The sequence below is a fragment of the Eschrichtius robustus genome, chromosome 14 (genome assembly GCF_028021215.1).
Source record: "Eschrichtius robustus isolate mEscRob2 chromosome 14, mEscRob2.pri, whole genome shotgun sequence".
Lineage (NCBI taxonomy): Eukaryota > Metazoa > Chordata > Mammalia > Artiodactyla > Eschrichtiidae > Eschrichtius > Eschrichtius robustus.
In genome coordinates, this window is record NC_090837.1 from 86820480 (window position 1) to 87093508 (window position 273029).

General features: G+C 39.8%; 1 protein-coding gene and 1 non-coding gene across 2 annotated transcripts; one reads left to right on the forward strand and one right to left on the reverse strand.

The window, feature by feature from the left end:
* The first annotated feature begins 27763 nt into the window (after positions 1-27763).
* On the forward strand, positions 27764-242480 carry PHLPP1 (PH domain and leucine rich repeat protein phosphatase 1). The gene is made up of 17 exons (XM_068563442.1): positions 27764-29526; positions 136887-137083; positions 143395-143520; positions 161714-161880; positions 183936-184082; positions 184698-184928; positions 190427-190629; positions 193093-193153; positions 195738-195833; positions 199815-199970; positions 210052-210252; positions 212774-212936; positions 222675-222805; positions 227199-227303; positions 234897-235091; positions 237534-237762; positions 240343-242480. The coding sequence occupies exons 1-17, from the start codon at positions 28011-28013 to the stop codon at positions 241501-241503; spliced, it is 5085 nt and encodes a 1694-aa protein (XP_068419543.1). The 5' UTR covers positions 27764-28010; the 3' UTR covers positions 241504-242480.
* Positions 242481-254043: 11563 nt separating this feature from the next.
* On the reverse strand, positions 254044-254116 carry TRNAE-UUC (transfer RNA glutamic acid (anticodon UUC)). The gene has a single exon. It is a non-coding gene; the product is annotated as a tRNA-Glu (tRNA).
* Positions 254117-273029: the final 18913 nt, after the last annotated feature.

Here is a 273029-nt window from a genome sequence, read left to right on the forward strand (position 1 = left end):
GGTAATTTGTTACGCAGCACTAGATAACTACTGCATACCCCTAAGACCCCAGAGGCAAGGGGAAGGAGCAGTCACCCAAACCCCAAGAGAGGGCAGCCTGACCAGAGCTGTGGCCTTTGTAGGCACAGCCAACCAGAGGTGGCCTGAGAAGGAGGGAGCTGGGGGATGGGGCCCTAACCTCACATTTGCCCCCTGTGAGCGCTCCCATTAGCAAACCCAGCCAGAAAGCAGCAGGGTAGGGCCGACAATACAGTCTGATGGGTCAGCTTCTTGGGACATAAAGCCCGGTGGAGAAGGGTGGACCAAAGAGTTAGAGGGGCAGATGGAATATATATCTAGCACCAGGGGATTCTCAGACCAGCTATAAGAAAAGAGTTTTCCGTCATCTTGTTACTTATATAAATGGACAGCGAAAAGCAAAACGAAACAGAAACAACAAAAAAGCAGTGAGAGTTAAGGTTTTTGGTTCCATGGTAGAATTAGTAAATAAAAGTATGCTAAAAACTAAAATCACTTAAATCTTGATTTTTAGGTGGGCGAATCAAAGCATTATCTTTACACAACTTGCTTACTATAATTACACTTTAGACCCTAGCATTGTTCAAGGTCTACAAAGAGACAATTCATGTAATAAGGCTAGTTACAAATCAGACAGCTCTGTAATTACTGGGTAAATGAGATGGTCTCTAGAGAACAGTTCCACTGTTACTTTTTTCCTAGTTATTCCTTAGAGGATACAATTTATTCACTGCTCTGATAAGAATGGATTTGTTTAAACACACTCTATCTTACTTTACAGCTGTAGAGTTGAGGACTTATATTCGTTTCCTAGGGCTGCCATGACAAAGTACCAACAACTGAATGTCTTAAACAACAAAAATGTATTGTCTCACACTTCTGGACACCACAAGTCCAAGATCAAGGCATCGGCAGGGTTGCTTCCTTTAGAGGGCTGTGATGGGGGTGTCTGTTCCATGCCTCTCTCCTAGTTTCTGGGAGCCTCAGGCATTCCTTGGCTTGTAGGTGATGTTCTCTCTGTTTTCACATTGCTTTCTTCTATGTGTGTCTGTCTCTGTGTCTAAATTGCTGTTTTGTATAAGGACAGTTATATAGGATTAGTGCCCCCTCTGATGATCTCATCTTAACCTAATCACCCACAAAGACCCTATTTCCAAATAAGATCACCTTCACAGGTACTGGAGATCAGGATTTGAGTATCTTTGGAGGGGGGGGGTACATAATTCAACCCAGAAGAGGATCTAATACCAACCCACAGCTTAAAGGTAAAGTCATGTTCAAGATCATAGATTGGTGTCTTTCTGGTCTGTCCTACTCACTTTATCCGGGGAAATTGGGAAATATCCTTTCATGCAAACTGTTCTGGGAAAAGCTACTACATAAATGTTAAATAAGATAGTAAATGTGATCGCAAGGTGAGTGAGGAGGCCCTATTTATATATTTGCATTCTTTTTTTTTTTTAGTACTTGCGGGGCCATAGTTAAAAGGGGAAATAACATATGACGCTGTGTGCTTTTCCTTTTAACAACGTTGGCTGCTGTGGAGGACACTTACGTTTCTATTCATTGATCTCTGTTCCCTCTTTGTTGTTGTTCTAACGATAAGAACAGGGTATATAGGTTTTTTTTCTAAGTGCAGTAAAATGGCACTTAGAAGAGATATCTATAATGAAGCAATTGGTTTAAAAAAAAAGGGGGAGACTAAACTGACCATTCTTAGAATGCCTTGAAGACCCCAAACACACCAGTCATTAATCCTTTCCCATCCTTTCTATTAGGCTGTGTGGTCCTGGTTGCCATAGGCTCTGAACAGAATGAGTTCTTTTTAGTCAGGCTCCTCTGCTGAAATAATATTCTGTAATTGCTCAGTCCTCTGTGGCCTGAGAAGACTCACCAGCGTCACATTTGGGAAGCTGTCTCACCTCGTCCAGATCTTCATCGTATCAGGCCAGTCAGCCGAGCAGGCAATCAATAGGCGTTCAGGTCTTTGCACGGAGCTGCTGTAGTGTGCTCATAGAGATTTTCCGGGGTGGCTTGGGAGTGGGGTAGGGGAAGGGGATTATTATTTTCTGAAAAATGTGTTTCTTTAGATCCAGTGCTTTTAAAAATGATATTTTTATTGAAATTAGCTGTAGCCAAAGGAAAGTACAGGGAAGCATTCATTAACGACAAGGCCTCCTGCTGGCCTCAAGCAAGTCTGTTTCTAAGGCAGGAGGCATAAAAATTGATCCAGCCTCGATGTGCCCAGTTACATTGACTAGGACATTATTAATTTGCTTAATGATGTACTGTCTACAATTCTTACACGCAGTCGCCAAAAAACAAAGATGCTGCAACTTGTAGTCTGCAACTGTGATTTCTGCTTCAGTTCAGGGAACATGGAAGAATAGCAGATCATAGGTGAGGATGTCTAATCAAGGTGCAGCCTCGCAATTCCTATTTAAGCAGCTTTCAACCTCTTTCAGTTTATGCTACAATTAAATGTTCTCTGAATAAATTGATGTATCTGAATACATATATGTATGTGTGTGAACTTAATCATCTACTTTTCTATAAAACAAAACATATTGGTAGCTCACATTACCTACTGAAATAGCCTGGTGACATTGGTTTCAAGTAAATTCCTCCCCAAGTTTTTTTCCTAATACTTTCTGCTCTACTTTCTTTTTCTACTTTGGTTACTGGTGTCTAGTCCTCATCCAACAACAGATAACTATTAGCAGCACCAACATAGAATGGGGGGAGGGGGTGCCAGCTCAGTCAGAGGTGTAATTAGATGCACATCTAGCCTTTCCTGCGCTCTGTTTCCAAACCCAAAGTCACGTGGTAAATAAACATGGGAGGTGAGATTCCAGCTGGCCGTCTTGCACTTGATCCATGCCCTTGACCCCTGCACTCTAGTGGTCGGCGTGACTCCTTCTCGCCAGCCTTACTCACTCTGGATATTATTATTTTGCCCAATTTTTGCCAAGCTGTGGTGTGAGATGGCAAGAGAGTGGTGGAAAATGAGCTGTAAAAGCATTTTCTCTGTACCGTAGCTCCAGAGGAAACACACTGCCTGGTAACTGATGACTAGGAAAGCTCCCAAATGTGACAGGGATGTTAAGGGCTCATGTTGCTTTCCACTGGAAATAGAGTTATAAGTAACCAACAAACAAAATACTGAGGGATAGAAGTCCTCATCAAAAGGTGAAACTGGGAAGTAATTTCCCAGTTCCAATGCCCTCATGGGAAATGGATCACTTAAAAAAAATTTTTTTTTGCTATATTTCGTGAACATATTTTGTGCTTTGTATATTCCAGATAAAACCTCAAGATCATTACACGTTGCAGTTTGGAGAAAGTCAATTTATACTCTTATCTTTGAATTTAAGAAGACAAAGAGAAATACAGTTATATGAATAATGTGTAGTAAAATACAAAATGAGTGTTTACTCAGGATTAACGGAGCTAATATTTATTCCACAGATCAGCTATACACAAATTAACAAAAGGTATTTAGGTGAAAGGACTTGTGAATTTGTGTGGTTGATACAATGTTGTTGGTTGTGGAAAAGTTAATCTAATAAAAGAGTGCTTTCAGTGAGAGAGAGAGAGAGAGGCATGGCCACTATAATCAATAAAGAAAGAACTGAGTTTGGTGTCTGCAAAGCTAGGCGATAATAACAAATTCCCAGAGAATAAACCTCCATACATATTCCAGTCGTTTTCTGGAACACAGACTCTATTATACTTGAAAGGATAGCTATTGCAATATATTACCTCATAGATTTTAAAAGAGAAAAGTTGGCAGTGTAATGAGCATCAGCATGGTGTGGTGAAAAGGTGATGGTTTTTAGAGGCAGACAGCCTAAAATCCCAAATCTGCTACTAATTAGCTAGGTGAACTTGGACCCAGTGGAATCTTTCTGAGCCTCAGTTTCCTCTTCTGTAAAATGGGAACATTCATTCCTCACTCAGTCATTTAACCAACAGTTATTATGTGCCGCCAACGTGCCAGCCGCTGTTCTCATCACAGCAATGAACAACAACAAAAGTCCAGTCTTAAGGACTATAGATCCCAGTGGGAGAAGAGAAAGACAACAAATCCACCAGTAAATAAATATATAGTATGTCAGGTGGTGACATATTAGTTTCCTTGAGCTATCAAGTTTGGGTAACAAAGTATCACAAACTGAGCAGCTTAAAACAACAGAAACTTAAACTCTCACAGTTCTGGAAGCTGCAAGTCTGAAATCAATGTGTTGGCAGGACCAGGAGGTTCTAAGGAAGAATCCTTTCTTGCCTCTTCCCAGTTCTGGTGGTTGCCTGCAATCCTCGGTATTCCTTGACGCACAGCTACGTCATTCCCATCTCCCATCACTCACAGTCACATGGCCTTCCTGTGTGTATGTCTGTGTGTCTTCTTTTCTTATAAGGACCCCAGTCGTACTGGATTCAGGGTTCCTTCTAATCCAGTATAACCTCATTTTAGCTATTGACATCTGCGAAGACCCTATTGCCAAATAAGGTCACGTTCTTGGTGGCCATGAATCTGGGGGACACTCTTCAACTCAGTACAAATGCTATGAAGGGAAATAAAGCAGGGTGAGGGGTCAAGCATGAGGGAGGTGCTATTTATTAGGGAGGGTCCTGCAGCAAGTGAGGGAGGGAACCTTGTCTCTCCTCTGGGGGAAGAGCACCCAGATTGGGGGGGGGGGGGGAGGTGGACAGCACAGCAGCGCAGAGTCCAGAGGCGGAGCCTGTTTGGTGGCTTTGGGCCACAGTCAAGTGTTGCGTGGCTGGGCAGAATGGGGCAGCAGGAGGTGAGAAAGTTAGAGGGAGCCAGAGAGGCCACCAGAGCAGCAGCACGTGTAGCCTGGGAGACTGACAGGATTTTGGAGTGAGCCTTCCTCCCAGGAATTTTGCCAGGGTGAAGTGAGAAACTATTTGTTAAGCACTTAAGAGTACTCGGCTAAAAGCGGCCGGGGGAAGTGTCACTTCTTTCCCACCCGGCTTTAAGAAATTTCTCTTTCTGGGTTTGGTTTGACTGACTCCTTCAACTGAGAAGTTCTTTCCTACTTATCTAGTCACCTGATAAGGTATCTGACATTTTTTCCATTGCTGAGGGGACTGCATTTCAGGGCTTGTATCAGTTAAACTCCATCAAGTAACCTTTCATAAGGAGAATACCTGCTAAACCCAGGATACCTGCAGAGCAAGTTTACACCTGCAAAACCTGCAGAGCAAGGATAGCTACTTGGGTTGGAAATAAACCTCTTGTCCTATGTTCTGTGCTAACCCCTAGTCATCTCTGAAGACTCTCTACACACACGGGAGAGGAGCATGGCTAGATTCTAGAAAACTTCCTTATGTCTTTTACTTCCAAAGTGGCCTTATGATTGATCTAAGTCAATGGACCTTGAATGTCTACATATCATCTAAAACTGATCTCATCATTGTAGTTTTTGTTTGAAAAACGTTTTAATGAGTGAAAGGAGTGTACTATGATGTTAGGTATGAATATATTGCCCATAAATGAGTCCTCATTCTATCCCTAGGATTGTTTATCAAGCATCATAAACATTTGCAAATTTCTAATTAGTCTGTGTCAATTTCATCACTCCCCCGTTTGTGTTCAAAGTATGTATTTTGGAGTGATGTTTTGCTGCTTTATGGGAGTTCCTGTGATTTGTTTTGGAAAACAGGCATGTACCGTGGTATTAGGAGGCATTCTAACGCTCACTCCAGAAACTCTGACCCTGGGGACTCAGGAAGAACTGCTCTCCTCACCCCTACCCGCCAAGACTATTCATTTGGTTGACACCGCAGGGAGGAAACTGCTACATATACTGGCACAAAAACGTTTGCTAACCAGGCTGTTTGGGGTGTAGTTAATGGACTTGGGTAAGCTTTTTTGAGTCCTAAATTGAAACCATTCTCCTAACCATTTGTCCCTCTGATATGTCTGAGATGGAAATGTCTGGAAGGCAGCAATAACTGACACAAGCAGTTGGGAAAACTCAGCAGTAAAGTGTCATGGTAGGCTTCTGTGGAACACGGAACTAGACCTTCCGTAGTGTTGCATCTGTTCGGAGGGTGTGGAAGTGTGTACAGCAATCTCTACTAGAAAGAGGAAATCATCTGTGGAGCGATTAGGGAACATTTGCTACCGGTTATGCTTTTCGCCCCCAAGCCAAGCCCTGACTTCGACTCAGCAAAATGAAATAGTGAACTCTTTCACCACGTTTGCTTTCGTCCTAAGACGAGATTTAACATAACATTTGGTTATTTTGAAGGTAGCCTTTGACGCACCAACAAGGAAAAGCACTTTCATTTGATTAGTTTTCTTGTGCTTCCATCTTGTCTGGGATGTCATAACACCATAGCCTAGGACAGGCAGCCGATCACCGGGGAAGTGCAGCCAGAAGGAAGAGCCCAGCCGAGCCATGAACTGCAGTTCAAATGCTCGTCTCTGACACAGACAATGCCATCCCTTGTGTGGGAAACAAAACAGGGACAGGGCTTTGTATGGGATTGCGAATGACAATATGCCCTAAGATTCACTTTCTTACTAATGCAGGGTTTATGTGACTGCCCCATGAAAGACAACTGTGTACTTACTGAAAACAGGGTCACAGTCATTGTGTGGTGTCCTGGAAAAACACAAGATCCTTCCAAAACCCAAAACCCTTTTTTAATTTAAGGCTCATTAAAGGGTGTGAACGTAATCCTTAGATTAGAGTACCCTCTTTAGAACTTTTTCATTGTTAATTCTAATGGTCTGGGCCTCTTTGACCCCCTGAGCACTTGACCTTGATTAAACTGCCCCCCCTTATTGAAACTCCTGTTTCCCTTGGTTTTCTTGGCTGCTCTTTCAATGGAGTCCCTTCCTCCACAGACACTCTAAACGGCATTTATAAAATGTTTGTTTTCAAGGCCTCTTCTCTTTTTTTCTCAGGACCTATTTCCTATAGAGCTAATTTTCTTCCAGTCTAAATAATTATAAAATCTCTGTTCCAAACCTTGTCTTGCCTCCTGAGCTCTGATTGCCTGAATATCTTGCTTCTCCTGCAACTGCAACTTGATTTTAAATCCAACTTATTTCCCCTCTTCCCTCCTTCCAGCAAAAAATATGGCCCTTCTGATTTTTAAAACTTAGTTTTTGTTTTCATCAATGTTATGCCTAATGAATCAAAGAGTTTTACCGTCATAACCTGGCAGTTCCCTGCTCCCCATTTCCTTTGCCCTAAAAGCAAATGCTTTCAATCCTTTTAGCTTTTTTTTTCTGTTTTTGGCGGGAGGGTATTTCCTCCTTGTCACAAACAACCTGTCGGTGTTGCTCCTTCTTGCATTTTTCCGTTTTAGGCATCATCTATCTCACCATCACCACACACGCTTGCACTCTCTGTCATGCGTCCTCCCCAAATACTTAAATCACAATTTTGGTTAGACCGCCTTTCAACAGTTCTTTTGACTGTGTACGTGCATACTGCTGAGTAAGGTAGTATTTTTAAGACTATTTTTCCTGTCTTGTCAAATGTCACTTGAATCCCACCTTCAACTGGGCTTAGTGTCCCCTGTCCCAGAACTCTCTATTTTACCTGCTTTTTCCAGAGAATAAACTCTGAAGTGCAATCAGTTTCACAGAGGGAAGGCGAGGGTTACAGGAGATCTACCGATATCACTGCTTCCTAAATGGATTGGCAACCTCCTCTTTTAAAGTCCCACCTCTACTCCCTTCAAGAAGAGCCTGGGATCATGTTCCTATGTCTTTAGGAAGTTCTGCACTGCAAAGGAGGCTTCCTCTCAGCTTTCCCCTCTGCTGCCTCAGAATTCTGCTTCTTCGTTCTGCTAATCAGTTACCACTCATGCTTCAGGTCTTCAGCTTCCAAAATTTTATTGCCATGCTTCTTCATTCTTTCTGTCTATCTATCTATCTCTCATTTTTTAAAGTCCGCTACCAGTTTTTGTGAGATTTCTTGAGAGATCAGAGTTAAATGAGTATTTCGGTCCGCTTTCTTTAGCCAGAACTTGGTCTCGTTATTAATAGAAGTTGTATAGAAGATGACTTTATGAATGCTTTTTCTCAAGAGTTTCTTCCTTATATTTGTCCTTTAACATATCTCTTTGGTCTTTTCCTGGTCTTTGCCCAGGTTCAGCACGGTGATAGCCAGTTTCTGCGGTGAAGGTACACATGGACAGTTGGACTGTTAGACAGTTGTCCTGCTAAATCATGCCGCACACATTCAGTGTAAATGACATGTTTTTCTTGCACATCTGGACTACCTGGCCAGTTTACTGACTTTTGTGCTGTCCTCGAATGACTGGGACCTCATCATTCTTTGAGATGGGCCTTGAACAAACATTGCACTTCTATGTGTTAGCAAATTGGAAAGAGAAGACGTAAAGACATATCTTCCTAGTAATGGGTAAATGTGCATTGAAGTGCCTTTTATGGTTTTTACTGGATGAGAAGCCACAAGGGGACTGAACTTTATTGTTGGCCACAAGCAGGATGATTTCTGATTTTTTATTGGTGCACTGGGTCACCCAGCATGAAAAACTGAGCCAAGGGGACTTCTCTGGTAGTGCACTGGATAGGAATCCGCTTGCCAATGCAGGGGACATGGGTTCAATCCCTAGTCCAGGAAGATCCCACATGCCGCGGAGCAACTAAGCCCGTGCGCCACAACTACTGAAGCCCGCATGCCCTAGAGCCCGTGCTTCGCGACAAAGACTAGCCCCTGCTCGCCACAACTAGAGAAAGCCCGAGCGCAGCAACGAAGACCCAATGCAGCCAAAAAAAAAAAAAAAAAAAAAAACTGAGTCAAGGGATCATAGACTTTTCTAGATGAGAAAGTGAAATCCAGAGAAAGAAACCACACAGCAAGTTAGCCGTATGCTCTCCTGGGACCCCTTTCCCTTGACATGACTAATTTCCCTTGTCCCCAAGGACCCAGATCAGCATCACCTCTTCTAGGAAGCCTTCCTCCACTGCCAGCCCTCCCTTCTAGGTTGATGTAAGGATCTTTACCGATGCTCCCAGAACAACGTGTGCTTACCTCCATTGTTGAGGAGAACGTCTTTTTCCTGGACAATATGGGTCAATTCTTATTCTTTGGCTCCCTTCAGATTATAACAGTCCTTTTCCTAAAAATCCGTCTTTCAGGCAGTTGTATTACTACACAGTTGGCAAGGCTGCAGTACACTGTAATCACTTTGATTGAACTTGGAGAGTTTTCAGGTCTCCGGAGCAATATATTTACATCTTAGTATGGGCTATTTCTACCAATGTCTACTTTCAATAATTCTTTCATTTCAGAGACACTGTCCTCAAATTCTGTGAGTGGGAGCACTTAATCAGAACTGCCTGTATCCTGATGATGTTTGTCATTTATCTACCTCCCAGACTTGCTGGGAGAATTGCGTGGTGATGTACATGAAAATGCTTTGTCAACAGGAATGTGCTATAAAGATACAAGGGATTGTTTTTGCGGCATATCTATTCTTTGTTTATAGTCCAACCTGAAAAAAAGTTTGGATTAGAAAATGACCTTTAATCTGGGAAAAAGTAATTTAATAGACCTTTAGATATATATTTAATACAAGCTGTCTTATTATGTGTATAAAAATACAATGGTGGGACTTCCCTGGTGGTCCAGTGGTAAAGAATCCGCCTTCCAATGCAGGGGACGCGGGTTCGATCCCTGGTCAGGGAACTAAGATCCCTCACGCTTCAGGGCAACTAAGCCCGTGCACCTCAACTACTAAGCTCCCGCGCCTCAACTAGAGAGCCTGCGTGCCGCAAACTACAGAGCCCACACGCCCTGGAGCCTGCACGCCACAACTAGAGAGAGAAAACCCGCACGCCACAACTAGAGAGAAGCCTGCACACTGCAATGAAAGATCCTGCATGCCTCAACGAAGATCCCACGTGCTGCAACTAAGACCCGAGGCAGCCAAAAATTTAAAAAAATAAAGTACAATGGCTAGAGTTTTATCAGTTTTTCTTTCCTTCCATTTTTGTGTGTGTGTGTGTGTGTGTGTGTGTGATGGGCTTGAGATTTTTTTCATTTGAAAGTGCCTCTCCCACCCCCCCGCAATATTAACAAATAAATCAAGCTTGTTTGTGTTCAGTTCTATACAAAAATTATGATCATTTTGCAAGTGTAATTAATTTAAAATAGAACTGAAATAGACTGCAGACACCATAAAATACTATAAATTAATTTCTATTCTAGAAATTCTATGTAGTTTCCTGAGTCTTTCAGTCATGGATTATGCGTCTTCAACCTTAAAAAAAATTTTAAATACATTAACCAAAGCTTGTTTTTTTTCCTCCCTGTTTTTTTTTTTTTTGGTATCACTAGTCACTATAAATCTTATCAATCAACTTTGGCTGTAATAGTATTTATGTACGTATATTTGAGTAGGGAAAATACAGATATGAACTTTCCCACTCTATTATCCTTCAGCGCCCTTTGCCTGATTTAAATCAACATGCATCAATTTCACAGTTAGGTTTCTATATTGAATACTTTTAAGTGCCAGAAGCAAAGTAGGTGATAATTCTAGAAAATCTGTGTTAATATTAGTATCAACCTTCAGAATACAAAAGAGGTATGAGATGTTCATTCTTCGAAATATTCTGGGGGCAAAAAAACCTCTATTGTCAGATTTTGTTTTTCCTATTTTTAATTTTAAAACTGTATATATTATTATATACTCCAATTCAGTGGAATATTCTGCTCCTTTCTCCCTTCTTTCTTCCTTCCCTCCTGCCTTCGCTGCCTCCATCCTTCTTTGCATTTCCAGATTACGTGATTCTAAAGGAGAGAACAAATTCCAGTTTGAGAAGTTGATTCCTGATGAAGAGTTGAGTGCATCTACTTTTTTTTTTTTTAATAAATTTATTTATTTTATTTTATTATTTATTTTTGGCCTCATTGGGTCTTCGTTGCTGCGTGCAGGCTTTCTCTAGTTGTAGCGAGCAGGGGCCACTCTTCGTTGCGGTGCACAGGCTTCTCATTGCAGTGGCTTCTCTTGTTGCAGAGCACGGGCTCTAGGCACATGGGCTTCAGTAGCTGTGGCACATGGGCTCAGTAGTTGTGGCTTGCAGGCTCTAGAGCACAGGCTCAGTAGTTGTGGCACACGGGCTTAGTTGCTCCATGGTATGTGGGATCTTCCTGGACCAGGACTCGAACCCGTGTCCCCTGCATTGGCAGGCGGATTCCTAACCACTGCACCACCAGGGAAGCCCTGAGTGCATCTACTTTTTAAAAAATTTTTTTGGCCGTGCAGCATGTGGGATCTTAGCTCCCCCACCAGGGATCAAACCCTCACCCCCTGCACTGGAAGCACAGAATCTTACCCACTGGACCGCCAGGGAAGTCCCGAGTGCATCTACTGTTATGGGAGCAATGCTGGTTGGCAGGTGGGCATTTCTTCTTCCAAAGCCATTAGGTCCAAGAGGGGAAGGTCTATGTATGATGTGGCCATCACTGTATTCCTCGTACTTAGCAAAGTGCCTGGCACATACTAGATGCTCAGTCAGACTTTCTTGAATGAGTTAATCTGCATAACTGGACCATCACAGTTTGGATCATAATACTGTATTGCCCAGAGTTAATAAGTACGACTCAGATTAAGTCCAGATCTGTACATTCACATGGAGCTCAAATGAGGAGACACAGGTTCTGGTCCATGTGCTTTTGCACAGAACATTTATCTTACAAGGAAAATGTAGAAATTAAGACTCATGGGCAGAGTTCCAAGTAAATGCCATTCTGCTCCTCTTCCAGATTTTGCTGCCAGTTTTCACGTTGTCTCCATGTATTCACCCAGCTTTCTCCTTCCCGGGGCCCGCCTATCCTGCTAGCACTCCCTTGTCTCCTATCGTGCATGACCAGAGCCCAGAGTTTTATGTAATGAATATGTTAAATAAATCCAGTGTTCCTGTGTCTTAAACAAAGACAAAACCTTTTATTACAAGATTATGCATAAAGTACTATGAACTTAAACACCTTCAAGCCACAATCAAGACTGAGAAATAGAATATTTATCAGTAGCCCAGAAGTCCCCTCCAGTCAGTGTGCCAGGCCAAGGTGAACTTCTGTTGTGACTTGTCAGATTAGTTTTGTTTATTCTTTTCTAAAAAATTGTGTTAAAATGTACATAACATAGGGACTTCCCTGGTGGCGCAGTGGTTAAGAATCCACCTGCCAATGCAGGGGACATGGGTTCCATCCCTGGTCAGGGAAGATCCCACATGCCATAGAGCAACTAAGCCCGTGCACCACAACTACTGAACCTGTGCTCTAGAGCCCGCGAGCCACAACTATGAGCCAGTGTGCTGCAACTACTGAGGCCTGCGTGCCTAGAGCCCGTGCACCACAACGAAGAGTAGCCGCCACTCGCCGCAACTAGAGAAAGCCCGCGTGCAGCAACGAAGACCCAACGCAGCCAAAAAAAAAGATAAATAAATAAAATTTTAAAAATTACATAACATAGAATTTACTATCTTACCATTTCTAAGTGTTAAGTACATTCACATTACCATGCAACCAATCTCTAAAACTCTCTTCATCTTGCAAAACTCAAAAAACTCTGTACCCATTAAATAACAACTCCCCATTCCCCCCTGCATGCCCCCAGCACTTGGCAACCACCGCTCTACTTTGTCTGTATACATTTGACTATTCCAGGTACCTCGTATGAGCAGATTCATACCGTTTCTGTCTTCTGTGACTGGCTTATTTCACACTTTTTGCCTATTCTTAAACTTGATTCGTATACAGGAGTCATATAATATGTGTTCTTTTGTGTCTTTTTCTGTTCAACGTAATGTCTTTAAGGTTGATCCCTGTTGTTGCCTGTTTCAGTAATCTGCTCTTTGTTACTTCCATGGTATAGTCATATGCCACAATTTATTACCCATTCTCCTGTTGACGGACATTTGAGTTGTTTTTCAGTTTTTGGCTATTTATGAATGAAGATGCTATAAAAAAGATGCTATATTTTTGTACTTATCTTTTGGTGGACATATTTACTCATTTCTCTTGGGGATCATACCTGGGAGAGGAATTTGGCATATGTTTGGCCATAATAGATATTGTCAAACAGTTTTCCAGAGTGGAATGTGGGAGAGTTCAAATTAATTTTGTGGTGTGGTACCTCATACCTCACCTGGTCCTGTCACAAGAGCAACCTCCATGGGGATCTCAGGAACACAGCGGGGGGCTGGGACTTGGTCATTTTTCCCTGTTTTGGCTCCACTCTGTCTCCTGTACCCACCTCCTCCAACACTGACCCCACTGGCACGTCCTCATTATGGGCCTGGGGAGTTCCACCTCCTATGCAAGAGAAGTGGTGTATCTGCGGGTTTCGCCAAATGGCTTGTCTGGAAAGAATCTGCGTGGGTCGGGAAGGGGAGCAGTAAGGCTAAAAGGGGTCAATGAGGAGAAGCAAGAGGAACAATTCTGGTTGTTCTGGGACGCTGGTTGGTACCCCGCTGCGGGGCTGGGGTTGGCCCTGGACGGGAGAGGATGAAGATAACTTACACTGTGGTCCTGTTTCCTCCCAGGCTCCAGAGGAACCAGTTCTGGAAGGTTTGCCCTTTGATTACAGTATTTATTTCATATTTAAACAAACATATGACAAAAAAGCCCATCAAGAAACAAATACGCAGGACTTCCCTGATGGTCCAGTGGTTAGGACTCCGCCCTTCCACTGCAGGGGGCATGGGTTTGATCCCTGATGGGCGAACTAAGATCCTGCATGCCACAAGGTGCGACCAAAAAAAAACAAAAACAAAAAACACCCAAACACCCAACACTCCAGGGGTTTCTAAGAGCGACTGAAACGAAACAGTCTCACTTGGCTTATTTGTCCTCAGAAAGTACAATGGTGGGGAAGGGCTGGAGGAGGGGGTGTGTCAGTGGGAAGCCTCTTTTTCCTGGGCTGCGTTTTTGAATCATGTTCAGTAACTTGACACTGTCACCTGGGTCCAGTTCTCATTTTTTAAAAAATTAGTACTCGTTTTTAACATAACAATACAAAGGAGTGATGAGCAATTTTAAAAAAGAAACAGTGGCAACAAATGAAAACCGAAAACACCCTCTCTCACCCATATTACCCTAGGTCTAGAGGATAGTCCACCAAATTTGTAACCCTAATCTTGGTGTCATAAAGCTGGGGTTTCTATCCTTACTTTGCCCCTTTCTAGCCCTGTGACCTTAGAAAAGATACTGAACCTGTTTGAGCTCTTCTTTACAATGAGAACCATATAGAACTCTAAAAGGGGTCGAAGAGATTAAATTAGAAAATATACATGCAAGGCCTGGCAGTGCCCTAACCTTAAACCTAAAAAAACAGAACACCAGGTTAAATTCAAATCTCAGATAAATAACGACTTTTTTCATAGAAGTATGTCCAAATATTGCAATTACTGGGTGTCCTGTATTTTATTTGCTAAATCTGGCCACCCCATCATGGCATGTTATAGGCACTTGGTAAGTGTTCCCTCATTTCCACTTCCTCACAAGCTCATCTAAAAAGGACTTCAGACGCTGCCCGATTTAAGTGTTGCTAAACTGTGGTTGAAGGATGGGGAGATAAGGAAAGATGACTGTGGCAAAATCGGCTATAACCATATTTTTATTTCCACAAGTAGAATAGTACAAAAAGCATAAATACTGAGGGCCAGCATGGCGTCCTACCTGATCATTAATTCACTCTTTATAGAGGGCTTAAATAATGGTTCTCCAAAACGATGCATTTTAGTCTAGATAGTTAAATTATGTGTATGGCGATTTTTTTCATGTTTACAGCATAGTTTTGAGTGAGAAAAGCAGGATAGAAAATTGTAATGACATTATGCTCTCTACTTCATTAAGATACACAGAAAAAAGCTATGAGGAAATATGTGGAAATAACTCTGGGTCATTGGATTTTTTCGCTCATCCTTGCATCTTTATGGTTTTCAATATTGACCAAACTTTCTATAATGAACTCATTACTCTTAGAACAAGTAAAGTTTAAAGTTCTCTCTTAAATTACATTAGATTTTTAATTTATTAGTTGTTTTAAATTATAAATAAAATTTTAATGAATTAAGTGGTGGGAAACTTAACATAACTTTAAACTTTTAATTATCGACAAAACGTAGAAATTCAGATTGTTAACAAAACCATACAGTTGATCTTAAAAAAACAAAACCAAAACTTTGTTCTGAAGTATAACAAAAACAGGAAAGTATATAAAACACAAATATAAGACAACCCATTTTTTAAAAACAGAGACCCAGGTACCCACCTAGGTCAATACACAGGACACTGTCAGCATCCCAGACGCCCCCTTCCCCTGCCATGTGCCCTATTCCCAGTCACAACCCACTCGCTTCCACCTAGTTGGTTTGTGTTAGTTATTTACTTTTCCTTTCATTTCAATTTTACCACCTAAATTGTATCCCTAAAACGTGTAGATTAGTTTGGCTTGTTTTTGAACTTGATATGAGTGGGATCATATGGTTAGTATTTTGCTTGTCTGGCTTCTTTCACTCAACATGCTTTTACGATTCATTCAGATCAGGAAACTTGCACAAGCCTCTTAGATAGCCTCATCCACCAAAGGGCAGACAGCAGAAGCAAGAAGAACTACAATCCTGCAGCCTGTGGAACAAAAACCACATTCACAGAAAGATAGACAAGATGAAAAGGCAGAGGGCTATGTACCAGATAAAGGAACATGATAAAACCCCAGAAAAACAACTAAGTGAAGTGGAGATAGGCAACCTTCCAGAAAAAGAATTCAGAATAACGATAGTGAAGATGATCCAGGACCTCGGAAAAAGAATGGAGGCAAAGATTGAGAAAATGCAAGAAATGTTTAACAAAGACCTAGAAGAATTAAAGAACAAACAAACAGAGATGAACAATGCAATAACTGAAATGAAAAATACACTAGAAGGAATCAATAGCAGAATAACTGAGGCAGAAGAACGGATAAGTGACCTGGAAGACAGAATGGTAGAATTCACTGCTGCGGAACAGAATAAAGAAAAAAGAATGAAAAGAAATGAATACAGCTTAAGAGACCTCTGGGACAAGATTAAACTCAACAACATTCGCATTATAAGGAGAAGAGAGAGAGAAAGGACCTGAGAAAATATTTGAAGAGATTATAGTCGAAAAATTCCCTAACATGGGAAAGGAAATACCCACCCAAGTCCAAGAAGTGCAGAGAGTCCCATACAGGAGAAACCCAAGGAGAAACACGCCGAGACACATAATAATCAAATTGGCAAAAATTAAAGACAAAGAAAAATTATTGAAAGCAGCAAGGGAAAACGACAAATAACATACAAGGGAACTCCCATAAGGTTAACAGCTGATTTCTCAGCAGAAACTCTACAAGCCAGAAGGGAGTGGCATGATATACTTAAAGTGATGAAAGGGAAGAACCTACAACCAAGATTACTCTACCCAGCAAGGATCTCATTCAGATTTGATGGAGAAATCAAAAGCTTTACAGACAAGCAAAAGCTAAGAGAATTCAGCACCACCAAACCAGCTCTACAACAAATGCTAAAGGAACTTCTCTAAGTAGGAAACACAAGAGAAGAAAAGGACCTACAAAAACAAACCCAAAACAATTAAGAAAATGGTCATAGGAACATACATATCAATAATTACCTTAAACGTGAATGGATTAAATGCCCCAACCAAAAGACACAGGCTTGCTGAATGGATACAACAACAAGACCCATCTATATGCTGTCTACAAGAGACCCACTTCAGACCTAGGGACACATACAGACTGAAAGTGAGGGGATGGAAAAAGATATTCCATGCAAATGGAAATCAAAAGAAAGCTGGAGGAGCAATACTCATATCAGATAAAATAGACTTTAAAATAAAGAATGTTACAAGAGACAAGGAAGGACACTACATAATGGTCAAGGGATCAATCCAAGAAGAAGATACAACAATTATAAATATATATGCCTCCAACATAGGAGCACCTCAATACATAAGGCAAATGCTAACAGCTATGAAAGAGGAAATCGACAGTAACACAGTAATAGTGGGGGACTTTAACACCTCACTTACACCAATGGACAGATCATCCAAAATGAAAATAAATAAGGAAACAGAAGCTTTAAATGACACAATAGACCAGATAGATTTAATTGATATTTATAGGACATTCCATCCAAAACCAGCAGATTACACTTTCTTCTCAAGTGCGCACGGATCATTCTCCAGGATAGATCACATCTTGGGTCACAAATCAAACCTCAGTAAATTTAAGAAAATTGAAATCATATCAAGCATCTTTTCTGACCACGATGCTATGAGACTGGAAATGAATTACAGGGAAAAAAACGTAAAAAACACAAACACATGGAGGCTAAACAATACGTTACTAAATAACCAAGAGATCACTGAAGAAATCAAAGAGGAAATCAAAAAATACCTAGAGACAAATGATAATGAAAACACGACGATCCAAAACCTATGGGTTGCAGCAAAAGCACTTCTAAGAGGGAAGTTTATAGCTATACAAGCCTACCTCAAGAAACAAGAAAAATCTCAAATAAACAATCTAACCTTACACCTAAAGGAACTAGAGAAAGAAGAACAAACAAAACCCAAAGTTAGCAGAAGGAAAGAAATAAAGATCAGAGCAGAAATAAATGAAATAGAAACAAAGAAAACAATAGCAAAGATCAATAAAACTAAAAGCTGGTTCTTTGAGAAGATAAACAAAATTGATAAACCATTAGCCAGACTCATCAAGAAAAAGAGGGAGAGGACTCAAATCATTAAAATTAAAAATGAAAAAGGAGAAGTTACAACAGACACCGCAGAAATACAAAGCATCCTAAGAGAGTACTACAAGCAACTCTATGCCAATAAAATGGACAACCTGGAAGAAATGGACAAATTCTTAGAAAGGTATATAACCTTCCACGACTGAACCAGGAAGAAATAGAAAATATGAACAGACCAATCACAGGTAATGAAATTGAAACTGTGATTAAAAATCTTCCAACAAACAAAAGTCCAGGACCAGATGGCTTCACAGGTGAATTCTATCAAACATTTAGAGAAGAGCTAACACCCATCCTTCTCAAACTCTTCCAAAAAATTGAAGAGGAAGGAACACTCCCAAACTCATTCTCTGAGGCCACCATCACCCTGATACCAAAACCAGACAAAGATACTACAAAAAAAGAAAATTACAGACCAGTATCACTGATGAATATAGATGCAAAAATCCTCAACAAAATACTAGCAAACAGAATCCAACAACACATTAAAAGGATCATACACCATGATCAAGTGGGATTTATCCCAGGGATGCAAGGGTTCTTCAATATATGCAAATCAATCAATGTGATACACCATAGTAACAAATTGAAGAAGAAAAACCATATGATCATCTCAATAGATGCAGAAAAAGCTTTTGGCAAAACTCAGCACCCATTTATGATAAAAAAAAGTCTCCAGAAAGTGGGCATAGAGGGAAACTACCTCAACATAATAAAGGACATGTACGACAGACCCACAGCAAACATCATTCTCAATGGTGAAAAACTGAAAGCATTTCCTCTAAGATCAGGAACAAGACAAGGATGTCAACTCTCACCACTGTTACTCAACATAGTTTTGGAAGTCCTAGCCATGGCAATTAGAGAAGAAAAAGAAATAAAAGGAATACAAATTGGAAAGGAAGAAGTAAAATTGTCACTGTTTGCAGATGACATGATACTATACATAGAGAATACTAAAGATGTCACCAGAAAACTACTAGAGCTAATCAATGAATATGGTAAAGTTGCAGGATACAAAATTAATGCACAGAAATCTCTTGGCATTCCTATATACTAATGATGAAAAATCTGAAAGAGAAATTAAGGAAACACTCCCATTTACCATTGCAACAAAAAGAATAAAATACCTAGGAATAAACTTACCTAGGGAGACAAAAGACCTGTATGCAGAAAACTATAAGACACTGATGAAAGAAATTAAAGATGATACCAACAGATGGAGAGATATACCATGTTCTTGGACTGGAAGAATCAATACTGTGAAAATGACTATACTGCCCAAAGCAATCTACAGATTCAATGCAATCCCTATCAAATTACCAATGGCACTTTTTACAGAACTAGAACAAAAAATCTTAAAATTTGTATGGAGACACAGAAGACCCCGAATAGCCAAAGCAGTCTTGAGGGAAAAGAGCGGAGCTGGAGGAATCAGACTCCCTGACTTCAGACTATACTACAAAGCTACAGTAATCAAGACAATATGGTACTGGCACAGAAACAGAAACATAGATCAATGGAACAAGTAGAAAGCCCAGAGATAAACCCACGCACCTATGGTCAACTAATCTATGACAAAGGAGGCAAGGATATACAATGGAGAAAAGACAGTCTCTTCAATTAGTGGTGCTGGGAAAACTGGACAGATACATGTAAAAGAATGAAATTAGAACACTCCTTGACACCATACACAAAAATAAACTCAAAACGGATTAGAGACCTAAATGTAAGACTGGACACTATAAAACTCTTAGAGGAAAACATAGGAAGAACACTCTTTGACATAAATCACAGCAAGATCTTTTTTGATCCACCTCCTAGAGTAATGGAAATAAAAACAAAAATAAACAAATGGGACCTAATGAAACTTCAAAGCTTTTACACAGCAAATGAAACCATAAACAAGATGAAAAGACAACCCTCAGAATGGGAGAAAATATTTGCAAACGAATCAACAGACAAAGGATTAATCTCCAAAATATATAAACAGCTCATGCAGCTCAATATTAAAAAAACAAACAACCTAATCCAAAAATGGGCAGAAAACCTAAATAGACATTTCTCCAAAGAAGGCATACAGATGGCCAAGAAGCACATGAAAAGCTGCTCAACATCACTAATCATTAGCGAAATGCAAGTCAAAACTACAATGAGGTATCACCTCACACCAGTTGGGATGGGCATCATCAGAAAATCTACGAACAACAAATGCTGGAGAGGGTGTGGAGAAAGGAGAACCCTCTTGCACTGTTGGTGGGAATGTAAATTGATTCAGCCACTGTGGAGAACAGTATGGAGGTTCCTTAAAAAACTAAAAATAGAATTACCATATGATCCAGCAATTCCACTACTGGGCATATACCCAGAGAAAACCATAATTCGAAAAGACACATGCAAAAAAAAAAAAAAGAAAAAAGAAAAAAGACACATGCACCCCAGTGTTCATTGCAGCACTATTTACAATAGCCAGGTCATGGAAGCAACCTAAATGCCCATCGACAGACGAATGGATAAAGAAGTTGTGGTACATATATACAATGGAATATTACTCAGCCATAAAAAGGAACAAAATTGGGTCATTTGTTGAGACGTGGATGGATCTAGAGACTGTCATACAGAGTAAGTCAGAAAGAGAAAAACAAATATCGTGTATTAATGCATATATGTGGAACCTGGAAAAATGGTACAGATGAACCGGTTTGCAGGGCAGAAATTGAGACACAGATGTAGAGAACAAACGTATGGACACCAAGGGGGGAAAGCCACGGGGGGGTGGGGGTGGGGGTGGTGGTGTGATGAATTGGGCGATTGGGATTGACATGTATACACTGATGTGTATAAAATTGATGACTAATAAGAACCTGCTGTATAAAAAAATAAAATAAAATTCAAAGAAAAAGATTCATTCGTATCGCCTAGCATTGTAATAATTTTATTCATTGCTGTTGTAGTGTTGGTATTTCAATGTATGGCTGCGCTACCACTTATTTACCTGTTTTGCTGTTGATGGACATTAGGGCTGATCCCAGGCTTTGGCACTGTGAACTGTCGCTGCTATCAGCGTCCTTGTCTGTGTCTCCTGGTGCACTGGGCGGATGTTCTAGCTTCTGTGAGCTGAACTTACTTTGTGCTAATGAGATTTCTACCCACCTGTGACCATAAAAGGGAAAACTGATAAAGACCCTGGAGTTTGGAAATCTGAAGCTGTGGATCTCGTTGTCGTGGATTGACTCCTATTCATGACAAATTTATATTTCAAAGGACTGAAAACCCAGCAGTTTTCTTAAATGTCAGAATAATCCTGCTGTTATTTTAAATGCATTAAAAATTCCTTTAAATGGCAAGAATCAGCCTTAAGAGCCTTTTTATTTCAAATTAATATCATCTAAATGTGAAGGCCTCTGCTTTGTGACTAACAAAAACATTTGCCAATATTCCAATTTAGACAATTTTGCTTTCAGCCAAAAATCAGAAGTTTTTTGAGCTGGGAGAGATTTTTTTAGAGACACTAGTTCAACTCCTTCATTTCATAAATCAGTAACTGAAGCCTCCTTGAAGGTCAAATGCCTTCCCAAGGTCATAGTTAACTAGTTCGTATAGCACCAGGACCATAATGAGGACTTTCTGACTTCCAACCTTATATATTATTAAATTCCCCCAAATATTACATGAAGCCACCTTTCAAACTATGGAATGTGTAGAAGACTGAGAATGTTATTCTGCCATTGTCACCATCATTATATTTGACTATTAATATACCTACCTAAGCATGATCCCCTCTGCCTGATTTTCCTGGCATCCCATTTTTACTAGAGGTATGGTAAGATTATACATATGCTATGGCACTGGTGCAGTGGTCATTTTTTTGGTAATATTTTGATCCATCTGGCAGCAGATGGTTGTAAATTATAAAATTCCTGAAAGTCACAGCTCTGTGTTTACCATAACCATCCATTACTGGATACAGAACAGAGGAGCACTAGAGATGGTACCTCTTTGCAAATTCTACCACTGTGATTCCCAAATGCCAAGTCTGAGATGTGGTACTGGCTTGAGATGGCATTTTTCTTGATCTGTGGTAAGGCGAGAAAAAAACAAAACAAAACAGTAAAAAGCTTTTCATAAAATTAACTTTGTTCAATTTAAAGGGAACCTTTTATGCTGAGATTTGTCTTTTCTACTTTTTCTGCATTAAATGTATTTTTATGGTATTTATAGTTTAAAATGTTTTTGAGGGCAGTGCTTACAACTGTTTTATTCACTATCATACACTCAATTCCTAGCATAGTGCTTGACATAAAACAGAGACTCAAAAAATATTTAAATGAGTGAGTAAAAAGTAAATAACCCTAGTTTGGACATCAATTCTTTCGGGGAGGCAGGACCGGGGGGAGGATTTTACTAATCCCTGAAATCTAGAAGTCTGATAAATTTCAGATTGTCACTCTTGAGTAGCGATACAAGACATCTAGTGTACTGGATGGAGTGTCCCCCCAAAATTGGCATCTACCTGGAACGTCAGAATATGACCTTATTTGGAAATAGGGTCTTTGCAGATGCAATCAAGTTAAGGTGAGATCATAATGGATTAGAGTGGGCCCTGACCCAAAGACTGGTATCCTTATAAGAAGAGGGATATTTGGACACAGGGACACAGGGAGAAGGCCTTGTGATCTCAGACACCAGAGGGAAGAGATTGCAGTAATGCAGCTCCAAGGTAAGGAATGCTGGCAACTACCAGAAACTGGACCAGGCAAGAGAGGATCTCTCCACCCAACCCTCAGCCTTCAGAGGGAGCATGGTCCTGCCAACACCTTGATTTTGGACTTCAGCCTCCAGACTTTGAGAAAATAAATTTCTGTTGTTTGAGCCATCCAGTTTATGGTACTTTGTTATGGAAGCCCTAAGAAACAAATATATCTATGAGTCCAGCCCAGTGGATTTGGTGGGAAATAGAGGGGAAAAGAGCAGGATTTCTAGGGGTTAAGTGTGTCTCCTACAATCTATTTTGGGGCAAAAAAGAGAATTCCCACGCTGATTCTTCAGGGTATAATTAATGACTATAAGTATAGGGGAGTCATCTGGAGGATACTTTTCTATTTTTAGTCATGGAAGATTCAGGGGGAAATGCTTTGGGATGATGTAGGAAGGATATTTGTTAGACATGAATCTTGATGGAAAGAGGTATTAGGCACTTGTTAGAACCCAAAATGGATTTCTAAAAGCTGGGCATAAATCAGTTTTTACAATTAATATATTTTAAATGTATTAATATTATGGGAGCCCAGTATTTAAAGCAATTTTATGATGAATTCATATAAGAGAAAGAATAAAGAAATATTTATAGCCTAATATATAATTTATATACCTAGATTTTGTTTTGTTTTAAAATTAATTAATTAATTTTTATTTTTGGCTGCGTTGGGTTTTCTTTGCTGAGTGCGGGCTTTCTCTAGTTGTGGAGAGCAGGGGCTACTCTTTGTTGCAGTGGTGGGCTTCTCTCATTGTGGTGGCTTCTCTTGTTGCGGAGCACGGGCTCTAGGTGCGCGGGCTTCAGTAGTTGTGGCTCATGGGCTCAATAGCTGTGGCTCGTGGGTTCTAGAGCACAGGCTCAGTAGTTGTGGCACACGGGCTTAGTTGCATGTGGGATCTTCCTGGACCAGGGATCGAACCTGTGTTCCCTGCATTGGCAGGTGGATTCTTAACCACTGCACCACCAGGGAAGTCCCTAGCTAGATTTTCATATATCCCATTTGCCTGAAACAAGAACCATCTATACAAAAGAAGAAAGTAGGCCAATTTTAACTAAAGCTTAAAAAAAAAAAAGACAATGCCTATATGTAAGCTTTCTTAGGGCAAGTATTTTTGTCTATACTATTTACTGAGCGTAAATGGTGCCTGCATATAAAAGCTTAATAAATACTTGTTGAATGAACGTTCCAGGTAATTTATATTGTTACTGGAAGTGGTGGGATTACATGGCCTCTATTTTTTGGTCTAATACTTCATTGTTGTGATGACAAACACATCTCGTTTATTTCTGTGAGGCAGTATATGAGGAATGAGAAAGAGACAAAGAATTACAGGATAAAAAAGTGTGCACTAAAATCTGAAAAGTTATTAAGCCATATCTATAAAATAGACTACCTAAAATGATAGTGGTAATCTAAGCTCTTGATAGAGTTCAGATGATAAGTTTGTGAGGGAGGGGTGAAGCCTTAGAGAGCTGAGAAGGTCTCCTCCTGTCAGTGAGCAGGGAACATATGAATTCTGTTTGGCCACCTGGGGCCCATTTAGTGCACTAGAGCACTAATTTGCTAAATGGGTCCCTCATAGTAAAAATTAATGAGTAAATAGTGAGCAATTTAGGGATGGTAAACCACTAGTAGCTCAAGGGATATAGAAATGTGAAACTGTAATTATATTCCTTGTTCATAATGTACTGACTAAATGTATTACATTGTATATTGCATCTTTCTGAGTTTATTTCTGGACACAGCTGAGCCCTTAACAATTCAGACTGAAACCAATCCTGCTATCAATTCATGCCTCCATTAAAATTCCAACTGCTTATATTAGAAAAAAAGTTCCAAAGATGGTTTCTTTTATCTTGGATCTAAGGATGCGAACAGGATTAACCTAGATGCAAAACACAGCAAGTCAGTTATAAATCACATGGCATAAAATAAACTGTGGCAGTAAATTGAAAATTATGTTCTCTTTTTCTATACTTAGCTGTGAAAATATTTTAACAAGTTGGCATCAGGATTTGCAACTTTTACATCTGTTGTTTCTTTTCGGGATTATCTTTTAGCATTTGAAGATGTGGTTCTTTTAAAAGTGTGGCTAGTGAGAAATGTGGTATCAGATTGTACATTTGGAACATTTTAAAGGATGGGGGGCATTTGTGAGTTATGTGGTTTCAAGATAGTGGCCTATTCCCCACTCTACTTTTAAGCAGGAGAAGCTGCGATTTCATGGGTGTCTAGAAAACATTTGTCCTTAACTGAAATCCTTTTCTTATTCAGAGAAATTGTACAGCGTGGGTTGGCTGGGATGGTCTGGATGATGTTCCATGATACCAGCAAACTCCAAGTACAAGTTTCATTGCCCTTATTATTGTCTATTATTAAAACTCTGAGGTTCCAGTTGATCTGGTGTTCAGGGGACTATTTTTATGAACTCTCATTTCTTTCTCTCTCTCCTCTCACCCCCAAGTTTAGTAACTTTACTGAAGGTGTTTGGAGGTGGAACCAGGGATGGATCACACTGTGGATCCTTGGTTTTCTGCTCTCCCCTAAACTCTGATTTCTATTATTTTGGATACAATGGAATATGACGTCTTTTAGATTATAGACACTATGCCTGAAATAGTTTCTCTGTGTAGAAATTATAATCTGCATTCTCCCCCCGCCCACAAAAAAAGGACCCACTGTTTTTTGAGGGTGGAATGTACTTCCTTTTTCTTCATGTTGAGATACTTGAACATAATTCATTATTCCCTTTCTCCTCCCAATTTAGTAATCCCTCATACCAAGTCTGGCAGGTGTGTATGAAGACTCTTCAACCCCTCCCCACTCCAATACTTTGGATACTGAATTCTCTGACCAATGCTTTTTCTTTAATTTTTCCCCCTTGGAGGAGGTTTTTTGGTTACAAATAACTTCAAGGGGTAAATACAGTTCCTAGAGGATGAAAAGGCAAGAGTCGTGGTGATTGTGTAAAACTAAACAACAAGACTCAGAGCTTATTGAGAACAGTGCTATGATTTCTTAGAGAGGATGCAAATGGACATGGGCCAATGGTGACAGAATTTCTGATTAGAACAAACTTCCCTTGAGTTTGTTACATTAGCTAAATAAAAATAACTCTAGAAAGCAGATATCTGAGAATTAATTTATATTTCTTAATATAGAAAAAATTAAAGAGGTTTACAGGAAATCAGCTAAGGAACTAAAAAATATAAAGAAATGTAAATAGTCCGTGTTTTAGTGCTGAAATTTAACATAGTCTTTGTTTTTTAACCTTATTAAAGTAAGGCTAAATTAAAATACTGTTCATTTCTAGGATAGTTTGTGTTAGGTGCTACTCAAGGTACATAAGGATTAGGCAGCTGAAATTCATCTTCAAGATCATTACCTCTTTCTCTGCCTCTTTACTTTCTTTCAGAGACTTATCCTTCAGCAAGTACTCAGCTTCATTTGTTCCAGAAAATTTCATCCAAAGTGAGGTCTCTATTGTTGGACTCTCTAGACTAGGTCAGTTCTCTTGTTTTATTTTTGTTTCTTCCCATGGCACCTAGTATTTTCCCCTCCTCCACATCCCTCTCACTTGTTGAACCTCTTTCTTGCTAATCTATAAGCTCTGTGAAGGCAAGGACAGTGTCTGATTTATTCAATTGCTGTAACAGAGTACCTGGCATATAATATGTTTATAATTATTTGTTAAATTAATTGACTTGACTATCTTATGTCTCTTGGGAGAACTTGCATTCTTCCTAATTTTAAAAATGTAACTCTGTGCTGTTGATTGAATTGAAATGGAATAAACATTTGTTTCATGAGACCAAGAGGTAATACTTCAAAAGAAAAATATAAAAAATCGTTTTCAGGAATTTCAAGAATCAAGATAAATATATATTTTTTGGTCCTGTAACTTCCTCCATTCCTCTTCAATGAAACTGTGTAGATAACCCAAGTACAACTTTCCCTGCCCTTACTAGTTTCTGTTACATCAGCTACAAGTTCCAGTTTCTCTGTTTCTCTCTCCTTCCTCTTTCCTCAAACCGCCCACCCCCAATTCACCCCCAAGTTTAGTAACTTTATTGAAGTTAAGGCAGGCCCTGGATAGTATGAAGTTGAAAAAGTCTCAAATGTGAAAATCCAGATTTATAAAACAATGTGGGGGAATAGTAATTCAATTAAAAATTTACTAAATTCTTTTAAATAGTACGCTATTCTAATCTAGCCTACAGTATTGTTTCAACTGACAAGAAAGTGCAACGTTTCAGACCACGAATAACATTGTAGCCGTAGAATATAACTTTTTCTGAATGTTGAAAGAAAAAACAAGGGAAGGCGTTAAGAGAGAACATACAGGACCAGCCCATCTCATATCCCACTGTGCCTCCATTCCAGCGTTTCCTCTACTTTCCATCGCTTTCTGTGTCATTAAGTTACTTCAAACCTTAAGATCAACAGGGAAAAATGAGATCTCAGCCCTTTGCCTTTTTCCTTCTCAGATGTAGGAACTGGAGGATCGGGTCGGGGCTGCACGATTTCCACTAAGCTCGTTCAGTGGGTGGTGGAGGTGAACACCAAAGGCTGGGGACCTTTGTGCCGTTTAGAGTCCCTCAAAGCCCTCTCTTTCAATTAGCCGGGAAAACGAAAGTCTTCTGGGGAGCGGGAGCGGGCGGGCTAAGTACAAGTTTATGAACAAGAACATTCCCGGGCACGGAGTTCAACAGCAGAGGGCAGAATACCCACTGTCCAGGGCACACGGCTGGCTGCAAGGAGGGGCATAGTTTAAGGATCTCTGGGGCTTGTAGTTCACCACGTTTCCTTCGGACATGCCCGTCCGCGCACTGGAACTACAACTGCCAAGGTGCACCGCGCGCATCTGTCGTCTCTGCCTCTCCATCTCTGAGGCTCGCGCCGGAACCTCCCGGGAAACTGCCCCCGTACGCCGTCCCGTTTGTTTACCCTGAAGCCCCGCCTCACCGCCGTCCTCCTGCTCTCCCCTCTTCTGCCTGGAATGCCGTCATGCAGGTGATGCATATTCATGAGGCCCGCCGAGGAGCTCCCGCCCTGCCCGCCTCCCGCCTTCCCGCTGCCGGCGCCTGATTAATATTCAATGAGCCCAGCTTCGCGGCGGGTTCGCCGGGGTGAGGTGGAGGAGTGGGCGGGGCCTGAGCTCGGCGCCCGCGACACGGGCGGGGAGGGCGTGTGTATGTGCGGGGGGGCGGTGGCGGCCAAGCGGGCGGGCGCGCGGGATGGAACACCGAGACACCGACGGAATGCTCCGAATTGCCACATAATCCCCTGGAACGGCCGTGCCGGACGCCATTGGCTTCTCCCTTCTCCCCGCGCCGCCGCCGTCTCCCACCTTCGCCTCCCCGCCTCCCTCTCTGCCCGCTGTCTCCGGAGCTGGGGGGGAAGCGCGAAGCCCCACTGCAATGGAGCCCGCCGCCGCGGCTACGGCGCAGCGACTCCCAGAGACCAGCAGGGAGGACCGAGCTCCGGCTCCGGCGGCGGCTGCAGCGGCGGCCGCGGCCGCGGCGGCTCTGGCGGCGGCAGTCGGGGGCGGCCGGAGCCCGGAGCCCGCGCTGACCCCGGCGGCCCCGAGCGGCGGGGCGCGGGAAGAGGCCCCCGGCGAGGCGCAGCTGGGGCCGCTGCCGGGCCGGCCGGGAGGCACGGGTCGTAGGAGGAGGCGCGGCGCCCCCCAGCCCACCGCTGGCGGGGCTGCCCCGGTGCCCGGGGCCGGCGGTGGCGCCAACTCCCTGCTGCTGAGGAGAGGGCGGCTGAAGAGGAATCTGTCCGCGGCCGCCGCCGCCGCCGCCTCGTCGTCCTCGTCCTCATCGTCGTCCGCGGCTGCCGCCTCGCACTCCCCCGGCGCCACCGGCCTCTCCGCCTCCTGCTCGGCCTCGGCGTCGCTGTGCACCCGGAGCTTGGACAGGAAGACGCTGCTCCTGAAGCACCGGCAGATGCTGCAGCTGCAGCCGTCGGACAGGGACTGGGTGCGGCACCAGCTCGAGCGGGGCTGCGTGCACATCTTCGACCGCCACATGGCCTCGACCTACCTGCGCCCGGTGCTCTGCACGCTGGACACCACGGCCGGCGAGGTGGCCGCCCGCCTGCTGCAGGTGGGCTACAAGGGCGGCGGCGTGGTAAAGGTGCTGGGCAAGGGGCACCCCGACGCCGGTCCCCGGCTCCCGCCCGCCGAGCCGCGGGACTCGGGGCCGCCACCCGGGAGGAGCGGACTGGCCGCCGTCGGGGGGCCGCAGCGCGCTCCTCCCGCCGACCTGCCGCTGCCCGGCGCCCCGGACGGGTGGGCGCTCTGCGCCTCCCGCGCCAGCCCCGCGCCCTCAGACTCCAGCCTGGGCGAGCCGGGCGCCCCGCGGCTCCTGGACGGCGCGGCCGCGGGCCCGGCCTCCGACACCGAGAGCTTCAGCCTGAGCCCCAGCGCCGAGAGCGTGTCGGACCGGCTGGACCCCTACAGCAGCGGCGGCGGCTGCTCGTCGTCGTCCGAGGAGCTGGAGGTTGACCCGGCCCCGGCCCGGACCCCGACGGGGGCTCCGGGACAGCCCCGCCTGTCCCGGCTTGGAGCGGGCGCCCGGCCGTCATCCCCGACGGCCTCCCCGCCTCCGCCGCAGCCGAAAGCCCAGAGGGGCGTCGAGGGCCCAGGCGGCGCCGCCCGCGATCGGTCTCGGGAGGAGAAGGCGGCGGCAGCAGCGGCCCTCGGCCGCCCCCCGTTGACCCAGGACGGGAACGGGGCGACCGCGGAGCAGGCGCCTCCACCGCCCACCCTGTACGTGCAGCTCCACGGAGAGACCACCCGGCGTCTGGAGGCGGACGAGAAGCCGTTGCAGATCCAAAATGACTACCTCTTCCACCTGGGCTTTGGGGAGTTGTGGAGGGTGCAGGAGGAAGGCATGGACTCGGAGATCGGCTGCCTCATCCGCTTCTATGCAGGTAAGGAGATCATCTGCACTTTGACGCGTGGGGAATAAGCACTTCCAGGTCCCGAGAAATGTTTGGCCACCCCGAGAGTCAGCGCGGGTCCTCGGGAGTCTCTGTTACTTCTCTACAGCTTTCAAGTACGATCTGTGTGATACTAAATTGAGCAGTTTTAAAATCCGCGAGCTTTTGTCGTTCTTGGGGGCTCCGAGGTTGGGAAGCAAGCTGGGAGAGGTGGCAGGGCCACCAGGAAGCACAGGGAGCAGGCACTCCTGAAAGAAGCAGTGGTGTCTTTCACAGTGAAGGTGCTGCCTTCGGACGTCTGTTCACCGGTTTGTTGGGTTTGAGGCAGTTTGGGATTTCAGGTAAACATCACGTGCACGTGATACCTACAGAGGAAAATGACCTTGGGAAACGCGCTGGAACACCCTCCCTCCGTCTGACTGTCCGCGGCTTGCCGTTCCAGCCCGGGAGCTCGCTCCGCATCAGCTGGTGCTGCTCGTTTGCCCACTTAGTCCTCGATGGAACCCAGCAGCTGCGGTCCTGTTTAGTGATACTTTCCCTCAGCGCTTTTTGGCTTTATTTCAGTTTCCTCTGTAAGTTTGATTCTTGCGTCAAAAGTGGTTTTGCCTATTTCTTTCTCTCAGTTTCTTACTTCTAGCCTTTATAGCCAGAACTGACCATTGCGATGTGACTTGCAATAGGGATATATAGGAATCACAATACGACTTGAGGGTGATCTAAAATCTTCCTTTTTTTTTTCATTTCTAGATTAAAGGTCTTAAAAGGAGAGTTAAATCTTCCCAAGATTTACTAAAGTACTAAATTATTTCCCCACCTAGGTTGTATGTGGTGGTGGAAAAATAATCACACTTGTAATTTCATTAATCTGTAGCCATTCTTTCTAACTTAATATGTTTTTGGTCCAACTTGTGTCCCAGTAGCAGTTTAGTCGGTTTGAATGAAGAAATTACACATTGAGATATGCAAGACTGGTAGCATTCCTGGTGAGATGTTCCTTTACGTTTAATTGAAGTTCTTCTGTAATTCAAGTGGATTTCTGATGGATTTTTGCCTCGTAAAGAAAACCATATCATAATACAATAGCATTTGTAGTATCTGAAGATAATATCCCAACCGGATGACAAGCCTTTAAAAGCTTATGGCCTAGAAAATAGGTGATTTTTTTTTTCTTCCATGTAGGAGCAACAACTATATCATTTTCTCCTGTGGCTCATGTAATTTGTAAAATACTGTTACTTTACAGAAGCAGTAAATGGTAATCACACTTGGAATGAGAATATTTTCTTAACATGAGAATGATAAATACCCTCATAACCAACCAATTACATTGAAGGAAATATATAGAAAGCAAGGGATATGTTAAATAAGCAGTATTGAACATATTTCATATGGAAAGAGCTCTGCATCCCTTCTTTTCCTTATGACTGAATTGTTGATCATGATAAATGTCCATGGGAAGGGTTTTAGGTGTCCTAGTCATGACATTTAAATCTTTGATTCCCCTTGATTGTCTCTTCAAGTGTGTCTAAAATGTTCTAAGTGGATGATATATAGGTTTTTTTTAAAAAAACTTACCTCAGTATAAAGGTGACAAATTATCTTTCTGGTAAATCGCAAATTTCTGGTGTGCTCATTTTAATCTTTTTGTTTCGTTCTTTATGAAAAGCAGGAATTGTTGCTTCATTCTGAACTTATTTGCTTTATTTCTATATGCACAATATAAATACATATATACCTCTGTGAATATGCTTGTAAAAATAACTAATTAAATGAGGAAGCCATACAGAGCATCCAGCCTGTTCTTGAATGTGAAGCTGGTATGCAGGTGTCCTAGAAGGAAGATGCCTGATTGTTATAAAGATATAACAGTCTTTATAAAGATGTTATAAAGATGTCTAATTGCTTATTTTATAGCAAGTTGAGCTTATTTTAAGCCTAAGAACATAGCAAACGTCTGTGTTGATATTCATTTGCCATAGAACAAAATTTACCATATAGTGAGTCCACTTGAACTTTTGCAAGGAAGTTTAGTTACTGATGAACAAAAGGGCCTTGGTATAAGGTGGTCTCACTCATCACGGGAACATTATCAGGACTTCACATGTAGCGCAGGTTTGCACCAAGCTGGAGGAGATTCCTAGAAGTTACCCCTGTGCTGAGGCGGAATGTAGGACACCCAACAGGAAAGTGGCATGTTTTGGTAGTAATTCTTTTCCATAAGAAGAAGAGAATTAACGTTTGTTTTATATGAGATCCTTTGAGGGGGTGTTTTCCACCACATTCGTTTTTATAGTGTTACATATAACTTACTCTTAAATTTATTGCTGCGTATCTTTTTGTTTATCTGTGTATGTGGAGTTAAGGATAGGCTAGGAAATTGCTTTTGAAGGCTTTTGAATATTTTCCTATATTTAAATTGAGCTCGTTATCTGTTGTTCATCTAGTTTATCTATTTATCAGTTGCTTTTTTTTTGGAGAAGTTCTTGTCCACTGGAGAACTTTCATTCTCTTGAGGTCACCTTTCAGTTAAATTTTAGTATTTATAACCTGGCCTAAGTTATTCTTAAAAGGCTTTGAAAGCCATTTGTGGTTGCTTTGAATATTTAAATATTTATTCAGGTAAAGTAAAATGGAAGTCTTTAATGAGCTAAAAGGCTTTGGACAAAAGGTACTATCTAATTACAGAGTTGTTGAGAAAAACTTAGTTTGAAAATTGTTGCTCCTCTGAAGCAACCATTCTCTTAGCTAACTTTAAATAAGAAAAAATTTAATTATGGCTCTATCTGAAGTAACTTGTGTAAAGTATTAAGTATATTAGGTACATTAACATTTAATTTTCCTTTAAGATCAGCCATCTTAAATTTTACCTGAGAGTAATTTTAGGTGAAAAAATATTCAAGAATTTAGGTTACTCGACATAGGTTACGGACTTAAAAACGTTAATGAGATTATGTTTTGTACTCCCTGGGGACGTCTGAGTCATTAATCAAGGGCAGTACTAAACTATATTTTTAATATTTTTGAGTCTCTTCTACTGCCTTTTAGCTTTAGTCATCTGGCTGTTTCAGTTTAAATTGTAATAGTGGGAAATGATGTTGACAGAATGGAGAGTACACCCACTGTGGCTCGTGAGTCTTGGACAAGATATTTTTATGTTTGACTTTTTGGGATTGCTCAGGAGAACGGACTCCTTACCCGCTCATATTTCTTCTCTTTTTCTCTTCTGGGATGATCAAACCTTACATGGTTTCCTACATGGAAACCAAGAAGGGGTGGTTCGGCATTAAGCTGTAATATTGACAAGAAGTCTCTTATTACTATAATTACAGCAGTATTGAGTAACGTGGTATGAACATGTGACACCAGTGTGTGCTTAAGCAGTCCTTTTAAGAACAAAGGGTTTAATTTTATTTTTGTTGCTTTTTGTATTTAAATTTTATACTTGTTTTTGATGTAAAGTGAGTGCTGTCTTGTCCTTCATAACTGTGGTTTGATAAAGTCTATTAATATGTTGGGTTTATTATCTTCAAAAATCTTAAAGAGCTTTCACATAAATTATCTCGTTTGTCCTTTCGGAAACATTATTAGGGAGGAGTCGGTGTCAATCCTCTTTTCAGATAAACTGATGCATAGTTTTGATTCTTGCTTGTGGTTTTCCAGTTCTTGGCAGAGCTGAGAAGAGGGAGCATGCATATTCTGTTTTACAATTCATATTACTTTCCATGAATCGAAGTTGAATTTCATTTACACTTGAATTTTTCACTTGGTTAAAAGCATTCCAAAAATATGCTATTTTTGTTGGTAATGAGGTGATATTATCCTCTCGTCCAAAGTGGTATTCCTTGTGAAATGTGGTTGGTTCTATTTTTATCATGCTGCCTTTAACATAAAGAAGCAAGACTGGCAAATAAGTGGACAATACAGAAAGAGTACGAAAGTGTTCTAAATATTCCGGTTGCAAATAGTCGTACATGCATTTAAGTTGGCATGAAATAAAGCTCACCTAATGATTCTTTATTCTGTTACGCACGCCTCATTTGTTGAACTGTAAATCTTCATTGGGTATAGAGCATTAACACTTTATTTGAAAAGTGGATAACTTTTGAGGGTAGCGGTGTGACATTTCAGTTCCTTTAAAACATAGCTTTACTTGTCAAGTATTGAAAATAGCTATCATGAAAGGTTTGCATAAACCTTTCATCTTAAAGTAAACTTATTTGTACTTTAGTGATCAGTAGTGCTCTATTGATGTCACCATGCTGTTCATTTTTTATAATTCATATGTTATATAGAGTTAGAGAGTAAGCTACTCTGACTGATTTTCATAGTTATTCCTTAAATGGTGTGTTTTTTTATGCTCATTGAAATAATTATAGGGAGAGGAGATGAGTGTAAATGAGTTTATGAAGTTTCTGGTTGAAAGTTTTATCTTTTTGTGGCTATAAGATTGTTAAAACAGCCACCTTAAATGACTGGTTATCCCAAGATTCTTATTATTTTTTAAAGAGTAAGGTGTTTTTGTTGTTTTTGATTCTCTTTCTTTATAGAATGCTGAATTTGATTTCTTGGTAACATAACATTCATTGATGTTGTATATGATCCAAGGCTAGTATAATACTTGGCATTTTAGTTTAAACGTTTGTTGAATTGAATTTGCGGAATTTTGTTAAGCAGCTGGTGGTGTGTGTCCTGAATCTTCAGCCTTCCTTCCTGTTAGGGTCCCCAGGGGTTGTGTTAAACACACATACACACAGAGGCATTTCTCCCATGGCAGGAGGTTTTAGATGTGCCACACACTGTTAATATCTTCTATTTCACGTGAGTGGAGCTCTATGCGGATTTTGAGAGAGTTCTCTCTCAAAGGTTTCTTAGAGTTAACAGGTGTTTCCCCCCCCCCCCCTTTTCAAAGGCATCTCTTACCTAAACTTTAAGATGAATTTAATGAGACATCTGTCAAATGAGGCGTTTTAGATTTAATGATTTTGTTATGTGCCAGGGTTGAACACGGTTCAATCTATCTGGACAGGAGAAGGGTTTAATTGTACTGTGAAAGTCGAGAAAAGCCACTCAATAGAAAGGCTTTTCGTTTAAAGACGCCTGGCATTTTGAAAAAGAGAAAAAGATGTTATCAAAATGTCCAAAATAGTCTGGGAAAGTGAAGGCTTTTTTTTAAAAGTCCCACTTTCTAAAACCCACTCCACCCCTTGATCGCAGGCATCTGGTACAAAACTGGTAATGAGGGGTTTTGAATCTACCTTCATGTCCCTCTGCTTCTTGGGCAAACTCTTTAATACTTACCTTTGGTTTTCTAAAGATAGTATAATTAAAACAAAACAAAATCGACCATTTGGATTCTTTAGACATATTAGGTATTTATAACCTAAGTCTCTGTGACGGGTTGTGTTTGGATTTGTTATGAAACTTTAACTCTAGGCTTTGGAAAATTTTGATAAACTGAAACTCAAGGGTCTGGAAAAAATAGACTTTAATGGTACTTTGATTAAAGAACATTAGGATATTTGGTTAACTATGAAATAGCAGCTCTTTCAAGTTGTGTGATAATTGTACTTTAGAATCAAGAATAATAACAGTTACCGGGTTGCTGAAGTGTAATTACATGTTGATTTCGAGATGGAATGGTTTTGTTATATATATATATATAATATATATGCCCAGTATTCCTTTTAGTATGTTAAGTGAAACAAAGCATAACCATCGCATAATGCCACATTCATGCTGAAATAATTGTTTCCCTGTTTATTTTTACATTTGAGATTGCTGTAATAGGTTGTAAAATGTATTTAATGATACAGTGTCTTATTAAGGTACTAGTCCAATGACCTTTGAGTTTGGAACCTAGAAGTTCTCTTGGAAATGGAGTGAAATACTCTATTTGTAGGTTGTACATGTTTTGTGAGTTTGTAAATGTCAATACTTTAGCAAAAAACAAAAAAAAATCCAGAATTTTTGACATGTATTTTCTCAAATGAAGCTTGCTAGAAGTAACTTAGTCTCATTTCCAGTTATGTGAAAGCATTCAGTTGAAGACTGAGTAAAATTTGAAATAATTTGGTTTTGGACCATTTCAATTAATGAATGAAAAAATCTAATTCGAAATTTGAGATACTTTGAATTGGTTGATTTTGTTTTATTTTTTTCCCCTGCATTCTTTTCAGGCAGGAAGAGTTTTGAATTTGTTGCTGTCTAGTTCTACTGACTCGTACATCTGATGATGAAGAGCAGGTGGAGAGTGAATCTTTTCAGATGTCTGCCTTCGTTAATAGTGTGTTAGAATGTTTGGCGCCTTCTTTTCAAATACGAGGCGTGTTTTTAAGTATAGCAAGAGAAAGTATGAACTGTATTTGTTTTCACTGTCTATTTAATAATTATCTGGATTTCACAATCAGTTCACTCCTGACACATGGTCCAAAGAGCAAAAGTTTATGCATAGAACCAGTTTTTGACCTTTTTGTCATGTATGAGAAATATATTCCTAAGGAATTCTTTCTTTGTTCCTATCCATGTATTTTGAGAGCTTTTGGCTATACTTTAGCACTTGAAGGGGTGCTCCACCTTATGGTTTTTGAGTTTGGCTGATGTATCCTGGGGTTAGGTGAAAGTAACTTTGTTATGGTTTGTAATTTAAAGAAATGAGTCTGAGAGTTGGGAAAGTTGGTATGACTTTGGGCATTCATTTTAACTTATCCTGGGCTTTGATTTCCTCATCAGTAAAATGATGAGCTTGGAGTAGAGTAAGTCTAAAATCTCTTCCAACTCTTAACATTCTGGGGCTTCATTAGAGAGCCTGTTCTTCAAATTAGAAGGACTAAATGTTGTACTTGTTTTAAGTTCTGTACAGACCTATCCGTGGGTTTAAAAACAGCCAAATCCCCAGCTTTTTGTCATGGAGAAAGGAACAGGCTTGGACCTAATACACACAAGTCAGCCTAAGGTTGTCAGCCAAAGAAGAATACCTTTTTGGAGTAGATTAGGACTAATGATGGAATAGATAGTGTTTGATTACCCTCTCCCTGCCAGTTCTACTCTTCAAAGTAGAATTCAGCACACTAGAGATGAATTTAAAGAAATACATCCTTTTAAAAGTTGAGGTAAGATTCTGTTCTTAAGTTGACTTGTAAAGTAAGATACTTTTATAATCCAGTTTATAAACTTTACGGTAGTGATAACTGTATTTGAGGGATCCAAATATGGGAAACTTAATGGTTCATTAACTTTAATTCATGGTGAGCTGTGTGTGCCTATCTACTTGTGCCTAGAGTCAGTAGGAGAAAAAGCACATAAAAATGTTTTTTTGTGTTATTTTTGATTAGATCATAGAGTTTAGGATTCTGTAGAGATCCTAATATCTGTATTTTTATAGGTGAGGAAAGCAAGCCCTGTAGAAGTTGAGTGTCTGGTCCAAGATCAGTGATAAACTCAGTCTCAGAATTAGGAATAGCACCCAGGATTTTGATTATCTGTCTAGTATTCTTTTTTTCCCCACACTGAATTTATATACTTACTATCTTTGGATTCTCCTTTATTTAGTATTCAAAATGAAAGTTTAAAAAATTGAGTGTGCTTCACACATTTGGTGCTTTCTCAATTACTTCAAGGTGTTTCTAGTCTCTTTTCATTCTAATCAGTGCTTATGAGAGGTTACATATCACTTTGACAGATTATGGGCGGGCTTCTAATGGAACAGTTGGATATTTTAATTGCAGAGAGGGAAATTAGATTTCATCAGTGATGTTACCCTTTGGGGGTTTTATGATAGAACTTTAAAGTTGACAGATGGTTGACTGAAAAGAGTTACAGTGCTAGAAAATCAGAAAATCAATGGTTATTTGTCCAGTCCTTTAAAGTTGAAATTGTTAGAAGAATGGAAATGTGGCAAACCACTGAATTTTAAAAAAATATTTGGAAGAAAAATTTAAGAATAGATCTTGAAAAAAAAATCCCATTCAGACATGTGTTCATTAAAAAGATTCAGTATTCATAATATTTTTTATTTCATTTTTTTCCAAGAAAAACGTATCTTCTCACAATTAAATGCACTTAGCTTATTTATGTACACATACACAGCCCTACTTTTATGTGATATAAATTGAAACAACTTAGTTCAGTAATCTTTGGGCTTTTGCCGTTTGCTGGTTTTGGAAGTCTTTATTTGTTTGTTTGTTTATTTATTTATTTATGGCTGTGTTGGATCTTCGTTTCTGCGCGTGGGCTTTTTCTAGTTGCAGTGAGCGGGGCTACTCTTCCTTGCGGTGCATGGGCTTCTCATCGCAGTGGCTTCTCTTGTTGCGGAGCACGGGCTCTAGGCGCGTGGGCTTCAGTAGTTGTGGCACACGGGCTCAGTAGTTGTGGCTCAAGGGCTCTAGAGCACAGCCTTAGTAGTTGTGGCGCACAGGCTTAGTTGCTCCGCGGCATGTGGGATCTTCCCAGACCAGGGCTCGAACCCGTGTTCCCTGCATTGGCAGACAGATTCTTAACCACTGTGCCACCAGGGAAGTCTGGTTTTGGAAGTCTTTATCATGAAATCTGGTACTGCTTTGGATATCTTTGAGAGAGGGAGAGAAATGTCCTGCTCCTGTTAGCAAAAAGACAGTTTGTGAATATTTGTAGGGGTGAGAGAGAGATTCCCTTTTATATTAGGTTCCATTTTAATTTAATCATTTACCTTAAGTAAAAGTTTTGTATGGAAATTAATCTCTGGAGTCAATTAATTCCTCAAAGATGACTGTTCAGTTTTTACTATGAGGAAGGGAACTTGTAAAGTGCAGAAGTACAAATGGGTAAAAATACATTGCATCTGGCATATGGAATATGTACTCTAGCTGCTGAAGCAGAAAAGAAATTTCTCTTGATGGTCTCTGAGAGAGGTAGTATGGCTGGGGGTAGCTGATGTGCAGGTTTATGTAATGAATTGAATCTCTCCTTCTGGAAAGAAGTAAACATCACTGTAGTTGGAGGAGATGCACTCTCTTCCTTACACACATCCCACACATGCGTACATGATACACTCACACATGCACGCACACATGTTCTCCACTGAGTGCTGAGGTAGGATGTAATGGGAGGTGGTAGCAGGTGGGTGGGGTAAGCAGTCTTGGGGGGAAAAGTCTCAATTTCAAAAAAATTATAGTTCTTAATTACTAGATCATTTTTTTCACATTTTAATTGGTAACTTATTTCTCCCATGAATGGCCTGTTCATATCCCTTGCCCATTTTTTTGTTTGATATTTGCCTTTTTCCTACTGGCTTATAGATTTGTTTTGGGGGGGTATATCTAGGGAAACTAGCTTTGTTTTGTGAGTCACTATTTTCTTCATCCATTTGCACTTTTTTTTTTTTTTTTTTTTAAACTTTGGATTTATGTATGTATGTATGTATGTATGGCTGGCTGTGTTGGGTCTTCGTCTCTGTGCGAGGGCTTTCTCTAGTTGCGGCGAGCAGGGGCCACTCTTCATCGCGGTGCGCGGGCCTCTCACTAGCGCGGCCTCTCTTGTTGCGGAGCACAGGCTCCAGACGCGCAGGCTCAGTAATTGTGGCTCACGGACCCAGTTGCTCCGTGGCATGTGGGATCTTCCCAGACCGGGGCTCGAACCCGTGTCCCCTGCATTGGCAGGCATACTCTCAACCACTGCGCCACCAGGGAAACCCCCATTTGCACTTTTATGTCAGTCTTTTCCTCTAGGTATTCAGGGTTCTGTGTCATGCTTAGGAAGGCCTCCCCCTCAAGATTTAAAAGAAATTTCCCATATTTTGGGGCCAGGGGACACGGGTTCCAGCCCTGGCCCAGGAAGATCCCACATGCCGCAGAGCAGCTAAGCCCTTGCCACAACTACTGAGCCTGAGCTCTAGAGTCCGCGAGCCACAACTACTGAGCCTGAGCTCTAGAACCCGCGAGCCACAACTACTGAGCCCACTTGCCACAACTACTGAAGCCTGTGCGCCTAGAGCCCGTTCTCCACAACAAGAGAAGCCACCACAATGAGAAGCCCGAGCACCACAACGAAGAGTAGACCCTGCTCACTGCAACTGGAGAAAGCCCACGTGCAGCAACGAAGACCCAACGCAGAAATAAATAAATAAATAAATTTATTTATTTTAAAAAAAAGAAAGACAGGAAGTAGGAAAGAACAAATTGTCCCCACACTTTTTATTCGATAATTGAGTATTTCTTTAGTGACTTAAACTGTCACTTTTCCTCAGTTTATGCCTTTTTAAAAAAACTGATAGGCATTTATATCATCCTTACTATGTGCGAGGCACTGTTTTAAGTGCTTTATAAATATTAACTCATTTAATCCTCATAACAACCCTATGAGGCAGGTAATGTTACCACCCCAGGGTTACAGATAGGGAAACTGAGTTACAGAGCAGTTTAGTACCTTGTGTGGATTTGTCAAGCGAGCAAGGCACAGGCAGAGTGCAAGCCCCAGCATTTGCTGTCAGAGTTAACTAGTGTGTAATAGCTTGCTTTGCCGAATGTGGAAAACTTGTCCTTGATAACCTTCTGGGGCCAGTTTGGGCAGATCAGCATTTGGGAAGCGTGGACTTCGAAGTACTTGAGGCTGGGACTTGCATTCTGGCTGTGCCCCTGAGCCCAGAGCTCTACCTCCCTGTTTCCTTCTCTGTGGAAATAGGCAGTACCTGTGAGCCACACAGGGTTGTTGAGAAGATCAAATGAGACGAGGGGAAAGTGCCTAGGACAGCAGGACTTGGTGTAAACCAGGCCCTGGTCTTAGGATGCAGAGAGCACTGATGGAGGAACTAGGACCTAGATTTGACTGTGGGCTTCTTCTCTACTTGATGGGAAACCTATAATGAACCCTGTAATCTCTTTAAGCCTCATTTATTAGAGAGATTTAAAAAAATCCATCTCAGAGAACTTTGTGAGGTTCAGATTTGATGATATATGTGGAAGTGCTTTGTAAACTGTGAGATGTTATACAAATGTAGTGTGGTGGTGGTATCTTCAGCAATAGTAAATTGCCACAAATGTGAATTAGAGGTAATTAGGGCTCATTAAGGAAGATGGGACATGCTGCTGCCCAGTGACACTGGCAAACTATACACTTTCACTCATTCATTCAATCCAGGAATTACTATGAGTACCTACTATGTCAAAAGTACTTTTGATTCAAAGATGACTAATTTTAATTTTCTAGGATCCCTTGAAATACTTACAGCTCTGAGGGCATGTTTGTGGAAACAAGCGAGCCAACATTTAGAATACAGAAGTGGAAAATTTTCTAATAGAGGCAGTGGGGTCCACAGATGACTGTAGTAGCAGCAAAGGAGAGGCTCCTGACTCCACTGTGTGAATCCCTGGAAGGCCCTCGAGCCATCTTGAAGGACCAGAGGGAGTAGACTCTTGCCATAATTCTGGAATACTGAATTGTTTGAGGAGCAACCATAAATTACCAGTAGTTCTAAGTCCAGTCAGACTGAGTTTAGGATTAGTAATTCCACCTTAATCCTTTAAGATTTACCAACCCTTTCTATCTAGGCCTTTTTATCCATTTGAATCATTGGGGCTTCATGTGGTATCGTACTTTGTGAGGATCTAAGTTCTGGGTTAAGCAAATATTAGTTTTGCTTTCTTGAAAAGAAAATGCAAATGTGCACATGCTCAAGGTTGCCCTGAAGCCTGGCAGGGGGCCTACAGTACACTTGAAAGACGTTCTCTTATTTCTTTTTGTGAAGCCTGTGAGGGTTTTGCTTTCCTCGGATTTATAAAGTTTATGGGAAATGCCATGTTCATCTTCTGGAGGCAGATACTTTCTTTTAGTTTAATGTCGTGTAGACCAACCACATTAATGTAAAATTTGGAAGATGAGGAATTGGTCATAACCTGAGGGTATTCTTAATTTTTTAAAAATAAATTCCATTTTTTGGTATAAATTTATTTATTTTATTTATTTTTGGCTGCACTGGGTCTTCGTTGTCGCACGTGGGCTTTCTCTAGTTGCAAGGAGCGGGGGCTACTCTTCATTGCGGTGCGCGGGCTTCTCATTGCGGTGGCTTCTCTTGTTGCGGAGCACGGGCTCTAGGCTCGCAGGCTTCAGTGGTTGTGGCTTGCAGGCTCAGTGGTTGTGGCTCGCAGGCTCAGTAGTTGTGGCTCGTGGGCTCTAGAGCGCAGGCTCAGTAGTTGTGGCGCACAGGCTTAGTTGCTCCACGGCATGTGGGATCTTCCTGGACCAGGGCTCGAACACGTGTCCCCTGCATTGGCAGGCGAATTCTTAACCACTACGCCACCAGGGAAGCCCCGAGGGTATTATTTTTAACTTTGCCCATCTACTGTCTGGATCTTCATTGGTGAAGGAATTTTTTTTAAAAACCTCTTGTGTGGACTAGGAGGAAACACAACTCTTAAGTGCTCATATAAGCAAAAATAACTATTTTATCCATGGCTGTAAAATCTGTACTACACTACTAATGGTAAGTTAAGTCTTTACTAATGGCCTGTTACAAATTTCTTTTGTTTTAAGTGGAAGGTAAATGTCTCTGTGAAATATTGTCTCATGTAGTAATGTGAATGACAACACTGGAAAAGATCTTTATTTTGCGTTTTATGTTAGTTTTAAAAGTATGATAAACACCCCGTTTTTAAAAGAAGTTATGCAGATCCTGTCTGACTAAAATAAGTCATGCTTCTAATTCCAATGAAAATACTTCTAATTCAGAGTAATCAACATTCAGGTTAATTACCTGCCGTTGTGTATTTTCCACTGTGATTTGCACCTTTCTGCCCTCTGTGACAAATTTTTACAGAGACCTCAGTTAACTTATTAGAGCACTGTCAACACCCGACAAGCTGATTTTCATGGGGGATATTAACAGAAATGTTAGCATCAATGTAACCATAAGGAGAATAGTTATTAGCCCTTGTGATTATAAAGTAGACGCTAAAAATCCCTTGTAACTAAGTCGTAATAGAGACTTGGTGTTTTTAACCAAAATCTGAGTTAGTATTGTCTCATTGATAAATACACAATGACAAAAGTTCTATAAACAAGTATCTTGGAACTGCTAAAGATAATGTCCTTGTGGAGATACCACACAAAAGTCCATTTCTGAGAATAGGGATCATCTTGTAGTCAGTACATTTGGAATGCTTGTTTTATATCTTGAATTGGCTTGCAGCTGCTAGTAGAGAATTGGGAGCCATCATTGCTTCCTGCTTCTATAGATGTTCATAAGATCTCCCACCCCACCCCCAACCAAACAAAACGGTTGATAGCCTCTTGGTTCTAAGAACCTGATAGATTAACGCAAGTGGTATTAACCTCTAGGTAATACTGATGGATAAAGGGAAGTGGTGGTGTTCACTTATCTTGAAGTTACTATCATAAGCACAACTATATATACCCCCTTGCCCGGTATCTCCTTTATCTTTTAGAAACATTTGTAATACTGGAATAGACTAAACCAGAGTTGTCGGTAGATAGTTACCACTTCAGAACCTGGTGAACGTGATAATTGAAGTATTACCTGCTAGGGAATAGCTTTGCCGAGCTGCACAGGTGAAAAATGGGTGACAATGTCATGGATATCTCAGGGAGAGCGTAGAATCAAAGCACTGGAAAGGACCAGGGGCATCTAAGCCAGCTTCTTACCTGGCGTAGAAATCTGTGCTCATCCAGTCCTGATTGATGGTCATCTGGCTTCTGCTTGTTGACTGCTTGCTAGATACATTATTCCAGGACAACACTGAGTGGAGATCTTGCTCATTGAAATGTGATCTGTGGACCAGCATCGTCAGCGTCTCTTGGGAGTGTGTGAGAAATGCAGACTCTCAGGCCTCACTTCAGACTTACTGAATAATTGGCGTTTTCACAAGATCCCTAGGTGATCGTTTGCACAGTACAGTCTAAGGAGTGCCAGTGTTGGATGAATCGGGAGTGGGAGAGATTAGGATTGGAGGAGGGGAACCATTAGGAGCTTGCTTGGTTCAGTGAGATACTGAGGGCTAGAACTAGAGGAGTGGAGAGAGAAAAGGAGACAGATGTAGATGTCATCCTGGGCCTCAGTAGCTAATATTATAGAAGCTCAAAGATGACAAGTTTGCACTTTGAGTGATGGGAGAATTGTGGGTCAGTTCATGAAAGCAGGAAGCAAGAGGTTGTGTGTGGGTATCGCTAATTAATTCAGTCAAGCTGGAGGACCAGGCACTCTAGTTAGGAGTTGGTGATGTGAGAATGAATGATGTGTCCCCTGCTCTTGATTTTTACGAATATTTTGCAGTTGAGCATGGATTTTGCTGAGGATGAGTTTGAAATGGTAATACACTTTAAGCTGACAGTAATCATTTGTCTAGCTGGTAAATGGACCTGACTCACCACCCAGCTTCCAGATCTCAGTGGACCCTTTTGCCTTCTACTGTTTATCAAATAAGCAATTACAATAAAACTTGAAATGCCTTAGTGAAGGCATTTACAGAGTGCCAAGGGAACCCAGAAGTCTGACAAACCAGTTCTCCCTGGAATGCTCAGGAAAGGCTTCCTGAGAAGGACTCCCTGTGTGAATGGGGGACTAGCACTGCATGGAAAGGGCATGTCAGGAGCTAAAGCATGAATGAAAGGGCAGGATGTGCGTAGGAAATGGGGAGGAACTGGAGTGGTGAGGTGTTAGGTGATGAGATTAAAAGTGGTAGGAGATGAGGCTAAAAAGGAGGTTGGGGCCAGATGATGAAAGGCCTCACATGCTAAGGACTTGATGTGATAAGCAGTGGGAGCTACTGAGCATTTGAAAGTGGGGAGTGACATGATTAGATTTGTATTATGGGGCATTCACTGGCAGCCAGCTGGAGGATGGATTGGAGAGAGACTAGAAACTTGGAGACCGCCTTAGTGGGGCATTTAGTAAACCATTTAAAGCGCTCTGTTAGGAGCTGCAGATCCAAAGAAAGAATGGCCTTGCCTCAAGGAGTTCAGCCTAGTAGGAGAGAAAGAAATCATTGCAATATAGAGTCCCCTCCTTTGAGGTTTGTACAGTGTGGTTGTTTACCAAGTAGGAGTTAATCAACTCTGCTGCAGGTGGGGTAGGTGGGAGATGGTTTAGAATATTAGAAAGAGCAGACCCAGCAGTAGGAGTGGATGGGATGGGCATTTCTGGCAGGGGGACCAAGGGGCTACCTGGGGGCTAGATGGGGGAGATCTAGACTAGGTCAGCGCAGATGAAGAACTGCAGATGTGGGAATTGTTCAGAATGTAGATTCTTGGATCTTATCGAATGATTACATGCTGGGGGAGAAAGAGTACTTCAGGATTTATTATTCATTCCTGAAGTAATCTGAGTATGTCTTCCACATCAGGAAGTGTGTCACTATAATCCTTGCCAGGGATATAGTGTGAACAAGAGCAACAGGGTTTTGTGTGTTAGGATGACTTGGAGGTTTCTAGTTTGGTTGACTCTAATCCCATCAACCAACATGCAGAATGTAGAAGCAGGAATTGGCTTTAGGGTGAGGGGGAGAGATGGTGAATTAGATTTTGGATGTGTTAAATTTAAGGTGCCTGAAAGACATCCAGGTATGTCTGAAGAACTCAGGGATTATCTATGTTTAGATAGTTGTTAAAGTCTTCGGATCGAATGAAATTGCTAGATTAAATGGGTTGAGTGAGGAGACGGCTGAGGAAGCAATTCTGAGGACTGCCTGTATTTAAAAAGTGGTGGTAGTAGATTATGTTGAGTGAAAGAATTCAAGTATAAAAGAGAGACACTATATGACATTTATATGAAGGTCAGTTAACAGGCAAAACTAATTTTTGGTGACAGATCATAATAGTTGTTAACCTTTCAGGGGGGTTATCGATGGGAAAGGCTTGAGCCATCTGCTGTTGATAATGTTCTTTGCATTTTTCTGGGTTTTATTTTCCTGGGTATATGCATACACAAAAATTTATTGACTGTACCCTTATGGTTTATGTGCTTTACTAGATGTAAGTTATACCTCAGTAGAAAGAAGGGATGTGGTCCTGAAGGAAGAAACTTGAACATTGTTTTTTGTATCCTGAAGGGAAAGAGAGAGGGGAGAGGCTAAGGGTGATGGACGAATGGATGGGGGAAAGTAAACAAGGGAAAGTCCTGGAAGAAATAAGATGGGAGGAATCAGGAACACCCAGTGGAGTTAACCGTGGGCAGGAAGAGGGCCACCTGTTTCTTTGAGACTGTTAGGAAGGACAAGTAAAGGTAAAGATTCATTTAACTGACATTCAGGAAGTTGGGCCTCGGTTTTGTTAGTGAGAAGGTAAGGAGAAGCCAGGTCTCAATATTTACTGTAATATGCTTTTTCTTGAGTGAATCAATCAGCTAATCATAGTTTATACCCTCTTTGGGGAATTTATGGCTGTGATTTCAGTCTGCACTGAATTTTCTGTAGGGTGATCCTCTCTTAACTATGGTAACGCATCTGCATCTTACTGCATGGGAAGGGGAGGCGGGGGATAGTAAACAAGAGCTGGAGGAAATGATTGCCAAACTCAGGTTTACAGGTTTGGCTGTGCTTGGCAATGGGCAGGTTTGTTTTGATGGCACAGTTTGGGTTCCCTCCTCCCAATCTCTAAGTGTGTCTTTGGGGCAGGGGTTGGGGAGTGGGGTTGGGATGTGTAGGTGTGGAGACATGATGGTTAAAAACCTTCAGAAAAGTTGCAACTTTGACAAAGCTGGGATTGTACTTTCTATTATGTCCTGTTTCCTTTCTGTTTAAAAATCACTTATGGAGTGATAAAACTCCTGAGATAGTTTTATTTTTTTTCTCATGGCCTACTACTGATATTTGCAGACATAAAACCTGGTTCTAAAGAACGTGCTTTCCATTCCTAGACTGTCAAATTGACTTGTGGCTTGAATCTGTTTATAAAGTGAGCATGAAGACATAAATTATAAGTTTAGGTAGATATAAATCAGATTGTATAGGGGACAATTATTCTTAAATAAGAATTACTGTTAAGAAACCATGTTAAACCTATCATTTTTCCTCTTGTTAGTTGTAATAAGTGTTGAATTTCTGTTTTGTGCTCAGTACGGGGCTAGATGCTGAGATTTCAAATTGTGGTTATTGAAACAAATGAAAAACACAGGTTGTTCTGAAGAATATAATTGCCCCAATATTTACTGAAGTATCTAGATCATCTGGTTATGTTATATTCCAGTTGCAAAGTTGGTTTCTGTAAATTTTTAATAAAGATGTTTTGGGGAATAAGATAGAAAGTCTTGAGAAAGAAACATAATTTTTAACTCTTCATGTCAAACATGGTGAATTGCCAAACATGGTGAATTGCCAAACAGCAAACTCCCTGAGGTAGGGAGCCCAGCATGTTTAAAGACCTAGAGGAGGGGCTCCTGTGAGTATAGTGTAGGGAGTGAGAGTATCACGAGGGAGGGCTGGAGAAATAATCAGGGTCAGATCGTGGGTGTGTGTGTGCTCTGGAGCCAAGTTCTGCCAAGTTCAGAGTGCTTTGGTCATCATAGTTCCTCCCCAACCCCCCTCCCCCTTAAATACAAGACAGGTAGATACGCACTCTTGGTTGTGTCTGGCTGTAAGGGCCTTATAGGCTACAGTTAGTGTTTTGGAATGGATTTTGAGAATAATAGGAAACCATTCCATTGAGTTATCAAACATCATTTAGATTTCTCTCTTTCAAGGACAGGTGCCATGACTATCATTTTATATCTTCCTTTCATCTTATCAGTAAGAAGGATAAAGGCAGGGTAAAAGTAACCCTGTCTTTTTTTTTTTTTGTTGTTAATTAATAAATTTTATTTATTTATTTATTTGGCTGTGTTGGGTCTTCGTTTCTGTGTGAGGGCTTTCTCTAGTTGTGGTGAGCGGGGACCACTCTTCATCGCGGTGCGCGGGCCTCTCACTGTCGCGGCCTCTCTTGTTGCGGAGCACAGGCTCCAGACGCGCAGGCTCAGTAGTTGTGGCTCACGGGCCTAGTTGCTCCGCGGCATGTGGGATCTTCCCAGACCGGGGCCCGAACCCGTGTCCCCTGCATTGGCAGGTAGATTCTCAACCACTGCGCCACCAAGGAAGCCCGCCCTGTCTTTTCTATATTTGCTAAGCCTTCTATTCTGGACACCTAAACAGCCACTTCTCTGTTCTTCCTGTGTACACTCCCCACATGTGCTTTCTTCATCTTTCTAATTTTCCCTGGCCACCCAGGGCTACACAGTCTCTGCACTGGGAACCCAAGATGCTCCCAAATTACATGGGGCCTACTGATAACGAAGGCATAGCCTTTTTTTTTTTTTTTTTAACTCGTCTCGCATTAATTTTTACAGAAAGCTTTATTTCACCCTCTTTTTGTTCCACCCGACCCACTCGTTTTCCCTTTCTTAGAAAAGAAAAATTAGTATCTCTCAGTGAGTGAGTATATAAACATTCCCTGTTGTACACTCTAACTTCCCCCAACTCACCCCAGCAGTTAAGCTGTGCTAGACACCAGGTGTGTTTGATTGGGGAAATTAAAAAAACACCGATTCAGTGTGTTCTCTTGGCACTTTAGCAACCGACTTTCATTTTAATGAAAATGGGATACAGTGTTACAATTTTTATATCCTGTTAGGGATACATTCAGTGAGATTATACCTGCTTAGGATTTCTTTTTCGTACACTTTTTATCCATAATCGAGAGAGGTCCCGGGGTCATTTGTGCACAAAGTCAATTATTTTTCAATTAAGGGCAGGTTAATTAGTTTCTCTATAGTTACTATTGAAACTATTATTCTGTGTTCTCTGTTTTCCCTCTCTTGGTCTTCATCTTTTGAATCATTTTCCTACTTTTTTATGAGATCAAGTGATAGTACATACACAGGAAAGAGGTAAAAACAGTTCTTTATTTTGGGATTTTGTTATCATTATAGAAAGTGTAAAAAAAATTGGAAAAGTAGGCAAAATAGTGTCATGACCTCCTGCCTACTCATTGCTCAGCATCAACAATCAGTCACCTACTCATGGCCATTCTTGTTTTACCTCGAGCCCCTTCTTCTGCCTAGATTACTTTGAAGCAAATACTGGACATCATACCTTTTCATCTGTTCATTTCACTGAACTTAAGTGTCTCTAAAACATAAGCACTCTTTAAAAACAACCATGATACCGTGATTTTGTTTAAAAAAAAATTAACACTAATTCCCATTTTTCAACGGTGTTCAAATTTCCAGTTGTCTTAAATTTTTGTTTAAATTATGATCCAAATGTGGTCGATACCTTTGTGATTTTTTTTTTTTTTTTTTTGTCTTTTCAATGTCTTTTCATTTTAGGTTTCCCTTCTCTCCCACCCTCCTCACCCCCCTTTTCTTTGCAATTTACTTGTTGAAAAAACCAGGTTATTTGTTCTGTAGTGTTTCACGTTGTGTGGATTTTTGTGAGTACATTCCTGGGGTGTTAACAGGAGTATGTTGAGGATTTGGATATATACTTTTGGGTTTTTTTTTCCTTTTGAGTTTTGCTTAACATTTATGATCTTGATCAGGTGAGTTAAGTTGGATCATCTTTTGGAGTACTTAGAACAGAGGTCCACAACTAATGCCATGTGTCACGTGTGGCTCACATGTGACCTGTTATGTTTGGTGACATGGTTTGAAATTTTTTCAAATTAATTGCCATCAGTTCAATATTTTAAAGTTTCCCATAAAAATCTAGATTTTTGTTTTTTTCTTTTTCTTCTTCTTTTTTTAAATCAGAAGATCTAGATCTTTTAAATCAGAAGATACAGATCTTTTAAATCAGAAGTCCTGGGCTTCTGCAGCGATGCCCACAGGTGTAGTGATGAGTGGTGGCAGCTCCCTCCCCGTCCTCTCCAAGGTACCCTGAGCGCTTCACTCATGTAGGTTTCCTGAAAGGGCTGGTAGGGTTTGTGAACCCTGACTTAGAGCAACAGGAATTACTTTTATCTGCTTGGTCTCGCTTAAATTTTATTCATGATATTGATAGTTTACTTTTAATCTCTTGCTACATGTTTTACTCTAAGCTGGTGTTTGGGCTATTTTACTAACAATCCATGTTTATTCAGATAAAGGTCAGAGCACCAGCTGATGTTCCCATTGTACTTTGTATATCCATCAGAAGACTCGTTCAGTGCATTGTATTCTCATGCCCTGTGGAAATTGGTGTTTATAGTTTTAGAACCTAACAGAATGCTTGGCACATAGTAGGTACTCAATAAATTCTTGTCGAATGAGTGAAGGAAGAAAGAACCAGTAAACAAACTACCAGATAAAACAGAAAAAAAAAAAAAAAGGAAATCATGTAATACATATCTGAATTTGAGTTTCAGTGGTATTTGTACCTCTGCTTCTTTCATTAGCATGTATTATCAGAAAGTGGCTGAAATTATGATGTGTTATATACTATGTAATACAATTTAGAAATAACTTCTATATAGATAATAAGAGGTAAGTTGGGGATAGATTTCCTAACAAGAGATTTCAATTTATTTGTGCTTTGGAGAACAGACTAGCTGGGCTTTCCTATTTTGCCATAAGAATTTGGAATTTAATTTCTCCTTCGGTTTGTATCCTGTGTTAACAAGGACTTGTAGCAAGTGTGCAAAAGGAAAGGAGTTCAGCATGGACAGCGCACACAGACTTGAGGATCCTTTAGGCGTGTATCTGGCATAATTTGGTAAAGTTTTTAAACCTGGCATTTGAATAATAATTTAAAAAATACTGTTGTGTTTTATGGTTTAATAGTCTTATTTAAGTTATACATCCTTTAAAAATTATATTTGAGGTTTTTGTCTTTTTCTTGGTCTGTGGTAAGCCTGCCTGAACTTTTCCTTGCTTACTGACGGACACCTTTTATAAAAAGTGTGGGTGAGGTCAAGTTCTGTACACTTCGACTCCAGGAGGATACTTAATTTATCAAGAGTAAAAGAACAGGAAAAATTAATACATGTTACCCAGTAGCATGCTCTATCTAGCACAGTCTAAATTCTTAGTACCTGGTGGTAATGTGTGAAAATGTAGTTTGGATGACCCCAAGCCATCAATAAACTGACCTTTCATTAAGAAATCTAGCTCATTTTGCTCATCTTTAATTGTGAACTGAAAGGAACAACTAACACTATTAAAAGTAAGGAGTTTCAGTTTTAAAGAGTCCTTCAGTGGTATTTGTGGGTGGTGAAAAGTGATAAGCTCTTATTGAAAGTGTGCGGTATCTTCACATAGTGAGGTTGAGTATTACAGGGAAGTGCTGTAATACTGAAAGAAATTAGGTTTTTTCCTGTTAGATGATTTTAGTAAGAACAAACAACAACAATAATATCGCCATCCTGTACGTACAGAGGCTTTACGTTTTTCAAAACACTTTCAATATTGAAATGGTAATCACTGGATCAAATCTCTGAGACTTTCCTGATTAAAAGAAAAATTCTTAATGTTACTGTTGTCCCTTTAACTCCTGTTGTTTTTTTTTTTTTTTTTAATTAGTTGCTGTTAGTAAATGTTAACCAATGTTTCTTTTTTACATAAAGAAGAATCTTTACAATTTGGAGGAAAACTATGGTTGAAACTGAGGATTTGAAACTGAAATCATATACTAATTTCAAATGAATTGAGTCAGAGACAGACTGTGTCAGAGGTGTTAAATCTAGACAGCTGACCACCGGATTTATTCCAAGGCCCCAGGGGAGACTATGTGCATGCCTAATGGACTGCTTTATGTATCGGTAATTGGAGGAACGTAGTTGGAAGAGAAACTAAATTTTTTGTAGTGAGGCCTCAGATGTTAGCACTTTCCTGCTGTTGTTAAATAGTTTTTTTTTTTTTTAAATGCAACTTGATTTTCTTCTTCCTTTTCTACATACTGCCTATAACGGCCTTTGAAAATTGTAAGGTAAACATTATTTGAATGATGTGCTTAAATAACAATTAATTTAGTTTAATTTTGCCCAAATAATTTTAGCTTTGCAGTACTTTTTCTTTAAAAAAAAAATTTCTTGTAGCTACTTCAAGCCTGAAGTTGAGAGTAGTATAAAGAACACCTGTGTAACTGTCTCCAGCCTTGTTGAATCTGTTTTGCTTTATTTGCTTCACATGTGATGTTTTAAAGGTGTAAACCTGTGTACACCTCATGATGTCAGCAACCTGGCACATGCTTTGTGAGATTCATTCCTATATGTCGTACCTTTTGAAAAATTACTTATTATTTAAAAAATTGTTATTTATTATAAGTGGTGGGTTCAGATTTTAAAATATTGTTTGGTGGTACATAGCGATGCAATTTATTTTTGCACTTTGATCTTAATCTAGCAACCTTGCTGAGATTTTGTTAGTTTTAGTATTTGTATGAATTATTTTGTGTAGTCACCCATATGTCTTGCAAATAGTGGTGGTATTATTTTGGGTCTTGTATGTGTAATTTCTTTTTCTTGTCACACTGGCTAGAACTTCTAATATTCAGTGCTGAAAGAAAGTGGTGATAGAAAACTTTGAATTTTATTCTTTAAAGGGAATATGTTTTGCCATTTAATTTGATTTGTTTCTAGTTGATAAACTTTATAAGGGTTAAGAATGGTATGAGAAGTTTGTTTTTAAAATCATGAAAGGAGTATTGATTTTACTGATTACTTTTCTGTAACCTAGGGATCTTATGGTGTTTTTTTTCCCCTCCCCTTTAATCTGTGGAATGTGATAAATTATATATTTAGATTTTTCTTATGTTAAGTGATCCATGCATTCTTGAGATTTAAAAAATTACTTTGCTGAATTCAATTAGCTAATATTTTATTTAGTAGTGTTTTATTTATGTTATACAAGTAGAATTGGCTTAAACTTTCTTTCTTGAACTGTTCTTCCCTGTTTTGGTTTTACTCAGAAGGTGACTGTTCCCACTTTTTATTTTTTTCTGGGACAGTTTGTATAAGACCCGAGTTATCTGCTAGTTCCTTGAAGGTTTGGTAGAATTTGCTCAAACTTTCTGGACCTGGTAGCTTTTATAGTGGTGTTTCACTTTATCTAATGGTTATAGCTGTTTTGAGGTTTTCTAATTCTTCTGGAGTCAGTTTTGGGAAGATGCATTTTTCTAGAAAACATTTGACATCTGTTTTTCAACATTATTGAAATCTCTATCACATTTTGCAATGTGCCTTCTCTTTATTGTTGGTCTAACCATGGGTTTGTAAATACAATATTATTAGTGTTTTGAAAGAACCAGCATTTGGTTTTATTGAAACTTTTGTTGTTCCCCTCCCCCATGCTTAATTAATGTATGCTCCTATTTTTAATTTCATTGATCACTTTTTTAGAAGTTCTCTTTCATTTTATTCCTAACTAAAGTCAGATGCTTAGCTTATTAATTTTCAGCCCTTCTTTTCTAAGACCATATTTTAGTCAGTTCGGGCTGCTATAACAAAGTACCATGTACTGTGTGGGTTACAAATAACAAAAATTTATTTCTCATGGTTCTGGAGACTAGAAGTCTCTGACCAGGGTGCCAGCATGGTTGGGTTCTGGTGAGAACCGTGTTCCAAGATATGGACTAGTGACTTCTTCTTGTATCCTCATACATCTGAAGGGGAGAGGGAACTGTCTGGGTCACTTTCTATAAGGGCTAATCCCATCCAGGAGAGCTCTACCCTCATGACCTAATCGTCTCTCAAAGGCCCCACCTCCTAATACCATCACATTGGGGATTAGGTTTCAACATAGGAATTTTGGGAGGGCCCATAACTGTCTATAGCAGATCATAAATATCTTTTAATACCGTTTCAGTGGCATCCCACAAATTTTGGTATGAAGTGCATTAGTTTTCATTTGATATGTAGTTAAGTTCTAAATATTTTGTAATTTTATTGTGCTTTTTTCTTTATTTTGTATGAAGTGCATTAGTTTTCATTTGATATGTAGTTAAGTTCTAAATATTTTGTAATTTTATTGTGCTTTTTTCTTTATTTTATGAATTATTTTGAAGGGCATTTCAGTGTTTTCAAATACATTAGAATTTTAAAAATCTAAATTGTATCATTTATTTCTAATTTTTTGGCATAATTGTCAGAGAAAGTGCCTGTATGATACTGATTCTTTGGTATTTGTTGAGGTTGAATTTGTGCCCTGGTATGTTTTTATAATTGTTCCATGTCTGCTTGAAAAGATATATTCTACTTGTTGGGTGTTGGGCTATAATATATGTTGTTAGATCACGCTTGTTAGTTATATCATTCAAATTTTCTGTAGCCTTACTAGTTTTTGACTGCTCAATCTATCGAGAGTATGTAAAAATCTTTCTCAATGATTGTAAATTCATTAAATTCCCCCTTTAATTCTGTTGATATTTGCTTTATGTATTTTGAGGCAATGTTGATAAATTACGGGTAAATTCAGAATTTTAATCTCATTGACTGCATCTTTTTCTCATAGTTGTATAATGACTATTTTTGTTTCTGAAAGTGGCTTTTGTCCTAATGGATATTTTGTTTGATATTAATGTGATTATATTAGCTTTCTTTGGTTAATATTTACTTGGTAGTTTTTTCTCTTTCCTTTATGTTCTTTCTGTGTTGCTATTGTTGCCCTGCTAAACAGCATATAGCGGGCTTAAAATTTAATCTGAGAGTCTGAAAATTCAGTCTGTTTACATTTCGATCTATTTATTTAGTTTTAATTTTGTGCTCCCCCCCATCTTTTTAGGTTTTGATTTTCTCTTGACAGGGTTTTCTTTAGTTCTCATTTTACTTTTTGTTCATCTGGAAGTTTTATAATTTGCTTTATTATTTTAGTGATTATCTTCAAATATTTAACTTGAATATGTGACCTAAAAAGTTTGTAGTCACCATTTCTTCAGCATCCTCTCCTTAAAAACAAACAACAACAACAAAAGGCTTTAGACTAACTTTTATAATTAACCCTTCTCCTGTCATAGGTGTTATTTTTCCTAGTGTTTTTGTTCTTTCTTAACTTTTTATCCCTGAAATTAGATGCTACTACTTCTATTTAGTCAGCACATGTTTAGATTTACCCATAGTCTTATTGGTATTCTAAATATATACATACATAAGGGGAATTTGTTTTTAAGAATTCAAGTTTTACAGCCTCATATTATCAAACTCCAGACTTCTTGGGGTTACTTCTTATCAAAAAACATTGGTTACAGTATGAAAAAGTATATAGGAGAACGTATAAGTTCTGGAAACTTAGAGATAACATTTTGGTTAACTATTTAACTTCTTCCTTTCAACTTCTTTCTTCCCTTTCGAGTTTCTCTCTTCCCTTCCCAGTTTCTCTCTTTCCCATTGTATTAGTTTCCTAGTGCTGCCATAATGATACCACAGACTGGGTGGCTTAAACTACAGAAATGTTTTTTCTCACAGTTGTACAGGTCAGAGGTCCAAGATCAAGCGTAAATTTGTTTTCTTTTGAGGTCTCTCATTGGCTTACAGATGGCTCTCTTCTCACTGTGTCCTCACATAAGTCTTTCCTCTGTGCACTTGCAACCCTGGTATCCCTTTGTATATCCAAATTTCCTCTTATAAGGACACTAGTCAGATTGGATTAGGGCCCATCCTAATGGCCTCATTTTAATTTAATCACCTCTTTAAAGGCCCTGTCTCCAAATAATAGTCACATTCAGAGGTACAGCGGTTAAGCCTTCAACATATGAATTATGGGGGAACACAGCTCATAATACCTGTAATACTCATCTTCCAACTTCTTTCTTTTGGCAATTGGTTTTTTGATTGCCTCTATGTGCAGATGTGTGTTCATTGGGGATGTAGATGTGAATGAGGCAGAAGCAGTTCACATCCTCACAAGACTTCATCTTAGAGAAGTCTAGTGATAATTTTTCTCCTTCACTCCCTCCGCCCTCCCCCTCCCTACACACACACACACACACACACACGTACACTATACTTGTTTTGTGTTCACTAATATAACCACTCTGTTTTATATACATTGAGGCATTGAGGAAAAATCCTTTACAGTCTTGAAAACCTGGTCCTTACATTTTTATAGCTTTTCTTAGAGCTCTGCTTAGATTCAACTTGTCTCTAGATTTCTGACTACTGAATTTTTGTCTTTTGAATTTATTGCTCTTTTCTTTTTCCCGAACTTTCAGCTACTTGTGTGACTTACTGCTGTCATGTAAAGAATATTCTACAGTTCTAATTGTAAGAGGGTGAATTTCATAGGGTTTTACAAACTACTGGGGTCTCTACTTTCTTCTGCAGTTCATTAACACATTTTTTTCTGCATCTCAAAAAAAGCTGTTTCTTCCTCCCTTTTTAAAGTTTTAGATCTCAAGTCACCCCATTTTGGTGGAGGGCCTTGGCAGAAGAATGAAAAGAAAGAGAAAATGAAAGGGTTCAAGAGTTGATTGTTCAGTTTAAATACTGTTTCTCAGGTATCCCTGGTTCCGCAGGTACCCAAAGTGAGCTCTACATTTTTTTGTTTTTGGGTTTTTTCGGTTTGTTTGTTTTGTTTTAATGCAGTGTTAACTTCCATTTGATTTTTGAGTACTGCAACTCAGGTGAAGGTGATCCAGAGTGAATCTTGGATTGATTCTTAGAACAACTGCACATCTGACTGAGGTGTGTGGTTAAGTTTTCCCCACTCCTTATCATAAGTCTAATAGGCAGAGTTGGTATTATTATTATGGTTTTAGAAGTAAGTGTGAAGCATAAATGTGTTTGTGGGAGGAAGGAGGTAGTCTTTCTCTGTTTGAACACTGTCTCTGAAATAATTTATTTGTATAGGAATCTGTGAAGGAGTAAAGCTTGAAGGTACCTCAGAACTTGACCTCTTGGTAAGGGAGAATTTGTACTTCTTAAGAGTGGATTAAATTATTATATCTAGCCAACTTCCTCATGAAATGTTTGTCTAAGAGTAAGAGCAACATCAGCTCTAGGGACGAACTGGGGAGCATGTAAGGGAGAGTCAGCTAGCCTTGTTACTGCAGTCCTTGGGAAAGGCTTTCATTTGTATGCTGCCTAATTATACTGTAAAATAAAAGACTGAATCCATTAAATAGCCAGGCCCTTTGTGTAGCTCCTGAATTCCTTTAATTTAGTGGCTGCATAGAAGCTTTATTCAGCGTATTCATAGTCCTGTACTATCTTTCCTGTCTAGATGCCAGGTCCTATTCATGGTGTTCTCACTGCAGGAAGTTCTCACATTCATCTGGGGGTGGCTGAAGGGGGGGAGGGAAAAGATGGGGAGGAGGCAAAGGACTGTGGATCTTTTTCCCTCCATTTCCTGCTTTGCTCCTTAAAAGCAAAACAAAACAAAACCCCAAACAAAAAGCAAACTCAAGAAGATAACTATAAAGGAAATTCTCAAGTGACTCAATGGATTGATAACTCCTGGTATATCACAGAAAAGTTGTGTCTGCCTCTGGTATCTATTTACAAATAGTACCAGAACACCCAGAAAAAGCATTTCAGGTCAGATGAGGGTAGGAGGCATTGGAAGAATAGATGGCAGTGTGTTCCAAAGGATTTATTTCCTTCAACTGAATGTATTTTAAAGGACCTTTTTTTTTTTTTTTCCCCCGGTAAAGAATAGCTCTAAGGTTTGTATTAGCAGTCAAGTTGGGCGCTGACACAGAGAAACAAGAGAGGAGTTCAAGTGAACGTCTGAAAATCTAAATGGGGGAATATAAAGAGGCTAAGGAATGCTTTTTATTTCCTCCTTCCACAGATTTTTTAAAAATAAGTATTATTTTAGATTTGGTTTTGAATATGTGACCTTTGATTAATAGATGCTGAATTGCTGCTTATGTTTCCAATTTTTAAAATAGGTATGTATTTAAGGAAGAGAACTGGACCAATCTGGATCTTGTTTTGTTTTGAGAGGCTGGTGGTGGTGGAAAATAAAGGAATAATGAGTGTAGATGGACTCTTGAGAGTAAATAAACAGTGCACCAGTTTTGAATTGCCGGGATGTTATCTTGGTTAATGGGTAGTTCTGTAAACCAAGGGAAGTTCGATTTTGTTGAGTTTTTTTGCCTAGAAATCTTGATAAACGGAGACGTTATCAGAGGGTGATCCGTGTTAGAGTCTATTCTTGTTACATGTTTACTGTCTTCTTCAGGACTTTTAGGTATGTGGTGTCATTTCCAGTTTCTGATCGCCTGTTGTCTCAGTAGATCCTTATTGTAGCTGACTATGCAATTAAAAAACAAACCAAAATCAAACCACCGCTCATCTCTGTTAAACCTTCAGAGAAAAACAAGGGGTGAACAATTAGATGAAAACTAAAGGAAAGTGAAGAATGTAGTTGCACGTTGTGCCGTGTTTTGTACTGTGTAATAAATTTCTAAAAATTATAAGCACAGAAAAAACAACTATTTAAGGGGTATGGTAGGAAGAATTCCTGACAAATGGAGGCCTTGACTGGATGCATAGGAAACCGAGTAATAGAACCAAGACAAAGAATTGAATATTCAGTAGTTTTCATTGAGAGAAATAATGCAGAATTTTTGTTTTCGTTTTTTTGTGAGGTGGGAATGATAATGTGCTGCAACATTGTATTTCATTTAAGTATATAGTTAGATAATGTTGTCTTTTTTACTATGGGAAGCTGATAAAAATGTTTCTAGTTGAATTTGAAGTAAATGTTGCACCAGAGATTGTCTGCATATACTAATGAGTAGGTCTTAAAATAATTTACAAAAGAGAAACAGGTCATATTTTCATACGATATGCCCAAGCATTTTTATTTCCATGCCTCGGGAAAGTAATTTCTGAGATAAAACTGTAATGTTTAAATTAGTTTCTTTCTTTTTTTCATTTCCTTTTTCTTTATCATATTTGCTAACAAATGTTATAATTATTGAGAAACTAGATCTCAGCTAATGTGCATATGCTTTATAGCTATTCATGATGTAATGTTTTTCTTTTAGGTTATGTGCTTGTATGAATGACATGTTAAGTTTTAGTTGAGTAGAGGCCAGGAATGCTGCTAAACATCCTATAAAGCACAGGACAGCCCCCTACAACAAAGAATTATCTGGCTCTAAATGTTAATAATGCTGACGTTCAAAAGCCTTGATCTAGAAAATGCCTAAGTAGAGAAAATAGAGATCTCTGATTTAATCCCATAGAATATACCTGCCTACCAAGAACTTTAAAGGAAGAGGCAGGCTTTTATGGGAAGAACACTGCGATTCCCAAGACTAAAAAACAAACAAACCAATAACTAGAAAAATAATGCCATGTGAGGCACTTAATTAAACTGAAACAACCTGCAGAGTTGGAGCCTGTTTTTATTTGTTTCTCATGCATGTATGTACCTTCTACTGTGTTTCAGGCATTGTTGGGCACTGGAGAGAGGGTGCAAACATGTGAAAGACTGGGCCCTTGCTGCACAAAAACCTTGATTGGCAATACCTCGTACAGGTGCTCTAATAGTGGTGTGTACCAGTTGCTGTGGCAGCACAGAGAAGGAAGGAATCACTCAGCATGGGGAGGCAGAGGGGCCATCTTCCTAGAAGACATGAAATTAAATAAGTGAAAGATGTGAAATTAAACTCATAGAGGATGTCTAGAAGATAGTAGGATTTTGCCAGGTGAAGAAAGTTGAGATACCAGCATCATTTTAGGTGGAGGAGGAAACTTGTACATCATTTTAGGTAGAGGGGGAGACTTGTACATTTTAGGAGGAGGGGGAAACTTGGGGAAAGTGGTTAGTGTCGAGTGGCTGGAATGAAGGCTGCGTTGGAGGAGACGGAAGGAGATGGCGATGGAGTCAGCTTGGTAGAAGCACTATGTGAAGGACCCTGTCTGCCGTGTTATGTTGAGCGTGGACTTTATTTTGTAGGCGTGGGGAAACATAGGTGAGTGACAGAGGGTATTCATTTCAGAAAGATGACTTTAGGGCAGAATAAGAGGGACAGAAGCAAGGAGACCAATTTGAATGTTGGTTGTTTAAGTTAATTTGAGAGAGAATGAGGCAATGAGAATGGAAAAGGGGATAAAGTAGATCAAGTTCAGAGTTGCTTAGAAAAAGAACCTACAGGTTTTGGTGAAACTAGGATGAGGACTTAAGAGAAAAAAAAATGAGATTGAATTCTAGCTCCAGTGGAAACGAAGAAATAAAAGACGCAGGTCTGAGGGGGCAAGAGGGAAGTGACTGGTATTAGGGAACTCTGTTTTCACTTACTGCTGAGGCCAGAAAGGTCAAGGATCTTATTTAAGTTCATGCAGGTAGGTTTGTGGCAGTGTGGGAATGGTATTCTGGTCTTTTCCCAGAATATGCTGTTGAACATGGCTTTGCGGGCTGTGCACCGCATGACCGCGGGGTCGCCGATCGTGTGGATGCGGATGTAAATCCTGAGGTTGGGCTGCCCCGCAGTACTTCCTCCTTATGCCTAAAACGGAAGAGGCGTGGGTGCTTTCAATAAAATTTCAATAAAATGCACTTTTATTTAATCCTCATAATAACATGTTTAGATGGGTATAATTATTTTGAAGAACCTGAGATGTTAGGAGGTCCATGCTTTCCATTTTGGGTATGTTGAGCTTGTTGACCACAATAGTGTATTTGGAGTTGATCTTTTACTGAAAAGGAGAAAGTACTTTACTAGGGACTAGACCACATATTTTATCATTTTAACTGGTCCAGATAGATATTGTTTGAGGATTAAAGAGGAACCATTTAGCAAATTTATCCTTAGATGAGGCAAGGTTTGTTTTATGTAGAAGCTCTCTTAGTTGACCTCTGTCCACGCTCTGTAACATTGTCTCAGCAAGGCTGGGAGGCTGTTTTCTAGTATGTTTGTATAGTTCTCTCCTGCCAACTGAGTTGAATACTTTATTGGCTCCTTCTTCAAAATATATCCAGGATTTGACTTATCTCATCAGTTCAAGTTCCGTCGTCTCGATCCTGGATTTATTATAATAGCCTCTTAATGTCCTATCTCCCTGCTTCCCAACCAAATGAACCTGGTAGAATTAAAGTCAGATCATGACACTGTTCTCAAAACTCTAATGGTTTCTGTCTCAGAGCAAAGGCCAAAGTCCTAACCAATTCCTACAACAGTGCTTCACTTGAGTTGGGCAAATGTTGAGTTCAACATTTGAACAAATGAATGGCTCCCACTTTAAAGAAACAGAAACTGAATGTTTTAGATAACGCATTATGAGTTTATACTTGGCTCTGCATCAAAAGATTGATAAATGAATACACATTTATGTTTTACGTTAAAATGTAGTTGTTGAAGGTATTTATGTTCACGTTATGCTAAATGTTTTATCGTTTTAAAACATTTTATCACTTAAAACAAAAGACTGATTGTTAACTGGGTCTGTATAAGTCATATAAGAAGACTTATGATATGTATGGAGAGTTTGATTACAGTAAAATCATTGAGGCCTTGTTTTAATAATAATTAGTATGATAATTCTCATGTATTGAGCCTATACAATGTCCCATAGGCTGTATAGACACTTTGCGAGTATTGTACATCTGCTTCTGTTCCCTGACAGAAGTCGGAATCCTCTATTCACTGCCACTAACAATTTGATCAGTTTCGTGTCAGGAAATGTGTGTAGATGCATTCAGGTGCCCAGCTAAGTAGCGGGATTTTCGAAGTTCATTAGTTACTGACTGCAGCATAAACATGGAAACGGGACACGCCATACCCATGCTACTGACTCTCTGGAAGAACTTCACCTTACTCAGGATATGACATGCATGGTGTGACTGTTGTTTACATACCTTCGAAACAGGTTAATAAGAGTAGTTTCCTCAAGATAATGACTTTAAAAGTTTGGCATTTTTTTTCTCTGCAACTTTGCTTAGAGAAATTGACTGTTCTATAAAATTTCTTATCATGGGCCAAAGAAAAAGATACCAGAATGATTTTTTGATGCTCTGGGATTGAGGCTTTTGCTTTTTCTCAAAGTCAGCTCTTTTGGAGTTGCGTTGATTTCCTTGAGCTGTCCCCTATTTCTTTCTATTTTTTTTTTTTTTTAAATAAATTTATTTATTTATTTTTGGCTGTGTTTGGTCTTCGTTGCTGTGCGCGGGCTTTCTCTAGTTGTGGCGAGCAGGGGCTGCTCTTCGTTGGGGTGTGTGGGCTTCGCACTGCGGTGGCTTCTCTTGTTGCAGAGCACGGGCTCTAGGCGCGTGGCCTTCAGTAGTTGTGGCACACGGGCTTAGTTGCTCCACGGCATGTGGGATCTTCCCAGACCAGGGCTGGAACCCATGTCCCCTGCATTGGCAGGTGGATTCTTAACCACTGCGACACCTGGGAAGTCCCGTCCCCTATTGCTGATTCCCCATGAGGGCTGTGGTGAAAGCTTGTTACCGTCGTGTAACTAGCCCTTCAGCCTGCTGGTCCGGCCCCTTCTGTCCTAACCGCTGCAGTTGTTCTTCGGAACGGCTTTCCCATCTCACTTCCTCCAGGGAGAGCGTGCCCGTTGTGCTCTGCCTCCGATAGGGCCTCTCCCTGTGCCTGAGCGGCTTGCTCAGCTGTTCCTCTTCTGCCGTGGAATTCCTCTCATCCTTGTGCAACAGGCGTTCCCCGTCACCTGTCTTGTCACTCTGGCACACTGTGCTTGGGCCAGGGCCAGGCGGTGGTTGTGTGTAAGTGCTGGGGTAACAATAGGGTGTGTCCGTGCACACAGGAATGCGTGCGGGGTCCTGTCTGTGGGTTTGGCCACTCCTAGAGGTGCAGAGGCTGCTGCCTCCATGCTTTTCTTCTCTGAACTGTTTTTCTACCAGGTATCTGTGTAATAAAATGTGTTTGGCTGTCAAAGGGATGGTCAGAGGGATGTGTTTTGCAGTTACGCTCAGAGAGGGGAGGGTGCTTTGGAGAGTGTGACGGAAGGGACTAAAAGGTATCTGAGAAACTTAGCCTACTTTGTGTTGACAGTATCAGAAGTAGGGCCCTCCTGACAGAAACATCAGAAGGCAGGGCTGCTCAGCTGTTGCATCAAAGGGTGATGGATGTTGTCGTTTCTCCTCTAATATGCTGTAAGGGTAACTTAATGACACACTCAATGTACCAAATTCCATAGGTAAATTAAGAGAGGAAAAATGCAAGTAGAGGTTTTCGTTTTTGTATTGTGTGATAGAACGCATCAAATTGCTATAGTCTTTCTAGGATCCCTAATGTGTGTCTCTAGGGCTAAAATAGACTTCTTGAAGTTAACAACTCACAGATTCTTGTGTTTGAGTTAGCCAGCTAGCATTTTGAAATAACTGATGTAGTCAAATGAGCTAATAATTATTTTTTTGTAGGCTATAAAGGCTTAGACATTTTATATTCCTTTCTTTGTTGTCCTTTGGATAGCTGGTCATTATAATCCTTTCATTCTGTGTAGATATGGAAAAGTTGAAAAGCACTCTACTTTTGTAACTGGCCGGAATGTCCAAAATCTGATCCCGTCATGCTCTGTCAGCCCATTGGCCCATTCTTTTCTTTTCTTCAGGTTCTTAGCAATACCAGTCTTCTCCATAAATAACTCCTTTCCCTGGAATGAAGAGGGATACGTTTAGATAGAAGGTTGCTTTCATATTGTACTGGTAAGATAGTTTGTAACTCTTTTTGTTTTATTGAACTGGGCGTTTACTGCTAGGGGTTTCTTAGAAGGTATTATTCTCTCTTCAGGTGCAGTTCTCTCTTAGTTTCCCTTAGCCAACTCAACTCTTTTTGCCATTTCTTCACGTCTGGGTAAACAGAAACATGATTTGTGAGATTATTTTATTTTTTCCTTTTTATTTGTGCTAACTGGGAACTCAGGTTAATGTTTCTTTCATTTGTTTTTATTTTTATTTTAAAATAAAATGTATTAGACCAGCTTCTGTTACACTACAAATTCCCAAATGATTTTAGTGGCTTAAAATAACAAAGGTTTAATTCCTGCTTATGTTATTCATTGTGGATTGCCAGTGGGTGGGGGTGAGAGGGGATCTGCGCTTTATTACTCAGGGATCCAGGCTGATGGAACAGACGCTGTCTGGAATGTTGCGAGTTGCCATGCAGAGGGAGAAGAGAGAGTTCCAGAGAACTTCAGCTCACATGGCTTAAGTGACACAGCCTCACCCAACCATACGGAGCCGAAAGAGCAGTCCTGCCAAGTGCCCCGAAGAGGAGACCCACACCATGGTGTGGGTCACTTAGGATGCCTCTGGCTGCAAGTGATGGACAGCCTGAATCAGGCACGCGTAAATCGTGAGGGAACTTAGTATTTCACAGCACTGAGAATCTAGAAGTTGGTGGGGTCCAGACAGCAGGTGGTGTGATCAGGAGCTCAATGACATCATCAAGGGCTTGAGTCCTTTCTGTCTCTCAGCTCCACCAGGTAGGCTACCCTCTGAGTCAGAAGCTACTTCAGCAGTTCCAGTTAGCACTTCCAGAAATATTAATGTCTATAGAAGAAGAGAGTGCAGGAAGAAACATAATTTTTCTTAGGAGATCTTTCCCAGAAGCTCCCAGTTAGATTTCTCATGTTTCATTGGGAGTATTGTCACATGTCCATTCTAAAGCAGTTACCATGATTGGTTTAGAAATTCCAGTCTACTTGTTGGAGCTAAAACTAGAATGAACTTTCCCCTGAAGCACATGACTGTTGGCAGGAGAGGTGGGTACTTAAACAGAAGTGGGGTTCAGTCAAGAGGGGTGATGTGGAATGAGCCACCAACAGTGTCTGCTACACTCTGTGCAGCATGGGTACTTATGGTTGAGGCTTTCATTTCTAGAGGTGATGAGAGTCATTTTTTAATGGGTCTAAAATGGTACATAGAAGGGAGATTTGAGTGAACAAGGGGTAACCTTAACTTTAAAACCTCTTTTTCAAATAGTTCAGCAGACACAGAATAAGACTGTTTTTACAAAAGTCAACATTGTATGCATAGCACTGCAGAAGGTGCCAGGTAATGCATTATATTAGAAAGGACAAGGCTTCACCTGCATCATCAGTTTATATAATGTCATCAGTTTATAGAACTCCTACCTGATAGCCACCTACAGGAAACAAACCAGAAATGGGCCATTGCTTCTAGTAGCTCTGAAACAGTTCAGTTTTTGCTTAGATAAGATAAAACTCCAGTGTGAATTTAATTAGTTTTTATTTCATTTCTTGCTCTTTATAGAGTTACATCAGTAATGTTGTAGTGATTTTTTCCTGCTGTGTTTCAAATAAGGCTTGATGTCTCTTTGAGGTTTTGAAAAAGGTGTGTTCCAGTTTCTTCTTATCTCTCTAGTGCAGGCTAGACTGGCGATACTTTCCACCCATTTGTATGGGGTGGCCACATTTTAACTTCTGAAACCCTTGTTTCTATTTTCTCATAGAGTTGAGCTTCACTCTCTATCTAGCCTCTGAGATACCCAGAAAGGGTGCTGATCCCTAAAACAGGCAATGTGCTGGTGGAGGTGTGCTTTATCTCTCTATAGCTTTATATTTGTTGTTTCTCTTTCTGATTCTTTAGCAGGACTCCAGGGGCCAGCCCAGCAGTTCCTCTGCTGGAAGAGGATACCTGATTGTCTTGGTGCTTGCTCTGGGCCACCCCATGCTTTTTTCCATCTTTGCCTTTTAGCTTTCAGCCCTCCTCCCTGGCTTACTCTTTCACCTGCTTACAGACCTGTATGAACAGATCAACCTCTGAGTAGTACTTCCTGCAAATACCTTTTCATCTTGCCTGTTTGGCTCTAAACCCTTAAGGTATCTGTTTTTATGAGCGAGGCCTTTTTCATTCATGTGTTTAGGATTTGAAAGAAATATGTTCAATTAGTTTTCATCTGTGGAAAGTTCCAGATTATGGATACTTCCAAATAAATCCTCATAGATTATAGAATGGTGAAGACAGCTTGCAGTTTGACCCCCATGAACTGGTTTCCATGGGTGTAAAATGCCTTTCTTCTCCAAGTACTTGGAAAAGTATTCTACGATTGTAAGGTCCATTATTATCAGAAAGCTGTTGTCTTTTTCCCTATTCTAAGAAAATGTATTACTTGGATGGTAAAATTACTTGATTGTAGTGGTGAACTCTTTGTTTTTTTTTTTTAACCTTTTAGGGTATGTTTACCAGAGTAAATCATACCCTTGCGATCCAGTAATTAATACATAGCTTTTTTTTTTTTGAAAGACAAAATGGAACACCTCATTCAGAGCCAGTAAACTGACATTTCCAAGATGAGAAAATGGGTACCAGGAAGCTGAGTAACTTGATTAAGAATACACAGCTAGTAAAGGGGCACCTTTCTGTACTCAACCATGCTGTTACGCCGCTAGTCTCTCCTGCATCTTTTCCTTCAGCTTTTTTTCTTTTTCTTTTCTTTTTTTTCTTTTGATATAGTTCATATCTTGCTTAGAAAAAGTGAGAGGAAGGTCAGAACTATTCATTTCTTCCACATTTTTATTCTTTCAGGCTGATGACCATTAGCACTTATTTTTTTAAGAAAAGAAAAACAGATGAAGCAAAAGCAAAACCTTTATTCTTCTGCATTTTTGGGTAGTTATAGAAACCCATAATTACCCAACAAAGAAAAAAGTCTAACTTCTTTTTGCTGAAGTGAAGAGCCTCTGATATCTTAACTTTCTAAGTGTTGTTTAGTGAACTGGTCTGAGGCAGAGCTGAAACATTTTGTTAAGTCTGTTACTTTCCTCAGTAAATCCATTGCAGAAAAGACAATTTCAGTTAATGTCCATACTTGAATTTTGCATGTAGAAAACCTTTACCACTGGAATGAACTATTTCCTTAAGAGTTGAAAAAAAAAAACAAAACTAAGATCTCTTTTTTCCAACTCTGAAAATTCTTTCCTTCTAAGGATAATGAATGCAAATTAACTTCTTTTCATATGGTGACTTCCGTGATGGGAGGGTTGTAAGGTTAAATCTCTGTGCAGAATGGAGGCTCTTGTTGAATCCACTTCTTTATAAACCAAGAAAAAAGGAAAATTTTGTGTCAGATACCTTTGCAATGTTTATTAGAACCGACTGTGATGTTTGTGAGTCAAAACAGGATTTATATGGAAATGTTTATTGGTTGAATTTTTTTTTTTTTTTTTTTTTTTAAGCAAGGCAATGCTTTTTTTTTTTTTAATTTATTTTTAACTTATTTATTTTTGGCTGTGTTGGGTCTTCGTTTCTGTGCGAGGGCTTTCTCTAGTTGCGGCAAGCGGGGGCCACTCTTCATCGCGGCGCGCGGGCCTCCCACCGCCGCGGCCTCTCTTGTTGCGGAGCACAGGCTCCAGACGCGCAGGCTCAGCAGCTGTGGCACATGGGCCCAGTTGCCCCCCGGCATGTGGGATCTTCCCAGACCTGGGCTCGAACCCGTGTCCCCTGCATTAGCAGGCAGATTCTCAACCACTGCGCCACCAGGGAAGCCCTGGTTGAATTTTTGAATTGCTCTGTGGGAAATGTTGATGATGGGGAGAACAGTCCTTAAGGTAACTTACAGCTGCTTTTTAAACATCACCTAAATATAATAAGTGTTTTAGTTGATGTGGTGTAGGATCCAGTGCTTGTAGGTTTAAGTGCTTGTAATGATGTGGAGTATATCAAATGGCCATGCCATTTAGTGAGAACATTGCTGTAGAAGAAGCATAGGTAAAAAAAAATTGTCTTGAGGCCTCAAATAAAGCTTGGAAAAATGTGTTCTTTGCAAGCTTAAAAAATCGCCATTTACCTGCCAAATGAAAACACTTTTTAACTCTTAGGCCACTTTATACTTTCTGAGATTCTGTTGTGTTTGCAGCTAAAATGTTTTGAATTTATTCACAAACATGTTTCTTTGAAGATGCAACAGGTTAGGAATGCACTGAGAGATGGAAAGAATTAGCTATACTGGATATGTTCTCATTTGTATCTTTCGCTTAAATAATCCTTGTTAAAATCCTTTGAACATATGAAATATTTCTGTTTTAATTTCAAGATCTTGCTTGAAATGTAACACACTGATATGCTTACTTTTCCTTGGCTATGCTTTGTTGGCTGAGATCAAGAGCTAATAGAAAATGACTAATTGTATACTTGGTTGGTAAACCCACAATGTAGTATACTGGTTTTGGAGATCAGTTTCTTTCACCCTGATGTGTGGACCCCACTGATATTTGTTGGTTACTGGGTCTTTTATGTCTTACCCCATTTATTTGTTTTCTAAACCCCAGACTACTTTCCTTTTCAGGTCTACAGGAAGGATGAGTTGCACTAGTGATCTTTCCATTTTGGTTTTAAAAAATAAACCACTTCCAGTATGTGTGTTCACAGTGAACAGCCATCAAAATACTGAAATAATTGGGAAAAACATAAATTTAATCGTTCAAAATTTTCCCTTACGTATCTACCCTGCTTGGTAATTAGATTTTTCTGTTGTCAACATCCAAGCCTCCCCAGTATCTAAATGTAAATTACAAAATAAAATTATTTTTCACATATTGGAAATTTCAGCTTTCTCTTCCTGTTTACATTTTTGATGTTGCTTCAGAACTATTATGTATATACATATGTATCTTTTCAGGAACATCAGTGTATTTCTGAAACATGTTAGAAATTTATTGAGAAGGTGGTATGAGCCTGGGATTGCGCACCACTACCCAAATAAATATTAACTGGGTCAGAATTGGTGATATTACAGAGTTTCTGTAACTGGTGGCTTAACTGACTCACTTGAGAGTAGGTTGTGCCTGGCATTAAAATTGTTACTATAAAGTTGGTTTGTTCTCCCTCCCTCTCTCTGTGCTCTCTTTCTTTCTTTAGCTTTGGGAAATTCAAAACCAAAAAAATTGAGAATGAAACATATTGCTAATAACTAATTTCATTTTAGATTAAATAGACACGTGATTCATCCCACTTCATAGACTCCAGCTTCTCTCAGACCTGTGCCTCATTGCCCTTTGGGTTCCCCACTCGTCTATTTCTAGTTCTGCCAGAAACAGATAGTAGTGCCTCCAGGTAGTAGTTGCAATCTACCAGTTTCAGGGGCTGGATGCTAGTGGTCCACGGATTTATATTGTTTGAGCAGGACATGTTTAATTTTTAAAAGTTGGTTGTCGATATTTTTAAAAAATGAGTTTATTTCCAGTATCTCTCTCGAAAAGAAGCAGAAAGTCTGGCAACATCAGGCCCACGTTTCTGTGTGAAGTGAAGCATAGCTGCCTTCTTAGGATGATACACACCGTCTCCTTTTACCCAGTTCCACTGAGTTCCCTTCATTTTCTGTTACTTGCCTGGCCCCCCATAGGCATTTGCAACTTGCAGTCCTGCTCTAGAAGAATTCTTGCTACAGGTATTTCCCCATCTTTATGGCATTAGATTTTCTGCCTTTACTGCTGCTGATTCTGTGCTTACTATGGCATGTGAACTGGTGGAGAAATGTATGATTGGGGAGGCAGGTATACTTGGTTTTGAAACCTAGCTTAACCTTTTTCTGAGCTGGGCGTCTTTGGACAAGTCTTCTGTCACACACCAGACTCCTCGTAGGTGCACGGCTGCAGTTACTGCCTCGTGGAGTGGCTGTGGTGCTGTGTGCCGCTCCTCCTGTTGCCCTCCTCCGCTTTTCTTCCTCCACTTCCACTCTCCTGAAAGCTATGTTTTGTATTATTTTTGTTTGTTATTATTAGTGGCCTGCTTCACAAAACTTAGTGGAATTTGCACAGTGATACCCTTGAAATGGGTGTCCCTCTGGTGTTTTTAACGAGGACATATGTGCAGATTCTTTGGAGATGAATAAATCCTTTTTTTTTTTGGCCTTGCCACATGGCTTGAGGGATCTTAGTTCCCTGACCAGGGTTGGAACCTGGGCCCTGGCAGTGAAAGTGCCGAGTCCTAACCCCTGGACCGCCAGGGAATTCCCAGAGATGAATAAATCTTAAGTTAGGATTTAAAAGCAGTACACCAGTGGAATTCCGTGGCAGTCCAGTGGTTAAAATTCCACGCTCCCACTGCAGGGGGCCCGGGTTTCATCCTTGGTCAGGGAACTAAGATCCCACAAGCTGCGTGGTGCGGCCCAAAAATAAATAAATAAATAAATAAATAAATAAATAAAATAAAAGCAATACATCATCTCTTTTAATATTCTAAGAAGTATGGTGATTATTAAATTGTACAATTTCCTAAGCAAGGTGCTAAAAGAATATGGTTTTTTGAAAATATGAGAGTATCAAAAATGTAATGAAAAAAATACAGGCATTCTGCAAATCTAAAATAGAGATACTGAGTTTATGATTCTATAAGCATTTTTTAAAGATTTAGAAAATACTAGGTTCTATTTTCATTTGTAATCAGATGATCTAAGGCCTAATAAAGATTGAATAAGCATTTTTTAAAGATTTAGAAAATACTAGGTTCTATTTTCATTTATCATCAGATGATCTAAGACCTAATAAAGATCGAATAGTTTTTGCGTAGTATGCGATGACTTAAGTGATAGCATTTATTATCTTTAATAACAATTAATATTGCTTAATAAATTATAGGTGCTGTGAGAGTGTTCCTGACTGTCCAGCTAAATAGAAGCCTGTATTTGTTCTAGAAAATTAATTATCTGTGTTTGTAAAGCTGTGGTTCTGATGTACTTTGAATCTGGTCCAGCTTATTCATTGACAGTTGAAGAGATGGGAACTTAAAGAGAGGGGCTTGATTGTTTAGGGTACCGCAAGTACATAATGATCGGCTGAGCCTGACCTGTGACTCACGTCTTCTCCGTTCAGTTTATATTCTTCCTGTAACTCCTCCCTAACTGGAAAAAAACCAAGTGTTTTTCTAGAAATCATTTCCGTTCTCTTGATGTTACATGATTTTCATGTAGATTTATGCTTTGAAATTAAATTTTAGACATTAGAACAGTTCTTTAATTTTATGACTGGGTTTTATGAATGATCCAAGTAGGATGTAAGTTGTTCAAAGGAAATGTCTATATTGCATATCTGTAATTTGTTTTAAGATATTGACTCTTATTCTAACTTTGCCGTAATGGTTTTGGTAGAGGTGTCTGTGGGAAAGGGTTCTTAGTTTTTTTATTCTGGAAATATTAATTGTAAAATTAGGTAATCTAAAACACGGTTGTTACTTTTTAACACCCTTTAATACCACCTTGCAGCTAAATCCACAAAACTTACCCACCCAACTAGAATTTCCATCCAGATATTTTCCCTGTGTGACTAAGTTACCTCTTTTTTGTTCTCTAACAATTGGTTCTGGCTTTGGAGTACGCATGAGCTCCCAGCTACTTAGGGACACGCTGGCCCCTGTAGCCAAACTGCTGCACTGAAGGAGCTGAAGTAGCTTGTCTGCCACCCTCTTCCACTGCTCTTTGGGCATCTTTTCTCTCTGTGACTCTGACTGCTTCTGAAATAATTATAGTGTAATGGCCTGTAGCCACGTTATCTGACCTCTTTTGGAATTCAGGAGGAAGCAGGGTGCCAGCAAGGAGAGGAGGAAGATGATGAGTGATTTCCATGTAGGTTACAAGTGGGGCTCTGAACAGCTACTGTCCTCAGCCTCTGCCCCTGTTCTCTGGTTGGGTACACGCATCTCGCCTGCAGGAAACCATGGGCACGCCTCATTCAGCCTCATGCAGACTATACTGAACCAGTGCTACCCACCCCACCCAGGGGCTGGGGCAGAAGGAAGATGGAGACTGCTACACAACTGCCGCTTCTGTCCCATCCCCTCTCAGATCTTACTCCTTCTTAGTCCCTTCTCTTTGGTGTCTCTGTTTGCAGAGTCAGCCGTCCATGGCACTGTGACACTGTTTTTGGTAGCCCTGTGCCTGTCTCTCCTGTGTGTCCTTCCCTACCTGCTCCCTGGACTCTTGATAGCATGCTCCTGCCCTCTAAATGTGACTTTTCCCAGTGGCCTAGGATATTTTTCCTACTGGGCAGACCTAGATTCTGTCACTTCAGCCGATAAACACTTAAAGTTTCAAATAGCCTTCATCTTAAAACAAAACAAAAACAAACAAAACCCAAAACAAAACCCCTTTCACCTCCAGCTACCGTTCTATCTTCTCTCCCTCTGTTCTTTTACTAGCAAACCTTTTTTAAACTCTTCTTTCTCAACTCTCATTTGTTCTCAACCCCATCCAATCTGGGCTCTGCCTTTACCTTATTATGGAAGTAATCTTCTCAATGGGGATGGTAATACTACTTACCTTATTGGGTTCTTAGGAGGATTAAATGAGTTAATACTTGTGAAACTCTTAGGACAATGTGGCTGGCATACACTCAGTAGATGCCAGCCTTCCTTATTATTAGTTATTTGCCACACCCACTGTGTCTGTCCCTTGTCTACTTTAATTATTGACAGTATTTGACACAGAAGATCATCTCATCCTTTGAAAATGCTTTTCCCTTCCCTTGACTGCTAAGACACTTTACTGCCCTTGTTCTTTTCCAGTGTCATATTGACCGTTTTCAGCTCCTTCATTAGTTTCTGTTCCATTTGTCCTTTTTTTTTTAATTTTTATTTTTTTTTGAGAGTTTTCATTTGGGAGTTTCTTTTAATAGTTCTTGTTTTCTGAAGAATAACCATTGTAAAATTTCCCCTTTTAAAGAATAGATCACAGTTCTAGAAAATGAATAAATGAACACCTATCTGATTTGGTTGCAATTCGAAACCAGTAATCATTTTAAGAATAATTTAAATGGTGACACGATTCACGTTAGAGCAGCATCTGGTCTGTAAAGGAAAGTACTCTTCTTTACTCATTCTCATGGCCATGGCATCCTCTCACTTCATTATTATTGGTCATTCTCCTCAACATCAGAAGTGAGGATATTTTCTTCTAAATGTACTGTACTAAAGTTGGTTGCAGGATAGTAAGGATTTCCAAACTGTGCGAGTCTCCTGAAGATACCACTATTGTGCTTGTATATGCAGAAGGAAAGTGTGGAAATTGCCGGAATTACTATCAGTGTCACTGCTACTGCAAGAGGTATAATGCTGTGACTTGGTCCTTTTCCTGGATGCTCCTTCATTGTGTGAATATCTAAAATCAAATACAAAAAGTACTGAGATGAAATTTTCCTTTTAATCAGCCAAGGTATGTCATTACTTATAGCAGGGCTCAGCAAATAATGGCCCATGGATCAAATCTGGGCACCTGTTTTTACAAATAATGTTTTATTAGAACTCAGCCACACTAATATGTTTCTATTGTCTATGGCTGCTTTTGTGCTACGATGGCAGTGTGACAGCAACCATATGGCTCCTACAACCTGAAATATTTACTATTTGGTCTTTTAAAGAAAAGTTTGCTGACCCCTGATTTATAATAATCATTATTAGTGCTCACAAACACATACATTGCTTTTTTTTTTTTTTTAAGCTGAAGAATCCCCATCCAGTTTCAGCACTGTGCTGCAATAAAAATATGAGTAAAATACAGTCCCTGCCTGCAAGGAACTCAGTTTTGTTGGGATCTGATGTGGAGTTAGTCGAGCAATGATAACCTCCCTGGCTTTTTGCAAAGATTTAAAAAGTCAGCACCCTCTCACCTTTTAATTAATTAATTAATTAATTAATTAACCAATATACATTTTAAAAAATTTATTTATTTATTTTTGGCTGCATTGGGTCTTCGTTGCTGTGCATGGGCTTTCTCTAGTTGCGGAGAGCGGGGGCTTCTCTTCATTGCAGTGCGTGGGCTTCTCATTGTGATGGCTTCTCTTGTTGCAGAGCACGGGCTCTAGAGCACAGGCTCAGTAGTTGTGGCACATGGGCTCAGTAGTTGTGGTGCACGGGCTTAGTTGCTCTGTGGCATGTGGGATCTTCCCGGACCAGGGCTCGAACCCGTGTCCCCTGCATTGGCAGGCGGATTCTTAACCACTGCGCCACCAGGGAAGCCCCCCTCTCACCTTTTAGATCTCAAGAATCTTGGGAAATAAATAATAGCTTCTCCATTCAAAAAGTTAGAGGGTTCCTGTTTGAGGATTTTCTACTGTAAGAATGTGTCTTTTCCAAGTAGACTCTATATGAAAATTTGAACTCTGCTATTTTTGATTTAAACAAAGATCCAGAGAAATATGTAGGGACTGACCCAGCACTTGTCTTTTAAATATAAATATTTCTCAAGGATCTCTCCATCTAAGTGTCCTGTGCTGTTTGTGCATTTTTCTTTTTGGTTAATGCTATTACATTCTCTGAGTCATTCAGGATTGTTACCTTGAAATCATCCAAAGTTCCATCTTCTCCTTCACTTACTTTCTCCAGACCACCCCAAAATCTAACCTTTTTCCAAATCCTGTTGATTGCACCTCTGTCATTACATGCGTAACCTTGTCATGTTCATTGCCACCATCCTGTTTTGGGTCTCAGGTCTTTCAACTTTTCCCTCTCCACATTGCTACCAGAGTTATCTTTCTTAAAGCTCAGTTGTGATGTCACTCCCTATTGCTGGAAGTGGTGGTCTCTGAAGAGGGGTGCTTGCATTATAGGGAGAATGCAAATAGTTACATTTGGATATGGGAAGTAAATGTTAAAACTTGTGTTTATGCTTATATTCAGCTTTACTAATATTTGATGTGTGCCTTGACGTTGGTACTGTCATTGGATCTATAAGTCATTGGGGCATGTGTCTTGAAATATCCCAAGGGAAGAATGCAGGTGAGTTAACAGCCCTCCATTGTTTGCTGCTTTTCAGCATATTGCAATCTATTACAGATTATGTGCCTGTGTAAGTGGATTTATAGAGTGTATCACTTAGTTTTCAATAAGCAAATGCTCTCAAAATGGTTAAGTGACTTACAAAGATTTCTGCAAAATAAGAGGATTGAAGATAGTATTAATAATGCACAACGAACAGGTTTTGGATGGGGGGGAGAGGAAAAGTGTTTCACTCAGAGAGAACAGTGTGGAGGAACTTGGGACCATCATGCTGGATTTAAGGGTGTGGTCCCTTTGGTCCTGCTTGTTGTATTAGAACCTCTTTTCTTCTGGTTCTGTGATTGCTGGTGTGGGATGGGCGTTCATTAGGGTAATACTCCTGGCCTCGCTAGGAGCCTTCACTTACTCTTCCCTAAGGCAGGAGAAGTGACTTATCTTTCTGGTGTTTGGAAAAAGGAACGGGGCCTTTCTAGTTCAGCTTAGTTCCTGCAGAGAAGCCTGCATTCTGCCCTGCCCAGTCATGCTCTCCGTTTTCCAGGGCAGGCCTCTGCAGGACGGCCTGTGGCTGTTGAGCTGTACTGTACAGTTTGCTGGAGGGGCGGTGTAGGACAGGAGTGGTAAGTACTGAATCTGTTTCACCTCAACACCAAAGCCTCCGTTCTAAGTCATCACTAATCGCTAACTCTGAAGGTTGTTTTATGAGGGTAAAAGACAGCTGTTTTTGAAAACTAAACTGTCTACAAATGTATAGATTTATGAATATTCTTGGGACTGGAAAGTAGAAACAAGCTAGGACCTGTTACTTTCATAATTAACTGCCATCCGCAGATAAAATCCTAGCTCCTGCAGCCACCCCTGCCACATCCCTGAATTACTGGAAGTGATGGTGGTGGTGCTGGCGGGGGAGGTGAGTGGAAATAGCAAATAAAAAAGATCTCACTTCGAGTATAACTTAGATATCAGGCTCTTAAATTGTAGTATTACGATATCACAGAATATTGAAATGAGGCAATATCAGATTAAAAAAAATAATTTTCAAACAGGAATGGAGAAAGTTAAAATTAAAATAAATAATTTCAAAGGGAGGCACTAAAGCAGAGTTTGCCTCAGCTTTTCAAAAGTACCACAGTGTTATTTGGCCCTCTGTCTCACAGGGGGGAATGTGCTTGCGTTGGATTATGGGAGCAAAACCACACGGCTCCCACTTGAGAAAGTCCTAGAATTTGAGCGAATATTTGTTGCTATATAAGACTAGAAAGAAAATCATTTGCAGTTTTCTGTTGGATTTGATCCTTTCCTCTATACGTGAAAGAGACAGCCCATACATGGCAGAACCCAATTCAGTTTTTGAGAGTTTTAAATGAAGTGATTTAATGGTTTGGAGCACGGCTCATCTGTGGCATAGGCATGACATCCTCAGTAATGACTCATGAGAGTTGCTGCTGCCGCGGAGTTTTAGAACATAGGGGTGACTGAGTTCTTTGAAAATATTTGTATTTAATTTCATTTCTGACTAGGTAAGTAGGTAACAGCTGTTTGAATCTGGTGGTAGCATGTGTTTGGTGGTAGCATGTGAGAAGGTAGAGTGTATGCTTTTATGTCAGAGAAATTATACCCCCCACCCCAAATCTGGTCTGATAGAGCACAATAGCAAAAAAACTAATCAGCTCAAGAAGTGGCCCTTTAAATCTGGCCCCTTTATCCAAGAAGTGGTTTGGAATAAAAGATACTGAGATGCAATATTTGTCTGTCACTAATTAACTGCATAGCATGTAGAAAAGAGGGTTGGATGTGAGTGAGGTTCCAGGTGTCTTAGGGCTCCTAGGAGAGGGATGAGCACCGCTAGTACTTCTGTATCTGGGAAAAGGGGTGTTGCCAAGAAGCCCTGTTTTGTAAATTTATTTAATGTCTATTTTAGAAAGAAACTACCCAGAGAAGCCTAAGGTTAAACGTTTGAGAAGCCACAGCTTATATGCAAAATTTCAGCTGGTATGATTAAAGAAAAACAAAAACGAAAAAATATTACGAAGACAATATTCTCTCCCATTCCTCAAGCCCCAAGTCAGTGAGTAGGCGCCTTGAGAACCGGAGATTGAATACAATGGAGAAGATCCAAAAACGGAACCAGACCTGACCTGTAAGGCAGGAAGTACAGCCTTTTTGAGCCTCTATTGAAAACAACTCAACAATGATATCATTGCTGGGGCTGGAGGGGGCTATATTTTATAACACTCTGGAATATGAGTTTAAAAATTATATTACTCTGTAAACAGGAAAAACAACAACAACAAAATACTCTGTCACAACCTCACTCATGCAGCTGGAATATAGGCAAAAACAGGAAAATAGGCAGAAAAAATTCTTTGAATATCCCAAGTTAATGCCAGTAAGATTTCATTATCTTTAAATATAATTCTGCTAAGCTTGGTTACGTAGGTATACTAGAAATATGCAGTTGGGAAAGAGGCTGCTATAGGCATTGACAGTGCTAGTATCAAGCAAGTATGTGGGTGGGGATGAAAAATTATATGATTACCTAATAATGAAAAAGGAGATAAAAAAATACTGTAGAAGCAAATACAAGGTTTTAAAATCTCAGAAGCTGGTTCTATTATGATAAAACAGACAATTTATATCTTAGTAAGCCTTTAAGTACCAGAACTACAGTTAAGTTACTTTATAGACATCAAGACAATGGTTTATATGCTGTATTCTCTAGGAGGGTGGTGTTCGTGGGGATGGCAGTCTATTAGTGATGTCTGCTACACTCATTGATCATCACTGCTGAATAGGAGATAAACTTTTGAAAGTTTAATTTATCAGGTATAAAATGATTGCCAATAATAATAATGATAAAGATTGAGGGAAAAAACTCTGTCTAGAAAATCATTAAGAATTGCGCATTCAGCTCTATTTACAATAGCCAGGACATGGAAGTAACCTAAGTGTCCATCGACAGATGAATGGATAAAGAAGATGTGACACATATATACAATGGAATATTACTGAGCCATAAAAAGAAACGAGATTGAGTTATTTGTAGTGAGGTGGATGGACCTAGAGACTGTTACACAGAGTGAAGTAAGTCAGAAAGAGAAAAACAAATACCATATGCTAACACATATATATGGAATCTAAAAAAAAAAATGGTTCTGAAGAACCTAGGGGCAGGACAGGAATAAAGACGCAGACATAGAGAATGGACTTGAGGACACGGGGAGGGGGAAGGGTAAGCTGGGACGAAGTGAGAGAGTGGCATGGACATATATACACTACCAAATGTAAAATAGCTAGTGGGAAGCAGCCACATAGCACAGGGAGATCAGCTCGGTGCTTTGTGACCACCTAGAGGGGTGGGATAGGGAGGATGGGAGGGAGACGCAAGAGGGAGGAGATATGGGGATATGTGTATATGTATAGCCAATTCACTTTGTTATACAGCAGAAACTAACACAACATTGTAAAGCAATTATACTCCAATAAGGATGTTAAAAAAATAAATAAAATTTTAAAAAAGAATTGCGCATTCCCTTAGCATTCTGTATACAGAGTTTCAGAGATGATTATTTAGTTTAAAGAAACAACATAGTCAGTGCGATTTGAAGTTGTAGATTAGAAATACATTTGAATTTTAATAGGCTGTTGGATGTAAATCTTGACTAAAATTTTCAGTATTGTGGAATCAGAAGTCTGGAGATAGGAAGGGTCTTGAAGATTTCATATAATCCCTGGTTTCCAGGCTGTTTTACAGAGTTTTGAAGCCTATCATAAAAATTATTGACCAGTTGATAAAAATGATTTCTGATTTTGAAATGAGTAATTAGTGTTGATTGCTATGGGGAGGGAAGATAAACAACCATAATTTTCAACAAACTCTTGTTCATTGTTGCTAGGATTCAAAAGTATATATTCTGTCTTTCCAAAAGACATCTTTTAAACTTTCACAGAGCTGACTCAAAGCTGCTTTATCGTCTATACATCAGGAAAAATAATCCATTACCATTTACTGTCTGGGTTAAATGGCTCCTTAAAAATTTGTCTTTTTAAGCCATTTTACAAGTAATTTACAGAACAATAAAAGGATAGTGAAAAACAGCTTTAGTAGGACTTTTAAATAAGAATTTAAGCATAGCAAACCCAAATTCTTGTTCCATGTTTTCTAGGTTTTTAAGGTGTGTACATCCAAAGTGGGTAACATTCTCTGAATACAACTAACTGCTGGCCGTCTGTTACGCATGAATCCAGAAGTATTCATCTTGTAAATAGGGATTCCATATTTCAAATATATCTCTAATGGCTCATCATTACTTCTTGTTCTTCTTGCACTTGCATCATCAAAGGCCATGCTTGAGGAATTTTTTGAAATCGTGGACAACTCATAGTTCTGTTGAAAAAAAGTCGGCCATCATCTTGGCCCCATAATTGCAAAACATTTTTATTCCTAGGTTTGTAAATGCTAATTAGCATGGTCAATCTAATGAATATTTTCATTTCCAAATATGTATCACGTATTTCCTTTCAGTACTCTGTCTCTAACCTGTCAACTTGCAGTCTACTAACGAACCATATGAAGTAAATTTTGACATATAAACATTGTAATAGATGAATAAATACAGTCACAGGCCCTTTTAGCAAAATGGTATGGTCCAAGTTCTTGTAAAATACTGCATGATGTAGTCCTTCCTGTTGAATGACTTATTGGATGAGAACACTATACTCTCCTGTTGTACTTAGAAATATATTGTTCATGCATCAGTTCTTGTATTTGAGAAAAATTCATCTACGCTCTCTTCATTTGAAGACTCATAGTCTGAGAGTTTGCTTATGATTAATTTATCATCATCATTAGAATCTAGAGTGTTGTCGTCTGTCTCTTTGCATTATCTCCTGATTTGTCTAATTGTGACATGACCTCTTTTATCAGTTTTTTTCTCTTTGCCATTATGGGCAAAAAATGAAAAATTCTGAGTTGTCAGTTGTGTTCAGTGAAAGCTAAAAGCAGATGACAAAGTTAGTGTCTTTAGTCGGAAACTTTCTTGAAAAATGATGCAATGCTTTGGACAATGCAGTAAGAAAACTGAAGGATGATACAGTAGTAATAATTTTCTTTCATTATTATATCATCCTTCTCTAGGTGATTCCACTATTCTTCTGTTTTCTTAGTTTTTTTTTTTTTAAACACAGGAATAATTTTTTTAAAATAATCTTTTACTTTTAAAAAAAAATTATTTATTTTATTTTTTGGCTGCATATCGGGTCTTCGTTGCTGCACGCGGGCTTTCTCTAGTTGCAGCGAGCGGTGTGCGGGCTCCTCATTGCAGTGGCTTCTTGTGGAGCACGGGCTCTAGGCACGTGGGCTTCAGTAATTGTGGCACTCGGGCTCAGTAGTTGTGGCACACGGGCTTAGTTGCTCTGCGGCACGTGAGATCTTCCCGGACCAGGGCTCGAACCCGTGTCCCCTGCATTGGCAGGCAGATTCTTAACCACTGCGCCATCAGGGAAGTCCAAGTTGGGAATAATTGATTAGTAAAATATAGAATAATCTCAGGGTGATTTGTAAGCATGAAACACCTTGCAAATAGCAAAGTGTTTCAAGACACAGGAAAAATAAGTCACTAAGATTCCATAATGTATCTTAGATTTATAAGATAGTCTATTGGACCCATCTGGTAATTGCAAGATAGAATGAATTTTATTCTGTTTTTAAAAATAATCAGTTTTTCTGTTTGTTCTTTGGAAGACCCCTAAGAAAGAATAAGTCATGGAATACAAATAGAACTGCTTGAAAAAGAAACTCAGAAACTAAAATTGGGCACAGTGGACTCTGTTGGTATAATAAGGGCCAGTTGAGATGGTAAGCAGTATGTGATGTTTTAGAGATGGATGCCAGAAACAGCATGAGCAAGGAAGGTCTGGATGATTTGGTCACACCGGAAATCCTAGGCTGTTAGGGTTTAGAGAATATCCTTTCAGCATTAGCTTCTGTGGTACTGCTGAATTGGATCTACTCTAAGATGGCTCACCCCACCTTTTAATTTAAAAAAAATTCTTTTTTGATATTTCATAGGTCCTAGTTGCAAAACTTTAAGAAATACAATGGGACGTTTGTGTTAGCAGTTCAATTATCTATCGGAGTTAGGTAGAAGGTGGGACATTGTCAAAGGCCTTCAAGACCTGTAATGTACTTTGGGGCTTTGTGCATCAGATTACTTTTTTGGCACTTCCTATCGACCTTGATTTAATTTGCCTTTTTTGCCTCTCTGTGGTAAAGTAGTAAATTTGAGACTGGTGTTGGTAAGAACTTTGGGTACGTGTAATGTTTTCTTGTTGTTAGTTTATTTGTGTGTCCTCCTTATTTGTACTTCTTTGTCTCACCACAAGGTGCCAGATTTGGGGGAAGGACTATTAAATATTTTTCGGCAGGGTGGGGAGGGAGGAGGATATTCTGTTTGTTTGTTCTTAGTCAAAATTTAAAGTATTTTAACTCTGAGGAAGCTCAAAGAAATGAAAGGCTGTTCTCGATGCTGCTGTGAATTTGGTAGGAAAATGACACAAACTTCTTGTGACATAAGTGTTAATTCATTGGTTCATTCTGCCTGTTGTACAAAATCTGATTAGCTGGGCTAGATTCAAGGCCATGTAAGTTGTGGTCCTAGGCAGTCTTTCCTCTCTTCCCACATATTACTCACTGCAGCTGAATGAAACTGGTCTTGCTGTCCTGGGATACTTCCACACTGTTGGGCACGTAGCATGGCATGGGGAGGCGCAAGGGGATTGGAGTCAGATCAGTTTCATTTTGAACCTTACTCTGCTGCTGACAGGATTTTTGACATGAGGAAAGTCTCTTGACTTCTCTGAGCCTCTCATTCTTCATCTACAAATGAATTGCAAAGTTGTGATGTTTCATGCGATGATAAATGTGAAAGCTTTTGACTAAAGGTCGCTTAGTAAATTGTCTCTTCCCTTACCCTTGATTGAGCTAATATCATGAGGATCCCTACCCCTTCTTTTAAAAGACTCAACACACACACACACACACTTAGAATTGTAGTAAATTTGAAAGTTGTCTTAACTAGTTGAGATGATTATTTAAAGTAGCAATTCCAACTGTGTTCTTGGTCGCCCCTTTAGAAACCTTGCCTTTCTCTTTTGTATCACCAGTCTGCCTACATTGTGAGCTAATTCTCTCAGGCTACAAAAGCATTCATTTTTTTTTTTTCTATGTACAAGTCAAACAAAATAATATGTAAAATTAAATAAATAGCAAAAGCAAAATTCAAGCAAACAAAAATCCCTCCTCAAAAAAAAAAAAACCAAAAACGTTCTTGGTTCTCATTCCTATTTACCAGCCTCTTTTTGTCTCCGTTATAAATGGCTTCTTCAAAAAATAACCATAACACTATTGTCACTTTAAAACTTTTTCCTTTCCTTTGTAAAACTGACTTCAGCACAGCTTTCAGCCCTATTACTATATTGAAACTGCTTTCTCTAAGACTCAGTGGCATAATCCGTGGGATATCATGTTCCATTCTTTTCTTGCTATCTTGTTCTCATTCAGTCTATCTCTGGCTGTTTTTTTTTGTTTGTTTGTTTATTTGTTTTGTTTTTGTGCATAAAACTCCCAAAGCTGCATTCAGCTCAGATTTATCTTTGGAAGCCTAGACGAATATTCATTCGCTTTCTTGGCATTACCATGTGACATCCCAAAAGAACCATAACTTAATGTGATTAAAGCTAAATCCACTTCAGCATGTACCTCCAGTTGCCAAATTTAGGTATAATTTATTGAGGTATGACTTATGTATGGTAAACTATACCCATTAAAATATATAATTTGATCAACTGTGACATATATACACCTGTGAAACCACAAACATAGTCAAGATACAAAGTATTTCCATCACCCTGAAAAGTTTTCTCATGCCACTTTGCAATCAATTCATCCTTCTTCTACCCTTGGCCCTAGGGAACCACCGATATTCTGTTAGTCACTATAGATTAGTTTCCATTTTCTATAATTTTATATAAATGGACTCATATGCTGTATCAGTCAGGGTTCTCCAGAGAAAGAGAACTAAGAGGATAGAGATATAGATAAATAAAAAGATTTATTTTAAGGAATCAGCTCACGTGATTGTAGGGGCTGGCAGGTCCAAGATGTTCAGGGCAGACTGGCAGGCTGGGAACCCATGGGAGAGCTGATGTTGCAGGCTTGCGTTTGCAGTCTGCAGGGCAGCCTGTTGGCTGCAAACTCAGACAGGAGTTGATATGATAGTCTTGAGTCTAAAATCTATAGGACCGGCTGGAAATTCAGACAGGATTTCTATGTTATCCTAAGGCAGAATTCCTTCTTCTCTGAGACACCCCAGTTTTTGTTCTTATGCTTTCGACTCCTTATAATTGGATATCATCATGTGTTGTAAATTTCTTCTTCAGAAAGGGCTTTTTTTTTTTTTTTTTTCCTTCTCCTGGCGTTAAGGGCTCTTTCTGTTAAAACTCTTTTGTCTGTGTTCAAGCCTTCATTGTCTTTGACCTTCACATTAAAGTATTCTTCTCATTGACATCCTGGGTATGGTGTCTTCCTTCTTCAATCTGTTTCTATAATGCCATGGATTATTATTCTAAATCTCAGTCTGTTCATGTTATTCCCTGCTGAAGAATCCTCAGTAACTGTCCATTTCCCCCAAATTGCCTGAGTCTAGGTAGTGTCTCCTGATGAATTTCCATGTTATATATTGGCATGGAGAGAACAAATCAGCCAGTTTGCTATGTAAAGGGATAATCCCCAGCTTAAAGGACTCAAGTATGACTTCTGTTATTATATTTAACATATTCTGTTGTTATTATTTATTTTATTAGCCTGAACTCTTTTTAACATATTGCCTTTGATATTCTCCTTAGCTCCTAACAGACCATTGTGATATAGGAGGCTTTCATACCTCTTCTTTTGAGGGAATAATCAGAGAACGTTTGGGAATTAAAACACCAGTGGTGGAAATCATTGAATTGAAGACTAGACAGCCAATAATTTTTGGATGCTATATATATATTTTTAATTTTGTAGCTTTATGTTTAGAGGCCCTAATTTAAAGAGAATAATCTGGAAGAGTAAATATAGTCTTCAGTTTAATTAGGAAGTAACTTTTGTTGAACTAGCAGTTAAAGATGTGTTGAAGAGAATGATGAGAGTATCATTGGTTGATTATTCTGAATTTTTTTTGACATTGTATACTGTGGCTATTCTATCAGGGCCTTGTTTTGGTTTGAGACATAGCTTTCTAAGCAGCAAGATTACATATTTTTAGAAATGTAGAAGCATGTGTTCAAATTGAGTTTGTTCTTTGGAGGATTTTTTTTTAATGGAGGTAGCATTAGAGTTGTAACAGGAATCTCCTTAAACTGTTTTGTGACTGCTATTCTAGAAAGTACACAAGCTAAGTATCCAGGAGATAGAATAATTTAGCCTGTGGAGTAACTGTGTGTCAATGTATTGTTTTAATGTCTGTAGCTTGATGATCTGGTATAGATTTCGAGTCATTTCTTAGCATGTCTGCTCACACTGTGTTATGGAAATATTTTAAATTAAGCCTTCTGACTCCTGTGGTCCCATGAGAGTTGCTGGGGGTGATAAACTCAAAGGTGTATTTAGAATTTGTAATGACTCTGTTGTATTCATAAGTAATCAGATCCTGTTGTGTTCCTATTAAAAACCTTCCAGAGGTTTCCCATTACACTTAGAATGAAATCCAAACACCCTACTATGCCTGCAAGCTCCTGCCTGCCTCTCAGCCTTACTCCTCTTCCTCTTCCCCTCATTAGCCTGGCCCCAGCTACTCTGCCCTCTGAGTATCCCAGCTCATTCCCTCCCTCGGCCTTTGTACTTGGAATCACCTCTGCCTGTAATCTTCTTCCTCCAGACATTTCAGATGCCTTTTCAAGGTCTCAGATCAAATGTCACCTCCTCAGAGAGGTCTTTACCAGTGTCTCCTCCTCCCCCGTCACCCTGCTCGATAACACGATTTTTATTGTCTCCACAGTCCTCGTCACTGTCCCTCTTGTTGGTCAGTAATCCGCAGGAGAGCCGGCACCTTGCTGTTTGATCACTTCCCTCACTGCTGTGTCCCTGTGTGTGGAGATACATAGTGGGTGCTTTGTAAGTCTTCAGAGAGATGAATGGAATCCTTGTAATTATCCTCACTGAATCAAAGTGATAAAAACAACGTGTGGCTAAACAGGTACTAATTCATATGATTGTCTGTTTAAATTACTCAATAATTGATTCATCGTTTCATTACATAGTACAGAATTCAATTATGTTAGAAACAGATACTGTCTCTTGGGGCTGGAGCTGGTATGCAGATACAAGAATCTATCTTTTGTTCAATTTATCAGGTCGTGATTTCTGTCAATTCTTTAAGAGAGATAGCTGAATAATATATACTTTTAAAGTTTTATGTTCTAGAGGCTTTTTGGAAATTGCTAAAATGTCATTAGATCTTTTTTTATTAAGTTAAATCATGGCTGAGGCAGGGTGGTAGATTGAGAGCATTCTGGACTGGAGGTCGGAAGGCCCAGACTCTCGTTTTAGTTCTGTCAGTAGCCAACTCTCCACATGAGTCTTTTGGCCCTCTTTTTCCTAATTTATAAAATAATAGGGTTGAATGAAATGATCTTAAATGTCTGTTCTCTTTTAACAGTGTATAATTATCTAATTTCAAGCATGAACCAGTCATTTTTTCACTTTTGGGAATTTTTATAGGTTGTATGTATATGAGATAGTTGTCCAGATATCATTAAGCTTTTGCAAGAAGGGAAAGTCAAATTTGTTTAGTTTACCAGAATAGTAAAACATCTGAAAGATTCAAAAGCGGTCTGGTTTGTTTCGCTTGCATTTTTTTTTTTTTTTTGGTAGCACCTGCGGTAAGAAATACTAAATATGATTTACTGGAGGTATTGATTTTAAAATTAACCGTATTATTTAAGTGGATAATAAAGATTTGTCTGTAAGGTGCTGATTTCAGCTTTATCACTGTTTCAAGGATTCCAATCTTTTTCTTCTTTGGAGATCATCTAAGAATTTTACAATTGACTTGGCCTAATGTGTCTACTTCAGCGTGTCAGTTTTACTTAAAGTTCATATAATTCTTCATTGACATTAGATACATGTCAGTTTTAAGAAATACTGTAGAATACTGTGTCCCATTCTGTATTCTGTAGTTCACTGGTCCTCAGACTTTAGCAGGGGAGTCAAAATTGCCTCTTGGATTGTTAAAACACAGATTACTGCCCCATCCTGAGTTTCTGATTTAGTAGGTCTGAGATGGGACCTGAGAACTTAACATTTCTAAGTTCCCAGATGCTGCTAACGTGAGACCAACACTTTGAGAACTACTGCTGTAGTTTGTCAAGTTCTTTATTTGTACTTGCTGCCAACATCTCGATCCAGAGGAGTGTAGGTCCTTCCATACTGTATAGTGATGCATCTCAATAGTACTGGCCCCCTTTCCCTCTTTACCTTGTGGGCCCTGGTATTACAAGGTATCTCACATCCTTTCCAGTCTCCTGGAAAGCGTGATACATAACAAATGGTTAAATGCAGCTGGAACCCTTAAGGCAACATACTGCTAGTAGCTTAACCTTTTGGATTCTGTGTTTAAATGGGGAAAATGTGCATTTAGAGGTGATAGGCAATTTATTCTTGTCAGTTTGACAACACTGGCTTTAGAATCAGAAATACTTTGGCTCAGAGGTTAGCTCTGCCACTTATTGGCTATTTGAATTTGGGAAAATTATGTAACTTTTCCAAATCTTAGTTTCCTTATTTCTAAAATGGGTTGATAATATCTGCCTTATAGGATTTTTTGTGAGGACTTAATTAAATAAGGTACATAAAGTACTTTGTAGGTACTCAATAATTACAAGAATGGAAAGTCAAATTTGTTTAATTTACCAGAACAATAAAACATCTGAAAGATTCAAAAGTGGTCTGGTTTGTTTCACTTGCAAACCAAATGGTCATAACTTCTTTTTTTTTAATATATTTATTTATTTTATTTATTTATTATTTTTGTCTGCGTTGGGTCTTCGTTGCTGCGCGCGGGCTTTTCTCTAGTTGGGGTGAGCGGGGGCTGCTCTTCCTTGTGGTGCGCAGGTTTCTCATTGCGGTGGCTTCTCTTGTTGCGGAGCACAGGCTCTAGGCACCCGGGCTCAGTAGTTGCAGCACATGGGCTCAGTAGTTGTGGTGCATGGGCTTAGTTGCTCCACGGCATGTGAGACCTTCCCGGACCAGGGCTCGAACCCGTGTCCCTTGCATTGGCAGGCGGATTCCTAACCACTGCACCACCAGGGAAGCCCTGGTCATAACTTCTGGGTAGTTTTCTATCAGAGCACTGTTCATGGCTGCTCTGATGTGGGTTGCTCCCACAACCTGCTCGCAGGAGACTGGCCATGGGCAGTAGATGGGTAGCTGTCTACTGTGTTTGCACAGATCCCACTTCTCTTACTTGTTTGGAAGTGCTGTGTCTTGTTCCTGTGTAACCTGGCTCTGTATCCCTGGTTCCTTAGCTCTGGCTTCTGGTGCCCAAATCAGGCCCTTCTTGCTCTGAGCACCTGTTGCGGCCTGTTTCTCTGCCTCTGCTCCTCACTGTGTTCTGAGTGATCTTACGCTCCTCTTTCTGGCTCCACATGAAAACCAGTGTATTTGGAGGTATGTAACTCCACCCCTTCCTGGGATGGGATGACTTTTTTGATCACAAAAATAACTGTTCTCATATTTAAATATGTCTTTCAAAATGTGTATGATTTTAATTTTACTAGATTCAGAGAACACATTTTTCTTGTGCATTTGAAGCTCCAGTTTTCATACTGGATGTTCAGTAGACACATAGCCCAATGAAAAGAACTTTGATTTACTGTGTGTCCTCTTAAAAAGTACCTATATTCACTGGATTTTAGTTAGTTGGGGATACCTTGGGGAAATTTTCAACTATGATTTCTGTTGATTGGGATGGAGAATCCCCTAAGAAACTGCTTTGGCCACTAACAGATGTTTGTGAGAAAGTGCCAGTTGCTCCCATCACAGATTACGCTTGGTGGCAGTGTTAGGGGTTCAATGGCTTTTCATTGTTCTACATTGTTTTTGGATATGACCATGAATTCTCTTGTTGTCCTAAGGTCTATTGTGATGATGTATTTTCATCCGTATTTATGATTTCATGCTTTTCAGAAACAGAAGAGGTTTGTCTTCGTTGCATATTTACACAAACACTTTGCTTCCTATTTCCTTTTCAGGGTACCGATGCTCATCTAGTTCACTGGCAGCAGGAGGGCGTCTCAGCAAATATATATGTGTCTGACTAGGCAATTGTCTCCTAAGCATGATTTTTGCTTGCATTTGCAAGTATGTGTAGAGAGAACAGAAGCATCAGATAGACTACCATTTATTTATATTCACAATTACAAAAAAAATATGACGGATGTAAGGAACAAGATATAGCCGTTTTACTTGATTGAATTGGGATATTTGGGTATTGGTAGAATGATTCAGGATTGGGACACAATATTATTGCCTAAAAATATATCACTTTCTATAGTCATATCTATATGATACTAAAAGATATGACTTTATAGTATGAAGGATTGAATAATACATAATGGAGCTCTCCCTGCCATTTATGTATTCTTGCTTAAAACTGTTTTATTATAGTGTAGGCATATTATATACAAATTTAACTTACATGAATTCAGCCATATATGCACTCCATCTTTTGGACAAACTATACATTTGTGTATGTCAAAGAATTTACAAGGATAATTTCAGTAATATGTGATTTTTATACCATTCTTCTACCCCTAAGTAAGATGCAACCAAGAGTAGGAGAAGTAACAATGATAATTTTCAATGCTGAAGATTGTATAGCAGAGAGCAATGTAGTAGTAATTTTTGACAGATTAAGATAAGATGTTTTTGGAGCAAAGCGCTGTTTGTTTTTTGACTTGCAGTGTGCTTTTTTGACATCTATTTGTGTTGGAGTAAAATGAATTTATTTGCTTTTATAACGTTTTGAACACTTACCATGGTTTGGGTTGATTTCAGCTCTCATAAGTAAATAGCTTCAGTGAAAGTTTATGAGAGTCTCTTAAATAATTTAGGGGCCAATAAAGCATCATTCTTGCCAGAAGATGGAAATGGTACCTGTAAATGGTACCTGTAAATGGTACCTATGCTAAATAAAACTTGATGAGTTAGAATATTTGTTTTTGGAGTTTAACAAAATTAAAGGTAAGGTGAGTCACCTGTGTAGTTACTAGATTTTGATACTAGTCTTCACAGGCCTTTAGATAAATGCTGTATTGTAATGGTTATTGCAACAAGAAGCTATTGTGCTGCACTCATGAAATGAATATCTTTTCTGATCCATGAATACCACCATTATCAAGGGGATATTTGAAGCCTTGAAGAAAAGTTTTTCTTTTGCCCTTTCTTTTTCATGCCCTTTTTTTTTTCCCCTTTAGAGCAGCTACCAGTTTATATTTTTGAATACAGCCTAATAACTTGTATCTTAATCTAATTAAATTGTCTTTCATACAGGGTGAAATGAGTGACTGTAGGCATGACAGCCTCTGTAATGGGGAAAAAAAGGGAATATTTATACTTGTCTTTTAGGAAACTCATACTTCTCAAAATCTTAATCTGATTTCTCGAGAAGCAGGATGGCCACAGCGAGGAGGGGCCTCCTGTCTGCCAGCCAGCTAGTCAGAACCTAAGCAGCTGGGTGCTCTAGTAACTCCAGACCCAGCCTCATGGTCTTCAAGGTTTTTAATCTTTAAAATTTGAGGCAATGGGAAGAATCTTGAAGGCATTCTCATTCTCTGATTACACTGTCCTCATTCTAGGCTTGTATAGAAGCAGACAGACAGTGGAATATCTCTAAAGCAGTTGTTCGTTTTTGGGACAATTTTGCCTCCCAGGAGACTTTTTTGGTTTCATACTAGGGGGATTGTTCCTTGTCACTGGACAGCTAAATGCCCTATAATACACAGGGTAGCTCCTCAAGAAGGAATCATCTAGCCCCAAGTGTCAGTAGTTTCATGGTTGAAAAACCTACTGCTAAAGCGTCATCTCAAAGAGAGAACAGAAATTTCTAGTATAATTAATATTCTCACCCTGAAGGGTAGTTTTAGGAAAGAAAACAGGAACAGGTTCTAATTTTAGTTCCTGCCTTAGAATGATGGAATAGAAATTGGCGAACTATGGTAAGTCATGACACAGGTTTTGTGGCCTCATCCACAAGTCCTCATCTTTAGAGGGAAGAAAAGTTTATGGTCTAAGTTCCAGTGCAGGCCATCTTGCATTTAAGTGAGTGGTGCAAATTCAGAGACTACTAAAGCCACAAATTGGTCTGAAGAAAAGAGGAAATCATCACCAAAAACCTCTCACTTGGCTTGCAAAATGGGATATAGCCTGCATCAGTATGTGTTACATCGTTGGATCTACAATTTCCTGTCATTTCACTCAGTCTTAATTTGACTTTTTCAGAGTGAATTGTAACAGAGCACAAGTCTACTTTCAGTGACGCTTGAATCAACAGAAGATTATAGGTATCTTTTTTTTGAATTTAGTAATTGTGGCTTCTTTTTTGACGTAGTTGCCATAATCAAGATATTGAAGCATGGTCTCCTCAGGGCAAAATGAGTCATGAAGTCAGAAAACATATAGATACTTGTGGAAAAAGATTAATATGATATAAGTAAGTGCTAGAGGAGGGGAGAATAATTTGAAAACTCATTATTTATAACGAAGCAAATAAATCATAGTTCCAAAATTATGTTGTTATAAAACACGGAAAACCAGATAATTGGAATGTTTTTCTGTTTGACTCTCAATTTTAAAGGACTCTAATTGATGTATTGTTTATATTGTTCACTAAATACAGTGTTTGGATGATAGGGAGGGAGTGGAGAATGCATGTGATAGCAGCTCCGAGATGTGCAGTGCTTCTCCCCAAAAACAATTATAGTGCAGCGGCTGCCAATGGTGATGTCACAGTCAGCAGATAAAGAGCCATTTAAGACTCTTTATAACCATCATTAGAAGGACAGAGAGAATTTGTGCAAAAGCTGAAGCAGTGTTAAGATTCCTACTGTGTTCCTCTGTTTTGTTGCCTTAAATGATAATGTTTTCAACATTTAATTACTTATATAATTTACCATGATATTTAACATCATCCAGGGAAAGAGAGAGTACTGTTTATAGGGGGCAAAGCAGTTGCTCTCTTTGTTAGAGCAGAGCAGAAACTCAAAGCAGTACTTTGGGACTGAGATAGAGAAAATAATGCTGGTTTCTAACTTAGTAATGTGACTTTTAGAGGTGGTGCTGAGCAAGACTGACCTACCTAGGTTGTAAAACTTAATCCAGTTTATAGTTATGTAACATCCCTTTTTGGAGAGGAAAATGACATTAACATAGACTTAAGTGGTCTAAGAGGTGTAAAAAAAGCTTCCTACGGGCAGGAAGCGCCTAACTTAAAACTAATTTTCCAAATGCCAAAAGGCCTTCACCATCAGCTGTATACTGTGCTTTTTTGTCAAGTTTTTGGCATGTCTTTTTCCTGGATTATTACCCTTCTTGCTGGAGCTTCAGTTAGAAAGGAGTATGCTGTCTAGCATTTCTGTTTTAGAGATGAGGAAGCCGTGCCTTCATTTGGCAGGGCAGGGGTGGGCAGCTCAGGGGCAAGAGTGGTGAGTTTTGAGAACTAGGTAAGTTAGTCCTTGAACTGAATTTTATCTCAATATTTTCAGTCCATAGCTTAGTACCTGACCCGTAAGAAGTACATAATTAGTAACTATAATAATTTATAGGTAGCAACAGGTGAATACTTTACAGGGAGATTACAACCTCCTAAATATATCTTTTATCACCCTCTTTTCTCTTTCCACCCCTGCCTTAGACCATCAATTTGAGAGAGAGACAGACAGACAAAGAGAAAGAAAATACCGATACAGAAGAAAGAAAACTAAAGCACGTTGGACTAGGCTTCATAAACTTTCTTACACTTAATCGTCATAACCACCTTGTGATTAAATAGTATTCACATTTTATGGATAAGAAAACTGAGGTTTAGAGGTGTTACTCAATTTATAGTAAATAACAGAGCTGGGATTTGATTCCAAAGCAAGCCTCTCTTTTCTTTTGTGCAGTTTTCTGTATTTTGTGGTACTTTGGAATTCTACTAAGGACAGGGACTGGTGCTTATCTCTATATCTCCATAATTTAGCAGGTTTAGTGATAGAGAAATGCCAAAAAAGTGTTTGTTAAAGGTTCCGTTTCAATCTAGAAACTTGAATTTTCTTTGGAAGAATGGATGAAAAAGGGGAAGAGTTAGGGCCAGCCTTAGAGATAAGACGGAGGCAGAGAGAAGTTAGCATTTGTGGTACACACAGTGCGTGCCTGGTAGTGGCGAGCCTCTGCTGAGGGAAACATAAATCAGAAACGTAGCCCCTGAGTTGTGAAAGCAGAGCCACCGCTTATAGATGTGTCAGCTATAAGGGGTCAGCACTGTACCGCCCCTTGGGGTGCCACTCACAAAGCAGTATGAGTTGTACAGGGTACGGCTGGGTGCAGTGGCTTGCATGGGAGCATCTAGGTGTGTGCCTTGAGGGGTGTCTCTTTCTAGAAAAAAGAAGTAGAAGTACCTGGAAGTCTTAAAAGTCAGGGTTACTAAACAAAAACAAAACAAAAACAAAAAACCCCAACTCAATGAAAAATGAGCAAAGGACTTGAGTTGACATTTCTCCAAAGGAGATGTGTAAATGGCCAATAAATATATGAAAAAATACTCAACATCACTAATTAATTATTAGGGAGATGCAAATCAAAACAAATGAGATACCACCTCACACTCATTGGTATGGCTACTATTAAAAAACAGTGTTGACGAGGATGTGGAGAAATTGGAACCCATGTGCACCGTTGATGAGAATGTAAAATGGTGCAGTTGCTATGGAAAACAATATGACAGTTACTAAAAAAATCAAAAATAAAATTACCATATGATACAGCAGTTCCACTTCTGGGCATATATATACCCAAAAGAACTGAAAGCAGAGTCTGGAAGAGATATTTGTACCCCCATGTTCATAACAGCATTATTCCCAATAGCCAAAAGGTGGAAGCAACCCAAGTGTCCATTGACAGATGAATGGGTAAACAAAATGTATTTCAGCCTTTAAAAGGAAGGAAATTCTGACATATGCTACAACATAGATGAACCTTGAGGACATTATGATTAGTGAAATGAGCCAGTTACAAAAGGACAAATACTGGATGATTCCATTTATATGAGGTCCCTAGAGTTGTCAAATTCATAGAGACAGAAAGTAGAATGGTGGTTCCCAGGGGCTGGGAGGAGGGGAGAATGGGGAGTTAGTGTTTAGCGGATACAGGGTTTCAGTTTGGGATGAGAAAGTTCTGTAGATGAATGGTGGTGATGGTTGCACAACAGTGTGAATGTACTCAATATCACAGAACTGTATACTTAGAAATGGTTAAGATGGTAAATTTTTTGCTGTGCATTTTACCACAATTTTTTTAAAAAGAGTAACTACTCCCACAAGCTTTATTGTCATCTTCTCTTTTTGCCACAGACTTTTCATTTAAATATGTAATTCTCTTGACCAATATTAAGGAGAAAACCGTCATCTATAATTTAAGAATGCAATTTACAAAGCAGAGGAGTAAAATGTTGACTTTTCCCACATCCACACTTGAAGAATGTCTGAAGCCATTGCCCTGAATAGCAGCTACATTTGGCAGAATTAATTTGGAATAATGGTGCTGATGGTCTGCTCTGACTTTTCCTACTAAACGGCCCCCTCTGAAAGTTGCACAGCTGCCACTTGTGTCAAACAAGTGATGACGTTTTGTTTTTGTGCCTTTGGATAGTTTGTGTTAAGTTTATTTAATAAGATTGGAACTAGTATTTAGTCAGTTAATTGAAAAAGTTGGTCAAAGCAGAGTATGAAATGCTTTAAGGTATTTTTTTATACTTTCCTTATCCTACACTTTGTGTGGAGGCTTGGAGGTATGATTCCTCTAAAGCATTATATTGAAGAAAGGATCTGAGAGGAGCAAAGAATAACAGTTTCTAATGTAGTATGCCTAGACTGACAGGTAGTTCCAAGAACTAAATCAGGAACAGAACAGTTATTTTAGTTCTTGCCTCAGAACCAGGGGACTAGATTTTTATTACTGCCCCCCCATTTACAATTTTTCCACAAACCTGTTATTTTGTTAATTGATTCACTTTGAGTTTCTCCAAAGCATTCAGTTTAGTTTTTATAGAAATAAATTTTCCTTTTATATTCATATTTCTGTTTATATTAAAGTTAATATAATTACAAATACTATTGGTATTATAGGGTTGGTTTGAACCTACCACTCAGCAGGTACGGGTAGAAATGTGCCCTGATGCTGTGGGGACCTCAGAGTGCCATGGATTTCACCGGTGGGTTTTACTGCAGGGATGGAGATGTGGTTAATCCGGTGAGTTGGTTGAAAGGACGTTGGTTAAGAGAGTGTTTTCTCTGTTCAGAGTCTTTATCAAGTCTCTTGCCTTTGGGAGAATGTTTCTAGCTTTATCAGACCTCAGTGGCACAGTATTCAGTCAGTACCCTCCTATCATAAACATTTCATGTCTATTTTATGTTATTTGGTATTTTCCAATAATTTGTCAATGAAGAAGTTATGCCAATAACATTTTCTGTCTGTTTTAGGCTATGCTCTCCTGAGCTCAGCTGAGAGACCCTTTTATGTTTATTTTCTTTAAATTCCTTTGAATCAGTTGTTACAGAGAACTCTGGGGGGGTATCTCTGGGAGATGGATGTCTTTCACTGCCTGGGTTTTGTGTGGCTTGGCACACTTGTATGAGCTGGATACCGGGGGTGTAGGAAGCCAAGGTAGTAAAGTAGGAACTGGAGCAGTGGGAAGAAGGGAGGGATGACCATTGTCAGAGATGGCCAAGACCAGGCAGGGCCTGCAGTGGGCATGGGCTCCTACTGTAATCACCCGGGATGAGCCTAACATGAAGTCAGCCCCTTCCCTTCTCATTTTATATTGGAATCGTGCCTTCTGGCAAAGGGTAAAAGCTTTTTCCTTTTGTATGCTATTTATAACAGAGCATCATTTTATGTGGTTCAAGTGAGCCTTCAAAAATAGATGGATAAGTGAGAGGTTTTTTTTTTTATTAAACCTAGGGGCTATTCTCTTTCAGTTCTACTGTGGTGTGTCTCCATAAATTGGAGTTAAAACTTGTTACATCTTGTGTGTTTAAAAACACCAGTCTTGAGTTTAAAATAACCATAGCTTCTGTTTTTAATACTGGATGGATAAACCTAAAACAGATTTATGTGAAAAGATATTCTGGATTTCAAAGAAAAGATGGGTTATTCAGGATGCCTGTTTCTCCTTTTTCTTTTTTTTCCTTTTGCTTAGCAAATTGCTCTCAATTTTTGAAATATGGTTAACTCCAATTATCTTTATGTGGACTGTAGGCAAGTAGAAACTTCCAGAATATCTTGGCCATTCCCACCCATTCTTTCCTTACTGTCTTTTCTCTTGCAGGCATTAGTTACTATTATATGTTCATGGAGTGCAAACTAATATTAATTTTGGCCCAAGCTTCAGAAAAATCACATTGAAGAATGATTTTTTGGGGAGTATCCGAAATTTTACATACCATTCTTACATTCTGTTAGCACGCTTAATTGATTGTATGCAGAAACTTGTATCTTATATTCTTTTTTTTCTGTTTGTATTCTTATGTCTATTTCTGTGTTGTGCAAAGGGAACCAGTTCTCCCAGGCCTTCCATCTTGGTGTTAGCAAATATGGAGAGAGTAGAAAACCAGCTTTAACCTGCTGTTGAGGTGGCTAGCTTGATTTTCCGTCACTGGAGATGCTGACATTGTGGCGGGGAAGCCCATAAAACTCAGTTAGACGAAGCGACATCAAAGCTTGTGTCAAGGCAACAAGCCAGACAGGGAGGGCAGCTCTGACAGGGTGTCAGATGAGCACACGTGGAGAAGTGGGAGACGAAGGTTGACTGAAGATACTTTAGGAGTCTGAACGACACTGTGTAATTTCTTTCCTCGAGCATTAGTGAATATATGCAAGACTTTTTGTCTGTTTTCACAGAAACAAACATTAGCAGTGAACATTTCATGTTCACAGGAAGCACTGCTGCCCTGAGAGATTAATTGCTTAAAAAATCGGAGATGGTTTTTTGTGTGTATGTGTAGCTATATATCAATCATATAATAAACTTAGTTATTTTTGAGTGAAAGCAAAACAGTGCCTTTATTTTTGACGAAGTTAACATGCAGGTATATCTCAGATTTTGTAAAATCCTGAACTTTTACCAGAATTTTCTAGGCTGTTTTAGGAATGGTTTTGTGTAGAGGTGAAATACTGATCCTGCCCCCTGCCGTGAAGGTTGCACGTGCAGTAGGAAAGCCCAGTGGCCCCCAGTGGAGGCCCCCTCTCTCCACTCTTCATCAGCGTCTCCTCACTCAGCCTCAGACCTTCTGCACCTCTGATGTCTAGTCTCCCGGTACCACGGTCCTGCTGTCTGGCTTCTGTTTCTTCATGCTGCAATTCCCTGATGCCCAGGGAACGCAGCTTTTATCTGTGGCTGCAGAAATTCTCATTCACGGTGGTAAATAGTTCCAGGCTGCACTTGAGACCAATTATATTTGTGTATAGTCCATATATATATATATATATATATATATATATATATATATATGTATATATATATGTATATATACCTAAATTATAAGAAAACTAAACATACAAACCTTTAGTGCTTTCATAGCAACAACTTAAGCTTTCATAGCAACAACTTAAATTCTCTGGCTTTTTCTCTAGCACACTCCATATGTCATTTATTGTGGTTGTAGTTCTATGTGTAAATACACTTATTTCCCAGCTGATTTTTAAGTAAAATCTGTGTGAGGCTAGTGATTTGATGATAAAACAGTAGATAGGAATAACAGGAAATGTAGATTGCATGCAGAGTCACTGCCTTCACAATTTTTCAAAGAATTTGGAAAGGCAACACTTTATAAACAAGTTTATAAATACAAGTACATCTCACCTTTTTGGTTATCAGGCAGTGTTACCGATTGCAAACACAGCCTTGAGCCAGGAGGCTAGTAAAAGGGCCTCTAAACAGTCCAAATAGACACTACAGAATTTAAGTGCAAGCACTTGGGGTATATCAGAAGTAGCAGTCATAAAGTGGGAGTCAGCCAGCTCCCTGAGGACATTTTTATGAATATCATTTATTATACTCTTACATATCCTTTAATAATGATGACTCAAGGCAATCAAGAAAAAGTATTCACCATTTATTTGATTTTTGACAAGGCAGGACAAGCTATGGTATATTCAAAAGTATTGGAATAAAACTTATTGCCAAAAGAGTAAATTCTTGAACGTCTGTAAAGCTTGGTAGTCTAGAAAAGCACATGATCCCTAGGTTTAGAAAGCTACGATATTATCGTTATAACTACTACAAGGATTTAAAATGTTCCAGAGAAAGTCACAAGCTTTAGGTGAGACAGGAAGAGGGTCCCACAGTAACTCCTGGTAGTGGAGTGTATGCCGGAGTGTGCAGTTGGGAGGAACCAGGGGAAGGAAGGGTAGTTAGGTGGCTGTCGCCATAGTTGAGAGGAAAGTGGGGAGTTAAGGTGAAGAATTTGAACCTGGGTGGTGACATGGGGAAGAGAGAGGAAGGACGGATGCAAGAGATACTCTGAAGGCCGCAGGGTGAATTGATTAAGTGGATATGGATGACAAGAGGGAGGGAGGTTTTAAAGGTGACCCAGGTTTTGCAGCTCTGGAGTCCGGGAGAATGTTGTTTATTACTGCAGAAATGGGACAAGCAGCTGATTTTGCAGTGAGGGAGACTGCTTTGTTTTCAGGTGGTGAGTTAAGGAGCTGGCCAGAGACCTGGCAGGTTTGGACTTGAGGCCTTTGGACTTGGACTTGAGGTCTAAGAGAGGCTCTTTTCAGCCGTGCCCAAGACAAGCGAAGACAGGCATGCTTTCATTGTTGCCTTGGTAAGTGCTTAGTAATTATTGGTTGGTTTGTACTTCTTTTGAGTTTTGTGGGATGATTGGATTTGCTTGAAAATAAATTTTGTTCAGTTACATAGTTTTTCTTACAAGTAAAAAGTCAGTAATTAGGCCTGCTCACACACTTGGAGAGTAGGAACAGAAGCTGAGGCAGACAAGCTAGCCTGACTTTGCTGTAAAGCCTCAAGTTTCCTCTTGAAATGTTACGTAAAATCTCCATTCAACTCCATAATATTTATTTTATATAATGAAAAAATGAAAGTATTAATAATCACCATCAATACAAAATAAAGTTTCCTACCACGTTTCTCTGTGGTTTTGCTTGGTTCTTCTTGGTCCTGCATAGGTATGCTTTATTTGAGCTGCAAAGGGAAATGCAATTTCCTGTCAGCAATATGATGGCTCTTTGGTACATCATTGAATGTTCTTGCTGTATTATTTCCATGATCTTTGGACAAATGTTTTAAATTAGCGGAGCATTATGAAATGCTGCTAGGAAAGCAAGATAGTACAGCTTATATTATTGAAACTTTTTTGTGGCAGGATTTGTAAGAGGGTAATAGGGAACGACTATTAACTTAAGTGGCTAGTTAAGACTTTTGTCTTTATTGAAAATGGTGCTTTTTATTGAAATGGATAATTAGTAATTGCAGCTACTGTCATTAATGGTTAAGAATCCAAATAGATAAATAAGTGGATACGAGGAAAGTCAGGCCTTAGGTGACTTGGATTAATACCTTTTTAAAAAAAATCACTACCCTGCAAATTAATGAACACACTACTTTTTCCTGTTGTGAGACACTTTCTTTTTGAATAAAGAAATTATAAAAATCACATTATTTTTAAGTCTGAGTGTAATCAGCTTGGATTCCTATAGCCAAGGAGAAGATTCTTTTATTACAAACTTTAGCACACATCTTTCTATTCAGAGTGATTAAATCAAACTCGTCTTTCCATGCTACAACCTTATTTGAAATGAATGCTACAGAAATAGGAAACTAAACTCAATGGGAGTATATAGTATTGGCTAAGCTTTATTTCTAGACTTGGAGAGTTTCCCATCTTTCAAAGTGCTGGAGCTTAAAGGCAGTTTAGAAAAGAAGTGTTTTCTCAGGCATAGCTTATTGAATCTCTAATGATTATTTTTCCGTGTTAGGGTAAAACTGTAATTTGCTATCACATTTGTGCTCCATGCACACCGATATGAAACAGTTGACTTTATTGCTGATGTCCTTTTAGTATAAATGATTTTTCATAATTGTTTCAAATGGCATCCTTTTTTTTTTCTTGGGAAAATAAATTCTGGTTTTCCTACCCTCTTCTGACTAAAAGACTGCTTTTGCTCTCTTCTCACTTTCTTCTAGCCTACCCCTTGACCTTTTTTTTTTTTTTTTTTTTTTTTTGTGGCCGCACCGTGCAGCATTTGGGATCTTAGTTCCCTAACCAGGGATTGAACCTAGGGCCACGGCAGTGAAAGCGCCAAGTCGTAACCACTGGACCATCTGGGAACTCCGCGCCCCCTCCTTGCCTTTTTTAATCAGTGTATTCTGATGATTTTTCTAAATATGGGCTTCCCCAGATCTAATGCAAAGGAACATTCGTTGATAAACAAGTTTAAAAACATGTCTTCTCTTTTATTATTAAGCTCTGAGTTTGAATATTATTAAGCTCTGAGTTTGAATTGGTTTTTATGATTCAACAATCCAGTAAGGGTTTTCTTTTTAAATTCCCCCTTTTTTCTTACCTTTCTTTTGAAAATCTGGGTTTTCCCCTAAATTTGATGCTTTATAAGTATCTCACAAAGAAATTCCCTTGCAATTAAGAATAAAATATACCCACTGAAATAGAGATGAGAGCATAATTTCATTAGAAAATCTGTGTAAGATTTATCCAGTGAAGGTAGATTACAAGGGGGTACTTGTCATGACCTGCAAGTCACTTAGATATTTGCAAAGAAAACTCAGTTCTGAAAAATGATTTAATAAATTAATTGGACGGGATTTTATGTGCTAAGAAACATGACTTTCGTACACTTTGAAGAGACTTTCTAGCACTAATTGATACATATGAGGAACTAGATGCATTTAAAAATTTTTCCTCTTTAACACGGATTAGCATCTGCCTGCTGCTCGGCATTGACAGCAAATCACGTTCATTCATTAAGTACTGTGATGCAGAGATGAGTGATACAACCCCTGCCCTGGAGAGCATTCTTTTTTTTTTTTTTTTTTTTAATTTTATTTATTTATTTTTGGCTGTGTTGGGTCTTATTTTCCGTGCGAGGGCTTTCTCTAGTTGCGGCAAGTGTGGGCCACTCTTCATCGCGGTGCGCGGGCCTCTCATTACCGCGGCCTCTCCTGTTGCGGAGCACAGGCTCCAGACGCGCAGGCTCAGCAATTGTGGCTCACGGGCCTAGTTGCTCTGCGGCATGTGGGATCTTCCCAGACCAGGGCTCGAACCCGTGTCCCCTGCATTCGCAGGCAGATTCTCAACCACTGCGCCACCAGGGAAGCCCTGGAGAGCATTCTTGAGCAGATGTCTCCACCAAGTTTTGTAAGATGAGAAGCGTAGCTAACCTGGTGAAGGAGGTAAGGAGGGACATTCCAAACAGGGGGGCATCAGTGAGAAATGAAAGCATGTTGGGGTGTTTGGGGTGCTGCCAGTGGGTCTAGTGTGACTACAGGGATGGAAGGTTAAAATAGAACATGCGGAGAGATGAGCCTGCAAAGGTCGAAGAACTCCCTTTGTGTGCTAGGAGTTTAGGTGAGGCAGTATTGTCCAGTGGTTAAGAGCATGGCTCTGGGTTGGATCCTGGCTTTGCCAACTCCTAACCTACTTTGTGACCTGGGACAACTCCTTTGGTCTCTGTTGCCTCCTCAGTAAATTGGAGCTGAAAATTGTACCCACCTCATAGGAAAGTGATGAGAATAAGTGTTCAATAAGTGTTAGTTCCTATTATTGTTGTTGTTGATATAATTATTGTTACTGTCATCTCAAGGTTGTGGAGGAATCATTAAAGAATATTTCACAGGAGAGTAACTAATGACATTATAGCATTTTAGAAAACCATTCCTGGCAAGCAGGGTGGAAGGATGAAGTATATTGACTTAAGATGGATAAGGCACATTATTGCAGTAGTCGTCTAGGTAAGACAAGTGAGGGCCTGAACTAAATTGGTTGCAGGAGGAATGGAGGGAGGAAAGGATGGATTAGAGAGATTGAGAATGGAGATTTGGCTGGTGATAAATTTGATATGGAGGGGAAAAAAACAAAAAACAGTGTGTCCAGCATAACTAGGAGGTTTTAGATTTGAGTGACCAATGGGGAAGCCAGAGAGAAAATATATGAGGAGGAGAAGCTTTAGGAGGTGAGAAGATGGTGAGTTTAATTTGGATTTAGATTTCATATTTGTGGATCTTCCTAGAAGAGAGGTCCAACAGCCCGTTGGGTACCAGTATATAGTTCAGGAAAGAGATCTGAGCTGACCTTGAGATGTGGGAGTTAAGAGTGAAGTCACGGAAGTGAGTGGAGGTGAGGAGCCTGAGAAGCCAAAGCTGAAACCACGCGCATGTATAGAAGCTGCCATATTTAAAGAACTTGTTGATGGGGGCTTCCATTAGAAGGGATCCCATTAAAAAAGATTAAAAAGAATCTGGAGAAGTAGAAGAAAACTGGAGAATAGGAATGTTAACAGAAGTCTGGATGGGATGGGCGTGGGGCTGGGGCTGGGGAGAGTGGTTCAAGAGTGAGCATGTTCATGGAATAGTGGCGACCAGGACACGGGAGGTAAAGGTTGGCGTTGGATACTTTTCAAAGAAGTGTGGCTCTGAGGGAAGGAGAGATTCCTACATATCCACAGAGTTCCCTGCCCCAGTACCCCGCTAATCTGTGGCTGAGGTTCTTACCATTCTCTCTCCTGTCAAAACCTCCCAGTAGTTTCAGCTCCACTTGGTATTTTGGGACCCAGCCTGACCAAGATCAAGGCAACATGGCTACTGGGTCCCAGCCATGTCCTTGTTACCTCTTTCTCGTGACTAAACTAAGCTCTTGCCTTGCTTCCGGGGCCCTTTTTCTCCCCCTCAAACTCAACTAACTCCCTCCCTCCTTTCCTTCCTCCTTTCCTTTCTTCCCCTCCTCCGCCTCCCATATTGAACTCCCTTTCCTGGTTTCCAGCCCAGCACTTTAGTTGCTGGGAGACTGAGGTTCCACCTTTTCCTCTCAGTTCACTCTAACTCTTATGAATAAAGCCTCAAAGCTGTTTTTTTTTTCTTTGTTTGTTTGTTTTTACCACTTACTGCTGATTTACCCTCATGTCAGCTTGCCTGCCTGTTTGAACCGTCTCGTTCTAACTGCCAGATTCACCTGGTGATGGAGCTTGATCAATCAGTTGTTTTGCCTTGGCCATTCCTAATACTGACTGTTCCTTTGTCCAGTCTCCTATAGCCTGCTTCTCAGCTCTGCCCTAACAACAACCATAGCCAGTATTTGTTGAACGTGGAGCTTTATATACAAACATTATAACATTAGTTTAGTTAACAGTGATTGAATGCTTGCAGTGTTTCAGGCACTGTGCCGAACACTATAGGTATATGATTTAGATGGCAGTTTAATCTATTTTATAGACAAATAAGTTGAGGCTTGGTTTAGTAACTTGTCCAGGTTCACACAGGAAGAGGTGAGCCAGCACGCAAACATAGGCCCGTCTGACCCCTAAGCTTATACTCCTAACTATCATACCATGTTGACAGTTCCCTGCTCTATCTGCTGTGCTGTGGGCTAGTTGAATGTTTCTCAGACTCGGGTCCATTGGCCTATTGTTTGGGTGTTGATTTCCATTGTGTCCAGTCATACTTCAGACCTAAGTTTTACAGGTTTGGTTTCCTGATAGAGATGAGTCTCTGTTGTTGCTGTCTACATGTACAGTGACTTTTGCCATAACTAACTAATTTGCTTTCCTGAAAGGTAAGTTTTATTTAAGAAATTTAAAATCAACATTTTTATTCTCGGGGTAAGTGGCTCTCTGCAAGATTGTGATAAGCCTTCTTTAAAAACTTAAGTAGAAATGTCATAAGTAGACACATATACACATAATATATATTTCATATATATTTGAAGTGCTTGTTTTGTGTTTTGAGGTGAAGAGGAAGGTTGAAGTTCTTGCCTAGAACTTTTTATAAGTCAGTATACTAGTTTGATTTGGAGATGGGAAAAAATGACTTTTCATTCCACAAGCATATATTTTTGTGGATAGTTTGTTACTGTTTTAATCTACATTTCACAATTTCATGTATTAGGTTTTTTTTTTTAATACAAATCACTTGGATTTTATTTGTAGATTTATTGTTGATGATGAAGAAGGATGAAGGACTTTAAAGTGGTCCTTGTTGTTTAAATATTCAGAGTGGACTCTGTAGACCTGGGGTTTGCAATGCTGGGGAGGATTTTTTTTTTTTTTTTTTTTTTAAACATCTTTATTGAAGTATAATTGCCTTACAATGGTGTGTTAGCTTCTGCTTTATAACAAAGGGAATCAGTTATACACATACAATATGTTCCCATATCTCTTCCCTCTTGCATCTCCCTCCCTCCCACCCTCCCCATCCCACCCCTGTAGGTGGTCACAAAGCACCAAGCTGATCTCCCTGTGCTATGCGGCTGCTTCCCACTAGCTAGCTATTTTACATTTGGTAGTGTATATATGTCCATGACACTCTCTTACCCTGTCACATCTCACCCCACCCCCTCCCCATAGGGGAGGATGTTTTTAACGAGTATTACAGTTTTACTTTTATAATCATGTTAAGGATTATTAGGTAAATGGAGTAGAAAACAAAACTCTTCTCTTGAGGCAGCAGAGCAGAGATTAGAGAAAATGGAAATCATGGACCTTACACTGTGCAACCCCTAACCTCTTCATTATGCATCAGTTCCAGCTGATTTTGGAATCTGCCTTCATAGTGCTTTAGGGCAGGAGTTGGCAGACTTTTTCTGTAGAGAGCTGGATAGGAAGTATTTTAGGCCTTTCAGGTCACATAGGTCTCTGTTGCATATTCTTATTTGTTTTGTTTTTGTTTGTTTACAACCCTTTAACATTTTACTTTAAAAATCTGAGTCATTCTTAGCTCTCAGCCATACAAAAACAAACCACGGGCTGGACTTGGCCCCTGGGCAGTAGTTTGCTGACCCTTGCTCTACAGGAACCTTTTCGATTGAGCCCCGTGATCACCTGAAATCAATGTAAGTTCATCTTCCATTCCATCCTCCAGAAAGTGTAAAATCCCTTTGCACTCCCAGTGTCCTCTTGCTCCTCTGACTCTCAGACTTTTAGTATGGCCTCTCTCCCCGTTCCTTTCCAGGTTCACCATGTGATCTAAACCCCTATTGCCCTGTTGCCTGGATTGTTAAAGTAATCGCCTGCTCTGCAGGTGTCTCTGCTTCCAGTCTTCTACTGGTTTAAACTGTCCTGTACACAGCTCTTGAAGTAATGTTCTGGAAATACAGTGATATTGTGTCATTTATTTTACTCAAGGTACATTAATTTCTTGTTGTATGACATTGAAACTCTTCCTTCGTATCTTTCTTTGAAAGGTTACGGAGCTTTCCATACATAGAACATTTTTCTTATTCATTTCCTGTGTGAGCCCACAGTTTATAAAGCAGGTTATATCCTGTGATTACTTTCTGGACACACCTAAAATTGTTAGTCATAATGGATTTTATTGAAGTAAATTGTTAAAAGTAAATCCCAAGTTTGTAAGACTTAAGGAGGCCAGTAACAATGGTAAATTCAAAGTGTCAGTCACTGTGCTTTACAGATACATTGGCCTCTTTAGCCTTCACAACAAACTAATGAGGAAGGTACTGTTTTACAAGCAGGGCACTAAGACGTAGAGGAAGTGAGGGGCAATGTTAGTTGAATCGATTCAAACCTAGGCTCTCTGGCGCCAGAATCCATGTTTTTGAACCACTGTGCTATATTGCTTCCACAATGAAGTAATAGTTAAAAGAAAGACTTTGAACCTAGTAGAGGAAAGGAAGGAATCGTTCAAACATAGCTTTAACCTTCATCCCTTTCCTTGCCAAGGCCCCAGCTCTCTTTGTATTTTGTTGTTTTGCCAGATAGTTTGTGAACTTGGCTGAACTTCATAGATGGAAGTATTTGAACGTTTGAAATAGGGAAGAGTTGAAGGTTATCAGAACAGAAAAAGTACGGCTCTTTTCCCAGAGCACAATCAGGTACATTTAGATAGAGTGTGCCAGAGACTCTACTCTATCCATAGGCAGAGAGAAGAGAAAGCATTTGAACATGATTATTCATTGTGAAAATTTGTTAAAAACATCAACAAAGCACTGTTTTGGTCAGCCATCTGCTGGAAGATAGAAATGAACTTGTTAAGAATTTGCAGTTATTTTTGAAAACTGTTGATTGCTTGTTTTGTTTGTGGATTGCATATTGTCATCTGGATTGTTAATTGCTTGGGAAGAGAAATTCTATTTTCTGTTTCTTTTGCAATCTAAGCCCAAATTGCCGTTTCTTAGAATTCTGTATATAAGCGGGTGTTCTGTGAATGTTGACCAAGTGAGATACAGATATCTGATCTTATTGGACAATAGTTAACTTTGATCTTCACCCATTTGTTTAAGTTAAATCCTCAGATACTTAAGATAAAAAAAGCTGATAAATAAAATTCTTCCTTTCCAACCTGTTTGGTTAAGAATAGATTGTTCCTTTGTAACTAAAACACTTTTATCATAATAAAACATATCTTAAATATTAGCCAGCCATTCATTGTATGACTTTTTATGGAGGCCACAATGTGTCAGGCATTGAATGACTTCTCTACTGTAGGCACTGTTGTAGGTGCTCAGGATACAGCCAACAAGGATTGGTAGTTTATATTCTGGTGGAGGGAAGAGATGGCAAACATAATATAGAAGTAACTTATATAATATATTAAGTAACAGATGCTATGGAAAAGGAAAAAGTAGGGCAGCGTAAGGGGTGCCGGCACACTGGGAGGAGGCAGGCTGTGGTGCTATGAGCAGGGTGGTCAGCGTTACCTCGTTGGGGTTTGAGCAAATACTCGAAGGAAATGCAGGAATAGGCCAAGCGGCTAATTAACTATAAGTCTTGTTACCTCCTCTTATTTTATTACCACTCTTCAGCTTGTTGTAGATTGCCCGTGATTAATTTGAGTCCCTGTTTTATTCCACCAGTATAATCTGTGAAGGCTTATTTAGCATACGTTGTGGAACCCTTTGCCACCATAATCAGAGCAAATAAATTAAGGCTTAGAGTTTGTGTTACGTAGATGTAATTTATTTGGGCTAACTATAGGTTTTGTGGTTTGATTATTTTTAGCAAGTGCAGTCTTCATCTTTTAGAACTTGCTCAATAGTTATTAATGTTAAGTAACGGTGTACAGTGGTGGTCTCAATTTTTTTTTTTTTTTTTGCCTCTAGATCGATCGCATGTCGTGCACGCAGACTCTCATCTTTAGCGTCTTTCATCATATGCAGCAGCTAAAGTTATTCTTGGGGGGGAGGGGACGTGAGGATGGCTGAAGAATGGGGCATTCCTGCGCGGGAGCATGTAAAAAGAAGGAAGGGTCCCTATTGTAAAAGACCCTTTCATTTTGATACTTGCCTTGGTTCCAATTATTTGTTTTATTGTTTAGAGTTTGTCTTATCTGCTTAGGATCATAATAATAACTTATTGGCCTTATTTTCTAGAGTGCCCAGAGGGTATTGGGTACTGAGCTGGCTTCTCTAGATACCTGCAGCCTATGCCTTAGTAGTGAGTCTTTGTAAACCCTGATAACATTAATCCTTAGAAGCAAGGGTCTCTTGTCACTGCTGGTAGGAGATGTGCCAACAGAGAGATATTCAGCTGAAGTTTATTTTATGGAGTCTTTTTATTGTCTGCTTTCACTTAACCAGAAATTTCCCTTCTTGATATTTGTGCACATTAAGTTGAGAATTGAATTAAAGCTAATTTCAAATGTCATTACTGAGAACAATTAGTTTTTAACTGTAGCTTTGCCCAGGTGACATATTTTACATGGCAGGTTTGGTTGGCACTGAAGAGCTGCATCAAATAGAAACTGTCTTTATGTAATATACAACTTCACTACCAAAATTTTTCATTTGGACAAGTGAGACAAATGTGTCAAAAAGCAATTGTAAAGTACCCGGATAATTTAGTATTTGGGATGAGCTACTTGGGTAAGTGTGCCAACGTTTATCTTAAAAATGGGGTCTCTAGAGTCAGCTGACTTGTGTAGTCTGTTGTGAAACTGCTGAATGAGCCTAAGGATTGTGTTTTAGTTCTCATTTTCCTAAAACAATTAGTGAAATAAAGTACTACCGTTCGTATCAATGGTGATTTTATTTACTAAGCCTGTGAGCTTAGTAAATTTCAAAAGATTTATGTAAGTTTTTTTTTTTAAGTTCTTAGGATTTTTTTAAAATTTAATTTTATTTATTTTTGGCTGCACGTGGGCTTTTCTCTAGTTGTGGCGAGCAGGGGCTCCTCTTTGTTGTGGTGCACGGGCTTCTCATTGCAGTGGCTTCTCTTGTTGTGGAGCACAGGCTCTAGGCGCTCGGGGTTCACTAGTTGTGGCACGTGGGCTCAGTAGTTGTGGCGCATGGGCTTAGTTGCTCCGCGGCATGTGGGATCTTCCCAGGCCAGGGCTCAAACCCGTGTCTCCTGCATTGGCAGGCGGATTCTTAACCACTGTGCCAGCAGGGAAGCCCAAGATTTATGTAAGTTTTATACCCAGATTTTAAAAATTGTCGGCACTGTACCTTGTAAAATAAATTATTTTTTGATTATCTTACTGCTCATTTTGCTTATGATAGCCAACTGCTGGGAGGAGTACTTCTCTGTAGGTGTGCTCAAATTTCTTTAGTTATGTATACCTGCTGTCTAATAAAAAGCTCACTTTATTGAATGCTTTCTGTGATGCCTGACATTGTTCTGAATGCTTTACATGTGTCTTATTTCACCCTCATAACAATCTGGTTTGATGTAATCTTCATTTTACAGCTAAGGAAATTGAATCCAGAGAGGTTAAGTGTTTTCATTTATTTATTCAGTTGTTTTCAGTTTATACTGTGTGCCAGCATTGTTCTAGGTGCTGTACTGACAAAAATAATAAAACGAAGAAGAAGAAGAACAAAAAATTCTACCATTAGGGAGTTGTTAAGGAACCTGCCCAAAGTCGCAGAGCTCTTAACGACAGAGCTGGGATTTGGACCGAGGCAGTCTCACCCCACAGCCCATGCTCTTCACCGAGCTGGGGGGACGTCCCACTCTTTTATGCCCATAGTTTCCCTTCTTTCTTACCAAGTCTTAGACATTTACCTCTGTCTCTTCAGCATCTTAACACATTTTCACACCTATTTCCTGCCTTTCCCATATTCCATCTTTTATATTCACCTCTTCTGTCATATTCACTCACATTCGAGCACACTGAGGCAGTCATTCCTAGTCTCCAGTAACACTGTTATCTTTGTGCTGTTTTGCTTTATGCCTACACCATTTATATTTTTACTTCCTCTGTCTCCTTCCTCCCCTTCCTTTACCTCTTTTCCTTTCACCTTCTTTTTCCCTCATTCCCCTTACTGCCTTCCTTCCTTGCCAGAGTGTATGCTAACACTTAGAGGCAAAGGAGTGCTGGGGAACCAGCAGATCTAGTCGTTGATGGAAAGAGAGGCTCAGAGAAAAGAAGAGCACACTCGCCAGTGGTCAGTGAGGGAGGGGACGGACGATGTGCCCCGGGAAAGAGGAGAACGCTGGGTCTGCTGGTCTGAGGAGCTGAATCTGAGCAGCAGGAGGGCAGTTGAGCCAACCTAGGAAGCAAGTGGGAGAGACCTAAGTCTCCTTGGAAGAGGGTACAGTGGGGAAGGGGGAAGATTAAATTCCGTGGAAGGAAAGACCAGAGTGGAACCTGAGCAAGTGGGGATTAACTCCCTCCCAAATAGAATATGACTTTACTAATTTGATGATTGAAACTGTTCTAAGTGTTGCAGTTATAGTATAGAACATCATACAGCTAACTAAGCTAGGTAGGAAGAGGTAGCAAGACATGGACTACAAAATGCAGCTGAATTAAAGTAACTTCATTTCTAATCTCGTAGCGAGGGCTAAAAGCCATAGATAAAATAAGCACTCAAATACTGGTTGAACTGAAAGTAATTTGGTCTCATTCTATAGCTTTTTTTTTTTTTTTAATGCATATGTGCATGTTTTCATCCATCTTTCTACTGTGTGCCAGCCACTGAGAATGTATAAATAAGTGAGACAGTGCCCTCTCTAGGCACTTGGAGCTTAGTTGGGCAAACAAAGGACAACTTTTAAAGTTGTGTGAAGCGCAGAAGTAGAAACTTACTAATTATGCCTTTTGGGTGGCGGTGTCCAGCGGCGTAGAATCCAAATGAAAAGTTAGATTGGGACAGGAGGTCAGGGAGGCCATTTCAGGCAGGCAGAATAGCAGAACTGAAGTCAGGGCAACTGTGGAAGGGATTAAGTGTGGAGGAAGCCCAGTGAGGGCTGGATAGGAGGTGAGTGGCAGAAGACGAATTTGCAGAGTACACTGGAGAATGGGGAATGCCCATTGCCTATGCCTTCATCGCTTAGATTTTTGTTTTTTATTTCGTGCCTTAAAAGTCTCTCTTAAATGAAGTCAGATTTTAAAATAATCTCAAAATGTTTAGTTCTGGAAGAGTATGCTCTCTGGATATATATTAAGGGTTCATACTGGTGTTAAAACTTGGAATACTAGAAACTTTAAAAGTTTGCTCATTGTTAGTTTTCTAAGTCAAATTGCTTTTAAAGAAAACAAGTCTTTTTAAAAAATATAACATACATTCAGAAAAATGCACAAGTCTCAATCACCAAGTGAGACCTCTGAGCTTGAGAAGAAGAATATTACCAGCATCCCAAATCCCCTTCTACCCTCCCTACTTACTAAATACCTCCACCCTCCTCCTCTAAAGTACCCACTATCCTGGTTTCTCACCCTGTCAATTAGTTCTGCCTGTTTGAACTTTGTATAAATAGAGCTGATCGTATGTACTTTTGTGTTTAGCTTCTCCTGCTTAAGGTTGTTTGTGAGGTTCGTCCATGCTTTTGCATGTAGTAGTAATTCATTCATTTTAGTTTCTGTTTGGTATTACATTGTGTAATTATACCACAGTTTATTCATTCTACTGTTTATGGACAGTTGTGTTGTTTCCGGTTTTTTTCTAATTACAGTTAATGCTGCTACAAACATTCTTGTGCATCTTTTAGAGAACTTACATATGTATTTTTGTTGCGTAAATCTCTGGGAATAGAATGGATGAGTCCTAGGTTATTCACGTTTTAACTTTAGTAGATCCTGCCAGCAGTTCCAAAGAGGATGCACCAGTTTATATTTCTACCAGAACAGTATAAGTGTTCATATTGCTCTACATCCTTGTCAACGCATGGTATTATTAGTCTAAATTTGGCCATTCTGGTTGGTGTATAGTGATCTCATTGTGATTTTAATTTGCATTTCCCAATAACTGCGGTTGAGCACTTTTCATGTGTTTATTGGCTCTGTGGATATGTGTGTGTATGAGAGAGAAAGGTTGCGGGGGAGGGGGAACCTTTTTTTAATTAATTTAAAAAATAATTTTTTTAATTAAAAAAATAATTTGTAGAGATTCTTTTTATATATTTTTTTTAATTAAAAAAATAATTTGTAGAGATTCTTTTTATATATTCCAAATATGAGTTTTTAGGTAGTTATATATGTTGTATATATCTCTTTCCCATACTGTGACTTGCTTTTTTCACTCTCTTTTGTGTCTTTTGATGGCATTCCTAGTATATCCTACTATGTCCACCTGTTCCTTATGATGATTCTTTTTGTGTCCTATTTAAGAAATCTTTGCTTATGTTAAAGTCATAGAAATATTTTCTTATAATGTCTACTTATGGTGTAAGGTAGAGGTCAAGATTCTTTTTTTTTTTTCCTTCATCCATATAGATAGCCAGGATTGATTTTTTTTTTTCTAAGTTTCAAATTATAGGGAATAAAATATTTCCAAATGTTTTATCTAATTCAGTCTACAAATAGTTTTAAATGACTTAAAATGCTCTCTTAATTGAAATAATGGTTGTTCTGTTTCTGGTGTGGTATCCGAAATTGCAAACAAACTGGTTTTTCTGCCTGTTCATCTACTTCTCTTCATCTGTCTATAGAGAACAAAACAAAAACTCCAGCTCGAGAGTTTCATATAGTGTCTTTCTGCTCAGAAGTCATATCTTTTGTTGGACGCAAGAAATATCCTCTAACTTTGAGGTCATCATTGGGTGTGTGTGTGTATGCCTATATAGGCAAATGGAGAATTGGTAAATAAAATTTTAGGTAAGCCTGTCAGGAAAACCAGTGATTTCTATTACTTGATTCCTTTCTATTTCATTCTTCTAGGCTGATTTATAGTGATTCCAAAAAGAATTTATTGATAGATTCAGAAAGAAAGGAAACCTTCTATGTTATTCTTCCTAGTGTGTATTTTCTGTGCTTTTTCTTTTCTCCTGCTGTCCCCATTTTTAGGCATATGGCATAAAAATGATTATAACAGTGGGACTGGTGAGCAAGTATATTACACTTTCCTGTTATTGGTTAGTTGAGTCTTTTTCTTGTTGTTGTTGTTGTTATTTGCATTAGTCCTAAGATTTTGAGAAAACCTTTTTCTTCCGAAAGGTAGATAATACTTCCAAGGCAAATATCTTGTAGGGAAATGAAAAGATGGTAAATAAGAATTTTGTAGTGCGTTGTATATGTTGTGTGTACACAACTTTGGACTATCTAAATATTGTTTGCAATGTTGAAATGTTATCTTTGAGGATCAGTTTAACATCTGTCTTGAAATCCATAATTTCCTATTTATCTGAACAGAACTTTGCCCTCGGATCTAAGTATGAGATTATAATTCTTTAAGTCTAAAGCTCTTAAGTATAGTTTTATTTTCCTTATAAATTTGTTTGGCATTATATGAGCTGGAGTGTTGTCTAAAGGAGATAAGATAGAGTCAGAAGCTGTTTGAGGAAACTCCAAGAAATAAAAATCTTGAGGTGAATACTCAGTTCATCAGGAATTCGTTTAAATTAGTATGTTATTTACCCAAACGTTGTCAGCTTTTAGTTTAAAATCCTTTTTATGAATAAAGTTGCTCTTACTCCCTTTCATAATAAAATCTTCTGGTTTAGTGTAAGATGAATATATTATTTTTTTTTTCAAGTTAATAATCATTAGGGATTATTGTAGCGTGCAGCTACCAAACTTTCATCTTTATCATATGAAAAGGAAACTCTCACATCTCTATAACTTAGTTACTGGTAAAATGGAGGAGATAGTGGTGGTGAAGGAGAGTTCTTATAAAATCTATCTTAGTTTGTCTACGAAGTTCTGTTTTCCATTAATTGTATTTACTCTAAAACTCAAGGACATAAAATTAAGGGACTAGGCTAAAATTTTAAGTAAATTTTAATTGTATATATTGAGCATTTATTCTAAGGCTTATGGTTTTGGGGGAGAAGCATAAACAAGAAGATAACAGTGTTGTACTCACACAGTTTATAAACTAAAATAGAACTAAGACGTTTGTGTATGTGGTTTATTCTGAGGTGAGCATTTGGAAATAATTGGTTCAGCGGTATATTCCAGAATTCTCCTTCTACTGTGTGAGAGGAAGGGAATGGGTGAGTCCAGTCTGGTGGAGAGAGAGTCCAGTGGTGTAGGATGACACGCGAGGACGGCTGCAGCACACACTCACTTCAGAAGTGAGCAACATTTAGTCCTCATGTCAGGACTGGAGAAGTGTCCTCTCCAGCTGAACCTGCAAGCTGAATGGCTCAAGTAAAACTGAAGATGCAGGTAAGCAGAGGCTGATAAACAAGGACTGAGTGAATGAAAAACATTCATTCTTCCAATCTTGGTGTAAAAAAGCCAAAGCTAGTCATATAACTAAAAAGTTAATAATGCTGCCATAAAGGAGTTTGTCACCGTTAACAACGATAAATATGGAAAATGAAAGATTCTTTTTATTTAGTATAAGAAATGGGTGGATTTTGTCATATTCATAGTCTCTTAGAAAGTTCTATGCTTGATTTTCTTTGATCCCAGTAGTATATAATTTTGTATCCATAACTAGTAATTAGTTTTTCTTTGCTCCTAAAAATGCAGAGGTTTTAAATTTAATATTTTATTTTTGTGTGAAGGACAAGTTTTGTAATAGACTTGATTGGTTGTAAATTTACACTTCTTTCTGAATAGTCTATTAGCTAAATTGTTCTTCTTCTGCTTATTTTACCTTTATATCTTAGGTAATTGAGGCAGTTTCTTTAATATCTTGTTTATTATTAGAAAATACCATATGTAAATTGAATTTTTCTCATCACTAGAAGTGGTTTCATATTTTCTTATCTCCAGTTAGTTCAGTCAATTTGTTTAGACTTTTATTGAATGCCTTCTGTGTGTTTGTCATTGGTCTAAGTCATCTGAGAATAGAAAGGTGAATGGCATGATTCTTGCTCCTGAACTAACAGAAGACAGAAAGGTTAACAATTTTAACGTTATATGAATCATTCCTTAAGTATGAAGTATATGTAAAGTGTTATGGGAAGACAGATGAGGGAGAAATTAATTCAATAGGCAAGAGAGGCACAGATATAGGGTATTTAAGCAGGGCCTTGAAAGATGGGTAAGAATTGGTTTTCTGATTTAAATACAGACTTTAAGAGAAAATGTGTTATATTAGAATTATATGGGCTGAATTCCATTACAACAAACATAACAGATCTCAATAATTCCTCTCCTCTCAAATTTCCAAATTTCTGTCAGCTGTCTTCTTAGATTAAAAAATATTCTTTTAAACAAGAAAGTTCAAATAATTCTCAGTAAGGTTTCCATAAGAGATGTGAGCAGACTTGAGACAGTTCTAAAAATATGTAGTTATAGTAGTGATCCATACTTCTGGTGTAATTTTAAGAAATCTGTGCTTTTTCTGAAAATAAGTTATTTCATTTTCAGAGTCTTGTGTGTGTGTATGTGTGTTCTCTTGCTATTCTATTGACTCAGGGCTTTTTTGTCCTAGCTGTCAGATTTTAGCTAAGCTGATGAAACATAATGTGTAGATTCATTCTACTACATGATATAATTTAAAATTTTTACTCATTGGTAATTAGTGAATTAATTGTGTTAGTGTTAAGTACCGATAGCCAAGAATAAGTACCATTTAAAACTGCTTATAATTGTTAATATGGAAGGCTGCCAAGTCCAAATGTGAAACCCCAAAATTAATATAGAAGTTTTTAGGTGGTTAGCCTCAGAAGTTAGTGATTTAGAGTAGAGGGGTGAACAGAAATAACCAGCGGTAACATTTGGGGGTGAGAATGGGTACAACTAGTTCAGATGCCGGGGCGAGTATGGTAGGACAGTGAGTCAGAGAGTTGGTAAAGGGCCAGATCAGTAGAACCTGCTAGACTATTACAGACTTTGGCTTTTACTCCGAGTTAGGAAGTCATTGAAGGCTTTTGAGCAGAACAGTGAACACAATCTGATCTGTCTTTAAAAGAATGATTCTGGGTGCTGTGTTGAGAACAGACTAGTGCTATGTTATGGGTTTGAAGGAAGGATGGAATTGCCTTTTCCAAAGATGGGTTAATCTTAGAGGAGTAGGAGGAGACATTCAAGTAGACAGTTGGACGAAGGAAACTGGAGTTCAAGGGAGGACTGGGCTGGAGATGCAAATATGAGAAGTTGAAAGTCTGATGTAATGAATCCATACTGTGGATTCCATTTATGCATGTAATCATGTAATTATCGCACTAATTATATGCAGATACTTGTTAATCTCTTACGCTAAGCATTATACTTGTCTAAAATAATTGCTTTCGTTTGGAATCAGTATCTAATGTGATTCCCTAGCACACTGTACTTTTTCTATCATGGTTTCTATCAGTTTATACTGCAGTTGCCTGGTTATCTGACTAGACTGTAAGGTTTTTAAGGATTGGAACCTGTCTTCTTGCCAGGTATAGAGGTGCTCATGTAGACCATATGGAACTCAATTTAATATGTGAGGACTGGAATACTGAGAGTTACTACATTTGAATTTTTTTCTTTTTTAAAAATTTTTATTTTATATTGGAGTGTAGTTGATTAAATTTGAATTTTTAAGGATATATATCTTATATGAAATCTAGAAACCACCATTTTTCCATTTACACAAAACTTTGTTGCTGCAAACTAAAAAACCTGGATTTTTTTTTTTTTTCCTTTCTTTTCTCTCTGAAGGGATTACCTTTGGGGAGACAAGGCCTATGTGGTATCGCAATGAAAATTAAGTCATAACCATGTAACTTTTTAAAGGACTTCAAATCATTAATTTGAGAGAAGCTCAAAATGGCTGTACCGTGACTATCTTATTCTATCCAAAGTTGAGTATTTCTGAAGACATACATAGCGTAAGCATTGGAAAGAGTGTGAAAATGAAAGCATCATGTTTTCCCTTTTAGCATTAACTTTGACTCCTCACCATTATCCTTAATTATAATGCCACAGTTGGGTGAGTAGAAGGGAACATCCTTCTGATCTTTAAAAACTTGCTTGATTTTAGCAGATTTCACACAGGAATGATTAATACATTACAAAGACATCTGATGTGGTTCCTCTGCCCTCTTGCAGAAGAAAATAGTGCCAGTAAAAGGTATAACACCACCGAAGGAACTATTGCCATTATTTACAAAAGTAAGGAAGACTAGGGAGCCACCCTAAACACAGATGATTAAAAGAATATCTGAGGAATGGTTAATATGTAAATCTTAGGAAGCTACAACTTTGTACCAAGAAGGACCCTTAATAATCTGTGTTTTCCCCTCAGAGCCCTTTCTTTAAAGGAAATATTATTTAGATGACTTCCTTTTAAATAGAAAACTGCTTTATTAGGAGTTGGATTGAGAGAAAGATGGGACTTAAGACCACTGAGGACACAGTTTGGTAACCAGCGATCTAATCTGACTTTCCCATTTTCTATCCGCATTTGAGAGAATAAAGGCCTAGAGAAGTAAAGTGACTTATCTAAAGACATAGAGCCAGTTAGTGGCAAAGCCAGCTCTAGAATTCAGGTTTCCTAACTTTCAATCCAATCTTAACCTTCTTAGTTCTCATTTTGACTTAAATATTTATATTTTATTTAAAGTAATAGTAATGTATTTATTATTAGCCTTTATTTAAAACTGTGAGAAATCTGTTCTATATATTAAGTTAAAGACATTTTTTTTTCCTTTCTAAATCCATGAGAGAAACGAAAAATCAATACCCAAGGTATGAACAAAAACACACAATTTTGTTTTGGGTTTAATTTTACTTGTGTACTTGACTGTGGACTCAGAGGCTATATGTTGTTTGTAGGTGAAAGACTGTACAGAACCAGCACAGATGTAGTAGCAGTTGTTCAGTCAACAGCACAAAGCCCTGGGATGCGCTGGTGTGGTGGAGAGTCTAGGTTACCCAGCCTGTTCTCGTGCTAATGTGATTAAGCTAAGGATTTTGACATAGGATGATTATCCTGGATTGTCCAAGAGGACCCTGATTCTAATCCACAAGTGTCCTGATAAGGGAGAGTGAAGGGAGATTTGAGACACACAGAGAAGATGTGAAGACAGAGGTGGAGGGTGGAGTTACGTGACTACAAGCCAAGGAATACTGACAGCCTCCAGAACCTAGAAGCAAGGAACAAATTCTCCCCAAAACCTCTGGAGGGAGCGCAGCTCTGCCAACACCTGTTTCCTGGGGCTGTAGTAACAAACTACCACAAACTGGAGAAATTTGTTCTTTCATAGTTTTGGAGGCTATACGTGCTCCCCCTCAAGGCTCTGAGGGAGGATTCATTTTTCCTAGCTTCTGGTGGTTTCTGGCAATCCTTGGTGTTCCTTGGCTTTGCAACTGCGTCACTCCAGTCTCTACCTCTGTTGTCACATGGCCATTTTCCTTCTATGTGACTGTGTCCAAATGTCCCTCTTCTTATAAGGACACTAGTCACTGGATTAGGGCCCACTCTAATCCAATACGACCTTATCTTAACTTGATTGCATCTGCAAAGACCCTATTTCCATATAAGGTTGCATTCACAGGTACCAGGGGTTAGGACTTGAACACATCTTTTTGGGGAATGCAGTTCAACTCACAGCAGAGGATGTGGATGGCTGCCACAGTGACTGAGAGAGTGGAAGCAAGAGAACTAATTGGGAGTCGGTTGTTCTGTCGGCAAAAAATGACAGCTGTTAGATTCAGCTATATTTAGGGGACAGAGGTGATAAGATTTGCTGAGGATAATGAGGGAGAGAGGGAAATTGAGGATGACTTTTCTACTTTTATGTGTATACAGTTGCTGATACAAGGTAGTGAGAATGTTAGATTTGTAGTGATGACCTTGAATACATTTAAGTGATCAAAAATTTTATTGGCATTTCTCAGCACATCGTACAACTACTTGAATCTTGGGTACCATTTTTTGGTGATTTTTTTTACCCTGGATGTTGGTTAAATGAGTGTGTATGCTAAATAAGTATCCTCTGTTTAGTGTTTTACAACTAATGTACACATCATTTGTACCTGTGTTGGCATTTTAGTTCACCCTCCAGTTGGTTTTTTTGATCGATGGATGCCAGCTTTATTTGGAGTTGTGAGTAGGCAGCAAAAATATATAAAATTGTTGAAATTGTTGAAAAAATATGTAAGACTGTGATAGTCTTCAAGGTTAATCTTCATGGGTTTTAAGTCCTCTTGTAGTGTCTTCAAGACAGTTAAATAAACAATGAGGTTTGTTTAACTCAGGGAAGTGAAGTGCTAACACTGTCAGTCTACTAATGTACTGATTATTGGACTTTAGCCAAGCCCATTGCCCTACTACAGACAAAAGTCATGGAATGCTTCATGTCTCTTCAGTAGTTTGAATTTCCACATATAATGCTTAGAGACATGATACTTTTGTTTGCTGGGGCATTTTTACCTTTAAAATTTGAAAGTCGGAATGCTGTATTGTGCCTAGCATCCTTTTTTGTTTATTTATTTATTTATTTATTTATGGCTGTGTTGGGTCTTCGTTTCTGTGCGAGGGCTTTCCCTAGCTGTGGCAAGCGGGGGCCACTCTTCATCGCGGTGCGCGGCCTCTCTTGTTGTGGAGCACAGGCTCCAGATGCGCAGGCTCAGTAATTGTGGCTCACGGGCCCAGCTGCTCCGCGGCATGTGGGATCTTCTCAGACCAGGGCTCGAACCCGTGTCCCCTGCATTGGCAGGCAGATTCTCAACCACTGCGCCACCAGGGAAGCCCGTGCCTAGCATTCTTTTTGGAGCTCTGCTAACAAGAATTGCTTGATCTTTGGTGATACTTCATGATTAAATGAGTTTTATATGTAAACTGAATATATTGAAAATAACTCTGATAATACTGAAAAAGGTAGTACTATAAATTTAAAACACTATAAAATCAGAGAAAATTAGATTTGTTTAGATCAGATATCAAAAGTGTAGTAGGTGTCCTTCCAAAATTCATGTCCACCCAGAACCTCAGAATGTGACCTTAGGGTTGTTGCAGATTTAATTAGTTAAGATGAGGTCAAACTGGATTAAAGTGGGCCCTAAATCCAATGACTGGTTGTGCTTAAAAGAAGAGGATACACAGAGAAGGTGATGTGAAGATGGGGGTTAAGATTGGAATTACGTTGCACAAGCCAGGGAATGGCAAGGATTGCCTGCAACCACCAGAAGCGAGGAGAGAGGCATAGGGCACCTGCTCCCTCAAAGCCTCCAGAAGGAACCAACCCCACTAACACCTTGATTTCAGACTTTCAGGCTCCAGAACTGTGAGAAAATAAATTTATGTTGTTTTAAGCCATCCAATTTGTGGTAGTTTGTTATGGTAGCCCTAGGCAACTAACAGTTTATGATTCTAAGACTAATTTTCATTGAAATGAAAGATGGATCATTAGCTGTTTTCAGAGCCACTCTCCCTGCTTTTTAAGCTGCTGCTCAGAGTCACTCTTCTTGATAATTGGCTGCCATTGTGGTGACTGTAAGAAGTGCGCTAGCATCACGTTCACATGCCCCTCCCTGTGATAGGCCGCATGACTGATCACAGCTGTTTTCCCTTGTATCTCAGAAGAAGGATGGAAGCTTGGCCACCTACTTGTGCATATTGGGGTACCCAGTTCTAGAGGTTTGCTCATGGGATATGACAGCAGTTTATTTCAGTTCCAGTTAGGGTGAAATTTTGATTTGAATATAACTGTGTTAGGGAAATTCTAGCTACTGCAAGAACCAACATACTGATCTTATGCTTTAACATAATACATGTTTCTTTTGTTCTCATGGTCAAGTCCATTGCTGATGTTTCTAGTCAAGCAGCTCCAAGCCAAGTGACTCAGAGACCTGGGCTCCTCCCATCTTGTGGTTCACCATCCCCTTGAGCCTCCTCAGAGAGTTCTTCTTGCACCATCTTCATCCAGCTGGTCAGTGGGTGGGGAGCCGGTGAAGGAGCACGGGCGGGGGGTATAGGCCACGTTTTGTTTGGCCAGAACCAGTTGCGTGGCTCTACCTGAATTCCAAGAGAGGCTGAGAAATGTAGTTATCGTTGTGTGTCCAGGAAGATGAAATGGGATTGTTGAACATACAGCCAGTCTCTTCCAAAATAGCATATGTAATATATGCTAGTATATGCAAAATAGCATTTTGGTTCATTCATATTTTAAAAATTATCTTAATATATTTTGTAGCCATGAAGCTTTTCTTTTGTTTTATTATTTTGGATGCGCGATACAGGTTTTTCCAGCAAATGTTCTAAGTCTTTCCTCTCAAACTCCCCTGGGTGTTTTGAGTAATGATATTATATTATATTATATTATTTATTTATTTATTTATTTATTTATTATTGGCTGCATCAGGTCTTAGTTGTGGTGCACAGGCTCTTCGTTGTGGCGCACAGGCTTCTCTCTAGTTGTGGCACGTGGGCTCTGTAGTTGCGGCACGCGGGCTCTCTAGTTGTGGCGTGTGGGCTCAGTAGTTGTGACACATAGACTTAGTTGCCCTGTGGCATGTGGGATCGTAGTTCCCTGACTAGGGATCTAACCGCGTCCCCTGCATCGGAAGGCAGATTCTTAACCGCTGGACCACCAGGGAAGTCCCAGTAATGACATTTTATAATTTATTGCCCTACTAAAATTAAAACTTCTCTTTGATAATTTAGGATTGAAAAGTATGACCTGGAATTGCAATATAATTGTAAATAAATCCATTGCAATAATATATTGCTTCTATAAATCACAGTGAAAAGGAAAAGCTGACTTTAACATTTCTGGTATAAGGTTCCATAGTACCTGGAAATTCATGTTTCTCAAAAGTTTTTGTTTTTCTGGGCTTCCCTCGTGGTGCAGTGGTTAAAGATCCGCCTGCCAATGCAGGAGACACGGGTTCGAGCCTTGGTCCAGGAAGATCCCACAGGCCGCGGAGCAACGAAGCACGTGTGCCCCAACTACTGAGCCTGCGCTCTAGAGCCGCGTGCCACAACTACTGAAGCCTGTGAGCCTAGAGCCCGTGCTCCGCAACAAGAGAAGCCACCGCAATGAGGAGCCCGTGCACCACAACAAAGAGTAGCCCCCGCTCGCCGCAACTAGAGAAAGCCCGTGCACAGCAACAAAGACCCAAAGCAGCCAAAAATAAATAAATAAAGTAAATTTATTTAAAAAAAAAAAAGTTTTTGTTTTTCTGGCCGCTTTATTTATAGTCTGGAGAATGAGTTAGCAAATACTTCTTTTCTATTGCCAGCAAGTTTTGGAGGCAGATTTTGCTCTCTAATTTCCAGGGATACTAAAAATGATAAATGGACATTATCCCTGTTGTAAACACAAACCTTCATTTATTCTCATTTCTGATTCTTCCTGGTGTGATCCCTGTTACTCATCCTTTTGTCAGACCTACTTTGTTTGAATGTTTATATGTGTATTGGTTTATTATCATACTCATAATATACTTTATGATGAAAATGACAGGCTATTTTTTTCAAAACTGCATGTATACTGTAACTAATTCAGCTGAATGGCTTTCGTTTGCCTATTGATAATACCCCCTTTCCTTAAAAAAAAGAAAACTTTATGTTTCTAGAGAAGAAGCTTGAAATATTTGGCTGATAATTCCAGGCAAATGTTTTCTTCTGTAATATAAACTAAAGATTCTTAGAGACTAGGAAGTTGGTTTTGAGCCACCTATTTTCTCTCCTGTCCTTTGTTTTTCCCAAACACATAGCTATTGATTGTATACTTTTTGTAATTTGCTGTGTATGTTGAGAACTGGCTGTTTTCTCTGGCCTAAACATAGGAGTGTTTTCGTCTATGCGGCAGGTGCTTGTAGAGCACTTAGGCTATTGCAGATATTGTGCTGGGCTTTGGACCTGCACTTTGGAAAGAGCTGCGCCTAGTAGTAGACTGTGTGTTTGGCCTACTCTGGAATCTACAGGCCAAGGGAGAAGCCCAGGAAGACTGAAGTTCTGGGGTTCTTGATCCCTTTGAAAATCAAAAGACTTACTTGTGAATAAATTCTTTGGTTACCAAGGAATTAAATCCGTATCTTAGATCTGAAAGACTTAATAAATGGTTTTTACGATAGCAAGGGCTGTAAAATTCATGCTAGTCAATTACAGCTATTTCCTTTTCATTGTAGTGTCTGGAAATACTTTTTTTTCATTGCTAGGTGTTCTGCTGCTCTTGAGAGTCACCATAAGTTAATGACTTAAGGCAGAGTAACCTCTCCCTCTGACTTTTCCCAGCTAGTGAAAAGCTGTTCTTTTGCAGGGTTGGGAGTAGAGGGGAAGAACAGTATGGAGTCCTAGATGAAATTAGGATGCTATTTGTGTACAAATACGAAAGTTTTCACCAGAAAATTATAGATTTTTTTGGTTTACTTTTTAGTCTGTTTTCTTTTAATCATTAATTGAGAAGTAGTGACTTCACATGTCTTATTCAAACACAACTACTGGTATCAACAATGTGAAACCTACTTTCATGGTGGGTGGTGGATATAGGTTCATTTTTATTAATTAAATGGCTTAGTGTGCTATTTTTTTCTTTCACGTGTTCTTAGGATGTCTGGAAAGCTTACTCATTTCTTTGGGAAAAGTATTCAGTAGTAGAAACATGCTTATTTTGATTTATAGCTGATTTATAGTTGCTGGCTAGGGAGAACTGGTAATATTGAAGAGGGATTAGGAGTTGTAAAAAGAAGTCATGCACTTTGATTTAGCAATTCGTAGAATGAAAATTCAGAAACAATTATCAATAATGAAGAAATGAGAAAACAAGGGATAGTTCTATGGAGTATCTTGCAAGTCTTTTAAATAGAAAGGCTGAGAACTTGGGAAAGTGTATGATACAATAGGAGGCTAAGTAAAGCAGGATATAAAATGCTGGGCATGTTATGATTATATGTATGTAAATGATTTGCAAATTTTTAAAAAAATTCAGCAAAATGTTTATAATACTGTGAAGAAAGTAGGATTATGTTTATTTTCTTGTTTTTAACTCCCCTTTCTTTTAAACTTTTGATGATAGAGTTGTACTTAAAATAATAATTGAAAAAATTTAAGTGGAAACATAGTGGATTTTGTGTGTGATTCTGAGAAAGTTTAGAATAAAGATCTTGAAGTTTCCTATAAGTAAATCATAGGAATGGGCTAAATGTGGGAGGTTTTATAACTTTTTTTTTAGAGATTTCTAATAAGTTGAGGAATTGTCATCTATTTGAATGGGTGAGTTTTAGACATTTCTGAGGTTATGTTTGTACGAAATAGTTTAAGGGCAGTGTTAGAACTTCTGAATCTAGACTCAACATTTTGGTGTAATCAACCTTGTAGGGGAAAGGGTAGGTAGTCAAATGAATGTTATCTAATGCAGTAGAGCGTAGCGGAAAATAAGGTTTTTAGGAAATTGTTTTGCTCTTGAAATCTTTGTTTTTGTTTTTAAAAGTCAAATTACATGTTATCAGTATGTATAATAAAGTGGAAAGTAAACTCTAACCCCATCTCTCAGAGAGAACCACTGTGGAAAAGAATTTTGAATCACATTGCATCTTACGTGACTGTGTAGATATTGTTCTTTGTTACCTTGTCAAGTCACCTTGGCTGAAGTCTGTTCTTCTAGGCAAAGCAAACTGAAATATAGTTTTGTTGTTTTGTTTTTTTTTACTATGTCTTAGGAGAGAGGAATAGTGGTGTGGATTATCCAAAAATTATTCATGCTTGATTTTAGAATTTTTATTTTGGTGTTTGCATGTGTGTGTGTGCCTGGCTAGAACGTTCCAGCACTCCTAATAAAAGCATCTCACAGTGAAGACTTGATTCAGCTGGAGCTGTGGAGCTGTCTGTCTTCATCATCCTGATTTCCACACTCACAGCAGTGTGCATCACCTCTGACACAAGTCCCAGTTTGTATCTACAGGAGGTAGTGAGTGTGTTGTTTATTCTTTTGGGAGCAGTTAGAGTAAATAGGGGTATAATGACCCTTAGGCATTCTCAGATTTAAGATTTAGTCATTCCTGAGGCCTCTAAAACCTCATGATATATAGTAATTTGCAGCTTTTCTGGGGCACAAATTTGAATCGAGCCTACCCTGAGGCCTGCTGCCCAGCCTCGTCATTTCAGTGAAGTTCAGCTGTTTCTCCTCACAAATGGTGTTTTATGCTTTAATGCTTGTGCCTTATGCCATTATTCTTTGTGGAGAACTACCACAGAAATAAAGGCAGCTGGGAAAGCAGGTGATGAAAATTCTGAAGTCTACCGAAGTGATGGTTTTTAGCCGGAAAATAGAAGGTGTAGGTAATTTAAGAATGTTGAACGTGGTAGAAGCTTAACAAACATATGGACCTAAACAAGTCTACCATTCATTGTAATGGAAATGGCAACAAAAAGTTAGTGAAACTGTTTCGGTGATTGTTCTAGCCAAGGAAAAAAATGCTCATCAAATGAGAAAGAAAACTCAAGAGAATGTTGAAAAGGCTCTTGAGGTATGGTCTGGTCATGCACAGGAAAGATGAGACTGCCATTTCTGGGAAGTAACAGATGGTGAAGACATTGAACTGACAGGTGCAGGTTGATTTGATAAAGTTTTTCAAATGTGTATTTTTGCCAAATATGAAGTTAATGAGGGGAGGCCACACCAGCTAGGCATATAGTGCTCCTGGAACTGAGCTGAAGCAGCTCAGAAAGCAGGGAAAGGTTGTCATCTCTGTGAATGCAAAATTGTAATGAAACCCACATTTGAAGAAAATACCTTCTCTAAATACATGTCCCATGAAGAGACATGAGCATCAGATATTCAGATAACTAAGGGATAATTTTGATGATAGAGTGGAGGGAACTTTAAAGATGCCCAGGCAAAGAATCTAGTTCCCTGCGAGGACAGGAGGTGCGGGAAGGAAGGAGGGAGGCGGGGGAGTGTAAAAGGCAGCACTGGCTCTCTAGTTCATTCCCAGCTGCCTCTCTCGTCTTCTCCCCAAATTGATTCACCTGCTTCTTTGGTCAGTGTTAACCAAAGGCTGATGATCCACCAGGTCAAAAAGGCATTGTTAACCTGATACTGTAACTCAGTGGGTCTCAAATTGTGGTCTTCAGACCTGCAACATCAGCGAAATCTCGGGCCTCCGCCCAGAATTACTGAGTCAGAAACTCTGGGTGGTGGAGCCTTGCAGTCTGTTTATAGCAAGGCCTTCCTGGTGGTTTTGGTGCATGCTACAGTCTGAGGCCCTCCGTTGTAACTTGTCTTCATGCAGCATTTCCTTTCAGCATTTTAATTTAATTTAATGTCGTTTAAGTTATCGTTTAATTTAATGTTGTTACACACAATGTATAGTCATAGTAATTACCTTTATTTGATTTTTCAGATTTTTAAAATTTATGGATAATTTTACTGTAGTTTGTATTAGAGTTTGCTTTGGTGGATTTTTTAAAAGTTACTTTGGCCCTCTGTTTACATAATCTGTAAGAGTGTGAAGGGGTAGCGCACGTTTTCCAGGCACTGTTTTCATGAATATTATAGGGGGAATTATAAGCTCTGGTGGTATTCAAGAACTTAGAGATTAGAGAAAGGTTCAGGGCATGACATTTCTCAGGGATAAGGGTCTACACTAATTTGGGAGATATAAATAAACCTAATCAGATTGAGTGTCAATAAGAAGCAAGATTTACTGGGCAGTTGACTTTGTATATTTTGATCTGATGCGTAAATTAACTGTCTCCAAATATATTTAGCAGATGGTTGTCATTTCCATCAGCTAAAAGCAACTAGTCTTAAATCTGTTTCAGAGCTCCTGCCAGCACACCTTGCTGAGCTTGCTTCGACTTTCAGCACTGAGACAAAATTCCCAGCTGCCAGTTCATGCTCAGGTCTCTGGACCTTGTTATGGAGTCGTCTAAATCCTTCTGCCAGCTCTTGAAATGAGCCTGGGCAAGTAATTTAATTCAGTCTTTCTGACACTTCAGGTAGTCAAGAAGGATTTAAGGATTTATATGCAGTAAGAAACATGCTTTGTAGTTTTATCAGTCTAAGCTCTAAAGGTAGAGAAGGTGAGGTGAGAGTTGAGTGTTCTCACTTATTCCTGACCATTTTCAGCTCCAGGGACCTGGTAAATTCTTCTACTATCTCCTATGTACTGATCAAACTTTCTTACTTTTTGGTGCCGTATTATCATGAATACTTTCATTCTTTAAAGTTTTTGAAATTGTGATTGCTTAATGTGCTGTTCTTATTATTGTTTTTGACTATTTTGGATTACACTAGGCCCTCACTAGGTTATACAAAGTCCTGTAAATATTTTTGTAGATTATTTTAGGGAAATGTAGGTTATTAATGTTTCACTATGTTCAGGTAAATAGAACTAAGTGAAACCAACACAGTAAAGTTGTATTAGTTATTGCCTCAAAACTCAGTGGCTTAAAACAGCACACATTTATTGTCTCATAATTTCTCTGAGTCAGGAATTCTGGAGTGACTTAGCTGGGTAGTTCTGGCTAGAGATTATCATGAAGTTTGCAGCCAAGATGTCCTAGGGGCACAGTTCTCTTGACACGGACCGGAGGATCTTTCCAGTATGGCTTGCTCACCTGGCTTCTGAAGAGGCCTCAGTTCCCTTTTGGCTGTTGGCAGGAAGTTTCAGTTCCTCACCTGTTGGCCTTCTCATAGGGTCCCTAGGGTGTCCTCATGGCAGGTGGCTTCCTCAGAGGGAGTGATCCTAGAGGGGGTAAGGTGGAAGCTATTTGCCTTTTATGACCTGGTTTCAGAAGTTACAGCAGCCATTGAGTCTGCTACATTCTGTTTGTTAGAAGCTAGTCACTAAGTACAGTCCACAAGCAAAGGGAATGGGATTGGGCTCCACCTTTGAAGGGAAGAATTTAAAAAAATTTGTGGACATATTTTCAAACTACCACAGATAGACACTAGGATATATTTGGCAAAGACATGTAATTGGCAGCAACCAAATTTGTACTTATTTCTGTGTTGTTCAGTGGTCTTCTAGTTAAAGCAGGTGTTTCTGCTACTATATATGTTCCCGAAACTTCTCATGTTCTCCAAAGTTGAAAATTAAAAATAAAAGCATTTATGGGAAAATAGAGTTGGAGAGCGGCAGGACTCTAAGTCCAAGCATCTTTATAACCAAAATACTAACAAAAATAATAATGGATACCTCAGGAGATAACCTGGACAGCCTAGGCAGGTAACTTATTGTGTCTGGAAGTTACAGACACAATATTAGGGAATATTAAAAATGCACAATAACATAAGAGTAGAAATGTTGGCTTGTGGACATTGAGACTGCATTTACCACGGGCTTTTTCCTTTGTTTTTGAAAGTTATAATTCCACTCCCAATATTCTGGCTCCCCTTGCCTAGAGTGAATCCTTATGGACCAATACTGTGCATATTATACTGACTTCATTCCCCTATTTATGATCATAAATGAATTAATTAGTATTAATGAAACATATTGTAGCAGAATGGACTGTAGTTAGTTTTCTTTAAATAAATACTTCTCTTCTAATCATGCTTATTCATTTATTTAATAAAATTCCCTTATGATAGATAAAACATGAGTAGACTTAATTTCAAAAGCTCCTGGTCAAAATTCTAAGTTAGTAAGATCCAAAGAAGTGATGTTTTATTATATTCTTCACTCCCCCTCAAAGCTGACATTCTCTCATCTTGAGGAATAACATTTAAGTTCAGGCTTTTTTTTTTTTTTAAACATCTTTATTGGAGTATAATTGCTTTACAATATTGTGTTCGTTTCTGCTGTATAACAAAGTGAATCAGCTATATGTATACATATATCCCCATATCCCCTCCCTCTCGCGTCTCCCTCCCACCAAGTTTAGGCTTTAAACTACAGAAGAGAAGAGAAGGTGAAGAGAGAAGAAAAAGAAAAGAAACGAGCAAAAACCCAAACTCTTATTTTTAAAAATGGAGGGGTTTGTCTGCTCATCACAACGATCTCTGTTCTTTGATCCAGACTGCTGTTTATATATAGGGCTTGTTAAAATACAGATTACTGGGCTTCATCCTCAGAGATGCCAATTCTGTACTTCTAGGGTGGGGCCTGAGAATTTGCATCTCTAATAAGTTTCCAGGTGATTCTGGTACTACTGGTCTTGGGACCATACTTTTAGAACCACTCTGTCTGAAGCAACTGTTACAACAATCTGTCCTACTCCCACTTGAGTCAACAAAGGAGGTTATTTTAGAATTCTCAGGATTTTTCTATCAGAGTAGCTCTATCCATTTATCTTAGTTATATCCGTTAAGGTTGAAGTTCTAATATTTGTGACAGTGTAGAGAGATTAATGAACTATGCATTATTCTTTTTACATTTGTTTTTGAAAGGTAGTATAGTGACACCCAGTTTAACTAGAAGTGAATCATTCAGAAGACTGAACTATTTAGATTAATACTTATAAATATGCAAGTCAAGAAGGACCTCTGAGTGGAGGAAAAGACTTACCACAAAGTTTAGTCCTTTACTTTGAAAGAGGGTAGAGAGCTAACTTTAGGCCTATTGTTTTAGGATTGAATGTAAAGTAAGGTAGTAAATTAGAAGTTGCTTATACACTCATTACTGTCAATAATTGGAAAAGAAGAGCCAAAGAACTATGATAATACTGAAGTTTGGAGCTATGTTTGGACAAGAGCAGATAGCTCTCCTAGTCCACTGGTCCCACAGGGTTTCTCTGAATTTCTGAATATAGTAATATATTGAGAACCCACACGTTAAAGAAAATCTTTAATTATGTTAAACATACTTCTATAATCTATAAAAGTGAACGGTATGTATGAGAAAGAATTAAATTTAAATATTTGGCACTTGGTTCCAGCCAAGATGGAGTAACAGAGACTGCATTTACTCTTTAACCTAAAAGTAGAAACAACTAAAAATCAGATGAAATATATGAAACAGCTTTCAGACATTGGGCATCAGGCAGCACAAGGCACAAAACCCCACAACAGATGTGCTCCTTGAGAGAAAGGAAACAGATTAAAACAACCCTACAGATGTACCATCTTACTGATGGTGGGAAAGAGTTCCAGGATTAAGTTGTAGGGAGGAGGAACCCAGGCAGAGCCTGGTATTCACAGTGAGTTCAGGAGACAGAGCTGGGAGTCCATTGAAGCTAAGCAGTTTGAGTGTACAGAGTAGAGTGCTGGAGAGAAAAGAGCTGCTCAGAGAGTCCTGGAGATGTGCAAGGAGTCATCATTGAGCCTTCAGCTGAGTGCTGATCAGTCATTTATGTGAAGAAGAAACTATGTGAGGCTGGGGTTTAAAAACACTGAAAAGGAGCAGAGGGAATAAACCTTGAAGCTCACACAGGGCCAGGCAAAGTTCATGCTCCTGCCAGCCAGACTGGAGAATCTTATAATTTAGAGGATGTCAGTTATAGTATTGCTTGCTAATATTGCTATTATAAATCTAGACTTAAGGCTGCTCTGGTCTTATATGACAAATCCCAGAAAGCAAGCCTGGTAAGAACCAAACTGTTTTCAACTAACTTAATTGTGTCCCAGAACAAAACTCCATAATATTCATATAAATACAAAAATATCCAGCACTCAACAAGATAAAACTCCTAATGACTAGCATCCAAACAAAAATTACCAGGTGTGCAAAGAAGCAGAAAAATAAGACCCATAAGAGAAAATGATAAAATAAAACTGACACAGAAGTGATACAGATGATAGAATTAGTTGACAGGGACACTTAAGCAGCTATTATAATTGTTTCATATATTCATGAAGGTAAATAAAGGCATATTAAGGAGTGACATGGAAGATATATACATATGTGTGTATATGTATGTGTATATAAGTATGTACCCACATATAGCCAAATTGAACTTCTAGAGATGAAAAGTACACTGGATGGAATTAACAGTAGATTAAACACTGGAGAGAAACGATTAGTGAACCTGAAACCACAACATACCAGAATTTGTGGAATGCAGCTAAAGCAGTACTTAGAAGGAAGTTTATAGCACTTAAATGCCTATATTAAGAAAAAAGAAAAGCCTCAAGTCAGTGACCTCAGTTTCCACATTAAGAAAATTAATCCTAAAATTAGTAAGAGAAACAATGATAGAACAGAAATAAATGAAACCATAAACAGAAAAACAGGAGAGAATGAAACTGAAACCTGGTTCTTTGAGTTGTTTAATAAAATTGGAGGGAGGGGGAGGGGTAAGCTGGGACGAAGTGAGAGAGTGGCATGGACATATATACACTACCAAATGTAAAATAGATAGCTAGTGGGAAGCAGCCGCATAGCACAGGGAGATCAGCTCGGTGCTTTGTGACCACCTAGAGGGGTGGAATAGGGAGGGTGGGAGGGAAACGCAAGAGGGAGGAGATATGGGGATATATGTATATGTATAGCTGATTCACTTTGTTATAAAGCAGAAACTAACACACCATTGTGAAGCAGTTATACTCTAATAAAGGTGTTAAAAAAAAAGATGAATGACTTGTAAAAATCAAATCTTGTACTCTTTGCTAACTATTGCTGGGAGGAAATATGGGGCAGTAAAAAGACAATGAATAATCTGATCCTCTAGTTTTGTATATTGGTCCTGTATAAACCAACTTGTGACATAGGACAAAATAATTTAAACACTTTCTTTAATATTCTTATCTTTAAAATAAAAACAAAATCTCCCTCCTCCCTCCGTTTTTTATGAGAAAAACAGATATAATAAATCCAAAGAAAGTTATAAAATGTAAAATGTTATTATAATAAACATTTTTATGTGAAAAAAAAATAAAGTTGGTAATCTTCTAATCAGACTGATCAAGAAAAGATAGAAGTTTGTCTCCTAGAGTAATGGAAGTGAAAGCAAAAATAAACAAATGGGACCTAATTAATCATAAAAGCTTTTGCACAGTGAAGGAAACCATAAACAAAACCAAAAGGCAACCTACAGAATAGGAGAAAATATTTGCAAATGATGCGGACTGAAAGGGATTAATTTCCAAAATATACACACAGCTTATAGAACTCAATATCAAAAAAACCAAACAACTTAATTAAAAAATGGCCAGAAAATCTAAATAGACATTTCTCCAAAGAAGGCATGCAGATGGCCAACAGGCATATGAAAAAATGCTCAACACTGATAATTGTTAGAGAAATGCAAATCAAGAGTACAATGAGGTATCACCTCACTCTGGTCAAAAAGTCTACAAATAAATTCTGGAGAGAGTGTGGAGAAAAAGGAATCCTCCTACACTATTGGTGGGAATGTAAATTGGTAGAACCACTATGGAGAATAGTATGGAGGTTCTTTAAAAAACTAAAAATAGAGTTAACCATATGATCCTGCAATCCCACCCCTGGGCATATATCCAGAGAAAACCATAATTCGAAAGATATATGCACCCCAGTGTTCATTGCGGCACTGTTTATAGTAGCCGAGACATGGAAGCAACCTAAATGTCCATCAACAGACGAATAGCTGAAGAAGATGTGGTATATCTATACAATGGAATATTACTCAGCCATAAAAAAGAATGAAATAATGCCATTTGCAGCAACATGGATGGACCTAGAGATTATCATACTAAGTGAAGTAAGCCAGACAAAGACAAATATCATATGATATTGCTTATATGTGGAATTTAAAAAAAAAGATACAAATGAACTCATTTACAAAACAGAAGAAAAAAAAAAAAAGAAAAGGTATGTTACCAATATCAGGAATGAAAGAGGTGACATCACTACAGTTTTTTATTGATATTAAAAGGATAAGAAGGAAATATTGTGAACAACTGTATGTCAACTATATGAAAACTTAAATGAAATGGCCAAACTTTTAAAAAGTCAAACCACGAAGGCTTACTCAAGAATAACTAGATAATGGAATAGCATAGCCCTAACTCTAGTAAAGAAATTGAAATTATAGTTAAACACTCTCCCCCCTGCCACACACAAAACAAAACAAAAAATGAACAAACAAAACCCAGAAAAAGCAAGACTCCAGATCCAGAAGTCTTCACTGGGGAATTCGACCAGATGTTTAAGGATGAAATGATACCAATTTCATCCAAATTATTGCAGAAAAGTAGAGGAAAGAATTCTTCAGCTCAGTCTATGAAGCCAGCATTACCCTCACCCCTGACACCAAATCCAGAATGTTTTTAACCATTTTTAAAATTTTATTTATTTTTGGCTGTGTTGGCTCTTTGTTGCTGCACGTCAGCTTTCTCTGGTTGTGGTGAGCGGGGGCTACTCTTTGTTGTGGTGTGCGGGCTTCTCATTGTGGTGGCTTCTCTTGTTGCAGAGCACAGGCTCTAGGTGCACGGGCTTCAGCAGTTGCAGCACGCAGGCTCAGCAGTTGTGGCTCACGGGCTCTAGAGTGCAGGCTCAGTAGTTGTGGTGCACAGGCTTAGTTGCTCCGTGGCATGTGGGATCTTCCAGGACCAGGGATTGAACCCATGTTTCCTGCATTGGCAGGCAGATTCTTAACCACTGCACCACCAGGGAAGTCCCCCAGAATGTTTATATATATATATATATATAAAAATATATATTCTTTTTCAGATTCTTTTCCATTATTGGTTGGAACTATTGAATATAGTTCCCTGTGCCAATTTGTTGTTCTTACTGGTGAAAAACTGAATGCTACTCCCCTAAGATTAGGAAAACAGAAAGGATGTCTGCTTTCACTAGTTCTGTTCCTTATTGTATGGAAGGTTCTAGCTTGTGCAGCAAGGCAAGAAAAAGAAATAAAAGACACCCTGATTGCAGTGGAAGAAGTAAAGCTGTCACTCTTCACAGGAGAGGACTCATTTTACCTGATTTCAAGACTAATTATAAAGATTCAGTAATCAGGATACTGTGATATTGGTTGAAGACAGACAAATAGATGAGTGGAATGGGAAGAACCAAGAAATTGACCCACCCAACTGTGGTCAATAGAATTTTGATACAGGTGCCAAAGCACTTCAGTGGGAATGGATAATCTTTTTTTTTTTTAAATAAATTTATTTATTTATTTATTTATATTTTTTATTTTTGGGTGTGTTGGATCTTCGTTGCTGCCCACAGGCTTTCTCTAGTTGCGACGAGTGGGGGCTGCTCTTCGTTGGGGTGTGTGGGCTACTCAGTGCAGTGGCTTCTCTTGTTGCAGAGTGCAGGCTCTAGGCCACGTGGGCTTCAGTAGTTGCAGTACACAGGCTCCGTAGTTGTGGCTCATGGGCTCCAGAACGCAGGCTCAGTAGTTGTGGCTCACGGGCTTAGTTGCTCTGCGGCATGTGGGATCTTCCCGGACCAGGGCTCGAACCCATGTCCCCTGCATTGGCAGGTAGATTCTTCACAACTGCACCACCAGGGAAGTCCCAATGGATAATCTTTTTAACAAAAAGTGCTGGAATAACTTAGATAGCCACTTGTCAAAAAACAAAAACAAAAACCTCCTGAACCTCTACTTATTTCTTGCTGTGTACAAAAATTAACTTGAAATTAATCATAGGCTTGAATGTAAGAATTAAACCTATGGGGCTTCCCTGGTGGCGCAGTGGTTGAGAGTCTGCCTGCCGATGCAGGGGACACAGGTTCGAGCCCTGGTCCGGGAAGATCTCACATGCCGCGGAGCAACTGGGCCCGTGAGCCACAACAGCTGAGCCTGCGCGTCTGGAGCCTGTGCTCCGCAACAAGAGGCCGCGACAGTGAGAGGCCCGCGCACCACGATGAAGAGTGGCCCCCGCTCGCCGCAACTGGAGAAAGCCCTCGCACAGAGACGAAGACCCAACACAGCCAAAAATAAATAAATAAATAAATAAATTTGGGGGAAAAAAAAAGAATTAAACCTATGAAACTTACAGCAGAAAACATAGGAGAAAATTATAGTGACCTTGAGTTTGTCAGAGACTTCTTAAATACAACACAAAAAACACTAATTGTAAAAGGTAAATATTTGGACTTCATTAAAATCGAAACTTTTGCTTTCCCAAAGTACTGTCAAGAAAATGAAAAAGCAAGCCAGACCGGGAGAAAATATTTGCAAGTTACACATTTGACAAAGGACTTGTATTCAGAATATGTGAGGAACTCAATTCAATTAAAATTGGATACGAGATTTGAATTAGTCATCTCAGCAAAGAAGGTATGTGAATTGCAGATAAGCTCTTGAGAAGATGATCAGCATCATTAGGAGAATGCAAATTTAATCTATCATGAGGTACCATTACATGTGTACTAGAACAGCTAAAGGTGTTGACAAGGAGGTAGAACAACCGGAACTCTCCTGCCTTAGAGATGAACATGTAAAATAGTACAGCCCAGCCATTCCAGTCCCACGTGTTTACCCAAGGTAAATAAAAGGATATATCCACACAAGAATGTTTATCCCAATGTTTTCAGTCAAGATAAGCAAAAAACGTGGAAACAGTCCAAATGTCTATCAGCAGATGAATGGTTAAACAAAATGTGATATATTCATGCAGTGGAATACTACTCAGCAATAAAAAGGAATGAACTCTTGGCACGTTCAACAACACGGACAAAAAGTGACAAAAAAGCAGATGAGCAGTTGCCTGAGCATGGGAGGCCCTAGGTGGGGGGGGGGGTGGGAGGGAGAGGGAGGGATCTCAGTGGGCACGAGGAACTGTTAGCGATGATCAGTGTGCTCATTTTCCTGCTCATTTATAGGTGTATATATGTCAAGTCTTATCAAATTGCCATGTGCCAAGTGAGTAAGAGAGGGAAAGCATGTTTTATTTTTTATTTTTTATTTTTTTTGGCGAGAATACTTTTTAAGGAATACATACATAGGTAGTTAAAACATGAAAGAATAAAAGGATACAAATCAAGACCATGGTTACCAGGAGGTTGACAAGGATTATTATTAGGGATGTGCGCATAGTAAGATTCAAGGGCCAAGGCCAGACGTGGTGCCCTGGCAGGGATGCCATGATCATAGTTTGGAAGCACATTTAGATGACTTGGTGTTGTTTGGTAGCCTGGTCCAGAGAAGAATGTCTGTTGGAGGGAGGGCAAGGAATGTATTGTGGTAATAACTTTACTCAAGAGAACTTACTAGGTTCCAGGTGCAGTTAACCCCTGTAATAACCCTAGATAGATGCTCCTTTTTTTGTTGTTATTGTTAAAAGGATGAGGTAACCAAAGTCACGCAGAGATTAGTAAATTTGCCCGAGGCACCGCGGTTGGAAAGCATGTTTTAAATCATCCTCTGTTGTGTTCAGGTTTCTCTCTCAGCTTGAAATACTTGCTTTTGCTGTCCATATTTCATCCCAGGTCGTATAAGAAATGCCTTAAACCTGTAGGATATTTCTAAAGGAAAAGTTACAACAATGGATCCAACTTTAATTTGGTGGGCATTGGTTCCTTGTGTGATGTCAGTATTTCTTAGAGCATAGACAATTTGAATTCCTCTGAAATGAGAAGTTTCGAAATTGGCAGCGAGAGCTAAAATAATTCCTTACGTCATAGAATAAGGAAGTCTGACACAAAGGGGTGTGCACGGGGGTGACTGCCCAGCTGTATGTTACTTATTACATCTCCATATTCCCCAGAGCCCAGAGGGTACACAGCCTGGTCCTGAGGGTGTGCCTGAGCTGGGAACACCTAGGGAGGGAGCTGACAACAAGGATATTTAAATTCACCCAGAGCAAGATAAGAGGGATTTGATTCAGACTGGGATGTTTAGGGCAGGGACAGACTAATCTTACCATTAGGTTCCAGGACTGCTCAGGGCCCTTGGGAATTTTTCTAAAGAGGGAATAAAAAGCCAGTATCTGTTGATGTCTCCATACTTTTCTCGTACGTATCCCTTCTAGCCTTAGTCCTCCATCTGGCAATTTGCTCTGGGGCTTTCTCTAGGATTTTTGTGGAGTTGGAGAATTGAAGGACTGTTCCTTATATACCTCTGTTGTCTTTTTCTTCAGTCTCTAATTAAATCACAGATCTCTATAAATGTGACAGGTTAACAAGTGTCCTTGAAGCCACTCTCTGATGTGGCTGAATAAAATGCCTGCTTCTTTGCATTCATTAGTGTGTGTGTGTGTGTGTATGTTAAGTATTTAGATCAGATGCCTTGTTAGAGAATGTTAGTGTATTACAGTCATGGAAATTGGATTTTGTAAATCGTGTTGTCCATTATTTTTAGCCTTGCACATACCTTTCAGTTTTCTGAATCTCCTGTCCCACTTCTTCTCTACAGGAAGAGAGACTATAATGTAGAGAGGAGCTCTTAGACTGGGAGCCTGGGCATCTCTCTCTGTGGGTGTAAATGAACTTGTGCAGAATGGGACAAGTGAATGACTGTGGTCTGATCCATCACTGGCAGCCTTTGGCAAGCCATATCTATTTTAAAGTCTCCTGGGCTTCCTATCCCTTTGTGGGAGTGTTAGCGTTTGGTAGACAAACAACTCAGTGGAGCTCTCCACTGAGGATGCCAGCTATGTAGTTGTTTGCTGGGCCCAGGTTCAAAAAGGTGGACCACTTTTAGACTTCATTCCAGCCTAGCCCCAGCAAACTTATGCAGTGTACAGTATTTATTTCATAAAACATTTTGATATACTGGGAGAAAGAGGAAGTGAAATTCAAACCTGCTGGTTTTGTTATTTGCAAACATCTCTGCCCAAAGGTGTGTATTGGGAGGGTTCAAACAGTTTTTGGATCTTCTTGAGATCTATTTTTGGTGCTGCTGTTCTTCCTGTTTCCTTCTCCAGTAGCTATTAGACGTCTACCAAAACTACTTGGCATTTATGTTAGTTTTTAACATTCATGAGAATATAATTTTTCTTGAATCTGTTTCTTCTGCTAGGCAACTAGGCAAACTTTCAAATAAATATAACACTTCTGACTTGGGAACTATTCGGGGACATGTGCCCCTCATTAATTTATTTGTGAGCATGGGCTTCAGTACTCTTTGATAAATATTCAGTGTCTAGAACTGGGAAATATTTTTCTTCTTGTTTATACGACTCCATCACTTATTAGTCACAGTAGTTCTCCCATTCAATTGATGGGGCTTGTCTGAATGTCATTCTTCCAAATTCACTTCCATCTGGGAAATGAAGACTCTTCAGAGCTTTCTCAGCTCTCTCTCTGTCTCTGAGCCTTAGTGCATCTTTCTCTGTCTCTTTGTTCCCTCCGTGACTCACAAGCACTACAGCACACAATCCTTCCTGGATTGGCACTAAGTTTATCTTTGAGGACTTAGCTTATGTTTATAGAGGAGTATTTTCTTACTAGAGAAGTCATTTTTTAAAAAAATAAATTTATTTATTTTATTTATTTATTTTTGGCTGGGTTGGGTCTTCGTTGCTGTGCACGGGCTTTCTCTAGTTGTGATGAGCGGGGGCTACTCTTCATTGCGGTGCGTGGGCTTCTCATTGGGGTGGCTTCTCTTGTTGAGGAGCACGGGCTCTAGGTGTGCGGGCTTCAGTAGCTGTGGCTCGCAGGCTCTAGAGTGCAGGCTCAGTAGCTGTGGCACACGGGCTTAGTTGCCCGTGGCGTGTGGGATCTTCCTGGACCAGGGCTCGAACCTGTGTCCCCTGTATTGGCAGGCGGATTCTTAACCACTGTGCCACCAGGGAAGCCCAAGTCATTCATTTTTAATTGTCTCCTTAATAGTAAATGTACATTAAGTATCTGTAGGAGGAAGAATATGAGTGGCTAATTCCATTAAAACTGATTAGTTTCATTAAATGCTAGATCTTGAATGTTATCTTTCTATATCAGTCTATAATATTTTCTTCTTAGTGTACTTAAATTAACTCGTATTCATGAAAATCTTGAAGCCATTTCTGTTTTAAATGTAAAATTAAGTTGTGAAGGATATAGCAGAAAAAACTTAGGCTATAACAGAGGAGTTAAAATAGCTTTTTTCCTAGGGTTTTAAGGAAAAAACTCTTCTTCACCTATATTAAAAGGTACATGTGGAGCAGATGTGGTAGTTCTTATCATGATTGCATTACTGCAGGTTTCAGATTCTCTCAATTATAAATTAGATTGTTTCCCTATAATTATTCTCTGTTGTCCAAGTAATTTATCTGGTAAATTTATCTGATGAGTAGCAAAAAAGCCCATTTCTTTAAGACTAAAATGTTTGCTTGTGTTTGTTGCAGGAAAACCTCACAGCACTGGTAGCTCGGAACGGATTCAGCTCTCAGGAATGTATAATGTCCGTAAAGGCAAAATGCAGTTGCCAGTGAACCGATGGACCAGACGCCAAGTTATCCTGTGTGGGACCTGCCTAATAGTATCATCTGTGAAAGACAGCTTGACCGGAAAGATGCATGTTCTGCCACTAATTGGTGGGAAAGTAAGTTTAAAACAAACCAAATACTAACAGATTTCCCAGTGTCATTAAGAAGCTTACTTTGAGTCATTTCTGTAATAAGGGGTAGATGGGTTTTTTTTTTTAAAGAATTTCAAGTAAAAAAAAAATCTATTTATGTATTTATTTATTTTGGCTGTGCTGGGTCTTAATTGTAGCACGCAGGATCTTCGTTGCGGCACGTGGGATCTTTTAGTTGCGGCATGGGGGCTGTTAGTTGTGGCATGCATGCTGTATCTAATTCCCTGACCAGGGATCGAACCCAGGCCCCCTGCATTGGGAGTGTGGAGTCTTACCCACTGGACCACCAGGGAAGTCCCAGGGGTAGATGGTTTTTGACTCATCATTCCTGTTGTGCCTCCACCAGTGGACATTTTTGGTTGGTGGAGTTTTGGAAAATAACAATGCCATTGGCTCATGTGAAGTCCTGGTTATGTTCACTTCTTAGTACATGTACCTTAACTATGTGACTGAAAATAGAGCAACTAGAATTTCACTGTTATATTTCAGACTGTAGGTGATAAATTATTATTTATGAGAAGATGTCTTTTGATATTGTGAGCATGTATTTTATAGTATAGTAGAGTGATCCCCAAGTCCATGACCTTAGGATCATTCAGGCGTGCATATCAAAGGTTAGACTCTCTAGCAGGAATCTGTGATCCCGCTTTGCCTTACCTCTCTGTTTATTTGTGTTTAGTGACCAGTGGGGTTAGTACTTTTAGTTTATCAATATAGCTAGTCATGATTTTTGAACCTGAAATGCTACTCATTTCAGAGAAAACCTGTGATACAGCTGATAGATATTTCCAACATACTGGCTGCTTTTCTTTGGGCATGTTAACTATTTTATTCCTATCATTTATAAAATATCAACAGAAAGAACAGGATTGCTTAGGAAGATATTACATTCGCTTCTTTGCCAGATTTATTTATAAACTCCAAGCACTGGTAGGGGTATCATTACCATAATTATATGTCAGTATTTCCTGATTTTTAAATGATATGATAATCTGTTAATAACGGGAAAGGTAAATTTGGATGAAGAAATGGGTTTTTGGAAATCGGGGGCATATTAAAAATTTTTTTCTTGATCGTTTAAAAAAATAGATTTGGCTAGTCTGTGAGGTGTGTTTAGGTCTATTTCATTAACCCATTTTGAAACCATGGCTTCTTAATTTCTGTCTGAGCATTGAAGAATTAGTGATAGTTTATTACTGAAGATCTTGTCCTTTGGATGGATCTGAAAAATTAGTCATCATTATTACTTCCATAACTCATCATTAAAAATGCATATTTAATGTTTGATGCCCCTATAGGTCAACAATCTGTTTCTTTCTTTATGGTGTTAGTCATTTGCATGGGCAAATTTAATATAACTATTTATTAAATATCCTCTGTGGGGAAGCAACTTTGCTTGGCGTCCCAGAAATACCAAGATGGGTAAGTCACCATCTCTGCCTTTGAATAGCTTATAATTACTATCTGGAAATGAAGGATGGACACAACAATATCTGCTCTACGAGAGGTGCAAAAAAATAGTGTGGAAGATAAGTGGAAGAGATTACATTTTGTGGGGGGAATCAGGGGATTTTGTGATGAAGGAGGTAGCAATTATGATAGAACTTGAAGGGTGAAAAATCTCTTGACATATAAAGGAGATGGTCAGAAAGATTATTGTGCTCAGAGAAGCAGAGGCAGGGAAGCAGTGGAATGTTCAGGTAAGGTGAGAGAAGATCCAGTTATAATTAGCATTTTTATTCAGAGCTAGAGACTTGTTCTGTTTCCCAGGCCTATTACTGGATGTACTTCTACCATTGAGTGAATAGAAAGTTAACAGCTTCTTTTTCTCACAGACAAAGCTTGTAAAACCTGTTTTGTGCTACACCTTTAAAAATAATTGAGTATGTTGAAAAATTATATTAACCAAGTTAGGAAAAAATAATTCACTCTTTGCAATGTAAGTTTTCATTAAGGTTTGTCTTTCCTTTTCTCATTCTGGCCTGTTGTTAAAGGAAAATCTGAGAGTAAATGGAAGGGGTTTTTTTGTTTTTGTTTTCTAATTGATATAGAGGAGCTAGAAATGAGGTGTGATAATCAATTTTGCTATAATTGCTGTGATAATCAATTTTGACACACTACTTGAGCATGATCATTATTTTACGTTTTCAAATGTAGAATTCAAATATGAAGTTAAATAAAGCTCTTAAAGTTTAATTGTTGAAAAACATTTGTTTAATAAGTTTTTATTCATGTACAATTATTATATTTAATTTCTTCTTTAAAATTGAACATAAATTTTTAGATAACTTATTTACATTAATACTTTATGGAGTATTTGTTAAGCTATGAGGCATAATAAGCTGAGTAACTGTTAACTTACTACTCAGTTTGGGAAGTACAGCAGCATCAATACCAGTGTCTCTACCTGAGTTCTCTTTGCATCTGTCCCATTGCCTCCTCCTACCCCAGAGGAATCCACTGTCCTAGAATATGTATTCATCGTTTGCTTACTTTTTTGAAATAAATTTTATCATATAACTATGTTTTGCTTGTTTTGATCTTAATAAAAAATGGTATCATCCTGTTTGTAGTTTTCTGTGATTGAATTTTTTCACTCAATATTATGTTTCATAATAAGATTCCATATTACTTGCTATATATGGTTTTCATTTCTGTATAATGTTCCACTCTGTAAATGTTCCAAATTTCTAAAATTTCTTAAGTAATTTTCTCATTGATGGACATTTGGGTTGCTTCTAGTTTTCTGTTATAAATAGTGCTCTTGAGATAGTCTTATTTTGATATGCCTCCTGGTTTACAAGTAGTTTTTCTAGAGCAGCAGTTCTCAACTCTTGTCGCTGTGCCTGAAGGAGACATTTGGTAATATGTGCAAGTGTTTTGATTGTCAAATGATTGGGTAGTCAGTTGATGTAAGCTAAGTTATGCTGTGGTAACAAAACTCCCAGATCTCAGTGACTTATCATAACAGTTATTTCTCACTCACACTATTTGTCCAGTGTGAGTGGGTGGAGATTTCTTTTTTCAAGTAATTACGTACGAACCCAGCCTGTTGGGGGTTCTTCTCTCTTATAATATTTGTAACACGTGACTTCCTTTGCTGCTTAGGCAGGAGAAGAGGTAACTGGAGGGTCATTAGCTGGCTCTTGTATATCTGGTTGTAGAAGTGACACATGCCACTTCTGCTCATGGCTCATTGGCCAGAACTAGTCACATGACTCCATCTTAATTACAAAGGTTCTGGGAAAAGTAGATAGTGTGTTTGGTTAATACTAGTATCTTTTGCTGCAAGGGGACACTATTGGCATCTACAGGGCAGGGGTTCAGAGAGTAAAATGTCATGCAAAAATATTAGACAGTCCTGCATAATGTACACAAGGAACTATTCAATCCAAAATTCCTATAATGACCTCCTTGAGAAATATTGCTCTTAAGAGTGCAGTCACTGGGCTATAGGACATATATGCACATTTACTTTTACAAGATGATATCCAATTGTTTTCCAAGGTTGTTGCACCATATCATGCTCATATCAGTGTACATTTCTCTACATCTTTGCCAAACTTTATTGAGGTATAATTGATACACAACATACTGCACATTTTGATAACAATTTGATAACTGTATTATACTTCCATGAGCACAATTTGACAGATAGTCCCCTTGTGCTCCTTTGTACCCTTCTGTCCCTACTTTTCTGCTCACTCCTACCCATTCCCAAAAAACACTGCCTGATTTCTGTCGATATGGATTAGTTTAAATAGCATTTTTATAAAATTATATTTTCTCTTTGGTGTATAGAAACGTGGTTGATTTTTTTAGTGTTAATCTTATATCGAGCCACCTTGCTAAATTTTCTTATTTATTCTAATGTCTCTAGATTCTTTGGAGTTTGCTATGTAGCTAATCATCTCATATTCAAATAATGGCAATTTTCTTTCTTCCTCAATACATTTCTTTGTCTTATTGCAATGGCCAGGACTCTAGTACAGTATTGAACAGAAAAAGTAAGGTAAGAGAGTGATATCTCATCATTAACATTGAAGTTTGCCTTACATAAATATCCTTTGTTGGCTTAAGTGAGTTCTTTGTGTTCTTAGTTTGCTTAGAGTTTTTATCATGAATGATGAATGGGTGGAGAACATCATCAAATGCTTTTACTGCAACTGTGGTGGTGATCATACGGTTTTCTTCTTTAATCTGTTAATGTGATTAATGACTTTATAGTTCCAATAACATTAAACCATCTTTCCTTTCCTGAGGTAAATCCAACTTTTGTTCTTGATATATTTTTTTCTGTATTGCTGGATTCTGATGCAACATTTTGTTCAAGATAAGTGTTCATGACTAAGGTTGGCCTGTAATTTTCCTTTCTCTTACTGTTCTGATCTGTTTTTGGTTATACTGGCCTCATAGAATAGGCTGGGATCTTTTTCTTCTTTTCTCGTTTGGTGGATGAGTTTGCACAAGTTTGCAATGATCTATTTCTTGGAACTTTGATAAAACTCACCTCCGAAACCATGTGAGCCTGATATTTTCTTGGTAATTAAAAAAATATTCATTTTCTTAAATGGTAATAAGACTATTTAGGCCTGTTTTTTTTCCCTTGATTTAGTGTTGGTAAAATAAATTTTTCTAAAAATTTGCCATAAAATTATTTATAATAATCTCTTTTTAATCCCTGCTTAATCTGTTGTGTCTCCCTTTTCATTATTAATATTTATGTCTTCAGTTGATATCATTGATCAATATCAATTGATATTCAATTTTGTTAGCCTTTTCAAAGAATTGCTGTTTTGCTTTGTTAATGTTCTCTATTGTATATTTGGTTTTCATTTCTTTCTTTTTTTTTAATTTCTTTTTTCTTTTTTAATTTTTTGGCTGCGTTGGGTCTTCGTTGCTGCGCATGGGCTTTCTCTAGTTGTGGCAAGTGGGGGTTACTCTTCGTTGTGGTGCGTGGGCTTCTCATTGGGGTGGCTTCTCTTGTTGCGGAGCACGGGCTCTAGGGTGCGTGGGCTGAGTAGTTGTGGCTAGCTGGCTCTAGAGTGCAGGCTCAGTAGTCGTGGTGCACGGGCTTAGTTGCTCCGTGCCATGTGGGATCTTCCCAGACCAGGGCTCGAACCCGTGTCCCCTGCATTGGCAGGCAGATTCTTAACCACTGCGCCACCAGGGAAGTCCCGGTTTTCATTTCATTAACTTCTGCTTTTTATTATCACCTTCATTCTGCTTTGAGTTCACTTCGTTTTTGTTTTTGCTATTTTTTCCCTAGGTTCTTGAGATACATGCCAATTAAATTAATTTTCTGCCTTCTTTTCTAATATGAGTATTTAAAATTATAAATTTCCCTCTGTGTACCTGCTTTTGTTACATTCCATAAATTTCAGTACATAGTATTTTTAATGGTTTAGTGCTAAGAATTTCTATGTTTTGATTACAAATTCTTTTTTTTAACCTGTGAGTTGTTTAGAAGTGTATTAACTTTCTAAATGTAGATTTTTAATTGATTTATTATTGATTTTTAACTTGATTTTATTTTGGTCCCAGAATGTAGTCTGTGTGATCTTTCTGAAGTTTTTTACACTTTCACTGTGACTTGGTTTGTGGTCAGTTTTGTAAATGAAATATAGGAAACATTCATTCTGTAAGTAAAACGTAAGAGTTTGTGTAATATCATGTTACTTTATCGTTTGGACTTTTTCTCCTTATGAAGAATTTACTGGGAGTGGAAATTTGATTTGACAATATCGCTGCATTATTGGGACTTGAAATTTCTTATGGTAGGGTTTTATTTCAGGTTAATCTCAATTTCACAATAAGCCAGAAGAAAAAAACTTATTTAACATGCTTGAAGACCTCTTTTAATAAAAGGTTGTAATTCAGAGTAATACAAAAGTCCCCTAAGTAAAAATTCACCTGCAGTAAAAATTCTTAAGTAAAATCTTCAGTAAAAGTCCTCTTTAAGAGGAAGTAAGAACCTCAGCACCCTATTGTGAGGGTATAGAAGGATAAAAAAGGGAGTCTGTTACAATTTTAAACAGGAAGAAGAGAATTTCACTATTGTGGGGAAATCTCTTGAAGGTAATAGTCCCCTTTTTGGTTTCCTTGTAATTCAGATTGGTTGGTCAGACTTAGGAGCTTACATGCTTTAAGTAGTAAGAGGCACACATAAAGAGATAGATGCAAAGCTGTGCAGGCTCACTGGTCTAAGGGACAGTTAATGAGCTCGGTAAATATCCTGCTTTCTGACATGTTTTTGTCACTCTTTGTTTTTATAGGTAGAAGAAGTGAAAAAACACCAGCACTGTTTAGCATTTAGCTCCTCGGGACCCCAAAGCCAGACTTACTACATTTGTTTTGATACGTTCACAGAATATTTAAGGTGGCTTCGACAAGTCTCCAAGGTAAGCATTTAACCAAGAATTTTGTTCAGCTTCTGGCTGGCTAAAGAGTTGCTTCTGCTTTACAAAATATAGTTATACACTCATTTTTTTTTTCTTTCAGATATTGCCAGTAGTTAGCAATTTTCAGTCTTTTTAAAAGCTCATTTTGGTGAAAAGTAGCTTTTTAAAAATTGTGTTTTATTTGCCCATTTTGTTTATACTTAAAAAAGAATTCAGTGGGTAGACTGTCATTATTATCTTAATGTTGTAGTGAAGGAACATGAGGTTGAGAATATTTAAGGGACTGGCCCAGCGTAGGACAACTACAAAACCACAAAATACCCAGAGAATTGTTACAAATTTCCCCTTTTCCTCTGACCATTTTTTCTTATAAGCAGTCTAATCTTGTACCATCTCCCTTTCACCTTTTCAATTTCTGCCTTTTGAATGGTTTGATTTCTTTTTTCGTCTTAATTATTTTTACCATTTTATAGTCCTCTGTTTAAATAAGATTACCATGACCCGTGAAACAAAATACCTCTATGTGTGTGTATGTTTGTGTGTGTGTGTATGTGTACTAGAACCCACAATAAACTGATAAATAAGATAAAGAAATGCTGGTATTTCAGGTGCTGTGTGTGAGAACGTTTTTATATCACATTTGTAGAATTATGTACAGTGGGTTAGATGGCAGTACTTTGTGCCTTGGTTTTGGGTGTGTTTATGAAATGATGAAACCTCCCTAGGGTTCAGAAACATTACAGTGGAATTTGCTTTCATATTTTTGAATTTATAATCCAATTTGTTATTCAAGTTCAGTGTGATTCAGACTGCTTCGTGATGTAATTATTTGTCAAGTGAATGAATAAGGAATAACTTTGTAGAGCAGTTAAGAGAAAATTAGAGAATAATGTCTAGAAAGTCTTTTTGACATACTGGGCTCATTTGAATTATCAGGGGGAGAAAACTGTGTTCTCTGATGATACAATATACTTAGGAACATTAGTTCCTCCTTTTAGGAAGAAGCAATGGACAGAGTTTAGGTTGATAGGACTTTGAATATTCTCCCAACCTAGTAGGCAAATGGAGGTTCTAAACGTACAGGACAGCACCCCTACTAGAGAAAAAGGGAAAGATGACACTTCTCCTTCAGACTTGCATGTAGAATTAATGTGATATTAGAGGCAACTAGTATATCTGTCTAGTTGTTTTAAAATTACTCTTGTTGTTGCAAATGTGAGGAGAAAAATATTATATAATATCGTGCTTTTAACATTAAGTGGTTGTATGGGTTCAAAGCAATAAGTCAATGGCCCATACTCTATTCAGAATAAAATGCCAAACTATGGTCAAACTGCAGTTTAAATTTCTGTCTATATGGAGATGTTGATTTTTTAAGTAAACTTTTTTTTTAGGAGTAATCTTCTATTTACAGAAAAGCTGCAAGGACAGTATAGAGAGTTTCTGTATACTCCTCACTTGGTTTCCCAGACATCTAATATTACCGTGATACATTTGTCAAAACTAAGAAACCAACATTAGTACATTACTCTGAAATTATTTGGATTTCACTAGTTTTTCCATTAATGTTATTTTTCTGTTCCAAGATCTAATCCAGGGCACCACAGTGCACTTGGTTGTCATTTCTCCTTTGTCTCCCCTGATCTCTGACAGTTTTTCAGTCTTTCTTTGTTTTTCATGACCTTGACAGTTTTGGGGACGTAGTGGTCAGGTATTTTGTAGAATGTCCTATATGGAGATGTTTTGACCTTTTATACCAAATGCAGTGTAATAGCTGCTTTACATTCTTTTTCGAACAAGTCAGAGGTATAAATTCTTAAACAGACATGGATAAGGATGTAAATAAAAGTTTATGTAAATTATCAAGCTTACCAATGACAGATTGCTTTGATTGAAACAATAATAACAGAAAGATTAATAGGTATTGAATTTAATGGTCTTGTATATTAAACATCCACACAATTGATAAATCACTGTTCTAAAGCCAGCAAGAATTTATTAAACACCTTCTGTATGTCAGGTATGTATTTTATGCACTAGGATACAGCAAAGAACAAGTCCAGTTTCCCTCTCTGGGTAGGGCTTATACTGGAGAGACAAATGATAAATAAGTGAACAGAGAAGAAAGAAAATATCAGTTAATCATCATGCTATAATACAAAGTGATATGACAGAGAATGATGGGAGAGGAATAACTCTGAGGAGGGGACATTTAAACTGATACTTCAATGAACGAAATATCTGATTATTTAAAGATCTGGTGGGGGTAGCTTTGCAGGTAGTGGGAGAAGGGAGTGAGAGAGCCCTAAGACTGGAAGGAGGGATGGTGAAGGTCAGAGAAGACAAGGGTCTTCTGTTATAGAAGAGGATGAAAAGTCTGGATTTTGTCATTGGCATAATGGCAAGCCATTAAAGAGTTTTCTTCCAGAAGATTCCATGATCTCACATCACATTGGCTGTTGTGTAGAGAATGGATTGTGGAGGGCAAGAATAGAAGCAGGGGGGCCTGACCGTCAAGAGGCTCTTGTGGTGTATTCTAGGCAAGAGGTGAAGGTGGAAATGGAGAGAAGTGAACAGATGTGTTTTGGGGATCAAGTGACAGGTTTACTGATAAATTACATAAAGAGCATGAGGAAAAGGGAAACATAAAGAATGACTTCTAGGTTCTTTGAATTGCTGTGTAGATTGTAGTCTCAGTCAGAAACCATAGCACGAATTAGACTCCATATTTGTGCCTTTAAAACTCTAGCAAAATACAGTTCTTCACTTCAAAGAGCTTCTGTTCCTAGGGAGACAGCAGAGAGGTGGAGTGCAAGAGGAAGATTATTAAATATCTCTTAAATAAGGTGTGAAAAATGTTGATTTCTAACTTGTGGCAGGTGATCGTAAGTGTCAAGTGTTAGCTTGGTTAGTACTCTTCCCTGTTGCTGGTTGGTTAATATGCCATTTCTATGGTCTAATAGGGTGGTGTCTCTGTAATGAGTCTCTCACTCCGATTATCCAAACCTTGAACTGGTTCAGACATCAGACCTCTCAGTAGGAGGGGGTTGGGGGGGAGAATTGTGACACAGGAGCACATGATGGTGGCAGGATGAGGAACAGGAATGTTGGTGTGAGTTTCCCTTTACCCTCATTATTGTATGGCTGTTAGGAACCATCGGATAGGTACGTGCTGAAATGTAATGTAGCTACACACATGTACATACACAAGACTGCAGCTTACATTTCACACTTCCAGGAGGGAGGGGGGACTTCGAGTTAATTACCTTAGATTACTAGTATTAACAAGTACTCAACTGGTAGTTAACTGATATTAACTAGGACGAACTTGAATCAGAACCTTAACCTCCCCTCCCTTTAGAACTGCTCTGAATGTCTGGGGAGGCCAAATGGTGTAGGAGTAAAGAGTTTGAGTCTCAGCTAAGGAGACCTGGGTTCTAACATTTACTGGCCGTGTGACTGTATCTAAGTTTCTAAATATTAGGCCTTTTCATTTGATAAAGGAAATAATAATAGCACTTACCTCTTAGTGCTTATATGAAATATGCATGTCATGGACTTACACTGGCACATAGTAAGTGTGTGTGTGTATGTATGACTGACTAAATAAATACATAAATAATTTTATGACCGTCATTCCTGCCATCATCACTGACTGGCTGGACAATATATTTTTTAAAAAATATTACCTGTTTTTATGTTTATTTTAAGCATAAGACACACATATGCTTAGTTTATCTGAACAAGGAACCTTCTGCTGCTCTTAACCAGGACAGCAGCCTTTTGGGGTAAAGTAATTAAGCATGGCAGACATTGGGGAGAAAGAAGATTTCTTCCTGAAAAGTCAGGGTTAGGGGATAGAGGGCAAATATTTTAATAAATGCAGATTTTAGATACAGTGTCTTCCTTTTCTTCAACCCTTAAAACCAGATACACATTTCAAAAATTTTTAGAAGTTGTTATACTTAGTGAATTAAAGGGGAAATGAGCTGTAATGGTCTGATTAAAGAGGTTAGGTATTATAGGAGGAATAAGTGAGAGAACTCCCTATTTGGGTATGAAACCCATATAAAATATGGCCACACTCTTTAAACTTTGTATGTTGAGGAAAATCCTATGATAGTGTCTTTTCCTTTAACCCCACATCCTGGGAGGGTAGATTGGGGCTGCTGGAAAGAGGATTAGAACTCGGTCCCTTTGGGATATGTGTGTATGGGAAGCGTGGAGTGGCACCGGCTGACGGACAAGCCACTTCTGCTTCTAGCTTCCCCTTTCCATTGTCTGTTCTTCCTTATATGTAGGTCTTAGGAAGGTATACAGTTTAGTCACACTCAGGGTTACTATGGAAACAGTTTCTTTTTCTTTTCTTCTTATTGAGGAACAAAACATTGACAGAATGGATTGTCCATATCCTGATGTTTAAATGAGGATTCATTTTAATAATTGTCTGAAAGAAAGACAAACCAACAACAGAAAGAAATATCTGAGTTTCTGATTCTTAATGACTATCCTCACCCCAGGGTGGGAAGACAAAAAGAAGCAAATTCCAATGATTTTTGAATTAAAATGAATTAGATAATTAATTTAAAATAAAAATTCTTTATTTTCAGTTTATGCTTCTGGATCTTAGCTACAAGAAAAATGTTATTCTTTGTTCTAATTTTTTTAGTTGACTTTGTGAACATATATAAAAGGTTATTAATTAGCCGTGTTCTACCAAGACAGGCTCTTATATACTTATTATTTTTTAAACTTAATCTTAGCCCTTAGTTTTTGCTTGCCAAAATAACACCCGAGGCTGTCCCTTTAGAGTTTTTAATTTGGGGCGGGTGTTAGTGGTAGTTACTGTGGAAGAAATGGCTCCTTTGGGAGGATTACAATGTTGATTTTAAAGTCATCCCTGAAATATTAATGCACGGCACGCTTTAAAAATTCAGCAAACATCCTGTTGTATGCTGTGTAGAACGGACTCTGCTAGCTCAACATGGGTACCTGTCCAGCGTGTCTTCAAAGTGGTTGGTGGGGCAGTGATGCGAGGGCGAGGGTAGTAGTTGAGGGAAGAACAGGAATTGCAGAAGTGCTCCAGTCAGGTGTACGAGTGACTTTACAGAAATGCTGCCCCGGCTGTCCCTCTTTGTGGCCCACTTTTTGGAGTACATTGGTTTTAGACATGTTGATTGATCCTGTGGATTCTCTTCAAAGTTAGTCTCATGTGAATCTATAGCCTAAGTCGTACTTATTTTTAATTTAAAGCCTTAGTCACTTCTGGGACACTGTATTGTCCCACATTAAAGTCTGTTTCTTGATTTCAAGGAAGCTTAAAAGGGGATTTAGATCACTGATTTGGTGTTGTGCATGAATGTGGGGTTATTTGTTTGTTTTTGTTGTTTTTATTCCAAGTGAAAAGCATTTATTTATTATTAGTTAATTAATTAAAGTATGCATTAATGTGTTTTTAACTTTTCATTATGGAAAATGTCAAATATTTAGAAGTAGAGATAATATGCACATACCTATTACTCAGCTTCCCCAATTCTTAGCTTGTGGCCAGTTGTGTTATATGTATATGTTGTATGGCCCAGTGGTATAAGTTGACGCCTCATAAGGCCACTTAGTTTGTCCACATATCTCTTTCCTTGTTGATCAGTGGTTAACAGGCTGGCAGCTGCCAGCGACGGTGGCTTTCACAGTGCTTATCTCTCTGGCTATCTTTCTTTTAGTATTAATCATAGTATTTTAATTCTAGGCCATCTTTTTTTTTTTTTTTAAATGAAAAAAAGTCACCACGTTAAAGTTTTGGTTGCCGTGATATTTTGGTTCACCCTTAATACGCATAGTGTAGGCAAGTCAGGGCAACATCTCATGCTGAATTAACGATCACGTGAAATGATGAGTAAACATCACCCTTTAAATAAGAATAAGATATATGGTGAATCACAGTTGAACTTTTGCTTTCATGTGCTTAAAAAGAGTGTTTTATTGTCCAGATTTTACTCAAAGAATACTTCACTAATCACAGAGTCAAATCAATCTGGTGGAATAGGATTGTTTCCAGCATATAAATTTGTGTCATTTGATGTAGTTGCAAGGAACCCTTTAAGATCACTTAGTCATCTTTTGCACATATTTACACATATTTTGTCTCTTAATTTGAAGTGTAATTTAGGGAGTGTTCTGCTTTTTGTCAGCATGGTTAGTCACTTGTCTTTTAGGGATTTTGCTGTTGCTGGTTACCTTGGGGTTATAAGGGTAAGAAGCTGTACTCTCAATCCTGTTCTGCTAAGGAGTCCAGGGCTTAAAGGGGCTTTTTTTGGAAACCCTCCCTTCACATTTTATACCCATTCTTTAGATAAAGAATCAAGGGCCATTTGACCATGACAATCTAGCAAGTCTATGGCAGAATCTGAAGTAGAATTGAGGGTCTGAGTGACATGGATTTTAGTTTATAAAATGTCACCCCAATCCCTAGAAAATTGCTCTTGTACCAATTCTGTAGTGAAGATATGAGAAAAGTTTGGAAATTCAGTGTATGAAATATTTAGGTACAGGAAGCTTCAAGGAGGTAATGAGCAAGCTGAGTTTGAAGGATGAATAGGAGTTCACAACAAAGACAAGGGGAAAGAGCATTTCAAGGAGAGATAAAATATCTACAGAAGTACAACTGTGTAAAATGTAAATGTGTAGTCATATCACAGATGTCTGAGCAACGTGAAAAAGGAAAAAATGGAAGCTAAAGTTAGAAAGTACTGCCCAGGACTTCCCTGGTGGCGCAGTGGTTAAGAATCCGCCTGCCAGTGCAGGGGACACGGGTTCGAGCCCTGGTCCGGGAAGACCCCACATGCCACGGAGCGACTAAGCCCGTGCGCCATAACTACTGAGCCTGTGCTCTAGAGCTTGCGAGCCACAACTACTGAGCCCATGCGCCGCAACTACTGAAGCCTGTGTGCCTAGAGCCCATGCTCCACAACAAGAGAAGCCACCACAATGAGAAGCCTGTGCACTGCAACGAAGAGTAGGTCCCACTCGCTGCAACTAGAGAAAGCCCGCGCACAGCAGTGAAGACCCAACACAGCCATTAAAAAAAAAAAATCTTAAAAAAGAAAAAAGGACTGCCCATCTGGATAGTATCCTGCTCATTCCATTTTATTTTCTTGGGAAAATTTGACTATTTCACCAAACATCATAATTAACTTTCCAGTATAGTTACACAAAAATTCATATTGTGGAATCTTTCCTTATTATAGATATAAATAGTTTATGAAATTAGGGAATTTAGAAATTCTACTTTGAATTTAAACTAAAGATAAAGTATTTTGGATTACATTAAATTTTGTTTTTCTAATACATAATACTGTGATTTAGTGGAAATATTAAAATGGTCTCTTTGCAATTATAATTATGCTTCATCTTATTTCCACATTGCTAATCCCTTCTTTTTTTTTCTATAGTAACTATTGGTTCTGAAATCCTAGTGAATATATCCCTAAAGAAGGGGTTTCTCCTTCATTCTAAGTCATTTCCATTTAAAATTATTTAAATTTATTTTCTTCAGAGCTTTTCAATCCACTTTTATACAAATGAAAAAGATACCTAGTTTGCTTACTGTATCCTGACAGAAGCAGCATGCTTTGTGAAACGGTGCTGACTTGTGTACTTTACATGTTAAACTCATCCCATGTGTCTCCATCTTCCCTTCTTCTGTCTTCCCACCCTCCCTCCCCTGTTCTGTCAACAGCTCTGTTGTTGGGGGGGACAGAAAGTAGTGAAGGGGGAATGAGAGAATATTTATTCCACCGTTTCTCTGTGCTAGGCATTCTTCTAGGCTCCACTTCTAGCGTCAGGACTTCAGCAAATGGAAGAAATGTGTTCCTCATGTGTATTTTATCTGTATGTTGTTATCTTTAGTAAAATACATTTTAGGTTTTAAGGGAGGAACATACAGCTGTGTTTTTTTGTTTGTTTTTTGTTTTGTTTTAATAAACTTATTTATTTATTGACTTTTGGGTGCACTGGGTCTTCGTTGCTATGCACGGGCTATTTTTAGTTGTGGCGATCCGGGACTACTGTTCGTTGTGGTGTGCGGGTTTCTCATTGCAGTGGCTTCTCTTGTTGCGGAGCACGGGCTCTAGGCACGCGGGCCTCAGTAGTTGTGGCGCATGGGCTCAGAAGTTGTGGCTCGGGGGCTGTAGAGTGCAGGCTCAGTAGTTGTGGCACACGGGCTCAGCTGCTGCACGGCATATGGGATCCTCCCGGACCAGAGCTCGAACCCATGTTCCCTGCATTGGCGGGTGGACTCCTAACCACTGTGCCACCAGGGAAGTCCCTACAGCTGTGTTTTAAAGTTACAGCATGTTATTTTAAGATTGGGAAGGGCCCTTGTAAAGTAGTCGCCAAAAAGGTAATATTACTTGTAGTTTTCTGGAACAGTTGCCTTAACAATTACTTGGCATTTTCTTTAAAAGTGTTCGTTAACCTTAAAGTCTAGTCATCATCAAGTGGCTCTTAGTTGAGAGAATTAGAATTTAAGATTTGAGAAGGACCTTGTGGACTCCCAGACTTACCTCCCTCCTGGAAAAGGTCTACAGCCTTTCAGATACCTATAGTGTCTGACAAGACAGCTCTTCCTTCGAAGTGAGCTGAAGTCTTTATCCCTATACCTTTGACTCACTGACCCTAGTTTTGCCCTCTGGTTTAACAAAAGGTAATCGTACTCACTCTCCTATTTGATAACCTCTAACTATTGAAGTTTCTATGATTTCTGTGCCCTCCCCCACCTCTTAGCAATCTACTTTTAGGAGAAACATCTCTGGTAATTCCAACAATTTCGTCATCACTTGGTTTCCAGATCCCTTCTCTAGCTTTTTCCTTTGGGTGCTCTGCAGTTTCTTGATATACCTGCAGGTACTATCTGATGAGCACAGAGTATGTGACCGTTGTTTTCCTTGCTTTAGACATTATGTCCAAAGGGAGTTAGTTATTCATTCATGAGGTCAACACAAAAATAAAAAGACTCTTTGTTTTTCCCCCCAAATTGTTAATAGATATATTTTGTTAACAATAAAATCATTTAGCCGACTGAATTGATGCAGTAGTGACAACAAATAGTGATAACTAACATTTTGGTAACTTTTTTCTGTGTGCCAAGCGCTATTCTAGATGCTTTATAGTATCCCTGTGAGGTCGGTGCCCATAACATTGTGTGAGGTCGGGCTTTACCACAAAAGGAAATAACCTTTGAGGAGATATTATCATCTCCATTTTGCAGATGAGGGAACTGAGATGTAAAGTATCCAGCACTGCTTTATGCAGGGAGTTCCTCTTCCTTGCTTTTTCTTTAATTGTACTTCCAATGTTTTACAGTGGCCTGAAGGGGCAAAACAAACCAAGATTCAAATAATAACTGAGATTTACTGAAAATGTCAAAGAGAAGTACTTCAAATACACAGTTGTCAGTAGAATCCAGGCAGCTCAGTATTAGAATAAAAGGTGATTTACCAGGCAGTCTATTGACTGGGGTGTGCTGCTAAGGACACTTGAGCATGGCCACGGATCACTGATCTTCTTAAATAATGACCAAGACGTATTTAGGAAATCTGAGATGCCTTCTGAGTCACCCAAAGCAAATTAAATTGGTTTCAGTGTTGAGGGGACTACTGTTGTCTGACTTCAAAAACCGGTCAAGTATTGCTATATCAGGAACTTAGCATATATGATTAACCAGATCTCTACATCTGGTCGTCTTATATTTTGAAGTTAAATCATTTTAATCTGATGAGTGTTTAGACCAATGTAAAAATACATAGTATCTTAAGAGTTTAGTTTCTGTGATATATTTACTTACCTTGGAAGACCCCAATATTTGTAACCCAGAGTATTGGATTATCTACAACTGCTCTGAGCAGTTAAATTCTTCTACTCACTGGTCTTGTATGTTAGACTGGTACTTAACCAATGAGGTGTATGTGTCATTTGTATTTTAAATGGAAAACAAGTAGCCTGTTTCTAAGAGAGAATCATTTAAGTGTGCATTTATGTTACTTATTTTAATAGAAAGTTAGAATGTAAGTTTTTTGTGGTTAGCAATCTTTTCCCTTCTCCTTTGTCGAGGAGATGCTCGCTTTGGGGGAATGCTGCCGTGATGGAGCTCAGAGACACTCTCAGGTGGTCATATTCTAAAGAGCTTGTTTACACATATTTTGCCAATAAGGAAATGAGGAAGGAACTCTGAGTTCAGATTTGATCTCCACCCAAGCCAAGCTCTATTTTTCTTTTCTTACTGAGAAACACAGTGGGCTTTGTGTGTGTGGAAGGAAGATGACTGTTAGAGGGAGACGGTTAGTGATTCTGGAGGCTGCGGGTACCATCTTCTCCGAGCCTCTCACACTCAGAGAGGGTGAGGTGCCAGGTGTGCGTTTCTAGTTTAGGCTGTACCACGAGCTCGTGGGACACATCCTGCAGCTCTGCCTGCTCCTGATGGTGCGGTGCCAGTCTCTGCACTGGTGCCTGGGAATACCTGCCCATCTTGGCGCGTGAGGGGACCGTCAGTGCCGGAATGGCCTGGGGAGCTCTGGGGTTTGTGTCCTGTGCTCTGTGTGTTCCTACCGCACCATTGCATGTGCATTTTGGAATTATACTTGTTAGATGTCTGTGCCTTCAAGGGACCCATTTTTTGAAGACGAAATGTGCATGTTTCCAATATCAAGTCCAGTGTCTGTTTCATAAAGACAAATGGTAGATACATGTTGAAAGGTGCACTCATCCCCTCTACTCACCTGCAAAGAGAAGTCGGGACGCCTGGGAGGAACTCTCAGTCTAACTGTCTCAATATTTTTCTTTATTGTTATAGCCTGGTGCTTTTACAGTGAGCCATGTGTTTTATTTATTTGTTTGCTTATCTGTCAATCAGTCATCTATCTAATGCTTCTCTTTTCTTTCTCTCTCTCTTTTTCTGTCTCTCTTCCCCCCCTCCCTTCCTTCCTTCTTTCCTTTTCCAGCCTGCAGCTCTCTCCATGCTCTATTATTCTTTGGTCCCTTAACGATGTTTTAAGTGGTACCTTATAGTTTTAGTAAGCCTAATCTTAAAATCGTAGACCCCTCCCTTCCCTGAATAATTTGCCCTCAGAGAGTTCTCTCTCTCATTTTTGTCTGTCAGTGATAGCCTCTCCACATCTTCGTGTTTGTCTTCATTGATTTGATTACATCTGGTGGTTTGGAATGGTGTGTAAATTTGTGTATATTATTTCTTGGGTTTAAAATTTTTTCATATCATTTACTCATTTAAGGCAAAGAAACGATAAAATACCAGAATTCCAGGTAGAATTTACTAAGTCCCAAATTGGCAGTTTGATGTGCCCCTATTAGGACATTATTAATGTATATATTGTAATTAATTTTATAGGAAGGTTTTCTGCATCTGCTGTTAAACAGATTTTATAAAATGATAATTAGTACAGGATCAAGAAATGAGATGTCATTGTGAAAATGTCTGGAGTCAAGTTAAGGCATTTCCTATATTTGTAGAATTTTTTTAAAGAAATGATTGCATGTTTTGGAGCAGTGACAGCTTAAAGTTTATTAAAATTGGAAATTTTTTGTTTGATATTATTATAAAACTTTATTGATGAGGATGAAATTGAAAATAAGTCATTAGAGTGCTTAGCTAAGAAAGATGAATAAACTCTATTCTAAATTTATATTCTCCTACTTCATGTCTTCCCAAAGCATCTTTGGGGGGTGAGAATTAAAACTAAGTCAGTTGAGGTTAAGAATTTTTTACAGAAGTTTGGTAAACTCCCCAGAGACTATCCCTGTAACCAGGGCATAGTTTCCCAAACCACTAAAGGCTAGGCCAGAGCAATTAATGACTCATAATGCCAGTTTACAGCAGTATTTTACTTTGCACAAGCGGAATTATTTGTGCTATTTCAGCTGCTTTGACCAAGCCTTTCAGAATCATTTTGTTCAATTTTGAGCATGCTTTGCACATAATAAGGATAAATACCACTTCACTAAAATATAGTGGGGACAAAAAAATCACGTGAATGTTATTCTGAACTTTCCATTGCTTATAAAAGAAGATTGTCCACTAAGTGAACATCAGGAATAATGTGAGTAATGCAGAGTGCAGTCCTGTTGCAAGGGAAGATGATAATTTTGAAAGCACGGAGGGGATAGGTTAGGACTAGGGTAGATATATTGGTTTAGAAATGCAACCCAGCTAGACTCAGAGCAGAGATACTTGATACAAGTGTGCTAACGGTTGGTAAAGAAACGACTCAGGAAAGTGTCAAGCTGAGTAGGATGTTAGAACTGTGTAGAAGCCCAGTAGGTAATCTGGAAAGTTTGTTGTTCACATTATCATTTTTATGGTTAATCTGCAATGGTCTTTGGGGGAAATATTTTGAGGGCCCAATGAGCTTTTGGTTCATATGTGTTAACAAGTCATTTGGAAAAGAAGACAACGTGAGCCAGTGGTTGGGGTTCATGTTCATTTTAATGTATCTCCGAAAGTACAGAGGTTTATGGAGGAAAAAATCCCATTTGATTTACTAACTCTAAATTATTAGCCTTAAAATTTTTTGTTGTTAATATAAACTAGCACTGATTTCCCAAGCCATGGTTACTTGAACTGATCTTCTAAAACTTGAATCCATTCATGTGCGGTTCATTGATGGTCTGTGAGGGATGACATCAAATCGTCTTTGCTCTGGGCTGAGGGTTATGTTAGGATTTGATCGTGGCAATTAGAGGAGCCTCCCTTTGGGTAGGACTTGAACTGTGTTGGGGCCCTGACTCCATGGCATATGCTGTCATTCAAACTCTGCTGCTGCTTTCACTGTGTGACCTTGGGCACACCCTTTAACGTTCATCTTTGAAATGGAGATAAGTCCTTACTATGCTGAGTTATTGTGAAGATTAAACTTAACATTACATCTAAAGAAGAGTGCCCCCTAAATGTTAGCTGCTATTTTGTATTACTATTAGGGAAAAAAAAAAAAAAAAAAGCTAGAATAATAAAAGGCTACTTGCTCTGAGGTGTATACAGGTGGCTTTCTCTTTTTTTAAATTTCTTACCTTGAGGAGGATCTTAGTTTTAACAGGTGCTATCTAGGTGGGTCACAGCCTCTTTGGGTAGCCCTTTTGGTAGTTTTTTCATTTGGGAGTGCAGCAAAACCTCTTTGTGGTGGTGTCCTTACGTGCCCAGGCTGATCTGGGGGAAAGCGTTTAAATCTCCCCTTTGTTGCAGGGCGTGGCACTGGGCAGAGGTGCAGCTAGCGGTAGTAGCTCTTGTGGTCGCCTTGGCCGCTCATTGCCCCACTGCCATCATGGCATGTCTAACTTCTGTCCCCGCTGTCCCTGTTCCCCGCTCTGCTGCGACTCCCACAGACCACGTTTGCTTGCTGTAGCTTTGTTACTGTGCTTTCCTCCCCCTTGTTTCCAGCGGGAACAGCTTGCGGTCCAGAATGAGGAAAGAAATCAAATAACCACTTGACATTTAATCATTATCTTGTAGCTGTCCAAAGAGAGTATTCAGTATGATGCTTCAGCTGAAATGGAATGTGTCCTCTACAGAGTAGTCCCCACATGGAGGAATACACCAGATGGGTCAGATGCAAACTGGTGAGAAAGGAAGGGTTGTAAAGTAGTCCCCTGTCATTCTTCCAGCAAATACTTCCTGAGGGTCGTACTAAGTGCTGAGCACAGGGCACATTGTGAACAAAATAGACCCAAATCCCTTCTTTATGAGCTTACAGTCAGAGACAGAGACTCTTCTGGAACCTTTCCACGACGGCCCATTTTGCTCACATGAAAAACCAGAATCTTTTTTTTTTTTTTAATTTATTTTATTTATTTTTGGCTGCATTGGGTCTTTGTTGCTGAGCGCGAGCTTTCTCTAGTTGCGGCGAGCAGGGGCTGCTCTGTGTTGCAGTGTGTGGGCTTCTCATTGCAGTGGCTTCTCTTGTTGTGGAGCGCGGGCTGTAGGCATGCAGGCTTCAGTAGTTGTGGCACACGGGCTCAGTAGTTGTGGCTCACGGGCTCTAGAGCGCAGGCTCAGTAGTTGTGGCGTACGGGCTTATTAGTTGCTCTGCGGCATGTGGGATCTTCCCGGGCCAGGGCTGGAACCCATGTCCCCTGCATTGGCAGGCGGATTCTTAACCACTGCGCCACCAGGGAAGCCCAAAAAGCCAGAGTCTTTACAATAACCTAAGAGGCGGTACAAGATCTGCTCCCCGCCCGCAACCCCCTTACCTTTCTGACCTCATCACAGGTCACTCTCCCCTGTCTTAACTGGTCTTCATGTTGTTCTTAGAACAGACCAGACACACTCCTTTTTTAGGGCCTTTACACTGGCTACTTCCTCTGCCTGGAGTGTTCTTCTAGATAAATCCTTTCAGCTAACTTCCTCATGTCCTTCAGGTCTAAATGCCACCTTTTAGGTGAGGCCTGTCCTGACCAACCTATATAAATTACAACCTACAACCTTCCCAACAATCCTGACCCCTTTTTCCTTGCTCTATTTTTTCCATAGTAGTTACCAATTTTTAACATATAATATACTTATTTGTGAGATAAGTTTAATGAGGGCAGGGATCTTCTTATTGTTTACTGAAGCATACTAAGTGCTTACCTAGATCAGTAATAGGCATATAGTTGGTATTCAATAAACATGTTGAATGAAAGAAAATGAAAAGTACTATGGAAAAGAATTAAGAAGGGTGTACTAGTTTCCTATGGCTGTTGTTAAAAATTACCAAAACCTTGATGACTTAAGACAACAGAAATTTATTCTCTCACAGTTCTGGAGGCCAGAAGTTCAAAATCAAGGTGTCGGCAGGACTGTGCTCCTTTTGAAGGCTCTAGGGAAGAATCTATTCCTTGCCTCTTCCAACTTCTGGTGGTTCTAAGCATTTTTTAGCTTGTGGCCCACATCAGTCTCTTCCTCTGTGGTCACATTGCCTTTTCTTCTCTCTCAAAATTCCCTCTGCCTGTCTTATGAAGATGCATGTAATTATATTTAGGGCCCTTCCAGATAATCCAGGATAAGTACCTCCTCTCAAGATCCTTAATCACATCTTTCGTCATGTAAGATAATATTCACTCTTTTGCCATGTAAACTAATATTCACAGATTCTGGGGATTAGTATGTGAACATACCTTTTGGGGGGCCACCATTCAGCCCACTACAAAGGGTTAGGGGGATCCTTGAGTTACAGGGGGAAGAATCGTCTCTGATGCACCACGTAGTAGAACACTAGGATGCGAGGAAAGCCAGGAGACTGCTGTCATCCATTTCCCCCCTTTTTACTGAAATTTTCATTGAGATTACATTATTTTTTTCCAGTTAAACACACACACACAGAAGAGCACAAAGGATAATATTACAATTTCCACGTACCGGTCTTGGCCTCCCCAGTTGTTAACATAGTGACATAGTTCCTCCATATCTTCCGTTCTTTTCTTTTTCTTCCATTCTTATTATAAGTAAATCGCATCACAGCTAAATTCCAAATCCCCTACACTCCCATTCCTGTTTCCATTTCCCTCCCTGCTCATCTAGAGGCCGTCACTGTCATTGATTTGGCATATGCCCAATGCATAGTGTGTAGCTTTACTGCACATATAACTATTCATACATAATATATGGAGTTGTTGTGTGTGTTTATCTTAAAAATGATTTTCATACATGGCATTATAGTGTATGTAACATTCTGCAGCTTGCTTTTTTTTTTTTTAATCAATCCAGGTTGATAAATACAAATCTAGTTCAGTCATTTTAACTGCAGCTCTAAGTGGCAGGTTCTCTCTCTCTCCTGGCTTTAGAATATATATCCCAGAGAAGGCCTTTGATTAGCCTAGCCTGGGTCACATGCCAGTACCTGTTGGATCAATCTGTGGGTTCTGCACTGGGGGGCTCTGATTGCTCGAGCTGGGAGTACATGCCTGCTGCTGTAGCCATAGGGTCAGCCTATGCTGCCGCTCTCGTCAGAATCACATGCATTTGAAGGATTGTTATAGAAAGGAGTGGAAAAGGATTTGGGGCTGACAGAAACACAGATTGCCACTTGAGTTTCAGCCTTGAGCTTGGACATCAGGTCCTCTGGGAAGCCTTCCCTGACTCCTTAGATTGTGCTCTGTGCCCTTGCACTTAACGATTATTGAAACCATTGTCAAGTAGTATATTAATTCACCTCTCCTTGAGGTGCACTCCTTTAGGGCAGACTGTGTCTGTCTTGTTTTACTCCTGTACCTCAGGAAATGGAAGGTCTGACACACCATTCCCTCCTCACCACATATTTTTGCCTGAATGATTCCACCGAGTATAACTTTCAACCTCACTTCCCGTGAATGGGTTCCTGCCAGGGAATCTTGTGTGGCTGTGACATGTTTGCACCTACCTTTCTGCCCATTAAATTCTGGCTTTTTTTCACATCATTTGGTTTTTGTGGGTGACTTGGCCTGTTTTGGATTTTCTTTTTCTTATTTAATAGTGAGAATTCAAGGAAAGATGAAATTGCTAAAATGCAAACTCAGACTTCCTTTGTAAAATCTTTTGAGTTGAGCCCTGCCAGGCCTTCTTTCATCCCACGGTCCCCTCAGCTTTCATGTGTGCACAGCAATTTCTTTCTAACCTCAGACATGCCATCAGCAGAATGTGTTTTATGCAAAGTTACTTCTGAATACCTTTTTTAGCATCAGGAGAATGTGGGTTCCAATGGGTATAAGATGTATTTGGAAGTAGTTGTAACAATCATAAATGGTCATAGCAGTCACCAATTACTGAGTGCTTTTTCTGACCAGGCATGTAGATGGAGGTGTCATCTTTATGCCTGTTATACAGGTGAGAAAATGGGAGCTTGGAGAGCTCAGTGATGCACTCAAGTTCTCTCAGCTCCTGAGTGGTAGAGCCGGGATGCGAATCCACACACTGACACCAGAGCCACACTCCTAAGGACCATGTTCTGCTGCCTTTTATAATCATGTAAGAGTAAAGCTAGGGTTTGAAATGTAAAATAGATAGCTAGTGGGAAGCAGCCTGGCACAGGGAGATCAGCTCGGTGCTTTGTGACCACCTAGAGGGGTGGGATAGGGAGGGTGGGAGGGAGGGAGACGCAAGAGGGAGGAGATATGGGGATATGTGTATATGTATAGCTGATTCACTTTGTTATACAGCAGAAACTAACACACCATTGTAAAGCAATTATACTCCAAAAAAGATGTTTAAAAAAAAAAAAAGCTGGTCAGCTGGGGTTTGGAAATGGAAAAGGACATCAAACAGATCACAAATAAGGAACGGAGTTTTTGCCATAAAGCTTTGGTAAAGATAAAGAGCACGAGGAGGAATCAACCCAGATCTTAGAACAATAACCCCACAGCCTCTGTGAGGGAAGAAGGAGCCAAGGTGTGTGTACGTGGGCCTGAAGCCACGTGCCATGGCATAAACTGGCGCCACAGTCCCTGGAATGTGGGAGAGAGAATACACGCTGCCCAACGCTTTTTCCGCTTCCAGCATGCCCTGTAGCCCTGGGACTCTGGCTATCATAGGAGCCATTTAACCAGGAAAACTTTGAATATGTGGATAAACATTTAGACATAAAACAAATTTCACTTAGAATACTATGTGCAGCAAAATGGAAACTGTGGGAGAGGCAATGCGAGAAGTTCAGAGCAGGCAAGCAGTGGAATCTGATTATGCGCTACCACTATTATTAAAGATATGTACAAGGCCACTGATCCTGCGTTTCTTTGTGCTGTTTTAAATCAGTATATACAAGGGCTTTCGTAGGTTCTGTGTAGATCTTAGTGTCTATCTCCCAACCCTGTATTTACTCTAAAGTCTTGTATCATTTAGCTCTGAATTCTCTTACCATGAATGTTTTCAGGAACATAAGCCCTACAGTTGGAGGAGATTACTGATATCACTGAACTTGATAGGATAACCTGTGCTCTTTGTAACCTGTCTCCTATACTAGGTTACTGTAAGTACCTTCCACGGAGGGACACTGTTTCCTGCCTTTGTAATACTTTGCTCAGTTCTATCTAAGTAAATACTCTTGGTTTATATTTGAATAATGGTGCTAATTGCATAGCGGGTCTCTGTTCCCAAATGGGGTTATCTTGTTTCTGTCCATGGAAAACAGTTATAGGATAAAGGATGGTATGAAAATTGAGTTGTGTTTTTATCCCTTTCTAGGTTGCATCACAGCGTATTAGCTCAGTGGACCTCTCATGTTGTAGCCTGGAGCATCTGCCTGCCAACCTCTTCTACAGCCAAGACCTCACTCATCTCAATTTAAAACAAAACTTCCTAAGGCAGAGTCCCAGTCTACCAACTGCAAGGGGGCTCAATGAACTGCAAAGGTGAGCATGCAGAAATGGGTGGATAATTAGGAAGGGGAGGGGGGGTGTCAGCTTCTGGTTGTTTCTTGAATATTCTGACTAAAAAGCTACAGTTAGTAACCTTTCTCTTTCAGAGGGCAGGGTAATAGGACTTTAGTAGTGAAGACATTTTCAGTTCTCATTCTGAAATTTTTTTCAAGGTCTCTGCCTTTGAAATGAATGATTTATGATAGTCATTAACTGGATAGATTTGTATAAGAAGAACACTTCTCTTTAAATCACTTGTATTTCTTAACCTGTCTACAGATAGGTCTGTGAAAAGTTGATATTTGCTGTGTTACTTCTGAGCTATAGGGGTTTGGTCAGATTAATTACTTCTTTCAAAATTTACAAAAGGTCAGTTTTTTCCATGAAAAGATATTTCCTTAGAAATTTAAGAACGAAAGTTTAAATCCATTAATACCACATCATCTGGGTGATTACTGTATAGGTTTCAAGAGTCACATGTTAAATGAAAAGGGTCTGCTCCTCTAGTTAGAGGGAAGGGACTTTATTTGCATTTATCTGAAACAGATTTAAGAATTTACCATGTTCATTTCATTTTCTTTTTTGGAGCAATGATCAGTCTTGATTCTGTGGTAAATGAAACCTCTGATATATACTTGTTGCAAATATGTGAGACTATAACTACAGAATGATACAACTTTTAAATAAATAATGGATATTTCATTTGTTCTTAAATGATTGATAATGATCAGAGATTAAACTATGGAAATTAACCATTATGATTATGTGTTTATGGTTTTTTAACATCCAGAAAGAATAATACAATAAGTATTTATATAAAGTTTGTGCAGACATGTAGAATAAAGGAAGAGTATTTTAATTTTCTTTTCAGATGATTGTGAATATTCTTCTTTGATACTATACCAAAACTTGACAAGTGGTAATTTCTTAAATGTTGGTTTCAGTGTGGAATGTAAAATCCTATCAGTAGACTTTTAAAATTCTTTTACATTAGGACCCATTGATCTTTCTCGTACTTTGAGTGGATCTTTGCCCATACATCCTTTTGTTGCATTAAGTATTGGTCATTTGGAAAATACTGGTTTGTTGGATAATAATGAGATTCCAGATGTTAATGTATTTCATTATGCAGTTTCAAAAAATGACAGTTGTTAATATCACCACTGATCCCAGCAGAAAAATCTTTAAGTATTGGGAAGTTGTCAGGCTCAGTGTGGAAACAAGTTTTCCAAAATTTTAAATTTCAGTTGAAAGCTTGAAGGCTACCCTTGGCAACAAATACTGTCAGTTGTTTTTCCTGAAGTGACCTTCTTACTTCATTGTAGAGAAAACGCCTGCCAAATACCCAAGTCTGAATACTGAGTTTGTCAGTTGTTCTTTCAAGTAAAAGTGGTATTCCATGAACATTGTGACTAGTTTGGCTCACAACTCAAATAATCGTACAAGGGTTTTCCTTGGGATAACCATCATACTTTATATACAGCAGAAGTGCTTTATGTGTACTTCCCATTTTATCACCCAGAAAATAAAAAAGATAATGTATTCAGCGGTTGAGATGTAATACAGATAACTTTCTTGCATCATCAAGGACATTTTTAAGTAAAATTGGCATTATGCAATGTTTTTTGAATTTTTGAATTTTATTTTATTTATTTTTTTATACAGCAGGTTCTTATTAGTCATCCATTTTGTACGCATCAGTGTATACATGTCAATCCCAATCTCCCAATTCATCACACCCCCCCCCCCACCCCCCCGCAGCTTTCCCCCCTTGGTGTCCATACGTTTGTTCTCTACATCTGTGTCTCTATTTCTGCCCTGCAGAACGGTTCATCTGTACCATTTTTCTAGGTTCCACATATATGCGTTAATATACGGTACTTGTTTTTCTCTTTCTGACTTACTTCACTCTTTAGGACAGTCTCTAGATCCATCCAGATCTCTACAAATGACCCAGTTTTGTTCCTTTTTATGGCTGAGTAATACTCCATTGTATATATGTGTCACATCTTCTTTATCCATTCGTCTGTTGATGAGCATTTAGGTTGCTTCCATGACCTGGCTATTGTAAATAGTGCTGCAATGAACATTGGGGTGCATGTGTCTTTTTGAATTATGGTTTTCTCTGGGTATATGCCCAGTAGTGGGATTGCTGGGTTGTATGGTAGTTCTATGTTTAGTTTTTTAAGGAACCTCCATACTGTTCTCCATAGTGGCTGTATCAATTTACATTCCCACCAACAGTGCAAGAGGGTTCCCCTTTTCTCCACACCCTCTCCAGCATTTTTTGTTTGTAGGTTTTCTGATGATGCCCACTCTAACTGGTGTGAGGTGATACCTCATTGTACTTTTTATTTGCATTTCTCCAGTAATTGGTGATGTTGAGCAGCTTTTCATGTGCTTCTTGGCCATCTGTATGTCTTCTTTGGAGAAATGTCTATTTAGGTCTTCTGCCCATTTTTGGATTGGGTTGTTTGCTTTTGTGATATTGAGCTGCATGAGCTGTTTATATATTTTGGAGATTAATCCTTTGTCCGTTGATTCGTTTGCATATATTTTCTCCAATTCTGAGGGTTGTCTTTTCATCTTGCTTGTAGTTTCCTTTGCTTTGCAAAATCTTTGAAGTTTCATTAGGTCCCATTTGTTTATTTTGTTTTTATTTCCATTACTCTAGGAGGTGGATCAAAAAAGATCTTGCTGTGATTTATGTCAAAGAGTGTTCTTCCTATGTTTTCCTCTAAGAGTTTTATAGTGTCCAGTCTTACATTTAGGTCTCTAATCCATTTTGAGTTTATTTTTGTGCATGGTGTTAGGGAGTGTTCTAATTACATTCTTTTACACGTAGCTGTCCAGTTTTCCCAGCACCACTTATTGAAGAGACTGTCTTTTCTCCATTGTATATCCTTGCCTCCTTTGTCATAGATTAGTTGACCATAGGTGCGTGGGTTTATCTCTGGGCTTTCTATCCTGTTCCATCGATCTATGTTTCTGTTTCTGTGCCAGTACCATATTGTCTTGATTACTGTAGCTTTGTAGTATAGTCTGAAGTCAGGGAGTCTGATCCCTCCAGCTCCGTTTTTTTCCCTCAAGACTGCTTTAGCTATTCGGGGTCTTTTGTGTCCCCATACAAATTTTAAGATTTTTTGTTCTAGTTCTGTGGAAAATGCCATTGGTAATTTGATAGAGATTGCATGGAATCTGTAGATTGCTTTGGGCAGTATAGTCATTTTCACAATATTGATTCTTCCAGTCCAAGAACATGGTATATCTCTCCATCTGTTGGTATCATCTTTAATTTCTTTCATCAGTGTCTTATAGTTTTCTGCATACAGGTCTTTTGTCTCCCTAGGTAGGTTTATTCCTAGGTATTTTATTCTTTTTGTTGCAGCGGTAAATGGGAGTGTTTCCTTAATTTCTCTTTCAGATTTTTCATCATTAGTGTATAGGAATGCAAGAGATTTCTGTGCATTAATTTTGTATCCTGCAACTTTACCAAATTCATTGATGAGCTGTAGTAGTTTTCTAGTAGCATCTTTAGGATTCTCTATGTATAGTATCATGTCGTCTGCAAACAGTGACAGTTTTACTTCTTCTCTCCAATTTGTATTCCTTTTATTTCTTTTTCTTCTCTGATTGCCATGGCTAGGACTTCCAAAACTATGTTGAATAACAGTGGCGAGAGTGGACATCCTTGTCTTGTTTGGCATTATGCATTTTTAAAAAGAATATTTTTGCCATGATTGCCTGTCAGAGAAGAATATTGTGACAATGGGGACAGTTTGATGCTGCACTGAATTAGCTCCATAGGCAGTAAGAACTCCAGAAGGATATTGTGCTCGAGCACTTCCTTATTGTTCCCTGGAGCTGATGGTTACAGTGAAAGGGAACCACAGGAACTTCTTGAACTTAGGTTTTTATATGCCCTATGCACTCATAATACTATTTTTGCTGACACTACTGTAATAAAGTTACAATGATTTTTTGCTAAAGGGTTATATCATGATTTAATCTGTTTTTGAGGCTTGAAATTATTTTGAAGTATTCTTGTGTATTTCACAGCATTGTAGGCTTCTGCACTTCATTACAGAGCATCAAGAACTTTATATCATGCTATTAAATCCTGCTGTCTTAGAACAGAAAGGGGCATTAGAATTTATCCAAACCAGCGCTCTCATTTTCGAGATGAGGTAGAGGGAGATGTTAAATGCCAAAATCAGGTTAACGGTTGCCTTCTGGGAGGCATTTAGGGATGAGATTAGGGAATGGTTTGAAGAGGATTTCAACTATATCCAAAATGTTTATTTCTTTACAAAAAATTAGAGACAGACAAAATGTTAATATTTGAAAAAGCTGAATAGTGGATACTTGGATGATCATTATTATTTTCTGTATTTTTCTATTTGTGTATTTCATAATAATCCAAAAATTAAAGCCTAAACAAAAAGGAAATCAAAATGCTTCTCATAACATAGGGGAATATGATAGTCCCAAAGGGTCAGCATATATGGACTAAATAAATAAATACCCAGATGGAGGGATATTTGGGGCATTGCCTTGCCTGTTGGTGCTTTCAGAATCTCCTGACTGGTCCCTCATATCTGTTGATTCTAAATCTGTAAATAGCTTTTCAACACGTCCACCTTTCTCATCTGCTTCCTCTGCTGCTTCTCCTCTGTCTCTTAGCACATACCCTCTCCACCCAGCTGTGAGGGGAAGCACTTCTCAGCTCTCACAGGGGCTATTGCAGGAGCTTTGGAGAAATGGTTGTCTTACTGTCATTTTCCCACTGCAATTCATCCTCTTTAGTTTTCTTGCCTACTATTTTGTGCATTTTTTGGTTTTGTTTTGTTTTGTATTTTTAAAAATTTAAACTTTGGTCCCATCAAAGTAATATCCTATATAGAGTTTTAAAAAATCTTAATAGGCAATAAGACATAAGAAATAGGAACTCCAGCCCATCCTTATACCCAAGTCCTGTTCCCTAGGCAACTACTTTTGATTCTCAGGACTCTTTTTGCTGTCTTCTTCCATCTTCTGAAATAGTATGTATGTACTGCTTTTTTTGAATTTTTTGTTATTGGACATTATGAGTTGGCATATTACAATGGAAGGTGAGGATTTAACTCTTAGGTTGTCTCACAGCCCCTCAGCCCCATGCCACATGCCCAGACCGCTGCTTCCCCCATCCTCTCAATGTACAGATATCCGTTTCTGGTTAAGTAGATGTTAAGGGCTCACATTATTTTGAGCATGGAACTGTGATTCTCCTAAGCCACTTAAATGCAACGATTACATTTCCTTTCCTGTGCTGGCTGGATAGTAGTCTCTCTTTTTCACTGGTGTACTTTTCTTTTTCTCTAGTGTTGTTAAGGTGGCAGAACTCTACCCTCTTCTCAACACCTTTGTCTTGGAGACTTCTTCCCTCCTGGAGCCAGCGTAGGTACCTGCTCCATAGGCCTGCTACCGAGCTGTTGTCCCGGGGTTACCTTTTGTCATTTTCCTGGTAATTCCCTTTTCGTCTCTCCTGTGTTTTCTATATGTCTTCCTGTGTCTAGCAATTCTTTCTTGGTTTACTCCCTCTTTTTCATGGAATATCTTCTAGGATCCTCCTGAGAAAGGGGACATGGGAGACAAATTTACTAGGCACTTTGTATATCTAAAAATATATTTCTCACACACTTGATTGATAATTTGGCTGGTCTCTGGATAGGAAAACATGTTTCCTCAGAATTTTGAAGCCAGTGCACTATTGTTTTCTAGCTTCTACAGTTGCTATTAAAAAGTGTTATACTCTTGGTTCCTGTCTTTGTAGACCTTCTTTCTTCTTCTTCTTCTTCTTTTTTTTTTTAATAACCCCCAAAGAGGTTTTAGGATTTTCTTTTTTAGCAGTCTTTATTCATTTCAGCAGCTATGATGAACACTCGATCTGAAAAAAATTACATCCTTCAGTTCTGGAAAACTTTCTCACTGTGTTTTTTGATAACCTCTTCCCCCCCTTGGTTTTCTCTTTTCTTCCTCTGAATTCCTATTAGTTAGGCAGGACCTCTTCATTTGTCCTCTAATGCTGTAATTCTCCTCTTTGTCTTAACGCCCTACTTCTTGACAGGTTTTCTCTACTTTATCTTAACCTTCTGAATTTCTGCTGTCTGATATTTTTTAAGAGCTCTTTCTTGTTCGTTGGTTTAATTTGTGTGCATTTTAACAGCATTCTGTTCCCCACCCCCGCCATGGGTGCATGCCTTCTCTTTCTGAGGACATTAAATTAATTAATTAATTAATTTCCTTCTTGCACTGTCTTGATTTCTTTTTTTTCCTGTTTGTGTGGGTGTCTGACTTTTATGTTAGGAACTTGACCTCACTGTTTGGAGATCCTTTGCTCTCTGTTCCTATTTCATGGTGAGCCGCTGATAAGCAAGTTGGGTGCTGTGGTCTGTGGACAGCGCTTCTCCTCTGTACAGCTTCATTGCGGGGCTGTCGGGGGTGAGCCTTGTGGTTTCCTTGGGGGAACTTCCAAAGACAGTATCTGTGGATCTTCTCCCTAGGACGTGTCAGTTTTACTTGAGAGGAATCCTTTGGTCTTCTGCCTGGGCTGCACATGCCAAGATTCAGGGAGTGGAGTAGGGAAGAGAGCTGCAATCTCAGGGTTTAGCGTGTGGATTTTTATTTGATCCCCTGTTTTCAGAACAATGTTTTCTACTATTCCTGATGTCTTTGAGCCAGGACTCTGGGATTCAGTTTCTTCCAGGGAATAAACTGTCTCCTGCTGGAATTGGGGAGAGGATCTGGGGTCTCATGTAGTTCCTTATATTCCTTATATAATCTTTTGGAAATCTTTTTGTAGAAGTATAATGAGTGTACAGTTCGATGGGTTTCCACAAAATGAACACATGTGACCAGTGCTCATACTGAGAAATAGAAAATTACTAGCACCCAGAAGCCCTCCCTGTGCCCCTCCTCTTAGTACCCTAAAGATAATCACTGTGCGCACTTCTAACAACACAAAGAGTTTTGCCTGGTTTTGTTCATAATATAAAAGTCATATAGTATATACTTGTGTCCCGCATCTTTCATTTCCATTTTTTTTTACAAAGCAAAACAAAGCATATCAAGTTACGTATTATCAGCTTGCACTGTACGGTGTGTAGTATAAAGCCATGACTTTGATTTGTTTAAGGTGGGAGACTTTTCAGTTTTGCACTGCCACGAAGGTTTGTTAGGTTTCTGTTGCTTTTTTTTTTTTAACCTCTTAATTGGAGTATAATTGCTTTACCATGTTGTGTGAGTTTCTGCTGTATAACAAAGTGAATCAGCTATAAGCATACACATATCCCCATGTCCCCTCCCTCTTGGGTCTCCCTCCCGCCCTCCCTGTCCCACCCCTCTAGGCGGTCACAAAGTACTGAGCTGATGTCCTGAGCTGTGCATGGGGGAAGGTGGGTTGAGGGGACTTGGATGCGGAGGCTGAGCAGCTGGTGAAGGTGATGTTGTGTTTGCCCTTCGGGAAAAACTAGGCTTTAAACCAGTTTCTTTTTCTCCACATACTAATGTGAGATTTTTGTCTCCCATCCCCATTATTCATGAAAGATTTTATTGCCAATTTTTCAAAGTAGTAAGTTTGTAAGTATATGTGTACACACACACGGATGTTCGATGCTAGAAATTGAAATTATATATATTTAAAACTCAGTTATACTTCAGAAAGCACTAATGTAGCTTATTTAGGGTCATACAGTTAGTATGGTATTTTTGAGATATGCCATTTATTTAATTTATTATTTTTAGTTGTATGTTTAAGGAATTTGTGTTGATCTCTAGTGTATGTTTCACAGGGAGTATGTTAGAGAGATACCAGAGGGTAATTTATTTTTATGTTTTTACCAAAGTCTCAAGGGATGAATTTTTAGGTCACAGTGTCAGGGCGAATATCCAGAGAGAAACTTTACATACAGAGCATTTATAACGCATAGGAGTTCTAAGACTTTTTCTCTTAACCACATATCCTCCTAATATTTTTCTTTCTATTGTCAATTCTCACCTTAAACAAATGAGCAATTTCCATAGAACATTTAAAATGGTATTTGCAGCAGCATTCTAATTCTGGAAAGATGGCATGCTGATGTACACACACAGGCCAGCAGTTTCAGAGGGAAAACATTGTTCTTGGAACTACCAGTGTTTGTTTTTCCTTTATTGGCATTGGAACTCTTCACTTAGTTTTCAAAAATAGAGGCAAGGCAAAATCAGAGTAATTTTTGGTAGTTTTAGTGGTTTCTTTCCGGATTTTGTATGTTACTAATAATTACGATGCATTATTTACCTCTATTTTATTAATACGTAGTATTTCACTTATATTAACTGTATTCCATTTAGATGACCCAGATGGTATTAGTACTAAATTGTTATTATTTGCAATGGAGAATTGTTTTAATAAAATATAGTAAGTTTCTTTGTAAAGTCAATGAAGAGGACAACCTTTTGCTGGCTTAAATTCAAGGAATATAATTTTCCTTCCCATGTCTTAATTTTATTGTTTTTAATATGGTATCAAAGCAGTTTGAACTTATTTGTACTAAATTATATTGGTGTTCAAACATTTCAAATGTACTTTTACATTTGAAAGAGCTAAATCTATCATTTATTAAAATTTCATGTGTCGTAATATCGTATTGACAGATCTAAAGTTTGTAAGGGATGATCGCTCACAGAGTTCTTGTATGGAGATATCCAGTGCAATGTTTACAAAGAGCAATGTCAAGAGCAAACTCAGAAGCCAAGTTTGATCGTAATAATTTGTATGTGTATGCTTCTGGTAGCTTTGTCCACCCACGGTACTTGGAAGGTTATCTGATTAGGTGTGAAATTTCTTTCAGCTGAAAAGACTAAGAGAGATGGGAGGGATGAGAATTTTTCAAATGGGAGTGAAGGAATGAAGTTGAGTTGGGTGTGCAAGTATGTGGGTGTAGAAGAATGAAAGTTATTGAAGAAATGAGCATTGAGAAACTCGTAATTATGCCTGGCATTTATCAAGTACCTTTCTTCTTAGAAAGCTCAATTTTCTACATTTTTAGTCTCCGTGAAATGGAAAACAAATGACCTTATTTCCTACTCTGTTCTTTTGGGGATCTTGGCATTCCAGAGCTACAGAGTTATTCGTTTTAATTACTTATCCTTACCAAAAGTTCGCATTTCCAGGTTTTTATAAAAAGAGAGATTTTAATTTTTGTTTTTATCAGTGATTTTATCAGTGACTCACTTTTAATGGAAACAGTGATGATTCATTAACATAGTGGGATCAGGAGTGGCATGCTAAAATATTTTTTCAGCTTATTTGCCAGGCATAGACTGCAGTACTTAGAACAGTTTCAGCTTCTTTAAAGATGCTCTGTCATATAAAAAATATTACAAGCAAACAAGAGCCACTCACTGCTGAAGGAAGGGCATAGCCGATGCATTAAAGACAAAACACTTAGCACAGTCGCTGCTCAGGGCTTGGGAAGGAATTTTCACTACTGGGTTTGGTGAGGCTTGCCAAATGTCTAAGGAATTTCAGAGACTGTATGGAATGCCCTTCTTCCAGTTAACTTTTCCCAACACTGAAGTTCCTTTCTTATACAGCTTTGCTTTTCAGATGGAGTTTTGATCCTCTTGGGAAGCCTTCCATCTCACACAATTCCCATTTTCTTTCCCTGAGCATTTGATCAAAGGAAAGCGTTTGCTTGGTGCTTGGGATACTGAGATTGTGTAGCCTTTGGTGCTCTCCTTGGCGACGGCTCTTGGCCTCATTTCTGGCAATAATAGCCTATTTTCTTCTGCCCTCATACAGCGCATTTAGAAGAGAGAGCTCAGAAGAAACAAAAGATTTATTTATCAACCAGACTGTATTAAATTCAGTTTGCCCTGTTGCCTTCTTGGGATCCTTTAAGATGTTCTTTAACTTTTTTTTCCCCACTTAAATAAAAAGTGGGGAGAGATCTTCAGAAGCCTTGGCTTGAATCCAGTGAGGCTATTGTATTCTGGCCAATTCTGTTCTTCTGTTTGTTTTAGTTGAGCTCCTGGCTGTACTCTCTAAGTTTTAACTGTAAGAGTTTAATGTTAAACATAGAATTCGCAGAAATTTGCTATTCTGAGTGGTAACCAACTTTTCACTTTGCCTAGCTCTTAGGGGAAAAGGATAAGCATGCAGTGAGCGGGCCAACAGATGATTATTTTGTGGTTGTTGATGGTTAAATAGCATAGTAACTTGGGACTTGGGAACATGATTAACATCATTACTGATAACTTCTGAAATAATGTTTTGGTTGCTAGTGTGAGAATGCTGATGGAAACCAGTAATGTTCCTCTTTCTCCCTCTCTCCTCTGCCTCATGTCAGACAGACACAGCTAACAGTACAGCTAACACTGGAGCTCCTTCTCACAACACACACGTGTAACTTTTGAAAATTAAAGACCCATGAGGGTTTCTGTTTGTCCTAAGAGTGCGTGTAATTTTGATGTCACTCACCATGCGCTCTGTAGTAATAGAGCTTTGGATGGAAGAGTCAGATTCCTGTTGTCATTTCCCATGGCTGGGTTAGGATGGTGATGCTAGAGCTGGCAAGGTATTTGACAGAGGCCTCTCGAAAGTAGGGCACACCCATCCCTCCCCGGTGGTGTCTTTGGGACTCATAATTAACAAGAAACCTTAGGGAAAGTCTGACTTTCCAAATAGCTGTACTTTCCTCCAATTTAAAGATTTCTGTCAGAAGGCTCACTTTCACCCCACATAGAGAGATCGTGTGTGTGTGTGTGTGTGTGTGTGTAGGGGAAGCACAAGAAGGGAAAGGGAGCTGTTACTTGCTTTATGTAATACACAAATCCATGTGTTCTAGACTCCCCTGTTCAAAAATTTCCATAGGTAAATAGCAATGTCTTCATCTGGAATTCGAGGTGTTCTGTGAATACTCTAAGCATCCTTTAAGACCACAGGAGTTCTTTCTGCTTAGCAATATAGTTTGCTTAACGTTTTCCAGGAACACCGTGGAGTTGTTGCCCCCCAAATTAGTGTTTCTCAAAACGTGATTTATGGGCTTCCCTGGTGGCGCAGTGGTTGAGAGTCTGCCTGCCAATGCAGGGGACATGGGTTCGAGCCCTGGTCTGGGAAGATCCCACATGCCGCGGAGCAACTAAGCCCATGCGCCACAACTACTGAGCCTGCGCGTCTGGAGCTTGTGCTCCGCAACAAGAGAGGCCGCGACAGTGAGAGGCCCGCGCACCGCGATGAAGAGTGGCCCCCACTCGCCGCAACTAGAGAAAGCCCTCGCACAGAAACGAAGACCCAACACAGCCAAAAATAAATAAATAAATAAATAAATAAACATTTTAAAAAAAAAAAAAACGTGATTTATGAAATGCCTACATCAGAATCACCTGGGGTATTTACTAGAAACAGAGATACCTGGTGTTCATCCCAGACCTGCTGAATCAGAACCTCTGGTGATGGGGCCCAGGAATCTGCATTCTAACAATGCTTACTGAAGTTTGAGAAACAGTCACACCAGCCTATTCTTTTTGAATGCTGTCTTTTCAGTTCCCCATCTGCCTGTTGAACTCTTGTTCATGTCCCTTAGGTAAAAGTGAGTTTTCTCTTCTGCAAGTATTTATGGTATTTTTTTTCCAGTATGTTTCATCTTCTGCTTTTTATTATAGCAGCTTTGCTCCCAAACTGTTTCAAGTTCCTGGAGGGTGAAAACCATGCCTGATTCACATGTGTATGCTTCACACCCTTTATGCCTAATAAGAACTCAGAAAATGTTTAGTGAATGAATGGTTCAGTCCTAGGATCGGACTTTTATTATACCTAGTAAACGTTGGGTATTGGATTTTTTATTTTTTCTATTTAACTATCAGATATGCCTGGTCTGTTTGTGATGTGAGCTTAAGCGTTCCAGGTCTGAGCATGTTTTCGTGACGTGATTATTCTTTCCGGCTTTAGCTTATGTTCACCTTCTCCTTTGGTAATCTAATATCCTTGATAGAGACATTACCTGGTTTTCATTTTTACATATCCTTGTATGACTCAACTGGGATTTTATCTAAGTATACTGTGTGGGTCTTCTCTGCTTTGAGAAGTGGAAATAGCGATCGTTTTCTGCCTGTTACAGAAATGTTCTTTTTATATTTTGTTATTTGTCCTACTAGTGTGGAGGTTAATATTAAACATCTCTTGAATAGTATCTCAATTAAATTGGCTGACTATGGGCAGATCCGTTGGTGAGAAAATGAAAAAATGTAGTCATGGATAAAGTGAGACACTATTTCATAAGAGATGTTTAACTGTAACATAACATATTTCTTCTTTGTTTTTTTGATTGTTATGTTGCCGATTTATAGAAGAATCAGAAAATGACAGATTTATGCCACTGAGGACTTACTGTTTTCATGAATTTAGTTAGTGCACAGTTCCTGTAGATCTAGTGACTCCTCTTTCTGCATGGTTACCGTCTTGTGATTTGGAGTGGTTTTCTGTATAATGGAATTACTTGATTCATGGGAGCCTGCCCCTGCATGTCCCCCCCACCTCTCCCTCGCTGTGGGCAGGAGCTCTGTCTTGTTGGCTGTTGTATCCATAGGGTTAACTGTGTCTAGGATCTGGCACAAAGTAAGTAACCCATAAGTGCCTCTTGTTGGAACTATTTTAAAAGGGAGGATTAAAGTAAACATTTCTCTCTTTAGGGCATGCTTTAATTTGCCCTTCCAGCAACATGTCCATTGTAATTATTGCCAGCACTGAGTGTTCTCTATTTCCTTGATTATTATTTAGGAAAAATTATGTTTATGAATTGTAGCTTTGGTATACTTTTTCTGCTTTTTCACATTTGCCGCAGTTCTTAGGAAAATGCTGCTCAAATTCTTTTGTGGCTGTAAATTTTTAATTTTATGCAAGTAAAATATGCATGTGTTTATTTTTGTTTTCTAGTCCTATGAGAAGGTGATATGCTTGTTTTGGTTATACTGACAGTCATTAGTGGTGCTTAGGACGAAGATGGGTGGTTTCTGTTTATTTTGCTCAAGTATTGAGAAGCTGGCTGTGTGCTTCATTAGCATTTGGGTGCGCTGAACCTCCCAGAAGACCCTGGAAGGTGCTAGCTGGGAACAAGGCCAGTGGGCTACTTGAGCCTTGGAACAGAATGGCATACGTAAGTTCACGTCGATTCATTTCAGAAGTGGTAAAGGGACAACAGGAAAAAAGTGCCGCACCAAGAAATGGAGAAGCCACCGATGAGAGTTCAGTTTCAGCGCAGTACAGTTTGGGGAGAGCAGTGTGAGAGCTAAAAGGAGATGAGTCATGCTTTCTGAAGGGTAGATGTTCACAGCAATTCTGAAGCAGGCCCAAAGATTCAGATGTGTCTCATGCCACCACAGCTGCAGACAAGTCCAAGAAGAACATGGGGTAAAAGGTATCCTTTCTTTTCTCCTGAATCCAGGAGAGAGAGCCTCTTAACTGTTTTGCAGATTATTTGGCTTTCTTACATAACAGTTAGAGCATGTTCAGGTTGCCCTATATCATTCCTGGATTGGGGCAAAAATATTAAAACATGGTGTAGGACTAAGTTCATAAGCCAGTAAAGTTCCATACTAAAGGAATTGGAATTTGAGGAGTGCATGGAAGATGAATCAGGAAGTTGCTGACTGATGTCTTTCACTCATTGACTTAACTAATGTTTCTTGAGAGAAAGTGCATTCAGTACACATTTTTAAAATGTACTTTAATACCCTTCCCAAGATATGTCCTTCTAAAGATAAAAGAGAAAAGCTACTCTATCAAACTAATAATTTTATTAAAGCATTTTGCTGACTCGAAACCACAAAGTGGGCTCTTAGGAAGGACAAAAATACAGGCACTTGATTTTATAAATTCTCTTGGAAGAAAAGAAAAGAGAAAGAAAAAGTAAATGCAGCTTGTTTTTACCCAAGCCTTTTTCTTTGTCTGTTTTACTGGAATCGCACTAAGCTTCTCTTTTTGTTCTCTCTTCCCCTATTCTATGAAATTTATTTAAATTGAATGGAAATTGAAATGGATGGTTTATTTAATAAATGATATTGGCATAATTAGCTACCAGAAAAAAAATTGTTAGACCTCCACCTAACATAAAATAAATGTCAGGTGAAGTAAAGGTCTAAATGTGCAAAATAAAATATATAAATATTAGAAGGAAATATAGGAGAACATTTGTGCCACTTTGGGTTAGGGTAAGAGGACCTTCTCAAGCAAGGTGAAAAACATAGACTCCATACAGGAAAAAATGGCCACATTTGAGCAAATAAAAATTAAAATTAGTGTGTGGCTAAAGTCAGCATTAGCAAAGCGGGAAAAATGAAACCATAGGCTGGGGTGTCCTGTGACACACATGCATCATACGACACCAAGAGGCACATAGTTTTCAGGGAGCTCCTACAAATTGATAAGTAGAAGGTCAACAGCCCAGGAGAAAAATGGGCAAAGAACATGACTGTGTATTTCAAAGAAGATGAACTTCACAACAAGATAAACTTCATTGAGAAATAGCAATTGAAATGACCTGATACAACTTTTTACCCATCAGATTAGCAATAATGCAAAGGATGCTAACATTAAATGGTAGTAAAGGTAGCGTGGAAAGAAACCCTCTCCTGCGTGGCCGATTGGGAGTATGAATTTCTACAACTTTTTGGTAATTTTGCCATATGGATTAAAAAATATATATGGGGGTGGGAGATACAAACTATTGGGTGTAAGATAGGGTCAAGGATGTATTGTACAACACAGGGAATATAGCCAATCTTCTGTAATAACTGTAAATGGAAAGTAACCTTTAAACGTTGTATAAAATATAAGAAAGGTTAAAAAAATTTTTAATTGTACAAACTCTTAGACCCACAGTTATACTTTTAGAAATACAGGTTCACAATCCCTCATCCAAAACTCTTGAGGCCATTTGTGTTTCAGATTTCAGAGATTTTCAGGTTATTAAAGATAATACGATGCCTATACTGTATATTGTATAATACCTCCCTCAAGGTTTGGGACAGCACTCCATAAGCAAACACGTTTATATTTCTAAAGGGAACAGATGAATATTCACATCAGTTTAGATCATTTTTGGCACCACATGAATCAAAAATTTCTGAATTTTTAGAGCTTGTTGGGTTTCAAAAATGTGGATGGCATTGGGCACCCATAAATACTGCAAAATAAAATCATTGATGCACAAACAAATAGGCTGAATTATTTCTATCAGCAAAAGACTGGAAGCACTCCGTGTCGATCAGCAGAGGGGTGGAATAAATGGTGGCGCATTTGTACTCTGTGTATTATGCAGCTGTCAAAAGAGTGAGTTAGATTTTAACGTACTGACGCAGAAAGATGATTTGTTTGTATTAGATGAGAAAACAAGTTGTAGAAGAGAAGCGTGTGGTACAATCCCACTCAAAAAAGAGGGAGGGAGGTTATCACCCACTTACGCATGTATGTGTTTTACAAGGAAGAAAAGCTTTGGGAGGATATATACCAGACTCTAGACACTGGTTATCTCAGGAGGATGAGATTTGGAAGGAAGTAGGAGACTGTTAACATTTTGTTTACATGCTTCTAGAGTTTGACTTGTTAAAAAGAGCATGTATTAATTTGGTCACCAAATAAAAGCAATTTTTCTCTTAGAAACAAATACAGTTTGTATTACAGAGCACTGAGAGTTGGCACCTCTCCACTAAGGTGTGCAGCTCTCCAGACCATGAGGGAACCTGCTTTTCATAATTAATAATTAATGGAAGGCAGAGGGCTAAGCCTGGAGCTAGGCTTACAGCTCCAGTCCTCAAGCAGGGCCTTCATTACTTAGTACCGAAGCCTAATAATCTCCAATGTGTATTAGCCTGTCCCCCCGCGGGAAAAAAAACAAGTTAAACTTGGACTGTTACTATGATACGGAAATCCGGTCACCCAGGGAGTCTTTTTTTAATTGACCCACTTGTGGGGAATAATAACTCCAGAAAGTAATATTGATTTTTCTTTGACTCGTTGAGTAAGACAAATGTGGTTTCCGCTTCATGAGTGTAGTGTATGACACTCATTTTAAACACATTTAGAGTATGTTTAAAAATAGAACTACTTCTACCATACTGTCATTTTATTTTACAGTCAAGTTTTCCTAGTACTGTACCCTTAGTTCCTGGAAGGAAAATTACTAAAGATTTAGATGGATCTAAAGCTAATTAGTATTATGTCTCCAAATAGTTATCATGCTATTTACTTGGTTTTATTTCCTAAATATATACAGGCTGTGTAGCCCTTACCTTTAACTCAGATGCAGAAAGAAACTTGTACATAAATTTTTGAGTGTGGATAGATTGAATGGATAAATGCTGAGAAAGGAGAAAAGATTAAGCACATCAGTGATCATAATAAAACAAGCCCAGGACAGGGCGGTATATGCAAATTGACAGCATTTGTGTGTTTGTTTTTCTCAACTGTGATATCTTATGTGGATGGCATTGGGCATCCATAAATACCGCAAAATAAAATCATTGGGAGCAGGTGCTCCTTAGAAAATAAAGAGAAGCCATTTGCTAAATGTGATACTGTGCCGTGTAACTTCATTTTGAGAACTAAGATTACTCTGTTAGACTGGATGAATGTTAACTTGATTTCTTTTCCCTACTCCGAGCTCTATATAAAACAAATGAACATGAGTTAATATCTCTTTCCTTAAAGCATTTTGCTTGCTCTGGAAAGTGAAGTCAGTCTTTTCAGGTTGTTGGGTAGTTTGGGAGCATGGGCTGTGCCTGAATTTGTTTGAAGGTAAATGTACATAGTGTTCAAAATATTCATTATCCTTCAGGGCCGATAATGCCACCCTCTATAGAGGGAAATGAGGGTGAAAAAGGAGTGCTTTCCACACACTACTCTGAGGCCGTTCTTTGACCTGTGACTTAGAATTGTTAGTAAGTGATATCTATTTACATTTAACTCTTTAATAAGATGTAATAAAAGAAGGGCGGGAGAGATGAGAATTAGTACTGATGTTGAAAGGCAGTAGATTCAAGTTGTATGTGATAGTCACACTATTTCTCTGAGCCTAGTTTCTTTGTCTATGAGCTTGTGAAACGAAAGGCCCCGTCTGTTCTCACTTTTGATAGCCCTGAGAAATAAGGAAGGTATATCTACTTTAAGTAGCTTTCTTTAGCCTTGGCACTGTGTGTGTGTGTGTGTGTGTGTGTGTGTGTGTGTGTGTACGTATAACAGATGTTTTTAAAAAACAAACCACACAGTTTCTTGTCCTTTTAGTTTCTACAGTATCAAAAAGAATCCTTTCTTGTTATTGATAAACTCATAACTGTAATTATTACAATCGTCATTAAAATAATCTTTATTAGTCTTAAATTTTATGATGCTCTGATCATCCTCTACTTCCTATATTGAATAGCTATGAGGGGATATCTGCAGCCTGAGTGAATATAATGTAACTTCATTTCAAGGATTTAATTTTAAGGTTTAAGAACTGTAATATTAGTTTCAAAAATAAAATTATTTAAAATATTTCACCAAATATGCAATTTTTCCAAAGCCAGCCAAGTTTTATTTTAGAATCTGGGCCTGTGCACAGAATGACAGAGCTAAAAGTCTTTAATTTTGTAGGAGACATAGAGATTTCTGGTCTTTTCTTCCGTAACAGTGTGCTGTCACCTTGCTCTCTCCTCTGCATTTTTTTAAAATGAAGGTAAAGGGAGGAAAGGTCACCCACTCCCCACTTTGATCTCTTATCTCTCTCTTAACTTAAACATTGCCTTCAGGTATCTGTTTCACCCATTTGAAGACCAGAGGGAAGTGGATTCTAGGTGGACTTTTATTTTTCTAAGAAGGGGTTTTTGAATTGGCAGATGCCTATGATCTGACTGCTTTCTACATAAATAAAGAAAAAGTGGACCTCTAAGAAGGCTAAGGGTTAGAGTTTCCAAAACAGATGAGTTTTACTGTGTTCTGATCAAGAACTTGAGTTCTCAGAAACAATCCGTGCTTTGTTTGCTAAACAAGTCTTCTGAACATCGTGTTCTTTTCTGGGAAGAATTTGGGGGATGGGCTGTGCAGGGCAGGTTACGAGGGAGGTGGAGAGGGAGCGAGAGAAACTTAGGACACTTATAAATCATAATCAGCCCTTAAAATGTATAGGTCTAGGGCAAGAGTATAGATGGAGGCCCCAGCCCACATATCTAAATATTTAATTTATAATTAAGCTAACAAACTGTTAAATAAAACACATTCTCGCCTCCTACCTTCACAAATATACTTTTATGATGACCTCTAGATTCAAATTTATTGAATTCTATCTATGTAATCCTCAGACCCCTTGGGATTCTGCACTGGATATGGCTGCATGGGGGGAACTGGCTCAGTGGCCTGAATCTCATCTTTTCCCGTCTCCGACTCTATCCCTCATCCTGCAGGACACACAGCCCATGTGTCCAAGCTCTGTCCACTCCTAGGGCCTATGGGTGCACATACTCATGGGTGGATGGGCCCAGGGAAGAGGCCCACACAAGCACTGAAAACAGATAAGGTGTCATTTGGGTAAGGAATTCCAGGATCCTGCTTATTGTTAGTATGGAGAGAATGCTTCTCTAATGGAAATATAATGCGAGCCACATAAGTAATCTTAAATTTTCTGGTAGCCACATTGAGGAAGAGGAAGAAGAAACAGGTGAAATTAATGTTAATAATATAGCTTATTTAATTCAATGTATCAAAATTATCAGTTATAAAGAATTATTAATAGAGTTTACATTCTTTTTTGTACTAAGTCTTTGAAATCCAGTATGTATTTTATAATTAGAGAACATGTCAGTTTTGACTGGCCCCATTTCACATGCTCGGGGAGCCACCTGGGTCTCGTGGTATTTGTACCAAACAGTACAGCTCTAGGCCAAGGGAGCCCAAACTCCTTGTTCAATAGGGGCACTTGGCCTGTACTTAACTATTTTTTTCCTCTTCCATTCAAGTTTGTCACCTGCCTTTTACTCATTCAACTCACTGCTGCTTGCCTTTCTTCTCAGGAATGGTATGGTCCTAAAAAATTTGTTTGCATAGATGAATATACATACCTTTTAACCCCCTGTTATTGACAAATACTTTTCCAAAAGCCAATGCTTCCACTTTCCATCTTGAGTAATTACTGGAATTGTAATCCTTCTGTTCCCCACTTTCTGAAGTCTTTGTGCTATATTGTTTTGGATAATGTCTAGGGTCTTTTTCCTTCCTAGAGGAACTTTTTTAAAAAAAGTTCAGTTTAATTGCATGCATATTTTAAAACTGTGGCCAGTTCTACCAAATGAGGATACAAATCTAGAAGGTAGGGTACTGTTTTTGTTTGGACTAGAACAGCAGTTTTATCCATTTCAAGATAGAGTTTCCAGACTTAGAAGAAGAAAAAGCATCTAGTTAAATTTGAATTTCAGAAAAAAAAAGAATATATGTTTTTTAGCATAAGTATGTCTCATGAAACATTTGAGACATACTTATACTAAAAAATTATTTGTTGTTTATCTGAAATACAAATTTAACTGGATGTCCTGTATTTTATCTGGCAACCCTATTTCAAGACTGTTTTACTGTCTCAAAAATGGGGGACCCTAAGCAGCTTTTATTTCTGTGGATTAAACTATTGATATTTACTGTGTTAGAAATTTAAACTGAGAAATATTTTCATATATAGTAATTCATTTAGAAAAATAATAAACCCCATTCTTGTTAACATATGTATTTTTTATGAAAAATAACTACCTTCTATAACAAGAAAAAATAGGGAGAAGAATGTTCTTATTTTATATTGTTGCAACTCTTAACGCCTGGCTTAAGTAGAAGATAGTTGGATTCTCAAGTCTCTTTCTGTTTCTAATCAGGTGTGCTATCACAAAGACATGTACCATCTGGAACTCTCCACTGGACACTTGGGAGAAAATGAGAGTGGCAAAAGTCAAATGACATCTTAGTATTGTTATGAAAATAGTTTTGACCTTGAGAATCTCCTGAAAGGATCTAAAGGACCTCTTGCACGGTCCCCCAACCATGCTTTGAGAACCCCTGGGCTACGAATAATAGACCCTCTAATTCTAGCTTGTGTGTTGGATAGATCATAGATAATCAGAACAGAGGATAAACATTCTTTGTTTTAAGTAGGACTAATGAATCAAATCATAAAATACAAAACAAATTTTAAAATGATTATTCACGTTTAGCGGTAATTCTTAAGTTTTGTTTTGTTTTTTACTTTAAAATTACTCTGTTGGCCGCTCTCACCTTCTGAGATGGCCCACACTCTGTCTGTGGAGTGTGCTTCTGTCTAAATAAACCCACTTCTTACCCATCACTTTGTCTCTCACTGAATTCTTTCTGCGATGAGACATCAAGAACCTGGGCTTCATTAGGTCCTGAAACCAGATACTGAAACCCCTGCCAGGTGGGAGAAGTTAACTGTATGCTGCCACAACAGGCAGACCACGGACTGGCTGGAACCAGAAGGTTGATGATGCTGACTTCCGCTTACCTCACCACCAACCAATCAGAAGAAGGTCCATGAGCTGATCACACCCTCCTCTTTGAACCATTACTATAAAACTCCTCACTACCCCCTGCAGGTCAGGACACTCAGTTTTGAAAGCATTAGCCCTCTGTGGCCCCCTTTGCCTGGCAAAGCAATAAATTTCACCTCCACCAAAAATAAATAAATAAAATAAAATAAAATTACTCTGTCAAGAAAATAGCTATCAATCTGTCAAATAGGTACACTGTCAGCTTTCTATTTAGAATAAAATTTATATAGCCATTTAGAACAAAGCTTTACATTTTTTATTATAAAATTCAATAAAGATGTCACATGACAGTTTCTTAAAATGCTGATTGGATTGAACTGGGTTTATTTTTAAGATGTGTCTGCTCTAGGCATAGTACACATTGCCTAGTATTTAGGCTTGGCCAGTTTATAAAATAATTAGCATAATGCAATAACTCATCTGATTCTCATCTCAAAATAGAAAACGTGTAGAGGTTGGCAGTGGGCCAAATGCGAGAGTACACAGAGAAGTGCCCTCAAACTTAGAGGTGACTTCTTGAATTGCTTTAATTGCTTGGACAACAGAAAATGAAAGAGCCATTAACAAAAATAGAGCAGGAGGAAGTGCAGGTCTGGGATAAAGATGGTATGTTCAGTTTCGGACTGGAAATGTTGTAGGGTGGGTCAACAGAGAGGAGATGGTGTGTGATAGGGTTAGAGAGAGTTGTCCACAGAGTAGTAAAACGATTTCCAAGGAAGACAGTGTAAAGAGAGAAGAAACGAAGAGCACATCTGTGAGGAGTACCTAACTGTGGGGTAGGAAAGAGGAGATGGGGAAGAAAAAAGAAGAAAAGGAGGAAAGGTTGGAGAGAGCTAGGAAGAGGCTAGGTGAGGAAAGTGTCCTTAGAGTGAGATGAGAAGAGCTCTTCGTGGAAGGGTGTGTGGTTAGCAGGAGCAAGTATAGGATCGAGATTGAGGAATGGTCATTGGTTCTTCAATTTGGAACTGCAAAACTGGTACCCTTAGAGACAGTGTAGTTTTGATTAATTGTGAAGTTTTTATTTCAGGTTTGGATTGGAGAGAAGGGAAGCAGAAAGGTTTTTGACTTGTCTGGGGTAACAGAAATCCTAAAGAGCTACATCGGTGTTCTTTTCCTTCCTGTCTGTTGTCATTCACACAGGTGTTAATTAAGCTAGCCAAGGTGAAGCTAAAAAACTCACTCCAGCAAACTCACCGCCTCAAATATTCAACCTTATTTTAGAGTGACGTTTGTTCTTAAATATCATCTTTATATTTTAGGTAAAACGCTGGCCTTAGAGTCTGAAGATGTGCACTCCAGCTCTGCAGCTCTGCTGCTCGCTTACCCTCTGAGGGCTCCTTTTTCTGCTCAGCTGAATTAGAGTTGGACTAGATTATCTCTAAGGCTATGCCAAAATCATGTGATGTTATGCATCTATGACATCTGTCTTTTCTTTCCTTTTATTATAATAGGTTCAGCAAGTTGAAGAGTCTTAACCTTTCCAATAATCATTTAGGGGACTTCCCATTAGCAGTCTGCAATATTCCAACCCTGGCCGAGCTGAATGTGTCCTGCAATGCCCTCCGAGCAGTCCCAGCAGCCGTCGGAGTTATGCACAAGTATGTACTTCAAACCCTGCTGCAAAGTATCTCTCAGAAACCCCGAGAAAGCTGCATCAGGGTCACAGCACATGAGATTAGTTAACTTGTTATGTTGGTCATATGTTGGTCTCTTGGTCCCATATCAAGAGATCATGCTCTTGTGTAGAGTTCGTTTGTTAGCTTCTTTCAGAATCTTGTAAAAAATTAAAATACCCTTGTTTAGAATGAAGACCCCTACAGGTGAATGTGTCTAAATATGGGAGGAGGGGTTACTTTCTCATGTCCTGAGTTACGTTGAATTCTAAGACCTAGAAGTTAATTTTTTAGAATAACAATGAAAGATGGGTATTTGGGCCGATTCACACTGCAGTCAGCTCGTGTTGTTCTCATTTATGCCTATCCAAGTTGGGAAAATTGGTCATAATTTTCGTTTTCAGTAAAAGATTAAGATGTTTATCTCTGATCATTTCTCTCTGGTGTATTATTGCCTCAGGCCCTGTCCTTAGCATTTTGCAAAGGATAGTATATTTTCTTTTTCTGGTATTATGATCTATACTTATGGAACTCGTATGTTAATAATAAAGATGTAAAATTTATACATTCTCTTTCTAATTCTTATGTTTTCTTTAATAGCTTACAGACATTTTTGTTGGATGGAAACTTTCTCCAGACCCTTCCTGCTGAGTTGGAGAACATGCATCAGCTTAGTTATCTTGGTCTTTCTTTCAATGAATTCACTGACATTCCAGAGGTACTGGAGAAATTGACTGCTGTGGATAAGCTTTGTATGTCTGGAAACTGTATGGAGACTCTTAGGCTACAGGCTTTAAGAAAAATGCCTCACATTAAACATGTGGATCTAAGGTAACCATTTTAAAGATATATATCCCATTTGAGTGGTTGGCTTATATTTGGGGGGGTAGGTTATAGCCCTTTTGGTGGCATTCTTCTGTCGAGGCAAGCAGGCTGGTTAGTTACAATAAGGGCCCGCTTTGCTATTTTTGCCAAGAGGGAAGTATAATGATTAGTAGTAGGGTCTGCTCATGCCTGAAACTTGTTAAAATTTTTTTTCTCACTGATGAGTGACCACATATCTTGAAGGTCTTAGTTGGTTTTGCAAGTTTGAGCCCAGTTTTAATTAGTGTGAATCAGTAGGCCCATCGAGTCAGAGAGAGCTATTTATGGTGAATGAAAACCGTATCAAGAGCCAAGTGGATATTTTTCTCTCTTATTCCTACTTTTCTGTGGCTTGAGGCAGTTGACACCATTGAGCATCTCTCCTTAATTTTTTTTCCCTTCCTTGGCTTCCTTAATATAATATATTCATTAAATTAAATTTATTACTTATTTAATTTACTTATTTTAATTTCCTCTCTCTCTCTATCCAGATGGGTCTGCCCGTAGTTTACAGTTCTTTACAAAAATGTAAAACTCATAATCTCTTGGTAGGCCCAAGTTTGGCCAGAACCTCCACTCTCAGCCCTTGCAAGAACAAGGGAACCTGCATTTTGAATCCTGATCGCACTAAACTCCAGCTGAAAACACTAACACAAGCCTTGCTACATCACAGATGCCCAGTAATCATCCCTTTGTATGTAAACTTCAGTTTTACTTTCTAATGCACAAAGAACCAATACACAAGGAGGAAGCCGTTCTAAATTTCTCTTTTTTTAAGGAAAAACAAGAGCCTGTCATTGGGCTTGAGTTCCTGCAAAGCAACCTATTAGGTTTAGGCCTTAATATTAACTTGCCCAATTTGATACTTTTTCAACCAAACTAACTTTCCCATTAGCCAGGGAGTGATGACCACATTAAATCTTGGGCGGAATATTTAATGTCTCTGTGCAGCTGTGTTCTCATCTCTAGATTACAGTTAATAACAGAATCTAATTCATAGAGTTTTGGAAGGAATGGAGTAAATGCCTCACTCTCCCAGCAAATGTTACATATTGTTATTATTACCTGCTGAGATCTTGTACTCATGAACCCTGCTCAGCTGTCCGTCTTGGCATCTTTTCACCTCTTTGTTTGATGGTTCTTTCCTTGTTTTACTACCCACTTTCCTCTCTGGTGATAACCCCAGACCCTCACTCAGGCCTGTTCATCAGTATAAAGTAGCATCACCTTTTGCTCCTCTCTCATCTCCATTCTTACCCGTTTGGCCCCGGGGAACCCATTCATTCCAGTTCCACAAAGAGTTGATTTGCTTTACCTTTCCTCAGACTAAAGGAATCAAGCCTGTCGCACCTGGGGAAGTGTTAGCAATTTGCAGACCTAGAATTCTTAGTTCAGGGAGTTCAAATGGTAATAATTTATCTGACTTTGAGAACTTTTTGGAGTGTGACAGGATAGGGAACTGAACACTTTGTCTTGTTAACTTTCTTTCTAAATTGTTAACGTTATTTGCCTCTGAGTCACTTGGGTTTAGAAAACCTTCATATTCAAGAATTTGAGCCCTTTTTAAATTCAGCCACCCAGAGGTATAACGATGGTCGTTTTGACCTCAGGTAGCAAGCACGAGGGGATTTATAAGTTACCTGGTATGGATAAGAAAGCATCATTTTTCTTGAGCTGAATTAGCTTACAAACGAGATCAATCTAATATGTTTGGAAGTAACTTCTTATTAAGAGCTTTGTAAACTCTTCAGATTTCTGGTTCTAATTGGGTCTTTTTTAGATGAGATTAGTTACAGGATATTTAAATACCAGAATAGACTTTTGTACATGTAAATGTGGAATGATCATGAGTAGGTAACTGCTTCCCTTCAGACCACTGAGCTGAGGGGGCAGAAATCTGGTCAGATTTGCTTATAATTCTGCCTTAATATTTTAAACTGAAACTAGTGGAATGATTTAAGGGGAGTTTCACTTAGTTTCTGTAAGCAGAGGGCTGATTTTATTGATTGAATTTTTATTCCTTCAGATGGAAATATTACATCAGATTAAAAGTAGTCATTCTTCTTTTGATCTTATTCTTTTTCTCATATTCACATTTTTGAGTCTGATACTATTCTATGGCATCATTAATAATTTCTCCTCCTCTAATCTGTCCAAAATGTGGATATTACGTCTTTCTCCTCGATCACCTCTCTTTCTGTTTTGTGCCTTGGTGGTTGGTTGCCTGTACTCACAGGACTTCATCATTTACCTTTCGTCTCCATGGTAAATATTCCTCAATTTTTCTCTAACTCTTATTTCTCTTCTTGGGATTAATTCCACTTCAGCTGCCAGCAGGATAATTTCACCTTGCTTTCTCCTGTTGACACACTCACCCAAATTACATGTGAAACAGTTTAATTTCTTTCTATTCAACCAGTTCTTTCCCCTGGATTCCTAATTTTGCTGATAGCAACACTGCTTCATTGGTTATCCAGACACAAAATTTTTGACTCTATTTTCTGGTCTGCCACCAGAACCCATCAGTTCTCGCACACTAGTTTGACTCCTTGTCCCTTCCTTTGCCTTCTCACTGCTGCTTTGTCTCCTAGCTGAGCTGTCTGCTGCCATCGTACAGCCTCTCAAGCAAGCACAGCCTTGCTCAGAGCCTTCAGTTCTCTAGTTCAAGATATTCAAGCTCTCGCATCTGGTTTCAACCCACTAGCCTGTGAATCCCTTGAGGATGAGGCTCTAGCTCAGAGCTGCTCAAAGTGTGGTCCTCCAGCCTGTGCTAGCAAACCTACTATTTGCTACTTTTCTGCAATGAGATATGTATAGAAATTGAGACTTAATATCTTAGAAACGCACAGTGACTTGACATTGCCACAACATCCAAGTAGACTCATGTAAGCAGACTTTCTCATGGTACAGGGAGTAGACTAGTTTCGGTGTTGGCGAACTTGCAGCGATGAACTGCTTGTGCGGTGCGCCGTGTCCTGGTATGTGCATATGACTACACATCAGTCTGTGATGGATTAGAAGTTCAGAAAATAGGTCCTTCACCCGAGATAACTTGAGAAGCACTGCTCTTATTTATGTATCCTTGAGTTCCCAGTGTTAGCGCTTAGTAGGCACAGTACTTGATAAAGATTAATTGACTAACTCACCTTTGTAGCCATATTCTCACTCCTGTCACATAGCCTGCACTCCTGAGGGACCCCCTACACCCATGCGTGAAACTCACCTTGTGCTCTTCTCTTCAGTCCAAAGGCCATTCAGCAACTCCTCATGGACTCCTTTCTTCTCCCATTTACATCTGTTGAATTCTGCCTGCCCTTGGGATTCCGATGAGATGGCTCCTCTTGCACAGCATCTTTTTTGACCATTCTCTGTATTTTACGCCATTTATGACATTTATCACATACTTGTATCTTTAGACTTCGTATTTTAAAGCATATCTGGTTTTCCTCGCTAAATGACTAAATCTGTTGACAAGCACCTTACTTTATCCATCTCGGATTGATGCAAAGCCATAGGTTACTGTCATCATCACCATGGCTTTGCCTTGTTCGCAAAGCACCAGCACATGCATTCATTTGATTTTCTCAACTGCCTTGTAGGACAAGGAAGGTGTCATCCCCATTTTACAGGTTAGAATTAGACTTAACCGAGACTTTGGTGACTTGCTCAAGGCCACATATGCAAGTGTTGAGCAGCAAACTGGAACTAGAACATTTTCATGCTGCCGATCAACACATAGTAAATGCTCAGTGAGTACTGATGAAATAAATAAAATGCCTGTGTTCACTGAGGAGATTATTGGAAGAAAATTTTTACCACATTTTGCCTCTTTAAAAGGTCACCCTAAGTAGTTGTATTATTGTGTGAGCCTGAAAACTTTTGATATTTGCATCCTGATAAGACTTGGCAATTTAAAGTGAATAGTGGGACTAACCTCCCTGTCGTTATAGATTTTCTTTTGTCTCCTCATTAAACCAGCCCTTTAATTACGTTAGTGTTAATACAGTGGAGGGGGAGGGCGAGGAGATGATAGTGCCACGTGAAGATAATTTAAAGTGTAGATTAGGGAGATCATGGGACATTTTTTCAATTCCTGCAATCTCTTATATCCAAAATTAGATTTGGGGTTTTTTTTCTTTTTATTCTGTGTACATATTCTAGTAATCTAGTGAGCATTTGGAGATAGGCAAATTGCTGGGTTGAGGCCAGTTTTTTAATCTTACAACCTGGAATAGAAAAGAAAAGGAGCAAAAAAAAAAAAAAAATCATCTTGGGGACATTTGAAGAGGCAATATGCTGTTCTTGCAGGTTGACAAGTCCTAGCTCTTTGCTGTCTTGTCACTCTTCCTTGTGTTTCAGTGGCTTTATGATACTGCTAGTAAAATTTTAGTTACCCTCATTTTATTTTATTTTCTCAAACGGCAGAAAATCACTGCAGAGAAGACTTGGCTTTTTTCTAAGCTCCTGCCTTTGTATTAATGCTCTTCTAACCAAGTGCATGATCTCAGCACTCTGTTGGCTTTGTAATGAGAAGCAGGAGGTTCTGTTGTTTGTTTGTTTGTTTGTTTGTAAAGGAGTTGGGCGTAGCCTAGCAAACTAGGAATTGAGATTTTCATCTGTTTTTCTCCACTTTGAAGCCAGATGTGTTTTTGTTACATTGATTCCTAGTCCCCATTACTACTTACTTATCTTCTTGGCAGCTCATTCATGGCAACTTTAGTCTATTAGCTAACTAGTTCTTATGACTGAGGCTCTGCCAGTTTTTCCCTGTGCCCTGAACTTGTTGATCCCCATTATTGTCCTTTGTTTTATGATTTCTCAGTGAATCCTACGTGTCAAATTTCAGTATTTTCTGCACTTTGCTCTTTCAAGTAGTATTTTAAAATTGGAGATAGTTTTGGTAATTAACCTTTGGTCCAGAACCAACTGAAAATTCAGATATATTTGCACACCTGTCTCTGGTGTATATTTGGCTCCCATTCATTATTTTTTTTCCAAGTTCACCGATTAATTCTGTCCTTTATGGCTGCTCATCTACCTGCTCACTCATCCTCTCTCTTTCCTTAAATATCCATGTAGTTGTAATGTGCTTAATGGGTTATTCTGGGTTTTGCTTCTCGTGTTCTTTCAACCAGATTCTTTGGAAATAAACATTCAAATGATTTTTTTCTCCGTTGAAATGAACTAAGGTGAAATCAATATGCATATTTCTCTTCCAGCCTTAATGATCTAAATTATGTTTCAGATTATATTGTCAAGGTTAAGACCTCATGGAATTGTAGCTAGAAATAGCCAGAGAATCTGGCTAGTTAAGGAAAGCCAGATACTGAGATTAAAGAAATCATGGAGGACCGTGACAGAGTGAGACCTGAGTCCTTCTTGTTAGTCACCATATGAGGGTGTGACTGTTTATTTATAACATTGCAGTTAATTATAGTCTCTATTTATGTCCTTTTCCTCTCAAGACTGAACCTAATTAGGAAGCTAATAGCAGATGAAGTGGACTTTCTCCCTCACGTCACTCAGCTTGATCTGCGCGACAATAAGCTTGGTGATCTAGATGCTATGGTTTTCAACAACATTGAAGTTTTACACTGTGAAAGGAATCAACTGGTGACACTAAACATCTGTGGCTATTTCCTAAAAGCACTGTATACCTCTTCTAATGGTATGTAACAAAGACCACATCAGATTTTCTCTTTTGTTTTTTTTTTAAATTTATTTATTTAATTTATTTATTTTTGGCTGCGTTGAGTCTTCATTGCCGCATGCAGGCTTTCTCTAGTTGCGGCGTGCGGGCTTTTCATTGCAGTGGCTTCTCTTGTTGCAGAGCACAGGCTCTAGGCACGCGGGCTCAGTAGTTGTGGCACACGGGCTTAGTTGCTTCACGGCATGTGGGATCTTCCCGGACCAGGGATTGAACCCGTGTCCCCTGCATTGGCAGGCGGATTCTTAACCACTGCGCCACCAGGGAAGTCCCCAGAGTTTCTCTTTTGGTTCTAAGAATTTACTCAGTGCCATCTTCTCTGCCTCAACTTTGATTTTTCTTTCCTCATTTAGGAAAATAAGTTTTTCCAATTTTGCTAAGACAAAAATCATAAAAGAAGAATCCTGGTTTGGTATTTAAAGGAATCAAAAAGGAAGATTTTATAGTTCCTAATTTGTTTTTCTCATATCGTGATATTTAGATAGGTTACTCCCAGTTGTGATTTGGCTCTTCTCCTTGAAGGGCAGACAGGGGGGGAAGGTGGGGGGTGAACTGTTGATTGGGCTACCTTGTTAAGATAGTAAATCTGGGGGGCTTCCCTGGTGGCACAGTGGTTGAGAATCTGCCTGCCAATGCAGGGGTACACGGGTTTGAGCCCTGGTCTGGGAAGATCCCACATACCGCGGAGCAAATAAGCCCGTGAGCCACAACTACTGAGCCTGTGCGTCTGGAGCCTGTGCCCCGCAACAAGAGAGGCCGCGACAGAGAAAGGCCAGCGCACCGTGTTGAAGAGTGGCCCCCGCTTGCCGCAACTAGAGAAAGCCCTCACACAGAAACGAAGGCCCAACACAGCCAAAAATAAATAAATTAATTAATTAATTAAAAAAAAAAAAAGATAGTAAATCTGGAGAATGAAAGTGAAAGGGAGGTCTGTTACAGACTCCATTCAGGGTCTCAGATTTCCCGCTCCACCAACAAAGGAGCTCACCTTAAGAGAAACCCAAATTATATACCCACAGGGACACCACAAAGCAAGAGTCTTACTCATTTAATAAGGTCTCCTCCTTAGAATTTGGAAATCATGGCAGTTCTAAAACAGAAGAGGTCGTATGGGCATATGTTTGCTGAAGTGAAGATTTCCATTCCCTCCCATCAGACAACTGAATGGAAACAAGTACTTATTACTACGTGCTGAACAAATATTTATCAAGCACTTGTTTTACGCATAGTGTAGTGCAAGAGTGCTAGAGGATAGGGATTTTTCTTTTTCTCTTTTCTTTTTTTTAATGAGATTACTGTCTTCTCACTGGAGAAACAAACCAAACCTCAGATAGCTACAGGTCACCAAAGGGTTATAGGATATGGGTAGCTGGGAGGTATGAAGTGGGTGTTGAAAAGGAAAGAATCTGAATGTGGTTTGTTCGGCAGATGGAAGAACACAGGGAATTCTAAACTCATAGGTACCTGCTGGAAAGTGGTGAGAAGTACTTATGGGATGCATGGCTTGGAGTGAAGCTTGGTGAAGCTTTGAAGCTAGTACAGTAAGCTGTAGAGAACCAGTGGAGATTCTTAGTGGAGGAGGCATGTGATGGAAATGATGCTATAAGACTGTTAACATGAAAGCAGTGTGCAGAGCGCACTTATGGGAGAAGAGTGGAATGATGCACTCTTCCACTAATCCAGGGTATTGCAGTGGTTTTTGTGTGAGCTAGTAGTAATCTGCAGTCAGGACTACAGATGCTGATTTAAGACATCTGCTCATAGGTGGTACCTGAAACCATGGAAGTAAGGTAACTAGAAAAGAGAAGAGACCCAGTACCAAAAGTAGACCACCAAAACCCTCACAGTTAGCTGGGGCCAAGAGTAGGAAACCAGAGAGAAGCTGAACCTCTGAAATACTTACTTGGTAAGGGTTTAGAGAAGCAGAAGGACATCTTGAAACTACTCTATCGGAGAAACAAAACCCTAGGTGTCATTTCATACAGTTTTGAGGAAGGGCTTCCAGATTTGAGTAGAGGACGTCATTTGTGACCCTCAGGAGTGCTGTTCCAGTAGAGTGAAAAAGGCACAAGCCAGGGTGCATTTGATTTTATGGAAGGAACCCTGAATGTTTTTTTAAAAAAATGGTATTCATACAGTTAATCTTCCAGATAAAATTTAGCATGCATAACAAGAGGAGTGCCACAGTAAGTGGATAAGAAAGAGGTAGGAAAGTAGAATGAGTGATTTATTTCAGTCTCTGAATAAGATCTTGTGATTAAATTAGAAGTTCTTTGTACTTTCCTATAGTTTCAAAGTTAAACAAATGGATGTATTTCCTAACCTAAACAAACCATGGAGAATAAAGCACAGGAATGATATTCTACATATAAAAAGAGTCTCAGTGTCACTTGAATGGTAATGTTTTTGTCTTCTGCTTCCTAGAACTTGTCCAACTTGACGTTTACCCAGTTCCGAATTATCTCTCCTACATGGATGTTTCAAGGTAAGAAGGCAAGTCCTAGAGCACTCTGGGGTCTGCTTGAAAATTATTTAGAAGATTCTGTCTCAACTTTGGCATAAGAACTTTTTATGTATCTTGAAGGTATTCACTAGTGTTGAATACTTATCCTCTGAAAAATGCATGCAACTATCTGTCAGTTAAAATATGTACTTCATTTGTATACTATAGTTTACACCAGAAGAATCAAGATGTTGATGTGGACACTGGTTTGAATGCCAGGTTTACGCTTGAAAGATTAGTCAGTTGAGGGTTGTATGGCTGGAAGGTCCAGTACTTCTTTAATTATATTAACCGTATCTTCATGTCTTTCCCTGAAATGTTGTTAATTTCGTTAAAAATATATGTTGTGCTATATAGCTCTCTGATTTTTTGCCTCCGTTTTGTACATACATCTCCTTACTAAGAACTCTTAAAAAGTGGTGGCTGAGACTACCAAAGTAAGGTTTCCATACAGCCTGCTCACTTTTCTCAGCTCACTTGTGAACACCTTTTACACAAATTCACTACTACAGTGTGTCATGTGTACTCTGGTTCCCACAAATATTGTAGTAGACTTTTTCCTGAAGGCCCAAAGCATGTATTTGCACAAATTAGACTTTCATAATCTCAACACACTAAATTGAAACTCACTTTCAACTTAATTCCAAAGGTAATAACCAAGACTTTTCTGAATGACCACAGTACATGGGAGCATGTGGCCCTGTCAACGTGACAACTGTTAACTCATTTCAGTGTGTAAAATCTGATACAACTGATACGTGATGTGTCAGGTGCAGAATATGCCTTTAGTCATGAAAGTACACAAACCTAGATATTTTAATAATATTCTCAATCATAATTATGTCAGAATGTGTCAGAGTTTAGCTGATGTGAGAATGATTACAGTTAGTTTTATTAGAAATTTATAATTATAAAATCCTTTATGAGTAGTGCTTCATACATTTCCTACTAAATTCATGTCAGACAGTTTTGTTTAATGAATTTTAAGTCAGACACTACCTAAGTTCTTTTTTTTTTCTGTCAGCCTTGAATATTACTATCTTCAGCATTTAAATAAGAGTACAGGAGTGGGGTTTGCATACATGGGTGCATATAAATATCTTGAACAGATTTATTCGAGAGAATTGGCCATAGAGTGAATCTATTTTTCTTTTATTTATAGTATATAATTGGCAAATGGTTCCCATTGAAACCCCTAAGTGAGACTGAATTGGAAACTCTTATGTCATGCTAGTCCCTGAATTCTGCACTTAAATGCTATTCATCTTTTTTTTAACTCGCATGTCCAGAATCTTTACTGTAACATGCTCTGCTTAATCCACCTCCCAAACTGTAGGACATTCTCTTAGAAAAACCTCTGCTTCCCCTCACATACCTCTGGGTATTTCACCCTCTCTTGTGTACTTATGTTCTAGAAAGAAACTGAGCTGTTACTCATTATAGTGTTTACTAGGTTCTTAGAGCTCCTCAAGTTCAAAGTTCTAGGTTATTTTATCACTTAAGAGGAATTTTATTGCTATATGGTGAGGTTACTTATACTGAAGGGTACTTTCACTCACCTATCATATTGAGATGTTTTAGGGATTAACTACTGTACAATAAAGTAATTAAGTGTGTCAATCTGTAGAGCTTCAAAGCCAGAACTGTGTGTACCTATATAAACACTAAACAGAAAATAATGCCTTCTTTTCTATGTTTTAATTGAAAAGTTGATATAATAGCAAAAACTTTTACTCTAATATAATCCTTGTTCCAAGCATCATACTTTTCACAGACTTGTTCATCTGTTTTTAAAGAATTGTAGTCATAACATACATACCATGTTAGATTTTTTGTGCCTAGTCATTTCACATATTTTAAAAAGAAGGTAAAAAGCTAACCATCTGTGACTAAGGAGACATTCAAATATAGTAGGTTTATCTAAGACGTGGTCAATTCATTTAACAATTTAAGTTACCATTGGTTTAGTTTACTTGTTTCTGGTAATTATAATTACTATCTAATGCCTAAGTAAATGTTTTCAAGTAATTAATTCTGAACTTAAGGGTCAGTGTATCTTTTCATTGCTGCCATTTCTTTCCATTTGTCTATGGCACTGCTCTCATGGTACCTTCTGGAGTTAGGAAAATTTTTCATGTTCAGGGTAAAAATGCAAATTGGAAAATAAAACTATTTTATACCATTTGACTATTTACCTTAACTGGAAGTGTGTGTATATGTGTTTGTTTGTTTGTTTTCCAATATAAGACATCTTTTCCCTAAGCTTACATGGGTTTATAGACATTTTGGGATAGTAATTCTGGGAACCAGACTTTTTTTTAGACTTTAGAGATGATGCAGATGATGTGACTGTGTTCTTTGCTACTCTTTCTTTATTTCTTATTCCTTCCTTATCACAGTTCATCTTGCTTCAGATTAAAGTGAATACACATGTCCTTTTGATTGATACTCACTGTAATTGGGTATTTCACTTGAAGTTTTATTTGTGCTATATAATTATTTCGACTTTTGAACCATATTTTAAGCCAAATTCCAATCAAAAAGAATTGTATATTCTTATATTTAGGAACCGTTTAGAAAACGTGCCTGAGTGGGTATGTGAAAGCCGAAAGCTAGAAGTTTTGGATATTGGCCATAATCAAATATGTGAACTTCCTGCACGGTGAGTATTACACATTAAGTTAGAGAATCTCAAATTAGATGAGCAATGGAAAAAATTGCTGATTCAGTGTTTAATTTGTTATTATGAACCCCTGAAAGAGTTTGTTCTAAAACCTTATTTAGGGACTTCCCTGGCGGTCCAGTGGTTAAGAGTCTGCACTCCCAATGCAGGGGGCACGAGTTCAATCCTGGTTGGGGAACTAAGATCCCACATGCCACACCGCGCGGCCAGAAAAATAATAATAAAACCTTATTTAGTATCGTTTACCTCTCATGGTATCTTCGAGGCACAATCTTCCATCATGCAGTGATGGGTAGACCAAGGCTTTGACTCCGAGCCAGACTTCGCAAAGCCACGTGGCGGTTGATGCTTGGTGGAAATTTTCCAATAAGCCAAAAGAAATGTTCAGAGACTCAGCAAACAGTATGATTTGTTCACCTCTGAAATCTTAATTCTTTCAGAATCTTTGCCTTCTGTCCATTGTATTACATGTCTGCCTTACCCACAAATAATTTTTGGTTTTATTTGAATGTAACCCTGAAAAAAAAAATTGACTATTAGATCATTAAACCAGAAAAAGCAAACTAGATTCTGTTTTTCTTGTGTGAAATTTGGAGTAGAAGGTCGAAGAACTTCTCTTTCCTTCTCTTCTCTCTCTTAACGTGTTATTATTTTTATTTCATAATATTCACTTTAATGGCAAGATTGTAAAGCAGCCACATGATGATATCTGGTATCCATAGATCTAGACAAATATCTTCAAGTTGGCTCATTGTGGCATAAAATATTATTGGACTGTTAGTGACTAGCCATGCAATTAATAACCGGAAGAGTAGTCTATCCCACTGCTGTCCTGAAGAACTTTCTGTGGTGACTGAAATGGTCTGTATCTGTGCTCTTCACTACAGTGTCCACTAGCCACATGTGACTGTTGAGCACTTGAAATGTGGACAGTGTGACCGAGGAACTGAATTTTAAATTTTATTTAATTTAATTAATTTAAATTTAAATAGCCACTTGTGCCTAGTGGCTGCCACAACTCAGGTCTAGGTATTTCCACGATTCTCAGCCAGTCACTGAACAGAGTAAGTCGTTTATTTTTAACCATATATAGTAAAAAATATCAATGAAAAATTGTAGAAATATATCACTATTTTGGAGTAAACTTAGATACACGATCTTTAAAGGTTTATGATCGTATTCCTCTATTCTCTTGTAAAGGACAAGGATCATGAAATACACCTGCTTAGTAAGGCCAGTAAATGTGTCAGAGTTCAGCTGTCCACTATGACAGCCAGTAGCCATTAGCTGAGGGGCTATTGAGCACTTAAAACGTGACTAGTCCTAACTGAGAAGTGCTGAAATATAAAATATACACTGGATGCAAAATATCTCAATAATATTGTATATTAATTACATGCTAAAATAGCATTTTGGATATATTGGGTCAAATAAAAAGTGTACTGTAAAAACTAATTTACTTGTTTCTTTTCACTTTTTTAAATGTGACTACTAAAAAGTTTTAAATTACGTATGTGGCTTGCATGGTATTTCTGTTGGATAACATTGTGTTAGAGTCTAGCTCTTGTGGAAGAAGTCCGAGTTACATTTTCAATCCCTGGAAAGCTCAGTTGATTTTTCTTTGTTTCTCAGCCATATGTTATACCTGTAAATTCAGTCCATTTGAGAATGCTTTTTGCTTTAGAGTTTTATGTTGAGTGAGCATTTAGGTGACCCAGTATAGCCCGTCACCATTATCAAAAGGACTTTGGTGATGTGCCCCGTGGACAGATGTGTGTGTGTGTGTGTGTGTGTGTGTGTGTGTGAAGGAGGGGGAGAGAGAGAGAGAGACCCTTTTAGAAGACAAACAGCAAAAATGAAAACAGGCTACTACTAATGAGGAAAAATAATTTGTTAAAAGAAAATCTTGTACTGTTATCTTTCTGTCTGTTTTTCTCTTCCCTACTTTGACCTCCCCAGTTTAACACATATAGCACGTTGGAGTCTAAGGCCTCTGTGTCACTGTATGCTACAACAAAGATATTATATAAATAAACCAACAATTAAATAAATACAAGATAACTGATATCTTACCCAGTTTTCCCCAGAGTTAATTAATCTTTGATTTGCTCTGCATTAGTACCGGCTTTTTTGGGATCTAAACAAATGCTTATTCAAAGCAAATCCAAATGCTGTCTTGTCAAAAAATTTAAACAGTGTTTGTTTTTGTGTATGTCTGTGTTTTTAACACATGGGGCAAAAACAATACATGTTTTCTCATTTATGGTGTTGTTTAGTTGCAAACTTTGTATCGGCCCTATCTTTGATCTAATATCCAGGCCAAGACAGTGATTGGTTAGAAGTTGGTTTAACATTCAAGCTTTGTTTGTCTAGGTGATGTGTGTGAAGGGTCTGAGAAAAGAGAAATTCATGTTTAGCAGTGGAGCTGTACTGAAAGGAAAAGAAGCTATTTTAATTATTTTAATTCATAGTATCCAAAAGAATTGAATAAATCCAGTTACTCGCATTTATACTCATCCTATAGTTATCAAATCTCCTTTCTTATCTGGAAAAATGAAGATAAGGATTTTGTAACCTGTCTTTCAGTTATCTGTCTATGTAAGGGTGAAGTGTGTGTGTGTGTGTGTGTGAGAGAGAGAGAGAGAGAGAGAGAGAGAGAGAGAGAAATAATCCCATTCTACTCTCTAAGAATTCTAAATTGTACACCAGACCCAGCAAGACAGTAAAATTGGTGGACCAAATCCCGAATTATTAGGTTGAAGTGAGCGTTACAGAGACTGGCCCCTGTGATAGTTGTGACTGAATGACAGTCCTGGACAGATTGTCTTGTCACATTAATATCTAAACCTGCAAAGTCAGGTATATCTTTAAGGGGGGCCCACGGTGTCACAGTGTTGAGACAGGTTGCTAGCATCTTTGTGAGCAAAGAATCTCGTTTTGATACTTAAAGTGAATAAAGTTACAGCTGTAATATAGAGTGATTTAAGAACTTTGGATGTCAGTGAGGTCAGAATGGTGGGAAACAGGAGGTGGGTGAGGAAGCCTCATTCTTTGACAGCAGTGTAAATGAGTTCTCATTCCAATGTGATCCGGATGCAAATTATAACATTTTCCCACAGTCCCCAGATTTCTGTTTAACCCAGGACCTGCTTTATTCTCTACGACTGTTGAGGTCTTACGTGATCATAAAGCAGATTTACATAAGATTAACACATATTCATCATTTGTTGCAGTTTTGATAACCCGTAAAAGAAAAACACAGTCAAGCTTCCCAATAGCTTGTTTGATGCTCAAAAGAAAATACTGCATTGAGTGAGTTATATTCTCTTTAGGAGGGAGTCTCTACTTTGGTCTAGGATTAAACCAAAGAGAAAATAGAAATATACAGATTTAGGGAAGTGAGGAAAGGGAGAAATAATTATTGTGAAATGCAACTGAGGAAAATGTAGCATTTTTTCAGTTGTCATTGGTAAAAGTTTAACTGGCCAAAAGAATCCTTACTGAAGGTTGACCTTGTAAGTAAAAATTGCTCAACTGTATTTACTCAGATTCTATTGTGGGTAAAACCCCCAGCGTTCCAGGGCGATAGCAGATGTAATCCCTGCCTGGGGAAGCCTACAGCCTTTCACAGTTTGCCTTGTGAGTGTAACAAGACTAGGCTACTGCCTTTGGTGTCTTCTATGAAACTCGTTTTCTTTTTCACTAAGTAGAGCTGCTTTGTTAAATATTCCTTTTCATAGTTTTTCCCACCCTCTTTTTTTTTTTAAGTATGGAAAGTATCGAAATATGAACAGCTCCAACTTTGAGCTTATGTTAAAATGAATTTGCACTTGCTCTGAATGAATTTAGGTTTCTTAGAGAGATAATTTTAAGTCTTTTCCTACTCCTATTCATTTTGAAATCTTCATCCCAAATGAGCTCTCAGTAAGTTTCCTTCTGTCTTTGTCCCTGTTTGCACAGCTTATTTTGTAATAGTAGTCTCCGGAAACTACTGGCGGGACACAACCAGCTGACAAGGCTTCCCGAAAGGCTAGAAAGAACCTCAGTGGAGGTCTTGGATGTACAGCACAACCAGCTCCTGGAGCTGCCACCTAACCTTCTGATGAAGGCCGACAGGTAAATCTGCTTGTTTATTTTGGTTGTCCATCGACTTGTAAGATGCCCCCTAATTAGCATTCTTATCTTAGGTGGTCTCAGACCATTTAAAGTGGACTTTGTGACTATCTATCTGTCCTAGATTGATGAAGAAAATGGTATTGCCAGCCACTTCTGTCACCATTTTGTAGGAAATAGAGGCAGGAATATCCTAGAGAGTCTTTCTTAATTTCTCTGCTTCTTTAATTTTGATTCCTTAAGTGGGTTGAGTTGTGCATAAGCGTGAGCTGTGGAGGTGTCAGTATAAAACAAGGGTGGGAAGTTTGCTGCCTGGTCAAAACTTGTGCAGCCCGCTCTAGGCTTAGTGTAATTACCTTAGGATTCTCTGTTCTTGCTTTCACATATTTATGACTTTGGGTGACAGAGATAGATTTTCCTAGAGTTTTACTTTTTTTTTTTTACCAATTGTCTTATCTTTACCACAGGTTTACCCTTGCATTTAAACTATTTTCTTTTTGAACAAAGACAATTTTTCTAAATAACTTGTTCACTAAGTATTTAAAGAAATTGTTCCCATCAACAGTGTAGGAGGGTTCCTTTCTAAGATGTTCAATAAATATTTGTTTAATGAAAGGTAAAAAATTTAAGGAATTTTAAATACTACCCTTGATCTTGGATTTGCATTTTTTTCTTTCTCTCCTTTTCCTTTTTCAAAAAAATCTTTTTATCAAGATGTAACTTACAGTCAAAAAGTGTACAACTCTTGAGCGTACTGCTCAGTGAACTTCTACATACATATGTACCCCATAACCATCACCCAGATCAAGAGAGAGAACATGTCCAGCATTCCTTTCCTTTTCCTTTTCTTCTGTTTCCCTCATTTAAAAAAAATTTATTCTCTGTACTTAATGTAAGTTACAATGAATTCCTACTGGTATAATTATTGAGAAATAATGGAATTGTGGGGAAATGGGATTGTTACATTGTAATTGACTGGTGCTATGTCATTCCCCTGACAAAAAGAACAATATTTCAAGATAAGTTAAAGAATTGTTCTCGCTTTTGCATTCATATCAAAGGACAATGCACAGCCTATGGGTAGCTCTAGACGTGTTTCTTTTATTTATTTATTTATTTATTTATGGCTGTGTTGGGTCTTCGTTTCTGTGCGAGGGCTTTCTCTAGTTGCGGCGAGTGGGGGCCACTCTTCATCGCGGTGCGCGGGCCTCTTACTATCGCGGCCTCTCTTGTTGCGGAGCACAGGCTCCAGACGCGCAGGCTCAGCAATTGTGGCTCACGGGCCTAGTCGCTCCGCGGCATGTGGGATCTTCCCAGACCAGGGCTCGAACCCGTGTCCCCTGCATTGGCAGGCAGACTCAACCACTGCGCCACCAGGGAAGCCCCACGTGTTTCTTATTGTTATGAGTACTATAGGATTTGGTTTCTTCCCCTGTGGAGAATTCTATGTCATGTTGTAGCCTTGTGTTTTCTTTCATAAGGCTAACTAGGGAAAATTTGGGTGCAGTTTTATAATGAGAATCCACTTGTTCTCCAAGGGGATCTACATTGAATCGGTAGAAACCAAAAGGTAGATGGATTCGGGTTTTAGGAGTCTTTGAATGAGATAAAGCCATTTCTGAATCTGAGTCTTATAAGACCATGGCTAGTAGAGTAGGTAAATAGTGCTGGAACTCTCCAATAGATAATAATCATTCTTTATTCATTTCTGAGAATTTTATTTTAAAGGGGCACTTGAATATGTTTTTCATTCTCTAGAGGTGTCCCTAAGCAGTCATTGAGTCTCGCTGGTGCCAGCCAGATCTGACAATGTGTGCCTCAGGTCGCTCACAGTGTGGTCCAGGAGACTGTGTGTTCATGTTCAGATGAGCAGTAGCGAGGGGCAGCTTTAACTTAGATTGTTCCACAGGCAATTCCGCTGACTCCCAGGGTCGAGAACCGCTGCGTGGACTGTTGACTTTGTGGCCCTGCACAGGTTTTCCCATGTTGTCTATTCTGTACAGTCCCAGATGGAATCTGTATGTTGGAAAAGGGGTGACTGTATGAACTAGAATATTTCTAGTCATGCAGTATGGAAGATTTAGGACCTGAATTGAGCCACTGAAAGGGAACATTGCTATCAAGGAGAGCAGAATAAGCTGAGCCTACAGTGTAAGCTAAAGGCATTTAGGCAGAAATACACTAGTCTGAATAAATGGGCCTATCCAGAGCCAGCTGCATTTTGGAAAATAGGGGCTGGTGCGGGGGAAGTAGGCAGCCTCTGTAAGTCTTGGGAGGAGGGCAGGCCGTGCCAGATGCCCTTCCAGCACAGGGAAGTGCTGGAGTAAGGGGCTGAGTGAATTAGAAAGAGCAGGCATCCTGCTTTTATTTTATGAGAGAAAAGCAAATGACCAAAAGAGGCAGAAGTAAGAAACTTTTCCAAGAAGGCATATTCCAGTGCCTTTGTTTTCCAAGCAATGCAATAGCCCCATCTCCAGCCTTGTATAGCAACTGACCTTGTTGTCATGACTCTAAGTCAGAAAGGTTAAGAGGTTTGGTTCTCTCGGGCAGATAGGGTTATAAAGAGGGTGGGGTAAAGTCGATGAGATCTTTTTTGAACAACATTCTTGTATTATTTCACTTGTTGGAAGACAAGAAAAATAGAACTTTTAAAAATTGAAATGTAGTTGACTTTTACAATATTATATTAATGTAAGGTACACAACATAGTGATTTGATATTTTTATAGATTACACATCATACAAAGTTATGATAAAAATATTGACTATATTCCCTATGCTTTACCAAACTATTTACTGCTTCTTAAAGGGATAATACTTTTTCTATTTATCCCCTTTCCAAAACCTAAATAACTGAGGTTTTCTCTATCTAATTAAAAAAAAAATTTTTAATTGAGGCATAATTTACATTCAGGAAAATGTAGAGCTACTGTATATTTGGTTTGATTAGTTTGAGGGGAAGGAATAAACTACTACTGACTATTGTGGGAGCAGGTCAGCCTAGAAAACATGAAGCTTAAAATATTAAAAGAGGGTTTTTTAGGAAAGAATCTTCACAAGCTCTTAGCAGGTGGTTTCAGTTGTGATTTGTTTTCATTTACATGGTTCAGGATGGCCAATGTCTTACTGACCTTGTAAGTTTAAGTCACTGTGCTGGGTACTGAAGGGGATTGAAAAATGACTAACATCAGTATTACCCTCAAGGAGCTTACAACCTAATGCTGAGCTTAAAATAACTGCACAATAAACTGTAATAAAAGGTGGGGTTGAGAAGGTAAAGGAGAAGGAAAATGATAGGATTGGTTTTAATTTAGGCTCCTGGTATGAAGAACAGCACTTTGTTGTATAATACAGAGCTTTGTGTTTGGCAGATAGCTCCAGGCAGTAATGAAACTGCTTCAATTCTCCTTCCATTCAGTTTGCTCCATAATACAAATCTTAAAAAATATATAGATGCTCACTTTTTCTTTTTTCTTTTTTTCTTTTTTTTTATGGTAGTAAATTATTGTTACCAGTTCTGTGTTTGGTTATATAACTGAGGAAAAGGCCTGAATACAAGTCTTCGTAAGTTAAAAATGGTTTCGTTTGTTCTCTAAGTAGAACTTGTGCTTGGAAGCTTCATGAGAACTGTCAGAAAAACATGTGTTATTGGACACAGCAAAAGGCTGAACTTAAAACTCTCTTTCTAAGGAGATTTCTTTAGCTCTGAATCTTTCTGCTAAAACACAGTGTCATGGTTTTGATTACATAATATTGTCTCTGAGATATTACAGCTTTAGAATGGTGTATTTTAATCTGCTTTACCTGGTAGCAGGTAACCAGATAAGAGAGGGGAATCTACTTTAAATTAGATGACTTTTAGTGATATTTTTATCTTCCTCTGAAAACTTCAGACCGATTTTATTAAAATTCTTACGACCTGAATCAACAATTTAAGTTTATGAGTTTACCCTCCATATTCTTCTTTGAGTTTTGTTTCTTTTGACTGGCAGCTCAAAAACTATAGACAGATGTAAAATATGTTAGACCATATTTGCTGAGAAGTTGACTGTGATTTTGTACCTTGTGGTCAGGGCAGGATTTGGTTCTGTGAGGGGAACTGGGAAGTATTCTAATCTGGATCCTACCGGCCTAGATCTCTCATCTTATCCCTTTTTGCTTAGAGTTGAGAATTTTCTTGATGGGAACCCCCAAAAGGGTTTCAGATAATCAGTTTTCATCAACAGATGGGCAAGAGTGGGAGTAGATATTCCCCATGGGTCACCAAGTTGGATGGATGAGGTACTGCCATCCTTCTGTCCTTTCTGAAATCTCGGCAATGGCTGGTTCCCTGTCCATTTCACATATGCACTCTCATGTCATGGCCAGAGAGCTGCTCCTGATGAGGTCAGTCACAATGGGCCTTTTAAAGGAGAGTTATAGATTCCTATTGTGGGTGGGGATTAGGGTCTGTTTTTATCGCTGGTTGGAACAGAACAAGGTATTTTCAGGGGATGGGAATGGGGAGAGTGTATATACAAGTGAAGTACATGGTAATTATTAAAATATCCCCAGAGTATTAGTCACATTACAGACCTTAAGTTTTAGTGACTCAGACAGAATATGTGTAAATATCAAGGGGACTAAAAGGGAATAGAAAATTTGGGAGAGCGTGATCGATTAACCATGACAACTGGTGCCTTTTGGCAAAGATAGATATTTCTGGCATTTTGAAGAGCTAAGTTGCCTACACTATTTTTCCTAAGGGAAGAGAGCTATCTTGGGAAGTTCTGATGTTTTGAGAGCCGTAGTGAAATAAAATAGTGTTTCTCAGAGTGTTCAGAATCCCCTAGATTACTTACTAAACATGCAGATTTCTGGCCCTTATCTCAGTTCTACTGACTCAACTTGGCCAATCATCAGAATTCTTAATTCTATAGATTTTTGAAGACTTACGCTGACCTACTTAATAAGAATATTTGGGAGTTGAAGTTGAGAATCACATACCTTCTGGAACAAAGGCACAACATCACTTCTGTGTGTTTTTGCCAGAAATGCATCACGTTATTCTAAATTCTAATGATGATAAAACATCAAACAAATCTAAATTAAGACTGATTAGAGGAGACAAATGAGGCATGATAAGGAAATGGAATGTGCGATCCTAAATTGGATTCTGGACCAGATAGAGACCATCAGTGATATAATTGATGAAATTAGGATATCTCTAGATTAATTTATAGTGTTACATCAATGTTAACTAATTCTTAATTAATTATACTTAATTTTTTAAATTAATTCTTTTCGAGTTCTTGTTCAGTAGTTCATACATCTATATAACCTTTGTTCCTTTGCTCTGTAGGCTTATGATCTTTACTGCCCAAGCCAGGCAGATTTTCAGATCTTTCAAAATAATAATGTGTGAGTTCTGTTAGGCTATACGTACGCGCTTTCTCTTCACATGCAATCCTCACTATTAGGTGATGTTGCTAGACAGTGAATAATAGGCGTCCTTTTTTCAAACTGATAAGTGAGGTGTAGTAATTTAGTGGGTTTCTACCAGCACTTAAAAAAATGGCATAGAAAATATCAGTGTAAGACAGAGTAAGGTTAAGTATCGTTTCAAGAAACTTTTGTTTCATTTACACATGTATATGTCGCATCTGTACTGGGTGGTCATGTAAAATGTATTTTGTACTCTTGGTTGCCATTAATGAAAAGTTTGAAAGCCCCTGCTTTAAGAGCTATCAGTCTTCTGAAGATATCAATAGATGAAATTGTCAAAAGCGTTGTGTTGTATGGACAAATGATAAGGGATTTAGAGCATTTTGTTTGGCACCTCTGGAAGATTTTGGGGGCCAGAAATCAGGGAGTTATATAAAAGTCAAAGAATTTTGCTGCGCTTAGGGTCTTAACCTTTTGCATTTTCAATAGACTTACAAGTCCCAGTACTGATCTGCAGAAAAATCATTTGAATGCAGAATGCCTGGTATGCCTGCAAATAGGTAGACCTGTTGTGGTACCAAATCCTGTGCTTTGTTTCAGGACAGAATTTGGCTGTAAAATTTAAGGGTGTGCTGGGAATTACTGAAAAACAAAAACAAAACAAAAAAATCTAGATGAGCTAGAACAGACGAACAGAATGTGCCAGGGAAGAAGAGAGTAATTGCTCAAGAAGCAAGAAGTGGATTTGTCTCACTGCTGTCATGGGCAACTTTCCAAATGCTTCAGGGCAGGAGTCGTATGTGAGTCTTTTCTCTACAACTTTTGCACTTTCTGCTAAGAAAAGTTTTTGAGTACTGTGCTATTTATTAAGTTATTTTAAGAATGGAGTTTGAAGCGCTCTGCACATGTGGTCTTCACACTACCCAGCAGGTGCCCTGCTTGACCTCCAGCTTTTTTGGAGAAGGCCTATGAAAATGTCCTCAGGAAAGTTTTATTATTACTGTTTTTATCAGTTGAATTGTGTTAGGAAATAGTGGACTCTTTAAGATTGGTGAGATCTGGGTTTATTTCTGGCTCTGACACTAATTACTGTTTAACAACAGCCAGGTAATTTGACTTTTCTCAGCTTCAGTTTGTCTTCTGTGAAATATAAGGGGGGCATCTCTGGGATGTTGGGAGAATCAAGTGAAACAGGAAATAGGAAAGAGCTGTGGTCTCCAGAGAGCACTTTACAAATGAGAAAAAGCGATATGTTACTGCATTTCTCTAATGATTATAAGAGGGTTGCATAGTGAAGAGGGTTCTATGGATGAAACTCTCATGGCACATTAAACAAGTCTTTTATAGAGTTATTACAAAAATCTATAAGGGAGAAGCTTGAGGAAGTTCTCTCATATCGTATTGAGTTGAGACCAAACTCAGTGCTTTAGGAATTTAGTTTTGGGGAGGCTTTGAAAGCAGGGGGTGGGGTTATACACCATATTTATTGAGTAAAACCATTACCCATACTGGAGAAATTTTACAAAATTAAAGTAGTTGCTCATTCTGATGGAAATACAACACCCAGATTAAACCAACTTAATTTGCCTCCTGCTGAAACGTGTGATTGTGGGACAGGTATTTTATTTTTAAAAGGATGGGTATTGAATTTAATTTCTCAGAGACTATTATAATCAAAAATGTTTTTAGCCCAGTTGTTTGCTCTTTGACTGTTAACTAACACGATGATTCAATCAGGCTTTATTCAGTTCAAACTAAATCCTTTGGAACCAGCCCGTGTAGTTTCAACTTAGTTTCATGTCCTGGAGGGGAGGGTGCGGGATTCCCCCGCTCCCCACAGTTTCCCATAAAGAGTATAAACTTCAATACTGGCAAATTTCAACAAGATGAGAGGACAAGTCTTTTTGGAAATCCCTCTCTTCCCTTCATCAGATGTTGTAAGGAGTTTTTAAAGTCCCTTTTGCAGTTTTCTAGATGAGCATTCCCTAGTCAGTCTTTTTTCCTTTCAAAACAATTTTCCCTCTTTTTCTGGCCTAAAAATACGCAAATATTCATGAGTTAATTTCTTTCTTTTCTTTTCATGTATCTATAACTACATATTTCCTAGAGAATTGTATTTTAATGAGATTGTCAGAGTTTCCCAGCCAACCCCATTCCAAGATGTTTTAGGGCAATACATTTTAATTTTTTCTAATTCTACACTGAAGAAATCTTAACAGGGTATTTAAGTCAGGTGATACAAATGGGACTCTTAAAAGTACTTTAAAGAACTATGGTGCTGGAAGGGGTTTCCTTCCTATGTCAAAACCATTTCAGAAACTGCATGAATGACCTTTATTTTCTTCTCTGTAGCACACACGACTATAATTTCCCATGACTATTTATGGTCTGTGCAGCCTTTTTCTTTTCTTTTTTTTTTTTGTACAGCCTTTTTCTAACTTCCCCCCCCCCCTTTTTTTTTTTTTTTTTTAATGTCAACGGAATACGTGTTTCTTTAATGGAAAATGTTCTATTTTGGGGAAGCTGCTTTTCCTTAGATAAGTAGTGGAGTTGGACTGTGTGTGTGTAAGTGTGTGGAGGTCGCAAGATTGGAGAGTATTAGCTTAGTGGACTGAGGGCTTGGGATGACAGTTTTGGTGATGACTCCCAAATACAAAGCTTTCTTTTTATCCAAGATTAAAAATAACTGTACCTGGTATTCCAGAGTCTTCCTATTTAAGGAAGATTTTATTCTTTTTTTACTAACATATGGTAAAATAGTCCTGAATTGAATGCTGAACATTTCAAACCTGGGTGGTTTTGAAACGAGAAACGCAGTTCATTAACAGGGTAGTTCTAGGTAAGGGGTGGGGGACAAGTCAGCTTTGACCTTGGTTACTAGGGCAGGTGCGTCCTGTGGGCTGGACGCTCTCCATGCTCGGGTCCCTGCAGCTTCACTGTGGAGCACACGTGGTGGAGATCCACTGTGAAGCGGCAGGGTTGTCTGCCCGTGAGCCATGCACAGTTCCTGCTCTGTCCTTCTCTTCCCTTTCCAGGGATTTGGAACTGATCACAGCAAGGATTCTGTTTCAGTCCTCCAGCTTTGCATTTTGCATTTGTCTGTGTTTCACAGTAACTATGGAAGGAATTACAGTTTTTGACAGTTTTAGTTATCTCAGGTGTAAAAACATTCTTCATAGTTTAGCTATTGTTCATGCTATCATTTGAATAACTGGTAGCATATACATCTCGTTTTAATGTAAGTTTTATTGAAGTATAATATAGATACAGAAAAGGGACCATATCGTAAGTGTAGCACTTGATAAATTTTCTCAAAGTGAACACACTCATGTGACCAGCACTCAGATCAAGAACCAGAATGTTATCATATTGGAAAAATTAGAAGCTGTCTCCTACACACTGCTTCCCTTCCCTGACTTCTAATACCATAGATAAGTTTTGCCTGATTTTGAACTCGATAATTATGGAATCATGCAGTGTATCCTCTGGTATCTGGCTTCTTTTACTCAGTATTATATTTGTGAGATTCATCCTATTGATACATGTAGTTGTTCTTCATTTTCACTTCTACATAGTATTACATTATTTTACTACAGAGTAAATTATCCCTTGCAGTTGTGAATATATGTCAGTAAAATATGGTTTGGGCATCATACTGAAAAGGACTTAGTCACTATGTGATTTAGTTGTATTGTGATCTAATGTCTAATTATTTTATTACTATAAGAGCTCTTTTATTTTAAAATAGGCAATTGTTTTCCCCTTTCTTAAGACAGAATATTAATTTTATCTTATCACTATCCCTTCGACTCCCCACCAGCTATAAAATTAATCACTTTCTCTCACCTTTGTGCTTCCATAAAAATTGATTTCTCTTTGTAGTTAACACAGATAGCTACTCTGTTCATTATAGACAGTGGAGTCACATATCTATATGCCTGCCAAAGCCAAGACCTATCTTTTTTTTTTTTTAACTTTTTATTTTATATTGGAGTATAGCCAATTAACAATGTTGTGATAGTTTCAGGTGCACAGCAAAGCGACTCAGCCATACATGTAGATGTATCTGTTCTCCCCCAGACTCCCCTCCCATCCAGGCTGCCACATAACACTGAGCAGAGTTCCCTGTGCTATACAGTAGGTCCTTGTTGGTTATCCTTTTTAAATATAGTAGTGTGTACATTGTCAATCCCAAACTCCCTAACTATCCCTTCCCTTCACCCTTCCTCCCGGTAACCATAAGTTCATTCTCTAAGTCTGTGAGTCCGTTTCTATTTTGTAAATACGTTCATTTGTATCATTTCTCTTTAGATTCCGCATATAAGTGATATCATACGATATTTCTCTTTCTCTGTCTGACTTACTTCACTCAGTATGACAATCTCTAGGTCCATCCGTGTTCCTGGAAATGGCATTATTTCATTCTTTTTTATGGCTGGGTAATATTCCATTGTATATATATGTACCACATCTTCTTTATCCATTCCTCAGTCGATGGACATTTAGGTTGCTTCCATGCCAAGACCTATCTTTAAATTCATGTTTCTAAACCCAGTTTCTAATATGCCAGGTACCAATCAGAAAACTTCTAGGTTTGTTGAGGATTCTGGACTAGACCTGTGGCTTATCAGTGGGATTCTGTTGCATTTTTGTCATTGTAGCCTGAGATTCCTGAATGCATCTGCAAACAAACTGGAAACCCTTCCTCCAGCCACACTTTCTGAAGAGACAAACAGCGTCTTACAAGAGTTGTATTTGACGAATAACAACCTCACAGATAAATGTGTGCCCTTGTTAACAGGACACCCCCATCTGAAGATTCTTCACATGGCCTATAACCGACTTCAAAGTTTTCCAGCAAGGTAAAAGAAGATCACAGAGTGACATCCTTCATTGCATTTCTGAAAATGAATTCATAGATGGAAAGGCAAAAACTAACATGTTTATTTCCCAGATAATGTAAAGCTTGTTCCTACCGATTCTTATTCACAGTGTCTTTTATATAAGCCATTGTCAGCATTCCCCTAAAGAGAAATGTGTTCATTTTTCTAATATGAATGTATCCAAGGACCCAATTGCTAGAATGTTCTTATGATTTTGAAATAAGGCATGTCATCTAGCAGGTATATTTTTTCTTTTGCTTCCTTTTAACCAGTCAAATTAAAAAAAAAAAATTAACCTAGTATGGTGTGTGAGAATTAGAACGTAAACTAGGAACCTGAAGGTTCTCAATTAGCTAATAGCTTTTGTATTTATGCTTATGGTATAAAAAGCAGTGGTGGCCTGTGCATTCATAGAAACTGACATTACAAATAATTTATGGCTCTTAGAAAATTCTACTTTTAAGTCTATTTTAATTTTAATTTCTAATTTTGGGGAGCAGTGGCATTGTATCTTGCTTTGAGTGAAGCTTTAACAAGTTAGGTCTTAGAACTCACGCCCACACATCAAAGAAGCAAACACTAGCCCCTCTGTTATTCTGCTGCTAACTGCGACTTAGCACTGGGCCAAAGCAAAATATGGGGACAGCCTTCCTCTGCTAGCATCAGGGATACCAGTCTGTTGAAACCCTTACTAAAGGAGGGAGGCCCAAATATGCATTGACTTCAAGTATTACTCTATTTTTGTAGTATACATTTATTTCTTTACTTTTTCCCCTCATTTTATGTTACTGATTAAACTTTTCTTTCTTTCTTTCTTTTTTTTCTTTTAATGTACTTTTCTTTTACTATGGAATGAGATGATATTTTTGGAAGAAAACATAGTAGTCACATAACAGTAATATCTCTGAAAGGGCTCATGGCCCTCATTTGATGGTGAATGACTAAGCCCAGCAGGAGAAATGATCATCAGCTCAAATTCTGAGGGTGTCCCCTAGTGACCCATGCCAGTAGTAATCACCCTAACTACAGAGAATTTTTTTTGACCGCCTTCTTTCTATGTTGAGGGATAGAAACTTCGTTAACATATTTTCTTTCTTGGACCTGATGTCTATACTTTCAATCTTTTTTCGTGCCTGTTACTCATTGATTTCTCCACATTTCTTTTCACAATATGATGACAACATATTCAAATAATAATCTTACAAATTCAGGCTATCATAGATGGAGTACTTCACAGTCTGTGCATACACTGTTGTTTGTAGCATATCCTAATACCGTGTTGAATGTTAATATATTAAAAGATCTGATTTCATAAGATAAAAACTTAGTTCTTGTATCTTCGGCGTATATTTATTTTCAAGTAAGCAAATAAGGTAACCTTTATTTTTGAGAGAAAACAGAAAAGCAATAAAGTGTTTCTTGCTAAATTTTTTAAAAGCTTTATTGTGACAAATGAAACCACAGCAAGGAGAGGAGATACCAGTAACTCTAAACTAAATGATTCAGATTGTAAGTTTGAGTTGCACTCACTGGGAATTCTGTACTTGTTAGATTCCACCTTCACAAGTGGTGGAAAAAGGGCCAGAGGAGTGATAGATGCATTATAGATTTGTAGAGGCAGAGGGTTTTTTCCCTCCAGATTTACAGAAAATATAAGAAACCCTAATTCTGGAGTTTTTCTTTATTTGGTTACTGTAATTATTGATTAATGTAATTAAGTAGTAATTCTACATTATAGGTTAAGATTGAACAATAAAAGACATTCTTAAACAAAAGTGTTCAATTATATTAGGACTTGTTATTAAGGTAAGATCAGAAAGATTCTTTCTTTGTTTAGCAGGAGTTGAGAGAAATTTCTTTTGGGTACAGATTGAATTTGGGCATTGCCAGGAGGTCGAGAGATGATCCAGATGACCTTTCAGCATCCTACTCCTCATGACCACCTTGTTATCACAAGTGATGTCCAAGGAATTTGGGGAGTGGGGTTTCAGGAGAAAGCGTATTTTCATATAAACCATACCCTTTTCTACTCTATATATTCCCTTGAGGTTTCAGTGCCAATACAAAGAAATCATAATCTCACACTAAGCTCTTTTAAAGCACGTAGATTCGATTAATGCTAACTTTTGACCCATTTGAGTAGGATTTTCACTGGAGTTCAGACTAAGCTACATAGTAAAGTGATTGTTGTCAGGATAACGTAATTCACACACAGAGTTTTCATAGGAAAAGGACGTCCATTTTTCTTCTTGTTGCCAATTCAGAGAGCTGAAGTTAAGAGTTTCTGTTTTGTAGTAAGAGAGGAGGTATCAGAATACTTTGATACTCAAAAACAGTAGTGAAAAACTTGTCTGTTAAAATGACTAGTGCAAGTGAATCTTTAAAGAATCTTCAGAGTCATAGTAAATTACCTTTTGGTTCTCATTATCTATTATTTTCTCTCTAAATTTCCTTATAATTATTTTGTGACCTGCCCGCCCTTGGATTTTCTCTTTTTTAGTAAAATGGCAAAGCTGGAGGAACTTGAAGAAATTGACATCAGTGGGAATAAACTGAAGGCCGTCCCGACAACTATCATGAATTGCAGGCGCATGCACACGGCGATTGCTCACTCCAACTGCATCGAAGTCTTTCCTGAAGTTATGCAGCTCCCAGAAATCAAGGTACGTGGGTCGATTCCATAAACTCCAAGCTTCAGGTCCACAAAGAGACTTGTTTGCTCTAATTCATCAGTTCAGGATGTTCGCACCCTTGTTGGATTTCCTCAGAATGAAGACTTCTCTGTTGGCCTTGCTCCATCCTTCCTCACCACTGGGCTACACCTCTGAGTCGGCAGAGGGAAAAAAAAAACAGTAATCAAAAAACACTGGACTGGGAGTGGGGAAAATTGTATTCTGGACTCTGTCCCTAACTAGCCACATAGCCACCTAACTCTTTCCCATCTGTCTAACAATGCTTGTCCTACTTATTTCCAGGGTGGTTATGAGACTCAGAGACTGCATCAGGTTTGATAGCAGTTTGAAATAGTTAACAGTACCTCTGCACACCCCTCCCCCCAACTCCCCTAATTAAATAGCATCCACCACCCCAGCACCCAATTAGTAATAATTCCCTATATAGATGTATCTCATTACTGTTACCATTACCAAACATTCACTTCAATTTAATGAAACCTGACAGAGCAGATAGTATTCCCATTTGGTAGGTGAGGAAACTGAGGTGCTGAAAAGGAAGTGGTTTCTATAAACTGAAGACAGCAAATTGGTGGCAGAGACATTCTGCAGTTCCTGGCTCCTGACTCAGAGCAGTTTCATCGGGCGAAACCAGTTCGCTAGAATGAAAGCCATCTAACAACTTTTTATTCTTTTTTTTTCTTTTTTGGAGCAAAGAGTAAGAAGTTCTTTCATTTTGCATTTTAGCATTTCTGATTATTAGTTTTGTGCTTAATAAAAAATAATTCTGGTTATAGACTAGGAGCATATTCTAATCTCCTAAAAAGGAACAAAAGTCATCCTATTTGAAGACACTTTGAATAGCATGAATAAGTTTTCACCACAGGAGTTTTTGTACATTTACATGGTTGAGGTGTGTACAAGCCATTTGATAAGTGTGTGCATGTGTGTGTGTGTGCTTAAGCCATGAGATATTTTACTGTGAGCGCACTGTCACCTCATACCTGACCGTGGCGTTTTAGAACACTTACTGTTAACTAGCAGAAATATTTCATTTTTACTTTATATACCTTTTACAGTAGGTAAGAGGTGGGGCTCTGAAGGAAAGAACAGTGCTTCCTTTACAGTATTGCTGTGAGGATGAAATGAAATAATACATGTAAAGCATTTGAAATAGAAGTGGCACCTGGTAAGAACTCTGTAAATGTTAACTATAATTAGTTACAAGGCCTCGATAGGGTTCAACTCTGATGTCGATTATATGGAGCAACTGTTTTGGCTGATGATCAACAAAATCCAGGACATCTGTCACTTAAGCAAATGCTTCTTTGCTTCCATCCCAGGAACAATGTTGACAGCTAAGCTTTCCAGGGGCTGCTCCACTGCCCATTACTCGATGGGGGTTGTGGTGTCTGTCACGGGGCCTCATCAAACAGGTCCCTGTGCACCGAGGTCTCGAGATTAACCTCCTGTTTGCTGGTCTTACTTTCTGCACCTGTCTTTTAATGTTATATAACTCTGAATTGTAGATTCTTTTTTTTTTTTTTTAAGTATCTGGTTTAAAATACAGATACAGATAGACGTTTAAACTTTTCAAGTTTTGACTAAATTTTGCAAAATACGAATGTTACTCTATGAAAGCAGATCTTCTCTTAGACCCTTGCTTGGATTCCTGGATTCTAAAATTGGTGCCCTCGTGTTTCCATTTAATTCCTTCCCCTGTTGTCTTCTCCTGTACCCTGCTTTACAGCTCCTTTTAAAATTTTACTTTTGGTATTACTTTTTTTTTTTTTCCTACAGTTTTTCTTCTTTTGTTCTTTGATTTTTAACCCCAGATATTGTATCTTAGCATTTTCCTTATGTTAAAAATGTCCAGTGTTTCTGACCCAGCTCTTCCATTACCAAGAGATATTTTGTTGCTGGGGTTTTATTTGGGGAGTGGTGGTGGTGAGCAGTATCAAGTCTCCTTTATGTACAAAATACAAACTTTGCAGCCCTGGACAGATAGTGTTATTAAAAAAGTAGTAGTTAATATTGTTTGACAACTCTGAACTGATATTTTAGTGTTATTTCATATGAGACTATTTTCAGTTGCTATGTAAGTATTTATGCAGATTTAAACCATCCAAGGACTTCCCTGGCGGTCCAGTGGTTGAGACTTCGTGCTTGCAATGCGGGGGACGCGGGTTCGATCCCTGGTTGGGGAACTAAGATTCCACATGCCGTGCAGTGTGGCCAAAAATAAATAAGTAAATAAACCATCCAAAAGAAAATTCCTGGTAAAAATATTTGCTGTAAACAGATGATAAAATACCTATGAGAGTCTTCACTGCAAACTGAGCCCTAAAGCTTGTTTCTAATGGAAAAGAAATCATTTTTTTCCTAAGTTGAAATACTCCAGCCGCTATTAAAATAGTATCATTGAGGTAATAATCCTAGATTGTATTCTTATTGCTTCTTGAAAATAAAGTACAATAATTGTAAAGTACTTCATAGAAGGTATGAAGATCATTGCAATTATAAACATTAACATAATTTAAAGAGGGATAAGATCCTGGTATATTTAGCGAGTTCTCTGTGAGCCGTCTTATCTGTTAAGACATTAAAGAAAAGTGCTTGTTCACTGCTTTGTTACCAAAGCTTTAAAACCAATTATCATTTAAAGGGTAAACAAGTTTTCTTACTAAAATATATATGCTAAAATGTAGTTTTTTATTTTACTTTTTTTTTTTTTTAAATGTAGTTTTTTAAACTTGTAAAATCAGGCCATTATTCATGTACCCCTAAAGCAGAGACTATATGCATCCCCTATTCTTGGATAAAATTTAAGTCTGGCCTTTTCTCATTTTGGTGCATTTGGTGAGATCTGTTAAAGTGATCATCAGGCATCAAATTCTGTACTTGGGCAGGAAGGTCATATAAATTCGTAGGAAAAAAAGTATATTTTTTAGAGTTTTTCGATGAGCTTAAGTGCACCCAAAGTCCTAGTAGTTTTGTTCCTTAGTATTGATATTATTGTCTTCACCTTTGATTAGCACCTTCAAATTAGTCTTCCAAACCCCGCCACCAGTCCTGTGTTCCTGGAGGAGGTCATGTTCTGTTCTGATTCTAAAATAGACAGACCTCCCTCTGGGTACGGATCAGCTCTCAGTCAGCTAGAGAGGAAAACTTAATCCTAGAGTCACCACATAAGCCAGACTTGGCTTGGCTGGTCCCAGGCCGAGGTCCTCACGTAGGCTGCTAGAGCTGATGAACCTAAAAAGCAAGGTGGCCGCGGGTGTGGCACTCGGTTTCTCTTCCTCAGGGGCCCTTCGCCGAACCACATCGCAGTCACATTGATAATACAGGAGTTTTGCAACAACACCAAAGCTTTTAGTTGAGTTACTTCCAATTAGGGACATAGTCCTACCTTTTTTGAAGTGTAGTTTAAGCAGATGAAATAAATGTGTGACACATACAATGAATGAAATTTGAAATTTAAACACCATGTATCAGCAACTTTTGTCAAATTTTCCATTTCCCTGTGGTGTCGTGATTCTGATTACTGGGTAAACAGCATCTTTTAAAATGTTTTAAATTCTCTTCAGAAGGTTATTTTCATGTTTGTGCTATGCAGTAATAAACCACTTGGATAATTTGAGTGACTTCATCTTTAGGACTATTATTTCACTTCATGGAGTATGAAGTATTTTTAATATGCCACACTCTTGAGAACAATGGCTACAGGAAGTTGAATTTCCCTTGGAATCAAGCCATGTTGTTGTTTCTAAAGTGAGACGAGAGCGAGAGAACCAGCTCAGTCATAGAACACAAAGAACATGGGGAAGTGGCTAGGTCAGAATGGATGAAAGAAAAGGCATTAATTCTTTGGAAAGTAGGATAATGGAAATAAAGACAGATCAGGGACCAGTTAGATGTCAGTTTGGTAGAGTAGTTGACCTACTAGACTTAAAAGGTCATCTAGGAACTGCAGTATCCAAAAACCAGGAAGCAGGAGCAATTGTCATTATGGTCCTGGAATCTGGGTAATGGTTATTTAGGAATTCTTCTAACATTTGGGGAATCTGGCATCCATTCCTGTTTGGGACAAGAGCTAAGGAAAAAGGAATGAAGCAGCGTCTACCAGGACATGGCCATTTAAGCCACTTTTCTTCCTGCCTCACTAGCAACTCACCAGCAGGAAGCTAGGACTGCATAGTGTCTGTCTTTCAAAGTTGGGATAATATATTAACTCAGACTAATTTGTTTGTTTTTTTAACTCTAGTTTTAAAAATTATTTCAGCAGCCCTTTTAAACACAAAGCCATGCCGTTTACAATGAAATACTGCATGCATCTTATGAAGTGGGTTATGTGTACATACAGATAAACAGCTGGTCCTCTGTGAGCTCATGCATTTTGAAAGTATCCCTTTAGAGATGCTCCTGGAAAAAGGAGCACTTGTGACCATGAGTCCTCAAAGCAGTTGGCTGTGAAGTGGTCACTATCCTGCTCTTCAAAGTCTTCTATCGGTAAGGAAAAAGAGAAGTGAGCTCGTTATGCCCCCAAATCTGGAATACAGCCTGGAATCATCTATAAATTTCTTTGAAGTCTCCTTTTTGATCTAAAATTACATGCTAATTTTGTGTTCTACTTTTTACCATTTCTTTTAGTTTTAATGTCAAAGTAAAGGCTCTTCCTCTCCATAATCTTTGAGTAACACTGAAGCCCCCAGAAGCATGGGCCAGGTGTCCTGTAACTTTGTGATATACCACTGAGTCTCCCCAAGGGCACACATAACCAATTTTATGAGGTAATGATGTAAAGGAATTGCTTAGTTTTTATAGGATGCATTTTCTTAAAGTCAGATTTTATAAATAATTTATTTTGGTGTTTAAGGGAATTCGCTATTTGGAGGAATGGAATACTATTTGATGGATCGAGGATTTTTTTAAAACAAAGTTTTACCCTGATTGTCATTTTTGTCAAGTAGTTGCCAATAAGGTTTCCTAAATCTAAAATCCAGTTGAGAAAAATCACAGATTCTGTATATAAATTTAAAAGGAAGAGTCTGTACAAATTAAAGTTCTTCTTTTGTAGCTTCCTGAAAGGTGGGGAGGTTTAAACAATATACATTCCTGAATAATTATAGACAAATACACTATGACATAGAAAAACCGAACTTCAACCTTGGCTTTAGGGTCTGTGTTTAAAGTAAAAGGTTTCAGACTGGCTCTCTTAGTTAATAGGCTTACTTAGATGTGTGAACATCCTACAGTGATGATGGCTTAGCCTTTTGCAACATCAAGAATATGTAGTAGTTTAAGTGTTAAAAGAGAATTTGACTTAAAGTTATATAATGAGAAATACTACACATGTGTGTACATGTATTTTACTCTAAAGCTAAAAGTTCGGGTTCCTATAGAACTCTGAGAGAGGGAGGTGGTATAGACGACTTCAGCGTGAGACACAATCTGTAGTTCACCGTTTGGCCCCTACCTGCCTCTCCAGCCTCATCTCCTGCTCTCGGGCCCGACCACCTCCAACCACACCAACCACTCTTGCTTCGTGTCCTGGTATACCGTGCGTCACTCTGTCTCCTGCCTGGTGCACGTGCTGTCAGCGCTTGCTAGATGCCCTCCTGTTCCCATCTGCCTCTTTATCTTTAATTTGGATTCTTCACAAAAATCCTCCCCTGGAAAGCCCTCTCTGTGGTCTCAGTAGCTGCCCCTTCACTGTCACAGCCACGCACACTTGTACACATCGTTGATCATAGCAGCTGGAGGTAGGTAGTGGTGTTTATTTCCCCCTTTAGCCTGGGAGTTCCTCGGGGTGGGGACTGTGTCTGCCATCTCCCGAGGTCCCTGATGTCTGGCCTATTGTCTGCCATTTAGTAGATGCTAAATAAATGTTATTTTGATTGAATACTTGGATGTATTTTCTTCTTTTGACTTCAAAATGGAAATTAGTGAACCTGTTCGGAGGGGGAACATGTTATACATCAGCAGCTTTCACCTTGTGAGGACTAGGGAGTGCAGAAGGTGAGTGGGAGCCCCGCCATTTGGAGCTGTCAGAGCTGTTGAGCAGCACGGGTGAGGTGGGGGACTAGCTGTGGTCTGAAGAAGGAAGAAGCAAGGGGGTTGCAGAACCTCAGAGCTCACTAGCTCTGTTAAGTTGCTGATTCAGGGCAGCATAGGCAATTATTTGGCAGATAATGAATAATACACTGCTGTGAAAATTGATATGTTTATTTCTTTAGTAATGTTTTGTGAGGAATCATCATAATTAAGATATTGCAACTTTTGTGGTAATTACACTTGAACTATACATCACATTGTATTCCCTTTTCTTTAAGATACACTGATTATTTTCCTATACTCATATCTAATTGTATTAGCAGTCATTTCCTCTAAATCATGAGTTCCTTCTCAACTATGAGTTATCTCACTTTTTCTGAGGGTTGGATAATTCTGTTTTGAGTATTCTTACCAGAGTTTTGTATTATAGCAGAGTGATTTTTGTTACCTATGTCCAAGAATGGGCCTGAAAGAGGGGATGATAACGTTTTAGATTCAATATTCTATTTCACAATGTATTTCCAAGAAAATTTTAGTGCACTAAATATAAATATATACATTAAACAACATAGAATATGTGGGTACTATTTTTTTCCTTAGGTCTCACTTCCACATTTTCTATTTTCTTGGTGGTCGCTGTTACAATTATTCAGTCAACAAGTGTTTGTTGAGGACTATTAAAAGAATAGGAAATAGTACTTGTAAGTAAAGCACTCACTATCTGCGTTAACACCAGTAGATTGGCACCAAGTACCAGTGTCCTGTAATTTTTAGGAATAAACCTCCTTCAGTGTGCAAAACTATATAAATGTGTTTCTTCGCTTATCTGCCCTTAAAGAAAAGAGTTTCCTTCTCATGCAGAAACAATAGCATTTAAAAACGTATCAATTGCTTTGCAGTGCTACTTATTCTAGACTGAATTTAACCTAAACATGTGTATCTCAGTTCCCATCCTAAGAAATTTAATTACTGAAGAACCTTCTTGTAAGATCGATTCATTTATTCATTCAACAAATAATTGTTTACCAAGTGCCAGGCAATCGATTGTTTATTTGTTCCTCCTTTCGGTGAAGGCATCTATCGAGCCTCTGTTCTTTGCAGTGCACTGCACTTCCGATATAGGAGGAGAAGAAGCAGTCCCTTCTCTCTAGGAGCTCATGGTCTAGTGAAAGAAATAAATAAGCAGATACTTATAACAGGGGACATCTAATTGAAACAGGCGCTGTAGTGGAATTGAGTGACATTGTAGTGGCGTTGAGTCTTAAAAGAATAAGGCAGATTACCAGGTAGAAGGCAAGGATAGCTTGAAGAGTTCCATTCACAGAGAATAGCATGTGCAAAGGCACAGACAAATGAGAACATGACACATGCAAGAGTTAACTTTGACACAGCTGAATATAGAGTGTGAGGAAGCAGGTGGTGAAAGGTGGGGTGAAGGCCTTAGTTGACATGCTGAGCACTTTGGTGGCAGATTGAAGGGTAGTAGGGAGCAACAGAAAGACTGAAGCTGGAGTGTGATGTGATAGAACAAACCACATCAGAGAATCACCCTGACAGCATTGTGGGGAATGCAGCAGAGGGAAGTGAGACTGAAAGCAAAGTTCGGACGCCATCGTAATCCTCCAGGGGAAACGTGATGTGGGTCAGAACAGGACTGCGGGAACTGACTGCCATGAATTAAAGACTTGGTGATGAAATGGGCCCGGGCGGGGGTAGTGCGTAAGCACCATCTCTTAAGATCTGCGTTACTATCGCCAACATTATCTTTATAAATGAATACCCTATGGAACTCATAATTTGATAATTTAAAGAATGAGCAATTTTACGTCTACAGAACTGTGAAAGTTTAAATCTTTGGAGGTAACATTAGAAAACATTGCTCACCAATTTCAAAAAATTCAGTAATGTTCTAAAATGTCTTTACTCTTTCCCCGTAATGCATGCTCTGACCTCTGAATTCGTTTGTGTCAACCACTTTCGTTCTGTGTTACCCACACCTGTCAGTCCTTAAGCTCATGTTTCATCACCACCAGGAGACTGTATTGACACCATGTGTTGTTTTATCTGTACTGATGTATACTGACCATACTGCCAGAATAGCCCATACTACCAGTATTATCAGTGTTTCGTTAAAGTCCAGTTGGCTATTCACGCAACCATTATTTATATTTGGAAAAACAAAAAAAGGAGATGACCATGTCCCTGTTGTTAAGGTTTAGGTTAAGTGAATTCTTGTACTTCTGTTGAAAGTATTAAGACTATAAAAGGTGTTGGGAGTGAAGACATAGAATAAGTGAAATGTAATGGAATTGTACCTACATTTATGGGTTTTAAAAGTTTTTTTATATTAATAATAAGGCTAAAAGAAACAAAAATAGAATTCTAACACTGGTTGTGTTCAGGTGTTAAATTTAACGGTAAGTTTTCTAATCTCTGTCCAACTTTTTATAATGTGGTTATAATGCTCTCATAATAAAAAAAAAAATTACAGGATATCATTGCTACTGTTTCAGAGCAAGGGTATAAAACAATTTGTGTGGAAACATTGTATTGTTTGAATTCAACTGAGGATATATTTCTCCAAAAATAGAGGTTTTCATTTTACCCAGTCTCTACCCCTCCCCAATCCATAACAGATTTAAGTTCTTTAAAAAATTTTCCAGATAAAGATGAATTTGTCCACTTTAAGACTGAAATTCTTGGATACAATTTGCCTTTCAGTCCACCTTAAGATTTTTAATATGCTCTTTAGGCATTTTAAAAAATTATAATAAGGCACCAGCTCAAGCCAGATAATTGAATGCTTTCTCCCCATTCTGCCAAATTGTTGGTTACACATTCTCTTATCAGAAAAATTGCCAACTGTTCTCTCTTGTGCATGTGATCCTTCTTCTACCCTGGCCCCCGCTCCCGTAACAGAAATGCAGCACCTCCTTTTGGGACTTAGCTCATTTAAGCCTTACATTTTGCAGGAAAGGTGGTGTTATTCCCATTCACAGATAACACATAAGTTTTGTTCTAATCGGTATGCTGAACCTTTTTGTGGCAGTTTTCCAAGTGAGATTAGGCAGGGCTGTTGGAGAGTCCAGGTATTGGATGCCTGGAGTGCAGGATCTGTATTTGACTCCTGCCTTTTTCCCGTGCATATAGTAGGCAGGCCCACCTGCTAGTCTTTCGCCACTTTCTTATTTAGCTTCTTTTGAATTATCTTCCCATTTTGAATATTCGTTCTCTGCCTTCTCCTCATTTTGCGTGTTTTTTGGTTTGTTTTAAAAACCAAAGACAAGCCCTTTAAAGTTCCATCTTGATGTTGTAACTGTAACCCTCATGGCCACAGCAAGTGCGGAGATATTGTGAACAATGTGAGTGAGACACTATCTTTAGGCTTTTTCAGTTAATGCTTAATTTTTAAATGTAGAGATCATGTAAAAGGATGAAGCTGGGAAGTATGAAGAACATGGAATTTGTGTTATTCAAAGAAAGTAAAATTTTAATTACATTTAGCAAAGTCTGTTTTAAATGTTTATGGCAGAATAGCAGACAAACGTAGTTTCTGCATTTGGCCATCATAGTACAATGAACGGTCACACTGATATTCCTGCAACGAGTAGGGGCATAGAACTACCTGAACAACTTCTCCAGGCCATCTCCTCGTGTTTCCACTTGTTCCTTCAGTGCGTGGACCTGAGCTGTAATGAGCTAAGCGAAGTCACTTTACCAGAAAACCTGCCTCCAAAACTGCAAGAACTAGACCTGACTGGAAACCCCCGACTTGCCCTCGATCACAAAACCCTGGAGCTGCTGAAGTAAGTATTTTGTGAAGCGCTGCAGCCCCATCGCTATTCACTGAAAATGACATTTATCACTTAGTCAAAACATTAAATGGAATATGAAGCATCTGTTGACTTATTAGGTCTATCTACACACATTTGAAGTGAAGTGATTTGTGAGTCTGTAGTTCACCAAAATGGACGAATGGCCAAAAAAATTTTCAAATAATTGGTTACTCGTGTCCTTTCAGAAAGTTTTTGAGAAAGTGTCCAGACAAAAAGAGATGAGAATAATGAAACCAAAGAGGAAAAGGGGATTTAAAGACACAGGAGAGAGCAGTGAACAACCAAGAAATAAATATACATCTCATTTACGAATAATATGGTGTGATGCTTAATGCAAATGTTACAAAGGGATTTTGCAAGAGATTCATAATGTGGGGTAAATGAACAATTTGGAACTAAAATTCAGGTTATTTAAACAAAACTGGGAGAGTAGGGTAGTTAGATCTTGCTAAGTTGTCTTCCTGTTTTGGGAAGAGAGTTCATTGGTACTGTCTCATGTTTTCTGTTGATGGAGAATAACAGGTTGGAGTTCACTATGTAAAACATTAAAGTTAACCTTGTTAGAAAAGATGTCTTTATAACTGTTCATCACAGAACTCTAAATATCAATAAAATTAAATTATGCTTCACATAATAAATATTATACAGCTACTAAAAACAATGATGTGGAGTTATATTACTAACTTGAAAGATCTCTGCATATGACGTTAGGTGAAAAGAAAGTTTACAAAGAAATTTGTATAGTGTAATCCCGCTTTTTGTAACATAAATTTGTGTGCATTTGGGTATGTGTGCGTGTGTGTGCACATGCACAACTAGAAAATTCCTAAAAGGATATAAAACAAAATGTTAAAATGATGCTGTTCTCTGGATAATATAATTATGGATGGTCTTTACTTTCTTCTTTAAATTTTTCTGAATTTTCAGAATTTTTTGCAGTGTATCTTAAAGTAACAGTCCTAGACATTGACACACATTAGACATTGTGTATGCCATCTGTGCTTAAACCCTGTTGTAATATCTGTTGCTGAAAGTCATCTTCCAATATCTGAGAAAAAACTGAAAAGGAGAAGAATTTTGAAAAGAAGAGTAATATTGGTGGTCCATTATTATTATCCTAGGCTTTAGTACATATCAAAATTTGAAAATCACCTAAGGTGATTCCTGGTTGGAATTGGCTTAATTAGTGCCTGTTCGTTGATATTTTAAGTACTTAATGAGAAAATTGATTTAGTTGAAGAATATTGCCTAAGTACAGTGTCCTCGGGAAGCCACAGGGACCCAGGCTCTCTCCACTGTGTATCAGTATGTAAAGCCTTGGCCCAAATCCCTCAGTGTGTGCAGACCTTAGTTTTCTCATCTCTTAGGGAGGATGGCCTACACACTGTCTAAGGGACTTCCAGAACTAAGAATACATGGATTAGCAAAACCCGTTTGAAACCCGTTTTCATCTTTATAACGGGTAACTTTTTGAGTTTTCACAAATATGACATAATTTTATGGTAAAAATAATTATATAAAAATCTGTTAATAAATGGAAGTAGCTGTTTGGAGAAAAATAAAAGTTGAATTTTCATTGCACACCAACATAAATTCCAGCTAAATTAAAGAGTTAAATATGTAAAATGAAATAATTTTTAAAAGTAAGAAGAAATCATATGGATATATTTACAAACCAGAAAAGGACTTTTTAGGCCAGAAAAGGGGGTGGAGGAAATCACAAAAGAAGTCAATATGTATAGAGTGGTTTTGATATTTATGTTATGTATATTTTTATATAAAAATACTTTTTTACATAAAAGTTTTAGATATCTATTCCAAAAGCTATCAAAGGTAAATCTAAAAGGCAAATGATAAACTGAGAAGAAACGTTGGCAGAAAATAAGAAAAATAAAAGCATTAATATTCTTAATAGAAAATGTTCTTATTGAGTCAGTATGATAAGTACTCACTCAAGCAGAAAATAAGTGAAGGACATTAACATTTAATAAACAAAGTATGGATAGTTACATGAAAAGATCATATTCAGCCTTATTAGTGTATCAAGGAAATATTAAATAAAATATTTAAATGATAACATTTTTCTCCCTCAAATTGGTGTTGATGGAGGGTTGTAAATCGATATAACTTTTTAAAAAAGCTTTTGGCCCTGTGTATCAAGCTTTTAAAAGTATTCATATACTTAGACCAAGGTTTTCTGTGGTAAAAATTTATTCTAAAAATTAATCAGAGATACGGTATTTATTTTAGGTACAGAGATAGTTATCAAGATATTTCTAATTAAATTTAGGATGAATATAAAATGACATGGAGAAATGTTCATGATGTAATTAGAAAAAAGATGCAAAACCATATATATAATAGAATGACCCCATTATTATATAGGCATAAGACAGTATCTGTTAAAATTCTCTACCAAAGGACATATGTTACTGGAGTGGCCAGAGCTACTACAGTGCAGCACATGTGTGCTCTCAGATTAAAAAAAAAAAATTGGTAACGGACAGTGAAATCATAACACTCTTAGGTAAAAACGTTACCCTCTGTTTAATATCTAGAAGGTTGTGGCTTCTTAATAACTTGGGAGAGTTTCCACATCTAATGTATTACTTGCTCTTTTAGAGGCTTGGCCTATTTGTTCTACATGAGGCAGGCTTAGGCCATATGGCAACTCTTCCGTGTGACTGAGCTCCGGCTCCCAGATTCCCTCAGACTAATTTCAAGATGTACGAGAGTCAACATCCAGGTCACTTCAGACAGCTGCTCGGTCACACTGTGTTCAGCTTGGCGGAAATGAGAGATTGCTGCTTCACTAGAAAGGATTATGGGGGAGTTTAAGGATTATTTTTTTCTTTAATAATCAGGCTAGGAAATGGAATTATTTCTTTGAAGGCTCCCTGTTCTGTAAAGAGTATAAATGTCTTTAGAAAGGAGTCTTCCGTTTTTCTCCAGAACTCAGAAAGGTAGGAGAAATGTAGGGAGAACCTTAAGGTATGCCTTAAGAAACCCATTGCATTGCTTACCATTGTACGTGGATCAAATTTGGTACCAGGTCATATGGAAAGCAAACAACAGCAGACTATCTTTTTAAATACACCTTTTATTGATGGGTTTGAAAGGAGGATATATCGCCCTGCTGTAAAATGAGGTATTTGATTTTGAGGTTTTCTGTTGACACTACCTATGATTTTTATGTTTTTCAGCTTTTTTAGGATAAAGGAAAAGGTGAATGTTTTCTGGTAATTAAGAGTAGAAATTTTTCTTTAATGAAATATTTTTAAATTAAAAAGAAATTGCCACCAAATATTTCTAGAATCAAAGTGAATATTATTAGACATTGATTTACTTCTGAGTTGAATGGTTCTTAGGAAAGGTATTCAGTATTTATTATATTTTGGAGTTAATGAATGCCAACAGATAATTTAAATTCTTGGGCGCAGGACAAAATTGTTTAGGTGTTAAGAGATATACATAATTCTGTTTCTCTTGTTTAAGTAAGGGGGGAAAAAACTAGTGGCAATTTACAAATAGGGATTTATCTCACTATGTGGTAGGCGGCCTTTTAAAAACCTGCTTCACATCTGTATGACTTCCTGTTTGTGAGCACTGAACGCTTTCTAGTAGGCTGGTTTTTAATGAACTGCATTTGAAGGTTTACTCTTTTAATATTTCTGTTTTGGGTCCTTTTGGACCAGTTATAGCATATGAGAGCTGAGGTGAGATAAGAATTTGTCTCCCAGTTTATTTATATGTAGTTAATGTGTAATTTATTGAATACCCCTCATTTACTTCATAATTTTATGATATTGGTCTCAGCATGGTTGTGCAGGTGAGGAAAGAATTGGAAGCTTCAGGGGATAGCAAGTCCCCAGTAATATCTGTGACATATTTGAAGGGGTGATGTGGGCAGATACTGGATTTGAGGATGAGTGTTGCAGAATTCTCTCATATGATCCAAACACAGTACAGTCGTGGCTTGGGTTTCATTCTTTTCAAATCTGGGCTTCATGTTGTGAGAATACACCTAACTTAATAGTTAAAGTTTCTTTTCTCATGCCAAGGTTGAGAGCTGTCCCTTTCATCCCCAGGAGAGGGTAGCCATCTAGGGGTGGTGCGTGTGTGTGTGAAAGTGCCTAATAACCAATATTTGATGCTAATAAAACTAATTTTCATGCTCTGTATATATGCCCCTTTGTTTTCATTATGATGAGTAGCTAGTTCTTGTTGCTGATAAATATTTCAGACACATTAAACACAAATGGTAAGTACAGAGTGCTTAGGTGTTTTTCATTTCTCAGGTAAAGGTAGCAATTTGCACATGTTCTGTTTTAATGATTCCTGGCCCCTCCGTTTCTCTGGTTAGTAATATCCGCTGTTTCAAGATTGATCAGCCTTCCGGAGGCGATGCATCTGGAGCCCCAGCTGTATGGAGCCATGGCTACACCGAAGCTTCAGGGGTGAAAAACAAGTAAGTGGGGTGAAACTTTGGAGTGAGAACCGTCACCCGCCCGCCTCCCTGCTTTAGTGGGGTAGAAGCCCAGTGCTAGCACACACTCTCCCCGTGTCACATTTATTTCAGCATGTTTCTGCAGAGTGAGGCCACCTCATGACTTAGGCTGGAACATTAGGCTAAGCCCTGCTTGGCATCACATACTCTCTCTTTGTGAGGATGTTGCTAGGATACGGTGTAACTGACACATTATATCTATGTGAGACTCCAGTGTTTGGAGAAGGCAGAAGTATTGAAATGCATCCCTGCTCCTTTGAAAAGCCCCCTTATCTTTCTCTGAAGCCTGTTTACCAAGCAAGACAGGGATAGTATTAAAGGAGTAGAAGTAGCCTTGATTGTCCATATTCGAGATCCCTTATGTTATTGACAGTCACTGTTTCTGTGGAGCTGTTTTTTACAGTCTAAATTACCTTGTCAGGAGTTTGATGTCCATCCCCTGTAATGTCAGCTGCTTGTCTTGCCATCAGGTCTTGTCCATCTTAATTTCTTTTTCTTCCCTATTTTCACCAACCTTCCCTGTCTCAGATGCAGATGTTGATTTCTTGAGAATTGTAATCCAGCTCTTCAGGCTTGGTTGCTTTTTAATTTTATTTATTTATTTATTTATTTATTTATGGCTGTGCTGGGTCTTCGTTTCTGTGCGTGGGCTTTCTCCAGTTGTGGCAAGTGGGGGCCACTCTTCATCGCGGTGCGCAGGCCTCTCACTGTCGCGGCCTCTCTTGCTGTGGAGCACAGGCTCCAGACGCGCAGGCTCAGTAGTTGTGGCTCACGGGCCCAGTTGCTCCGCGGCATGTGGGATCTTCCCAGACCAGGGCTCGAACCCATGTCCCCTGCATTGGCAGGCAGATTCTCAGCCACTGCGCCGCCAGGGAAGCCCTTGGTTGCTTTTTATGAAGGGGTGCTGATAATCAGTACTAGAAAAGCAAAGGATCCTATAAATTAGAATAGTCATAATTTAATTAGCTAAGGTATAAGAACATAAAATATTGAGAGCAGGGGAAGAACAGGAAGCGGAGGATGATCCCATAATAGCTAACAGCATTCAACCCTGGGTGCACATTAGAATCAGTCAGGTGAGGAACTTTAAAGACCATTTTCCAGCCTAGGCCCGTTAAATCAGAATGCTTTAAAATCTCCCCCAGGTGATTCTAATGTGCATCCAGGATTGAGAACCACTGACTAGCTTGAATACCCTTCATGGAAAATAAAAGGTGGAATTGTGGTTGCCATGCTGACTGCTTTTCCTTGGGTCAGAAAACAGAATGAACTCGCATTGTGCGTCTGACGCATTGATCCTGTCCTCTTTCCCTGAGAGTGTGCTTTGGCATATTAGAGAAGACGTAGCCCCCATTTCAACATCTCTGTTCCATTCGCCCCCCCCAAAACAGGCAGAATAACCAGTTGCGTCTGGGCTCTGACTGCTTATTTCTATGTACTTTGTACTGTATATCATTATATTTGGGGGAGAGAGGAAGAAACTATACATTCTTTGGAACACTCAAAGTTCCTTCCTAGAGATCTTTCTTTTTTTAGATTAAAAGATCTTCTGTCTTACTTATAAACACCAGTATGTGAAACTGCTAATTCCAGAACACTGATGTGAAATCCAAGATTGGTTTTTAAACCTCTCTGGATATTAAAATGTATTATCTACTCATGTATATTAATGAAGCAGTGACCAGTTAGGTATTTTTTCCTACATAATTCCCCCTTCCACAATCCCTTTTTAAAAAAATTTTTGCTATATTGAAGTGTAAGATAAACGGTAAGCATACAACTCTATGAATCGTCCTTAAGTGAACCAGCACCTAGATTGAAAAATAGAACATTACCAGCACCTCAGAAATCCCATGCCATCCCTGGCCCTCACTTAATTTTCCTTTGCTTTTTTACCCTTTGGTTTTGCCAGCAGAAGTTTCTCAAGAGTTTTCTTTTTGAATTGTGGATAAAGTAGATATATAAGCAAGAAGCTTGCTGCTTTGAAGGAAGGAGAGATATGCAGTTGTCCCTGCCCCCAAATCTCAATAGACATCTATTCTCTTCTCTCCCTCCCACTTTCCCCTATGGGTACTGGTGCTGTGTTGCCTCCCTATCAGGTCATTTCAGATCCTTTGGGAAAATCCAAGCAGGGAGCTGCAATCCTATAATTTAGGTTCTTCCTCAGACTAAAAAACAAACAGGAAGCTTCAGCGGAAAAAAAAAATCACCACTGTACTTTTAAAACACGTTATTTTTTTCATACCCCCTGCCTGATTCTTTCTAGCAAGGGGAGCCTACAGAGGAAGACAGAATTATAAGATGATTTAATATTATATAATTAAATTTTACTTTGCCACTAATTGTCATATAACTAGGGATGACTTTTTTTTTCTTTAATAAATGGAGGCAAGAATTTCAAAGTACTGAGGTAAGAGGCAGATTTCCTGGCTTTGAATCTGGGCTCTATACTTTTTTGCTATGTGACCTTGAGCAGTTACTCAGTCTCTCTTTAGCTTACTTTCCTCATCAAAAATACTACTTGTCCTTATAGGGTTATTGTAAGGATCCACTGATTACATGCGTGAAGAACTTAGAATAACATGTGCCATATAGTAAACTCTATTTAAATGTTAGTTATTATTATCATTAATGATAATGATTATTACTATTGTTATTTATCCCCAAACTCCTTAAGATCAGGAATTATATTTTTAGGTTCATACCGCTGTTACCTAGCCATGATACATATTAGGTGCTTAATAACTTTTTTCTTTTCATTAATTTGTATACAGTAAGAAGGTATAATTTATATTCAACAAAATTCACCCTGTTTAGTGTACAGCTCTGCAAGTTTTGATGAAGGAGTATCATTGTGTAATCACCATTATAATCAGATTATAGAACAGTTCCTCAAAATGCCTCCATGCCCCTCTGTTGCAAATTCTTCTCCCCACTCCCAGCCCCTGGCAACTCCTGATCTGTTTTTTGTTCCATTAGTTTTGCCTTTTCTAGAATGTCATATAAATGGAATTATACAGTATATAGCCTTCTCAGTCTAGCTTCTTTCACTTAGCATCATGCATTTTAGATTCATTTGTGATGTTGCATGTGTTAGCAATTTGTTCCTTGTTACTGCAGAGTATTATTCCATTGCGTGAATATGTTACGGTTTGTTTATCCATACACAACTTGAAGGATAAATTATTTAGATTGTTTCTATTTTTTAGCAAATACAAATACAAATCCCATAAACATATAAACCTGCATACAGGTTTCTGGGTGAACAAATGTTGTCATTTCTCTTGGGTGAATACCTATGAGAAGGATTGCTGAGTCGTTATGGTAAGTATATATTTAATTTTATAATAAACTGCCAAACTGTTTCCCAAAGTGGCTGTACCATTTTGCATTCCCAGCAGCAATGAACGAGAGTTCTCGTTGCTCCACATTCTCACCAGTACTTGTAAGATCAGGTGGTGGCAGTGGTGGTAGTGGTTTTGATCATTCTAATAGTGATATTTCATTGTGGTTTTAATGTTTATTTCCCTAGTGACTAATGATTGTTGATCATCTTTTCACATGCTTATCATCCATACCTATATCTTCTTTGGTGAGAATGTAATCTTTCACAATTAAATATGATGTTAAAAGTGTTTTTGTAGACTCCCTTTATCAAGTTAAGACAATTCTCTTCTATTCCTAGTTTGCTAAGAGTTTTTATAATGTGTATCAGATTTTGTCATAGGCTTTTTCTGCATCAATTGAGATGATCATATTTTTTCTTTCTTAGTCTGTTGATGTAGTGAATTACATTGATTTTAAAACGTCGAATCAGCCTTGCATTTTCAGGAAAAAATTCCCCATGGTCATGATGTATTACCCTTTTTTATATGCTGCTGGATTCAGTTTTCTGGTAATTTGTTGAGCATGTCTGTATTCACAGATTAGCCTGTAGTTTTCCTTTCTTGTGGTGTCTATGTCTGGTTTTGGTATCAGGGTGATGCTGGCCTCATAGAATGAGTTGAGGAGTATTTCCTCTTCTTCAGTTTTCTGGAAGAGTTTGGAATGTATATTATTTCTTCCTTAAATGTTTGGTAGCATTTACTAATAAATCCCATCTGGGCCTGGAATTTTCTTTGGTTTATAACTAAACATACAATTTCTTTAATATAGGATTATCTCTTTCTTCTTGAATGAACTTTGGTAATTTACGTCTTTCAGAGAATTTATGCATTTTCATCTAGTTTTCAAATTTACTGGCGTAAACTTGATCATAACATTCCATTTTTCTCCTTTTAATGTGTAGGATCTGTAGTGATGATGTCTCTCCCCTCTCTCATTCCTGATATATTTGTCATTTGTCATTTGTCTGTTTATCCTGATCAAATTGGTTTGAGGTTTATCAGTTTTATTAATATTCTCAAAGAACCAGCTTTTGGTTTCATTGATTTTTCTGTTGTTTTCTGTTTTCTATTTCATTGACTTCTGCTTTTATTTTTATTATTTCCTTTCTGCTTGCTTTGGGTTTGTTTTGCTCTTAATTTTCTAGCTTCTTAAGGTAGAAGTTTAGGTCATTGATTTGGGCTTAAGGTATTAATATTCTATGCATTTAGAGCTATAAATTTCCTTCTAAGCAATTTTTCCAATATGGTTAGAGGACATACTCTGAATCAGTTGAATCCTTTAAACTTACTGAGACATTTTCTGGACCAGAATATGGTTTATCTTGGTAAATACTCGGTGTGCATTTGGAAAAAATCTTGGGTAGGGTATCATTTAGATCAAGTTGGTTGATATGTTGTTCAAGTCTTAAATATCCTTACTGATTTTCTGTCTGCTTTTCCATCAGTGACTGAGAGACTGTAACTATAGTTTTATCTGTTTCTCCTTGTAGTTCTCTCAGTTTTTGCTTCATGTATTTCCAAGCTCTGTTATTAGGTGCATAAACATTTAGAATGTTATAGCATTGTGATGAACTGACCCCTTTAACATTATGAAATGACTCTTTGTTTCTTTGTGCTGAAATATATTTTGTCTGATATTAATGTAGCTATTCCAGCTTTCTTTTGATTAGTGTTTAGCATAGTTGACCCTTGAACAACGCGGGGGTCAAAAAACACAGTCAAAAATCCACATGTAACTTTACATTCAGCCCTTTGTATCCGAGGTTCCACATCCGCAGATTTAACCAACCACAGATTGTGTAGTACTGTAGTAGTATTTAGAGGAAAAAAATCAGCATATAAGTGGACCTGCACAGCTTAAACCCATATTGTTCAAGGGTCCACTGTATATCATTTTTTATCCTTTTGCTTTTAAGCTATTTGTCTCTTTATTTATTTTATTTATTTTTTTAATAAATCTAGATTTTTTTTTTTTAGTAAGTGTATTTCATTTATTTATTTGTTTATTTATTTATTTAGGCTGTGTTGTGTCTTCATTGCTGCATGGGCTTTCTCTAGTTGCAGCGAGCGGGGGCTACTCTTTGTTGCGGTGCGTGGGTTTCTCATTGCGGTGGCTTCTCTTGTTGCAGAGCTCAGGCTCTAGAGCGCAGGCTCAGTAGTTGTGGCGCACGGGCTTAGTTGCTTCACGGCATGTGGGATCTTCCCAGACCAGGGATTGAACCCGTGTCCCCTGCATTGGCAGGCAGATTCTTAACCACTGTGCCACCAGGGAAGCCCCTGTCTCTTTATATTTAAAGTGTATTTCTTACAGGCAGTATTTAGTTAAATCTTGCTTTTTTATATAATCTGACTTTCTGTCTTTTTGGGTGGTGTTTAGACCATTTTTATATTTAATGAAGTTATTGATATGGTTAGGTTTAAATCTGCCAGTTTACTAGTATTTGTTTTCTGCTTGTCTCATCTGTTCTTGATTCTCTCTTTCTCTTTTTCTTCATTCTTTCAGATTGAATATTTCTTATTCCATTTTATCTCCTTTATTCGTATTAGTTCTACTTGTGTGTGTGTGGTTTGTTTAGGGTTTATAGCGTAACCTTTACCTTATTAATTAATAAGGTTTACCTTCAAGTAATATATCATTTCACGTGTATTATAAGAACCTTACATTGTGTACTTCCATTTCCCCTCTCCTAGTCTTTGTGCTCTTGTTGTCATGTGTTTTACTTCTACTTTTGTTGTAAACCCCAGGATACATTGTTAAAATTTTTACTTTAAACAGTTATTCTAAAGTAGTGTTTCTCCACTTAAGTATTATTGACATTTTGAGCCAGATAATTCTTTGTTGTTGTGGGGCAGGGGAAGGAGGGGGGTGCCCTGTGCATTGTAGGATATTTAGCAGCACCCCTGGCCTCTACCCACTAAATGCCAATATTACCACCACTCCCAATCGTTACAAGCCAAAATGTCTCCTGGGGGCAAAATGTCCCCCGTTGAGAACCACTGTTCTAAAGTGATTTTTAAAATAAGAAAAAGAAAATGTTTATATTTACTCACCTATTTGTCATTTCCAATACACTTCATTCTTTTATGTAGATCCAGATTTCCATCTGGTAGTATCATTTTCTTCTGTTTCATGTAGTTCCTTTTACATTTCTTGTAGTGGTTGTCTTTTATTTGTGCGTCTGAAAATGTCTTTTTTGCACCTTTACTTTTGAAAGCTGTTTTCACTGGTTTAGAAATCCAGGTTGACACTTTCTTCCCATCAGTACTTTAAAGATGTTACTCCGCTGTCTCCTGCACTGTTTCTGATGAGAACTCTGCTGTCATCCGTCCTTTGTTCCTCTGTAGGATATGTTGTTCTCAACTCCCCAAACCCCGCCTTTATCCCTGGTTTTCAGCAATTTGATTTTGATGTGCCTCCGTTAAGTTTTTTTACGTGCTTTTACTTACTGTTTGTTGAGCTTCTTGTATCTGTAGGTTATAGTTTTCATCAGATTTGAAATATTTCCATCCATTGATGCTTCAAAACTTTTTTCTGTCTGTCTCTCTTCTCTTTTGAAGACTCCAATCCCCTGTGCGATGGGCTGCTTGAAGTCATCTCACCACTTACTGATGCCCTGGCTTTCAATTTTTCTCCTAGTCTTTTATTCATTTTGGACAATTTATGGGACACAGTTACATTACTTGGAAACAGTCTGATTAAGTGGAGAGACTCTGCAGGCCTCTAGAGTGCCCTGTGCAGCTCTCCTCCCACCAGTATATACTTTTCCTGTACTTTTCCTAGTGTTTTAGTTGTTACTCCATTTTTGCTCCATGTGGAAGTTCTCCTTGATAAATGTTTTGTGAATGAATGTGAACATATGCATTCATAATCTGGTGTTATTTCCCATGCCTCCTACTGTCTTTCTTTCACTACCATTTAAAAATAAAATCATCAGAAGAGAAGAGTGGGGGAAAGCCATGAAGCATAAATATGTGCTTATCATTTTTCTTCACTCACAGAAATTAGTTGATATAAATTAGTTGGGGTTAGTTTACCTATTCTTAATCTATGTGGAGTCAAGAAGAAAGAGACAAGACTGGATTAAGCAAATCTGAAAAAAACTCAGTTGGTTTGGGCATGGAGAAGGAAAGATGAGTCAACTTAGCACAAAGCATTCTTGCTTTGCAGGTTGTGTGTTGCAGCCCTGTCGGTGAATAACTTCCGTGACAACCGGGAGGCCCTGTATGGTGTATTTGATGGAGACCGGAACGTGGAGGTGCCCTACCTTCTCCAGTGTACCATGAGTGACATTTTGGCGGAAGAGCTGCAGAAAACAAAAAACGAAGAAGAATACATGGTCAATACGTTCATTGTTATGCAAAGGTAAAACTTAGAGCACCTGCCCTGTGTTTTCTTGCTCTTCTTTGAGTGTTTGCCATCTGGTTAGAAAAACAGGTGTCCAGTAATCTCAAAGCCTGTTGTTGAATATGCGTGATTCAAGATGCATTCAGGCGATTTGGTTTTGCCCAAGTATCCGGGCTGGACTGTGTTCCGTTTGAGACACACTGATGTTCAGACAACTTTGTTGGAGGCCGAGTCAGTGACAGGAATTCAGTTTCTCCCAGAACCGGTCTCATAGGCCTGTCGTGATTCCAGATTTTCACCAGATCGTTTACGACACACTCCCCTCACCCCAAATCATGTGAGCGCCAGACACTCTTTAGACCTTCTGGCGTGTGGACTGCTCTTTGAAATGGACTGTTTCCATCTCGGTTTGTTCCCCCTTATGAAACACTGTCACTGATTCAAGAAGTGCCAACCTTCGAGAACTTGAGATGGTCAAATTTTAGGCCAGGAGTTAAATCATTCTTCATATATTGTTTTTCCCCCTTTATTAAATGTTCAGTGTTACTAGTAGAATCCTAGGCCATTCCCTAGAGCTTTTGGTCACCGTGGAAGTTGTGGAATGTTGTTTCTAACTATGAGGGCTGCATGTTACGAGCATTCCCACATTCGAAGAATTGCTCGCTCTTTTGTCACTTTAAAGGCTTTGTAGGTTGTAAAGGAACTGCCTATTAATATTGTACTGCAAACACTTGCTCTTGTGGGACCAGGAAGTGGAGAGTGCTCTAAAGGTCATGGGAACAATGACTATCTTTTCTCTTTCTCTCCCTTTTCCCTGCCTTGATAATCTGCCAGAGGAAGTATCTTTGCAACAGGAGTAGAAAAAGTGTCTGCTAAGGAATGCTGGCCCAGAGAAGCCTTGAAAGTTCCCCTAAGTCATGAATACTCTTGAAGAGCTCATTAGAGGCAAGCCCAGTGGGGTTCTTTGCTGCTCGACTCACCTGTCTTTCAGATTCTCTAGTGGGCATGTGCAGTTAATAATTGATGCTGATAACAGTTAATATTTAGTGAGCCCTTAATATATACCAGTCATTGTTCTAAATACCTTAATGCCATAAGGTATAAGACAGGGACATCTATCTACTTTGCTGTTTTGACCACCATCTTGTTTTAGGAAAAAAGCCAACACGTTTCATATATACAGACACACGTAACACACACACACACCCTTCACACACTCCTAAGCGGTCTACTTTTTATAGACCCTCAAACACTGGATGAGAATTAAGAACTTAAGAGCCTCAGACTCTGATTACTAGCTGTACTTCTCACAAATACCATCCTAATTCTGGCTTTGCTGGGAGGAATCATTGTGCCTTTGACAGGAAGAAAGCAGTGCTGCCTTGGCAGGGCCTGAAGTCCAGTCTGGTCGTAGATGTGCAGAAGTTGGAGTTTAGAGACCCAGATTGTCAGCCCATCTCTAGATCATTTGCTTGCCTCTTACTTTCCCTGTTGGTTAACAGGATGTGGGGTGCGTGGTGATCTTTTCAGTCCTCAGGAGAACTGTATGTTCTCTGTGCCTGACATCCTAATTTATATGAACAGGCAGCCCTGGTTTCCATCGCTAGTGGTGCCCCTTGCCTAACCTAGACAGGGTCTGCCTTTGTAAACGGGGGCGTCTGTCCATCTTAACCTTTTGTACCACCCAGGATCCGTCTGGGAGGCACTGCCATCTGTGGGGCTTCTGAGAAGAGTTCTTACCTCCTTTTGATTGTTAGAACTTGCAGGTGTCTTGTGTATTCAATACGTGTATGGACTGATGGTGAATAAAAGCACTTTGGAGCTTCATTACTAGAATGTCCTTTCTGTGAATATTCTAGAATAGACATCACTCATCTAGAAAGTCTGCACTGAATAGGACAAGAACATGAATGGTGCAGTACTTGAAAGCATGTCCCAGCAAACATCCTAATAAAGAGAGAGGGTGGTCAGGTAATTCTGAAGTGTCAGTGGGTGTAGTGTGTTTACACCTGCTCCTGTTAAGTGGTCACTCCGGCTGTCCTCTCTCGGGAGCAGAGGGGATTTAGACAGGGGGATGAAGAGAGAAGCGGTCATTCCCGCTGTCTTTGGGGCACGCCGATACGGGAGTGGCAGGCTGGATGCAGCAGGATAAGGGCTCCTTTATTCCACAGCAGCTCCTTGGGTCTTTCGTGGTGAAGTGACACCTGCCCCAGTTGTGAGCAGACACCTCTCCGTGCGTGTGTGTGTGTGTGTGTGTGTGTGTGTCTGTGTGTGTCTGTGTCTGTGTGTGTCAGATTCCACAGGCTCTTTTCCTGAGTTGAGCAGTGCCTGCTTTGGTGAAAGAGGCCTGGTGGAGCCCCAAGTTCTGTTTTTCCTCCTAGCCCCGTCCAGTGGTACGGTCTGGCAAAACTACATGTGACGGGTGTGTGTGGGTTTTTACCCCATCTCTTCGTTTTCCAGGAAGCTTGGAACTGCTGGACAGAAACTTGGAGGTGCTGCTGTCCTTTGTCATATCAAGCATGACCCTGTGGACCCAGGAGGACCCTTCACCTTGACCTCTGCTAACGTGGGCAAGTGCCAAACGGTTCTCTGTCGGAATGGGAAGCCGCTGCCTCTGTCCAGATCATATGTTATGAGCTGTGAGGAAGAACTGAAGAGAATCAAACGGCACAAGGCCATTATCACGGAGGTGAGGAAGAGGGATTTTCCTCGGGATGGGGGAGGACAGGGCCAGGGTCGTGGCAGAATCAGCCAGGGAGCATTTCCCGCCAAAGAACATTCTTTAAACATCGAAGTTAAAATTCCAAATCCGTAGTATCATAGAGCAAACTCTGTGTGTGATATGTCTGAAGACATTATAATATACAGAGTAATAAAATAGTTACCGACGGCCTCTCCGCACCGAGGGCTGTGCCGTGATACCACCTCATCCTCACAGCCGCTCTTCGGAGGCACTTCGGCGGGGGCTGAAGCCCCCAGCCCTGAAGTCACGCCGCTGGTCCTCCTGTCCTAGATCTGCTGCTTGGAGGCTACGACCTTTAAACCTGAAGCCTCAGACTCCTCCTCCGTAAAGTGGGCATGGCAGTGTATCTGTCCTGTCTTATGAGGCTCGTGTGCGTATCAGTGTAGATGTAACTAGTAGTGACTTTGGCTCATGCCTCCTGCTCCACTTGAGTAAGGCAGTGAGTGGTTCTCCGCCAGGGGCCATTTCCCCCCGACAGGACACTTGCTAACGTCCGAGGACACTGTTGTTGTCACAACAGAAATGCTTGGGGCATGCAGCAGGGAGAAGCTAGGGATGCCGCTAGGCATGCTACAGGGCGCAGGACAGCCCCACAGCAAAGAATGATTCGGCCCAAAATGTCAGGAGCGCCGCTGTTGAGAAACACTGGTGTCAGTCTTCATTACAGAAGATTCCCTGTAGCGCAGCTTCCAGAATGGGCTGGAGGAACTGTGCCCCACTCACTAGCTCATCCTACAGTGTGGGTCACCTGCTGCGCACCGGAAACGCGATGTGGGCTACAGACGGGATCCCCGGAGATACACGTCTGCCCCCAGGAGGCGTCCAGTCGTGTGGATGAAAGCCCTGGAAGCATGTGCGGCTTGGGTAGACAGTGGTGAGCGTTTGCAGTCCGGTAGAGAAAGACTGCGACTCCCGGCAGGCTGTGACAAGGGCCGTGAGAAAGATGCAGACGGGATCCACCACGAGGGGCTGGCAGGGGAGGCCGCGCGCAGAATGTAGTTCCCTGCTTGTTCTGAGAGCAGAGAGGATTCAAATGGACGCTAGACAGTCTCAGATGGGATTGAATGACACTATTAAACGTATTGAATTAAATGTTCAGCATTACACGATGCAAAGACTAACCATTTCTGCTACATAAATGCGTCACAGTTGGTGCTTCAGAGGTTTCTCCTGCTTTCTCTGCCTCCCTCTTCCTCGCTTTGTCTGTATCGCTGCGTAGTTTTTTTTAATTTCCCTGCCTTGAGGTATGCCCCCCCAAACACACACACACACACACACACACACACACACACACACACACGGACAAAATCATTGATTCTGATGTGGTGAGATCTTAAAGGGTTGGGCAGAACAGCGAGGGTAATTTTTGCCAAATTCCACATTTTGGGGAAGAACAAATATATTAGGAGAATTAAGAGAGTTGAAAATTGTGCTTGAAGCCCCGCTTTAGTAATTTTACTTCGAATTGTGCTGCCTGCTTGTATGCGTGGCGGGATTGTCTGCCGAGCTGGGGGGCGCCCCCCCAAATGAAGGAATGTGGTAGGGTTGGGAAGGGAACGGGTATTCTCCGGAAGAAACACTTGCTTCGAGGCAGATGGTTAGACCATCACTATTCCCTCATCCCAGACACACATAAAAGTTGTCCTAATGGCGCCTCCTCTGGAAAAGGTGTTAAAAATAGGGGCATGTAGAGGCACGTCCTAGACCCGAGAACCTCAAACTTGAAGAGTAAAGAACAGAGCAGGTACACCCTGGGATTATCTCCCCTCCCCTCCTCCAGCTTCAGAGTAAAGGCTTTTTATTGGCAAGTGGTCTGAAACTTTGGTTCGTGGTTTAAGTGGCGTGAACTCAGCTGGACTGAAGCAGGAGACTTCGTCGTCTCCATTTGCTGCCAGGAAAGTGAGTTCAGGCAAGCGGTAGGAGCTGGCACTTCTTAAGCATCTACCTCTCCAAACGCGATCAGTCGTACCCAGCTAGTCACCCCAAGATTTCCCCACCAATTGTTTTTAACCTTCTTACGTTTAAAACAGTGCCTCTCCCCTCACTTCTGGGCCTTCAGACATTCCCGCCCCTGATGGTTGATGTGCTTTGGGGAGTGACCTAAGATTCCGGGCGTTATCTGGAACGCACCTGCGTTATCTGGAACGCACCTGCCTCGGGGGCTGCTCGGCACTGGCTCATTCAGCAAGGCTCTTCCTCTCGGGACCCCTGTGGGTTCCAGGAGGTGCTAATCAGCCATGTTGCTGTGTCAGATGATGGTCTGCTTTGGAGATAGACGGGTCCCAATAAAGGGAGTAACTGAGATACTTTCCATTTGTCCCTCCTGCTTCTTACCTGCCCCAGGCTTCTGCCCCAGGGTTCTGATGACAGGTGGGCATGAACCACTCACAGGAGGGTGGGCAGCCCCTCCCCCCGTGGACCGCGTGTCACGCTCCGGTGGTCCCCCACGCAGGAGGCCCCAGGGAAGCCGCACGTCGCCCCGCGTGCTCCATGGTAACGTCTGTTTGGAAACCCCTCTTCTTCCAGGATGGCAAAGTGAACGGAGTGACCGAGTCCACGCGCATCCTGGGCTACACGTTCCTGCACCCCAGCGTGGTGCCCCGCCCCCACGTGCAGTCGGTGGCCCTGACCCCGCAGGACGAGTTCTTCATCCTGGGCAGCAAGGGCCTGTGGGACAGCCTGTCCGTCGAGGAGGCCGTGGGGGCCGTGCGCAACGTCCCCGACGCCCTGGCCGCCGCCAAGAAGCTGTGCACGCTGGCGCAGAGCTACGGCTGCCGCGAGAGCGTCAGCGCCGTGGTGGTGCAGCTCAGCGTCCCCGAGGACAGCTTCTGCTGCTGCGAGCTCGGCGCCGGCGGGCCCGTGCCGCCGCCCAGCCCCGGCACCTTCCCGCCCTCCGTCAGCATGGTCATCAAGGAGCGGCCCGCCGACGGGCTGGGCGTGCCGTCGTCCAGCAGCGGCCTGGCCTCGGAGATGAGCAGCGAGCTCTCCACGTCCGAGATGAGCAGCGAGGTGGGGTCCACGGCCTCGGACGAGCCCCCGCCGGGCACCCTGAGCGAGAGCAGCCCCGCTTGCCCCAGCGAGCCGCGCTGCTCGCTGCACCCCGCCTGCCCGTCCAGCTCCTTCCAGCGCCAGCTGTCCAGCGCCACCTTCTCCAGCGCCTTCTCCGACAACGGCCTCGACAGCGATGACGAAGAGCCCATCGAGGGCGTCTTCACCAACGGCAGCCGGGTGGAGGTGGAGGTGGACATCCACTGCGGCCGCGCCAAGGAGAAGGAGAGGCAGCAGCCCCTGCTGCAGCTGCCGGCCGAGGCCAGCGACGAGGGCATCGTCATCAGCGCCAACGAGGACGAGCCGGCCCTGCCCCGGAGGGCGGACTGTGCCGCCGTGGGGACCATGGGGCGCCGGCGGGCTAACGGCTCCGTGGCGCCCCAGGAACGGAGCCACAACGTGATAGAGGTGGCCACGGACGCGCCTCTCCGCAAGCCGGGGGGCTATTTTGCAGCCCCGGCTCAGCCGGATCCTGATGATCAGTTCATCATTCCCCCGGAGCTGGAGGAGGAGGTCAAAGAGATCATGAAACACCAGCAGCCGCCGCCGCCGCCACCGCCCTCACAGCTCCACGTGCAGCCGCCGCCGCGGCAGTGCCCGGTGGACCAGCTGCCGGACTCCTGTGACACACCGCTATGACCCACCGCGCGCTGCTTCAAAATAAACTAACCAACAACGGCTGAGTTGCCAGAGCCTCCCAGGCTCCCATTAAACCAGGGGTTTACTCCACGCCCTTCTCCCAGACGCTTTCCCAGCCTGTCCTTGCAGCCAGTCTGTACGGTCCCCTTCTGTTGGTCATTTTTTTAAAAAATAATTACCACTTTTCTTCTCGTGATGCTGTACCAATATGATTTAAATTTGTTAACTTCTTCCCCTAACATATCAGATGTGTAAAGACAAAGAACGAAAGGTTTAATATATTACAGAGAAACAGTTAATGTAATACTTTTTAAAGTGGCTTTGTGTTGTTTTGTTTGTCTGGAAGGCAGGGCAGGTTGCCAGTGCTAAATGATTTAATAATACTGTAATTCTGTATTTCTTTGCGGGAGGCGGGGGGAAGCCTTTTTTTTTTTTTGTCTTGAAAATGATAGACATTTGTAGAATATGGAGACTAACTCCTAGGAGTTGCTTTACTCTGTCAGGTGACCTAAGTCACTGGGATTCACTAATTTTCTCTGAGAGAACAGTTGATTGAAAAATTTCTATTGTAAATAGCTCAGTGTTGTATAGTGATGCTTCACATGTTTTGTAGTTTTGGCATAAGGGACTAAACAACTGACACACCTTCCCGCCCACACCCCCCCATCCCCCCACCTTTTTTAATTCACTGAATGATGAGCCTGAGCGTTGCTAAGAGCATTGCTGTTCAAATAAGGTGGACCTTAGGCCACTGGAAACGAACCTGCACCCGAGGGGCCTCGGACCCTTTTTCTTCCTCTCCTGTTCCCACCCAGCCTCTTTTGCAGACACTTTTTAATTGTGTTCCTTACTGCTGCCACAATCAGCATGATTGTATAGAATTCAGTTAGATCATTTACATACCAAGAGTTGTATTAAAGCAGAATGCACAAATGAACATGTCATTTTTGTTATAATAAATATAAAATTTACAAGTATTGGACCCATCTGCTTTTGTCTCAAGGGCCAGATGTGTCTTGCAGATGATGACACCCAGCTTGGGTTTGGAATGAATGCATGTAACTTTGGGGTCATCAGATATTTCCGACTTTGATTTTTTTTGAAGGGAAAATACCCAACAGGTTAACCTACATTGAACGAACGTAGGTGAAATCAACCCTGTGGTTAACAATACGCGTAGCTGGTCTTACAGCCTTTCTGTTTCTTCTTGTTATTGTGTAGGGTAGATGGTAAAAGGGGAATAGATGAGGTTGCATAGAGGAGATCCCTGGAAAACTCCCAGAAAGCCAAATTGGTTTCCAGTTCTCTCAAGGCCCCCTCAGTCACCTGAACATGTTAATAGATCTTTTTATAAAAATTGGAGTATAGTTGATTAACAATGTACACCGGAGCTGGTTGCCTCGCTCTCTACTCCTAGCAGAAATAATGTCAGTGCAGTGGGGTCCACTAGGAAATCCGGTATTCCTAGCTGACTTACTGGCCCCATTTACAGACGCTAGTGCCCCACCACTCCCCGCCGACCCTGCATCTTGTGAACCATGTTTTGGAGATGCTGCAGGTCTTCTCTCTTGTCTCATGTGGACCAGCTTCCCAGGTAGAATGGTTTTCCTTCTTCAGATCTGCCCTCCAGTGGTACCTGGCTGGTTCAGTGACAGGACATGGCAACTAGTCTTTCTAGACTCGGTAACGGGCTGTCCGTCCCCTCGCTGGGTGGCCAGATCAGAGGACCCCCCCCCCTTGTCTTGGTGACGTCCATTCTTCATTCCGTGTCAGGCTACTTGTACACCGTGTACTTTGAAAACCACTAAGGCTGTGAAAGAAGATTGAGCTCCTCTCAGCCCCATAAGGGACCCAGTGACCAAGGGACGAGACTGCCCAAGCCCGGGCAGAGTTCTCTGCTCTAGAGCCGGAGCAAAACCATCTCAGGATCCCTGCGCCCAGCCCCACCCACCAGCACCTTGCTGCCCAGTCGCCCCTCTGCTCCAGGCAGATCGGAGCGGACTTGAGAGGCTCTGGGTTTTCGCCCCAGTGCCTTAGTCACTACAGAAGATCTGGGCTGGCTCTCTGACCTCCTCGGTGCCTAAATGCCCTGAGAACAGGGCTCACCTGTTGCCTTGCGTGGGGCCTGCCCAGACGGTCAGTGTGGCTCCGATTCCACGGCAGCTCCCTTCCAGGGGAGCCAACACTTCCGCACTGAGCATGGCCAACAGAGGCAGCAATAATTTGAGGAGTCCACGATGGGTCCCACAGCAACTGCTTGTGCCAGGGGCAGCCGCTGGGCCCAGCAAGTCCCAGGTGGGGACTCACCTCACGTCCTAACGTGTGTGGCTGACTGGGAGAAGGGGCACAGGCCTGGCGCTGCGGCTCTCCTAAGGCCGCCAGTTCAGTGAGTGCTTGCTTCTCAGTTTCTTAGACCATTCAGTCACATTGAGCACGTGCCGCATATAAGGTACTATAGAGACAAAGGACAAACCTTTGCCCTTTGGGAGCTTGGGGTAAATAGGCATGTGGGTGAAAAGTAAGAGATGAGCACATATGAAGCAGCTAAAGACGCGGAGACCTACTACTGGGCCTCCTTGCTCTTGCCTAGGGGCCTCCCAGTTATTGCCTGAGGAGTTTCTTTTCACTTCTGCTCAGCAAGGTAGCATCTAATAATGTACGCAGAACTGCTTACAAAACTGTGAAGTGCTTAATTGAAGATTCCTCAAAGCCACGGGATCTCCAGGGTGAGTATGAGGGGGAAGGGCATCCCCCAGCCCCACCCCACACTCTGTCCTTCCTGCTGGGAAGGCCAGCGAATTGGGAAAGGGTTGGCGGGTGGGTGGGTAAGAGGTTGGAAGCTCTGACGGGGCTCGCAGCCTTGCTAATAGACTCAGAGCTCCCTACCGAGGACCCTGGAAGTTGCTTGGTGTTGGATCAGCCACAGGCTGCCACGTGTGTGCCCACGGAATAGTGGCTTTCCAGAGGGCACCAGGGCCAGGCTCCGGAGCCCCGACTCCCAATCTGACCTGGTTTCTCTAGATTGCTTTTGTCACAGCACCACCTGCTGGTGAGATTAGATTTTGGGTGGAAATGGGCATGACTCTTGGTCTTTCTCCTGCCCCTCTTCCAAAAGAAAGTTTCAGTTACTTTCATTCCTAGACACCTGACAGAAAGCAATCTCCAGCACTGTTAAGTAGTCAGAGAAATATTAGGGACACTGACATGCAGACATATCAAGATGTGTAGCCGGAATCATAGCATCGACCTGGGAGAGAGGAAGTCAGTCTCCAACATCCATCTAATTCTCCATTCCCCACAGGGAAAAATAAATAAAACCCCTAACACGCCTTGGATCTGATAGGGCAACACCAGCTCATTGCTGGCACTGCCCAACGGGGAGAAAGAACCATTCCCATGTGAACACTCATCAGAAGGCACTTTGAATTCACTCTGACACGTCAGGAAATAGAATTTTTGTACAGTGTGGGGTTGTGGTATCTGCCCTCCCTTCCTCCCAAGTGATCAAACCATGTAATTTGTAGATAGTAAAGCCTTATGTAAGTGGAAGTATTGTCATTGTTGTAAGTAAAGAACTAAGGGTGGTCAGATAGAAAATAATTGGGAACACAGCAAAAGTAGTTTTTTACATTAAAAACTCCCAGAGAGGGAAAAAAACAAAAACTCCTAGGAAACATCTGTTGGAACTGTTACAGGAGGGAGGGATGATGTCATGGTAGAAAAAAATAGGCTTTCCTCATTTCTTGCCATTGAATTTCATTTTCTTTCAGTTCATCCCCCCAAAATGCATTTTGTGCAAATGGATCTGTGCAAACTTTATTTCCCTATTGTTGTTCACCTGTTGTGAACTGATTCCTGTTGCGTCTTTGAAAGATGGCTCTCAAGGTTGTCCCCTCACCCCACCCTTAGCAAAATCGCAACCAAGTTCAGACTTAGCTTGGCAGATCCAGTGCCCTGATCGGTAACAAAGCAGGAACTACATCTAGCAGACGAAGCTTTGGGCGAGTGAGAGGAAGCAAGCTTCACAGCCACCTCACACCCACCCGATTCACCATGTCCGTTCGCGCCACGCGTTTAGGAAGCACCAGCCAGAGCCGCCACTGTGCTCAGCTCTGGGGCCCTGCCCAGGACCACAAATGCAGCGGGGCTTGGGTGCCACGGTGGCTGTGCTGACCTCCTGAGGTCTTGGTCTCAGCCAGGTGAGGGCAGACTACAGGCCCTACACGTTGCCCCCTGCCTTCTAGAAGACTAAGGTTGAACCTTGAAAGGAGGAAAGGGGCCAAGGGGTCCCCAAGGCCGCCTTCCACTTTTCAGCCTGTGTGGTAAAGTAAAAAGCCACGCTGTCCCCTGCCCTGAATTTAAGGACCCATAAACAAGTGCTGCTTTTGTTGGGCTCCAGTTCATTAGTCCTTTCATTTTCTTCTAAATCAGAAACACAATGTTCTATCCTGTTCAAAGGGGGAAGGGCAGAACACGTGGAGAATTTTCTCCCGTCTGCTTATGACTAGAACTTCTCCCATTGTCATTCCTCTCTTTTTCTAAAGCTGTGGAAGTAAAACTGGCTTCAGACTGAAATTTCAAGTACTTTTCTAGTCATTACTATTTCTTAGGTCTTATTCCAATAAACTGAACTTCCCCCTAATTCCTAATCTTATCTATTGGAAGAAAGTTGAAATGGCAACTAAGATCATTTTCCTAAATGGTGCAACTCCAGCTGTTGCCTTTTCCTGAACTCATTTACAGGTCATTTGCCTTTCTGAGTCTTTAAGAAAACTGTTTTGCAGTTAACGTTTGGAGGCTCTTTTTTTTTTTTTTTTAATGTGGACCATTTTTAAAGTCTTTATTGAATTTGTTACAATATTGCTTCTGTTTTATGGTTTGGTTTTTTGGCCCCGAGGCGTGTGGGATCTTAGCTTCCCAACCAGGGATCGAACCCGCACCCCCTGCATTGGAAGGCAAAGTCTTAACCACTGGACCGCCAGGGAAGCCCCATTTGGAGGTTCTTAAGTCAGTTTTCCACTTAACAGAAATTGCCCTGTAAGCCAGGAATAAATCATGCACGCAAAATAAAGTCTTTTGTTTGTTTGATGGTCTACAATGCATTTTAAGAACTACTCAAATACTCCTTTTCCTAGAGCATTTCAGTAGGTTAAAGATAGTTCATTGAAATGTGGCCCACCCCTGCTTATCCTAAGCACGATCACCCCCACTGTTTCCTCAGGAGCTGAAACCACCATCTCTCACAGGTAAACCCACAGGACTTTTTTCCTGGAAACTTCATTAGGCATGTATTTCAATGCTGTCTGCAAATAATTTGCATATACCCTTCATGTAAACATTTTTGAGTCCTCCAGCTTTCAAATTTAAAATCTCATCATGATATTCCTTAGATTACAACATGTTGGGTTTTGTCTTCACTCCTTTTCTGTTACCAACACACGTTCTAAGGGATGAGACGCTGCGTGTTGGGGAAAGAAAGGGCCACGGGCAGGAAAGCCCGAGCCCACCTGTGTGACCACAGTGGCGCCTCTCCTGTCCATTTCCATCCATTCTGAGCATCGTGGGGCAGGAATGATCTCGAGAGTTCACCCAGTGCCCACTTCTAGGCAGAATCCAACCTGTTGCTCTGCAGAGTGGAATTTTGTTTTTTCCAAAGATAGAGGCTCTCTGACCTCCTTCATAAACTGTTGACCACCTACAGGCAGAAGTTGAGTCCCCACTCGGTGGAGAAGTGCCAGGGTGGGCGGAGCACAGTGAGAGGCCCACAAGGATGAAAAATAAAGCACATTTTAAAAGATGACACTACTGGACTTCCCTGGTGGTGCAGTGGTTAAGAATCCGCCTCCCTATGCGGGGGACACGGGTTCGAGCCCTGGTCCGGGAAGATCCCACATGCCACGGAGCAACTAAGCCCGTGCGCCACAACTACTGAGCCTGCGCTCTAGAGCCCACGAGCCACAACTACTGAAGCCCGCGCGCCTAGAGCCCGTGCTCCGCAACAAGAGAAGCCACTGCAATGAGAAGCCCATGCACCGCAACGAAGAGTAGCCCCCACTCGCTGCAACTAGAGAAAGCCCGTGCGCAGCAACGAAGACCCAACGCAGCCAAAAATAAATAAATAAATTAAAAAAAAAGATGACGCTACTATTGCAGAGACCCACATAACCAAGAATGCAGGGAGACGACAGGGTGGGTCTCCAGGTCTGAGATCGCAAAGGGCCAACCCCAAGCTCGGAATTGTCTGTAAATCCCAGCCCCGCAGGGTGGTCACTGAGATCCAGCGCTGTGAGGAGTTCTTCCCGTCCACCAGCGGCCTTCAAACGTTCCTGCCGTGACTTACTGAGGGATGATACTGACTTCCCACCTCCAGTGAACAAAGAAGGGGGAAGGGCCCACCTGCCACCAGCTGCTCCTCATTAACGCCCAGCTCGGATTCCTTCCTGCAATGGAGAGCCAGTAATAACCTTGACCGCTTCCACCCTAGGAGCCTTGCCACAGAGCCTCTTCCAAGTGTGCTGAGCGCAGAGGGTGCAAGGATAGAGCAGATGGACGCTGGGCCTGCTTTTACAGAGCTTTGAAGACTCAAACTCTTGGGACGGAAAAGAACAGAAAGACCAATGCTCCTTTGCTCTGCCCATCAAACACCATCACAACCATTTCCTAGCTGTTTTTCTCCAATAGGCAGGGTTTTATTTTGAGCAACTTTGAATTCTACACACCTGTGGAAGATAGACACAGCAGCTCTCTCTAGCACGCTGACCTCAGAGCTCCCTCTGCTTCACATTTAATTCCTTTTCTGCAACCCATCCCTTGGTACCATACCTGAGATACACACCCCCATTTGTTTAAAAAAAAAAAAAAAATGTTTGCAGCCTTTTCCCCTCCACTCCAGCACACTGAGGATGGGCCTCACTCACTTGCGGAGGCACAAGGCTCTCCACATCCAGGGTTGAAGATGGGTCCCTTGGCCTCCACTGGAAATCGCTGACTTGTTACTTTAGCGGGGCTTCTGCTACAAGCCGCCTCAAGATGTCCAAGCGCCTGTCCTAGAGATGAGTCCAGCCCTGCCCCTTTTCGCTTCCAGCTGGGCCAGAAATAAAACCACTGGTTCATGCAGATGGCGCTCTGCCTACTGTTTGCAACTTCCAGCCGCCTCCATCCCTTCGGTCCTGGCCTCCGCCCCTCGCCTCTCCTCCCCATTTACGCCCTCCCTCCCAGCCATTCAGCTGCCCTGGTCTGGCTGCTGCTCACCGCGGTCACCGTGGCGGGAGGGAGGATGGGGCTGGACGTTGCAGCGGCTGCCACAGCCGATCACTGCCTTGTTCAACCTCTCCGCTTTGGCCCCCATCCCTCTTGCTTGGCCTCTGAGCCGGCTATAACTGCTGCTTCTCCACCACAGTTTGCAGGCTCTTCTGCCAGATCCTAAGAGTTGGGTTCCGCTCTCCTCCCTTCACCTCTCACTCTCACTCAAGGCTCGTCCTGGGGGCGCTCATCGTCCCCCCCCCCACCCATGTCCACACCGCCTCCTGGACACCTCCCTCGCAGGACTCAGGCGCCACAAACCCAACGTACCTCAAACCTGCACCTCCTGCAAGCCCGACGCTGGCCGAACCTGTCATCGGTCACCAAGTCCTGTCAGTTCTACTTCCTAAACCCTCCTGGTGGAGGAGATGGACAGTGAATAAGCACATCTTTAAAAATGAACATGATTATTTCAGATGTTAAAAAAAAAAAAAGTGAAGAAAACAGAAGAGGAAAATGGAATCAAGAATGATATTTGACCTAAAACCTGATGAAAGGAAGACAATTAGGATCTGGAGGCAGAGAATTTCAAGCAGAGGAAACTGCAAGGTCAAAGCCCCGGGGTGGGGACCGCGAGTGTTGGGATATTAGGGGAGGGGCCCTTATCAGCTTCCCTCCTCCTTGGCCCGGCTCTGAACCAAAGGCGAAATAAGACAGCAATAAGCAGAAGGGGCAGAAAGGTCACCTTTACTGCTTAACGCTGACAATGGAGAATGCAGGCTGTGTCACTGGGTGAGGGGGCTTCCAACTACGGGACGCCCTCAGCACTCAGCCGCTCCCCAGCCCCGCTAGGCGGAGGCGGAAGCCCTCAGGGCTCTGGGCCAGAGAGCGCCCCCTGGGGGCGGGGAGGAAGCCGAGAACGCGGCTCCCGAGGGGGCGGGGCGCGGGCTGCGCATGCTCAGCGTGTCCTCGCAGACTCCCGCGAGGGAACGCTGGCGCCGCCCTGCAAGACGCATCCCGGGGTTGCAAGCCTCGCGCCCTCAGGCTGGCTGCGTGGTTAGAGCTCGGGAACCCAGGGCCGGAGGGTGTGAGATGAGGCCGCAGACCTCGGCCAAGGCCAGGGGGCTGAGAGAGAAGATCTCGTCTTCCAGGAGGTTGGCGCAGGGCAGGTGCTTACTAAACAGTTTCTCAAGGGTCTTCACGCTCAGGTGCCGTCCGCTCGGCCTGAGCCCTCCGGCCCCCGACGCGCAGCTGTGCGCCTCGCGCCGCGGCCTCTGGGCCCCATCCCTGCATTTCCCGTGCGATGCAATCACCGTAAATGTCCACCCAGTAATGGACGAAAATCCCAATTCGCCTGATTTCAAACATTTGGAAACTGCCTCCTGTAAGTCCTCTCACACTGGTCACGCTTGGGGTCCGGGTTTTTGACTGGGAATTTGTGGCCCCAGCGCTGTGTCCCTGAGTCGGGACTGGCCTGGGTGGCTTTTGAGCAGCACAGGGACTCGGCCTTTACTGGACAGGGAGTCACTCTTCCCCAGGCCCCCGAGGCTGAGGTGTGTGGGCGGCGGCGGGAGGAGGAGAATCACCGGAAGTTCAGGATTATCAGCCGCTCTCCCCAGGAGACTCCCAGGAGGTCCGCTCAGCCTCCGCCAACTCCTACCTGGCCCCGGGGACCTGAGAGCAGGAGGGAAGAGCTTTTTAAGCCAGGGCCGAAATCCGGCCTTCCTCTGGGTGGCTTTGGAGGTGTGGATTCATTTATTTTCTCCTCTGCTTCTATTTTGCAGCGCTTTTACCCAGGGTTGTGAGAAAGAAATTCAGGGGTGCCCGCCGTGGTGATCTCTCTGACGAAGTGAGAACCAGAACTAACTACGAGTTTCTGATACTCAGCAAAATGTTACTTTCCTCCCTGGATTGATGAACGTGACTCGTGTTAATTCAGCTATTGGCAGGAGCTGCAAGGTCGCGCGGGGCACTACGGTTTCGCTGGTCTGCGGAGAGTCCCTTCCCTTCGGTGCGGAGAGACCCTTCCCCTGTTTGAGTCCTGCTGTTGGCCCTTCAAGCGGCAGCGCGTTGGCACAGGTATGAGGTGGAACCCTTTTCAGCTGTTTGGGCGGAGTAGACATTGGCTGCATCCCCACATTTCCTCTGGTTGAACTTAATAGAGTTCTTGGCGCTGTGAGAGATGCCTGGTGAGCTGCTCCCACCCACCCACTCCAGGGTCACCTGCCCAGGGTGTGTCTGTGAATTTCCTGGGGACGGATGACTTTGGCCGTGGTTAGGCATTCCCCTGTATCTCTCTATTTTAAATTGCTGATTTGACCCAGGACAGGCCATTTCACATCCTCCGTGATCAATAAATATTAAGTAAATTATCCAAAACCAAGTAGAAACTGCAGTCTGGACAATGAGCTGATTTATGCCTTTAGTGAATCTCAGCCATTGTCACCGCGGTGAGCAGCCTTGGGCGCTCGCTGCTCTCATGTCATTCTTCACATGACATGAGCCGAAGACAGATTGGAACAGGCACCATTCGGGGGTTTTCTCAGGGAGCAGGACTCTTCCCAGCAGATGAAATGCCTGTGGCCTGGTTGCATAAGATTGCCCTAGGACCGCTGCTGGGCCCCAGGGGAAGGTGTGTGGACAAAGCTGGCGCCAGAGGGACACCAGCGCCATCAGCGCAAAGCCTTGTGAGGAGGTGGGTTTCTTCTGGCCAGTGCCAGCCGGGGAGGGAGCACGGAGGACAGTGTGGTCTCCCCAGGGGCGTGTGTTCAGCCCTGGGATGCGCCAGAGGAACCACTGGGTGTGGGAAGAAAATATCAGAACTTCCCTTTTTGTTTGTTTGCATTTCTGAAAGTTGTGAGAGTTAAATTCATACACGGCGTCGGACACTTGCTTTACTTTAGTGGTTGGCTTAATCTTGACAGTAGCCCTGGGAGGTGAAGACTATTATAATCCTCATTTACACAGGAAGCTGAGGCTCAGAGGGTTCCAAGGATCAGCCCCAGGTCAGGTCACCGCCAGGAGGTGTCAGAGCAGCCTGGCTGGCTCCCCACTGTCTCTTATCACCATTTTTTAACCATTTCGTGGATGAGACCATCTTCACCATGTGGTACACGTATGTAATGTATTAATACACATGCGCACGCACCAGCACACACACACACATACTACAGGCTGCAGCTTTGTTTTTCTCTGAGAAGTAAAAGTTTGAAAGCCCTGGGACCGAGCCCCTCTGTGAGAATAAGAGCCAGGTGCCTGCTGGCTCTGACCCAACAGTGGGAATTCAGGCAAGTCCCTTGGGCTCTGGGGACCTCAGTTTGTAACAGGAAGGCTGTGGACGCAGCAGCCTTGGGTCCTTTCCAGCTCCGTCATTCACTGCTCCCAGGACAGCACTATGGCAGGAGATTAATCCCCCCCCCCCCGATTATTCCTTAATCAAACAAAAGTTTGAGTTTAGGGCAAGTAGCAGTTTTCCATTGCATTTAACTGCCTGTCTCACTGGGAGTGCTTCAGGGATCGTCAGCACTTTGGATAGTTTGGGACCTTTTCATGCTAGATGGATCTGATCTTGCAAAATTTAGCTTAAAAAGAAAAGGAAGAGGGCTTTGGGTTTTTTTTGTTGTTGTTGTTGGGTTTTTTTGTGGGGGGGGGGGATGTGTCTGTGGATCTATCACTAGACAGAATTGTGTTCTCGCTGCCTTAGTGAAGAGGGACTGCCCAGGAGAGCAAGGGGGCAGGCTGGTTTGTACTTGGGGAGGATCCAGGATGTCACAAACCAGATGACAGCATGGGAGAGGTCTCATGACTGAAAAAGGAAAGATCTGTCGAGTACGATGCAATTTATGGATAGGGAGCTACTTTTTATAGGAGGAGGAAATATAACTCTGAGGTAAGACTTGAGCACAAACCATATTCGGGAAATTTCTGGTGTGTTGCATTACCTTCCTGTGGAGGGTACTGGAGAGGGAAAGGGGGGATTACAGCCAGACCTTCGGAAGGTTAGGAAACAGATTTGCAACAAACATCAATATTTGGGACCCCCATTTATGTTGTCACTCTTTTACACTTGGTTGATTGTTTAAATCACTAGATAGATTTTTTAAATGATGATAATAGAAACGTATTCATCTTTAAGGATTTGGGTCCACCTTTCTTTACACATTCTTTTCTCATTCTAAGATTTTAAATGGGCATCTTGTAAGCTCCTTGAAGGGGAGACCTTGCCTTACTAATATCTGTATCTCAGGACTTGCCCTGCACCTAGCACATAATATTCTTTCAACACATTTTTATTCACAAAAGAATGCACCAACTTTGCAAACACCTTGTGGGCTTTTTAATTGGTACCTTTCCTTTTCAGCACTAGAAATGACTGTCTTTAGAAAGGTGCCAGAAATGGAACGAAGGCTTCTCTCACCCCAGAAGCCACAGACACATTTTAAAATGTAACCAATAATGTCTTTTTCTGACTAGAAGATAATGCACACAAAAAGCTGGAAAAGTTAGGAAGCTTAATGAGGAAAAAAGCTGAGCCATGATCCCATTAACACATTGCCATTGTTTTATTTCTTTCCAGTCTTTTGTCTATGTACCACTTTTTTTTTTTTTCCTTTTTCTGAGCAGAGAAAGGTTTATTGCAGGGCCAACCAAGGAAAATGGGTGGCTTGTGCTCAAAAAACCCAAACTCCCTGCTGGTTTTTAGGGAAAAGTTTTTATAGGCAAAATTTGGGGTGAGGGCTGCAGGGTGTGTGACTTTCTTCTGATTGGATGGTGGTGAGGTAACAAGGCAGTGTTCCAGGAATCTTGTAAGTGCCACTTTTTAATACACATTGTGGTTATGTTATATTCAATATCCTTTTTTTTCCAATTATGTGGTGATCATCTTCCCTTGTTAATAAAAATTCTTAGTAAACATTTTAAAAAGCTGTTAATATTCTGTCAGGTGAATGTATCACAATTTGATCAACTACATCAATAATGGTGGTCATTTGGATGGTTTCTAGCTTTTTGCTGTTTTAAATAACACTGCAGTGAACATCTTTGCTATTATCCTGCTTAAAATTTATGAACAGTTGGAGCAAGAGGTAGGGAGCTAAGCTGTTACTCTCTGTAGTGTAGGAAGATGTGCCTTGGTTTCCAGATGTAGAGTAAATGCAGCCCCATAACGATGGTGAAGGTCAGTGTGTGGGGCAGTGTTATCTGAGGGAGGACAGTGATGAGGTCAGAGCACCTGCTACAATTTATTTATTATTATTATGTTTTATTTTTGGCCATGCTGTGTGGCTTGCAGGATCTTAGTTCCCTGACCAGGGATTGAACCCGGGGCCTTGGCAGTGAAAGTGCCAAGTCCTAACCACTGGACCACCAGGGAATTCCCCATAGAACCTGCTACAAAAGGGGAAAGTGATATATTTTTTTCTTCCTGGAAAAAGAAAGGAAATTCAGTAAAGAGAAAATTCTGATACAGCTTTGGGCTGATTTTTAAATAAACATCTCAGCTTCAAGAAGAAAAGTCAAGATTTTTACTTTTCCTCTCTGCAAAGTGTTCCTTTAGTGACTGGTGGTTTATAGCAGATTTCAGTGGCCTGGGTTGTAAATGCCCAGAGACTGAAACTTGTAGCTGTGATTTCACGATAGGATTTCAAATGTCAAGACTACTTCCAAATATGGGGCACTTTGCAAACCTAGGACACTTGGTATTCACCGTGAACCCAGTGTGGCTTGATTTGTTCTTTAAGGACTCGAAAGTCTAGTGGAGGAAAAAAGTCATTGAAAAAATAATAGGAGCAGGAGTTCTGGAGCAGACAGCCTTGAGTTCAAATCCTGACTCTGCCTCTGACTAGCTGGGTGACCTTGGCAATTTCACCTCCCAGTGCTTTAGTTACTTGGTCTGCAAACTGGGGTTCATAGTACATAGTCATAGCACTCAATGAGAGGATATGACATTAACGTAGGCCTGGCTTGTGGGAAGGACTGGATTTCAAGTGTCTCAAATGCACAGAGAAGAGCAGCCACTCGGGTCAGGAACAGAGATGGCTTCACAGAGGGGCTCTTTCTTCAGTGGTCCTTGCGGATGCTTGGGAGGTGGCTCACGGAGAAGTGGGATAACAGCAACCCCACCAGGGGAGTGATTGAATCAGGAAAGTGAAGTTGGGGTGCCAGAAAGAAGTTCAAGTTCTCTGAGCCCTGATTCTTAACTACTTTTGCTGGATCATTCTGTGTTTGTCAACATCTTCTTAGTTCACATTGTCCTGCCTCTTTTAAAAAAATTATTCTTCCAAGAATCATATATTATTAGAGCTTAACCAACTTTTTCTATGCAAACTGCAAGAGGGAAAAATGTTCCTTTTTTTTCCCCCCTTTGATATTGAAGTTAGTATTACTGTTTAAGTAGTCTACTATAAACCGACACACAATTGATGGACTGTAGTGTATCTTATCTACTTTAAATACCATCTATATGGTGATAGCCCACTGTCTGCCGTATCTCTGCATGTGGATGTTTAATAAGTGTCACAAACTCATCCCATCCAAAAACAGAGCTTCTGGTTTTTTACCGCAAACAAATCCTCTCTTAGTCTTTCTCATTACAAAAATGTCACAAGTAACCATCCAGTTGCTCCAGCGAACATCTCAGGAATCATGCTTGATTCCTCTTTCCCCCACCGCTGCACACAAGCCAGTTCACCGACAGAGCTGTCTGTTTCATCTTGAGAGCATATCCCAAACCATCCATGTCTCTGCATCTCCCCTGCTCGTCCAAGCCACCCTTCTCTCTCGTTTGGGCTTCTGTATGAGGGCCTGTTGTGGTACCATTCCTGTCAGTTTTCCACCAGAACCATCAGTGCAAAATAGAGAAGACCATGCCGGCTTCCAGAGGAGCAGTCTTCAGTGGCCTCCATCATTCTAGAGTGACCTCAACTTCTCATAAGGGCTGCACAGCCCAATACGGCCCCATCACTTCCCTGCCCACCTTTGCCACTCTCACCCTCGAGTTTACCCTCTAACCTCAGCACCAGTGACGTTTTGGTCCAGATAATTCTTCATCATGGGCGGCTGCCCTGTGCACTGTAGGATGTTTAGAGTCATCTGCAGCCCTACCCACTAGCTGCCAGCAGCACCCCCCCACCACCCAGTGTGGCAACACAATTGTCCAGTATCCCCTGGTGGGCAAAATTGCCCCTGTTGAGAGTCACCAGTCACTTCACACTGGCTTCCTTCCTGCTGAACAAGATGAGCATCTTCCCACTTAGATCCATTATATCCTCTTCCTTAGATGGTCTCATGTCTGCCTCCTTCTCTGTTCTGATCTTGGCTCAGATATCACCCCCTCAGAAGGCTCTTCTTGACCACCCACACTAAGGTGGCCCCTTCGAAGTCACCCTGTACTGCATGGCTGCATTTCAGTTTCTTCATATCCGTTGTCAAAACTGACACACGTTTGTGTATTTCTTTGTTCAGCATCCCTTCATTATGTTGTAAGCTTCATGAGAGTAGAAACTTGCCTGTCTTCATGAAGTATCCCAAATACGACCAACAGTACCAGGCCCACAGGTGGCAGGTGACAATAACAGATGTCCAGCAGATACATAAATGACTTCCTCCTCCTTCACTGAGACTTTTTGGAAGGTCGAGGTGGGATTACAAAATGCTTGGGGACTTCCCCGGTGGCGTAGTGGTTAAGAATCCGCCTGCCAATGCAGGGGGCATGGGTTCGAGCCCTGGTCCGGGAAGATCCCACATGCCGCGGAGCAACTAAGCCCACACGCCACGACTACTGAGCCTGCGCTCTAGAGCCCACGAGCCACAACCACTGAGCCCACGAGCCACAACTACTGAAGCCCACGCACCTAGAGCCCTTGCTCCACAACAAAAAAAGCCACTGCAATGAGAAGCCCGCGCACCGCAACGAAGAGTAGCCCCTGCTCGCCGCAACTAGAGAAAGCCCATGTGGAGCAACGAAGACCCAACACAGCCAAAAAAAAAAAAAAAAAAAAATGCTTGGGATAATTCCAGGACATGATTGCTGGAGAAAGTCTAGGGAGATTTTGTTTGACAACATCTTCTAGCCTGAGCTTTCTTAGTCTGGTGAGCTAAGTGCTGGGGGTCCCAGGTGAGTGACCCCATGGATCCAGTCTTCTTACTGAGGAGGTTCTGACCGAAAGGTCACTTCTGGGACAACCCAAGCAGGAGCCTGGCGGGTGGAGAGTATTAAGGTCATGGAGAGGTTGTTGACATAAAGGGAACATTGACTTCCAGGAAAGGGAAGGGGCCCTGATGGGAGCCAAGGTGTGGGAGGGCGGAGGTCATGTCCTAGGCGGCTGGGGGCACCTCTCCCTCCCCCGGCAGTGTGGCGTCCACCCCATCCTCCTGACCACTGCGTGGTCACACACAGCCCTCTCTTCGTCTCACAGGATGCATTTCCGGGGCTTCCAGCCAACCTCTTGACTCTCTTCTCTTTGCCAAGTACAAGGGCCAGTTCTGTCTCCTTCTGACCTCTCTGAAGCTGCTGATTCAGTGAATCACTTTCTATCTTCATTGTCTTTCCCACTCTTGGCAGGCTTCCTTACAGAAAAAAACCCTTTTTGCAAGATGAATATTGACCACAAAGGATATGTTTTTCCACTTTTTTTTTTTTTTTGCATCTCATTTTTCAATCTCAGTTGATTCAACTTGTTGCAACTACAATACATTACAATTAAATATTGGAGGCAGAAGCTGGGGACAAAAGGCAATATTGATAGAATGTATGTTAACTATTGACGTTTTCAAGATAAAAATGAATCACTTTATTATTTCCTATAGACATACAGTTGCTCAAAACAGCACACTGCCAGGTGGCAAAAGCATCGATTAGCGTATAACACGTGCCCACAGGATTGAGCGAAGTGTCCAGCACTCTTTGTGGCTTTTGTTCCCTTGCTGGAGAAACTCAAGCAAGAGTCTGTAGTTCTCTCTCTGACAGCAGTGTGTGCAGGGCTGGGATATCCGGTGTCTGGACTTCTGAGAATTTGTCATGTTTGCAGCCCTGTGGTGAGCTCATGCTGAGGAATGCCTTGCCTCCAGCTGCTGTCCCACCTGGGTAGAGCTCGGCAGCTCTAACTAAGAGTTTTGAAATCTTGGTAGAACATACTGGATTCTAAAACCTGCTGGGAGACTTTTGTCTCAAGAGGCTAAAGCCGGTGTGTCATTTTTGAGGATGACTCCAATACTAAATCCCTTTCCAATCCACAAATGTAAAGAATGGTTTTGTTCTAGGAAAACCATGAAATAAGTTGAATGCACATGTTCAAAGGAAAGAGTCTTCTGTCTGAGATGATAAAGCCGTACCCACACCCCAACCTCAGTAACACATGTCCCCCTGTGTAATCCTCCGTGTTCATATGCTCATCTGATGATATTGTCAGCATGCAGATCTCTTTTTATCAAGCAACTGGATATATAGAATAAATCCCCTTTGTTGTCTAAACCAGTCAGAGTGGGTTTTGGTTGTTACATGTGCAAGCATCCTAACCTGTAGAAACTCACTCGGAGGAGAAACTGAAAAACCAGGCCTGAGTTTACCTCTTGTCTTCCTTTCCTAGACCTGCCCTGATAAAGTATCACAAACCGGGTGACTTAAAACAACAGAAACTCATTCTTCCATGGATCTGGAGTCTAGAAACCAGACCACAGGTTGGGTCCGGAGATGGGGCTGGCCTGGCATCTGGAGTTGGATTCAGTGCACTGGAGGCTGGATCTTGTGCCGGGAGGGTCAGAGGTCAGGCAGAATTGGGAGCCTTTGAATAGCCACTGCAGGAAATGAAGGGCAGTCTTGACGAGTCCTAAACAAGTATTGGAACCGCACATCTGGTGCTGCGTTATCAGGGCTGTTGGTGTATTTTCTCCCACAGTGGTTCTCAACCCTGGCTCTACACGGGAATGCTTGGGGTGTATTAAAAAATACTGATGCCAGCGTCGCACCCTGAGAAATTCTGATTTAATTGGCCTGGGGGTGGGACCTCCATGAGTATTTTTTAAAGCACCCTAGGTGACTCTTTTGCTTCCAGAGTGGAAAATCATAGTTGTTGAAGGACAAGCAGAGAAAATGGAGAGTTCTTTTTCCAGCTCCGGGTGAGGCAAGGACTCAAGTACCCCATTTAACACAACTGGAAACTAGAGCACTAATTATCACAGAAAAACAAGTTCTGACAGATTCCTTCACCTCTGGAGCCTCCTTTGGAGTGGGGAGGATGCATCCTGGCAGGGCCGCCAGGTCGCGGAGCCAGCTGGCCCAGAGGGCAAGGCCTCTTCCCTGGTAAACGGCAGCTTCCTCTCAGAATTCGGGTGTCTGCAAGGGAGGGTGGTGACACTGACGAGACTGTGGCCAGAGAATAGCACTGGCCCCAGAGTGGCACCAACTGATGTCTGCGGCAGGAGGACAGATGAGCCCCCTGGCAGGGCCCAGAAGGCACCACTGGCAGAACACCACGGGAGCGCCCTCGGGTGGCCCCCGGGGATAATGTAGGGGATGAGGACGGGGGTGGGGTGAGCGCTGCCCCTGTGGGTGGGTCACCCGCATGGAGAGAGCACCCCCGTCTCTGACTTCTGCTCAGAAGGAGGGCACGTGAGGCGTCCAGCCAGTGCTTCTAAATTTTGGGCCTGGCGCTTCCGTACAGGGCAAACTAATTAACCTTCCAGCCTCGGCGGCGGGGCGGGGGCAGAAAATACCAAGGCACCCTGCAGGCTTTCCAGAGGTTAATTATTTCCCATTTCAGCACCTCCGGGAAAGCACTGAGGTCCCTCATCATGGTCTCTTCCCCACCCTGTTTCCTCTCTCTGCACCCTTCCTTCAGGCTTGATCTCACGTTCACTTGAATTAACTTTCAGCCATCTAAAATGGCATAGCTGGCTGGAACTTAGAGTCTGACATTAGGAAAGCACCAGCGTTTTTATTCACGCCGGTCTCTTTCACCAAGTTAAAAGTCCAAGGCATCCTGTAGCAGAGGTGCCGATATTTGTACAGTGCCCTGCAGTTTACGGAGCACTTACGTACGTATCATCTTGCCAAATCGTTAAATTCTGAAGACAGATGTAAATAGATCTGGACCTTGTACCATCTCTGCATTATTGGGTACAGGGGCTTCTCACCTCTAGACCACCTTGCAATGAGAGATTTTTGGTTCTCAAGGAACTAACTCATTTTGCTGGAATTCAGATCAGAGCCGCCATATTGTGAACCTAAACTCTAAGGAATAGTGTTGAATCAAGACGCACCTGTCTTCCAGGGCCCATCCGAGCAGACACGGCCCTGGGTGGTCATTTTCTTACGTCCAGGAGCAGCCCCGCTCCCTTTATGCCCTCCCTTCTCCAGCCTGTGCATTTAACCCCTGCAGACATGTGGTAAGATCGCACCCTTCCATCAGGGCTTACGGGGCGCTCGGATAATTCCCAATAGGTCCTGAGGAGCCCTTGTAGTTGACCAGTGCCTGAGCTGACTCAGTTGGCCCCCCCCATCCCTCCTCCCCCGGTCTGGCCCCCTCTGGGGTCCGTCTGTCCGGGATTTTCCTCTCCTCCTGAGGAGGAGTGTGGTGCCAGTTCCTGGTAAACCAGACTTTGTAATAAAATCCTGCAGAAACGTATCTGCTCCGAGCATTAACCATTTGTATTGGCGTCCTGTCCTCCTGTTGTAGAGCCTCAGGACTCAGCCCGTGGTCTGTGCAGCCGCGGCCCTCGGGGTGAGGCTGTGCTGGGAACACGGGAGGCTTCTCCACGTGGAGTTTTCTGAGCGGAGGCCACGGTACATGCCCCGGTGACTTACGCCTCTCTTCATGCACACATGACAGAGCTTTGCACAATGGGACTGCCCCATCGAGATTCCCCACCCAGTAGCCTGCTGACCCAGCGTTGTCTTTTCCCAGGCTTGTCTATATGCACACCCTCCATAGGCCTATGTGTTCACCCAGACACGTAATCCACATATGCAAACCCCAGGGGGAGCTAATATTGTCCAGTGGGTTCAGAGCGTGTCAGTCATCACTCCATGATGGAGTCATCCACCAGCCTTCCACCGAATGGTCTAAACATGGACTAATGACACAGCCTAGAGCCATCATTCCATTAGATGTCACAGATGGTGATTTTCTAGCTCTGTCATTCCTTCTGAAATGATTGGCTGGAATTCTTTCTAGGAAAATAAACTTTCCCTCATGAACTTTTTTGGCTTTCCTGAATACAGTCTGTATACGAAAGACAGAATAAATGACACCCTCATGCTCTCCAATGGTGACCAGTTTTTTTCAGTATAATTATGAATTCATGGATTTTATATAGTTCATGGGTTTCAATCCATTGCATTCATTATTCTTTTAAATGCTCAAATTGCTCCCACTTGGATCAGCGGGAGCCCTTTCAGGTTTTGGCTCCCGTGGCCAGTTTCCAATTATTTTGTTGTTCTTTTGTGTCTTTAAGGCATATTCCACCAGGTATACACAGTCAAAATACTGCATTGAAAAGCCACGGAGTCATTCTTTCTGTGTGAGGTTCTGCCAGTTGTTTTAATGTACATTAGGTTTGTTATACATTTTTTCTATGTCTGTATGCTTGACAATTCCATAATGTAAAGTTAAAAAACACATGACCTCTAGAATCCCATAGAAATGAAAGGTCCGACGTGTAAGGATGTTTGTCACAGCAGTGTGCAGTGACCTGGAACCAGGAATATGGGGATGCGTGTTAATAATTTTGTGTTTATTTATGTAAACACTCACATGACCCCAAAGTAAAAACTATGAAACAAGGTACATCTCAAGAAGTCTAGCTTCTGTTCTTGTTTCACTCACCCAGTCCCGCCTTCCCCCAGACAAGCTTTTTATATTCATTTTCTTTTTCCTTCCATTGTTTCTTTTTGAAAAGATAAGCCCCAAAGATGGTGTACTACAGACACTGTTCTGCACCTTGATTTTTTTTTTTCACCTAACAATATATCGGAGATCTCTCCATATCCAGACTTAGAGATCTTCCTTGTGACTTTATATAGTGCCACACATAGTGCTTCATGAAGGTGTACACCTCGTTTTATTCAGTCTGTGGATGGATATTTGGGTTGTTTCCAAGGTTTTGCTATCACACATAATGCCACCATGCCTTGCACAAACACTGTTTTGCTTTTCTTTCCAATGTCTCTTTGGGATAGATTTCTAGATGTGGGATTACTGAGTCAAAGGAAAATGCACGTGGGATTTCAGTAGGCATTGCAAATTCCCTTTCCTAGATGTCGTACTGGTTTGCGTTTTTAACAGCAGTGTATGCAAATGCCTCTTCCCCACCGCCTCTGGTCAGAGTGCTTGTCATATTTATGAATATTTACCAATCTGATAGGTGAGAAATAGTATCACAGGATAGTTTTAATTTGCATCTCTTTTACTTGAATGGAGTCTAGGATCTCTTCATGTGTTTAAAGGACATTTGCATTTATTTTTTGTGAATTAGCTGTTGTATCTTTTGCCATTTTTTTCATTCGTATTGTTAGTCCCTTTCTTTTCAATTTTTGACCCTTTATACATTCATGATATTTGTCCTTTGTGATAAAAGTTGCAAATATTTTTTGTCTTTGACTTTGCTTATTTTTTTTTTAATTAATAGACTTTATTTTCAAGAGCAGTTTTAGGTTTACAGAGAAATTGTGCAGAAAGTAGAGTCTCATATACCCTCTCTCCTGACACACAGTTTCTCCCATTATTACCATCTTAGGTTAGGGTTACAACTGATAAGCCAATATATTTGCTACAATTGATAAGCCAATATTGATACACTATTATTTTTTTATTAATTTTTATTGAGTATAGTTTACAATGTTGTGTTAGATTCTGCTTACAGCAAAGTGAATCAGTTATACATATACATATATCCCCTCTTTTTTAGATTTCCTTCCCATTTAGGTTTTTTGTGTGTTTGGGTAATACAGTTTATTGAAAGACAAACTCGCTTTCTCCGGAGTTCACTTACATGGAGGTAGCTATCTAAGAATGTCTCTTCCCTGTGACAAACCAAGGCAATCAAACCATACCCAAAAGCAGAAACCCAGCAGAATAAGCCTATCGGCTTTGTCGGATGACACTCAGAAGCAGGAAAAAAATTATAAAGCCATATGATTGTCTCCTCAGCACTGCATTTGGCCACATACTTGTTTTTTAATAAAATATTTTTTTTTCTTTTTAAACTAGCTAAAGAAAATATTCTCGAGTAGGGTTAGTTCTTAAAGCAACAAACAGAAAAAAATGTGAAGGAAAGTTTAGTAGTTTATTTTTATTGCTGAATAATAGTCCCTTGTATGGATGTGCCATGGTTCATTTATCCATTCACCTCTGAAAGACATCTTGGTTGTATCCATATTCTGGCACTTATGACTAAAGCTGCTATAATCACATGCAGGTTTTTGTGTGGCCATAAGTTTTCAACTCATTTGGGTAAATACCAAGGTGCACTATTGCTGGATTATATGGTAAGAGTATGTTTGGCTTTGTAAGAAACTGCCAAACCATTTTCCAAAATGGCTGTACCGTTTGCATTCCCACCAGCAATAAATGGGAGTTCCTTTTGTTCCATGTTCTCTCCAGCATTTGGCGTTGTCAGTGTTTTGGATTTTAGTTGTTCTAATAGGTGTGTAGTGAGATCTACTTGCTTTAATTTGCAAATTTGCCCAATTGCATATGATGTTAATGCATCTTTTCGTATGTTTATTTGCCATCTGTATGTCATTTTGGTGAGGTGTCTGTTCAGATCTTTGGCCACTTTTTTGTTGAATTGTTTGGGTTTTTTATTGTTGAGGTTTAAGTATTTTGTTTGTATATTTTGGATACAAGTCCTTTATCAGATACGTATTTCACAAATATTTTCTCCCATTCTATGACTTGTCTTCTCATTCTCTTGTCTATGTCTTTTGCAGAGCAGAAGTTTTTAATTTTAATAAAGTCTACCTTATCAATTTTTTTCTTTCATGAATCATGTTTTTAGTGTTGAATCTAAAAACTCATCACTAAACCCAAGGTCACCTAGATTTTCTATGTTATTTTATAGAAATTTTATAGTTTTGCCTTTTACATTTAGGTCTGTGATCCATTTTGAACTAAGTTTTATGGAAGGTCTAAGGCCATTGTCTAGATTCTTTTTTTTTTTTTTTGCATGTAGATATCCAGTTGTTCTGGCACCATTTGTTGAAGAGACTAGATGTTCTCCACTGAATTGCTTTGATTATTTGCCTGTATTTGTGTTGGTCTATTTCTGTGGTCTGTATTCTGTTCCATTGATCTAGTTGTCTATTCTTTCACCAGTACCCCACTGTATTGATTACTGTAGCTTCAAAGTAAGTCTTGAAGTCAGGTAGTGTCAGTCCTCTGGCTTTATCCTTCAGTGTTGTGTCAGCTATTTGGGGTCTTCTGCCTTTCCATACTTTAGAATCAGTTTGTTGACATCCACAAGATAATTTGCTGAGATTTTGATTTGGATTACATTGAATCTATAGATAAGGGTGGGAAAAAATGGCATCTTAACAATATTGAGTCTTCCTTTCCATGAACATGGAATATCTCTCCATTTATTTAGATTTTTCATTTCTTTCATCAGTGTCTTGTGGTTTTTCTCTTATAGGTTTTACATATATTTTGTTAGATTTATACATAAGCATTTCATTTTGGGGTGCTAATGTAAATGATGTTGTGTTTTTAATTTCAAATTCCAGTTGTTCATTGCTGGTATATAGGAGAGCAATTGACTCCTGTGTACTAACTTTGTATCCTTGCAACCTTGCTGTAATTGCTATTAGTTCCACTTTTATTGTCACTTTTTTGAGATAATCATCTCACCCTCAAAAACAGTATTCCCTTTCTTGTCTTACTGCTTGATTTTTCTTCCATATGACCTTTATAATCAACTTGGCTAGCTCTAGAAAACAAAAGAGTGCACCCATGCACACACATGTGTGCGCACACACCCACTCACCCAATATCACACTGAATTTATACATAAGTTAGAGAGATTCACATTTCTATGGCACTGAGTCATATCCCAAAATATACATGTGTTTCCATCAAGTCTACTTTTGTGACTTTTAGGAGAATGTTATAGTTTTCTCATATACGTTTTACACATTTCATGTTAGGTTTATGTCTAGCTATTTTATTTAAAAATATTTTGATATTATAAATCCCTTCCATTATATCTTATAATTGGTCACTGTTTAAATATATGAAATATTGTTTTTTATAAGCTAATTTTATGTTATTTTTGCTGAATTTTCTTATTGTTTGTAGTAGTTTTTTCACTAATTATTTTTTGTTTCCCAGGTTTTAGCTTTTTTTCTTTGCTTGTTTTGTTTTGTTTTTAACATCTTTATTGGAGTATAATTGCTCTACAATGGTGTTTTAGTTTCTGCTTTATAACAACGTGAATCAGCCATACATATACATATATCCCATATATCTCCTCCCTCTTGCGTCTCCCTCCCACCCTCCCTATTCCACCCCTCTAGATGGTCACAAAGTATGGAGCTGATCTCCCTGTGCTATGTGGCTGCTTCCCACTAGCTATCTGTTTTACATTTTGTAGTGTATATATGTCAATGCCACTCTCTCACTTCGTCCCAGCTTACCCTTCCCCCTCCCCATGTCCTCAAGTCCATTCTCTACATCTGTGTCTTTATTCCTGTCCTGCCCCTAAGTTCTTCAGAACCATTGTTTTTTTTTGTTTGTTTTTTTGGTTTTTTTTAGATTCCATGTATATGTGTTAGCATACGGTATTTGTTTTTCTCTTTCTGACTTACTTCACTCTGTATGACAGACTCTAGGCCCACCCGCCTCACTACAAATAACTCAACTTCGTTTCTTTTTATGACAGAGTTATATTCCATTGTATGTATGTGCCACATCTTCTTTATCCATTCATCTGTCAGTGGGCACTTAGCTTACTTCCATGTCCTGGCTATTGTAAATAGAGCTGCAGTGAACAATGTGGTACATGACTCTTCTTGAATTACGGTTTTCTCAGGGTATATGCCCAGTAGTGGGATTGCTGGGTCATACGGTAGTTCTATTTTTAGTATTTTAAGGAACCTCCATACTGTTCTCCATAGTGGCTGTGTCAATTTACATTCCCACCAACAGTGCAAGAGGGTTCCCTTTTCTCCACACCCTCTCCAGCATTTCTTGTTTGTAGATTTTTTATGATGGCCATTCTGACTGGTGTGAGGTGATACCTCATTTGTAGTTTTGATTTGCATTTCTCTAAGGATTAGTGATGTTGAGCATCCATTCATGTGTTTGTTGGTGATCTGTATGTCTTCTCTGGAGAAATGTCTATTTAGGTCTTCTGCCCATTTTTGGATTAGGTTGTTTGTTTTTTTTTGATATTGAGTTGCATGAGCTGCTTGTAAATTTCAGAGATTAATCCTTTGTCAGTTGCTTCATTTGCAAATATTTTCTCCCATTCTGAGGGTTGTCTTTTCATCTTGTTTATGATTTCCCTTGCTGTGCAAAAGCTTTTAAGTTTCATTAGGTCCCATTTCTTTATTTTTGTTTTTATTTCCGTTTCTCTAGGAGGTGGGTCAAAAAGGATCTTGCTGTGATTTATGTCATAGAGTGTTCTGCCTATGTTTTCCTCTAAGAGTTTGATAGTGTCTGGCCTTACATTTAGGTCTTTAATCCATTTTGAGTTTATTTTTGTGTATGGTGTTAGGGTGTGTTCTAATTTCATTCTTTTACATGTAGCTGTCCAGTTTTCCCAGCACCACTTATTGAAGAGGCTGTCTTTTCTCCATTGTATATTCTTGCCTCCTTTATCAAAAATAAGGTGACCATATGTGTGTGGGTTTATCTCTGGGCTTTCTATCCTGTTCCATTGGTCTATATTTCTGTTTTTGTGCCAGTACGATACTGTATTGATTACTGTAGCTTTGTAGTATAGTCTGAAGTGCGGGAGCCTGATTACTCCAGCTCCGTTTTTCTTTCGCAAGATTGCTTTGGCTGTTCGGGGTCTTTTGTATTTCCCTACAAATTGTGAAATTTTTTATTCTAGTCTGTGAAAAATGCCATTGGTAGTTTGATAGGGAATGCATTGAATCTGTAGATTGCTTTGGGTAGTATAGTCATTTTCACAATGTTGGTTCTTCCAATCCAAGAACATGGTATATACCTCTCCATCTGTTTGTATCATCTTTAATTTCTTTCATCAGTGTCTTATAGTTTTCTGCATTCAGGTCTTTTGTCTCCTTAGGTAGGTTTATTCCTAGGTATTTTTATTCTTTATGTTGCAATGGTACATGGGAGTGTTTCCTTAATTTCTCTTTCAGATTTTTTATCATTAGTGTATAGGAATGCAAGAGATTTCTGTGCATTAATTTTGTATCCTGCTTCTTTACCAAATTCACTGATTAGCTCTAGTAGTTTTCTGGTAGCATCTTTAGGATTCTCTCTGTATAGTATCATGTCATCTGCAAACAGTGACAGCGTTACTTCTTTTCCGATTTGGATTCCTTTTATTTCTTTTTCTTTTCTGATTGCTGTTGCTACAACTTCCAAAACTATGTTGAATAATAGTGGTAAGAGTGGACAACCTTGTCCTCCACCTGATCTTAGTGGAAATGGTTTCAGTTTTTCACCACTGAGAACGATGTTGGCTGCGGGTTTGTCATATATGGCCTTTATTATGTTGAGCTAAGTTCCCTCTATGCCTACTTTCTGGAGGGTTTTTATCATAAATGGGTGCTGAATTTTGTTGAAAGCTTTCTCTGCATCTATTGAGATGATCATATGGTTTTTCTCCTTCAGTTTGTTAATATGGTGTATCCCATTGATTGATTTGCATATACTGAAGAATCCTTGCATTCCTGGGGTAAACCCCACTTGATCATGGTGTATGATCCTTTTAATGTGCTGTTGGATTCTGTTTGCTAGTATTTTGTTGAGGATTTTTGCATCTATGCTCGTCAGTGATATTGGCCTGTAGTTTTCTTTCTTTGTGATATCTTTGTCTGGTTTTGGTAATAGGGTGATGGTGGCCTTGTAGAATGAGTTTCAGAGTGTTCCTCCCTCTGCTATATTTTGGAAGCGTTTGAGAAGGATAAGTGTTAGCTCTTCTCTAAATGTTTGATAGAATTCGCCTCTGAAGCCATCTGGTCCTGGGCTTTTGTTTGTTAGAAGATTTTTAATCACAGTCTCAATGTCAGTGCTTGTGATTGGTCTGTTTATATTTTCTGTTTCTTCCTGGTTCAGTCTTGGAAGGTTGTGCTTTTCTAAGAATTTGTCCATTTCTTCCAGGTTGTCCATTTTATTGGCATATAATTGCTTGTAGTAATCGCTCATGATCCTTTGTATTTCTGCAGTGTCAGTTGTTACTTTTACTTTTTCATCTCTAATTCTGTTGATTTGAGTCTTCTCCCTTTTTTTCTTGATGAGTCTGGCTAATGGTTTATCAATTTTGTTTATCTTCTCAAAGAACCAGCTTTTAGTTTTATTGATCTTTGCTATCGTTTCCTTCATTTCTTTTTCATTTATTTCTGATCTGATCTTTATGATTTCTTTCCTCCTGCTAACTTTGGGGTTTTCTTTATTCTTCTTTCTCTAATTGCTTTAGGTGTAAGGTTAGGTTGTTTATTTGAGATGATTCTTGAGGTAGGATTGTATTGCTATAAACTTCCCTCTTAGAACTGCTTTTGCTGCATCCCATAGGTTTTGGGTCATCGTGCTTTCATTGTCATTGTTTCTAGGTATTTTTTGATTTCCTCTTTGATTTCTTCAGTGATCTCTTGGTTATTTAGTAGTGTATTGTTTAGCCTCCATGTGTTTGTATTCTTTACAGATTTTTCCTGTAATTGATATCTAGTCTCATAGCGTTGTGGACAGAAAGGATACTTGATACAGTTTCAATTTTCTTAAATTTATCAAGGCTTGATTTGTGACCCAGAATATGATCTATCCTGCAGAATGTCCCGTGAGCACTTGAGAAGAAAGTGTACTCTGTTGTTTTTGGATGGAATGTCCTATAAATATCAATTAAGTCCATCCTGTTTAACGTATCATTTAAAGCTTGTGTTTCCTTATTTATTTTCATTTTGGATGATCTGTCCATTGGTGGAAGTGGGGTGTTAAAGTTCCCTACTATGATTGTGTTGCTGTCCATTTCCCCTTTTATGGCTGTTAGCATTTGCCTTATGTATTGAGGTGCTCCTATGTTGGGTGCCTAAATATTTACAATTGTTATATCTTCTTCTTAGATTGATCCCTTGATCATTACGTAGTGACCTTCTTTGTCTCCTGTAATAGTCTTTATTTTAAAGTCTATTTGTCTGGTATGAGAATTGGTACTCCAGCTTTCTTTTGATTTCCATTTGCATGAAATATCTTTCTCCATCCCCTCACTTTCAGTCTGTATGTGTCCCTAGGTCTAAAGTGGGTCTCTTGTAGACAACATATCTTGTTTTTATATCCATTCAGCCAGTCTATGTCTTTTGGTTGCAGCATTTAATCCATTTTCATTTAAGGTAGTTATCGATATGTATGTTCCTATTACCATTTTCTTAATTGTTTTGCGTTTGTCATTGTAGGTCTTTTCCTTCTCTTGTGTTTACTGCCTAGAGACGTTCCTTTAGCATTTGTTGTAAAGCTGGTTTGGTGGTGCTGAATTTTCTTAGCTTTTGCTTGTTTGTAAAGGTTTTAATTTCTCTGTTGAATTTGAATGAGATCCTTGCTGGATAGAGTAATCTTTGTTGTAGGTTTTTCCCTTTCATCACTTGAAATATGTCCTGCCACACCCTTCTGGCTTGTAGAGTTTCTGCTAAGAAATCAGCTGTTAACCTTATGGGGATTCCCTTTTATGTTATTTGTTTCTTTTCCCTTGCTGCTTTTAATATTTTTTCTTTGTATTTAATTTTTGCTACTTTGAGTAATATGTGTCTTGGCATGTTTCTCCTTGGATTTATCCTGTATGGGACTCTCTGCACTTCCTGGACTTGACTGACTCTTTCCTTTCCCATGTTAAGGAAGTTTTCAACTGTAATCTCCTCAAATATTTTCTCAGTCCCTTTCTTTTTTTCTTCTTCTTCTGGGACCCCTGTAATTTGAATGTTGGTGCGTTTAATGTTGTCCCAGAGGTCTCTGACACTGTCCTCCATTCTTTTCATTCTTTTTTCTTTATTCTGCTCTGCAGTAGTTATTTCCACTATTTTATCTTCCAGGTCACTTATCTGTTCTTCTGCCTCAGTTATTCTGCTGTTGATTCCTTCTAGAGAATTTTTAATTTCATTTATTGTGTTGTTCATCATTGTTTGTTTGCTCTTTAGTTCTTCTAGGTCCTTGTTAAACATACCTTGTATTTTCTCCTTCCTATTTCTAAGATTTTGGATCATCTTTACTATCATTACTCTGAATTCTTTTTCAGGTAGACTGCCTATTTCCTCTTCATTTGTTTGGTCTGGTGGGTTTTTGCCTTGCTCCTTCATGCTCTGTGTGTTTCTCTGTCTTCTAATTTTGCTTAACTTACGGTGTTGGGGTCTCCTTTTGCAGGCTTCAGGTTTGTAGTTCCCATTGTTTTTGGTGTCTGCCTCCAGTGGGTAAGGTTGGTTCAGTGCGTTGTGTAGGCTTCCTGGTGGAGGGGACTGGTGCCTGTGTTCTGGTGGATGAGGGTGGATCTTGCCTTTCTGGTGGGCAGGACTGCGTCCGGTGATGTGTTTTGGGGTGTCTGTGACCTTATGGTTTTAGGCAGCCTCTCTGCTAATGAGTGGGGTTGTGTTCCTGTCTTGCTGGTTTTTTGGCATAGTGTGTCCAGCACTGTAGCTTGCTGGTTGTTGAGTGGAGCTGGGACTTAGCGTTGAGGTGGAGATCTCTGGGAGAGCTTTCGCCGTTTGATATTACGTGGGGCCGGGAGGTCTCTGGTGGACAAATGTCCTGAACCCAGCTCTCACACCTCAGGGGCACAGGTCTGACATCTGGCCAGAGCACCAAGACCCTATCAACCACATGGCTCAGAAGAAAAGAGAGAAAAAAGGAAAGAAAGAAAGAAAATAAATAAATAAATAAAATAAAATAAAGTTATTAAAATAAAAAATTTTTAAAAATAAAACAATTAGAAAGTAATAAAAAAAAGAGAAAGAAAGAAAGAAGAGAGCAACCCAACCAAAAAACAAATCCATCAATGATAACAAGTGCCAAGAAATATACTAAAAAAAAAAAAAAACGACAGACAGAACCCTAGGACAAATGGTAAAGGCAAAACTATACAAACTCACACAAAGAAGCATACACAAACACACTCCCAAAAAGGGAAAAAAGGAAATATATATATATATATATAAAAGGAAGAGAGCAACCAAATCAATAAACATATCTACCAATGATAATAAACTATTAATACTAAACTAAGATAAACATAGAACCAGAAACAAATTAGATGCAGAAAGCAAACCCCAAGTCTACAGTTGCTCCGAAAGTCTACCACCTCAATTTTGGGATGATTCGTTGTCTATTCAGGTATTCCAGAGATGCAGGCTACATCAAGTTGTCTCTGGAGGTTTAATACACTGCTCCTGAGGCTGCTGGGAGAAATTTCCCTTTCTCTTCTTTGTTTACACAGCTCCTGGGGTTCAGCTTTGGAATTGGCCCTCAGTTTTAGCTTTTTGTTTCTAATTATTATGCCTCTAATTGCTTTCTTTTGTTTGCTTATTGGCTGATATCTCCAGTACAATTTTGTTTTTTGTTTTGTTTTGTTTTTTGAATTTAATTTTATTTTTTTATACAGCAGGTTCTTCTTAGGTATCTGTTTTATACATATTAGCATATATATGTCAATCCCAATCTCCCAATTCATCCCACCACCACCACAGCCGCCCCCACTGCTTTCCCCCCTTGGTGTCCACACGTTTGTTCTCTACATCTGTGTCTCTATTTCTGCCTTGCAAACCGGTTCATCTGTACCATTTTTCTAGATTCCACATATATGCATTAATATATGATATTTGTTTTTCTCTTTCTGACTTATATCACTCTGTATGACAGTCTCTAGGTCCATCCAGGTCTCTGTAAATGACCCAGTTTCATTCCTTTTTATGGCTGAGTAATATTCCATTGTATATATGTACCACAACTTCTTTATACATTCGTCTGTCGATGGGCATTTAGGTTGCTTCCATGGCCTGGCTATTGTAAATAGTGCTGCACTGAACATTGGGGTGCATGTGTCTTTTTGAATTATGGTTTTCTCCAGGTATATGCCCAGTAGTGGGATTGCTGGGTTGTATGGTAGTTCTATGTTTAGTTTTTCAAGGAACCTCCATACTGTTCTCCATAGTGGCTGTATCAATTTACATTCCCACCAACAGTGCAAGAGGGTTCCCTTTTCTCCACGCCCTCTCCAGCATTTGCTGTTTCTAGAGTTTCTGATGATGGTGCCCATTCTAACTGGTGTGAGGTGATACCTCATTATAGTTTTGATTTGCATTTCTCTGATGATTAATGATGTTGAGCATCTTTTCATGTGTTTGTTGGCAATCTGTATATCTTCTTTGGAGAAATGTCTATTTAGGTCGTCTGCCCATTTTTGGATTGGGTTGTTTGTGTTTTTTTGATATTGAGCTGCATGAGCTGCTTGTAAATTTTGGAGCTTAATCCTTTGTCAGTTGCTTCATTTGCAAATATTTTCTCCCATTCTGAGGGTTGTCTTTTCGTCTTGTTTATGGTTTCCTTTGCTTTGCAAAGCTTTTAAGTTTCATTAGGTCCCATTTGTTTATTTTGTTTTTATTTCCGTTTCTCTAGGAGGTGGGTTAAAAAGGATCTTGCGGTGATTTATGTCATGGAGTGTTCTTCCTAAGTTTTCCTCTAAGAGTTTTATTGTGTCTGGCCTTACATTTAGGTCTTTAATCTATTTTTAGTTTATTTTTGTGTCTGGTGTTAAGAAGTGTTCTAATTTTATTCTTTTACATGTAGCTGTCTAATTTTCCCACCACCACTTATTGAAGAGGCTTTCTTTTCTCCATTGTATATTCTTGCCTCCTTCATCAAAGATAAGGTGACCATATGTGCGTGGGTTTACCTCTGGGCTTTCTGTCCTGTTCCATTGATCTATATATCTGTTTTTCTGCCAGTACCATATTGTCTTGATTACTGTAGCTTTGTAGTATAGTCTGAAGTCAGGGAGTCTGATTCCTCCAGCTCTGCTTTTTTCCCTCAAGATTGCTTTGGCTATTCGGGGTCTTTTGTGTCTCCATACAAATTTTAAGATTTTTTGTTTTAGTTCTGCAAAAAATGCCATTGGTAATTAGA

Coding starts and splice junctions, on each gene's coding strand:
- PHLPP1 (XM_068563442.1), top strand. CDS start 28,011: ATGGAGCCCGCCGCCGCGGCTACGGCGCAGCGACTCCCAGAGACCAGC. Junction 184,929..190,426: donor ATTAAACATGTGGATCTAAG/GTAACCATTTTA, acceptor TTTCCTCTCAAG/ACTGAACCTAATTAGGAAGC. Junction 199,971..210,051: donor CTTCTGATGAAGGCCGACAG/GTAAATCTGCTT, acceptor TTGTCATTGTAG/CCTGAGATTCCTGAATGCAT.